We start from the raw sequence: 280,484 nt of genomic DNA, 5'->3' as shown, positions 1-280,484 counted from the left end.
TTCCCAGGGAAGGGGGCTGTGGTCTTGCAGGCAGCTCAGTCCTAGACGAAACACACACCAGCCTTGCAGAATTGTGCCATAATTACGAAAGAACTTAAGTATCTCAAAATAGGACCGTCTTATGCTTCATATAAGTGGTAACATTATATTTTTCTTTCCACCCAGCGCATAACTGAACTGGAACCAATTGCTGTTCAACAAAGACAGGGCCTCTGCCTCAGGACTCGTCAGCTGTGGACTGTCAAAGGCCTCGGCAGGCGGTGGAACTGGGTGCTGGTGGCGTTCATACTCTCCTGCCACAGGCATCTGCTACTGACCATTACCAAAAAAGAAGATACTTGGCTCTCTGGATCTTTGAGCTGACCTACTAAGGGAATTTTTATTTTCTTATGGCATCACTCTGTACTTAGATCTCTTCAGTTCAAGGCAAAGGATCGTGCGGGCAACTGCTGATATGGCTGCGTTGTCAGCTAACAGGCAGAGAGTAGTTCCAGAGCCGGCGTGTCTTTCCTTGGTCAACTGGTTGGTTTGTGGCAACGGAAAGACGCAAATACAAAGAGGTTGTCTTCTGTGTATGAACAGTGATTTATGTTTTACATTTGATATCACTGGAAAAGCCTTTCTGATTGGATCAGCCTTCCTAAGGATGTCACTGCAATTGCACTTCTCCAGCTGAGAAGCAGGATCGCTGACTCAGACTGGATCTGTTTTGCTCAGGCAGCTGAAATATATATTGTAGGTATATAGCATCTAACACTGACATACAGTTTAAAAATTCACTCTTTGTTCATGACTCATGCACAGAAATGAACATAGTTTAAATTACAGTCAAGGAACAACAAGGAAATAGACTTGCAAAACAGAACAATTTTCTCCCCAAAGTGCTGCATGATACGTCTTGGGCTTCCTGTTTAATGAGCAAGGTGACATTTTGGAATCGGTTGCCCTTCCCAGTGGTGAGGTACCGCACACAATGCATATGGCATTATGTATCCTAGGTCTTTCAGGGCAAAAAGTGTAGATTTTGTGGTAAGCACTTCACTATTTCAACTATTAAAACTAGCTACCTCCTAATGTTTAGTAGTTTTATGAAAAATTACAACTAAATGATTTTTACTGTTGTATAGCAAAGTGCAATCAATTTTTAAGGCCAAAGCATCCCTCTGGCCTTTACCTTGATTCGATGTTTTGCACTGTAATGCTTTTGACAGCAAAATGTTTACTAAATCTATTGCATTTTTTTTAAAGATGAAGAGGAATATAAAATCTTCTTGTCAGTGAAAATATCCAACAGCAGTTTAGCAAGCAGCTTGCTGTAATTTTGCAGCGCCATTAATAGCCTCTTAGTCTAGAGGAGTATAATAAACTTGCCAAAATGTTTGCTTTGTAGACATGATGAGCACGCTACTGTGGGTAACAAAGGCTTAATTACAGGATTCTGTGTTTGTAGTTAGAAGGTAACTTTGTACTGTTACAGAGTCCAAAAAAAAAAAAAAAAAAAAAAAAAAGCAGTTATGTGAACACTGGGCAATGCTGTATGTCTCATAAAACCCAAGGGTGAAATGTAACCCTGGGTGATCTAGCACAAAGTTTCTGCACAGTATTAACTCTCCTAAGAGAAGGCAATGTCAGTTTGAAGTGGGCATCGGTGTCAGGCTGTCCCTACGCCTCTGGGTGAGCTTCACCTTTGCTCGAATATTCCCAGCGTTCACCCAGCCATTCAGCGATTCACAGGAACTGTTGAGATTTTATTGTGTGACATCTTTAATTGTCTGACTTCAAAAAATAAACACCATTTGGCGATTTTCGTGGATTATTACTGCCAGATAATTCTCTGTGTCCGGTTACTCTTTGAAGCTGGATGGTGACGTGACATGCAGTCACCCCGTCCATTCAGATCTTCTTCCTTTGCAGTGTCTTTCTGCCTCGGCTTCACCTGCACGTGCTAATTCTCTATGTACTTTGGCTCTATACCCAGGAGAAAACCTTCCTCGCTCATCTAAGGCAGCTTAAATGGAGGTCATTCAGGAAAATGTTGAACTGCTTCCTTTCTCCAGGATCCCAAATGTCTCTCTTAAGAAGTGTTATGAATACAGACAAGACTATGTAAAATTTCAGTGAAGCAAAGTGATCACGATAACCATTTTCTTTCCTTCCATCTCACACACCTTTGCCTTCGGTACTTTCAGTGTTGATTTCTTTTTAAAGTTAAACCGGAATTTTATTTCTCATTTTGCAATATTCATTTAAGCTTTTAGTTTGTGAGGCTTTATCATTTATTCACTTGAACTAAAATGGTACATGTTGCTGGTTAATCCCACTGAATCATAGTCTGTCTTCAGGACTGCTGAGCCAGGTACCGCGGTATCTGAGTGCCTTCTAATTCACTCTAGTGAATGCCTTCGGAAGAGAACTGCCTGAGAAACATTCCAACAAAAGGAAAAGCACCACTACCTGCCCAAAGGAAAAAATCATAAATCTCTGATCACTGTCTACTAGAAACCGCCATTCTGCCCCAACAGGTCCTGCAACTACTACTAGTGTGTGACTCCCACGTGGTCATTTATTGCCCAAGCCAGAAGCGGGCAGCTCCTGGAAGAACAAGGATGCTGGTGCTCCCCTTGAGTCAGCCCGGGGAACAGCATGGACAGATGGGAGATGGAGACAAGGCGGAGGAATCCAGCAAGACCCTCCTAACACCAGTGCGCCGCCATCCTGAACAAGCAGCTGGTGTCAGACTGCTCTGAGACGAGGCCACAGTATTTACCTGCGTAACGGTTCTAGCTCAAGTCCTGGGACAGTTGGCATGAGTGACCGCTGCAAGGTGTTGTAAAGGTTTCAACGCTGCATCATAAACCGGAAGTCACTGAACTGGAGATTCACATTTCATCCAACTCATGCTCTGGTGTTTCTGCTTCCCAAAATATAACCATCCCCGCTTTCTTTTTGTTCCCCTTTTCCCCCCTCTGTTTAATGAGACTATTAGTAAATCCCTCAAAACCATTGCCTACCTCAAAGAACCAACTAGAACTACCTGGAAAAAGCAGAGGAAAATACCCCGAGTTCTGACAAGAGGCGAATGCAGTTAATAACAGCTCAGGAAAACAAAAGCCACCTTTCTCAGCAGAAATAACAGAGACTCCTTAATAAGTTGTTGGCTCTTCCTCTTTGTGCTCAGCCCAGGAGATAATTTTGATGGGCACGTTGCCTGCAGACAAAGTAGAAGAATAAGGCCCTGAGCATGTCCAGACATAACATACATCTCCCCAGTTTGGCCACTCCTTTAAAAAAGGGTTGACTTTTTTAACCCTTTTATACTACTTTGCGGCATCTTACAATATCTGCCCTCAGTTTGCAAAAGCAACCATTTTTTGCTTAATGAAGCCTTTTGTTTGGCTTATCTTTATTTTGAACGACAAGTACAGACTCCCAAATAAGAGGAGCCAAGGTGCAGCTCCCTAGCAGTGGGCGGGTGTCCCCGGTGATCTCGGAGGACAAAGTATAACCAGCCCAAGAGGACTGTAAGGGAACACAACGCCCGCTATTGCGCTAGTTTCTTACAAGTCATTCCCTACATCCAAGTCTGTCAGCAATTCAAAACGCACCACACGCTCTTTCAGGCTTTGCGTAGTTCAGCGACGCAGTAAATCCGGCTTTAGTGCTCCCAGCACCAGCTCAGAAACCCACGAGGCCAACTAATGCCACGTCCTGCTTGTGCACTACACAAGCCAGACGGCGCAACGCAGCCTGAGCTGTGGCTGGTGGTCTTGGCGCTGGGCCACTAGTTACCAGGCCTCCTGCGGCCACCAGAAAGCTGACATAAGAGCACAAGGCGCAAGCCGTCATTTAGCGATGGGCGTGCAACAGACACGTTCATCGTGTGCGGCACACGCTTTGTGCGGCAAAGTAACCCCTTACACGGGTACACACACTGTGGTGCTACAATCGCAGGAGAAAGAAAAGCAATGCTAGGAAAGAAGGTATAGCTAGAGACAACATACCCACCCGTCTGGCTCCGCGGGGGATGCTTAGTGCTCTGTTTCTTTGCTGCTTCCTCTTCCTCCTCGGTGATTTTCTATTTGTTTTCCTGGTGGGCTGACGCAACCCAGCAGCAGGCTGCCTGCTGCTGAAGGGTGGCTGCATTTCTTTAAAATCGGATTCAGCTACTGAATCTCCTTCATCAGAGGAGAACAGGGCACTAACCGCCCGGGGCAGCGGGTTGTAAGTCACTTTTGATGGTGGATCTTGCTGTCAGCTGCTCTCCAGAGAGACACCGAGCTTTTGAATTCCCTTTTCATGCCACATTTTCCTTTTAGATGCCTCAATTAATGTGTAGATATAATTTGTCTTACCTCGTGATCGTGGACTGGAGATTAGGGTGGGCAGATTTTATTCTGACCTACTTCACCAAGGTAGGAGTGAAGGGAGGGTGCTGTTTTGGCTCTCAGGAAAATGGCAGCGTTCCCCATTAGAGTTCATTTATGTGGACTTAAATTTTGATGTGGCGAAAAGCAGAGGGTAGTTATTCAAAAAGGGAAACTTGTGCTGGTTTTCCTGTCTGTTTCTCCCTGTTGTGCAAATAGTGTGTCCAGTTTGCTTGCCCTGACCAGCTCCTATTTGATACAACCGCCGGCACACTGCTGCAAAATTGTAATGCTCGGACTGGTTCTTAGAAGTTACGCCAAGGACAGGGGAAGAGAAGAGGTGGTTTCTTGGCTAGTTTTATGGACAAAAGGGTGTCTCTTAACTATATGCATTTCTCAGAAATTGGCTCGAGTAAGCTGGAATCCTTGTTTGAAAGCACCAGATGGCTTCTGAAGAGAGTAGAAGGACACAAGATTAATCTCCTGCATAACACTGCTGAAATACAACTGAAGTATAAAGTTGAATTTAAAAGGCCATCTTGCCCAAATAAAATAACCTTCAAATAACCTTTATGCTTCCCTTATATGTAGGTTAAAAAGTTCAACTTATTAAAATATTTGATTTTAGATAGGATGTTTGCTTCCAGCGCATAAGACATTCCTCCTCCTGAATTAGTGGGCGATTACTACTTTAAAAGCTAGCGATTTCTGGTCTTGAACACAGGTACCCAGGGTACTGCCTTTCAAGGAACTTAGGAAAATTTGGAGCTTTTACACTAGTGCACAGAAACGATTTTGATCAAATCAGCATATGTCATTTGGCAGCCAGTGTCCTCCTCTTCCTCTGCAGCTTGTGAGTTTTACTTGCTCAGCAAGAACTCCAAGTCCTGCCTAGCGCTGAGGACAGCCCTAACACATTTAGAAATTTCAGCCCAGATTCCGACCCTCCATTTCAGTGGAATTTTTCTATTTACACACCAGAAAAACTGAGGTTGGAGCTGGCCCTTCTTCTGCATCACCAACCAGTGATACAGAAGTGTGGTAGGTGGAACCCCTCCCCATGTAGTCAAAACAAATGTTTTTATTATGTGCCTTTGGCTACTTCTGTACGTCCTATTTTTCTCTTTTCCCTGCCTCGTTAGGCAACTGCATGGTGGAACCCCATGAAGACCCATCCCTACTCCCAGCTCCCACGCAAGTGCTGCAAATACGGCTCTGGCAACCCATGCTCGGGTCACACCAAGATTTGGGTCTCTGCAGCCTTCAAATGGGCAGCCTGGCAGAGCGTCAGCTTACAGACTCCCTCCCTGGGGTGCTGCATCACCCACAGGCCTTTGGCCTCGAATTTCACCTTCCTTAAACACAGGGCTCACTTCGGCAGACTCTTCAACTGAACCAGACTTTTCAAAATGATATATAACTGATTAATGAGTGAATTAAGCCATGGAATACTGTCTCCCTGATCTTGCCAAGATACAGCAGCTAAACTGTTGTATTTTTAATTCTAGCATGTAGGAGTTTATGCTGGTGTTTACCATGTTTGGGGACCTACATTAGAGCGGCCTATTTTAATTACTCTAGCTAGTTGTAGTTACTTGTTTGCTTCTGACTAATATATTTTATGAATCTTCCCTGCTGTTAATAAATGTAGTGGTGTTTAATTATTGAGACATTTTATAAAAATGTTTTTGAGCAGAAGACAAATTTTTATGTTCTGACTAAATAATTAAACATTATGCAAATGCTAACAACCCCAGCATCCTGGTTCTGTAAAACAATACTTGGATGATGGCCATGTTTGCACACTGAGTTAGTATTGTTGGGCTGTAATTAGCAGCAGATAGAAGTATTATCCTGATTTTGAAAACATAAGCAGGTTTTGATGAACTAGGGAGAGCACAGGAACAGGGTGAGGTTAAGGGACAGGCTGTACGTACGCACTGCGTAGGAGAGGATGAGACATTTCCTCCGAAGAACCACTTAGCGTGCCAGTCCCCATGGGCCCGGGGGAGCAAGGCCAGCACTGGGCTTCCCCTCCTGCAGCTGGTAACCTCTCCTAAACACGCTGGAAAGAGGCAGGGCCACGATGCAAGCTGCACCGTAGGAGAAGAGGAGATGAAGCAATTGCTTTCCAGGCGAGTTCGCTCGCCTGTGCCCCAAGTGATGCTCTTCACAGTGTCCTTGTGTCTTCTCCCATTTGGCACTGACACTCAGGGTCAAAATCTGGCCCTTGGTAGTTTTAAGGTTTAATTATCCATATGCATGCTTGTCTTGAGATGAGTCGTCCGGAGGCCTGGCTTTGAACATGTTAATGCACATATGCCGTAATTCTATAAGCTAGGGTTAAGGTGTAATTGCCCTAAAAACCGAAGGACTCTGTACATATCAGCTTTGTAATTTGTTATAGCTCTGTTTCTCTCAGGACAGGAATAACAGTGTGTATGATGTGAAATGTATTAGTTAACCAGCTATTGTGGTTATCAAACTTGCCATCTCTGGCATGTTACCAACTTCAGAAATAGTTAATTAATTGCTTAGTATGCTCTGGCTGCCAGTAACACTTACGGCTTTGACTGGTGTCTGTTCCTGACCCCTGTGCCGTTTGCTTTAATTACCTATGTGTTTGGTGGGTGGAATTAGCATTTGCCCACACGGTTGTACAGCATGCGGCACCACACCGGGAGCTGTCATTCTGAAAAGTACTTTTTCAGTATAAAATACAGTATCAACATATTGCTCTTTAACTGCTGTTTTCCCTTTGCATGCCAGCAGACTGATTTGCATTCAATCGAGAGAAAACTGAATACCTAGTTCGCACGTGGCGATGGGAATCTAAAGCGCCTGCCGAATCTGTGGAGAAAGAAATACACTTTATCCAAAAATACATGTCTCCAGTGTCCTTCCCAGGGGATGGGGATGGAGTTGTCTGATAGTTCCAAAGCTCTTATGTTATTATTGTCACTTTTGTTGCCTGTTGGTGCTGCAGTAGTGCCTTGCTTGTCGCTACTGACATGTTATTCCTTATCTATAGATACACAGGTAGGGTTCCTGTTTGATCAAAGTTCTTTTGTCTTTTGCCTAAAACCTTGGTCTAAAAAGTTCTAAAACGCAGGAAATTGCACTCATTCTTTTTAAAAAGCTATGAAGGCTGCTCCTGTCCCATGTTTTCCTAGCCATCTACCATCCTCCCACAGCCGTTAGGATAACTACAGGTTTGCTTTGTGGGGAGGAGATGGGATTGTAAATTGGAAGAAAGATATTCTTGAACGAAAGAGACATCACTAAAGCCTTTAAGGCCAATCAGAATGACTTAATATAGCCTGAATTCCTGCTGTGATTGATAGGGCAAAGAATGAGATCTTTTCATTACGGCAGAGCAAGCGCTCTGCTAGTTTAAATGGAGAGCAGCTTTGATAATTATTTTCAGTGCTGCAGAGTTCACATGTGTACGGGGATTGTTTTGACACTTGCTGTGTCTCAGGGGGATACAAGTTAAGGTTTATAGTACGTAGTATAAGTAGTTTGAGTAAGAGGGTCGGGAAATATCATCCTCTTATTCCTTCTTTCCTCCCCGCCCCAAATCAACTGCTTCCAAAATCAGTTTGGTGCGCTCCTTGCGTTCAAACGGTAGGTCTCATCCTCCCCAAGCTGATTTCAGCTACTCAGGATTTATGTCAGCTTGTCCCTGGCCCTGCATGTGGAGCTGAATGAAAGGCACAGGGACTAAGATATTCAGGGTTAAGTTCAGAACAAGCAGGTTGATGCGGAGCGGTGCAGGGCAGAGACCACAGTTGCGTGCACCCGGGGTGCCCAGGGCTTTGTGGAGGCCAGGGAGTCAGCAGGCACTGTGCTGGCAGGGGGAGGCCACGCAGCTCGGGGCTGCGGGCGGCAACTTAACTGAGGCTACGACGGATGGTTGTCAGTCTGGGCCTTCCTTTTGGTGGCTTCCCAGGACTGGGTGCTGTGCTCCTGGGGTTTGCCCTAAAGTGAAAGATAGGATTTCATGGTGCGCTCAGATCCGCTTAGGACTTTGTTTTAGAAATGTTGACAAGGATATTAGTCCTAGGCAGATGACAACCTCCCGTCTCCCCCCAAATCCTTACCAATGATTAGGGATTCATTTGGGATTTGAACTCTTTATATCCCTTTGACATGATGGGGTACGACGTTCTGCCCACTTTTGGTGCAGGATTTCGAAGGCAAAGCAGTCAAGGAAGACAGGAGAGAGGCACAGGATCAGAGCAGGAGGCTTTGGGGGCAAGGAAGATACAAAAGAGAGGGTTCTGCCTCTTTGCCCTTTGAGGCGATGCTCTGACCAAGTGTTGGTAGGCCAGCCAGAGGATGACTGCTGCTAGTGCAGATGCTCACCCAACCATCGCTTCAAGCATTGGGTTCTTCATCTGCAGTTTGGGTTAGGAAAGAAATTTCCAAGATAGCACAGAGCCCTGAGTGTAGAGGGTCATACCACTAGTGTATTGACGGAGAGGTGGCTCTGCCCATCCTTGTGGACAACCCCATCTCTCAATGTGTGGTTGGTCTGCCATCTCCCCATTCATCTTTTGTTAGGAGAAGGAATTTTAATCCCCCCACCCCGTCCCACCTCCAGCCACAGAAAGGTGGTCAGATCAGTGCCAGAAAGTATAGGGAGCTTTCCATCCTTTCCCCTGCTCCTCCATCTGCAGAGCCTGTGCTGCGGCACTTCGCAGGCTATTGACTGCTCTGAGCTTTGGTTAGCAAGGGAAGAAAGAGCAAGAAGAGCACGCACTGACCAGACACAAATGGCATAGCTCCTCGGTGAGGAGGTGAGTGCAGCAGGGGAGCTAGCTGTCTCAGAGGAAGGTTTTAGCCAACAGTTTGGTGTGTGGTTTTTGACTCTTAACGTTCGGTTCTAACAAAGCAGACTGAAGCATGCCCTGCACAACCCTGCCTTGCTGCAGGGAGGAGGACTGATGAAGCAGAGCTGGGCTGAACTCGACAAGAAGAGAGAGGTGAAACAAGGAAAATGGTGCAGGAACAAAGGTGCAGCCAGCCCACTCTTTAGCAGGGGAGCCTATGCCAGAAGCCTGGAGCATATAGTTTTAGTTTGTGCTTCTTGGCAGCCAGAAGTTTAGATATGCATCATCTCTGTGGCTTGTACAAATCTCCACATCTTTGAAGAACGTGACAGAGTCTTAACTGTGCACTATTCAAGTGCATATTTGGGCATTTGCAGTGGGTGGAGCTAGAAAATGTATTTCTGCACAAAGAAAGCTGAGTTATACCTGAGCTTCTCAAAGCTGAAGCCACCTTTGCAATAATGTCACAGATTTTGAGAAACCCTTTTAAAATACCTTATTTTCACCTTTTTTAAGTTGATTTAGACTCTTTCCCAGTGCTGTCTAGATTTACATTTATTTTCAGTAGAAAAGAGTATCAGTTTCTTTCCACCTTCAGAAATCTATACTCACTGAGGGCCTGATTCAGACCCACCTTTAACTGCTGGTTCTGTACTTTCAGTGGATCAACCACCCAGCTACACTAAGGTCAGTGAATGGAGACTTCTTCTCAGAGTGTTCTGCTTACGATGACATCCAACGCTCTAAGTTGAGTTCTCAAAATTTTCCTGAACTGCACTTTCTGTGTTTTCAAATTGGGACGGACAGTACAATGACACAGGCACATGGCAAAAGGGCTGGCAAGCAAAATCATTTATTTTTAACATGATTCCCTTTCACTTGTACTATCAGAAAATTCTGTTCAGCAGAAGATACATCTGACTGTTCTTAACCCAGGTATTGGACCTCAGCTACTGTCAGCGCTATTGGTACAATACGAGTGTCACAGTTTCCAGCTTTATGTTTATGTAATACTAGGAACACATTTAAAAGCTTCTTCTTTCAGAAGAAGATGAATACATGTAAATGTTCGTCACCTCTGAACATATGGCAGAGGCATTTATGGCTCAGATAGAACGTTACCTCCATCACGAGCAAAATGACAGTGATACGGGGGTTGGGGTAGAGCAAGAGCAGCTTGGAGATGTTGCATTCCTACCTCCCCAAGAGACTTCTCAGACAAATTATTTTATCTCCTCCACCTCAGTTCTCCTATTTTTAAAGTGGACTGATAATCTGCCTACGGGAAAGCAATCCTGAAGTTTCCTCATGGCACCACCCCACCTGGCTTTTGAATGAGACACAAGCCTGTGGGGAAAAGCAGTGTTACAGCATGTAACAGAAGATTGTTTCACAATGTGTTCACAGAAAGGGCAGAATAAATATTGTTTAAATGTGGCAATTTCCTGGTTACCAAGCATTTGTGGCTACACTCGAATTTTAATATAATTTTCTACACACCTTTATTATTAGCACTGTAATAGGTGGTACACAAGCCACACGTTAATACATAACTGTACATCTAGCAGCTTCATGTATAAAAAAAAAATTACAATGCTACAGAACAAAAACTGCCTTTGCAAACTAGCTCAGTTGTTGAAGCATTCGTTTTGGTTTGTATTTATAAAAACATGAGATCTGAATTTGAAAGAGCATCCAACCTGTCTGTGAGATGGGAAAACCTTCTCAATTGTTGTACAGACACCATTTTACCCAGTTATACTGAGGGGATTTTAAAGCTTCCCTTTCCTCTTGCATCAGCCCCATCTCCTACCCCCCTATTCCGGTGCTGGGTCAGGGCCTCAAGTCTTTTCAATGCAACACCCATGATTTTAAAGCCTGGTTCCTCAATGCCACAGATCAGTTTTAAGAAGTTAGTTGAAGGAGCGGTTGCTTTTTTCCTGTTGCTAGCCCTCTATGTGACTTTAGACAGAAGCTAGCCCAGGGCACATTATCCGTTGCAGGGAGAGTAGGCAATCACTGCCAATCCTTCCCCAGTACACGTCAGGTACAGTTGTGCCCCTCTGTTTTTACTGAGGATATTGAAATGCAGAAAAGCACCAGTTGAAATACAACTTAAGCAAGGTGCTCTGTTAGCATATATGGCAAAAAGACTAAGTCACAAAGGGCTTACAGTTGAAAACGGCAAAACTGGGGTGAAATGGAGGTAGAAGCACTGACAGTCACAATGTGTTTGCTCACTTAAACTAGGTTAGTGTCAGACTGGAAATAAATCCTTTCTCTGAGACAGGATGCAGTTGTCAGTCAGCAGACAACTTTCAGATTGCAATTTTTCGTTTGCGCAACTATTAGGTCTTCCACTGCCCACTGTAAAGGCTTACAACCTTTTTTGCATCTTTCTTACTGCTCAGGAAAAGCAGAGGATTAGCACTGTGAAGTGACACCAAAGGTTCTTTCATGCTTCCAAATGAGCCAAGAACAGTGTTTGGATAAAAAAAGCTCTAAGTTTGATGAATGGTGACAGTCTTACAGCTCTGCAAGGTAGACTGACCAGGTGTGCCAGAAGCAGTCACTGCAACATACATGAAATTTAGCATCGCTTACCATTCTTCATTTGTTCTGGCATTTAGAGAATACCTTAGCAAAAAGTTTACAGCATGAAATATTCCCTGTGCCAAAATGTGATTATACACTTTTCTTGTTGGGATGTCTACAGAAACTCAGTGAGTGTTTATGCACATGTATGTGCCTACATCAATTTTTATTCAAAAGTTATTGTACTGAATTTGTTTTTTCAAAAAATCCACTTAGTTCAACTTCAATCTTCCATGTGCCAAAATATGATCATACACTTCTCTTCTGCTGGTACAGAAAAGCAAGCTCCTTGGTCTTCTTTTCACCAGCCAAAGCTGTAACACTAAAGATTTAAGCTGCTTATATTTTTAAAACAGTTTCTTCCCCCAAATCTCTTCCACTATGCCTGCTATGTATTTGTACCCTAACGCTTGCATTTAAACAGGAAGTGTTTGGAAATGCTTAAATTTCTCCAACTAAATTTCAGATCAACACTCTAGTCCAACACCAGTGGATTCAGGATGAAAGAATAATTAGACAGAAAGAACGTCAAGTTCTGCTGGCATTAAGTATTGGACAGGCCAAAAGGTGAGCTGCCACCTTCATCAGAAGCAAGCAGTGTCTTAACATGTCAGCCAGACCATGTAACCTCCTCTTCTCTGGCAGCTGCACATTCTCCTTCTCCATGCAATTTTTCTATGCATCAAAGAATGAAATATGCCAAGAGACATTTGGTTATTGTTGAGGCAGGACAGGTGAGGGCAATATTGAAATTTTTTCTATCCTGAACTTTGCCTTCCTTCTCATGAAACTAGTTTCAGGGGAAGTCAGAGGAACTGAGAAATAACCACGTTACCACTTCATTGTTTGTGCAAGTTAATAGTTAATTGGATACTGTCAAGGTCCGCTTGGTAAACTTTCCTAATGCAAATTTTTAATCTCTGGAAGCAGCAGGAACAATAAGATAGTCATCTTTAAATAACTGTCATTAAATTCATCTTTTAGCATATTCATTTCATCAGACTAATCTCTCTTGATAAAAACTTTTACGCCAAAATATCTCCAGTAGGTATTTTTTCAGCACAGAAATGTTAAAAATATATATATCCCTAAACAACACTAATTCACTGAAGGCAAACAATGGCAGCTCCGAGGTTCTTATCTTGTTGGGATCTCTACAGAAATCCTGTAGAAGGTGAGTGTTTGCGTACATGTTTATGTGCCTACACCAATTTTGGTTCAAAAGTTATTGTAGTGAATTTTTCAAAAAATCCACTTCAATCAACTTCATTACAAAAAAAGAACTGAAGCACACACTTCACAATAAAGTTTCACTACTCAAATAAAATCATAGGACAGCCTGGGTGTCAAGACCTTGCAAATTTCTCCAGAGCCCCTTTTTTGTCTTCAGCCTGAGTTGCCACAAGCCCCTCTTCTCAAGCTTTGAGATAGCCTGCAAAACCACTGAGTGCTGCCTGGCCGTTGCCTGAACGTGCAAGAATATTATAACATGCTTAAGCTCTGCTAAAAAAAATCCCCACTATGAAAACTTGTTAAGTGTCACTATTAAAACAAAGTAACAAAGAAGGTTTTAGCACTGTATCAAGTTCTGGTGGGGAACTATCCCACTGCACCAAATAAGAGCCTTAACTGAGAGCAAAAACATTTGCTATAGAGTTTGCCTAAATCAGGTGGAAGAAAAGGGAAGAAGAGAGAAGGCAGAGGAGGACTGAACACTGCTAATTAATTAGTACTACACAGCAAGAGCATTGCTCTTGCAAGATAGATAGCATCTCACCCTAATCTGAAGGTGCTATTTAACTTCAATGGGAGCTTGCCGAACCTGAAGACACGCTGCTCTAGGTAACTTTTGGGACACTCAAACCAACGAGGATAAGGGAGCTGCTGAACTGCAACACCTCGATCCTAAATAATGAGTCCACAGTGTAAAGTTACCACTGACCTCCTTTCACTAGTCATACAGTCCAGCAGTAATGATCCCTTGGAGGAAAGCAAGCTCATTTTCACACCTCCAAAGCCGTACCTGTTTAACAGCTTCTTGGGCAGCACGCATGCCATTGCGACATGAACGCTCTCCCCACATCCACACTAGTGAATAGTACAAAGGACAGAGGGTCCATTTAACTGGTGTGAAGCAACAAGCTGCTAACTCAAACAGCTCCCTCTAGGAGATGATTAGCACAGTATGTACCCACTGGTAAAATTCATGAGCCTGGCCGCTCATCACTGGAGAACAAGCACATCACAGAGGGCACAGGCGCGTGCTACGTGCTTGGCACAGACAGGCAGCGCAAGAAATCGCCTGCTGCACTCAACTTCCCCTCGGGAGCATGAACGCACCCTCGCACCTCGGCCCAGGAACAACACAGGAGGGCCTTATGGCACCACCTTAGAGATGAGCCTTCACCAGCTGCTCGCTGAGCAACGCATAACCAAGCGCTCAGGCTGTTAAACCCTTCTGAGGCCTCCTCCAGAGAAATAAATGCCAAACCACAGGAGGGGGGCGGGGGGGGGGGAAAGGTGCGCGCAGCTCCCCCACCCTCCGGCCCAACGCCCGCGCCCCCGACGCAACGACTAAAACAAACCTCGCGAGACTGAGCCATTTATAGCCGCGGCCGAAGAGAGCGACAGGAGCCTGGGCCAATGAGCGGGCGCTTCCCAGAGCGACACCCCTCCCATTGGCTGCCGGCGGGGACGGCGTTAGACCGGAGGGCGGGGCTTCCTCGGCGGGGGGCGGGGCGCGGCATGGAGCGGGCGCGAGGGGCGGTAGCGCGAGCTCAGCGCGTCGCTGACGAGGGAGGGAGGGCGGGGAGGGAGAGGGGAGCGAGAGCCCCGGCGCGAGCCGAGACAGTCGCTCGCCGCCGCCGCCGCCGCCCGCGCGCCCCCGCGGCTCCCCCTGCCGGAGCGCAGCTCAGCGCAGCGCACAGGTGAGGATGGCAGCAGCGCTGCCCGCAACCCGGTTCCCCCAGCGGTCGCCGAGCCCCTGGTGCCAGCTTCGGACTCGGCGATCGGGTAGCAGTAGCTACGGCAGACCGCCCCCTCCACCTCTCTTTGCACCCCGCCCCTGGCTTTTTGGAAGCTGGGGCCGGACATCCCTCCTGCCTGCACCCTGTGGTGTGGGTGTGCAGTGGAGGCGCTTCTCCTTCGCACGCTGGGGATCCCTGCGGTGTTGCCCGAGGGAGGGAGGCAAGGGGCCCTCCTGCTCCCCCGGCTGTATGCGTGCACCCTTTTGGGCGCACATACACCTGCGTGGTGGGGTAAGGGGAGCTTGGGGGTCCTTCGCGGGACTCGCTGCCACCCCTTTCCTTCGCCCAGCGCTGGGGGTGTCTGCGGCCCTTAGCGGAGCGTGTGGAGGGCGCCGCGGATGTCCGGAGCAGAGGGGAGATGTTTCCCCTCCTTCTCCGGCTGGGGTGGCGGGGGTGCCCGGGAGAGCGCTGCTGCTGCTGCCCCTTCTCTCCCTTTCCACCCTTCTTCTTTCTCCCTCCCCTCCTGGCGTGCTGGGAGCCTGCAGGGTTTTTAGCAGAGTTTGCCGCTTCCTTTCCCTCTTCCCCCTCCACCCCCAAAATCTCCTTCCAAGACGCGCTAGGCGTCGCGCAGGTTCCCGGACCCGGCTCTCTCCCCTCCGCCGCCGTTAGCTCTCGCCCTCTGCCGCCCGGACGGCCACCGCGGCCGGCGGGGCTCGCCGCTGCTCCGCGGTCCCTGCCGCCCTCCGCTGCGCGACAGCGACACTTTCTCGCACACACACACACACACACACACACACGCTTCCCCCCGCTCCCCAAGCCGGAGGCGGCCGGTGCTTATCTGCCCGCCTGAACTGTCACTCCCCGGGTAAAACATTCGCTAGCAGAAGAGGGGGAAACGGCAGGGAAGACCCCGACTAAGTCGGGACGCGGCGCAGCGGGCGGCGGCAGCCGGCCGCCGTCCCCGGGACCTTCAGCGAGCTGAGGGGACTGGGCTGCGACATGGCAGCGCGCGGGCGGGCGGGTCGCGTAACGGCCGCTGGCCCGCCCGGCCGTTAACGGTCGCCGGTGGCGGCGCGCGGCGGGCTTGGCGTTGCCACCTCGGCGGCGGGGTTTCGCTGAAGTTGCGGTGTCCGTGCGGCCCCCGGTGCTGGGGGCTCCGCCGGCCGCTCACCTGCGGTGCGGGGTGCCGGTGACCTCGTTTGGACAGAGATGGAGGAAAATGGGTCTTTCTTTCGTTGGCAGCAACAGAGGGAGCCAGTGTCGGGAGGGAGGATGGAGCCAGCGGGCTGGGGGAGGGGGCTCAGCTTCCAGGCTGCGGCTCTCAGCTCTGGGTGTCAGGAAACGTTTCGATGAAAATAAGGTGAAAAAGACTCTACCTAGAAATTCTCCCGCCCGGCTTTCCTTCTTATTTTCTTTTAGTAACCTACCACTCTTGTATGCCTTACAGAACAACCTTCTAAATACAGTACTGCTGCCATTGTAGGTGCTTTTGCGGAATGGGATGTGGTCTGGTCCTCTCAGAAGCCAGGCACTCCTGAGGCCAAACCCTTCAGCAAGTGTGTAAGGAACCCAGCTGAGCATTTGCAGGAGTGTTGAAGTGTGTCAGGTTTTATCGTCTGCAGTTGAAACTATGCTTTGTATGTTTCACCGGAGTGCCTGGATACATACAGAAACTTTATAGTTTATTTAAGACGTGATTCAGTAGGGTACTGCTCTGCTCCTGTGAGAAGCCAAGTACCTTCAGTTCCCATGGCCTACAGCATCTAGCAGGGTCATTCCTGTTTGCAGTGGCAAGGTTTAAGTCAAATCAGTGCTGGAAAATTTCACAGGCTTCATATATCTGGTTCTGCCCTGTCATAATGTAGGCTTAAGCTGGATTACCCCTCAGTTAAATTAGCTTAGTTTGTGTCATAAATTATTGAACAAATCTGAAGTGACCACCTGGGGATTAAATAATTTATGTGCATCTACATGTGGGTTTTTACTGGCTTAACTAGATCAAATTTTAAAAGCTGAAATGCTTTTAGTACATGTATGGCCTTGATGTATGCAGTTTGATGTGGTGAAATACTTGAATAATTGTCTAAGTACTGTTAAACTGTAGCTGAGCTGTTGGTGCCTGTGCTAAGAGGAGCGGATGAAGGGGACAACACCAGAAGACCCCTGGCATTGTATGAAGTATACAGAGAATAAGGATAAAAGCAGAACCAGCCTACTCCAAACCACGATCATTTTTAATTTGACAAAGTTTTGTGTGTACTTACTGGTAGTTTAATCATTTTACTGCTATTTTTTTCCTCTTGCCTCCCCCCCTCCCCCATTTTAAAATTCTTTTGGTGGTGTTTTCCTGTAGCTTTAAATACCGCAGTGAGAAGCCCTGATCACAACCTCTAGATTTTGTGGCAGCAAACGTAAAAATGACGCCCAGACTTTCTCGCCAGCAGGCAGTTCACTTTCCTTGCATTATCAGATGGTATTTGTACTTTTCTGGCTGCCCTATCTGGTTGCATGTTGGACCAGCTGTATGTTTCCCCTGCTGGGATAATCCAGCTAGCTTGTATCCTGGTCTTTTGTGTACATTTGAGTTGCTCTGGAGGGATCTGACTGCAGCTAGAATAAATAATGGTTAAGGCAGGCTACAGATTAGGCATCCCTGCTTCGGAGCAACTTTAGCCCTGTTAAACTGTCAGTGTCACTGGCATTGTCACTGTCCTAGCCACTTATTCTAGTAGTCTGGGAATGACCTGAACTGTTCTTACTTGCAGCTAGGCCCTATGAAACTTTGGGTTTTGAGATTATTTTCTATCCTTGTTATTAAAGTTCATCCACACTTTTGTCTTCTGATCTAACTACTGTTGCCTATCCATCTGACTTTTATGATGTCCATCTATTCAAAGGGGTTGTGCTGATGATGTTTCCTGGCATGCCGTGCTCTCCACGTTAGTTTTCTTTACATCTCTCAGCTGCATTTATTTTTCATTGTTTTGAATTCAGGCTTCTTATTTCATAAAGCCTTTCACAGTTCTTTCTGCTCCTGCTCATTATTTTGTTTCTTACTGAATTTTACTATCCACTTCGCCCACTTCCCACATACGTGCATTTGTTCTGTACCTCATAGGTACTATGTGATTTCCAAGTTAATGTTTAAAGTCAAAGTCCTGCCTGTGCATAAAATTCCTCAAAGCCCGAAGCACACTACTAGCAAGGTATGTGAAGTATGTGAGGTAATCGTAGTCAGAAGGTAACCGCTTTCTGTAGCCTGGAAGTTGTGAGCAAGGTTTGAACACAAAAGCATGTGGTTCTGTAACTTTGTTGATCTCTGCCTTTGCTTTGTTAACCACACCTGCTTGTTCATCCTGTCTTGTTTCTAAGTCCTTTGGTAAAGGTAACGTGTGCTGCAGTAGCTCAGATTTGACTGGAATTTCTAGGTACCAGTATAATAGAAAAAAATGTTCCCCGTTGTTCTAAATGTACCCAAGGAAAAAATTGACTGAGATTGCTTGGGATGGGAAAATTCAAAGCAAATCTTTCTTTATTGCTGGGTAACATACCTGTATCATATGGAACTTATTGTGAGGAAAAACTGTCAGTACCTTAAAAGAATGTCAAATGTTTGTGCTACTCTAAATGCTGATTTGGCTCTTTAAAAACGACATTCCCCCCTCCTCCCAGCTTTTAAAGCAGGGCTTGGGTTAATTTACTTCCCTATTCTTTGTCCTGCTTGGTTAGGATAGTGTGTTCAGATGCTAGCTGTGTTTGACCATTTGAGGATTTTCTAGTCAGGATATGGAACCTCCATCTGGGACAAAACTAAACTGCTGGATAACCTCTGTGCTTTGTCCATGTGCATATGTGGCAGGGATAGAGGAGTGATACGGTCATGGCATGGTATTTTCATGTGTTTTGTGCATTGCTGCCAGCTGTTATAGATTGAAGACTCTATATGTGTGTGACTGTCATTTGTGCTTCAGCTGAAGCTAAACTAGGAAAAAATGGTTGTGGATGCATCGAATATTTTTGCACTGAGCAGAGAAAGATAAATGATGTAGATGTATAAAGGCTGTTGAAAGCCCTGGTCTCTCAATTCACTGGGGACAGTTCCAGTGCTGCAGTTACACTGGGCCCCACAGATTTCAGAGAGGTTGTGTCAAAATGAGTACTTAGAAGTGGGGCCTCGAGTTGCTCACTTCCTGAGAACCCTCTCATATCTGCTAGTGTGACATTTGATCTTGCCTTGAGTTTATGATAGAATTGTAATATAGGTCATATATATGTTTATCCTTTAACAACCAGACACACGTGAAATGCAGTTCTTCCAGATACAGGCAGTTCTAATGGAAAAGGGCAAACTAATATAACAAGTGCTATTCCCTGAGTTGAGACTGAGGCAGTGCGTGTAGGCCACAGTAATGAGTGTATAGTAGCTTTTTGCTGCTGTATTTTGGTAAATGAGGGTCTCTTGTAAATATTGTTTTGTCTTAAACTGTTAAACTTTTGTTTCTTTTAAACAGAACTAGAAGAATAAAGAGAAGTTAACTTACGAAAACTGATAAGAAAGCTGAACAACAGTTCGGAATGGATTGATTTGTGATATGTTTGATATGTGAGAGCTACATTTTGTGCTGCTGGTTGACTTCAGCTGACTTCATTACAGCAAGCCCAACAGATCCTAATCGCTAATAGAACGTAAACAAGTGTGATGCTGAAATGAGATGAGGCTCCGAAATGGAACTGTGGCCACCGTGTTAGTATTCATCACTACTTTCCTCAGTTTGTCCTGGTATACTGCATGGCAAAATGGGAAAGGTAAGTAAAAGGCTATGAAAACAAATTGACCTCCGCGTGAGTGTATGGTACAGGAGTGAATAGTACAGCATATGTGTTGCCACTGTATGTTAGCAATCTGTAAATTGTACGTTGACTAGCTCTGCTCCAGCAGGTATTGCCTTGGTGAGGAATAAACACCTGCTACTAGATTTAGAAAATTAATTTGGAGGGAATCCTTTTGTTTTAAAAAAAAAAAAAAACCTCTGAAGAGAAATAAATACTGCTGTTTGAGGAAGGGTTTGGTTCAGACTGAATAGTTTTTTCTCTAGTTTATGGTCTTTGGAGACACAGACTTTTTCTGGGTTTTTGGGTTTTTTTGGTTTTTTTTGTTTGTTTTGTTTTTCTTATAACATATGGCCAATGAGCTGGACTGGAGATAGTTGTTTTTGGTACTGCTTTCTGTCTTCCCTGATGATTTGGTGATGGCAATGGCAAACTGCCAGTCAACGTCGTCAAGTGATTTTTATTTCTTGCTGTCTTTGAAGAAAATATATAATATTTCTTGTCTGAGTATGATTTAAGAAATGCAGTAATATGAACAAGTTAACCAAGTAATGGGAAATGCATCTATTGTAACAATATGAGCAATCTCATGAAATAATAAAGAAGTTATCATGTATTATTGCATATAATAATTTTTACATTTTTATATATGTTTTTTAATCATATTGCAGTCATGTGAACCTTGGAAAATTCTGGTTTTCTGAGAGTCAGAACTGTTTACTGCAAATAAGATGTTTTGGGTTTGTCCTTCAGGAAAGCAAATAAACTTGCTCAGTAGTGGTTTCTAGAAGCAGAATATCTGTTTTATAAAGACCTGGTCTCTTGAAAAATAGTAGACTATATCCTTCAAAGATAAAGTCATTTTAAAACACATTTTATCTTAAATGTAATTGTTAAATGGTTTGTTCTGATTGTTCTGCTGAGAACCTTATCTTCAGTTTTGCTTTGAGTCCAATAAGAAGAGCAAGCTGAGAATTTCCAGGAATACCGTCTGTTGTAGCACAGCCAATGTGTGACCTTTCCTTAAGTATAAAAGAAGAATGAAAAAGATCCTTTGGGAAGAAGCAGATGAGTTTTGTAGCATATTGACTCTCTTTTTCATTGGGCATTTGTAGGAGAAGCAGATGCTCTGTGGTCTGATCTCTGCTGTAGCAGTTGGTCAGTGGGCTAGCCTTATGAATGTAAACATCAGTAAAAATGTCAGGTTCCTGAGGTTGTGGTAATGTACAGATCTTTTAACTGATACTTTTACCCTTCTGTTGCCCAAAGATCAACAGTAAAGGGTATTTAAATCATCCCATAGCGGGTTTTTTTTTTTTTCATTTTGGTTAATACAATACACATGCTCGAATTAAACTTCATGTTACTGATTCTTTTCCTGCTGAAAAAGGTCACTGTTGAAACAGTACTGGTCTATATGGTACTTGGTGAAATTCAGTGCATGTTTAAGTTTCTGTTGGTCAGATAGGTCTGTTTTGATACTTGTTTTTTTTTTTTTTTTCCACCTGAGTGCTCAGAATAAATACTTTCTTAATAGTAGTGTAAAAGTTATGCTTTTTATCTTCCTCCAGATCCTTTTGTTGAACACTGAGATGATAATTTGTTAAATAAAAGTCAGTAACAAGATGTCAGCAATATGTTAAGTAATCATGAATTGCAGTTACGTAACTGCGATGTAAGCAGTTTGCTCTTAAGGTGTTCCTTCAAGTAAAAGTTATACATACAATAAAATCTTAAATTGTATTTCACTTTTTAGCTTATACTTAGCATTTTGTTCATTTACATAGGCTGTCTAAGACTAAAACAGATTGGAGTTCTTTTCAGTACCACATCTTAAACCAGAAATATTTCCACACCAATGCAAAAAGCTTTGAAACTGATAATATATGTTTTCTTTTTCCAAGAATTCATTTTCTAAGCTTTATATCCTTTTATATTTATTTAGTAAGCCTTGTGGGATGATCTTTTAATTCTTTGATTGCTTTTTCATTGTAAATTTTTCATTGGTTCAATTATAAGCAAATATAGCACTTGTTCCCATTCATGAGAGACTCTGAGGTTTCACTACTGTGATCATCATCTTTTTTTATTTACCTACATTTATATGGCATGTGTTAGACTTCTGTAGGCATTTGTCAGTCTTGGATAGTAAAGTAAATCAACACTTAGAAAGCACTCGAAAAGAAAATACTATTACCATTTTTAAAGGAAAAAGCAAAACCCCAAATTGTTAGCTTCTAAATGGTAACCAAGCAAAGTTTGCTTTTTAAAAGCAGAAGCATAGTGCCTTGCTCCAACAGCCTTAAACTAGTCTTCAGATGATTCGTTTTAACTGAAGAACTAAGAGACCTCTGCATAAAGACGTTGGATGATTGTCATTTGAAAAGCAGAACCATTTGTGCAGAACCATTTGCACAATAGTGATAAGTCTGGGATGATGTGGTGTTTCTGCAGATGATATATTTCTCTAATAAATATATGTGGTCCCAGTCTGTGAAAACATACTTGTGCAAGACAGGGTTTAGACATTTTAAGGTGATACAGGCTTTGATACTAGTTTAAAGAACAAAAATTTATCTCCAGAGATCAGTGCTTTACAAACAGTAAGGATATGCTGAAAAGTTGTTGGGAGTTGAAGTAAATACTCTGAATCCTACCTCCACTGGGAAGAGTGTGATTCTAGCTTAGTCTGGTGAGCATGTTATATAAATAACCTTTCACAGGACAGATCGTTATTATTTGGATGAAATGGCCGATGACATATTTTTGTGTTTAAAGTTAAGTGTGTTCTAAGAAGATTGACTGAGTTAGTTCTTATCTTTGAAGAGTACCTTCAAAATTAGGGCAAGATCTTTGTCACTTCCTGGACCCCATGCAGTATCTAGAAGCACTGGGACTGTGAGAAAGCAGTACAAACCCTGAATTCACCTGGGAAAGACCTCTCCCTTCTGTTGGAAGCGTAAAAACAGTTGTAAGGCTGCTTTCTGGTGTTGAAAATATGCTTGTATGTGGTTAACTCATAAATGAAGTACAGATATTGGAAATCAAATTTTATCAAAGTGGAGGTTACTTCGGAGCATGTAAGAAAGCCCTTTTAAAGGATCTGCATTGAGGGGTGCCATTCTTTTGTCATTTCATATTCACAGTTGGTCACTACAGCTTAAGAGGTCCTTGAATCCCTCCTAGGGCTAGACTCCTGCAAGCAACAACTTTATGCCTAACATCATCTATTATGACTGGATCACACTTTCCGGTACTACAGACTTGTGCAGGGTTGCAGGACTTCACCACCTCATTTTTGAGCTATAGAAATATAGTCTTCTTTATCCTAAAGGTACTGCTCTTAAAAAGATCCAGCTAGTACAAGACATTACTCTGTACCTATTATACCAAACAGCACACGTCTTTGATGTAATTTTTGTATGTAGATCGTGATCTTAATGCTTTGTCTTTAATGTGACTAGTGGTCTGAGCTTGAGTACGTAACAATCCAGGAGGATTCTGCTAAAGAACTGCTTCTTGGGAGAAACAAACTTCCTGTCACCCACATGGAAGTTAGTAAGCAAGGTGAATAACTTATGGTAGAATGAACTTCCTCAGCAAATGTTCATCTACTTCAGCACTTGCTTCCCACACTGAAGTTCTACCCTAATCCTGTCTTCTTTGGTAAAAATGTATCACAGTTTTTTGTGTAAAGTATACACACTTATTCTTATTGAAAGATAGTAATTGACAGTGCCTTGTATCACTTGTGGAAGGCACTTGGCTACTGGAAGTGGTAAGAACCTGTGCAGAATATGTATCCTGAAAATCTGAGGCAGCTTAACCCTCCAGGATTGTCTAAACAAAGTGGTTCCCAAAGCAGTCTGAAACTAGTAGTATATACCATCTTTTTTCCATGCAAAACATCATTTTCTTTAATGCACCTCATGAAATATTTAACCACTTCCTGGGCTTGCTCGCTATTCACTCATACTTAGGCAATGAGTAGGAGCTACTTTAGTAGCAACCGTTGTAGCAAATTTTGGAGTTACTGTTGTCTTCTTGCTGTTAATTTCGACCTTTTCTTGCCTTTGGAGAGGTAAGAGAATGGCCTGACTGGTTTATAAAAAAATTGTTGTCTCCCTCCTCCTCTGTCTATTTTCATAAAATTAGAATTATCGTCCTGTGATGCTCAGCCACAGTAATGGTAAGTACTGAATGATATCCAAACTTAACAAGCTTAATTAACTTAGGAGTAGGAAATCATAACCTCGCCTAAAATAAAAGCTATCAGTGATGGAAAATTTTGCAGTGAGAGCCAGAAATATTACTTCTTGGAGGAGAAAAGTCCTACAGAACCATGGAGGAAATGGGGTAGAGAGGAGAGGAAATAATTATTTCTTTTGGGGAATGATTATTTTCTTTTATTTTTCTTTAAAAGTAAAATAGAAATCTGAGGGATGCATCTAAATGCTTTGCAGCCACAGCCCATCTTAATTTATGCTTTGATCGTAAAAGAAGTTATCTGAGTAAATGCTGGTTACAGTCTTCTGGCTGCCCATTCTAATTGTCAGTGTTATGTGCCAATTTCCCAATGATGTGAATTAAGACTAATCAACCTAAAAAGTTAAACGGTCAACAGATGGGTAAGAATGGAGTTGGAGTAAGGGAAAAGGAAAGAATGGGATGCTAAAATAGAAAACGTATATAACAATTTGTGTCAGTCAACTTATTTGAGAAAGGAGGTGAGCAAGGTCTATTTTACTTTTCTTTTGAATAAGAAGGGAAAGCTTTAGAAATGCTGTTGCAGATCTTCTAGGAGGTCAATTTAAAGGAAATAGTTTCCTTTTTCTTTTTAACACCAGCATATGAGTATTACTGAAGTTTTAATCTAAATACACTTCAAGTTTGTCATTTTTACATGACAAATTGTCATGTGGCTTATTGGTATTAGAAATATGAGATAAATTTCATGGTGAACAGTCAGGAATGTAGGTTTGGCATGGTTATTGTGAGTCTTCTGCAGTCAGTGAAAGTGCAAATGAAACAAGTGGAAGAGGTACATATCTCAGCTGCTCAGGTGGTCAGGCTGCAGTTAGCAGTACCATTGTGTCTGTCTCATGCCTCTTGCAACAGATCTTCTCACTGACACCAGTAATTTTGATGTGCTGCGCTCAAAAGCATCACAGCCAAAGGGGCTTTTGCAGCACTGCCCCATCCCCTCGTCCTGTGCTTCAAAAAAGTGCTAGCTAGATTAGCACAACATTCTGTGGGATTCTAAAACTTGGCTGCTCCTAGAGTATATAGTGTGATTAGTCTTGGCTAACAGCTTGAGATACTGCCAGCCCTCAGGGTTGCGGAAAGCTGCTACTTTTGCTCTATGTGGGTTCCTTTAATAGTTGTTCAGACCAAGTCTTCTATGCTTGCATGACTTCTACACAACAGTCTGTTATTCTCATGCAGGGGATATCACATGAGTAACTTAGCCTAGAAAGACAGTTGCCTCTGACACAGCTATTAATACCAGAACAGCTCTACTGCAACAATTAAAACATTTGCAATGGATTGTAAGCTAGCATGTTTCTTCTTGCTCATACTTTCTTTCTGGAGTAGTTATCAATAGATACACCCTTATGTTTTTAACAGTGAGCAAGAGCGGCTCCTCTGTGACCTATCCTGGGTTTACTGCTAGTTAGTATTTTCATTAGTAAATCTGGGTGATGGAAAGGAGAGAGTGCATATTAAATTTCAGACTGCACCTTGCTGGGAGGAGCATTAGAGTTTGGCTGAGAGATCACTGTTCAAAATGTCTTCTGCAAATTTGAGACAGTCAAGAATGGGGGTGAATGGAGAATTAGGGCAAATCCTAAGTGCTGTTGAAGGCAGGTGAACGTGCTCCAGATGAATGAAGGGTTTAGTAAGGCAGAAATAATCAAGAATACAGAATGGGAAAGAAACTGGGTATTAGGATTCTAGTTAGGAACAACAGTTTATTCTAAGTCATGTGCTAAACATGAGTCATCGTGTTATTGCAGAAACAAAAAGGGATCCAACAAAAAAGAGTGTAGAAGCATAAAGTGTACTACTATTCCTGCAGACACAGGAAGTGCTCCTTCTGCTGTGCTTGTTACTGTGTCCACTTCCAGTTAGTGTGCTGCAAAGAAGATATAAATTCATTAGATAGGGTTCAAAGGAGCAATGAGTGATCAAAGATCTAGAAAAGGTACACTGTAAGGAAAGAGTCAGTGTACTGGCATTACTTAGCATAAAGGAAAGGTGCAAGAAGAAAGAATGATAATTTTCAAGTGTGTTAAAAGTTCTTGCAAAAAGAAAGGATAATCTGTTGTTTGTGGCCATAGTGGATAAGACAGGATATAATGGACTGTAACTGAAGCAAGGGAGAATTAGATTAGACAAGTGGACAAGATATTTCTAATGATGAGTGCAGGTAAATACTGGTATGCTGTTGGGAGGGATGAGGAATTTCCATTATAGGAATTTTTAAGAGCAGATAAAACCAGTGAAAAGAAGTCAAAGTCACCAACACCATGTTTGGTAGAGATTTGGGCTAGCACAGAAAAAGTAAGCTGCACTGGGTTTTTAAAGCTAATTTGACACCAAAGAAGTCAAAGGTGGGGAACACCTGCAGCAGAGACAGGAATGATACAACTCTGAAGCTATGCTGTTGAAGCTAGTTTTGAGCAAGGGGGCTGGACTAGATAACCTCCAGAAGTGCTTTCTAACCTAAGTTATACTAGGTATTCTTGACTTGGCCGTTACAATTAGAATCCTGTAAGTTGTTTCTTGTTAGGGTGAAACATTGGTAAGCCTATAGTGTAGTTTTGTTTGTTTATAATGCACTATGTTTTGTTTTCCTGAAAATGGCAGAAAGTAAATAGAAAGTGGTTTCCCTGCTTACAGTGCAAGGCTTTCTTCCAGCTAGTCCCTGTCGAAAAAGCAATTACTCTAGAAAGTCTTTTAGAGCTGTGCTTCCAGCTGCTTTTCGGGTTGTCTCCTTGGCTTTCATGAAGCTTTCTGTCATTTTCTGCTGATGCTTCCCACAGACATGCTGTCCGTCCATCCATCAAACAGTAAACAACAGAAACCCTCTTTTTGCTTGTGAGAGTATATCATTTTAGTATTTTATTCCCCAAACAATTTAGAAACATTTTTTTTGCTGCTTATCTCACTTAATGGTTGTTATTGTGGCCCACAGATTCATCATTACCTTACATATCAAGATCTTGAATGTGTAAGTTTCTTCTGACACCTCAAAGAGGCTGAACTAAATCTTTTTTCCATTACAAATTGCTAGTAAAGTAATTTGTAAATAAACAGCCCTCATTTAGGTGTGCAGCCACTGGAGACTAACTGTCGAAGTATTATCGGAGAGAGATTGGAATGTAACAGATCTGATGGTGTCCGGTTATGAATTGTGGAGTTGTTAATTTGCAACCATTCAGGAGCATCGTGAAACTTTGATTCTAAGTTGTTTGCAAAGTGGACAAGTTAGAAAGAATCTGTACTTGGAAAATGAGCTTGTTCAACACAGTCATTGAGGCACAAATCGACAAGGAACATCAGCAACCACTACCCATCAGTACCTGTGGAATCAATAATCAAACTTCTATGGTGCTTCAATTTTGTTTCCGAAATTGTAAGAAGATCTAAAAGTTTCAGCTGTTAAATAGTGTTGTGATTGTGAGGTGGTAGCACATCTTCTAACCACTCTTTTGTTAGCTAGATTTTCTCCTAGTGTATCAGAATGCTGAACAAGGGAACATTTGGCCATCCTCTGCCATTACTAATCTCATTTTAGTTTAGGAAACGAGTTTTTCTTCTTGTAATTCTTGGTTTGTATGTGTATGTTTTGTTGGTTTCGGGGGGGGGGGGGGGAAGGAATTATTTAACTCCAGTAACAGACTTATTGACAATTCTATAGTAGAAGCAAATCGTATTAAACTTTTCAGAAGCTTTTAGGCTTTCAAAACTGAATGGTTGCTTTTTCATTCTGAGTCATGCTTTTTATTTCCCTGTGTGCTGTTTCCTGTGCCACATTGATCTGTTGCTGAGTTAATCCATCTGAGAACATGCAACATCTTAACTTGCAAAATCTGAACCCTGAATGTGTGAAAATGAAATATGAATGATGATTCTTGAAGGTGGGTTTTCCTGTACATAACTTCTTTCTCTTCATGGAAATCTGGCCTGGGCAAAAATCCCTCAGATGCAGAGTCTGTTAGCCCCAGATGGATGGTGCTGCACATGCATCCTATTATTGCCTAGATTACCTTATGACCAGAAATCCCAATTTTGATCACATCACATGTAGACAGTGACTGTTTAGGCATGCACAGTGACGTCTTTGGGATGCTTTGTGTAAGTGCGTATTTAGTAAGTAGTTACTGAGCAATTAATTGCACGATAGTCCTATGCTTTTGGGATGCCTCAGAGTGGTCAGCTGCTCAGCTATTGCGCAGTAGGTTGGCATATGTGCTGCGAGTCACCTGGCTCCATGGGGTTCCGGAGAATGTATAGATGTGCATGTGTTGTAGAGTTTGACAGTAGAATAACTATTCTCTTCTGATGTAAATAGGGCATATGCCTTCATAGGTAGAGATAACCTTTGTTAGGTCAGGGCTCATTTTCTCTTGTTCTCCTCCTCTTCATGGCTTTCCTGAGGAGGCAGCTATATATGATAAATGTACATTTTTATAGCATCCTGAGAAACTGGAAAAGAGACTAATGCTTTGCGCAGTACATTGCTTTAAATCTAGCTATATTTAACTCAGTTTGATGTCTTTTGACTAGGAACGAGGCAAAACTGGGTGTAAGACTTTACTCTTTCTCTTGTACTTTGAAGAGCCAGAGACGAGTTGCATCCAATTTTGTGGTGCTTTAGCTATGTGTGGATTGTGTTGTTCAAGAGTTTGAATTGGGTGAAGTAAGAGTTTATCCTCATGTAGGAAAATCAATTGAAACTAGAACATTCATGAAATGCCCTTACTTTCAGTGTTTTGTTATGAGTAGTAGCAATGGCTTTTCATTGTTCCCTAGGACAGTCATAATGATAGACTATTGACTTGGACAGATATTGAAAGTAAGATGGCTGTGGTTAAGGTTTTTCAGAAGTTAAAATGTTGCAGTTTTCCTGTCTTGAGGCCTGCCTCTTTGTTCATTTTTTTTCCCCCTTCCTTCTGTCACTCCTTCATAATGATTTTTTTAATCTGTCCTCCTCACTTACTTAGGTCAAATTTGATGTTCTCAATAATACCATGTTCCTGTAAGTTTTGAGGAAACAGCCATTAGGAAGAGGACAGCCCCTGCTTGGCCCACAGGGAGGGAAGGGCCGGAGCTGAGCAGCTGTGTTGGTGTTTGCTAGTTGACTAGCTAGTGCTTGTGTTCCTGCTGGCCATACAGCAGGTGCAGAGCTCTCCATCTGCTGCAACGCTGCTATCTTTTGCCTAGCTAGTGGTTAAAGGCAGCTGCTATTACTGTGTGATGTCTTAAGGGAAGTGGGTAGATAAGAAATGGAAGTGTTACGGGGAAGTCTGGAAGAAGTAAATGTACGGGGAGAGAAGCAGAGGATGACATGAGGGCTTGGTGGTGATGCAGAGTCAAGGGCAGAATGCTGGTTCTGCAGGGCCGGGGTTATAGCGGCAGAGGAAGTGAGGATCGTGGGGTGGGGAAGGGAGTATTGAGGGAGAGCTGGGGCCACTGGGATATAAGTCCCCCAAGTGAGAAGTTAGAGGCAGCTTATAGGAAAACAGATCTATGGAACTTATGTGGATGTAGTATCTCTGTTTGGTTTGAGGTGATTTCCTCCTCCGCCCCCCCCCTGCTCAGTCTTGGCTCTCACTAGTTGCACAAAATTACCAGAGTACAGGGTGAGAAAGAGAGAGGTATTTTATTTAAAATTCAGGTGGATGTTTTCATATAAATTATGCATGTTAGCTTTGAAACCTGGACCTGATTGTTCGTGATCCTGTTGATTTAATGCTACTTAGAAGTGTAGGACAAAGTGCTTATGATTGTGTTCATGAGTGTAATTTTGTACTTGGTTTTCTTTTAAATTAGTGGAGACTAGCCTTCTGATACTGGCAACTATCTTTACTTAAGCTGCTGGCTTTTATCTGCATCTAGTCTTGTGGTATATCTTGCTTGGTATTTGTGCATATATTTATTGTTGTTGTTAAATGCACCATACAAGAGAAAAGCATTCATGGATGCTTTGCTGTGTTATTTCCTTTTTTAAAAAATGAAACTATAAATGTAGCAAGCTGTTTGTTAAGCTTTTTCAGATAAAGTGGGTGTTGCTGTTTGTATCATAAGAGGTATATAAGTGAAACTGTAGAGTTGATGGCTGATGAAATCTACTCTTCATTCTCACTGATTAAAAAGGTTGTACGTATATTGCAATAACGGGTTAAAAGTAATGGGACACTTAAAAATGAAAACTTGTAGCCCATGGTGGTATTGTTCACATCTTTCAAACATTTCAGGCATGGACTTTTATAGCCATGTTTTTTTTATAATGCAAAACAGAATTTTTGAACAAAACTTTAGCACAAACCCAGTCTTTTCTGTAGAAGAAAATCAAAATATATTTTATTTCAATTCACCACATTAAAATGCAGTTTATAGGTACGTGATGCTTCTTACATCTCTCCTTCTGTAGGAGTAATTCCTGCTCTGGGCTAAATCTTCCACAAACTTTTCATTTCTTGGTTAAGAAAAGGACCAACACAAGTTACACTTCTGCTTGGAAGCCTTAGCCCATTTGAAATACGAACCTGTTTGAACCACATTTCCACGTGGCATTGTAGCATCACAAACTAACGTTGAATAATTTTGATGAAGAGTAGTGTTATGTAATGGAAAAATAATTCAAATTATGCAATTAAAACATTGATTTGGGAAAGCTGAAATGTCAGTTTTCCACACTGAATATTTTGGAGGCTTTTTTAGTGAAAAGTATGATATTTCAGCTTCTCGTTCCATGCGATGCATTCCAATGGCTTTAGTCAAGTCTAGCTGGAAACCAAGCAGTGGCTTCTCTAACCTTGTGAAAACACATTTGCTGCTGCTTCCAGAACATGCTTTTTCTGTTTGCAGCCTCATGTTTGCCGTGATTGAAATTTCTGATCTGTTGAAGTGCATAATTTGACATAAAAACAGACATCATTTTTAACCTTGTTCTTATGTTGTTGTTTGTCTATATGAAAGTTAAGGCTGTGAAATGCTGACAAAACAAATACAATGGATTGAGTCCGTGTCAAAGTTGAGATCAAACTAGTTTCAAGTGTCCAGCTATGGGTGAATTTTCAATTGTTCTAATGCCATAATTATAGGCCTGAGTGTGATCACGACTGCATGTTAGCATGATGATCGCCTCTGAACCCGAGTACCTGATTTTGTTTTCCAACTACAGCTCTACTTTTCTGTGTTTTAGTGGCCCCCAAGAATATATTGACAGACTTCAGCTCTAGTAGTTGCTTGACATGGATACTTTCAGAATGAAAGTACTAGAACTTGCACTTTAATCCCAATTTTTAAACGAGGCACTGTTTTTATGCTTTGAAACAGGGGGCCCTCAACACTGGGCATCTTGGGAGGCAGTGGCTGGCTTTGATTCCAGCTATATAATTAACATTGTGTAATGTTAGCAACACAACTGTTTAATTGTGCTTGGTTTCCCGAATTTTTTTAATGTGTATTGTGGTATGAATACAAGGAACAATCTGTGCAACCGTTGACTAAAACTTTATCCATTTCATTTTAAAATCTAATTATAATTGTAGCTGTTAAAGCAGGAAGTAGATGCGGGGGCATCAAATATGCAAAAGACTTTGAAAAACTGTAAAATGCAGATTCAGTTAATGACTGGCTGTCCTCAAGATGTGACTGACAGGATTAGAGGAAGCTTGAACGATTACCAAATTGATTTGGAAAAATGGTTTGCTGTTTTTCACCTTGCCTTCGGTTAATAAACATTTTCAAGAAAAAATGTTCTTAAAGGCTTCTTTTTCTCTTTTGGATCTCTGTTGCAATTTTAACTTACTTATCAAGTCTATAACAAGCAAAATCAAAGACCCAACCTTTACTTCCAAGAGTTTTGTTATAGCAGAAAACATGATTTCAGTAAATTGAATTAGAAGTTTAGTAGCTTAAAAAGAGGTGATATACAGAGAAATATTTTTTCATTTAGAAAAAGATAACAGGCATATGAGGTGACTGGACAGTATGTATATTTCGATTTGGTACCTTAAGAGGAGTACGCATACTTGTTTGTAGAAAGTAGCTGAAAATATTGACTGGTCAAGGTCTGAAGAGAAACACAAGATGTCACAGATGGTTTCTTCTACTCAGACTGGCTGTAAGGGTTGAATTAACTAAATGGTAATTACATTTGCTTACACTGTCAGCAAATCTTCTGTAGGTATTTCAAGTGAAAGGGTTTTGTCTCTTGTTCTCTTATAGCAGGTATAAAAGAACAAGTTTAGTTTTTGTTATTATATTTAATGTTAAAATTATGAGCTATTCATCACTATAAAGCCACACTGCTAGGATCTGCATAAGTAATTATGGCTTCTGTCATAGATCTTGCTGGGCCTGAGCATAATTAGTATTATGTATAGTTTTAAGAAGATATTTTTGGTTACTGGTAGCAATAACATCTATATGAACTAAATGAGACAAAAGTATAGAGATGGGAGCAAACATAATAAATGGATGCAACATATATGCTTAATACAGATATTTCTGTGGAAATGTGGAATGGATTGTTTGGTTTTTATATATAAAAAACACAATGGAAACGCTTTCCTTAAGTTATGTGCTTTAGTTCTTCAGTGTTACCAAAAATGCAGTCTAGATTTCAACCTATCCCGTATCTTGAAAGTTGAGCATATTCCAGTGCTGTGATTTTACCATTTATCCAGCTGGAACTTCATGCTTGCTGAAGCAGTAGTTCTTCCGCGTAAGATTTTTATTCAGAGTTGTAGCATGACTTCTTAACTGGTAGTTTATTTAAAAACAATCATGACCTAATGATCTTTGTAAACCCTGTCATTGGAAATTGTATTCCTGATTTTTTCTCTGCTTTTGTACGCTTGACCTGAGTCTTGTGCAAGACAGAAATGTTAAAGTGAAGGTTTTTTCCAAAAGTTATTTGAAGGTAATGATTTTCTGACAGTGTAAAGAGTTAATATCCAAATCATACAAATTCAATGGATTGCATGTTCTGCTAAGCTCTTCCTTTATTTCCTAGACGGAACTGTTTGTGCTATCTGTTCCTTTGGGGTGAACTACTTCTTTGTGGAAGATGCTGTAAATTTAAAGTAGCTGAAAAAATCTCAAATATGAAGAGAAGGATGGGTGTAAAGTTCTAAGTGTTTTGAACCATGTCACTGAACTATGATATAACATACTGAACTTACCTGGTTCAGAAATTTAGTTGGAGAAAAGCAAAACAAGGTCCTCACTGGTGTTATACTAGAACTGCTGTTTGTAGCAAAGTGTATTTTACAAGCATTGCTAGTCTTTTTGATCTTTTGATTGTGTTTTAATAAAATGAAGTGTGTCCCCTCAAAACTGAAATCTTTATTTGTTCCAATGACCTGGATATAACCTATTTTAAGATATTAAAAAAAGCCCCAAAGATACAGTAAATTGTGCATGATATTTTAGATCTAGAACAACGTCTGATTTTTATAGTATTGCAAGAGCTGATTTCCCTTATGCATAGCAATTGTTGTAGTATCTTTGTAAACTCTAAGTAGATGCATTGTGAAGGAGAAATCTGTGTCAGAAGTTACAACCGCTTTTCTTGAAGTACTTGGCTTTCTGGGAATAAAATGTATGAAGCTTGTATTTATTCCTTATTGTTTCTATTCAGGGCTAGAGATGTGTTAAATGCTGATTGCTTGTTGTGGGACTGATTTAGCGTATGATTTCAGTGACCTTTTTGTACCACTTTTCCTTTAAGGAAGAAATGCCGTAACAGTTGACAGTGCTTCTCAGCACTAGGAATAAAATAAAAACCAAATAGCTGGAACCTAAAAAGCCCTGAGGATTATATTAGGCTGTAGAGTCCTGGGCAGTTTTATTTACTAGGCAAAGAAGTAAAAATACTAGTTAGGTTAACAGTCAGATCAAGACAAATTGCAAATGTGAGATTTCTTTATTCCCCCCTGCCCCACTGTAGCTTCTTGGGTTTTGTTTTAAAAGAAGATCATCAGCTCAAATGCTGCCAATAACTCTTCCCAAACAAATCATGTGTTTAATTATCCTTATTGTCTGAAGCCAATGCACAGACAGAACACCATATGCTTCTGTTGACTTGACCTCCTTAGTGGTGGTTGTCTGGATTTTCTGATACATTATTCTTTCTATTCCTCTTGTCCAAAATAATGTTCAGACCCTCTATCAGCTCTCATCAGTTGAGATTTGAGAAAGGTGTCATAGTGGCATTTTTATAGCATTATAGAAAATTGTCTAAATTGTTATCTTTCAGTATTATGCCATTTGTGTAGAGACAAAGGTGATCAGTTGCAGGTGGAAACGTTTAAAACTGTTCTTGGCTGTTCTATCCAACTATCAAAATACCCCTTAGGAAAATCATTCATTAGTTGTTACAATTCTATTTTGGCTTCACTGGCTTTCTAATTATTTAGGAATAGCTTACTACCAGGGTTTGAATTCACCAGTCTGTAAATTAAAAAAAAAAAAAAATTCAAGGAAGTATTTTACATACATTTCAATTCAGTGATCCTTCTAAGACCGACATGTATACTGAGGAAGTAGAAACTAGGCAAAAAAACTTTTATCCTTACAGAAGGAAGTGAGGATGACATAACTTTATTTGCATTGGTGCTTGTTAGAGTTTTGACTACCTTTCTGGGCACAGCCAATAAAAATGTTTTCCTTTTTGGTTCAGGAAGATTTGTTGCTACCAGCTGCTTGGTGATGAGTCAGGTAACTAGTGAATGTAAGCTTTATTGTACGTATATTCAGGCCCATCAGCCAGGATTTATGATTTGAGAAGGTCCATTAAGTTTAACTCATCAAGTTAAGGAGAATAATAAAATTAGCCATGGTCTAGCTTAAAAAATATAGCAGAAATATTACGTAGCTGTTTATTGTGCCTATACAAACTCTTCAAGCTACAAACTCTTCTTGATTTAAAACTTTTTTGAGATCTGTTGTGGGCTAGTCTCCATTTGAATTGGAAGTGAATCTGCATATGTAGCCTCCTAACCCAGAAAGGTGAAACCGTTTATTGAGGAAAGAGGAAGGATTGGAGTGTCCTTTCTAGTAGAGCATTAAGGAATTGCTTAGAAATTGGGACAGAAGTGGAGAAAAGCCTCAATGGCTATATGCAACACTGTAGACTTCTGAATTTTCTGCCAGTGCTGTGAGCAAGTCACAGAGGACAAACTGCTTCTGGAATTAACTGGTTGTGATGCAAACTCCTGTAGTACTCTGTGTCCTGCAGTTCCTCTGTCATATTATTCTTTTGCAAGGGATGTGAATCTGCCTCTTTGGTGTAAGGTGTTCTACCGGTGGAAATTGAAGCTGATAACACACTGTTTTACTTGAATAACTTGGGATTCATAGAAGGAAAGTTTAATGTGACAATCTAATATTATTCTTATAAAGGGAGTGTATTTGCTTATTATTATTATTATTATTTTTAATTTAAAATGGCCCTGATTTATATCAGGAAAATCTTTGAAAATGTAATCTAGAGGTAGCTGCAAAAGAATAAGGAAAGCTTACATTTTTTCAAACTTGTATGAGTCCTGTTTTAAATTTATACATTTTATATGGTGATGACTCTTTTTGCAGCTATTACATTTTGAATTAATGATTTCATTTCTTGAAAAAGAATTTTGCAAAGTATGAGCCTCTTAAAACTTTGTACTGTTGAAAGACTAATCAGGAAATGAGGTTCCTTGTTACCCTGGCGTGCAGTAACTTTCAGTGAGACATCGTTCACTGCTTAAACAAAGCTTGTACCTTTAAATTTACTTTGTCCTCTAGGAAGATGTTTTATTCTGTAACTGTTATGATTGATAGGTTACTTTTAGTATATTTTTATTAAAGATGCTATGAAAAATGAAGGAAAGCAGGTTGTAGGAATCTCATCTGTTTTGTACTGCTTCTGTTTTTCTGCTTTTGTATAGTGGAATCTGTGTTAAAGCAGGGTTTTCTACTTTTCTAAAATCATGTGCATAAATACCTTGATTCTGAAATTTACATTTCAAAATAGAAAGGTTTTACCAGTAGATATTATAAAAGATCACATTCAGATTACTTTGAAAGTTTTAGTGAAAACAACTTCAGCTCCTGCTGCAAAGGAATGTTTAAACAAAAAATATCTGGACCTTGATTGGATCAGGCCCTGAAATTTTCAAAGCAAATGCTTCAGACTTGTGCTAGTGTGTTAGAATCAGTGAGAGAACAAAAAAGATTTTTTGTTTGTACTGATTTTGTAGTGCAAAATGTGAACAAGTTGAAATGAAAAATAATTAAAATTCTTTGGTTATTTTTTAAATTTCACTCACTTTCACTCAAAAGTGGAAACTTCACTCAAAAAGAATAGCTGTCTTTCACAGTGAATGCTACTAGAAATAAGCATTTTTTTTATAATGCTTCTAATCCTAATAAATAAATTTCTATATGGAAGACAAGGGCAATAAAGAATAATTCTACCAGATTGTTTTGGTAGATTGAAATACCAGATTGCTGAAAATTTCTGACAATTTGAATAACAAGATTAGGATAAAAGAATGATTTGTCCTCTTGTTTTCCTAAATATATATATATATATATATATATATATATATATATATATATATATATATATATATATATGTTTTTACTGTTTTGTGAAGCAAGAAAACTTTTTTGTGATTAGTAGGATGTATTATTTTTGGTATGTAAATTATTTACTTTACTTTCCTGCCTTTAATTCCATATAATAATAAATTTGCAAAACAACTGCGTATTGTCTGATTCTTTCAAAATAATAAAATAACTTTATGAATAACAAAGCGTGCAGCTACAGCAACTAAAAAAGCCCACAGAATAAAGTGTTCAGGTAGGACTGACAAAATTTGACCTTCAGCAGTTTCAACAGCTTTTAGCTTTTATTTATAGCGTGTCTGTTGTTAGCATTTACAGTATATTGCTTTATTCTATATTTGCATGGTTGATTACTTTTCTGCTTCAGATTTTATAACTCATCATAACTTGCTTATAAAAGGTTTTCATTTCACTAAGGAGCAAGGAAGCTAATTAGTAGTCATCCATGTTAATGTATTTTAACACTTCAAGGACACTATATATCTACTTTTAGGCAGTTTCAAGACATAAAATTGGAGTCTAATTTGTAAACACCATTGAAATTTAAACTTTTTTGGCCAAACTGAAGAACCTCTTTACACTTCACTTAGTTTGACATTGTTGGATGTAAGCATGACTTGTGCCTGTACACAACAGGTTTGATGTCTGAGAAGTACCTCAGTGAGCAATGTTATGCCATTCGTGTAAGTCTGTACGACACAGCTGGATTCTGGAACCTCTGTAATCTCTCCCTTGTACAGACAGAACTTTCTGGCCACCTCTGTGTAATTGGTTTGACGATTCTTCTCCCTTGTCTTCTTGCAGTCAGGCATTGCAGAGCGCATTGCTTCACTGTGCCTCTTGAATGTCTTCAGTGTGAGCCGTGGAGTCACTTCTACAGTGCAATGAAAGCAAAGTTGACATTTCCTTAGTAAATGCTGCTATATGTCTCGTACCTGTGCATCCATACTTGAATGTTCGATGGCTGTATTGTATCAATGAAAGCAAGAGTTTGTATCATAGTATTAGGTGATTGTATTTACAGTTACATCTTGTAGAAACCTGCCAAAATTGGAAGTCTAAAAAAAAGTTTATCAAAAAAAGTTTCAATTTTAAGATGATTTTGAAAATGTTTTAAATGCTAGTACAGTAAGAAAAGTTTTCTTCGATTTAATAGAGGGATTCAATCTCTTTTCCCCTTGATTGACACTGAAAATAATTTAGTCTGCTAGGTACTATCACAGGAAGATTTCAATTAAAAAGAATATCTGGATGTAAGGCAAAAGGAAGACTACTAGGTCAGGTGGTGCTAGACATGTCATAGCTTGGAAGGTGCCTGGATATTATAGATCAAGCACTGTATGAACAAATATGTGTTTTGTACATCCCTGAGGGAATGAAGTGCAGATCAGCGCAGGCATTGTCTTGACTTACTTGGATACTGCTTGACTTCATAACATGATTTGATGCATCACCTAAAGCATCTAAACTGATCGTAGGGGCAATGCAGAACTTATTTTTACATATTATGTAAGAAAAATAAAGAAACTTTCTTGTAATAGAAGTGCCAGATTGAATTGGCTGGCATGCTGACAACTTCCTAACTCACTGGGAAGTAACATGCTCTTCCTACACCTACGACTCTGTAAATCTCGATGTGGAAGCTCTCTGTCCATTAAGCACTCCATTTCGTATCAACTGGTAAATTGGTTAACATTCTTGATGCAAGTGTAACTGGAATTAGCACATGAAGCTTGTTACTATCTCTGACACACAATATGATGGCAATAACTATAGTTTTTTTTTTATAATGGGAGTAAAAGTTTTGGAGTAACTGATCACATAAGTGACTGAATTAGTACTTACTATAGTGTATTCTCACAAGTTTGAACATTTATTTAATTGCATTTTAATAACTCTTCAACAAGGTACAGACAAAAAAATGAGCCATTTGCTGTGGAGCCTTTACTCTGTAGCACAGATGCTTCAACTGAAACTTTTTTTTGTTAGAAGGTGCATGCTGTGTAGGTTTTTGGTGAGGATTAAGGAGGAAGACCCCTAGGGATGGAATAACAACATTGAAATGGTTATCACCGGTACGGACCATAAACTTACCTGTTACAAACACAGTAATGAATTTAGTACTGTTGCCAGTGAGACATTCCTCATTTGAATAAGGATTTGAATATCCTCCTCTTGGATAGAGGGCAGGTCCTGCTGCATCAGGCATCTGTTCCGGCTCTTACCGTTGTCCTAATTGAATATTTGTGTGCAAGGCATTGGTGCCAACCAAAACCTTATATGTCAGAAGGCAGTCATTCTTCCTGTTCTCGTCTGATGAACAAAGAGGGTGAGAGATTTCAAAAATGCACTTTGGTAAGGGCAGGAAGTATAAATCAGGGCTATAACGTGGCAAAACAGTATGCCTTCTCTACTTGCTTTGCTGTCTTTCATGGGTGCCAAGTCTGTGGCTGGTTATCTTTTCTTTCTCTGTGGGGCAGATCCATTACTGTGAGTGTTTAGCTGATTTGCAGTTTGAAGGAAGACTCAACTGTCTGCTGTTGATATGGAAAGGTCATAAAGCTTTTTCCTGATTTTGTTGTCTGATGCATCTGCCTTTGGAGACAACCAGCCGTATTGCCATAGAGCTCTTGAGTAAATTACGGCTTGCTTTTTTAAATACGGTCACCTTAGTTCAATATGTCCTATTTCCAGTTGTGGAAATGGCTTGTGATTTAATACATGTGTCAACCTGCTTGATTGATAAGACAAATAATGTCTTGCCAAGCTTTCATGCTGCTTTTTGTTTAAAAGTAGAGCTTCTTCTAGCTGTCAATATAGGGCTCTTCTTGAGGGAGAACAGCAATGTTAACTGGGAATTCCTTTGTCTTTCTGTATGCTGAAGCATTTTTGGGCAGCTATTCAGTATGTGAGGGTCTTCATGAAATTTCTGTTTCCCCCCCCCCCCCCCAAAAAAAAAAAAGAGAGAGGCTTATTACACAACAGTCATAATTGTTTTTTTAAAAAATTTGTTGTTTGTTAGTTTTTTCTTCTAGAGAGTGGCAATTTTTTTACTAGAGTCACACATTATCATAACATGCTTGATGGCATATAGCGGCAGGTTGCGTAGAGTCAGAAGCTGCAGAGATCAGAGATGCAAACGTACTTCTTTAGGTAGATTCTGGTTCTTTTCCTTTAACAGCTATTCAGTCCATTTCAGCAGAGACACCTCCGGGGGGCTCAAAATGTCATCTTTGATATTACAGTGCCTGTACCCCCTTTCCCCAGTACAGCATTAATTAAGGTGGATGTGCATGCATATCATCTAAATAAGTACTCTGTGTTCATCTTCTGCTGCTGCCCAAACATATGCAAATAAAATGTTTTGAATTCCCATATCAGTGTATGTACAGTTTTGGTCAAGACTGTATTGTATTTGGATGCTCTCAACAATATTCAATTGCACCTGCAGCCTGATTGGAAAAGCTTAAATAGTTATTCAAACTTCTAAACCATGAATTGGATATTTTCAGTAATTTGTTGCTATGATGATACCATTATCTTGACCCAGGAATCCAACTCAACTGTACTCTTTGTTTTAAAATGTACATGCGTGCGCCCACACACACACATACACGCGTGTATATGGGTTGCAAATGTACATTCTGATTAAAGGTTAGTTGGCTGAGGTACTTGTTTTGATATTGATCCATCTGTTTTCTTTCTGAATGGTTTATGGTGAAGATTATGCTGGTCAAAGATGGCAGAACATTGCTGATTCTATAGAAGTCTGCTTTTCTGCTCTGCCTCATCTACCTTTTTGGCAAAAGAGTTTTTTTTTTTTAAATAAGAAAACTAACGTGAACAAAAAACCTAAGAGCTGTTGGTGGCTTTAAGAACGCTGAAGCTGAATATCCATAGAATGACATAAGTTGTGTTTTCAGAATATTTTAGTAATTTTGTTGTTCAGAATATTTTTCATTTGGAATTATAATACACTGAGATTTCTGCCAGTACAGGCAATTAACCTGCAATTCAGACTTATTTTGCTAAGTCAGTCAAGCTGAGATAATCTGCAAAATACTTTCATAATGGAAACTATGGCATGTTTTCTTGTTCCTTTACTTTGATGTCCCATTTTTTATCCAAAGGGAAAGCTCTCTTTGCTGTTAAAATCATGAGTTGAAGTACATTAACAGATTAGACCAGACGTACGAAGCGCAAACCTTAGAAACCAGATGTATACTTACTAAGATGTTCAGAAACTCCTTGCTGAGTATAGAAAACTGGGATCTGATTTAGAACTTGGCTTATGAACTGTCTAAATTCAGAGCAAAATTCACATGATGTAATCAAGAATGTCTGTGGCTAAGAGGAGAGTAGACTGAGAGTAGGCCAATGTTTTTTTGCGATGGCTTTTTTTTTTACGGTAGTTTAATAGGAGAACCATAAGTCTTCCAGAGGAAGAAGAGTAGGCTGCAAAAATGAAATTCCGTCTCTGGTCAAAAACTTGCAAAACTTCACAGTTTGATTTGAATTTTTAATTTTCAAAATACAGTGTCAACTCTCAACTGAGCTCGTCTAAATTCTAGGCTTTGCGTATTTAGGAGAACAGCTTGCAACAAGAGAAAAAAAGTTGAGAAAACAAACTACTGAATGAGTTGACATAGTGTTAATTTTCCAAGAAGTGCAGGGCATCAAGCCAGCTAAAATATTTAGGTTTTAGCTTCTGGGATTTTGTTTAATCTACTAGAGTTTAAATGAAAATGGCAAAGAATTAATGCTTTCAGTTCTCAAATAGTTTCTTAACAAGAATATTTTTATGTGAAGTGTGAGGGCTAATTTTTATGTGATCTTCTTTGCTTCCAGAGCAAAGTATGGAAATGCATCACCTCATTTTAATATAAAATGGTGTATCATTCTTAAATAAAAACATGGTTATGTGCTGAAACTATCAGAGACCAAATATGTTTGACATTTGCTACCACTGCTGTTAAAGGGGGATGTTTTATTTGTCAGTGGACAGATTCTGGGGTTCTTCCATCAGCTTTATTAGGCCAATAACATGCAGTCTGAATTCCTTCCTCTGTTTTGTTCAATTACACTAGGTTTCAACATGAGGAAAAGGAAAGAGACACTCATAATACTTAGAGTATTTTTACTTATATTAGAAACAAATATTTTTTTCATGACAGAAATCGCTGATCTCTGTGACTGTTTCCTTCGTATTGTTAGGTTCAGTGTTTTTATCGTAACGATGGAGAAAGTGGTTGATGCTTTTTCACAAGAATCAATTCAATTTATTTTAGGTTCTAGAGACTTCTGAGCAATAAAACATTAGCTGGTTAAATATATTTAAAAATATTGGCTATACCATATATATAAAAATGAGGTATATTAGTCAATTTCTCATACATAAACATTACAAAAATTGCCCTGAATTTCTGGAAAATGCTTCTATAGTCATTTGCAATTTTTGATTCTCTCCTCCTTGTTAGGAAAGAAATGTATTTTAAAATGTGAATGGGACTTTTATATAATATAGGTTCCTTCTCCTTGCAAAATCCTATTTTTTGATGAAAAGATTTTGCTAATATTTGTGTAAACAGAACTGAGGGAAAAAGCCTTCAAATAGCGTCAGAGTTTGGGAGGGAGGGGGAGAGAAGGCAAATATCCAACTGGAGCTAAGTCAAAACTTAAATAAAAATAAAACTTAAATAAAAATAGCTCCTTAAAGTAAGTCTAGGAGGCTCATGCCTAAGTACTTAATAATGTAATTTTATTTTTTCAGAGTTCTTGAATGTTTATAAACTCCTGATGCCTTCAGGGACATGTGCTCTTCTAAAGTTGGGGGATGTGGGTGACCACCACTGGTGGTACCATAAGAACCTAAGAAGTATTTTCTTCTTCAGAAGTGCATTTCAGTATGAGATGAATTTTGCTGCTGCTTTTTTTTGGTTTTAAGCAATAAGTATCTGAGCAATTGATCAGTGCTTTGAAATACTGCCTATGTCGAAGACATAACCCCTTTTAAAAGAAGCTGTTAAATAATGTTAGGAATGTTTAATTTATTTTAAACTACAGGCAGTTATAAAACTGGTCCTAAAAGACCAAATTACAATTAATCTCCAAATACAGGAAAAGTGCTATTTCTTGTAGTATTAGAGATGTAAATGTTTTAGAAGACTTCAGTTCTCGCAAATAATATTTTTTTTTACTTCATTTTACTTAAGTAACTAGAAAAAATCTATTAGGGCAGTGGATTTAAAAATATGAATATATTTTTACTTGTCTGAATAATATTTTGACCTAACAAAAAGTCAGTAGTATGTTTTTAAAGGGCGGGTTTCAGGAATTCGGATATCTTACAACAGTCTCCTTAACCCAGGTATGTGGGGTTGAAGTAATTGTGAGAAGCAGACTACTTTGGATCAACCAACTAGTATTTCTTGAAGGAATTCATGCGTTTGAGGTTTCAGATAATATAAATTTAATATCAGGAACCATTCTCTGGGAGCTGGAGAACTGAACTGCTTTTTAATACTTATATCAGGAAATAATTTCACAGATCCACAGGTGGGATCCTATATTCTGAATGTTCTTTGTTCAAGAGCTGCTGTGATAAGTTATGAAAATAAAAGTTTATTTCCATACACATCATTTTAAGTTTCTTAAAAAATATATTAGTGAATTACCTTTTCTATTTTTGAGGTGTTAATCACAAATTAAAAGTGTTGCAACAGCTTTCTCCTCAGAAAGTATCATCTCCTCAGTAAGGGATTTTTTTTAGTAATTCTTAACACAAAATTATAGTTTTAATTCCCTCATATTATAAAACTGCCATTTCAGTTGGGCTCTAAATTTCTTGTGGTTTTATGACTGAGAGTTTTAATTTGATGTGGAATTACAAGAGTCCTGTAAATTTCTATTTTCTCACTACCTACCTTGATTAGGTAGACAGAAAAATTCTAATCTCTGCATATAAGCTGGGTTTAGTAAAATGATATTTGTGATTTTTTTGCATTATAAACCTTGCTGGGCGGAGATGGCACAGCAGTGTTATGGTTCTCCTATTTGACTTATTCTTAAGTCAATTGTTCCTTGCAGGACTATGCTGTTCATTACAGCACCAAAATCACGAGAACGCTATTTTGTAGTAAATATAGGAAGAGACACAATCTCTGCCAAGAACCAGAGTTTTTTAAGTAGGGAGAGGAAGACCTGAGCTCATCCTACATGAGTGGCTTGAGTCCAAGCTGTAGGTGCCATGGGTTCTCTCTGTATTTCCTGGAGAGAAATACAGGCTCTGCCACAGAGATGTTTAGCCTTTGTAACAAGTAGGAAAGACGAAGAGAAGTGCTAAAGTTTCTTCTCCCTGTCTTGCAGCACAAATGCAGACAGGTAATGCTACAGCCTGGCTCTGAGGCTATCCAGTGCTATAGAAGGTCTCAGTAAAACCTTACATATGTTTCTGTGGCTCTTCTGTTCTTTCCTGTTTAGACTGAAATTAACAGAGGTCTGTATAACCTGCCATCACTCATTCATTCGGTGAGGGATTGTGCCTTTGGGAATACCGTTTGCGTACTTGAGAGTGTGGCATCTACGCTAAGGTTACAAAACATTTTAACAGCTAAACGAACATGAAATTGTATTAGTGTAACTGATTTGATTTCTTTGGGTTGTCATTGCCAAGTAAGAATGTCCTTCATGCCAGAAACTCCAGAAATCTTTCCTGGCCATCTCAATACTGCTGACTAAAGCAACAAGCCTTGTTTCAAATAGCTCTCTGAATTCAGTTGTTAGTGTGTGTTATGCCTAGCATTTTGTTGTGGACCAGCTTCTGTGTTCTTGGTTTGTTGGCACAAAAGCAATAACCATTTGGTTTTAGTGAAAAAAGGAAAAGAAGATTGGCAAGGGAAATGTTTTCAAGAGGCAGTGAACTATGTTTTTATTTTTCTGTCTTCTAAACATAGGGCATTTTAACTAATTATGTTTTCAAAACATAATCAGAACAGTACATCCTCGCTACCAAAAAGGGAAAAAAAAAAAAAAAAAAAACAGTAAAATGAAAGAAGGTGGAGGAAATGCAGCATAATCAACATGGGAAAGCTGACTGTAATTCCTTCTTTCCTTCATGTGTTACTGTATTGTATTCGTAACAACAGGAAGAGATACAAATTGCTTGTAGGAAGTCTACTGATGTAACATTGTGGTGCTAAGAGCTAGGATTGGAGAGATAGGTTACAAAAAAGATACGTCTATGGATGTGACTGTGAGGTTGGAATATTGATGACAAAATATTAAATCACTCAAGATACTCTAGGCAATATCTGTAGATTGACTAAAAGAGAGCAGTGATGATGAGCAGGAGATCTGGGGGAATGATCAATTGAAAGAAGGACAGATGCACAAATTACAGATGCTTAGTTTGTTGGATAGTAAGGGTATATAGGAGGCCAGAAATCAGCAAATGGGTTTCAGTGTTTTATTCTGCGCTTTGGCCTCCCTTCGAAGAATGTGCATGCATGCACGAACAAGATTTTGATCAAAATTGTGGTCTGGCAGGCATTGATAATATCGTAAAATTGAAACTTAGGTTTGAAATTGATGTATTTGATATATTGTCAAATTTTTTCTTACAAAGTATTCAGAGAGGGCTTTAAAAAGACATACCTGCCCTTTTGCAAATTCCCACTCCTTTCCTGGTTTCTAGAAGAAAAGGTTGTGTGGGCATCTGTTTCAAGAAACGATTCAGAATGACTTGTGCTGAGCAATGGGCGTTCAAAGGTTGCTCCTGCCCATTGCTGCAGCAAGCTGCATACCCACTCAGTGCCTGTCTTGCATTTCTCTCTGGTGCCGCTCACTTTTCTGCCTGTGCCCTGTGTAGATCCTGAGGTGCCTACTCAGGTGACAGTGTGCTAGGCCAAGCCCTCATAGGCTGAGTTTCAGGTGCTGCATGGCTGAGCAGTTCCTGTCCCTTGTTGGATAGGGCCATAGGTGTTTGCTTCCAAAAATAACTCGGATCATCTTTTTTTCTCTCCAGAAAAGTTGATTGCATATCAACGGGAATTTCACGCTTTGAAGGAACGTCTTCGTATAGCTGAGCATCGAACTCTGCAACGCTCTTCTGAGCTGAATGCTATCTTGGAGCAGTTCAGGCGTGCAGTAGCAGAAACAAATGGGAGTAAGAATGCACTGAATAATTTTTCAGGTACAAACTGTGATTGAGAGTTTTTTTTTTTTTTTGCTTTTCATTTCTTTTTTTTTTTTTTAAACTCTGGACTACCAATATCTCTTTTTATTAGTATAAAAAAAGATATTGGTATCAAGAAAGCTGAATGAAACTGTTTAGTGGTGCAAATAGCTCAGCTATGTAATACTTATACCTCTTACTCTTTTTTCCTTTTTTTTTTTTTTCATTTTGTCTTCCTAATGATCCACCCACTCTTCATTCTTACCTCTTTAGGGATTGAATACTTATTCTGTGCCTAGCAGCAAAAGTTTGGATCTAACATATTGCAGATATTTTGACAGTAATTTACAGCACTTTTTGAATCGACTTTGAGGAGGAAAATGAACAAGTAGTGTTTAAAAGTGATGAACTTGAAGCAATTAAAATATGTTCAAAAGTCAGCTGGAAGATGCAAAAACATATAGGCTATCTAAAGCATTGGTTATGATTTGTAAAATGCTCTTTTTAATGACTAGTGGTTAAATATTAAACTGATTTTTTTAACTCATTTTTGAGGTTGAAACTCAAGTTTAGTAGAAGCTGTATTTGGCAATATTAGAGAATGCTTTAGCACTGATCATCAGATTGTTGCAATTACCATTTTAATTCAGACCCACTGCTTTAGTCACTTTGATTTATCTTTTTCTAAGTGGAAAATCAACAACAATATATATAAGCTTTCTGGCCAGAGGTCTGATTCGGTAGTTTGCAGAAACATCGGTGTATTGGCCTAATGAGAAAAATAAGATCAGATCAGATTTTTAAAATCAATTGTCTGCTTGCGTTCATCTATGAGTGTTTGTATATTTTGGATCTTCTGTAGAAAAAACCTTTTCTGAGGATTATAATTATAGTCCCTCCATGCTGATATTAATTATAAATTGCTCTATCTGACAGTAATGGTCTATCCATCTTGATCTCTGCTAGTCCTCTGGATTTCCAGGAATGGTGTGGATAAAAGTCGCATTTAAGATAATCTGTGACTCTCCTCTTTCTCTTCGGTGTGTATCTTTCAGCTGTTAAAGCAAACAGTAGTATTCCAAGCCATGGAAATTTGATACTAGACTGATGATTAAGCTATTACCACACTTATTTCTAAATATACGTTGGCTTGTTTATGCACAATATATAGTCATAGGGAATTATTCTCTTCTAATGCAATTGAAGTTTCTGATTCACATTTTTAACATTCTACCAAGTCTGGATTCCATCTGCCTATGGGACATTCTCTTTTTTTCATTTTGAGTCATGATGGGAAGTCATCTGAAGTCAGGTCATGGATATCTCTTCATGGGAATAAATGGCAGCAATTCTGTCATTTTCTTAGCGTTTTAACCTCATGGAATTCAAATTTGTACAGGTGTACCTTTTGAGCCTCAAGGATGTCTGATGCAGCATATTTTTAACTCGATGGTTTTGGGATCAGATCCTCCTAATTTTATCAGTGCTGTTTCAGTAATCTTGAATTAATTTAACTGAATTGCTTTCGTGCTTGGAATTTATTATTAGGTTATTTTTACTGTGTTCAATGTTTTTAAATATATATAATACTATGTAGTATTTGCGATCTTTAAATCTAGAAGAAACCTAGATTGTTTTACGTAAGTCATTATTCATTCATACAAAAAGCTGTCACATTTTGACAGGATTTTAGTCCAACTTTTGCATATAAATCTGAAGGACATGTTAGCAGAAAAAGCAAAACTGTCCATGATGGAATCTATCAAAATTGGCATCTGTGCTTATGGAATGTATTTACAAAGTGTTTTTCAAGTTCATAAGTGGTTGGAAACTTTGTTTCATCTGCAAATAGGGGAGAAAAAAAGCATGTATCTTGGCAGATTCTGAAGATAACTTCTTCAATGAGAGACATCTATTGCAGTTGCAATAGATGCTAAGGAATTACTTTCCTCACTTCTGCAGAACTCAGATTTTTCTTGGGAGCCTGGAGTCTACTTTCTGACCTAAACTTGATGCTAGTAGGCTCATAAGTTCTCAAAGATCCATGTGCTATAGTATTTTTCATGTCTGAAAAAAGAATTGTTTGGCACTTGGTGTAAGAAAATTGACATCTGTGGCAGGGGAATTTCAAAACTATTATTTGCAACTTTGAGAGGCCCCTGGACATCCTCAGAGACAGTATACTCTGTTTTAAATATTCTAAATGGACTAAATTAAATTTATGCTAGTGTCTGTTTTATTGGAAAAGTACTCAAAACCTTAGTATATTGTATACTTAATGCTATTTTTGTATTGTATCTGATGTTAAATATATTCTCTTATGTCGTTATTTATTTGCCATTTGAATCGCTACATGATGATGAACTCTGTTAAGTATAAGTACAAAATAATCTGGATAAATAAGCTTCCCATTTGTATCCATTGGAAAAAAATAAATAAATGGAGCATTCCGTACTTCTGCAATTACACAATGTAAGTTTTATGTGATCAGGTAAATATTAAGTGTATCCATGGCAAAGTTACTGGGCAGAAAGCAATCTCAGCCATAACTTATTTTTAAAATTAAAACCAGAAGAGACATCCATTGTACACAAAACTCCCTGTGTCATTAAAATGCATCATTTGTTCTGTTTTTCAGTTAGGATCAAGCTTGGATTGGTGCCTGAGTTACCGCTCCATAAAACTTATTCTTTGCATTTTCTACATTACTGATTTCATGTATGTTTGCAGATGAGACACTGAAATTGTTGAAAGAGTTAACAAGCAGAAAATCTCTTCAAGTGCCAAATATCTATTACCATTTGCCTCATTTGTTGAAAAATGAAGGAAGCCTTCAACCTTCTGTGCAGGTTGGCCTTGGAAGGACAGGAGGTATGCTGATATGATGTTTATTTTATGTTTTATATCTGGAGGACTTTGTAGTTTTTGTTATGTAGTTTACTGCATTACTTGTTAGATCAAGGACTTCTCATTTTATTTGTGTGATATTGATGTCTCTTAGAATTCTTACTGAATCCAAGATGAAAGGAATTTGGCTTCAGTTTTGCTCTTTTCTGCGTAATCTTGGTCACACCCCACCTTGTGTTAAGGTACAGATTAAGAAGCATTTAGTTTGGATGAATTTTTGTAATTAAGCAAACGGGAACAAAGCACAGAAATATTACAGGTTCTGAACTGCCTATTGGACATATCCCTTTGGCTTTTCAGATGTGTGGGACAACCAAGCATGGATATAATTATCTTAGAGTGGGTGTTTGTGGTGTTTTGAACAATATATTTCAGTGTATAACTTAGAGTGGGGAGCGCAAGGATAATCAGACGTAATTGCATCAACAAAGTGTGGATATTGGAGAAAAAAATCAAAAATTCAGTATTGTGCTGCAGTACAGTTGATCCCTTTTCTTTTTAATCCTCACAAATTCTGAATTTTTGTCATTAGGATAGCTCCACTGATCCCACTCTTGGAGCTGTGGCAAAAAGATAGGGTAAAGCCCAACCAAGCTCATGTACCTCAAAGCATGTGTATGTGTGTATCTCTAGGCATGAAGGCTCCACCTATGAATTTTTGTTTCTCTATGTGCCATCTGATTTGAACTGCTCGTATTCTTGTCATCTAGACCTTTCTTTTTTCTTTTCTCCCGTCTTTGCTTTTGAAAGAAGCGTTAGTTATTCCTAGCTTGTATGTCTTGTAAACCTCCCTTACTGCTTTGTGCAGTCTGGTTTATCCTTTTATTGCCCATCTGCCACGTTCCTCTTAAGTAGCCAGCCCTGGGTACAGGGTGGGGTGCAAGGGAGAGAAAACTTAGAGAAAGCTAAGGAACATGAGTTGAATGGTTGTGCGAAAGATAGGGTTAGTAGTTTTGTAGTTAGGGCCAGAGTGCTTTGCGCTGGAGATATTTTTACTGAGGGTAAGAGCTTTCAGTGAGGAGTTTTAGGGCTGTCCTGGTGACCTGGACTTTTGTTTATCCGGAAGACCTCAAATGACATACAAGGGAAGTAAAGGAGTTTTTCAGCCATGTCACTTTCAGATGCTTCTTCTGAGAAGTTAGAAATAAACACTTGCATGGAAAACTGAGTTATGAAGAATGGTTGTGGCTACCTGAAAATGAAAGTAAGTAAGGGAGGCTAATCAGTCTATAAGTCTTGGCGCAACCTTACCTGATTAATATCATGGTTGTTAATTATTACCTATGCAATAGTCTGGCATGTCTAGGATTGCCTTTTGGGGGAGGGGGGGAATTGTTTTTTTGTTGTTGTTGTTTGCTGTGTTTGCTCTGAGGATTGCTGATGATTGTTAATCATGTTCCTGATGATGCTAGTATATTTTAAACTAATTTTAATTACTATGTTATCTCAGTCTTTTAACTCTTTGTGTTTCTTAAGCAATGCTACATTATGAGACACGATTTTTTTTTATATCTTGTGTATTACATTACTGAAAGTACGTTTCCGGTTTTGTTTGATTTCAGTTTCCATTGTAATGGGAATTCCTACAGTGAAGAGAAAAGTCAAGTCTTACCTTACAGAAACTCTCCACTCACTTATTGATAAGTTGTCCCCCGAAGAAAAACTGGATTGTGTTATGGTTGTCTTTATAGGAGAGGTAATCACTTTAATGTTTTTATTCTGTCTCTTACCTGTCTTTAATCAGAAGTACCACCCCTTTTGGGAACTGATTGGATCCTCTTCAACATACAGAAAAATGACTCCGTGGAGAGGAGGCAGTGTCCTAGTCCTGTGTTCTTCAGATAAATAGTCCTGAAGAGCCCAGCCCTTTCATTTATCAGGGGAGTAGTGAGCACATGTTCAGTGGACTGGTTATTTTGCAGATCTTCTGATGCTTCTACCTAGTGAATGAGAGATGTGCTAGTGATCTTGTTCCTTCAACAGCGAAATAACGTCCAAGGAACTCTATGGTGTTTTAGGAATGAGACTTCCTGTTCACTTCATGCTAATGCTTAGTCTTGATGCATCAAATGGATGCTGCAGTTGAAGGTGTTAGGCACAGATTTCCCACCCCACCCCCCCCGGACAGTATGGACGTTTTGAAAGTCTGGGCAGTTTTGTTTTGTAAGTCCAGTCCTTTAGGTGGATTAATTCAAACAGTGTTCAGTTGGACAGTTTGGTCAGTTTGGTTCTGATTTAGCTGAAATCTTAAGGAAAATTTCTTCAGAGATAATTTTTTTGGCTGCTGGAAAGTGCATGTGTTTGTTTTGGTCTGTATGGTTTTCCTCAAGTGTCTGATTTGGAATGTGGGAACTCTTTATAAATGTCTGAATTTTTTGCCATGTAGTGCTATATTGAGACAATATTTTGAGTCCTGCAGATGAAAATGTAGATTCTCTGGTTATTTATAATTGTAAAAAGCCATTTTACATGTGAGCCAGTGTCTATTCAGGGATGGTGAAATGCAAAATCAGATAGGCATGCTGATACTTCTATTATTAGCACATTTTAAATCTTTCTTTTAAAAGTTCATATGATTTTTGGCTCTACCTGAGAACTGACTCTAGTGGTCTTTTAATATATATTGCATTATTTTCTTTTTCCTGCCTGTCAATCAAAACCGATGTGTCTGTATAGATACTATTTTCTACAGAAAACGTTCTTAAAATATCTGCTGGTTGAGAATATCAAGAGATAACATATTTTTACCATGCTATATATTTTAAGTTCAGTATCTTATAGTTTGTTTTGTAAATACCACAGGAAACTCTTTCAATGAATAAAGTTATACAGCAAGCACTTTATCCTGATCTATACTGTGATTTTTCTGAGTTACGCTGTGCTTTTCAGCTTCCTTTGGTATGTTGAAACACGTAGATTTATTGAGCATTTTCTCTGGCTATTTGAAGGCAAGCCTGCGGCCCTGATGTACCTCTGCTCAGAAAAGCAAAAGTCCTTTCCTTTGTGTAAAATAGCTTTGACTGCTGGGGCTTCTTAGCCTAAAGTGTGCTAGACTATTGCTATTATTAACGTGTATGTTAGAACTCTGATCACCTGTGCCTGTATTAATAGCAGCAAAATTTTCTGAAAAGTGGTAATGGCCTCAACTAAACAACTGTGCAGTTGAAGTACAGCAACGAATAGTCAAAGTGTGAGGTTATATAATTTTGCTAATAAGCTTTAAACTCCTCTCTGCACTTTGTCAATAGCCTGTACCAACAGAAAGAATAGCAAGACTTTACAAAAGTATTTTTTGCAAGGGAATTATATAGAAAGTGGTATTTTTGAAAGGATCATACTAGCATTTTCTTACTGAGTCTGTATTTTTTGCAAGGGAATTATATACAAAGTGGTATTTTTGAAAGGATCATACTAGCATTTTCTTACTGAGTCTTTTTGAGAAATCAAGTTGACAGTTTTAGAAGCATTGCTAGGAGCCACAGTCACAGACTATAATCTCTTTGTGCTAAGCACCCTACAAAACTCCTTTTAATCCTTTTTTTCCTCAGCAGTTCAATCCCACTCTTTCTGTGTAAATTCAACTTTTTTATGGAAAAGAGGTCAAAAATTAAGGCTAGTGGCCTATGTAAATAGTATGAATAGTGTAAACAGATGAGCTAGTAAATACAGATGCATTATAGTTGCTGAAGAGATTTGCATATTCATTTACTGTATGGATATTTCTCAGAAATGTAATTATACACAGTAAATTTCCATACTGGAAGTTCAAGGAATTCTAAAATGTCTGGATTGATGTGATGTCTAATCAACAATTTAAATGATTACTAGAATTATTTGACAGTAAACTGTGCAATTGTGCCAGTAACTGACATATGTCTGTTCTTCAATTTATTAAAATAATTTCATTGCAGAGTAATTTGCAGGTATTCGTTAGAATGACTAATAAACGGGCATGATTCATTATACTTCTATACTAAAATCTTTTTGCTCCCTACATAGCTAGTTCATATGCTCGTCAGATGATTTGAACCAATGACTCGGATCTCACAAACCTTACTTATACGAGAACTTACTTTCGGAATAAACTCTAAAATACGTGTTACAGTAACTGTGAACTCCAGATTAAAATGATTGCCTAATATTTTTATTTAATAGAGATTGTAATTAATATGGGAAACATGGTTTTGAAATACTTTACAACATCCTAGTTGAACAACAGACATAATATGAAAGAAATATACACTACTGAATATGAGAGAAATTAAAATACTTTCTGGTATCTAAACAAGATTTCTCCCTGTGGAGAGATCTCAGTTCTCATGAAGAAAATAGACTTATTCTAGAGATATTTCTGTCACGAATAATTGTCTGTCCGCTTCATTAATCAGCAGCTGCTCTTAGCATAGTCTTTTATATAAGTAGTAATCAATGTATATTGAAAAAATATGAGCCTTTGATTTGACCAAAAATATGAGAAAGGCAAATCATCTCAGAAAAAATCAGAAGATACTTCAGCTATGCAAAATCATTTTGTTAATACCATATGCTACTGATTACATCTGATTAGGCAATAATTTAACAACCATTGGTTCTTGAAGCACTAGTCCCTGTGATATACTTCCTTGCACATTGCTTATTCAAATCTTACTCTGTTTGTTCATGTACATACCGTTCAGCTAGGCTAGGAACTTGTGAGTCCTGATTATCTTTTACTACTATCTTATCAGCTCTTTCTGTAAACAGTGGCTGCTTAATTAAAAGATGTTAATCTTCAATAATGTTTTCTCTGTCCTCCTTATGTAGAGAATATTTTTTCTTTATTACTTTGGCAAAGTTTCTGTACTGGTTGGGTCACAGTGTGACACAAGCACCCAACAAGAGCCCATCCTGTGCACTGGTATGAACAAAGCATTAGCAAATTAAGCACTGAGCACACATACTGGATCAAACCCTGCTGAAACTGATTTGGAGGTATTAACATTGGCATACAATATGGAAAAACTGCTCTAGCAAAATAAAAAAAGCCTAGATTTTTCACCTCTCCTTACTCTGGGCCTGAATTGTAGATCTCTCTGATCAGATCTCTTTCTATCTTCTTGATAGAAAACAAAGGAGTATTTTGTCTTTCTTGCTCTCAACCCAGATATATTTATATCATCCTGGCTACAGAGGACATTTCCTTCTTTCTGCTATTCACCACAGATTGATAGCTGCCCCACTGAATGCCTGGAAAATGTGTCCCAAGTCACCAGATGACCTAACTGCACATCATGAGTTGGAGAAAGGCCAATAGATAAACACTTTTTTTTTTTTTTTTTTTTTAAATCAAAGCTAGAAAAGGCTGCTGTGCCAACCTATGCATCATCTTCACCAGGTACTTGTAAAGGCCTACACAGATGGTAGCCTTTGTTTTGGACATCTGATTCAAAGCTGATCAAGATGAAAAAACACAGCTTCCAGATATACTGCCGACTTTTATACCTGCAAGGGTAGCTTGGGCTGTCAGCAAGAACTTGAGAGATTGATTTAAGCTGCTGTTGCAATCCCAGCTACTATGGCACCCAAACTGAATAAAGAGTATAGGTTGCTGATACTGGGCATCATCATAGCATTCTGCACTCATCTTTTCATGGCTGTGGCTAGCAAAGTTTTGAATGAAATTAATACCAGTGATGCAATCTTTCTTAGATCTCACAGGAGGTTCTTGACAGGAGTTTGAAACTTGCCATGGGCCTGAGACAAATTTAATAGCTTCAGCAGAAAGATAACGCTCAGAATTGTGCCTTTGTCTCAAGCCCTACATTTGCATGACTGAAATGCTTCTCTTTATAAAATTCCTTTCAGATGCACCTGGGTAGTAATATCTGATGTTTATGGTAAGGGAGCATCACTGGTAATAGGCAGAGTTGTGTTTTTTCTCTCTGCTAACATCTAGAATATCTGTGAAATTGAAAGGAACCCTAATAACCTATTTGTAGCTTTGTAGAAGGTAATTTCATAACTGGATGCTTGACTGAGTTTGCACTGTTTTAATCAGCAAGTTTTGGACAACATTATGATATTTTGCTACTGTGGTCTCCCTTGGTCTGAAGATGCATGTATTCTTCTTTCCAGGTGCTGCAAACCAGGCTTCATCCATACACAAAAGGCTAGTTGAAGGCTGTATGTCACTAAAATAAATTCCATTTAGGTGTGCTGATTTGCATTGTTCCTTGGTTTTTGTTCTGGCTTGAAAGTTAAAGTAGTCCTCTGATGTGGTGCTGTGGTTCACAGCACAATCTCTGAAAACTTATATGCCTTGATGATTGAAGAGTTGACATGCAGGGCTCAGGGGTAGGGACAAACAAAAGTGGAGCAAGACAATCCAATATATTTATATTCCTGATACTGCTGCTGAAGGCTTTGCATTGTGAAACTCCGTCCTGAACTGAATTGGTTAATCACTGAAATGGCTGGAGAGAGAATGGTAACTGTTACCTGTGTAGCAGGTTCCAGCTTTCAGTAAGGCAGATGTAAAGCCATTAGCTGGTGTAGGATGCAGAGGCTACTTTTTGCTTATGTAACTTTGCTTATGGAGGGTTGCTTTATGATAGTATTCTGCATTTTAGTTTCTTGCTTTGAGTCTTGTTCTCCTGTATCTGGCTTGAAATTGCTGCTTCAGATCTAAGGGAAGTCCTTACATGCCTGAAAATCTTTTTTTTTTTTTCCTAGCTGTAGTTGTTGAACTCTTACAGAAATTTTTACCTTTTTCCACAAGCTTTGTTTACATCATTGCAACCGCTGGAAACCACTGCTGCAGCTTTATGGTTTAGAGCCTTTTTTTCTTTTCTTTCTTCTTTTCCTCAAAGCATAAGTATCCAAAAGTATATTATCTTCTCTAAATACCATTTTAGTAGCTTCTTTTTCCTATCTGAATTTCAAGGCTTTGCATAATTATATTCATTAATATTTTCACCGTTTCAAGTCAAAAATATGTTTGCTTTGCCTTTTCTGGAAGCTGTCAATTTTGCATTGTTAATTATTATTTAAAATACACTATACAATTATTCTACCCCTATTCTACATGGATGATGAGAGATCAGACAAAATTGCAAAAATTAGTAAGCAGTGAAATGAGCAAGTATGGCAGATTCAAATGGTTATATCCCTGAGGTGTGTGGGTTGTTGTTGTTTTTTGTTTGTTGGGGGGGAGATGCACTTGAATAAGTTGAAATGAGTTTGTTTATAGTAGGTTTCATTTAAGAATTAAGATTTGGGTAATCTGACAGTCCAGATAAACTCCATTGTTTACAATGTCCTGTACAGATAATGTCTGAATTCTTTCCGTATTTCTCTGTGGCTTCCCTTTCTGGTCTTGGAGTATTTTAATATCTGCAGCTTAATCTCCTTTTCTAGTGGGTTGTGAAAAGACTCCTTGGGATTTTAGTGCCATCATTGCTTCTATTTGCATTGCTCTTCCTAAAATCAACTCTTATTGACAACCGAAATAGAAATTTCATTCTGACAGATGTTTGGCCTCATCAAGCAAGATCTAAGACTCACAGAATCACTGAGGTTGGAAGGGACCTGTGGAGATCATCTAGTCCAACCTCCCTGCTCAAAGCAGGATCAACTGTTTTAACTGTGCATTTTGCACAAAGCTTCAATGTACATCTTGAAAATTGTAATGTTAAAAAACCATTAAGGTTTGTAAGTCAAACTCCCAGAACAAGAAAATGCTAGAATTGCATCACCTGTGCACTATAACCTGGCATTCCTTCTTATTTTACTTGCTTTTTTGCTACTGCTGCCTCCCACTCCTGTCCCCTCCATTTGGAGAATCTATTGCTAAAATGAAATGTCTAGTAGCCAGGTGGCTGTATTGATGCGTACAGTTTAATTTTTTCAGAGCGGCTACAATTTTGTAGCACTTCATATTGCCAAATCCAGTGTTCAGCACTTCTGATCACATCTGATGGGAGAGTTGCAGGGAATTAGGGTAAGAATAGTGCTTAGCGGCAAACTATGGAAAATTTACATGATCTATCCAATATCACTAGCGAATTTTTTGCAGGAGGGATGGGGCAGGGAATAAAAGGGGGGACCGGGAATATAAATGAGTAAATTAGTTCTGAAAGGAATTGAGCAAATTCACTGTGAACAGATCCAGTAGGAGCTATTGAATCTAATGACAGGGATACAGCTTGGGCCTAGGGAATTGTAAACTATTGGTTACTGAAAACTGGAAGGTACTGAGAACTGGAAGGTATGCTGAGGGAAAGGCTCATTCTATACATACTCTGTTAATTCTGTTTTTTTTCTGAGCGTCTCCTACTGGTGAAGATAGCAGATGAAGTTCTGGTCTAGGTAGAACTTTTGGTGTAAATTGCCATGTTTTTTCTTACATTTTGAGAAGCAGTCCACCTTCTGTCATTCTTGGAATTATGGATTAAATAAGATTTAACAGCATGAAAGAGTTGTTGGTTCTTAAAACTAGAAATCTTGGTTTTGACTTCTAGTTGTCCAGCCATTAATTGAAGCTTCCTAACCTCTCATTTTGCCTGCTAGCAAATACGTTCCCCGCTACTGTGCTATGCACATGTTCTCTCATAAACATCAATAAAAAAGAGGAGAGTTCATTAGTGTTCTAGTTCTTTGTGCATTTGTTATGAATAACAATGTTTCTTCAGCCAAACCTTAGAATAATTAGGTACCTGAAATATAGCCTCACATAAACTAGAGAAGGTTCTTTAGGGAATTGTAGGACAGCATTTTACAAAGACTGAGGGAAGTTAGAAACTTATTTCACTAACACTCTGAAACTTTAGTTTATTCCACAACAATTGGCTCCCAGTTTTCTTCTAGAGAGATTCATCAAAGCACTATGTGTGTCAGTCATCAAAATTGCTGAGGCAAGGAGTTAAATCTTAGGTGTTGCTTTATTCACAGGCAAACTCCATAGGTTTCATAAGCTAAAATCTCCTTTCCTGATGAAAGTTTACATGGACTTAAGGGATACTGGGGAGATACATGGAAGAGGAGTCTACTGAGGAGTATTAAATACAAAATCTTGCCTGGCTCAGGAAGTTTCCTGAGTCGAAGGTAGTTGGAGCATGGATAGCATCAGGAGGAAGTATTGTATTTCCTTGTTATGTTCTTACTCTTCTCTATGTATCCTGTCATGGCGTCACTGTTGGAAGCAAGATGCTGGACTAGATGGATCTTTAGTTGGATCTGGTATGAATGAAAAATGACGGATGTCTCACTCCCAAGTTTTGTGCTTGCTCTCAAAGACCAGTAATTTCATGTGATTAGGGAGAAAGAACAGTTGGGAAAGATTTGAACTGCTGATACTGAAATAACCACCCTTGTTTATGCTTTTCATTTGCTTCCCGAGATTCACCTAACAAGACAGACTTGTTTGTGAGGCTTTAAGCAATTTGTTGATAAGATGCGTCTCTTTGGCTGGCATCGTTAACTCTTTCGTTGTGGCCCATCACAACTTTTTATTTAATCACTTTAAAGGGATTAGTTCTCTAAGTGTTCATTTTTACTTCCCTTTCTCCCCAAATCGTAGGGATTATTTCATGTTCAACTCTAAGAGTTTTTAGTAAGCAAAACTTCCATCTTTGTCATTGCTTCCTGATTTGGTAGACAAAAGCATTCATTGCTGCCTTCTTAAAGACTGTGCTGCTTTGACTGGAATCACAATGGCATTTCCTTTCAAGAGATGCAAGCAGCACTGATACCATGAGCCAGAATTTAAGTTCTTCGTATCTGCTTCAAGGTCAATCTGCTGTCTACCAGATGATCTTTGCTGGAAGTCTGAAGAGCAGTTAAACTTCCTTTCATGGATGATTTCCTTTTGACTAATCTGAATTTGTCTTGTCCTGTTTAAGGATCTTGGAGAAGACAAGGGTTTTACTCCCTGGTATTAGTTTATGCTTGTGTTCAGTAGTCTAATCCTGCAGGTTGATTAAAAGGGGTCTTAGGTTTTATTTTGCTGAGACAGTGACCTTTTGAGCACCTTCTTCCTCAAAAATGCACAATAGATTTGGGTCAATAATAGATTTTTCATCGCTTTATAGTTGTTAGCTGAATTTATTGACACTCGTTGAAAGAGCTTTACGACAGCAATTATGTGGCTATTCTCAGTTTCCTTCAGTTGTTCCCCTGCAAAGTGTAGTTAACTCTTCCCTTGGGTGTGGTCATATCTGGACAGAATTCATTGCAATCTGTAAGTGTGAAGTCACTTACAGATGCCCCTGTCCTGGGACGCATCCACAGCTGAAGGGTGGACGAAGATCCCTCTAAGTGTTAGGTTGGGTAATGAGAGGAGTTCATTGCTTCTGGAAGTTCTGATGTGGAAAGACAGTGGTCAACCTGCTATCCTAAAGGGAAGGATTTGGTGCTGAAACCCTAGCTCTGAATCTCAAATGCTACTTGCTCGTAGATAAAAGTATAACTACTCATTTTGAAATAATGGCAGGCTATCCAGTTTTTAATGCACTTGCTCTTCTGAAAAATGACACTGACTTTTTTTTAATCTTGATCTTCTTTTTCATTCTAAAGGTGGCGTCTCCTTTTGCACTATGCTGATGCTGTGATTAAGTGTTGATTTGGAAGGAAGATTACCTATTGAACCAGCATTAGTATTTGCTTTATCTGGTGTTCGGTGCAGCTAGGCCAGGCGATCTTGAATTGGTTTGACAGCAGAACAGATTGCAATATGAGGTTGTAAGTCTGCAGGGTACAACTCTTTAACATGAAGCTATAACGATCACAGCTCCCCCTGGAAAACTGCCAACCTTTTGCATGAGGGACACAAACAGACGAGGGAAAATAGGTAGAGAATTACTATTGCAGATTTCCTGGTTTCTGATTGCAGTGTCTTCTGTATTCACATGTCACATTTTACAAGCATGAGCAAGGCCTCATGGTATATCTGTAAGATAGGTCAAAATTATGTTCATTTCAAGAAAGGCTAAACTAAGGCATAGGTTTGTGGACCAAATATATGCTCTCATTTAGGCTCAAGCTGGGCCTAAATTTAGTTTAATGTCTGGGATACTTTACAGGGAACTTGATGTGTTTCTGGTGCGTATATAAGCATTTTTTTATCTTGCATTTGTCCATATGTGGAAATTATAGTATGTATTGTTTAACAGGTATTTGAGTTATTAATATTAGACTGGATAATCACAGAGCTTGGAACGTCAACTGGAAATTCAACTTGTTCTTCTTTTCCTGTGCCTACTAGACAACAATTTCTACATTTTATAATGTTTAAAAGGAGAAGACATGAAATGTTTCAGTGAAAGAGGGATGTAGTGACTGTTGAGCTATTTGCAGGCAATGATTAGGTCATTCATATGAAAGTATTGAAAACAGAGAAAAATCTTGTGTCTTGAATTCCATTTCTGTAATAAACTGTGTATGCAGAATCCCTATCTGCATTTAAAAACTTAGTGATGTATCAGGTTCACATTGGCTTGTGAATCTGCTTGTGTGGAACTCATTGCAGGACGAGTTTTAAATTGCTAAGACCTTGAAAGAGAAATTCCTTATTAGAGCTTCTGTCCTGTAAAGCAGTAGGAGTAGTGCTTATAAAGAGAATATTTATGAAAAAGTTATGGCAAATGCTTTTTACTCACATGGTTTTATACAATTTCAAACCTGCTTTTGGAAGGCAATTACTCTTGTCCTTTTTAGAGAAGCATGTGTTACTGGCATTATGCTGGAGTTGATAAAAAGAAATCTTTAAAAATAGGAATGGTGATTTTAAAGATCAAAGGGTAAGAACCTTTATCAAACAAGATTAGTAGTTTTATAGAAAAGCTTGGAAGGGATTTATTCTCTGTGTGTATAATCCGTTAATGATAATCTGCATTACAAATTCATCAGAAAAAGTATGAACTGTGCCTTTGTTTCCATCATTTCAAAGGCAGCAGTTTCTGTAGAATCCTTGTGAGCCCCTGAAATCTGGGTTGATTTACAGACCTTAAATTATTTCCTGTGAAAACCAACAAACAGTATATAGTACAAAGATTAGTTTTTTTTAGTCTGATTTATGAATTCAGAAACTCTCCTTTCCTGTTATGCAGGTGTATGACGAAGTGAATAAGTTGCATAATTGACCAGTTCTGGCACGCTAGGTGATCTATACCTATCCAGAATGTTAGGATTTATGTTTTAATCAACAAGTAATTTTTAGAATCTGTACAGTTTTAAGAAGCAGATGACTGATAGGAATATGTCCTTCAAGTTTGGTCTCTGATGCAGAAAAGCAACCCTAGTCCGGAAGACATAAAAATAACACGTTCATTGTTGTCTAAGGTTGGGGCATCAACGCTGTAAGTGCAAAGTTTCTTAGATGTATTTTTGAAAGAAAAACATGTATCTAAAGCCCTGTTCTCCAGAAAACTTTCTTTGGTAATATTTTTGTGTAGTTATTATTGTATAACATTAATATGAACTTCTTTCCATACAAATACTCAGTGGTCATTTTATCCATAAGAGCATGAGAGGTTGCAAGACAATACCAACCGTTGGATGTGAGTTGTTTGTTAAAAGCAGATCTAAGGCAAATATTATTCCTGTGTGTTTATGCAAAAGAATTATTTCTTCTCCCATTAGACAAAGGATATAGCTACCTGAGTGATATGTTTGTATATTTTTCAAATATCTTACACTCTGTAATTGATGTTCAAAGACAGCTACTTCAAATGTTTGTGTTATTAGTTCTTTTAAAGTGTAGCTCCAAGACTGTTGTGTATTTCATTTGTTTTTGGTTTTTTTTTTCAGACGGATCTTGATTATGTAAACAGTGTTGTAGCAAGCCTGGAAAAAGAGTAAGTTATAGCTCTAATGGAGGACCTCTTAATTTATTGTTGCTTTTTGTTATGCTTTTTGTTTTTCCTAAATTAAGTTGTGATATATAATAAAAGTTATTATAGAAATATGAGGTTATGCTTTTTTGTCTCTTATGGGTTTGAGCTTTTGAAGAAATAAATAAAAGATGACAAATTAAGGGGAAGTAATTCAGTAAAACTGTAAAACAGGTATTAATGTAATATTATGCTATTAACATAATTCATGAATGTCACTCTGTTGGACAAATCCAGTTTGCCATTTAAGTTAGGAAAATGCTTTGTACAGGTAACCTAATCATTTGGAACACAAACATAACAAGTGCGTATTATATCAGACATAATAACGGCACCAACAGTAAGCAAGCAAGCGTGAAGTCTGTAGCGCTCAAAATATCTCATGTGCTTTTTGGAATGTTTCTATTGACAGATTTTCTACAGAGATCAATTCTGGCTTGGTAGAAATAATAGCGCCTCCTGCAACTTATTATCCTGACTTGACAAACTTGAAAGAGACATTTGGAGACTCCAAAGAGAGAGTCAGGTTAGTTTATTCCCCCAGATCTTCCCTTCTCTCCTCCCACATCCACACTTTTCTTGTTTATGATATGGCAAGTGGGATGTGAATTCTTGAAATGTTTTCTTACTGTAATTCTTGAAAGTGTGGGGATGCAAAAAGAGCTCTGCAGATCAGTTTTGCTCCTATTTGCATGCAGTTCTGTGCAGGATCAGAGCGTAATGTTAGTTTTGGTTGAATTCCTTTAATGTTAAATTCTGGGAAGAGAATTGGGAATTGATATGCTTTTTCTTTTTCTTTCTTTTCTTTTTTCTGATGTTGCATGAGTCAAATATAGACTTTTTGGTTTACTGTTTTTCTTCTGAAATACAGTGTACAACCCAATCGTTTCTGCTGAATTACCACTTAAAATGCACATGCATTTTTAGTGAAATGTCAGGTCATTTTCATAAGATCAGATTCAAATTAAAACAGTTTTCTGTCTGTATTAAAGCATAAGGGGAAAGCTTTGTTCCATTTTTTCAGACAGAGGATTTCCTGAGGGAGCAGTGCCAAAAGCAATTGTCCTAATGTTTCAGTAATATGCGTCATCCTTCATAGTGAGATTTACTTTGCATTGCCAGTGTGTGTTGAAATAACTTTTTTTTCATAATCCTTACGTTTTTAATTGAATTTCAGATGGAGAACAAAACAAAACTTGGATTACTGTTTTCTTATGATGTATGCCCAGAAAAAGGGGGTTTATTACATTCAGGTAAATTTCTATTCTTTATTTTGAGGCAAGTTTTCAAGTGAGTCTCCAGAAATTGTACTGTAAGTCTTTGTGATGTGCCTAATACAGAACAGAGAGAACATGATTCTGTAGTTGCAGGATGACTGTAACTGTGGTGGTTATGTTATATAAGTAAGTAATGTTTTTGAAGCACACGGTTTCTCATTCAGACCAACTTGTCCTATGTGATTTATTTTATATTAAGATGCTTAGCGCAAAAAAAAAAAAAAAAAAGTGAAGAAATACAGACTGTTTAGTTGCTGTTTTTCCCTTGTCCCCAAAAGAGTTAACTGTAGACTGTCCTAGGTGAAGAAAGAGCAGCATAGGTGGAAATCAAACTAAAATCCTTTTTTACTTTTTTTTGAAGGCGTTTGCAGTGTCACTTTAAAATGGCTCTGTATTGCGTATGCATATATTTTGAATGCATCACTGGACTTATTTTCTTGAAAAAAAGAAGTTTTGACGAGAGTCTTAGGCAATTAGATTTAAACTTAATTTAGCTCAGAATTATTCCTATCTTATTTTTCTGCTTTGAAGTAGAAGCCATACCTACAGGTATTTCATACCTAGTGTGTAACTATGCTTATGGCTTTTATATAGCTTTTGGGACTGTATCCTTTGGGTATAAAGCTTCGGCCATCTTATTTCATGCAGTTTTTACAAAGTGAGCTACGCTGACTGCTCCTTGAGAGCTGTTGAAGACTCGTCTCTCCTGGAAGCTATGCATCCAATGATATCTGACAGCCTTTTTGAAATAAGGCCGTCACACAAACATTAGTGCCAGTACAGGGGGAGAGCATGAATGCACAGGGAGATGAGGTAGGAGAAGCAGGATACTTAGAACAGCAGTCTGCATTTACCTTGAATTACAGGGATTGTAGGACCATATCTTGGGGAATTCTGCCATCTGGACTATAAATGATGATTAGCCTGGACTCTGCACCTGTATTTGTTGTCATTTCTGAAAGCTAATGTCCAGTGAAAAGAATCTCACTTTAGCTTCTTGTCTCAAAGGAGAAATCAATTCTTTTAGCACTAGTAGGTGAGTGAGTAAACAGTCACATTTTATCTTACAAAAAATACGGAAATTCTACCTGTTCTCCATAAAGTGCATTGATGATATCACAAAGTCTAACAAATTGTTTTGTGGATGATTCTTCTTTGAAAAGAGAAGCTGGAAAAGCAATGTGATATTGCTGCCTAGTTCACAGCTCCATATTCTGAAGTTGAGATATATTTGTAGATTTTTGTTATAAAAAGATTTTGGATTAGTTCTCTGCAAATAAACTGTGATCTGTCCTTCTGTAAGAATTATTCTTGTTTGCACTGTCTAGATTTTATAGCAGTGCTTACATTAGAAATATATGGAATACTTTAGCAATATATTATCAGTTTTTCCTAGCTGTACTTTTTCCTATTGCTTTACTGTTTTTGATTTATGTTGATATCACTGCTGTCTTCCTCTAGCTTGAAGATGACATTGTTGTCAAGCAGAACTATTTCAGCACAATAAAAAATTTTGCGCTTCAACTTGCTTCTGAAGATTGGATGATTCTAGAATTTTCTCAGCTGGGTTTCATTGGTAAGCACATATCCATTCTAGGATTTTGAAAAAAGTGCATTTATCCTCAGAATTTCTGATTAATAGTGATGTGATCTCAAAGCTATCTTCTTTGTACTGGAAATAGACCAAGAAAGAGAAATTCATTGGTTCTTTCAGGGGATCTGTGGTTTAATGCCTTTTTTCTTTTTAGAATTGTTTCATCTGCTTGTATATGACTGAGACAAACTCAAACTGTTGGAAATCAGAGCATTTTATAAGCAAAAGTTGGTTTATTTATAAAAAATGTTAACAATCTAACTGCAAGGAATGATTTTATTTTGAATTTAGCTATAGTTAAAATTAAAATGTCATTAAAACATGACACAGTGTGTGAAGTAAAAGGAGAAAGCATGAAAATTAACTCAGCCTAAAACGACCTTGTTGGCATTTGTACCAGAATATCCCTGAATCAGCAGACATGAATTTATCTTGTTAGCAAAACTGTTCTATCCTCACCTTTCTGCTCCATCAAGAAGTCATGACAGTCTGCTCCTTCTTGGAGACAATTTGAGTCTCTCTGTCACTTACAATGATGGGAGCAACACTGAGAGAAGCTAAGGCAGTGCCTTGGGTTGTCATGGGTTGACTATCAGAATGTCATTGAAATTACTACGTAGTTATTTGTTCTCTCTTAACTGATGTGTTTTTGCTGAGAGGTCCTAAATTAACAGAATAACAACAAAAAGGAAGTTTGAAAGGGGTCTGACAAATTGAAAGCGTATTCCATTACTTCAGTGACTTGTCATGATCTAATTAAAAGCACTAAACCAGAGATGTGCAAGGAAGAACTGAAAACTGAGTCAGACTGGAGCTTTCCAAACTTAGTCAACGCAAACAATTCCAAAGCAAAGGTTGTAAGTTCAGCTCAGAAGAGGAAGAGAGTCTGACATATAACAAAGGAAGCATAGTCCTCAGTTCTGTCATTCTCTTGGAAATTCTTGTTGTTCTCTTGTTTTTATTTTGGATCTATTTTTCCAGAGAAAGGCTTTGTTTTAGTTTTGTGATCCATAATCTTAGAAAACAATGGATATGCATCTAGATTGCTGAATTGAGAACTTGACACTTGCCAGGTGAATGGCAAGCACTCCCCTGTTTCCGGCTCGGTGTCAGGTATGCCGATGAGGAGACTGCAGAGATCTCAGAGATTCCCTAAGTTGAAGGAAAACCAGCAACCATCTCCTAACATACTGCATCACTATACAAAACGGTAATTTGCACATTTACCTGTCGATCTGACCTGCAGAGATGATGGAGAGATGGACAAGAGGAGGGGGACAGAGGGAAGTCTCCGAGCCCCTACCAGACTACCGTATAACCAGCTTGCTTGGTTGCCTTGGGCTACTAGCAGAATTACTGTTTCAGCTACAGGGTATTTGATTAGCTTTATGGCCTGAGGTGGAAGGAACAGGAAAAGAAGCCTTCTATAACAGAGAAATAAGCATTTAAATCATTAAATTACTGGAGCTTTTGCCCTACGTAGATTTGTCCCTTTTGTTAGGGGACCCACTGCCAACCCTTAGTTCTCTGTGATTACGTGCTGGAGAAACTCACTGAATACTAGAATCTGATTAAATATCATTTCTGCTTTTGAGCAGTTAAACTTTAATTGTGGACCTGGTTGGGGTTAGAGTCTTGGTTCCAGCGCTAATTGCTCTTTGAATATAGATTATATGTGAAGTTCCTGGGCTATAGAATTAATTTACATTCATTTTACATTTACTTAATTAGCACAGTACAGATGGAGTAGTAGAGTGCAGTCATTTGCAAATTGCAGTTTTGTGAGACTGAGATGTCAAAATGGGCATAAAATCAACTTACAGTTTAGGATGTGCACTGTCTGCTCCATGTAAATATGTTTCATATCACTTTTGTGTATTTCATCTTTCACATGCCTTTCTGTTCTCAGTGCTGCTATAGAGGAACAGTGTGTAAGCCAGAAGAGGGGTAACTAGATAACCTTTTCGTACTAAGATTTGATTTAATCATGGTTAGAACTATTTTAAAATATTTTTAAGGTTTTCTTTTCATTCTATGTCTGTACTACCTTTTCTCAGTATAGGTTATGAAAATAGTTGTAACTAAATTTAATTGTTACCTCCTGGTTGCTTCCCTGTTCCTTACTTCATATTTGTTTGCTTCCTTTTAATTGGATGCTATCATCAATAGACTTCCATATGGATTTAACTATGGCTACACATCTTAATGTTGCTTTTCCACCTGGAAAATCGGAAATTTGATTCTCCCAATTTAGCTACTTACTCTGCTTTTAAGTTTTGAGAGAAAAATTAGTATTCATGAAAGCAACTAATACTTCTGACTTGGAGGCACATTGGTGTGTTATAACCATATCAAAGAATCACAGAATGGTTGAGGTTGGAAGGGACCTCTGGAGATCATCTAGTCCAACCTCCCTGCTCAAGCAGGGTCCTCTACAGCATATTTCCCAGGATCGCATCCAGACGGGTTTTGAATATCTCCAGCAAAGGAGACTCCACTACCTCTCGGGGCAACCTGTGCCAGTGCTGAGTCACCCTCACAGGAAAGAAGTTTTTCCTCAGGTTCAGATGGAACTTCCTGTGTTTCAGTTTGTACCCGTTGCCTCTTGTCCTGTTGCTGGGCACCACGGAGAAGAGGCTGGCCTCATCCTCTTGACACCCTCCCTTCAGATACTTATACACACGGAGATTCCCCTCAGTCTTCTCTTCTCCAGGCTAAGCAGGCCCAGCTCTCGCAGCCTTTCTTCATAGGAGAGATGCTCCAGTCCCCTCATCCTCTTTGTAGCCCTCTGCTGGACTCCCTCCAGCAGTGCCATGTCTCTCTTGTACTGGGGAGCCCAAAACTGGACACACTCTCCAGCCCTCCCCAGGGCTGAGGAGAGGGGCAGGATCACCTCCCTCCACCTGCTGGCAACACTCTGCCTAATGCACCCCAGGATACCATTGGCCTCCCTGGCCACCAGGGCACACTGCTGGCTCATGTTTAACTTGTTGTCCACCAGGACTCCAGGTCCTTCTCTGCTTTCCAGCTACACTCTGTCCCTTCATCCAGGTCATCAGTGAATATATTGAACAAGACTGGACCCAGGACTGACCCCTGGGGGACACCTCTAGCTACAGGCCTCCAACTAGACTCTGCGCCACTGACCACAGCCCTCTGAGCTTGGCCATCCAGCCAGTTCTCAATCCACCTCACTGTCCACTCATCCAACCCACACTTCCTGAGTTTACCTACGAGGATGTGATGGGAGACAGTGTTAAAAGCCTTGCTGAAGTCCAGGCAGACAACATCCACTGCTCTCCCTTCATCTCCCCAGCCAGTCATTCCGTCATAGGAGGCTATCAGATTGGTCAAGCATGATTTCCCTTTGGTGAATCCATGCTGACTACTCCTGATCACCTTCTTGTCCTCCACATGCTTAGTGAGGACCTCCAGGAGGAGCTGTTCCATCACCTTTCCAGGGATGGAGGTGAGGCTGAGAGGCCTGTAGTTTCCTGGCTCCTCCTTCTGGCCCTTTTTCAAGACGGGGGTGACGCTGGCTTTCTTCCAGTCCTCAGGCACCTTTCCTGATCCCCAGGACCTTTCCAAGATGATGGAGAGTGGCCTAGCAATAACATCCGCCAGCTCCCTCAGCACTTTGTCTTGTCCCCAGGGTCTGGAATTCCTGAGGACTGGCCTTAGCAGTGAAGACTGAAGCAAAGAAAGCATTCAGCAGCTCTGCCTTCTCTCTATCCTTCGTTACCAGGGCGCCCGCCCCATTCAGCAGCGGGCCCACGTTTTCCCTAGTCTTCCTTTTGCTAGTGATGTATTTGAAGAAGCCCTTCTTGTTGTCCTTGACATCCCTTGCCAGATTTAATTCCAAATGGGCTTTGGCCTTCCTCATCACATCCCTGCACACTCTGACAACGTCCCTGTATTCCTCCCAAGTGGCCTGTCCCCTTTTCCACATTCTGTAGACTTCCTTCTTCTGTTGCAGTGTTGTCAGGAGTTCCTTGCTCATCCATGCAGGTCTCCTGCCCGCTTTGCTGGACTTCTTACTCAGAGGGATGCACCAATCTTGAGCCTGGAGGAGGTGATGCTTGAATATTAACCAGCTCTCTTGGACCCCTCTTCCTGCTAGGGCCCTACCCCATGAGATTCCCCTAAGTAGGTCCCTGAAGAGGCCACAGTTAGCTCTCCTGAAGTCCAGCGTTGCGATCCTACTCATTGCCCTGCTCCCTCCTCGTAGGATCCTGAACTCTACCATCTCATGGTCACTGCAGCCAAGGCTGCCCCCAACCTTCACATCTCCAACTAGACCTTCTTTGTTCATTAGTACAAGGTCTAGCAGTGCACCTCTCCTCGTTGGCGTCTCCACCACCTGGGTTAAGAAGTTATCCTCTGTGCTCTGCAGGAATCTCCTCGACTGTTTGTGCCTAGCTACGCTTTCTTTCCAGCAGATGTCAGGGTGGTTGAACCAGGGCCTGTGATCGTGAGGCTACTTCCAGCTGTCTGTAGAAGGCCTCCTTGACTTCCTCTTCCTGATCAGGTGGCCCGTGGTAAACCCCCACAACAGTGTCACCCATGTTACCCTGCCCTTTAATCCTTACCCATAAGCTCTCAACTTGCTCTTCATCCACCCTGAGGCAGAGCTCCACACGTTCTAGTTGTTCCCTCACATAAAGGGCAACTCCATCACCTCGCCTTCCTGGCCTGTCTTTCCTAAAAAGCACATAGCCCTCCATGACAGCATCCCAGTCATGTGAACTATCCCACCATGTCTCTGTAACCGCAATGAGATCATGGCCCTGCGACCGCACACAGATCTCTAACTCTTCCTGTTTATTCCCCATGCTGCGTGCATTGGTGTACAGGCATTTCAGAGAGCCAGTCTGAAATGCCTGTACGCAGGCTTCTCAGGAGAGCTGCATAGAAATTTCTACTCGATAGAAATTTTATGCAGGTTCTTCCTGATGTAGATTTGCCTCATCTCCACTCTCCCTTTATGGGTTTTGGTGCAGGCTCATACTATGAGAATTTGGTAACGTGGGCAGCTATGGAGAACAGCAAAAGTAGTTGTTTGTAACTTTGCATGAGATTTATCTGTCTAAAACAGAAAGTGGAGCACTGAATTGCCTAGTGATACTAGTGATTTAGAAATAATAACTGCAATAGAGAGGTGTGGTTGATTTGCTGTAAGCTTTTGGAAACCTTGATCTACCTAGCAAGTTCTGCTAGGAAAAAATGTTTTTTGTCTTAGCTGTTGATTTCTGAATGGAAAAATCTATGTGCTGTATAGGTGAAAAAGTATTAGACGAAGAAGTGGCAAACACAGCTGTTTAATGAAGTGTTTAGGCTGGCAGTGGGATTACAGGATTCTGTCACCTCTACCACAGAGCAGAAGTTGCTTTCTTTTGTTTTTTGATGCTGAAAATGCAGCCCTAAGTGCTGTCAAGTATCTAATAAATAATGGGTGAGATGTACACTGCTTCCCTAAGAAGCTCTGGGGAAGGAGAAGCATCTTTCTCCCTTCTGATTTCTGATCTGCACTACAGTCCCTGGCATAATAACGTGGGAAAGTCCTAGTGGTTTTTATGAGAAATATTGATTTGTCTTCCAACTGCCTGTGAAGTGTTTTCCAGAGCATCTGTAGTGCTCTGTGCTGTAGCCATAATGTCAGTTGTTGCAAACTTTTAACAGTGAGCTGAAATCAGCCACTTAACTGTCTTATGCTGTTCCCCTGAATCTTACTGTGCCTTGATTTCTTAAAGATTGTTGTTCTGATTTGTTGTAAGTTGTTCTGATTGCAGTATCGCTCAAGTTATCTACAAAGTTGAAATTTGGGGAAGAATAGATGAAGACATGTATTTGAGACTAAATAACTCCAAAGAGATTCTGGTTTTAATGTCAGTAAATTGCATTTCATAAACAGGGAAAATTCTGGAAGGCTTCAACTATAGTTAGAATAGTTTTTTGCAGGTATAAAGTTATTGTTGGTATAGAATGAATACATCTAACGTGATGCTTCTACAGAAGATTGTAAATGAATGATCTAGAGCTCTGCAGTGCAGACAACTGTAGAAACAGTTTTTCATTTTGTACGTATGTTGTACTTGCCAACGAAATACTGTGAAGTCAGAATAACTCACTAATGATAGCATTTATATGGACTGAAAATCAGATTAAAATCTTGGCAAGATACAATAAATAACAGAAAATGTTCCATTATATATCTTTTTCTCAATTCTGGCCTTCATTTTTATCTATGTAAATAAAATGATAATATGGAGAAGGTCTTCCACATTTTATAAATCTCTGTGGTTTTACGGAACATGGTATTATGTTTAAGTCTTACTCTTTTGTTGTATTTTGAAGTTGCTTTCCGAGGATAGGTTGTGAGTGTGTCCAGCACCTGAAACCTCTGAAGTTTTGCCAGTAGTGTCCTCTTCATGTGTGTCTGTTCTCATGCACTGTACCAAGTGTGTGAACATGGTACAGGACTAGCCATTGCTTCAATTCTTTCATGTTGTCTTTTGTTTGAGGCAGTGCATGTTGACTGCAGTTTTTGCTTGGGTTTCTTTGGCTTGATTTTTCACTGCATATTGGAGATGGCCAGTGGGCAATCCGTAGGGCAGATTTGGGTAGCATCTTACTGGCTCTGTGCCTCATGGCATTTCTGTCATCTACAGCTGCCTGGGAGACCACAGGACAGCGTGACCTAGGCTGCTCCTTGTTCTTTGGCTATGGCTGTGGCCCAGGGAAGCCGGGCTGCTGCTGGTACCCTTGCTAGGGAGAGGCTAGACAAGGGGCTGTGAGGGAGGGTTTCAGAGGGGCTGGGGCATCAGCTCCACAGAGCAGGAGATGTACTGGACTGCTTTCTAGCGCTAGGAGCGTCTGTGTGCAGTTGAGTCCAGAGCTTTGAAGACCTGTGTTTTGTCAGTGGCTTCACTCCAGAGAACTGTTTTTGAGCTGGTGCAGGAAGGGTGTTTTGTGCGAGACTCCGCAAGGGCAGTGCTGTGCTGTACAGGTGGTGTCCTGGGACAGGAGTGATGGAGTGACAGATGGGAGGTGGCTGTGTTATAGAACAAGGGGGAAAAGCCCTGCCAAGCTGGGTGTTGATGGTGGTGACAGCATTTCAGCAAGTAGTGTTTGCATGTCCGTCTTCAGTTAGAGGCAGTATTACTGGAGGGAGATGAGGGTTTGTCCTAGACTTGAGGAGCAGGATGTTTGTAAAGTCTCTTGTTAGTCTTCATTCCAGTACTCATGAATTAAAGTGAGGGGCTTCTCGTGCGCTGATGAACCTTTCCAGGATGCTGGGGTGTATTACGTAGAAAGGTCAGTTGAGTCTGAAGGAGCTAGTCAAGCACAGTCAGCTTGTGCTTACCTGATTTGTTGCAGCTGGATGTGTCTATGTTTTGGGGTTGGTTGGTTTTTTTTTTGATTTATCCTGTAACATCACCATATTGCCTAGATTCTTCCCTAAATAATGGAAGGTTGACTGCACAGCTTACAGTAGCATGCTGATCTAGGCCTAGAGGAGAGTGACTCTAAGCCTGTACAGGTTTGCTATGTGGAAGTAAATTTCTGTTTTTTTTATGTCCTGTTTCTGTTTTAGATAAAATTAGGATAACTTAAATTAGGAAAAAGAGCAAATTCCTGCTCTTATTCTCTGTCTTACTCTCTGCTTATTTCATTGCAGGTAAGGAACCATTATCTGAATGTTCAGGTTTCAAAAGTGACATGGTCTGTCAGTGTCTTTTCACTATAGATGACAGCCAAAGACAGCCTTGTCTTGTTTAAAAGATGAGCTACTCTCAGCAAAACATGTACAGTGCAATTCTATTGCTCTCAGTTTTTGAGTAGAAGAAAAGGATTCCAGAGCAGTGTGAGCACTGAAGAGTATAAACTCTCTTCAGTTAGTTGGCTTCCACTGAGATTAGATCACTGATGTGGGAATATTTTTGTCTTCTGGGTCACATGGTATTGTGAATCTCTGTGTTACTACACAGAAAAGTCCACCTCCAGTGTGCACAGCTGTGACTAACATAGTACCTCAGCAGGTGTCATCTAGAAATGATTATTTCAATCCCATAGACATCCAATAAATCTCTACATCTTTCAGCTGGTTAGGGTTTCTCATACTTCTATCTTCTCCTGACCCTTGCTGTTGAAAGCAGTAGGCATAGATGAATTACTATAAGAATTGGGAGTCAGTGGTTGGAAGTATGAAAAGCCGAAAGAGTTGTTATTCCACGTGAATATTTCACAGAACATTTTACAAAGCGTATGTTTGTTTTCTACCCATCATCAAATATTTACCTCTGTAAATAATGTTAAACAATATGACAATATAAAATAAGTAAAAATATGCTAATAAAAACTGTACCATCTTTCCTATGTATTTAAACAAGAAAGCTCTGCAGTCATTGCATAGTTGTTTAGTAGGAGGTCCAGGATTTAGTCATACAAAGTGTTTTCAAATGACGGTGTCTATTGGAGGACCTCATTGCAAGGAGCACTAACAAAAGCCAAGATTTTATACAGGGTTGTAATTTCAGGTCAGTCGATAGATCTTACCACATGTTATTCTTCACTCTGCTGTGCAAATGACGTGCTTTATGACTGTAACATCATTCTGATAGATGGAATAATTGGGACTTCTTATATCAGATATTTCTTCTATATAGCACTACGCTGTGGTGTAGTATCACTCAAACTCGCTCATTCCAAACTGATCGCAGAATTCCAAAATAATGCTCATTTCACTGGCTATGTTTTTATCCAATCTCTTAAGTCATAAAGGAATGAAATGAGGGTCCCTAAATGTCAGGCCTGTATTTTGAAGAGATCCGGCTCCTTCAGATGATCTCCTAAGTATATATCCTCTTGCTAAGAGTATGAATGGTCTTGCAGTTTCTACCCTAGCATTCTCAAAGCAGCTCTCCGGATGTAAGAGTCTGATTTCAGGTGGTGTTAGAGCACACACAACAGGCCCCTTGTAGCTTTCCCTTTGCTATGGATTCCATAGCTATGTAGGAAATCAGAGAAAGGTCTGGAGTCCTTGGTTGGTCCATGCCTGCTTTTTGTACCAGCAGAAGCTGAGCTTATGTGACTGAGTGGATAACACTTGCAACAGCTCCCTATCTCATGCTTGAAACTTATTCACAGCATGGAGTGGAATAGACGTTCTTCTTGCTGTTTTTGCAGACTGACAATATCTGCTTTTGGGGAAGTTGCATTGTGTTTTACATCGAATAATGGCAGTGGGGTATATTGCAGAGTTCTCATTTGAATAGGTGTCTATTTTAATTAGTTTTGCATAGCTGAACGGTATCAACCTTTCAATAAGTGTCTGAGATTTCAAGTTGTTCATCGCTAACAAATTTTGTCTTGGCGCAAACATACCATCTCTTGTCTCACTGATTTCAAAAGATAGTGTTATCTTTAATCTAAAATAATGGCAGTTATTCTTAATGTCATCACAGGTAAAATGTTCCAGTCTCCAGATATCACTCTTATTGTAGAGTTCATATTTATGTTTTATAAGGAGAAACCTATTGATTGGCTACTGGACCATATTCTCTGGGTGAAAGTCTGTAATCCTGAGAAGGATGCTGTAAGTTTGTTTTCATTATGAAGCTTCTAAAATGTTTTTGTGATAGTGAATTGGTTTTTGTGAGTTGGAGGCTAGTATACTATGTATCATGATTACTGCAGATGTCTGTCTTGCTTCTCACCGAAATTTTAATTTGCAGACATAGCTCTTAGAGGCATTATAATTGTTATTATTGTTCCATATTTGGGATATGGATGCAATAGTTAGGTACAGAAACTAACTGAATTTTTACTTTCCCCAATGATCCTAAAATAATCTCATTCTCATGCGCCTCCACTGAGGCAATGCAGAGTACTACCACTTGGAATTACAGTCGTAGAGAAGGTTCCCAATGCGGGAAATAAATTTTGGTCCTTCGCTTCTCAGGTAGCTGCCTTGCACAGAACTTGTTTATTCAGTCTTTTAGCAATAGAGAGAGATGTCTATTTCTCTTTTTTTCAATGGTTTTGTATGTGCACAGCAATCTAGCTAGATTTCTGGAAGAAGCCAATAATTGGGTAAATGGGTCCGGGTTCTTGTTGTTTCTTTTGCATATCATATACTTTTAGTAAATCTCAGCAACTATTTGTTGGATTTACTAACATGATTTTTTTCCACTTCATTTCAGAAACATTGTGATCGACAGAAATCTAACCTACGGATACGCTTCAGGCCTTCTCTTTTTCAGCATGTTGGCCTCCACTCCTCCCTAGCAGGGAAGATCCAGAAACTCACAGTTAGTAGCTAAAATTTTCCTTTTTTTCCACAGCAGGCTAATTTGATGAAAAGCTTGTTAGCACTTGAGAAAACAAACGTTTTCTTGTTGTCAAGCATTTTCAAGAATATTATGTATTACTCCAGTTGCAATGAAATCTCATTTTAAGCTGGTGACTATCAAGTATAGGAAGTGGCAATCTCAGCTTATTCTTATGGATCTATGTTAGTGGATGTTTTGGCTAACTTTTTGCCTTTAATGGCATAATCATCTTATTAATCAACATAAGAGCTGATCTATCCAAAAATGAGTAATGCAGTAATGCTTTCATTATCTCTTTGTTTCCAAGTATTTAAACATAGCCACTTGGGACAAGAGTGTAATGGGTTGTCTGACCAAGCTGATGTTTGTCTTTCTTTCATCTAGGATAAAGACTTCCTGAAGCCATTACTGCATAAAATCCACGTGAATCCACCTGCAGAGGTTTCCACATCTTTAAAAGTCTACCAAGGGCATACACTAGAAAAAACCTATGTAGGGGAAGACTTTTTCTGGGCTGTCACACCAGTTGCTGGGGATTATATTCTATTTAAATTTGACAAGCCAGTCAATGTAGAAAGGTTAGTAATTATTTGCCTTTGGGTGAGCAAGCAGCTTTAAAAACAAGACCAGAATTCTTCAAATTAGAATTGGGGGTGCCGTAATTAAACTAAAGTGGAACAAAAAGGTTGCCCATAGAAATGGGTTTTTGCTGCTCAGTTGAAACTGTGATCATCAATGTATTTCCCTTTAATTGTTTTACTTCTTTCAATTTTTATTTTACTTATTTTAGTATTTATTTTACTTATTTTAGTATTTATTTTAATTTTTTTATCGAAGGCATTATTGGTAAATGCAAGTCAAAGCCAGTGCTTCTCCGGCAGTTCTTAATAGAATTCAAAAGTAGCCAATTTGAATGTATTTGTGTTTGATTGGACTGCTTCTAATTACAGAGCAGTTGTGCAGCATGGTGTGTGGGTACAGTATGTTGCGCCCTGCAGCCTTGATCCCTGGGTTGTCCAGACCAGAGGTTTTTCTGGAGCATATTGCAGTGTACCTGGACCTGAGAGATGTAAGCCCGAACAGTAGTGTGGCTTAAGTATAGCTTTAGGGCTTGAAGAAAGTCACAGTGTTAAGACTCCCAGTAGACCTATTTAAAAATAACAACAACAAAAAAACCCTAGGGTTTAGAATACGAATATTCCTGGTTTGTTAGAGGACTGAAGGTGACCTTTTTTTAGCTGCTAGTCAGATTAAATAAGGATAATGGAGTTTTTGCTTTAGACTTTGAGTCTTCCTGTAGCTTTACTGAGACTTGTTTGCTTCTTTGCTTATCACTGTGTTGACAATGCACTGGTCCAAGACTTACAAAATAAATTCTTTATTTAGCGTCCGTTTGTAGTTTCAGTGTTAGTGAATTCCTTTCTCCTTCCTTCATGTACCTTCTGTGTTCTTTTGAGGCCAATACCTATAGTCTGGTAGAGTTAAATGTCTTTGGATTAATTGGATTGGATGCTTTTTGTGAAGCAGCTCTTTTTGTTCTCTTGAACTGGATCCAGTTAATCAACTTCTTCCATGGCTTGGTACCTAATCAAAGACCAAGTCTTCACCTTGACTTAGCGCAGCAGTGAGGATCAGTAGTTTCCTTGTTACTTTGTTGTTCCAAACTAGTCTGATTTATGAAACTCAATTTGTTGGGTGAGATTTCAAATTACTCTTTTGGTTGATTACTGGGCTTTAAAAAAGATGTTCCTGATTAGCTTTCCAAGAAGTATGTATAAGGAGTATGTTTGCCACACCTCCTTGGATTAAAAGCAGACTCTTTTTCTTCCTGTGCCAGTAGTACAAGAAGTGTTTATTTTACAGCTCAAATATATGAATTTAATCAAAAAAGAAATCAATGATCTTTTTCAAAGTTATGAAGTGAACATTGTCCAATTTGTATTTTCTATTTTTTTTTTCAAATAGTATATGCCTCTTTAGGTTATGAATAGAGTAACTGTAACCAGCAAATGTTGATTTTGGGTGAAATGTTGTTTCATTAGGATGAGTCAAATGCACACTGCACTGGTAGTTTCGGAAAGCATTGCTAGCAAGTGTTATAGGTGAGCACTGTGGTTCAAAAATCAGCATGCATAAGTCTGAAAATAGTTGTTGATGTCTGTCACCTTGATGGTGAGGGAACTGGGAGAAAGAATAGGTAGTAATTTATCTGTGCAAAAAATGGGAAGATTGTGTTCATTATTATGCTCCATAAAGTTATCGTTACTCCTAAAGTAGTTAAGCCTACCTGTTGTGTTAAGATCAGTTCCAGTAGTTGAGGATTATAGGATTTTAGTTGCTTCTGCTCATTGATGGAAGTCGCTTTAGTTTTAGAAGAAACTTAACATTTTGTATTCCCTTGCCTTCCTTGAAGGAAGTCCACCAATTAGAATGATATTACCTGTTCACACTTAAAAAGTTAAAAAGTTTAACCTGGTTTGAAATATCATTACGGGCTGTTTCAATATTTATTACGACTTGAGCGTCTATTGCCACAAGATCCTCAAAAGTGCATTACTTTACTTTTCTGAAGTCTTTGCATGATTAGGGCTACAGTTGCTGTCATTTGAAATTGTTCAGGACTTTTTTTTTGTTGGTAGTGCGCTTAACTTCATCAGCAGTCGATTTTTGTAGGTGAAGGTATATGGAGAAAAGGTATGTGGAGAAATAATATTTCCTTTTATCTCAAGGGTGCTTGCTGAGGCAGTCAGAGTAGTGGGATGAAAGACAGAAAAGGGGAAATGGACTGAGTGTAAGGAAAACTTACCTGATGAGGAGAGAGATATCACTGTGGGAAAAAACATCTGTGAGATTAAGAGCGAAAAAGTGCTTTTGAAAGCCGTGTTGTGTTTTTGAAGGGACACAGAACAAGTTTTGTCTTTTTTCCTTTTTAAACCAATAGAAAAGCTCTTTAAAATTGCACAAAACGTTGTATGCCAAGTCATTTTGAGGTGTAGCTGCTTAATAGCTCCAGTAATAAATTCTTGATAAACAAGTTTTTTAATGGAAATATTGACCACGGGTCTGACAGAATGAATAGTGGGTCTGTTACAGTGTGGCAGAGCACTAATTTGTTCCTATAGCTTATTTTTCCATGCCAAACTTTTTGCTGAACTGGATTTACATTTTCTGTTGTACTATAGCAATTCCAACAATTTTCAGTAAGTCTTTAAATATTTCATTTTTGAGACCTGAGACAATTGTCAGGAGTAACAGTAGCAAGGATCTCTTAATAATCTAAAGTGAGCAAATCTCATTTTAAATGAGCAGACGGTAGCATTTGTGGCTATTTTGTGAAAGACTAAGTTAACAAATCCCCATTTAACCTTTCACAGTCAAATATGTTGCTTGTTCTAAACCATGCTTGAAAAATAGGCTTGTGTAAACTGAAACCTTTGGAAGTTCTGTTTTAGTGAAGAACTTGTACAGCATTTTTTTAGGGTTCCCCCCCACAAACTGAAGTTCTTCATTCAAAACACTGATGTCCCTTACTATTAAGCTGGAATCATGTTTTCATTTTTTGCAATGATATGAAGATGCACACCTGTTGTCTCTCAGTAGCGTATCCTTGAGAATGAAAGTGATTTCACTGGCTGTCTTGAAAACAAATTGTGCACCAGTGCATTGTGTAAGATGCTGGATTTTTTTTGTTTATTTTTAATAAATGGATGGGCTATTTTCTGAATGCTCAAAACAGTCCACATTTTAAAGATAAAAATATCCTGAGTAAATATCCTGAGTAAATATCCTGTTACTTTAAATTGTTATGATTATTGAAATCCACTTTGCTATTTTGATATATGCCCTGTTGTCCTAAGCACACATTTAATTGTTAAAACTGACTGTCATATTTAAGAGTTATTTTATAAATTTTGCGTTACTACAGTAATGTTAGTATAGAATGTAAATTTATTTTCAAAGATGTAGACAACACATTCAAGATACCTCCTTTCTTTACGAGTTAACCTTTTCCTTCAGAGGTGTCAGTGAAAAGTGTTGCACCCAAAGCAGCTCATTGTAAAGGCTGACTTTGGACATTGCTTTGTTTGAGGTAGTTTTTTTGTTTATAGGACTCTCTAAGATATTTGTGGATAAGTAGTGAATCTTGAAGAGAAAAGAGGTAATAAATGTTGAGTGTGATCCCACTTTAAAAAAAATATATCCCACAAAGACATTCCGTTGCAGCACTTCCTAAGTGATGCTGGTGTTCAGCGTCATCATAAACATAACTGCTTAAGTTTCAGAGCCCACCCTATAGACGTGACTGACGCGAAGTGGATAATGCACATGTTCTTTGAAAACAGTAATTAACACCAAGGGAGCCCTTGGAACAGCATAAACTTTTGCCATTTTGGTTTGATTATTTTTATGCTTGTCGACTTTTTTGCAATGGGAATTTAGAATGAATGTTCATGTAAGTAAAGAGTTTTTTGTTTTTTTTTTTTTTAAGTAAAAGCACCTCTCAAATGTGGATCCTTATTTAAAGAAAAAAAGGAAAAAAAGCAAGCTGTGGAAAATACCAGGGATGTATTTTTATACTGTGTGAAGGAAAAAAACCCACCTCACCAGTTTACATATAAACTTGCCTAATTGTTAAAGAAAATAAGACTCATCCCTTCTTGTATGTGACTGCTTGGCAGAGTTACTTTGAGTATCTTCAAAAGAATTGCTAGGCTTTACTGCTGTTGTTTGTTCATTTTTTCCCAAGACACTATTTTTAAATGAGTTGCCCCAGAAGTTGTGTTCTCGTTTTTAACAATCAACTAGTAGCTTATATTTACCTCTTTGTGTTCTGATACTGGCATACGTACCTGATGTGCAATATTCCGCACTAATTACCTTATTTTCCATGTTGTTGACACTGGAATCCCAGGGGACATGTAATGTTAACCGTGCATGTTTCCTGTGGCATCTTCACACAACACAGAATTTCCACTCATGCAAGAAATAAATATATATTTGACTATTTAAACTAGAAATACAGTGTATTGAGTGTGAAAAGTATCTTGGTAACTAAACATATACGTTACCTTGTCTGCTCTTAAATTATTTTGACAGTGATGAAAATTACCTGCATAAAAAGCGAGGGTTGGTTGTCTGCTATTACTGCCACTTCAGTGTACAGGAAAATAAACCTAGCTTTTAAAACATTTTCTCTAGCTTTGAAAATTTAAAAGGAATGTCACTTTTTTTTTAAAGTAGAACAAAATTATTAAAAATGTGCATCATCTATATACGTATCTAAAACATAGCTAAATATTCTTCTTATTGGATGCAAGTCCTTCTGTGGAAAGAAAGGTACACAGAATCAAATGCATTACCGAGAAAAAGCAGTATTTTAACAGCTTTCTAGAACCTGTAATGAGTGAACTTTCTCATTGTTCACTCTTGTAGTAAGAACCACTTAAAACCTACGGAGCTGCAGACTCTTTACTTTTTGGATTAACAAAGCAGTAACTTGACTACTGTATAAGCTATTCTTTGTTCATACTCACTGTTTGATGTAGAAACTCTCCATGAACGTGATGCAATACATCCTACCTTTCTTGGGCAATTTTAACTGAAGTTACTTACATGCCATTCCACATACACAAACTATGCCAATTAGGCATAATTTTTGCTCTGATCCTAAGTACGTAATTACAGTATAAGCTATTAAAGTTTAAATAGCTGTATTTTATTAGGCTTAAATGGTGGTATCAGTTGGCAGAAAATACTTGTAAGTCTCTAACAATTTCTTATTTTGAACATTTTTGGTGTTAGTGTACTTCAGGTGGGTTAATGTTTGCAGCGTGTATACAAAAAGAGAGAATTTGAGGACTTGCATTCTGTGTTTGCAAAAGCTTCTGCACTAAAGATCAGGCAGGATCTTCATGTGAAGAGCAAAAAACGCGAGGCTCAGAAACAGAAGAAAAGAGCTGTCTGAGCCAAAGACATGCTGCTTCCTCTTTAATGGCACTAATATTCCAGATTTGTGTATTTGGCACTGCTCCTGGATTTATAGTTGTTAATGAGAAATGTTAGAAGCTTAATGCAGTCACCTTAATGTCAGGTTATGTTAATACCACTAGAGATACCGTAAGATACTTTACCTGATTTCCAGAAGGGCATGAGTCTCTGATAAGTCAGAATTACATCTGCCAGCCTTGTGAGGATGTCTCTGATGCCCAAGTGCATCTCAAATGGCTGTAGATGCCTAGGTTTAAGGCAGCTGAATTGAGCCCTTGGTGTCCGTGCTTCTAGGGAAATTAAACTGAAATATAAAAATCTTTCTACATTTCAGTGAATTAGAAATTCAACAGCATTAGTCTTGCAGAAGAGCATCAGGACCTTTTAATTAATATCAGTCTGGCTGAAAAATAATAAAATTCCTAAAAGACATGAGCAGAGATTTCATGAGAGCAGAAAAACAAATCTTCCCTCAAAAATGCCCTATGCCCTCCAAAAAACAAAGCGAAACTGAAAAACAGTTCAAATGAATTTAATTCCACATCCTTTTTGGAATTACACAGTTGACCTGTGTATACTGCAGAGAGCACACTACAGGTTTAGAAAGCTGTTCTCATTGCCTTCATTGGGAAACAGAGAAGCCAAGATGGACTTGGGGTCGGAAGGTCTTACCCAGCTAAATGGCCTCTACTCGTATCGTTCAGCTGAGGAAAGTTAGGAAGTCGGAAAAAAGACACTCAGACCACCCTATCCCACCAAACTCCCCCCGTCACCTGTTTGTTCAGGCTATTTTGAGGTTCTTAGATAAATGTGAGCAAGTTCTTTCCTCTCAGCTTCCCCCTTCTGTAAAAATGGGGAATTCACTCCTTACAGCTATCAAATGTGGTGCTCGGTTTATAGCTGGACAGTTAGACTGGATGGTTTTAGCAGAGGAAATAAAATCTTGCCAGGCATTTTTCATAACATTAATGGTGTAAATGTTCTTTTTTCAAGCGTTTTCAAGCTAGTGGCTTTATAATAGCAAGGTAGAAAAGCTCTCATTAGATTGCTTACCTATTATGAGTACTTGATATACGTAATATTTAGGAATTAAGCTTTTTTTTGGTAAGCATGAGCAATTTTCACAAAGAAAGGAATGGATCAGAGGCATAAAGGTTAGGAGAAGAAATTAAGCTTGAGAAATGGAAAATAAGTTATTCATCTTTCATTTGTATTTTACAGCAGGAAAACTTAGAAAATAATGCCTGGCTAATACCTGTTTCCAGTTACAGTATGATACTATTTTCTCATGAGGATTTTGGGAAAATGACAGAGAGCGGGTAGATTAGATTTCTTTTACCACATTGTTTCCAGTGATCAAAAATACTGGATGGAACTGATGAATAATAACTATAATAACTCTTGCAGTTGGTTACAGCATCTGTAGAGACATAAATTTGCTGACTGAGTGCTGCCTTTATAGAAAATCCATTTGTGCAAAATTAAAAAACTGTTATGCTGCATGTTGCTAGTTGATGGTTTGCTCAAATGTGGAAGGAAACGTTTCCTTTCTGTCTTCCTATCTCTTTTCCTTTCCTGATAATGGGATATACTAAAATATATTAGATGGCTAAAAAGGGACACGAGGAGGAGATGTAAGGAAAAAGATATGATCCCTGATATTTACAGGGGACAAAGGCCTGTGTTCATAAATAGATTCTTAGAATATTTGTGCTTAGCATTAAATGGGATAAGTCTTCTGTTTCCTTCAAGATAAAAACAAATATATTGATAGTGAAGTGTGCTTTTTCAGAATTTTTGTGTATTATTTCCTTTTATAAAGCTGCCATAATTTACTGATGAAGTTCCTGTGTGTTCTATTTTAATTTCTTCATTTTAGTTGCTCAGTAAAATAAAAGATGCATAGAATCACACTTTCCAGGAAAAAATAAAAATCATTGCCATTTCTATATTTATTTAAAGAAAATATAAAATAAGTAAGATGGACTTCTTAATACCTAAAAGACAACAAATCAGTTGATGGAAAGAGTAACAGAATTTTCTGAGCTTAAATATGCTTTGAGGGGGAAAGAAGTTTTATAAGATTAGTTCCCTTTATATGCAAAATTGGAGGATAAAGAGTGTGTGTGCATATTTATGATTTGTTGAATTTTTGCCAAAAGTACATGTGGTAAATTAGTACTGAAAGATGGAAAAGTTTAGCTATTCAAAAAAAGAATATTAAAACTATCAGAAAGATGAAGAAAACTGGGAATTTGTTACAAAGAAAACTGGGAATGCTACAAAGATGAGAATGTTTCTAAGTGCTCAGTGCTGGGGAAGCTCTGAATCTGAGTGTAGTCTTTTAAAATATCAGTAATAGGTAACTGGACTGGCAGGTAAATGGTGTTTTAGACAGTGTGTTAATGAGAATGATGCTTCCCCCTTCCCCTCCCTTTGTGTGTTAGGATGCGTACGAATGCTCGTTTCAGCAGGCTGATTTTTCTCTTCCAGTGGACTTGATTTTAGAGCTGTGTCTAGTTTCTTGGGACGACATCAAACCCTCAACTTGAATATTCAAGTCACTAAACATGAAAACTGAAGTTTGTGACTTTAACTTGGTTTTATTTATTTATTTTTGTTAAGCCTTCAATGCTCTTTACATCTTATTGTGTAACTTCTTACGCCATGTGAGGTATTACTATCTAGCATCCTCCTTTACTCTCTTACTGCGCTGAGGTCACCAACAGAACGTGTGCAAATTAGTTTATGCAGGATACATTTAGTAACTTCTGGCAGGGGTGGGGGGGAGCAGGCAGGAGGAGGTTATTTTCATTTTTGAATGTCTCTGGTAGCCAGTTACTATCTTTGACCTAAGCGTCTTTAAAAAGACACCGTCAGAGAAAGAGCTCTCTCCAAGGTTCAGATACGTAAGTATTTCATTAAGTCGCTTTTCTCTGATGGCTTTCATCAAGAATGTCAGAACATGTCTCTATTTTGTAATGTCTCTATTTTGTAATAAAGAAAGCTATGAAGTAATATGCTAAAAGGTGATAGTAGTGATTAGCTTTGGCTGTGTTAGTTTGTTTGATTATTTTTAGCATTGTTACCCTTAGAGGTCTGTGGCTTTCAGAATTTTGATTTGAAAGAATGGTTCAGAAAGTATTATGTTTAAACAGCTAGAAGACAATATCTAGTGATTCAGTCCTAAGAAAAATGTCAGTCACCTAAGGGGCAGGGGGGAGCATACTTTTACTATTTATATGGTCTGTCACCTATAAATCCCAGGACAGATGCCAGTGTAACTTATAAGCCAAAGGCATAGCTACTTCTGTGTCATTCAATTTCTGTATCCAGGAAAATCTTTCATAGCCTGACAACCTTGAAAGTTTGTGATTTATCAGCATGTCAGGGAGTTGAGCTTTATAAAAGAACAGCTAACTGACACTTCTCTGAGGAACTGTGTAACATCAATTTATTTGTAAATAATTTTATTTGTAAGCAAAAGGTTGATTATAGATATGAACTGACTATGTATGTATGCTCATATTTCTATTTTTAAACCCTGCGTAACTTTTACTGTCTTAGTAGGTGTTATCTGTCGAGTGTTCAAGCAAGGCTCATATATAAAAATATCCCTTCCACTATAAACCTAATTTTAAATAGGATGAGTGACATACATATGTTATATATGTATGTGTATATTTGTAGAGAGATAGATGTATAAAACAAATTAAAGAGTGGTTTTGATTACATGGAAATCCAGAAATCAATATTTATTAATTGCCTCCATTAATTGTTTTAACATTATGGCAACTTTTGCGTGTGTTGCCCTAATGGAGTGACAACTGGTGAGAGACGAGAAAATCATACCTTTGTTTCAAAAATTGATAGCACAGTAGGAGAAATGGTTGCCCATGGTTGCAAAGCTGTTCAGTTAAAGGCATGCGCACGCACGCGCGCACACACACACGCGCACACACACACACACACACTCCCCACCACAAAACGATTGTCTTTTATTGAGAGCACAGTGATCACAGAGGATCTTCTTTGTGGCTTTTTAGGTGTCTGTTCTCAGAAATAAGATTTGTGAACTAGAAAGCACTGAAGAAAAGCTTTGTGTCTGTGGTCTAGGTAGGAGTGTCTGATTTCCATCTTAGGCAGGAGTGTTCAATGACTTCCATTTTTAACAAGTCTCCTTAGCACTTCCAGTGTTTTCATAAAGAAAATTCTCAGTGATGATTAGGATATTTGACAGACCAAAGAATAGCAAGCTAGGTCTGCTAAGTGAGGAGACAGCAGAATATACTTTTATTTCTCTTCTGGTCAGCTTTGCCAAGAGTTTTATTTTGCTTGTTATTAAAATGTACAGTTAAGGCATCCTCTTATAAAGGAAAAAATCCTTTTTTTTTTTTTAATACATGTCACAAATGTTTAAAAAAAGAGATCACAAGATTTTTCTTTGAAGAACAGTGCATATAATAAATTGTTTATATATATCAGAATTGACTAACCGTTGTACTAAACTGCTGTGGAAAAACATTTTTTCTGTAACCATATACAACACTGAAGCTACTGAATCCAGTTTTGTTTTACCTTTCAATCTATGCAGTTCTACTGAAATCAGAGCAATTGAAATCACTGTAGCTTTCATATATCTGAATAGGTGATTTTACTCCTGTGATTTTAGGATCACAGACACTTTAAAGTCAGGGTGAGACAGCTCTGTTTTTTTGTGCTTCTTGTCTTGTTAAATATAGAGTATGGATTAATGGCAAATACCCAGCTTCAGACATACTGGATAAAGACAAACTGGAATTTACATCTTCAATTATGTCTTAATAAATTGCAAATTGAGCTAATTTTTGTAATTTTAATCAAGTGATAATTCCTGAACTAATTTTGCCCCGTCTGGTGGTGTATTTAGTGTGGAAGATAGTGCCTGCTGCTTATTGCTCCAAGTTCCAATTGAAGAAAGGTATGAAATGTGTTGATAGATTTTTTTACATATTCATTTAAACATATTAAAAGTAAAATAGGCTTGTTAAGAGTGACATCTGAGTAGCTGTAATTTACAAGTAGTTTCCAGACAGTAATCTAAATAAACTCCTCTGTATTCTACTAGAATAAATAAGAAATGAATAATTTTTCAAGCATTGATACCACCTAGTGGTAAAAAAAAAAAAACCAAAAACTGTTGCCTGTACATTCACTGTCCCAGGAGTAGGAAGTTGGTGTTTCATATAAAGAGAGGGAAATTTATATCATATCTTTTGTAACTGATTATCTGCACATGTATAGTACTACAAAAACTGAGTAGGTCGTTATTTTAAGACTTGCACTTCACTGCTTGATACGCGTAGAGATGGTTTTGGTACTGTTTTAAGCCGTACTTGTTCTGCCACATTAAAAAAGAGAAGGTTCATTAAATGCAAAACTGAGAGTAACAAGGACTTTATACAGATTTAAAAACATGGTCCTTTCAATTACCATCGTATGTGAAACCCTCTTTCATTTCTTATCATCAGCTGATGTGGGTCCAGTATAAAAGTTATACTTAACCATTGCAACATCTGTAATGTGATTATTAACACATAAGATAGTAACTTAGCTAATTCTGGCTGATGTGTGCAAATAATTTATTTTTCACTTTTCATTTGTAGATACTTGTTTCACAGTGGCAATCCAGAGCATCCAGGAGACGTACTTCTCAATACAACTGTGGAAGTTTTGCCTTTTCAGGTATGAACATACTGATTTTTTTTCTGTCCTCTATTAGAGGATAAAAGCAAAACCTCCCAATTTTAATGATTTTTGCTGTTGTTGTTTTTAAACTGGGTGAGGGAGACATGATCATCTCTTTTTAAATTGATGCCCTTTTTTGGGGGGGGGGGGGGGGAATTATTCAGAGAAAACCTATTCATTGAGAGTGCAGCCTGCTATAAGAGCTGTTGGTAATTTGGAGGTGAACAAGCATTCAGCTCATTTTCTTCCAGTTCAGTGTTACTATTTAAAACAAAAAATAACCAGTCCTCCCTACCTGTGTATTTTGGAACATGGGAAAACTAAGTAAATCTCCTATTCAACTTGGTAAAAGTCTTGGTTCAGGAACTGACATATATCCAAACCCTACCGGCTACGTATGTACCTAAATTCTCAAACTGCTTCTGTTCCTTTCTCTTGATGTTTTTTTCCTTCCATAATCCAGTCTGAATTTTATCTCAGGAGGGCATTATATTGTCCCAAGTGTATTCTTGCCTGAAGCCAGTTGATATAGATTCTTTTTCTTCAACTAAGTATTATACGTAACTGTTTATATCACAAAACTTTGTGTGAGAATTAAGATGTTACTTCAGACAAGTTTATTTTATTCAGTATTAAAATAGTAACTTATTTCTGTCTTCCCCCATACACCTGATGCCGGTGTCTTGAAATCTATGACTAAATCACCATATTGAGTCTCTTATATAATGTACAGTTAGTGGTCGTGGGGGTGTTTGCTTTTCCGTTCTTGCAGTCTACCATCAGGGTAGCAAATACAGGAATTTCTGAACCTTTCCCTCCTCTACCTCCCCCAAAGTTCTTCAGTTTGATTCTACTTATGCAAAGTAACCTCTGGGATGTCATAGCTTATAAGGCTTGTGGGTTTTGTTTCTCAAGACCTTTGGGAAACATATTCAACCACAAAAGCAGCAGCGGCCCTTACTTTATCTGGGCCCAGGATATCATAAGAATGTGCAATAAGATGATTAGACAAAACGTAATCAAACATATCTCCCTTTTGGCTGCACCTGGCTGTGAGAAGTTATCCAAACTGGAGCATTCCCTAAGGAAATAATGTTGCCGAGCTTCCCTTGCTATTGCCACCACATGTAGAAAGGTAAACAGGGAATTCTGCATCTAGTCCATCCCCAAGCCACTGGCATCAGCAGGAAACCTCACCAGTATGGAGACCGCAGCTGCAGAATGGTAGGTGCTGTTTTGAGAGGAGGATTTCTGTACCATGGATTTGAGTAGAGCTGAGACGCCGTTTGGGTACTTCTAGCCTGATCGCCCCCTAGCACAAATCAGAAGAAAATAGTCACTGGAAACCAGAGTGCCCCCAGACTGGATTTATCTGGGACTTAAGCAACGCACTCCAAAAAGCTTTCTTCAGTATTCTCCCTTGAAAGTCGTAATTAAAAAAAAAAAAAAAAGATGGATTTAATCTCCTGTATGTGTCAAGCATTTTCAACTGATTCCTAGGAAATTCTTACAGTAGGTCTTTTAGTATTGAGTCATGTGATTCTGATTCTGATTGTAATTTTCAGGCTGCTTTTTGACGCTCTGGTCTCCAATTGCATTTTTCTGTGGATATTAAAGAAGCTTATTTATATCCCCCTTTTTTAAATCCACCCCTTTTTAGTAAAGCAGTGGATAACTGAAATGCTTCCATCATTGGTCTAACAGGTTTTTATCCAGCCCAAGCTCTTACATCAAAAAGTAAGTTAAATTTTATTTGCCCTGGGAGAATCTCTGGTTCAACCACAGGAAAAGAAGGCCAGATTTTGCCTTTGATTTTCTACTGCTATTTATGCCTGTATCTGCTATATATTCTATTCATGTGGCAGTTAACATGCAAATTATTTGGGACACTTCAAAAAGTACTTCTTTTTTCTACCCTGAAGCCAAATACAGCTCAGCTGGAACATTACTTCTTTTCTCTTTTGTGTTTGTTTATCTAAAGCTATAAATATCTATTCCAGGCTGATTCATAATCAATCAGGAAAGATGGATTCTGGATATATAACAAGAGTGTACATACAGTTGGTTTTCCCTGGCAAAGTTGTATGTGACATTAAATGATCTCATTTATGCTTTTTTGTTTTATTCTAGAATGAAGAATTGGTATTAAGCAAAGAAACCAAAGACAAACGCTTAGAGGATGGTTACTTCAGGATAGGTATGCTATGGGCAGCAATGTTTTTTCTGTTATACGTATAGAAAGAAATGTATTTACTTACTACTGCAACATTTAAGGCATTTTTATCAAAAGCAAAACAGTCCTAAAAGTGAAGTTCTGTTCGTTCATTTTGGGTGAGTGACCTTTTAGGTTTTATTTAATACTACTTTCAGTATTTCTTCTTTGAGACTGATGTACTAAACACGGATGCATTGTGACTCTTGATTATGGTGCAGTTGCACCTGACTTCTGTGTCGGGATGGATCACCTAGCTTATTGTAGAGGCTCTCCCAAGTTGTATAACACGATGTCTTCTGTCACGAGTGCCTCTGTGTGAGCTGCTGTGCTTGCATGTGTGCTGGTCCTGAACCCACCCTGCAAATAGACATTCACCTGTCTTGCCATGGAATGAGATCGGCATTTCCATAACCAAGGGGTTGTTGGGGAAGATGGCAGGATACCTGTTGTCAAGGAAGCAAACTTTTATTGGTGGACTGTATTTAGTTTGACCATAGGCTGGCCATCACTATTATAATGAAAGCAAGCTTTTTCATCTTTATGAATTGTGGCTGAAATGTATGTGTTTTAAGTGCAATCTCTAACTAGCCTTTTAAATTGGATTCTTGTTCATCTCAATATAACTGTAAATTCTTCAAACTGGAATACACTAAACATGAATGATTTCCCTTGTGTGTAATGCCCTCTGGAAACACGTAGACCTCATGCGTTTAGTTCCCATGATACTGCATGAAAATCTATACCAAAATCTTCCCAGATTTTCAAAGGTGGTCATACCCATAGGTACAGGCAATTCAGCAGTTTTTATTCTGTAATGTACTACTGTTGCCAGATATGTGTGCTCTGATGATGTGCCCCATCTGGTTTGCTGCTGCAAAGCTGAATCCAGTGTCAAGAATCACCAGCTATTTTAAAAGTGTTTTGCTTTAGGAATTGATATCGGTCAACCTTACATCCAGCAGTAGGTTTAAACTGTGAATTGTGGTACTGCAGATACGTTTTTCTGGACTCAGCTTTTGTATTTCAATTGGTTGAACTGGAGTTAATTGAGGATATGTTTTTACTTCTTTTGCAGGGAAATTTGAAAATGGTGTAGCTGAAGGAACAGTTGACCCAAGCCTAAACCCCATTTCATCATTCCGGCTTTCAGTAATACAAAATTCAGCAGTTTGGGCAATTCTGAATGAGGTGAGGTGCTGTAACCTTTTAAAAATAAAAACAGCGAATGTGAGATTTCTTTGTTTTGTTGATGTTTTTGAAGCTTAACATTCTGGCTAACATTGAAAGTTAACTGTTGTTAGTGAGAACTGTAATGTCCTAAAATGACTTCTCTCTTTTTTTTTTTTTCTCCTTCTGATTCTGTATTTCAGATTCATATTAAAAAGATTACAAACTGATCGTCAAAATTTGCTTTAGAGGAAAAAGAATCCTTGAAAACTTTTCCTGTAAAATCCAACATCCTTAACAAGTCACAAATTGAAAATACTGAGCATGCACCTTATTCCAAATTTCTTTCATTTTTCACTTGAACACTACCTCTTGTGAAATCTACTGTAGATGAGAAGATTGTACTTACCCCTTCTTATCCGATCCATCCAGAAACTGATGCTTCATCCTGATAACATTCGTCTGAGGTCTAAGTTGTCCTTCACTTTAAGGTGACTTTACCATCTTAGGGTTGCAGAGCCCTGCTACTCTTAACCTGTACTATTTTGATAGTATAGTAATACAGAGAAGTTGTACATATTGTTACATTCCTTGAAGAAGAAGAAAATATAATTATTGTTAAATACGTTTTATGAAGGGGGTACTTTCGGAGTTCCATTTATTTTCTATAACAAGAACCCTCTTTTATAGATTGTCAGGGATATATATTAAAAATGTTAGGGATATTTAATTTATTAAAATAATTTGAAAGTACATATTTTTATGCAGTAAAATTTTAAATTGATATGTTTTTTTATGGATTATCTAGTTTAAGTTATCTTTCTACATTTTTCTTTGGAGATGCAAACATAAATTAATACCATATTTCAAATATACTGCCGTGTTTAAAAGAACTAGGTTGAGTTTCTAAATTATGTAGTTTTGTACACAGAATCTGAATGATGTTCAGAGGCATTAACAGAGTTCTGAAGAACATTATTCTTTGGGGCTATGAAATTCCAGTATGTACAGTTTCTAGCCACATAAAAACATGTTGAAATGTCTTGGTATTTCATATTATGTACTAGATCTGTGGTGATTTTAGATTTTATCCATTGCATTTTAGGAGAATTTTCAATTCCAAACTGTTCTTTCTAAAAATCTTTGTAGACATTTCCTAGTCTGGACAAATTCATTTTCTGTATTGAAAAAATCATTCTCCAGCTTTGCTTTGGAGTGACAAGAGTTACCTTTTATCACAAAAAGTAGACATGAGATACATGTGATCTGTAGAGTTCTCCTTTTAAAAATGTATGTTATTGCAGTGTTTATTTTGGATACATTACAGTGATTAGTTATGGTTTATTTTTATTGTATTCTGTTGTTCAAGGACAAGGAGGTTTTAGTCCAGCACCTTTATTGATCAATGTAATTATTGCCACTGAGTGGAACTGAACTGGGCCTCAAGTTAGTATCCTGCCTTTTGTGCTTCAAGGGAAACAACAGTGATGTTTAATGAGTCAGAAGCCCAGTCAGGAAGAGAAAGCGCTTTGGGTTAAATCCACAGGAGATTGTTGCAGTGCTAATGTTGCCACTGTCCTTAAGAGTCCTTCTGCTTACGTGCTGATGCGTAAGGATGCAGGCATGGGAAGATTTAAATTACCCAGTCAGAAGTAGTCAGGAAGACGAGAGGCAGAAACTCCTCCCTTTTAATAGGAATGAGGTGCCTGAACAACCTTGGAGGGGAGGCCTCTGCCCTGGTTTTGGGATTCTCGGCTGTGCTGTGAATCTGCTGCCTGGAACTGCCATCTGGAAAGCTGGCCCCGTTTGCCTTGAGGGGACAGAGTGCACCTCAACAGCTCTGCGGTCAGGGCTCTGCGTATGGGCAAAACCCATTGTGGAGCCCCTAATGTAGAGTGGAGATCCTGAATCCGTGTCTCCAGCATGAAAATTCTTCCAAAAGATTTGGTCTATTTTTCGTGAGGTATTCATGAGGCATTGCGAGCTGAAAGCCATCACCACTGGGATGTGGAGTCGAGCTTTCGTCTGCCTCGTTGGCAAATTGTGTTGTAGCTAAGACAGTTCAGCAACATTCAAATTCATGACTATGGTCTTTAAAAGTAAAGCTATTTATGTTTTAGCTGTGTTATCTGAGGACAAAGGGAAGACCAGATTTGTACACAGAGGTAAGATGTTTTACTTAGACTGACTGGTATAAGTTGAAAAAAGTAGATGAGCTATGTATGAGGCAGGGCTTGTTTACTTTTTTTGATTATGCCAGCAGGTGTAAATAAGATGTTACGTATAAAGTTTGTCTTACCCATGGAGACTATAGGTGTAAGTAAGTGAAGCACTGGCCTCACAAATGGAGTTCAGTCTTGGACTTAGGAATGTGGATTTATATGCTCAGAAATCCTAAGTGAATCTAGCCTATTGCGGTGCCACACCATAATCTGTAATGTATAATCCCGTTCGGTCAAGGTATTACCAAGTAATGGTTTTTCATTGCTTATTAGCTAGCAAAGGTCTAAGAAATTATTTGGACCTCATGTTAGTTATTCTCTTCTCAGTTGTGCCTGTGAATGAATGATGCAGGTAATTTAAACTATAGCTATTTACTGCAATGTAGATTGCAGGAATAAATGTTAAATGTTTCTAACAGTTTCTTAATGTAAGTACTTTTGCTGACAGTAACTCTCATCTTTTTCATCTTTTTTCATGAAGCAAAACAGTTTATAAGTTTATTGGTACCATTTATTAAGAATGCTGTGTGCTTATTTTCAGCGCATCACTGTTCCTAATGTTTGATAGTAGTTAAGAAGTATCACTGATGATAAATCTAAATGTATAGAAACCTTACCAAATTGATTGCAGTACTCTGGTGTTGCTCAAAAATGTTGAGATGAAATTTATCAAAAAACACAAATTAACTTATGCTTGATAAAGTACATTGTTTTTTTCTAAAGACTATTGCATTTTTATTACATTGTACTAGCAAGAGTTGGAAATACTCTTGGCTGCTTTAACATTTAAAATGTCCTTGAGATTGTATACTTTCTAAATAAATGTGCCAGCTTAGTACAAATTAATTTATAATGAATCATTTGGGAGGAAAAATATGTTTTATAGATTCAGATAAATTCAGACCTGATGTTCTTTCCTTGGAAATATTTTCCAAGGGAAAATATTTTCTGTCTGCTTATCCTTACAGACAGCTATTTTCGACTTTCAAACTTTGAAATTCCAATCCCCAAGTCAGTCCACAGTAGTCCAAGCCTCCTTTCTGGAATTACGGTAAAATAAGAATGCTTCAACTGTTTGGCCCAACAGCCAATAGCTTGGGTATTGTTTATGACTAGGTGTACTCCAGATAGACTGGTGTGTCTTGTCTCAGTTGTAAGTATTTAATACAAGTTCATCTGAGCATCTGAAACCAATTACCTGATTTTTGGGGGGAGTTTTTTCCTACATTTATTTAACATCAAATTATTTTAAACTTGGCCTTTAAAAATCTCCTGTAAGTGAATAAAACTTACAGTAATCAAATGATGGAAAGTGTTTCAAAATAAACTATATCATCAGCTCCTTCTGATGTTGTTATAGCTTCAGAAAAGAAGAAACTTTTCTGAAACCAAATGCATTTCCATAAACCTTCATTTTCTGGGCACATTATTCTTATCTTGGATGCCAAACAGACCAGCTTGATTATAGCACTGTCTTTTCTGAGCTGATCGTTTTTGCCCTAGACCAAGGAAAGATTAAGACTGTCAGCACAGAATTAATCTTGCTTTGCTCATTCAGTGGGTGGTTTTACTGAAAACGTTGTAAATAATGTGAACAGGACGTGATCCCAAACTAGCACTTTTTTATTAGTAGTATTTCAGAAACAGTTTCAGGCTTTGTGCTCTTGCAGGCATCTCAAACATTTATTTACACTAGTAGAAAATACTCAAATAGATGCATTTACTTCTTCTTAACTGAAAGATGGCTTAGAAGAATTAAACTATATATTTAATTAATGGACCAATAAAAGACTGGACTCTTCCAACATATTACTGCTTTTCTAGCTCTTTCAAAAGTAATTTTAAACTGTAGCTAGATTCAGTTTAGAATAAAGCTATTTATAGCTTGCCAATGTGAACTATGATTCCTTGAATATGCTGGAGTGTGATTAGCCTTTGGCAAGATCAGATGATTTTGCAACATTATTTTTCCTCATTTTTTGCTATAAATATTATTTCAGTAATCTTTGCGTTTTGTCAGAAACGTTTGCTCCAAATGAAGTACTGTAGTAATTTGTAGTTTGCTTCTAATGTGGAAAATATTACTTTAACCTTGAAAAAAAAGAGATCTTTTCAACTCTGTCTCCCCTGCAATAAATTAAATCTGAGTTGAAGTTTTATATTTGCTCTTACTAGGAAGGATATATTCTGAAAAACCTAAAGCAAGTGGTAGTAGTAGAAAGGGGAAAAATGCATACATTTTAAATCCTCTTTACAATCACCAGCTTAATGCTGAAAGGCTGTTACATAATTACTGTTTTCAGAACGGCACTGATTGCTGATTTCAAAACAAAAACTACACACTGATACAATGAGCTAGTCCAAAAGCGTAGCTTTTTGACCTCAGTGTTTCCTTAACTGGTTTTCTGATTTCTACTGTAAGCAGTGAGCTAGAATTCCACATAGCTGAATTTTGAGAACTACGTAGCCTTGTTTTAAGGGGACAAACTTTGATATCTCTAAATGAAAGGTACACAGGCCCTGAGTCCACCATTGATTTCAATGGTATAGCTACAGGGTGCTACATATGAAGTATTTTTACTGTTGAACTTAAGCAGATGATCACCGGTGCTAGGATTCCTATTCAGGAAAGTTGTACAGTTTTGCTTGTAGCTGCCTGCAGGACAGGAGCTCGTGCTGTTACGCCAGGGTTGAAGCAGGGAATTCTTAGCCTTCCTTGGATCAAAGGTTCAGTGCTTTACTTGTTAAAGGGGAACTTTGCTCAGTGTTTGCTGAGAGGGAAACAATTTTCTTCAAGCCTTAACAGTGGCTGATAGTACTGTAAGATGCACTGCCAGCATATTTGGTATTTTAAGCTAAATGTAGTTTTTCCTTAGTGATCAAATTCTAGTATTGAAATATTAGGTCTTACTGTAACTGGTTTACTGTTGCATTGTTTTTGAAATTGAATCCTAGTACTCCAATTTTAGACTGAACATGACGCTTTGGAAAGCTGTCATCCTTGTTTTTCCAGAAGGTATTGTTTGTGACGGTCAGTTTGTACTCCTGCCTCGTGGACTTTACAGCTCTAGGCATTGCAAGGGGCCTTTGTAGCCAAACCTGATTTGTACTTTCCCTCCATTTTCATTAACAAGCCACTCACATTAGCGGATGTAATAATACCCACTGGACTTCTATAGATTGGGTTTAAAAACTTGCTGCTATATTTGGAAACCTGTTATGGGGTCATGTTAATTGTGCCTTTCATCAATGTTTCTTCTGTGTGCCAGTTGTCCATGTATATTTGAAATAAAGACATGAAAATAAATCTGTTCTAAAGTTCTTATATAAAAGGAGAGGATAGTTCTGTATGTAGAGGCAATTGTTGCTTTACCATTGCAACACTGTTAAAAAGTCCTATTTTCACACACTCCAGAGGCAACCTATTCCAGTATTAGTCTTAAATGAAACTGCTTTTTCAGTGTCACTTAAACTTGTAAAGTTGAGCTTATGCCAGTATGTGCAAAATATCTGCAGTAAGAATTATGCTAAATAGACTTGTTGCAGCTAAATTTAAGCTACAACGATGTACAAGTAATTTGTTTTTAGCAATGTACTGCAAAAGTATTCAAACAAAATTGCTAACATGTTTACTGTTGTAAATATTTTAATAAAAATTACACTTCAAGCTTTTTTTTTACACAATTATCTACAATAAAGAGAAATTTACAACCATTTACAAAAAGCTCTTAACTGTTTTTCTTTATGTCAAGACAGCTAAGATTAAACCAAACTAAACATGATACATGAAGTCCTGTTTTTATTTCACTCTGTATTTATAAAAAGAACAAAGCATCTTGGTGAAGTTCCAGCCAAATGCTAATGAGATCAAATAGAGCATGATGAGAAGTGCGAAGGGATACAAAAGAATAGCTGTGTTCTTCAAAAATGGCAATGCTGAAAGAGAGGCAGTAATCGGTGAAGCAAGTATAAAATAGTGCTTTTTCAAAAAAGGTCTGGTAACTGCTATATCTAGAATGGCCTTGGGGAAAAATAGCAACAAAGGTACTTCTGTGCCATCTTCATTACAATGCCAAGTTTGTCACCTCTGCCATACTAGTCCTACCATTATCACAGATTATCACAGATTTCAGAGTACTTGAGTTAATTACTATAGCTAAGCTTCCGGGAAACAGTTTTACCTAAAACTATATTCTTAATCATTACAGAATTTCTATTTAAGGCAAATATTTTGTTGAAGTAGGTTTAGAGAGGAACAAAATAAAAAAACTTGAGTTGCCATAGCTCAAAGGGAACAAAAGTTGCTAATATAGTAAAGAATGTGATAACCATATATATGTATATCTCCATATAGCTATATAAGCTTTAGCTATATAAGATATCCACCTAGCTGAAAATAGGGGTTGGAAAATTTATACCAAACTTCCTTTACTGTGAAAGAAGAATGCCTTTACCCCCCCCACCCCATATGATCCTATGCTTTACAAGTCAGCAGACTAAAATAATGTTCTTGTTTTTCAGTCAGTTATATTCTGAATAATAATAATAAGATACTACCATTACTTACCACTGTATCCTAGGAATGTCACATAGATGTAATAGCCGATTGCAATCAGCCATAGCGTGTTCCCAACAAAATACCCAATGACTGAATCGGATATGATGACATCTGAAAAAGACAATTGCTCTCAGCTGTTTTGATAGGGCATAATTTTAAAGCAGCGAGCACATAAAATATTCTACTTACAATTGATGAAGAACAGTTGGATAAAATGCAAAATGACTAGAAGTGGATAGAAAGCATTCAGATGAACATCAAAGGCATATCCCCACTCCACATCATAGTCTCGGTTCTGCTGCTTTACCAAATACTTATTAGAAATGAACCTACATGAAAAGATATTTGAGAAGATTGTTAATGTGAATATGTAAAGCTGAATTGCATAACAGTGGTTTGAGGTAGTGAGCCATACAATATCCTAACTCAGAGCTGTGAGAAAGCAGTTTCTGCTATTTGGGAGAAAAATATGCAAGAATTACACAGACCAGACTATTGTTGAATCATTTCATGTTAGAAGTATAATTACTTTTTTTGCATTCAACATGCAGCTGAAATATCTTGCAGCTAACAAACAGCACCAGGGTTTGGTTTTGTTTGTTCATTTGTTTTGGTTTTTTTTTTTTTTTAAGTGGAGGAGTGCTACAGTTTATCAATGCAGTTACAAGTTGCCAGCAGTGCTGCCACTCCTGTTCCAGATGATTTCAGGAAAGTGCTTGCACATTACCTCACATCAGAGATGATGTATTTCATTTCTACAGAAATGGCAGCCTTTAGAGACAGAAAGAGGTCAGATTAACGCTCTTCAGATGAAACCATTCTCTTTGTTACAAGCAGGTGCTAATCAAATGAGCATTGCCTTGTTTTTGTTCTGGTGACATCAGGAAGTTCTTCTCATTTAGAACTGGACCAAGAAGTCAATATATGTGCAAAAGTAAATAGTTAGAAAGACCAGAACTTTCACTGTAGTATTCTCTGAAACACTCTTAGTGCCATGGGCAGGGTCAGAAAGAGGCAGAGCCTGGATGCAAGGGGAAGCTACTGAAAAAGGCGGAGCCTGTACCAGAGGAAAGGTCTTTATCTCGCCAACAGGGAGCCGGGTGACAGGTATTTAGGCCTGTAGGAGGCAGGCTAAAAAACAGAGGAAAAATCAACCAATGCTGAAGTCTTTTTGGATCAGGATAACACAGCCCTAGGCTTAAGAATGCTTGATCCACAAATTGCTGGAGGATGAAAGCGGCTATTACTTAGGGAAATATTACAATATGCTCTTCCCCAAGCATGTTATGGGCTGCTCTCCCAGACTGGACGCTAAACTAGATGGGTTTTTCATATATCAGCTACAGTTCTTGTATGTAGTTGATCCTGAATTTTGCAATTATAAAGGAGTATTTCCAATGTCACTGTTTGAAAGGAATCCATCCTTTTTACTGATCAGCATCACTATAAGATGTCTCTGAAGTGCTCCTGATTCATCACAAATTCTTTTTTTCCACTACTACCACGACGAGTTCTTGGTAGAGAAAATTCTTTTGTGCTCTCACCTTGCCCCACTGCAAGTGACTTCCTGTTGTTCCATGGCTCCCTCGCTGACCTGGCATACATCTATAATATGCTGAGGCCTGGGTTACGAACTCGCTCGCTACCGTCTCTCCCCTTCTATAAGCCAAATGGAGGGCAAAAAGTGACAAAAGCAGAGGAGCCACATGCAGGCAGACCTCTGCCACATTTCCATAAGTCTATTGCTTTTCCTTTTTCAATAAGCCACAAAAGAGAGACAAAAAATGGCAGGGCTATTTTCGCTTCTGCCCTTACTTCCTGGTTTCAGTGCGTATAATTACAAGTGACAACTGTTACCTGTGTGCAAGGAAGGAAGAAAATTAGCCTTCTTTTCCACAGCAGCCTGGAGAACAGGAAAACCAACACCTAAGACAAGAAGCTGTTTCACTGTTCCTACACAGCTGGTAACTTTCCTCTTTCTGGGCCTGAGAGCAAGCCTGCTCAGGAAGCTTAGCATGTGCCTCTGGGCGTTACAGGATAAAACTGACAGTGACCACCACCATTGGAACAAAGCTGACATGCATGAAATAGAACCAACATTGATTGTAGCAGAAATAGCTAAAATGCTTCAACAAGAAGCATGGGCCAGTTTTATATTGCCCCACTTAAATATTATCGTCATTAGGCCTGCATTATTTAAGCTATTTACTCAACCAAAACAGGGAATGAAGGATTTTTCTGATCACCATGTTTGGGATTACTACCGAAGACCAACCAGCACAAGAAGAAAGAAAACAAACTGAAACATTCATCATAATACAAACTTTCTAAACATGAATCTTCTTCTGCAAGAAATAGTAAAGAAAAATGTCATTTTTTTTAAACTAAGGTTTGAAGTAATAGGCACAGCAGCACAAAAACCTATACTCATATCTACTTTGTAATTTTGCCCAAAACAGAAAAATAACTATCTTGCAAACAGAAGAGGACCACTGATGACCCAACAGCAATACTGAATTCAGTTTCAGACATTACTACTTACCACATTAAAGTTGCTATCAGAAGGCCAACCCCTACACAGTCTATGAATACCACCCAAAGTAGCAGCTTTATTGTTTCAAAAAATCCCATGTCCAGCACAAATCCAAATCCCACGGTAGACACTGAAAAGAGAAAAAGAGATTATTAAAATTAGCTGTAGAGAAAAGAAAGAGACCTTAAATCGGCATGTTTTTAAGTGTGCTGTTATGAAATCTCCAGTATTTCATTTTTATTTTCCTCCTTGAGATTTTCAGTCCAACAGCCCATTTTCCCCCACCAAATACTAGGTATGGTGCAATTTGTCATAATATAATTCCTTTCACAGGTCGGAGAACATTCATCTGTACTTTGGCTTAACAATGTCATAGCAAATTGCCTTGCCCCAACTATTTTTAAAAATTGACAGAATGCTACATAGAACGTTTGTTTTATAAAAGCTAATTGTTAACACAAAACATGCATTTGGAGATATACACTTTTATTTCAGAGTTAAAAGCTTTGCTGTTACTATCAGCAATGCGCTGTATTACAGAAGACTAGGACAATACTCTCCTTATGGCATTTTAAGTTCAGTCTTAAAAGCTACATGTGAGAGACTTTGATTGCTGACAACTAAATTTTGCAATATAAAGAAACTTCCTGGGGGCTCTATTGTAAAAACAGTGTTTTATTTGTAATGACTTACATCCTCACATCTGCCAAACCATGGGTTCAGCATTTTTTTTTAAACTAAATCCCTGCTATGTGCCATGGGTTTTTTATTATTGGCTTCGAAGCTGAAGGGAACCACATAGTTTGGGATGCAATAAAACAATGAGTTACAATAAAGAGCTTTTCCAAGACAACTACATAACATCTGCAGTTACACATCCTCCGTTTTCTAATTTCTACCTTAACCTCCAGCAGGTTATGGCATCATTTTTTATTGTATTTCGACTGAAAAATAACCCGTACATACTGGTTGTCTTTGTTCTGTGGCTAGAAGAAGGACTACAAAAGTTCATCCCTGAACTTGTAAAGAATCACCTTTTCCTCCCTCTTATTTAGGCACTCTGTTCCTGGGCACTTACCACACAGCCAGATACTGAGAAGTACTAAGAAAGCAGGATCATCTCTTGCCCACTGGTCCTTCGTTTGTTTTCTGTAGTGAAAGTTCCTATAAACCCTCTGTGGTGAAGTAAATAGGTAGAGCATCTGCCACAGAGCAAACTCAAAATCCATCTGTCGGAAGTGGAAGAGCCTTCGCAAGTACTTGTAGCGCTTTGCTCCAGCCGTATGCCTGGCAGCATCTCTGGAGTTCAACGCACCATTGCCCTGGTTCCGAGAATTAACTGAAGTAGTTGGCAGCATTTTGCTGGAGAAGAAATTTCAGAAAATGCATTTATCTTTGCATGTAACAAGATTAAAAATTCATGTCCACATGCCCCATTTGTAATACTGTAGCCAGGAAAACAAAACTGCACGGGTACAAACTATGACGTTTACGTGCGAGACAGACAGATAGGGTGGTCAGGCAGTCACCTAAACGACTGCTACTACCTGCCAGGGATGGAAAGTTAAGAGCAGGCTGTTTTGCTTCCAGTATTGTTTGCCAAATAAGCCAAGCGTTTATTGCTGGAAAACACTCCACCGAGGTGTTCCATCTCAGAGAGCCGTTTGCCTGCTAAGAACATTTCCATCCCTGCCCTTTCGGTGCAGAAGGGGTGCCCGCTGGCACTCACCTGCCTGCTGCCCGAGGGGCCGGGACGATGCTGTAAGGCCTAGAGCCGCCAAGGCAAGACGTCTCTGCGTACTAGGTATTCTTACAGTCGCAGCGGTAGCTTCAGGCAGTCACAACTGACTTGCTCCCCCGGAACCGGATAGCTAGGATATACAGAGCGACAAACCGGGTGAAGGGCCGAGGTCCCCCAATCCCCAGGTGCGGCGCTGAGCCCAGTCCGGCCCGGCACTGCCTGAAGCGGCCTTGGCCGACGGAAGCAGCCCTTGAACCCCAAACCGCAACGGGGGGACCCCCGCGCCCGCTCTGCCAGGCCCCGGGGGGACCCCTCCTTGAAGAGGGGCCTGCCCTTCGCCACCGCAGGCACCCGGGCAGCTCGGCCGAAACACCGGCCTTCCCCGGCCGCCGCCGCGCCGGGGGCTGGCCGGCAGCGGTCCCCTCCCCCCCCGCACCCGCCCCGCGCCAACGGCCGCCGCCCCGCCAACGGCCGAGCTCGCCCCGCCCCGCCCCGCCCGCGGGGAGCCGCGGCGTCGGTCGGGGCTGCGCTCGCGCCCCCGGCGCCGGAGCGGGGGGGAGGGGGTGGGGGGTGGGGGTGGTCTCACCTGCGCCTCCGGGCCGCGCCGCCGGCCCCCGCCTCACCACACGCGCGCGCACGCGCACGACGCCACGGCTGCTTCCGGCAACGTCGCGCGCGAGCCGGCAGGCGCGTGACGAGAGAGCGTGCGGCCCCTCCCCCTTCCTCCTCCCGCCGGAAGCGGCGAAGGGCGGGATGGCCTGGGGGGGGAGGTGGGGGGAGGGGAGTGCGCGCTAAGATGGCGGCGGCCTGGGCTGCTGCAGGAAGGGTAGTGGTGGCGCTGCGTTGGAGCGAAGCGCTGTGCTGAGCCTGCCGCGATGCCCAAGTACTACGAGGAGAAGGAGGAGGACGGGCGGGCTTGCGGGGGAGTGAGGGAGGATCTCCGGCAGTGCCTGCTGGAGAGCCCCTGCGTCCTGGAGGTGAGTGTCCCCCCCTTTCCCTCCCTCCCCCGGGAGAGGCTCGTTCCTGAGCAGTCGTTACGGGACGTTGTGGCGGGGCGGCTCGGCGGCGGGCGCCGGGCTCCTCCGTTACGTCCTGCCCTGCCCCCGGCGGGGCGGGGCGGGGCGGGGGGCGCGAGTTACGCTTCAAGTTGTGACAGGCCTCAGAGGCGCGACGTCTCCGAGGCACGAAGCGCCCCTTTGTGTGGGGAGAAGCGGTCTTGTGCCGCCGGAGTAAAGCCCCTGGCGGAGAGGAGCTGTTATTTGCTCCCTTTCAAGTCTGCTAGCTTCCCTTTTCAAGCAGGTTACCAAAACGTAACTTAAGAAGAAAGTATAAGTTAGTGTGCCTCAGTAAAGTTCTGGCTAAACCTTCTCTGAAGTATGTTAATGGCTCTTTGTGCTGCACAAATTCATTAATTTCTTTTTTAATCCCCTATTTTTCATCTAACAGGAAAACAAAAGCCCAAGACAATGCCTGAAGGAAGGACACTGTAGAAGTTTGCAAATTACATTTTTTGCATGCAAAAGATCGATGGTAAGTGTTTGTGTTGTGCTGTTTTGTGCTGCACAAGCCTGGTAGCTTTCTTTCCCTTTCCCTGCTTTCTGCAGGAAAGCACACCTAGATTCAGCAAAGCTGCTTTCATTAAGCAGAATAGTTCTTTTCTTCCAATTCCCTTTAAAATTTGAACTTTATATAGCATTTTCATTAATCCAAATAAAGTTTATAGATCGTGACTATGATTTTAAAAATGCGTATTTAAATCAAAGTAGACTTAGAATGTGACAGGTAGGATAAATGAAGTAGATAATTTTTGCTGTTCTGAATAAAGCTTTGTAATATCAATAGACAAGGCAATTGTAAAGAGTAGGCTTAAGAGGCTAACTTTTATCTATGAAGTCATTGGAAGAAACACGCTGAAAAACAGTCTGTTTTTCTAGGGAGTTAGCTATCAAGTATGGTAGTGAGAGGCTTATAAAAGTGTAATTGTAGAAAGATTTTCCCATTTTTGATAGGCGTTCCTTGTGTAAAAGTATCTTACTTGTACTGCAGTAATATTAAAAATAGTTAAGATGTGGCAAAAATGATGTCAAAGCTTACTAAGACTGAATAGTGCAAAGCTCACTTCTGTACTTGAACAATTGTGATACATAATGCGGAATACAGGAAGGAAGCTGTGCCTGAACTTTTTTCCCCATTATGTGTTTTTCACCTGAGCTTCAGCAGCTTTTTATTCCTCTCCTGTACGAGCTATATTAGCTCATATAGAGAGTAACAAATTAGTGTTTCTGTAAACAAGAAAAAACAAGTTTCGCTGTATGTTTAATACTTCAAATACTTAGGTATTTGAAACTGCAGCTGTAGTACATGTATCTCCAGGTGCCAGATCTGTATTTTTTGTTTGTAAGTCACTGAGGGAATCTGATGAAAATCAGCTTTCTAGCTAAGCGCCTGCAGTCAGGTAGAAAGAGACCTGGTTCTTATATGATTCTATTTAAGTGTTCTGAATTATAAAGAGTGACGTTCTTCTTGTCCTATTGAACTATGTAAATTGCAGTGATGGTACTCGCCAAACTGGTTACTTGGAATATTAGTGAGGCAAAAAGACTATGAGCATTAGACACTAAATATAGATAGAGTTTGTGCTAGCTTCAAATCATTAGGGTTTTTGCTTCTTGTTGTTGTTCAGGGAATATACTCTCTTGTTGGATGAGTAAACCTTAGTACAGTTTAGGTACTTAAATAGGAACAGGGTTTAAAGTGGAAGCTGCTGGGTGATTTGACAAGTTGTACTATCCAATGCTGTGTTTTAGCTCTTCAGTTTTATCACAGTTCTGAATTCTGAGAGAGAGTTAGTTAATGGAGGTAAAAGATACTACTTCTTCACTGAAGCGCGTTCAGTAACTGCAATATAAGCTCAGAAGAACTGTTCCGATATCAAATTATATTTTTCTACTGTACTGGGAAAGAACTTGCAATTTACTTTCAGTAAATGCTGCACAGTAGCTTTATTTTAGCTTATGTTCCATTCAGTGCCCTTTTTTTTTTTTTTTTTTTTTTACAAACAACTTCCCAGAGCAAACTTAGTTTTTACGAGTTGAATATTATGTCAGTTTTTTACTGATGTTTTTAGACACTTTCCACACAGAGATTTGCAGTGACTCCCACTTAACCCAATCTGAATTTTCCTCTTTCAGTTTACTGTTAAGTTTGGAAAAGCAGATCTAAGCAGATTTACACTGCTTTGTTTCAGTGTTTTCCCTGCCAGCCCACTATGCTGTTCTGTCATCTACGTTATTACACTGTTTATTTCAGAATGCACAAGATGCTTATCGCTTAATGTTACCTTTGTGTGAAACTTAAAATGACAGAATATATGTTTCATCTGGAAAAGTTCTCTGACCTGTTGGCTACATCATCGATTTTCTTTATGGTGACTTCTGCTCTATTCTGTGCTTTTCTCTGGTTTTGTAAAGTGTCAAAATAGCACAAACTCTCTGAAGTATTTTGCAAAATTTTATTATGCTGTTTATATATTGACTTCAATCTTCAGTTGGACGCCAGAGCAAGATTCAGAGGAAGAAAGGGATACTGAAGCCCTCATGAAGAGAGCCAGCCATGGGAAATTGGGGTTTGTCAGCACTTTATACAAAACAGAGACTAAAGAAAGAAGATTGTGTTTGCAGCATCCCTGTATGCAGTGTTTTCATGGAAGATATCTACTTCTGAAGATTCTGATAGATTGAGCTGGATGTGCATTTTAAATGTTAGAAAGAAAGCAGACACAAAACTGCAAGTTCTGGCCAAAATAGGTACTTTTCATGCACTTGTAATAAAATACTTAAAATCCAAAATAAGCTGCAGCAGTTATTTTTGTGTTTTGAAGTGAAGTTGAAGTGAAGTTGTCATTAGTGATTTCTGATAACCTTTTACTACTACAAATAATGCAAAATTTTGGAAGTTGGGAGTTCACTGAACTAGTATCTCATAGGATACCTTAGGACAGAGCTGTTGTTTCCTGACAGGATGGGCTGACCAAGGCTATGAAATATATGTGCTAGCTGCTTCCTTCCCAATGTGTTTATTAGTCAATAAACCTGCACTGGTAGATGCAGGAGTGATGTTTCTGCAGTCCCACATGTGCAGGATGGCATCTCTTTCATCTTGCTACAAATTTCTTTTAATATGATGATTGATGCATGTGTTTATTTTTACAGTCCAGTCTCGCTGGACAGCTAGATTAAAATTTGGGTTCTCGAAAGTAAAAGATATCTGATTTATCTTATAGTAATTTGTCTCTTCATTGTATCAACACAGGTGCAGGAGAACTATAGCATTATTCTCTGCAATAGCTTGAGAGCTGTATGCCAGGATTACCTGTATGCTAATTATATTTCTTTGGATGGGGAGGGGAGGAAAGGAGGAGTCCCTCACATGTGAACAGTTAAGGAGGCTATGGTTGCTGTTGCTGAATTTTAGAAGTATCTACAACAGTATTTAAGTTCCTCTGAGATGAATCTGCACCAAATTTTTTGCTTTATTTTCCAAGGAAGTATATAAATATTAATCCAAACACATGCACAGACTAGGGATGATGATTTAGACTCTATTGTGTTTATTGGAAATTGCATTCCACAAATTTACTTTGTAATTTCTGAGTATTTTTCTTATTTTTACTTCGTCGATTCTCTCTAAATTCTTTGGTTTGTCTGTATGGATGTAAAATGTTCAAATTGCCATTCATATTCACTAAATTATTAAATACTTTTAAAAATGTGCTCTTATGTTAGTTTTTTTTTTACTTATGTTTACAGAATTTCCTAAGTTATAAAAGAGCTGCAGTGAAAAAGCGAACAAATGAACGGAGGAAAACACTGTTTTGCTTTCCTTCGATCAAGGATGACTCTGGCAGATCTGTCTGCGATATGGCAATGTTCTTTGAGACGTAGATAGATATCTCTATCAGTGTCTCTTGGGCCACCTTGGTAAGAAACCAAGATGTGCACTAGTAACTAAATACAACATAAGTAATCTGTAGCCAAAGCTTAGTGGTTTTATTTAAAAACTTGCTTCTGAAGAACACTCCTTTTTCCTTCCTGAGCATCCCTGCCCTGTTCTGCCTTTTGAACCCTTTACAAATAAATGGTAATGTAACTCCTATATGTGAAAACTCAAATAATTTCAGACAAGCTAATCAGAAACAAGATCAGGAAATAATGAGAGGGGAGAAATTCATATTAACTTCCTTTCTTTGCTAAAATCTATAGCAAAGTAACTCATTTACACTTAGTCTAGGCAGATGCATGCAACACTTAGAGCATTTGTGAAACTGACTTCAGTGAATGAGCACGTTGATTGTTTGATTCTGTCTCTCTTAAGCAACTGTTCTGTGATAAGCCCAAGTGTGATTATATTCCTTCTTGTATGTATAATTAATATATTCATTTTAAACTCAAAGATACGGGCATTAGGATTTGCCTAACTTTTGGCAGTGGTAAATCAACACTGATTTCACATTTCTAATGTTCTATTGATCAGGTGGAAGCTAGTTGTTTTCTCCGTGTGCTGTCAACATACTAAGTTCTCCATGATCTGTTTACCTTATTATCTCTTTATATATACTTAACTGATAAATCGATGTGATATCTGCAAGTCGTCTTAACCTAGCGCTATGTTTCAAAGTATTACTCTCGCGCTTTCTCACTGGTTGGAGTGAGGGGGGCAGATGGGAGAAAATAAAATTGGTAGCTACTTTGAAGATAATTCGATGCCACTTACAGAGAATAGTGGGACCGGTATGTGGTTTGGAAGTCAAGGAGTCTTCCGCTGTGGTGCCTTACAGCAGGGGCCTATACGTTTGACCCGCAGATGATCGCTTCCTTTCTCTCAGTCATAATGACGGAGCTTCACCAGTGGTGCCACAGAAGCTCCTTTTGGAAAGGAAGAGACAGATAACTGAAGTTATTTCTATTCATTGGCTTAATCCAATGGAGATCAAGTATTAAAATCAAATGAAGTATTTGTTATTAGATGCTTCAGAATTTCATTATCTACCAAATGACTTTTATTGTTTGATCTCATAGAACCTCTTAATGGCAATAGTTCCTAATCTGGGACCGAAATGCTTCACTAGATTATCTAGGAGAGTATAAAAATACACATAAATCTAAATACTGACTTACTCAAGAGACCACAGTTGTTCCATTCCAGCACTGTATAACAAAATAGTCTCTCTAAAAATGACTAATTATATAATTGCCTTGGGACTTTGAGCCCTGTCCTGCCTGAGAGGTCTTAATGTTTCTTGTGTGACTTTTAAAAACACTTAACCTGCTTTATTAATTGAAAGCGCTAAGTACTATAGATTTTCCTCTTTGCTCTCCTCTCCTCTTCATTCTCCTCTTCTTCTCTCTCCTCTTCTCTTTCCTCTCTTCTTTTTTCTCTTCTATTGATCTCTTCTTTGGTCTTTCCTCTTCTTTCCTCCTCTTCTCCTCCTCCTTTTTTCTTTTTTCCTTTTTTTTCCTTTTCCCCTTTCTTCTTTCCTATTTTCTTTTCTTCTCTTCCCTCTGCTCTGCCCTCTTCTCTCCTTTCCTCTATTGGCTCTCCTCTCCACTCTCTCTTCTCCTCTTCTCCTCTTTGCTCTCTATTTTCTTTTCTCTTGTTCACTTTTTCTCTTCTTCTCTTGTTCTTTTTTGCTTCTCGTCTTATTCTTTCTTGTCTCTGCTTATTCTCTTCTTTCATCTCTTCCTCTTCTCCTCCTCCTCTGCTCTCTGCTTGCCCTCCTTTTTTCTTTTTTCTTTTTTCTTCTTTCCTTTCTTCACTCTCCTCTCTCCCCTCCGTTCTGTCCTCTCTTCTCTCTCCTCCCTTCTCTTCTCCTCTCCTCTCCTCTCGTCTTCCTCCCACTTTTGTTCCTAATGCACGAAGTATTTTCTTTTGAATATTTTGATATCAAGTCCTCTGAATTGTGCTATACTACAGGTTTTTATTAAAATATATAGATTTTTAATCTATGGTGGATTTTTCAAGATTGAAAATATGTGGGAACCTGTGAAATTTGAGCATTGAGGATAGAAGGTTGAAGTGGTTGCAAAAGGCTCCTTCTTAGTTTTAGAATCACTTCTATGTGCAGTGCTAATCATTGCTATCAAATAAGAACAGGATGCGATTTGCAAAAAGCTTTCATTGTTGCATTAATTTCTCCCTTGTTTTAGGCAGAGTCAAAAGATGCTGAATGCTTTTGACTATCGCATCACAATCTGTGGCTCTTGGTGTTGAGTACTTGTCTACATTATCACTGCATCTAATTTTACTCATTAGCATGTACTCTTTGTGGTCCGGTCCTGCAAACACATTTGTATTTACATAGCTGTAAACACATGAGTAGTTTTGCAATATGTTTGTGTTTATTATAGTAAAAAATACGCCAGAGTCACAGTTTCTGGTGTGAAAATTCTTCAGCCTGTCAGCTATATGCTCTAAACCTTGTATGGAGTGATAAGCCCCTTGTTTAAGCAGGATTTGTTTAATGAAGGCCCATGTGTATGTATTGAAAAGCAAGAGAAAGGGGTTGGGGTTTAACAAGTATGCATTAGCGAATGTATTTTTTTAAGCCACTACTATTAAAAGGAAAGACAAAGCATTTTTTATTGCTTTGGAAAGCTTCTCTGCATGCAGAATGCATGTATTCCTGTTACAAACAGCTTCGTTATTTGCCTGGTGAGTGTTAAAAAATTGGTTATGTTCTTTCTTTAAGTTTCTGGGGAATAGCAGGTTGGATGATGGTAGTCTAAAGATCTAAAAGATACTTTTTAAAAAAGGTATACTTTTATTTTAAGTAAGATTTTTATTTTGGTGCAAATCCAGAACAAACCAGACCGCTATCTCCTTTTCATAAGACAAGCCAATCATAAGAAGGTTGGTGAAATCATCCACTTCTAAAAATGCAGCTGCAGAACGTAAGTGATAAGCACTGTCTATTGTTTAAACTTTTTCTTGAAAAAGTGAAATAGAGAGTTGCATAAATTCATCACGTCAGCAAAAATGCTGCAAGTACTAGTGCTGCCTTAGCAATTGATATGTGGCCATTTAGAATAAATATACTTGCTCTAAATATATATATGAATGAATGACTAAAATATTATGTACAGCTTAATGGCATGAAAGAGTTTAATTTCCATTATAATCTGTAATTGACAGATTAGTAACTAGAAGCCTTATGTTCCTTCCTCCTTTTCCTTTTTTTTTTGTTTTTTTTTTGTTTTTCCCAAATGTATATACCAATTTCTGCTTTAGCTGTCTTTGGCACATAGGCTTGCTGCAGGCATCCTCAGAAAAGCATCAAGCAATTTCATCTGTAAGTAACCCACTCCACGATGACATGGTTACCAACTATCTATAGGGAGAAAATGCTGTAAACGTGGAGAACATCATCTTGGGATGCACTATGCTTTATTTTCACGATCGCAATTAATAACATGCTTAAACAAGGGAGAAGAAAGATGAGCATTTCATTAACTGCTTAATGATGTCAGGAACACGTGATATATTTCGAACAATGTATTTTAGTAAGTGAGCACTGAAATTATTTCTTATATCAAGCTGTGGTTTTTCTAATAAAAGTGTACATGTACTATGTTCTTTCTTTGCATATAGATAATCATGGGCTGCAATTACATGCAAGGGTATAATTTCTTAAAGATTTTAGGTAACAGAAGAAATTATATGAGTGAATCTCCATGACTTAGTGCAACAGGGCATTCAAATTGATTTTTAGGATACAGCTACTTTCTTTTACTTTAAAAGGAGTTAAGGAGAAAACGGCAAATAAATAACAAAATTGGGGACAGGGAGTTAAATATATACCTGCTCTTTAATGATGGCTTTGGAAATTAGAAATCAGTTTATAATTCATAAATTCTAATGATAAGTTGTACCACTGTCAAATTATATTATGTTGTCCTTCACTGTTATAAAGGATGAGGAATAGATAATTCTTCTGTGAATTTATGGCAGGGCTTGCGAGGAGTCTGCGAGTTTGTGGTGGTGTGTGTTTTTGTTTTGTTTTACTTATTTATTTATTTATTTTTGCAGGGAGGGGTTTGAAGCCTTTCTGGTATGTAGATCAAAGAGGTCTAATATTTGTTAGATACCGCTTGTCTCTGAGGTTTTTGATTCTGTATCAGCCATACCTCTTTTATGGCTACAGCAGGATGGCTTTTGGAAATCCGAGTTGAGAAAGTCAGTTACAGGTCATCTGGTCACTGGCATGCTGAGGAGGATGAGAGTAAATAAAAAGTGTCCAGAGGGGATTGGTCATCAGTTGTCTAAAATATTGTGTTGCTCAATATAAGTACAGAGATTACATAAAGCCCTTTATCAGTTGAGACTGGACTGGACATCCTGGGGAGTGCCCTTTTCTTCTTGCTTTATGTTAGGAGTTAAGTTTAAACTTGGGTTTAACCGCCTTCCTGAAGTCCAACCTCTGGTGTAGGTCCTTATGTTTTTCTGCTAGAGAAAAGCATTCTCTTGAAAATGACATAAGATGTAACCCATGATTAATTTTGATAACATATTTCAAAAGTTAGTAATCCCACTGTGACAAACATATGCCTTACTTGTGATTAGAATTTTAATTGGCTTCAGCTTCCACTTAGAAGTGGAGATGGCTTATGCAAAAGAGGTCAACAGAATGCTGGGGGTTTTCTGCTGCGAATGCATTTAAAACTAAAAAATAATTCCTCAGTACTCTTTTTGATTAACTTCCTAAAGATCTTGTGCTGCTGCTTTTTTTCATTAGTCTACTCCCAACTCCTCAACGTCCTTCTAAGGAGGAGTGCTCTGCTATGGGGTTTACCCCTAATATGTATATGGGTGCAATCCCTTCCCTCTTCTTTCCATTTACATTATTGATTGTGCATCTAAGATGCACATCTTATTTTATCACAGCATGAAGCTGAGCTCCTTGTCCATTATGACCCTGGTGCCCTGCTCAGAGTCACAGTGTTTCAGTCTGTTTTCCCAGTGTTCACGGTTTGGTTTTGCGTTCTTTTCTTGGCTGTATAACCTGAGATTTAGTTATTAAAAAAAAAAAAAAGTGACTGGTACACTTTATCAGGTGTTCCTAGCTCTCTTATGTGCTGGCCTTGTCCTCTTACTTCACCATACCGCCAGCTTTTGTGTTGTCTAGAAATACAATCAGCAGTGAGTTCCACATCTTTGAGGAAAATGTTGAATAATCTCAAGCCAAGTAACAATCCCAAGGCAGCTGTCTGGAAGCACCTCTGCTCAAATATTACTCCCCTCTGACAATTATTTTTTGAGGTTTGTTAGTTACGTATTCTTAAACAAATCCATAATCTTACCAAAAACAAAAGTAACTCAAAAACCTATGTTCCTACTGTATCAACTTTTCTATTTTGTCCTGGATAACTTGGACTGTTGAGCCTATAAACAAACAGGTCGTCCTGTGTGTCCTCCTCCTACAGTAGCATGAGTACCCTTCCAGTCTGTTGGGATTTAGCGATGTTGCACCTTACCAATTCAAAGTGAACATGGGTCATAAACGCCGTTCTGCTACACCTCTTGGTTGGGAGTTACTCAAGCCTGCTGTTTTTAAAACGTCCTCTTTTGATTGATGGTTAACATTCTCTTTGGCTGCTCATAAACTGTCATGTTGTGTGTTTTCTGTCACTGTCAAACTCTCTAAAATATTTAAGGGTGCTGGTGACGCTACGTACTTGCTTTCTAGCCTGCTCTGGCAAAGTTCTTGTTGCTGATGGTGTGGAGACTGAGGTAAGCCTTCAATGTTTTAATTTAAGAGATGATGGCTTTCAGGCTTTATAGTAAGCAGAGAGCTCTATTTTCTGTATCCTTTTTGTTTAAAAGTGTATTTAAAAACGTGGTGATGTTCATTAGCCTGGTTCTAAACTATGACTAAAGATGTGCATTAAAAAGCACACCTATTTGACGAGGCATTGAAAATAAGCTCTCCTCTGTAAGTTCCTTCTCTAAGTTGGAAACAAAAACGTTTGTGGATTAATGTTGTCGTCCAGCTAAAAATGGAGTTCCACCATTGACAGATGTGGAAAGAAAGAAGGAATTAAAAACCCCAGCTACGTCTCCTCGCTTCTCCGTCCAAATTCAGATGACATTGAGGGCCTGAGCTAACGCCTTCCAGCGCCAACGAAAGGCAACAGGCAAACTAAATCTTAGGCTGGAGTTGTGTTGGGACTGACTCGGCTTGTCGTCGGCCGCGGTCCTCTGCGGATGGCGCCCGGTTGGCTGGAGGCGTCCAGTCCACCGCACCTCGCTAATTCCCCACGCCAGCGGGGTCCCCGCCAGGGAGGGGGGACGCCGGAGGACGCCCTGTCAGCCGCACGTCGTCCCCTTCGCGCGCGGGGCGAAAGCAACGGCAAGGGGCAGAGGCGACTCGTCATGCCGCACGTTCTTTCCAGTTACACTTAACGCCGGGCGAGCAAGTTAAATCCCGCCTTGGCCTCGGGTGGCTTTGGTAGCTGTGCCGTTAACAAGCGGGGCCGAGGCCCCTGGCGCGCGCGGCCGTTTCGGCACCTGCAGCTGGATGGTGTTGCTCGGTAACGGGTTCAAGCAGGGACATGAGGTAAGAAGGAAGGGAGGAAACGTGCTGGTGTTTAAAAACAACAAAGCAGCCCCCTCTGGATGACCTCAACAACAAAAAAAAAAGGCAAGGAAAAAAAAAAAAGCAAAAAAAAAAAAATCACACATAGAAAGCCCGGCCCGCGTTGCGGGAGCTCGGCCGTCCCGGGAAGGCAAGCCTCAAAACCATAGGGAGCACGGTGAAAGCAGGCTCGCTGCCTGCCGCCTCCCGGCCGAGGGCAGCAGCAACGGCCGCGCAGGCTCCGCGCTGAGGGGCGGAGGGCGGGGGGGGAGGAGCGGGGCCGCCTGGCCGGTGCCGTCAGCAGCGGGGCGGCCGCTGAGGGGGCGGCGCCGGGGCCGGCGGCTGCCGCGGGGCGCGGCGAGCCGGGGCTGCGGAGGTGAGGGGCGCCTGCCCGGCGCGCTGCTGCTTCCTCCTCCTCCTCCTCCTCCTGCGGATGCGGCTCTGAGGAGGTGGCCGGGGCACAAGGTACGTACGCCGCCGTGGGGGGCGGTTGGCGGGGAGCGAGGCCGGTGGGGGTGGGGGCGGTGCGGGGGGCAGTTGGCGGTTGGGGCGACCGTTGGGCCGAGAAGGGGGGGGGGGAGCGGCGGCGGAGGAGGGGAGCGCCGCATCCGCGCCTCGTTGGTGTGCGCAGGGCGCGCCGCCGCCCTCTCGGGTTTGGTAGCCGCGGAGGGGTTGGGGTACAGCCCCGTTTTGGGGTTGCGGCGGCACCCGGTGTTTTGCTTCCTGTGCCGCCGCCGCCGCGGGGGGGGGCGTCGTGGTTCTTGTCATCGCCGGCCCGCCGCTGCGTTGGAAAGCGTCGCCGGCTTGGGCATCGCGGGCGTGTGTGGCTCCCGCTGAGGTTCATCCCGAGCATCTGCGTGACCTCGCGCCAGAGCCGCCAAGCTGTTGTGTGTAAGTAAGTGCATACGAGCGCAGCGTGTGGGAAAAAAGACAACGACGGCCAAAAAAAAAAAAAAAAAAAAGATAATGGCTGCTTGCGCGTTTCTTTGCATTCCTGTTTCCAGATGTTTGTGTTACGAGACCTCTGCTTTTCAGCGTTAGCCTGGACACCTATATTCAGTGATCTGTGTGATGCTGTTGGTCTGTTGAAAAGCAGACCCGACAGGCTCCGTGTCCCTGAGAGATTTGCAGTACGACTTGCTTGTAGTTGCAGTAGTGCTGTGACCTCAGGACAAAGCGATGCAGTCAGGATGGTAGGTAGCGCTGAGGCCTCTACACCTGCCGGTGTTTGCGCACCAGAACAGCCATATACGGAAACGCTTCCGTTTGCAGGATATGCTTTCCTGAGGTAGGATTGTCTGGTGCTACCAGGAGGAGTGTGAAAAAGCGGAAAGTTAGAGTCTTTGCCTCATTTGCCTTTGTTGTCTGATTGCATGTGGTGCACCCGTGGTCTTCTGTGGGTTTTGTTTTTTTCTGCAGCAATGCTGTCACTCAGGGAAGAGGAATTGAAGAGCAAAACTTAGTGTGCAGAGTTCACATGGAACCTGATAAGATATTTAAGAACGTTTAACCTCTCTTAATTTATTCCGGGAAGCTTTTATGATTCCTTTCCCATGTAGAGAAGCCTTAGAAGGAAGAAGATTCTGTGTTTAGTTTGGTGCATATTTTAGATTTTTGCCCATTCATTATGTTAGAATATGGTTCTGGAATATAGTAGCAGTGTTTTTCTGCATATGCAGTACTGATGCACCCTCATCCATTTCACATGACTTTGATAGAACAGTATAGGAATGAAGTTGTAGCTTTATCCCAATAGCGTACGTTTTTCCTCCGTAGAGCGAGCAAAATCAATTTATGCTGGTCAAAGCTCAGCATAAACTGCATATACAGCATAACTGCATATATGATAGAGGGTCTTCTGCCTGTGCAGTCAAGTACTTATGTGTTGACTGTAGCTCTCCCTCTCTGCAGGCCAATATAGTTCTGTCTGCAGAAGTCTGTAGTGTTGAGCTTGTCTATCTTAGTAGTAGAGGTAGCCAGTAAGATTTCGCTGGTTTATTTTTTAAGTGACAGAACCAGAGGCTCTTGTGTGTTTGCATGCCCTCAAAATCTAATGCAAGTGAGATGAGCTTGTAAAACCCTGTTGTCCTGGAAACAAGATTATCTGTTTCCCCTTGAGAAACCACTCTATGCTAATGCTTGTTTCAAAACCTCTTGTTTTAAAAACTCATTATCAAGGTTTTCTGTGCTTGTGAGGTTTTAGTTCAATGGTCTGCCTTGTTTCTAGGAACTCGAAGGGTCCTCGGAGGGAATGCCATATCTTGCTGATTCTTTTTGGAGTCTCTCTGACGCTCAGTCCTGATGTGAGCAGGAAGCAGGTAGTGGTGGGGAAACATAAAAAGCCTTTTGCAAGAATTTGAAATCCAATGTTCTTAAATTTAAATGTCTAGCACTTTCCAAGCTTTGAGATGGACGTGACCTCTTTGATTCACCATTCCCTGTTGACAGTACCAGGTTGTTAGCAAATTACTGTTTCAGCGCTCTGCTTTCAAGTGTCCATATTTAGGCTGTTTGCATTTTTCTCAGCGCATTAGAGCTTTGCCTGTGACTTAAGTTATTTGTAATGAGCTAACTTTAACTTGGACCATAGTGGATGCTAAGATGTAGGGACACATGAAGGAAAAAAGAAACCCACCGAAATGTGGCAAGTAGTCACAAGATCTTCAGAGGGAGTTTGGTTCTGTTACTGAAGACAGTGAGGAAGCCTCTTGAAAAACTTCTCTACTTTTGTCCCACTTGCTCTCAGCTGAGATGGAAGGCATTAGTTCTCTCTCTATGCTTGTTTTAAATACTCCTTGAGATTTGGATAGAGTAAGTATCAAGTTGGGTAGCAGAACTTTTGGTCCGACGGCTTCAGATGTATTGAAGGTTTGACAACCTCACCCATGACTTAAACGAGCTCAGGTGAGGTCTGGTTGTACAGATACTGCATTAAATTGAAAGAGTTTACCCTATGGAGTGAAATGAATGCTAGGAGAAATGGCTGGTCCAGTTGCTGTGCATTCTGTGCTCCTTAATCTTCATGTTATTGTGCTGGAACTAGGAAGGAATTAGAAAGGTCAAGGGTCTCTCTTCAGTTTGTTTCCTTGTTAGGGTGAATTCAGACTTTTAGTGATGTGCTTTGTTAACAGCAAATTTAAATGATCTAAGTAGTATTACACAAGATGCACTTTTAAAATTTAAGGATACTTTTTGGACCCCTTTGTAGATTCCTTCAGTGGAGAAAGGCTTCCTCACTTCTTGCCTGGATGTTGCTTGCAGAGGTAACTTGAAACCTCTACCTGTAGTCCTTGAAGAGAGAGAGGAGTAACGCTGTAGAAAGCACAGTTCAGAGCTCTATCTCGTGTGCTCTTTGCTTCTGCCTCTCGCTTCCCTTCCTGTTTCTTTTCTGACAAGCTGAACTTCTTCCCTATTGTAGGATTATCTACCTACCTCTTAAATGAACATCCTCTGCAGACATGTTGTTAGAAAACGTGTTTGCCTTAGAAGAAGGAACATTTGGGTTATATCTGCCTCATCCACATCAGTCAAGCAGATAGGCGTAACCTGAAATGTGTTTAAATCGGATGTATTGCTGTTCTACACAGTAGGATTAGCTCTTTACTGTAGACTGCTCTTTGCTGTAGATTGCTTTTGGTCTTCAGCTACATGGCAAAAGTTTTCATGAGAATTTTGTTGTCTTCACCTTTTCTGCTTCACAGCCGTTTCCTGCTGCCACTGCTCGCTCTCCTTTACTTCCAGTGTTCTTTTCTTTGTAGTGGTCTACTTACTGTAAGGGAACTGCGGTCACAGATTGGCAGCAACCTGTTCTGTTAGGCAAAAACAAAGAACAACTGGGAGCAAAGCAGGTTGGGAATGAAGCATGGTCCATGTGAAGTAAGGAAAATAAAAGGCATTTGTAAATAAAAGAAATCACTGAGGGGAGGGTGTGTGCCTGGGCTGCACAGGGGAGTGGCAGAACCACAGCTGGCTTTTGTGGTTTGTCTGGCACAGGGTGAGGGAAGTGTGCATGAGATAAAAGAAGGCAAACTCTCCAAGTACTTACCTGGGGTAGTTGGAGCGCTTTCCTTATTTCAGAAATGGGAATTACCTACATTGCATCAGCCAGCACAGATGCACACTGTGCCTCTGCTTCTGTTCATTTCCATTGAACCAGCCACTTTACTGTCTCTCCTAGAGCAAAGGGTGGTGCCAGCTCTGCATGAATACGTTAGCACTTCTTGAAAAGAACTAAAGCTAAAGCAGAGTAAAAGTATGTTCTGTTTGGGAAGATGTTGTCCACGGTCCTTTATACTTACACCAAGTGTGAATTTCTTGAATTTAAGATGTTTTTACCAAATATGCAATGAAAAGCAGGTAGGAACGATCAAGTACAAAGCACATCCTCACTTAGTTAAAAGCATGCCGATAGAGTAACGTAGTTTTCCTCCTAATCCTCTGGCAAGTTGAGATCTTGGTTTTAGGTGAAGGAGATTTCCTTTTAAAATTTTTGGTGTGACTTGTGAATTCATTGCAAAGGATTTCTCTGCGGTTGAGGCTTGTGAATACATGTTTGTGTTCACTAGAAGTACTCCTTTCATACAGCAGTGAGGTATTGTTAAGACCTTGCCTGAATTCAGCAGTGTATATTAAAAAGGACATTGTTACTTTTGACCTGTTGACGTGTAGACATGGTCCACTCATAAGAATATGTCCCCTTTGACTTTCCTGTATTTCTCATGAAGGCCTACGTCTTGTTCATGCCTTACTGCTCTGTCATGCTAATAGAGAGGTGTGCGGTGTGAGAGGTGACGTTGTCTAAATACAGTCCTGTTCTTCCAGTTTATTGCAGGCAGAACAGATTTTGTGGAGACAACTGAGAAGGGTGAAAGGAAGTAGCATGGGAGAACGAGGATGTAAGTATAGAGGGGGAAAGTGAAGGCAGAAGAGAGAAAAGGATGTAAGAGTAGATGATCCATACAGGAAGGAGAGAAGGTGACAGAAAAGTATGTCGAGTGTTTTCCTGGCCTGTGTTTCATAGAGTTTCTCAGTGGAGTGCTTTGAAGTTGTAGTTTCTGCCAGCGGAGAAGGAGTTCTGTAGCTGCAGCTGGGCTCTCCAGCTCCAGCCGGCAGGGCTGGTCTTGCAGAGAGTGCAAAAGCAGGGACCAGACTTTAGCCCTGGTCTTCCCTGGCAGATGGATCTTGAACCTGAGCACATGGGACGCAAGCGAGGCTGTGCCACTCTGAATGCGAATGTGGGGACAGAGGCCTGGTACAGGGTTTGTATGTTGCGAACTCACAGTGCTAGATGAGATGCCTTAGAACAGCTGGAGAGCGTCATCTGCTCTCACGAACACAGCTTTTTTTCTTCTTTGTTGAAGAAAATAATACATTTTGTATTCTTTTGTAACTTATGTAAACATTTATAAGAATAATTATTCTTTCCGCCAATTCAAGCTGAATATGACTAATTATGGGAAGCTCACGTGCACCGACGTTGCAAATCTTTGGAAACGGCACACCTCAGTTACGTGACGCAGTTCACAGCTGAGCTACCCTACCTGCAGTGCAGTAAACTCTTACAGAGTTCTGCAAATAAGAGCAGTGCTTCCTATGCGCTCACGAACGGCTCTCCGTGTATTCAGCTCCTTCCTTTTCTACAGGCCGAAGAAGTCCATATTAACTTTATGCTTGAATAGCTGTTTTGCCTGTTTGCACCCTACCCTGTCAGTGAGTTTTCTGTAACTTTTTTCTAGCTACAGGAGCATGCATAAGCAAAATAAAATGTGCTTAGAAAGAACGTGAAGCCTGGGATTTCTCCTTGTGGTGAGTAGGGCAAGTCTCGAAGGTAGAATGTAGAAATTATGGCCAGCAGAGGAGGCACAGAAGATGATAGTTTTGCTGAGAATTTGTTCTACTCTTTTTTTTTGTTGTTTAATCTTTTGTGATGGGGAAAGTACAATGCTTGCTTACTGCTGGAGTTAGGTATTATGTCTCTCTGTAATTCAGATTTGTATTTATTTCAAGGGTTAACCCTTGACAGTCTAGAATTTTGATTCAGGCTTTAGAAGAGCTTTTCAAGAACCGTCCGGTCTTTGATGAGAGTTATAACAAGACTTCAGCATCAAAAAATGGCTGTGTATTAGGTATCTCAAAAATACTAGCCCGCCTTGGAGCCCTCTCTGTTCTTTCCCCAGCAATTTCTCTACGTTTTCTCAGTGATGACCTGTATTAAGGGAATAATTTTAGTTTGCTAAGCCTCCAAATTTTCATAGTATTCTTTCAAAACACAAACAAAAAACAGTGATTTTTTTTTTCAGTGATGCTCAAAACAAAGTAGTTAATGGCAGGACTCTGAAGTTTTTTTTTTTTTTTCCTTTGCCTTCCTGGATTTCTCTGTGCATCTTGCTGCCCATGCATCTTGTCTTGACACTGACAGTTCTTTTGATCCTATAGCTACTTTCTATATTCACTAAGCTGGAAATCACTGCCTCCCACAGCAGAGCAGGTGGAACAAAACGTGTGCCTGCGCTTCAGCAACTTTAGTGCAAAGTTCAGCAGCTCAATTTAAACTGGTGGTTTGACGTTTCTGAAGAGCGTTCACGTGATCTGGTCCATTGACTTTGCTTGGGAGGCAGTAAACTTTAGCAACAGGGTGGTAATATGTTAAATCACCAGAGCTGCTTGCCAGCTTCTATGTGCCGTTTTTCTGTTATATTTTTGCCACTGAGTGATAAGTATTAGTGCAGTTACTTCTGCACTGCTAGCAGTTCTCAGAATATCAGGATTTATTTAACAGTACAGCATTTGTTTAAAAAAAAAAAAAAAAAGGCTTGTATATGTTCCTGTGGAAGATGCTATGTATAAAATCTGACATGGATCTTCCTATCAAGTCCAGAAGTCTCTAGAGCATCTCTCAGGTGCTTTCTGAGTAAGGATGTCATCTGCACAAGAGAATTATATCATGGATATTTTATCCCTTCCAGTTTGTGTGGGGCGCTTTAAGTTCACAGTTGTACAGTATCGTATGGGCAGATATAGCAACAATTAATATTAAGAAATATAGTCGTATCAATGGAAAAGTCATGTTTGTCTAGCCATGTTTAAGAGTCAACGTCGCGGCTGGAAACCAGGAGTTAGTGTCGTGTGACATAACTCCCTGTGGACTTGCAAATTTGTTCTGCTCTCCAATCATGTATTTCTAGAAACACTGAAGGTAGTCCTTGAGATTTTCTAGTGATCGTAAGGAGAGAGTTTTGCTTTTGCTCCCAAAGTGTGGGCAGACTGTTTATCATCATTGCTGGGATCAGATGGGAGTGTTCAACAGCGTTGGGTGCATTCTGAAGGGAAGGTGGTGCTGCACCATACAAACAAGGCAGTAGAGACATGGAGACAACAGTATAAACCCTGGATGACCTATGCTGCTTGCAAAATAGCTGTATTAAAAGAACAATCCATCTAATTGCGGTTTGGCCTCTTGGGCTTAAATTATACTAACTCTTTGGTTAAATGATCTGCTTTTCTTTATTGTGTTTAATGCACAAGAATGGTCTAATCTGGAAATGAACTGAAGTTCTACTATAAAGGACATTGTTGAGTTTAACATGTTTATTTGTTGCAGAAATTGAAAGATGTGCAGTAAGCAAGGCAGAATGAAGGAAGAGCAGATTGTCTTGTGCTAGAGAGCTGAATCCTTTCAGAGGGCTGGGATGTACCCCTACCACCTCCTACACTTTCCGTGTGGTGCAGGGCAAGTCTTTTAAAACTGTCCTTTTGCCGTTGATCAGTACAGTGTTTCTCAAGTCTGGGGTGCCTAATTTAAGATCGTTTTTTTTACTTTCCATTTTACAAAGTGCTAAGCCTAGTGCCTAGCCCAAAGTGCACAGCTAGTTGTGCATGTATTATGTAAAGTCCTGTGTACTTCAAAAGTTGGACACCCCAAGTTGGTTGATACTTTATTCTCTCTGCCCAGCAAGTCTGGTTCTCCCTTTAACTCCGTGACCAGTATCTCTCCCATTCCCTCAGCTGGCTCCCAGGCTCCTTACTCAACCTTAGGTTGCCCCTCTCAGCTCCCCTTATGCTCATTGCCAGTCCCTTCACCTGGCCAATACCTGTCTGTTCCCCGCTCTTTATGGCGGTGCTTTCTCCCAGCCAAGTAATTCCTGACCTTATTTCCAGCCCTAGACCTCAGTCACAGTCTTCAGCTGCCTTCGTGATTTTAATCCAACTTTGCCAATATCACTTTTCAAATCTATTGCTCCTTCCCCTACTCCTTTAGTCTGACCGTTTTCTCCTTGCTCTGAATTTGATGCCTCTCTCTTCTTTCTGTAGGCTTGTCCTAGAAATGCAGGTTCCCTTGGTCCTGTCCAGTGTGGACAGCTTTGGAAGCCAAGAGTGCTCAAAATAATTGTTTGGCATCTTTGGAGTTTGTAGTTGTTAGCAAATCTCTGCTGAATGTGTGTTAACTGTGACTTTTAAAGGATTAGGATAGAAAGGAAGGACTGCCAGATTTCTTTTAATTTCTGCAGAACATATTTTTCTTTTAGCCTTTATTCTTGGCAGTAGCTGCTGTTTTAGCTGAAATTAATGATTTTTTTTTTTTAATCAGCCTGATGCAAACGCTCATGTTTATGTTCCCAAACAACTGTGAAGAAGCATTTGTTAAGCACTAGCTCGAAAGGTATGGGTGCTGCCGTATAAGCTGTCTGCAGTCCTTAGCCTTTGGCTCATCAAGTAATGAACAGACTTCATCTTACCAAGTTTAAGAGACTTGAGAGGAGTACATATGTTCTGTTTTCATGGTGAGTTCAGATTAAATCTCTTCTACAGTTTTTACATCTCTGTACGTTTCTTTTGACAATAAGAGATCAGCCAAGAATGGTTATTTTTTATGGTTAGTTTGATCCAATATAGCCATCTATAGTTTAGTAAAATTATCACTTTCCAAGAAATATCAGTAAGAACTGTATTTCTGCTAACAAATGGTTACTGTAGAGTGCTCCAGACACAAGCTTCCAGCAGGAGGTTTAAGCTTACTGCCTTACTTGAGTTAGGGGTGGATAATGGAACAAGTCGTGTTAATTCTCCATCAGGTTCTCACGCAGCTTTCTATCTTTGTTGGTGACTTCTGCGTCATGGTATCTGAAATGTTCTCTACTTAATATATTATGGTAGGTTACAACTCTGTGTTCCCAAGAGGCTTTCCGGCCCGGAGCAAGCAATCTGTTATGACCAGAAAGATGTGTTTTGTTTATATACTCTGTACAGCACAGCAAAATACAGTCAGTGAAGAAAGAGACATGAAAGCTTCTGTAGTGAATGAGTCTTTCAATGAGAATTTTGATGTTTGTGCTGTATTGAACTTGGAGAATATTTCAGATTGAATATGTACTTAATAATTGCATGAGTGTGCCTACATAAATGTTCAGCGGTTCTATTGCATAGCATAAGTAGTCCAGTAGCCCAGTTGTAATAGAGATATATGTGTCCAGGTGCTGTCAGAATTGGGAACTTTAGCATCCTGCAGGCTTGGATGTGAAATGAGCAGTTATATTAAAATCTGCTAGATAAAATGAGCATGCTACTAAAAATAAGCTGGAAGGATGCAAATAAAGCCATTAGAAGTTATCACGGGCTCCGTGTTGGCTTTCTGTACAAGTAGGGAATGGTGCTGATTTTCAGTGGGTGCCCAACGCCTGTTACCTCCCAGCAGGATGATATTGTCCTGGGAGAAGAGCTGCTGGTGGAGTGGAGGTTTCTGCTCCGCTGCGTAGGAGCTGTTCAGCATTTAAACGAGCTGCGAGGTACAGGGAGCCTTTGAGAGCTGCTCTAAAAGCATGGCTCTCCAGTCCTAGCAGAAAGCCAGCGCCTAGGGAGACTAGCAGTGGGGAGCTAATTGGGAGGTTTTGGTCATGGATCAGCATTCTTCTAGTGAGGTTTTACTTCCCAGGAACAGCAATGAAAAATTCTAGTGTTTCGTTACGTAAATGTCATGTCTCAGGGCTAAAAACTTGGCATACGAATACAGATTCTTGACTTCTGTGCTTTCCTTTTTTTGTCTCTCTGTTCTGTTTCTCTCCTGTTGATATAAAGTGGCATAAGCACAGTTTTCCCCACCTCTGGTTACCTCACAGTTAACCTATATACTGCAGCTCAGAAAGTAACATGTTAGTTCTTACTCTTGGAACAGCAGAGCACTGTTATATTGCCATCTTTTTGTAACAGTCCCGAGTTACTTTGAACATTTTGTATCTAACTTTGAACTGTTTAAAATCCCCAAAACATGTTTGCTGCTGAGGTATCTGCTGTTGTGTGAAAAAGGCGAGAAACAAGAGAGTCCCCTCTGCGAAGGAATGTATTTGATGAGCATAGTTCACCCTCGAAGGAGTTAGCATTAAAAGCTATCTTCCTTTCTGTGCCATATGTGGCAGGTAGGGGCTGGAGAGAGAAATAATGAACCTCTCTTCTCATACAGTAATGCTTCTGCAAGGATGCTCCTGAGGGCGTTCGGTCTGAGTGTGGAAACGTATTTTGCTGTACATGAACCCTTTTCCCCTCCCGTTTCTTGCTTGTTGCTCTGGAAATTTGCATTTGGGATAGACATCGAGAATGAGTTTTAAGTGCGAGGGTAATAGAAGAGGAAAGGGGAAGCAGCTCTTTGAAACTGCCTGGGGAGTCCTGGGAAAGGTTCTTCTAGGAGGAAGCACGGTCTTCTTGTCCCAAGTAAAGTAAAGAACATGAGTAAATTCTCCCTTGAAAAAAGGAGGTTGTGAGGCCTCACTGTTACATGCGGCAGTTGAAAAAGTTTCAGGGAATGTTTGTGGCAGTAATACTATCAACGTTAGGCATTTGAAAATCACAGGAAGTCTTCAAAATCATGAGGGTTTTAGAAATAATCCTTGTTGTATATTTTCGTATTCGTCTTCCAGCTTTTAGGTGGGCCCCAATTTTGATGGCCTGTGCACAACAATATTGAGTAAAATAGCATTCTGCATGACCATCTCATACTTTGCTCTTCCTAAATATTCTCATGGGTTTTCTGTGGCTGTAAGTGGTGTGGAAGAACTAAAATATGTCTTGCAGGCTTTACAAGTTTTCTTGAAGTCATGTTTCCAAGCTCTACACTGTGCCTTCATGATGGTTATGAGGATGGGCAAAAACTGCCTTTATTTGGGCTCCTAAATACGTGTGGATTTGTGCAATTTTATATAGTTCATTGTCTTAGGGATTCACAGTGCAAAATTATGCACAAGATGCTAATCTGAACTCTGACAGCAGTGTCTATCTGTATTGCATCTACCTGGGACTTTTAGAAAGAGAAGAATTAGTGAAATGCAAACAAATCCGCTTTATGGTATTTCTGCAGCAGAACAATATAAGGAACCAGAGAGTCTCTGCACTGGATGTTTTGAGCCTGTTGCTTCATGGGAAGCATTAAAATTTGGGCTGTTCCTGTAGGCAGCCCTGTGCTCTTTGCTGTCATGACGAGGGCATTCTGAGAGGAATGTGGCCAGAGCATGATGTGCCCTCCAGGTGGGACCTGCTACTGAGGCTGATAAATTAGAGCTCTTGAATGGCTGGTCTAACTTAAACTGTGAGGTTTGAGGTTTGCAGGAATCATGAAGTGATAAAAATTGATCTTTGCCCTTTTCTGGGTGTATTCTTTACCTGCTGGGTTGAGGAAGGAGGAACCCATGAAGGCATATGTCTCTAGAGAGAGTAGTGTTGAGTGTCTCTTGGCAGGGGGCGAGCTTTCAGTTCTTCTCAGAAGTGTTAAGTGATTTGGGGACACAAGAGAAAATATAAATACTAACCTCCAGAAGTAGAAGGAAATGGGAATATATATATATTCCCACACATATGTGTATGTATATACATATATATGTGTGTGTACATACATATGCACACACACATATATATATATATTTGGTGACCTCTTTCTCCTGAATGCTGCAGTTATGCTTACAGATTAGGAATGGTCTAGAATTGGGTCCATTTGAAACAATGAAGCCATGCAGGTGAAAAGAAAGACATCTGAAGAGAAGGGTGTTCTCAGAGCACAAGTTGAAAGGTCTGAGCTCTCTGTGACAGTCTGACTGGGTTAGAAAAAGGAAAGCCATGCATATGAGTTCTATGCAAACAGACTTAAAACTATCTTGAAATTAAACTGTGGAGTAGATAGGGAAAATATCATTTATCTGTCGTTATTTTGGGGATGTTGTAGCTAAAGAAAGATCCTCTAGAATTACGATGCTAAGATCATGAGGGCATAATTCGCAGAACCGTAAGAAGGAAGACATTAAAACAGGAAAAAAAGAAAAAAAAAAAAACCAAGGAAGTGAAACTGTGAACTCAGAGGGAACTTTGGTAGTACCAGATTAACAGAATTAGCAGTCAGAAAGTGAAAGCATCCAGATGTCTAAAAATTGGGAGATTTACATTTATCAGAATGAAAATGAAAGAAGAAGCAGCCCTCAGCACAATACATTTTCAAAATGTTAAACTAGTGCTAGAAGAGAGTACCTTCAAGGCACTGCGTGAATTAGAAGGTTCGGTACAGAGGCAGTGTAAAATTTATAAGTGGTAACAATTTACTTTACTTTCAGAATCAGCCTCCTGAAGCATAACAGGAAAAAAGAAAACCCCAAAGCAAAACATGAGGTTAGCACACTGACTTCTGCAGGCACCTAAATCAAAGGAAACTATTAATTGCAGTTAATACACTTAGAAATCTTATTTCAGTCTGCAAAGCTGCCCTAAAATATCTGCTCAAATGCATTATTTTTAGGAGGATGATTTCTAATAGAAAAACTTCTTTAATGGTTACCCTGCAGGCAAAGAGAAATATGCAAATGTAATTAAGTTCCAGAGAAGAAGAAATATAACTTAAAACCATGGTGGCTGAAGTGACTATTTCTTCAAGAAGCCATTAACACCAAGGGAGTTGGTAGGTAACCTGTCATTGGTAACCTGCAGTCATGATTTCATCTTTCCCACTTCCACAAGCCCTCAGACACATACCTATTTCTTCTGTCTCCATCCAAATCAACAACTTTTTATTTCTGAGCAGATACTTGGTTAGGATATTTTCTAAGGTGAGACTCTTGTGGCTCTTGTGTGTTGAAGTAGGAAATTCAATGCATTATTAAAATGCTGGCTTGTACTTCTGTCAAGTAGCTCTGAGTGCTATGGCACATTGGTTGTAAAGAGGTTTTTTTTTTGTTTCCTACTGAATCAAAAGAATGGGCTAACATCCCACTGGTAAGAAACAACTCTGTCTTCCTCCAAACTAGACAGTATGAGGCTTGGTTCCGGTTGTAGGAACAGCCTCTTGACAGCTGCTCCCTGTTCTTCCTAAACGTGAGCCTTTTGAGTCTGTGAATTGTAAGTCAGCCCCTTTCCATCCAGTTACCTGCATCCCTGTTAACTTTTGAGCAGCTGTTACAAGGTGAGCGAGTGTGTGTATTACAGAATCACAGAATGGTTTAGGTTGGAAGGCACCTCTGGAGATCATCTAGTCCAACCTCCCTGCTCAAGCAGGGTCACCTAGAGCATATTGCCCAGGATCGCATCCAGACGGGTTTTGACTATCTCCAGCGAAGGAGACTCCACTACCTCTCTGGGCAACCTGGTCCAGTGCTGAGTCACCCTCACAGGAAAGAAGTTTTTCCTCAGGTTCAGATGGAACTTCCTGTGGTTCAGTTTCTGCCCGTTGCCTCTTGTCCTGTTGCTGGGCACCACGGAGAAGAGTCTGGCCTCATCCTCTCAACACTCTCCCTTCAGATACTTATACACATTGATAAGGTCCCCCCTCAGCCTTCTCTCTTCCAGGCTGAACAGGCTCAGTTCCCTCAGCCTTTCCTCAGAGGAGAGATGCTCCAGTCCCTTCTTCACCTTCGTAGCCCTCCGCTGGACTCATGCCAGTGGCTCCAGGTCTGTCTTGTCCTGGGGAGCCCAGACCTGGACACAGTACTCCAGGTGAGGCCTCCCCAGGGCTGAGGAGAGGGGCAGCATCACCTCCCTCCACCTGCTGGCAACACCCTGCCTAATGCACCCCAGGAGACCATTGACCTTCTTAGCCACAAGGGCACATTGCTGCTTCATGTTTAACTTGTTGTCCACCAGGACTCCCAGGTCCTTCTCTGCAGAGCTGCTTTCCAGCAGGTCAGCCCCCAGCCTGCACTGGTGCATGAGGTTATTCCTCCCCAGGTGCAGGACCTTGCACTTGCCTTGGTTGAACTTCATGAGGTTCCTCTCGGCCCAGCTCTCCAGCCTGTCCAGGTCCCTCTGAATGGCAGCACAGTCTTCTGGGGTGAATCAGCCACTCCCCCCAGTGTAGTATCATCAGCAAACTTGCTGAGGGTGCACTCTGCCCCTTCCTCCAGGTCATTGATGAATACATTGAACAAGACTGGACCCAGGACTGACCCCTGGGGGACACCGCTAGCTACAGGCCTCCAACTAGACTCTGCACCACTGGCCACAGCCCTGTTAAGGAAGGATTCTGTTACAGTGTTAAAGTGCATAATGCAGATGAGTAAGTATAGGTAAAAAAAGTTTTGTTTTTTTTTTTGTAAGTAGGATTACTTTGTAATGGAGTTTTTGTGTGAGGTTATTGTTTGCAGTGCAGGAATGAGTCGATATAATGATGCAGGATTCCTGCTGCAATATGTGTGGTGGTTTCCTTTTGCAATACATGTGGTTGGAGGTAATTTGGAAATAAGACTTGTTTTTTCTCCTAGTTAAATAATGTTTTGCACAGGGCTGAAAGCAGGAGCTGTGAGCAAGGCAGTGAAGAGATGCATGAGGACTTTGTAGCTGAAAGTTGAAAAGGAAGAAGATAAAGCTGCATTTTTCCTTTTTATGGTTGGGTAGTTCTGTTGTTTTTACATGTTTTGGGGTATCCATTTGAATAATATCAAGTAACATTAGTGAAGATTTCTGGGAGAAAGGGTGCAAGAGAAAGACCGTGCCTGTATGTGTATATGGCGTGTGCCTATATTTACCAGAAGAGCAGCATGGATGATAATCTGTCTCTTCTCTCAGCAGCCCAGCCAGCATCATTTTCCATGTTGCCTTTCAGTCCCTTGCCCTGCTCTTGTCTCTCAGGTTCTACACAAAGCTCCTCTGCTTTCCTAGTCCTGTTCAGACCTCACGTTCCTGCTCGGTGTGCTTTGAATGCTTGAAAGTCCTTTCCCAGTGACCTCCATTTCTGTCACATTCAAATTTGAAAGTGATGTTTCAGTACTGGCTGCGTGTGTATGGCGATGCACATATTGATACTTAATTCTGCAACATTCGATGTTTTATGCCAGAAGGGGTGGAAGTGAGGGAAGGTTTTAAGCCTAGAAAGTCACGGAGAAATGTCACGGGCAGTGAGGGGCAGTGTAGAAATCCTTGGCATGATGCAGATGATGAGTAAAGTTTGTAAGATGAGTTGTAAGGGCGTGTGCTCCTCTCTAGCCAACAGGAGGAGCTTGAAGCTGGAGTGGGAGGTGCGCCATGTCTGCACGAAGACGATTTTTACTGGAAAACATGGGGGGTGGGGGATGAAGAGAGAAACATGCAACACTTTGGAAGGCTTTGGAAAAGCGCCTCTGTCATTTGTGCTCACTGTCAGCCTGACTGGCCTACTTCCCTCTGAAAAGCATTTGCTAACAAAGCTGGGTTGCATATCCTCCCAGTGAAGGCGTAGCTTCATCTAGCAGCAGTCGACCCTACCTGTCAGAGTTGGATTTCTCTTCCGTCAGCCTGAAATCTGAATCTGAAATCTGCTGTTGGCAGTGGTTCAACTTTCCAGGCTTTAACTGAATTTCCATATTTAGAGCACTGGATGTTTACTTTTGGATATAAGTGGAGACAAGTTCTCAAGCGAAGAGTCAAAGAAAATCTGCTGCTGTCTGCTTCTTCACTTTGCTGATACAACAGCTTTTGATATGGCGCTCTTAATTAACTTTATAGTCTGCTTCCATTACTTGTAGCCAGAAAAATGGTGTGAAGCAACGTGGGTTTGCTCCTGTTGTAAGGGTGCTGTTTTTGGGCAAAGTTGAAATGAAAGAGGAAGTTGGGGGGGGGGGGGGGGGCGTTGTTGCAGTTTGATGACACATTTAGATAGTTATTATGTTAAAGTGTGCAATGTATCAAAATCAGTTGCCTGTATTTTTAATACCTTGTATTTTAATTTGATATTAGCATAATATATTAAGGTATTTATAAAATGTGTATGCAGCACTTGTGACAGCACTGCACAGAGTTTACATTTTTAGTGCTGGAGCTTTAGCCTTTCTAGAAAACAATACTTGCTTAATGATACTCTGTTGGATCTAACCATCTCCTTTACCCACCCCCTTTTTCATCCACAATTCAAACGGTTGGCTGAAGATAAGTTCTTTGGATGCATCAGCATAAAGTTTTGCAGATGGTCACTGGTCTTAATACATGTGAAGCTGTGATCACAGTTTTCTAAACAGTGCCAGAGACACTGAGTTATGTTTTTGGTATTGCCTAATCTCCTTAATTAGTCTTGACTGAAAAATGATGGCGTGAGGCCAGACTAGTAGTGGTGCATCAGTGAGTCATTTGCAGTGATGGTCTAGATCTGATTATAACAGGTACTTTTTACAGACGCAAAAGGCCAGTGCAGGACAGAACGAGAACTGTCGTGGCATAATTTAGGTACAGCTGTCTTTAGGTTCTTGTGCATGTACACATGTGCAAGAAGAAACTTCTCACCTCTTTTTCTCACTGCAGCACGTTTGTGGCAGGGATCTAGAATGGCATGCTCTCTGCTGAAACAGGAATTTACAGCTTGATACTAGATACAAGTGCCATTTTTCTCTTGCTGCGACAGCAGTTTAAGAGCTGTGAGACTAGAGCTTGGTGGAGAAATGCGGCCTTCCCTGACATCTGAGCGGGGCGTTAATCGCGCTACTTAAGCTAACACGAGCTGAGCGAGGCAGCTTGTGTCCCAGGAGAGCGCGCGGTGGGCCTGAGTGGTGGGTGCATGTACGTCTTAATTGTACGGTCAGTATTGGGACCCTCGGGCTCCCTTCTTTCTCCTTTACTGGGAGTAAGAGGGGAAGGGGAAGAGCGGGAGCTGCTAGTGCCTTGAGACAATCCAGGATACTGTGCGCTCTCTTTGAGAGGGGAGCCCCGAACAAAATGATCACTCAGAATACGTTGTTGTTGTTGTTTTTAACTAATTGTATATAGGAATTGCTCATTCATTGTAGAAGGCTTTCATGCCACCTCTCCTCCACCTCCCCTGGACAGCCCTAAGGTATTTGTGAATGTCCTTTTTTTTTGCTGAAGCTTTGAACTGCTGAGAGGTTGTGCTTTGACAGCTCTGAAGAATTAAGTCTTAAACAAATAGTGTGCAAAGTTTGAGCAACAGCAGCATATTTCCCTTCACCCTGCAGATCTTGAACTGGAAGGCCTGTTTTTAATGAAAAAGGATGCCTGCAGAGAAAAAGACTTCTTTGTTTAGATCACCTTGGTTTCATACAAACACTGAAAAGATCATTTTCATAGCTCCTGTTCAGAAGTGTTTTTTAAACTTACAAGCTCAGCTGAGCAAAGTGGTTTTACTTTTTCCTTAATTCAGACCAACAGCTTGCTTTGAAGAACCTGAAGCACTTGTCATCTTCTTAGATTGAATATTTCTACTTTTAAAGCAGTCTATTTCTGCTCAGCACTTAAACAAGAAACAAGAAACTGAAATGTAGTGCAGTGTTTAATCCCATTTGAAAACATTTGCATGAAAGAATTCTATGTATATTTCTGGGCACGTGTTCCAGTTGTAAGAAAAAGGATGTAATAAGCTTTACTTTTAGTAGGAATGGCACATCACTAGTTATTCTCCTTGCATTTTGTCAGGAAACATAAAATAGTGATCACTTTTATATATGCAGACAGATATATTTTCTAGGAGTTTTCTTTAACATTTCACTCTCCAAATAGCTAACGTTCTTGTTGTTAGAAACAGTGTTTTACATTTATATGCCAAAGTTTCAATATCTATAACTGTGGCATTGTACACTTCCTAAATTCTTTAGAAATTGAACATTCCGGATTTTGGAGAAGACTTTCCTCAACTAAAATTACAGTAAAGCTTGAACTCTGATTGGTCACATAGGTGTTAACAATTCTATTTTCTAAATGAGCACATACCTCCAATAAATGAACATTCAGCATTATCTTGCCTGCGTTACAGTAGCAAAAGTCATCTATTGAGTAAAACTCTGTAAAATCACTTCTTGTTACAGTATAATGTTGTGGTCAATAGAAATACTTAAAAGATCTCAGGATGGAAAGAATCTTTCTGTCTCTCCAAAGCCTTCTTCCCAAAGCAGATGTAGTAAGCTCTATATGCTGGTTTTCACTTCTCTCAATTTGTAACTTTAAAATAAACCAGCCGACAACATCCAGCAGCTTTTAACAATGCAGTGTGATTGAAATAGATTTTCTCACTAGTGATGACCAATGAAGTAAATACAGGAGGACGCTTGTTTCCATTTTGTGAAGAAAATATTTGTCTGGAGAGATTTCTTTTCATGATGTAAGCTATCATTTTCATCAATATTTTTAGAACTTTCTTTTACATTTGTTTTTCATTGTCTGTGGTTGCAGATTTTCTTTGGCTTTAAAGTTAGTGCAAAGAGAAACAGTAGGTTTGAGGTACTCTATTTCTCGAGTTCATATAAAAATATGTTTCAGTGACATATATTTGAGTTTGGGATGTTTTCTTGATGAAAAGCACACTGTTAGAGGTCAAGCATGGGACAACAGCATCTGTAGGCTGGTCAAATTCCTTGTTTTCTTCCGATTGACTGTGAATTAAATAGGAGAAGACAAAGAGAATGCCCGTATTCTTATGTCTAGTTAATAGATATAAGTGTCTGTCGCATCTAATGATGATGTTTACAGAAAGTAAACACAGGTTCTGTCGTTCTCTGGGTTTGACACAGTTCTGTTTTTTTGGTGTGCGTTTATTTTGGTATACTGTAAAACTCCTGACCTTGTTTCAGATGGTGAATTGATGCCGATCATTCTCTTTTTTCCAGATAGTTCTACATTAAATGTATTGCACTATGTATCTTTTTTTCTTTCCTCCTTCCCTCCCTTTTTAAGTAAAGAAAACAGATCCCACAAAACTCATTTGATATTTTTGGTTTTCCACATCTATTTTTGGCTACTTGCATCATGGGGGGAAAAATGCAACGTGGCTCATAGCACAGTGACATACTAGGCTGTATACATCTATTGACTGGTGAGAGTTGTACTCATTCTCAAATGTCTCAAGTGGAAGTATACGCACAAACGTCATAGTAGTTGTTCAGGCTTCACAGTGTTTCTGTTGAATTTGCAGGCTTTCCTCTCCTTTTCTGCCTCGGGTTTTGCCCGGCAATAGGATGCAACAGGCACACACTGAAACACAGGAAGGTCCGTCTGAACATAAGGAAAAAACTACTTTCCTGTGAGGGTGACTCAGCACTGGCACAGGTTGCCCAGAGAAGTTGTGGAGTCTCCTTCCCTAGAGATATTCAAAAGCTGCCTGGATACAATCCTGAGCAACGTGCTCTAGAGGACCCTGCTTGAGCAGGGAGGTTGGACTAGATGATCTCCAGAGGTGCCTTCCAACCTCAGCCGTTTGATTCGGAGGTGGCCACCGGCAGCTGGGGCGAGTGGCTGAGGATAAGCAGAGCCTGCTCTGCTGCCATCACACTTCTGTGCTGAGCTTTTGGCCATCTTGTTAGTTCTGGTTCGTAACTGAGCTCCTGCTACGATGGCTTTCCTAAGTTGTCGTGCCGGATGTTTCAGTGAGCAATCAGGAATGCCTCTGTTCTGGACAGTTGAATGAGATGATAGTTGGGGTCCTAAATATGGTATGTATGTTAGTAATGAAAGCTCAGTTTTACACATGGATGTGAGGTCTGTGGTAGTTACAGGTAGGTATAGTTTGATCAAAAATGATTTTGCGTTGGGAAAAGGATGCGTTTTTTGCCATATGATTTTCCCTTGCAACGTGAATGCAAGCTTTAACACAGGAAATTGTTTTAAGGCATGAGAAATTGAAATGAGGCAAGGAAAACGCTTAAGGGTTATGGAGCAAGAAAAGGAGACAACTGATGAGAATAAGTTATTGTGATCATTTATTTGTTGGACAGAATTGTTGCTACCCTTGAGATTTGCTTTTCCAGTGAAACTGGAAATGGTAGCTGTTATTAGTGTGTTGTTCAGGTGCTCTCTACGAACAATGAGAAGGCCTATCAAAATACTGTATTTTCTTTCTTTTGACCCGTTTGCTGCTTTCCTTTTTGAACTTGACCTGATAATGACAGATTTTCTTAAGACAAATTCTGAAAACCCACATTGATTAATTTGTGGCTTAAACCACAGAGAGAATAAATAAATAAGGACATCTGTAGATGGGATTCTGCTCAGAAATAGGGGTATACACAACTCGGGGGGAGATACATTTACAAATATGTGAACTTACCTATGCATATACGTTGCATATACACATGCAAACTCCTAAATTCAGCTGCAGAGTGTTAAGGAGTGCATATTCAGGTAGTAGGGAGAACAGACTGGAAACATTTGTAGGTAAGAGAAGACAGGATGAAGTGATGTAATTTTTTCCAGTCTTTTTCCAAGCAATCTTTTTTTAAAGAAGAAATTCAAGTTCTGTTTTGTTGCAGGAGCCTAAATAGGTCACAGTATGTGAATAGAGTGAATGATGCTAAGTACACGGGGAACCAAGACTGCGCTAAATATCAGCCTCATCTTTGCTAATGATATCTGCCAAGTCTCAAGCTCAAGAGTCTTTGTTCCCTGCTCCTGTTCATGTCATTACAGATTGCTAAAGCCAGACACTAAACTGGTCAGAACAGACCTTGTACAACCAGGATATTTTCCTCTTTTATTGTCTTATTTGTCTCTCCCTCTGACATCAGTGAGTTTTGGATCAAACTCTTATTTCTCTGCAAATCTTAGATACTGGAGATGGGAAAAGTGCCTTTAAATGTTTGTTGCAGGAAAAATGTAAGTCATTTAGGAGAGGAGTTTCTATTTTTTTAAAACATTCTCATAATTTTGTATCTATAACAATTGCTGCATTTGTTGTAAGTTTATTAACTGACTTCCTACTGTGCTTTGTACTGGCTAGGATTGTTACAGGCAATTAAACCTGAAAGTCACACGATAAACTCTTGCTGTTAGTTTTAGGCAGAGACGGATGCCATCTGTTTTACACCAAGAGCTCACCTTCTTGCCTTATCAAATCTCAGTCCTATGGATTTAGATTTCTGCCTCTAAAACCATGCAGTCTAAAGAAAATACGTAGCAAACACCTGACCCCTGTAGTGTGTGTTTAGACATCCACAGCTGTAAATGGTGCAAAATCATATTACTTTCTAATATTCTTTTGTTGTTGAAGTACAGTGAGATAGTTTATGCAGGATTAATATTTTAACTGAACGTCTCATCTTAATGATTTTGACATGTAATGAGAGCTCTTGCAAAGGTAGAACTTCAGAGCAAAGCAGATTGAGAAGGAGGGAAATAATTTGTAATTCACTATATGAACAGACAGAGGAGGTATCATTCACAATTATAAAGATGTATATATTTGTCTTCTATGGTGTTCATAAAAGGAAAAAACTTCCAGTGGACCACTGAAAGCAACTTTTAACTGAGTTGTTGTTGTTCCCTGTTGGAATGTAAATGCTCAGGAAGTTTGAAATAGGGCAAGCAAACATGAGGAAAGATACCAAGCAATGTACAGAAAACAAAAATACTACTAGGACTTTCAGCTGTTCGGTTTTAGAAGAAAAAAAGTAGTTTCTTTTAAACCAAAATGGCATCATATTCTGATTCACCAGCAAAATCTGCAGGGTTTAGCACTTGCAGGTGAGTGTTGAGCTGGCTGCCTGTGGCTTCTTTGGGCAACAGAAAACGCTGCTTTAGCTTCCGTGTCTCCTGTCTTCTTGCAGACCTTTGGGACTGAGAAGTGGTTAGTTGGAAGGCAGAATACAAGGTTGGTATTTGACCATGGTTTATGCAAAGTTAAGAGGTTACTGTAGCTGTTGGAAACCAGCTGAAACAGGATGTGCTTGCTTGTATCAGCATTACCGTTCTTATCGAGGATGTGTGTGCGCTCATGTTTGTGTGAACTCTAAGCCAGTTGTTTGCACTCTCCCGTGAGTGGCATGAGCCTGGTCAGGGGAGTGGGATGGGAGCGACGGATGGGCTCAGGTTGTTCCTTCTTCAGATTTTGCTGATGTGACCAGCACCAGTCTGGCTTGAACCAGCCTGCTTAGGCTTCCACAGTTGGCACGTTAGAAAGTCTTGTAATAAAGAGGTGAAAAATCACATGAGATAACTAGTAGCTGTGAAATCTGTCTGCTGAAGGCTTCTGGGGATACGTGGTGTAAGCCAGATGCAAGCTGAGGTCTAAAGCACCAACAGATTTCAGCCTGAACTTGGGTGTAGCTTTCTGAAAGCAACAGATGTAGTCAGAGGAACCTAAGGTCTCAGCAGAGATAAATATTTTTTGTTCTCTTAATGCTTTTAATTCCTGCCACTGGAATATTTAAAGTAGTTTTGCTGCATTAAACATGAAGCAAGGAAGTCGTTAAGAATGTGTTAGCTGTGTTAGGCTTTGCTAGGCCCTCCTTTTGATGTACCTTGGGTCCCACAGATTCTCTGCCACGCTTTTTTTTTTTTTTTTTAATTCGTTTCAAAATAGATTACTTCATCCATGCAAAGTGAACTGGTTCAGAGCTATGTGTATTTATTCAGGAGTATTTCCGCTCTGACTTCTAAAGCGGGTGAATTTGCACAAGACTGTTGAGAGCTCCCGTGCTTATTGAGGATGCATATTGGATCCCTCTTTGGACTTTGGCAGTTGTCCTCAGAGACCCCCAGGCACAGTTGGGAATTGGGAATTTGGATTCTTCCTATGCTCCACCCAATCCTAAGTATTGGAAACCACTTACGTCAAATGTTGGTGCTTTTCTTGTGTTGTTGTCATGCCCTGCTTACATCAGTGAAGTTACCTACAGAATAAGAAGCTGTCTGCCTGAAATCAGTGCTTACATTTACTTCCCATGAAGAAATTACCTACAATCACAGGGAAGGCCACTTTATCCCTGAGCTTTTTTCAAGGGCAAATGGGAAAGAGTTACTGGAAAGAGACCTGAAGTCTGCTTTGTTTCTGGGTGTATGGCTGTGAAATCTGAAATGAGGAGTCAGAGAGCAGAAGTATTTAGATAGGAATTGCCCTGTGATGCAGCAGTGCAGGGGTGATGCTCGATATCACTGTGTTTTAGGGGAAAGTCTCACAGTGATGTTGTCATACTTCTGAGAAAAAGGGACTGTTATTTTCTGAAGGGAACTAGTTCACTTTTTCTGTGGGTATGGTTTAAAAAAAAAAAAAAAGCAAAAGTTTATCACCCGGAACCAAAAAAGCATTACTAGAACTGCTGACATACAGAAAATTTAGGGTGCTGCCAGGTATAGACTGTCTAAAATAATGTTAAAAGATTAAGCACAGTACTCACTTTTATTTTTATTATGATATTTACCAATTTTTAGCATTTTTGTCCCAAGAAGTTTGTTTACTCTAACCACTTGAGATACCCAATGTACCACTGATTTGTCTGCAGAACTATTAATTGGAAAATCTCTGCCTTATTTTATAGCTGTCATCTTGAAATCTCTCTGATCCTGGTGATAGTAGTGGATTAATGGAGGTGAAGAATATTCTCAGTTTTTAAAGGAAAGACCTCTGAGTGGTAAGTCCCAATTTTATCCTTGATTCACCTGTCTCCTAATGCACTTCTTTGCATGTGCTACTGTTACGTTCACCAAGCAACAGTATCTCCCGGGGATAGTCTAATAGGTCAAAATGTGCTATTCCTTCATGGCTTCAGCAGCACTTGATCTGTGAACAATCTGTCTTATAAAAGATGCATTTGGGCTGTTTTGTCTATTCAGGTTGGTGACTTGAGGACTGGACTCCTTATCCTATTACTGCTGTTTAACAGGCCAGCGTAGAGTCTCTGAGCTGTAGTAATCTTATACAGGCATACTCTTACCTTGCTGGAAGTGTAAGGTAAATTATTTTTGTTTAGTTCACAGTGGTATGAGGTTAAGCTAAGTGACTTTGCTTTATGTTTGCTGTGGTTCAGTTGATGCATTGTAACTTGTTAAACTTCAGTACCTTGATCCTGAGCTTTTATCTTTGTAGTTGTAAATGCAGCATGTCTGATCATCTTGACAGGCAGGTCTTCTGAGCCCAAGAATGACGTTCCTGTCTGTCACATCAGTGCTTTTCCTGTGTCTAAGATCTGGTTACGCTATTCTGAGTCTAAAAAAAGGTGTTGCTTTTATGGAATTATATTTGGGTTGGGTAGTAGGTATTAGTTGTATCTGTTCTGTGACATTTGTCACTCTTGACCAGTCCCCTAATTGTATCAATCTTTTTAAGGACATCGTGTGTTATAGCAAAAGTGAGCTTCAATTCATTCTGCCCCATATATGTTAATACTGCAGTGTTGCTACACTGAATTAAGCCTTACTTTTGTATGGTTGATGGATAAAAAAAGAACATATGCCTGTGAGTAGGACCTACTCTCACATACTGTAGGTGTGTGTCTTTATATGCTTGTTTTAATTATCATATGCATTTTCACACCAAGAGGAGGTGGCTGCAAAGACTTGCTCATGTCTCAAGATACAAACTTGTTTCAAATATGGCTGGCCACACTGAAGGGGTTCTCTACAGATGAGTGGAGGTGGTGGTCTTTTGCTGGGCTAGCTGATTCTTCTGGTCCTGTGGCTGATTTGCTACGGCTACAGGTTTCTGAGGCCTCCTACCCATCTGTAAGAGAAGCCCTGGCAGCTTCTCTGTGGCTGCTCTTCCCCATTTCCCCTCCCTCTACTTTCAAAATGAACGGACTGTTGGTTTATAACAACCCAGACTCCTCCTCTTTTCTGCTGCTGAACTTGGGCCAAATACTTCTGCAATACTCCAGTCCAGGGAACTGGCAGCTGCAACGGGGCCAATGGTCAAAACTCACTATTCCAGCTCATTAAGTGATCGTGTGGGTTTATACATTGATGAGGCTAGATCGTTGATTCTTTTAATTGAGATCCAGCACTTGAACTTTTGTGATCCATGTCTTCAGACTTCACTTTGCAAATCTCTGTTCTTTCATAATTTATCAATGTTGGTTACTTAACTTTAGAAGTAAGATCTGAGACTTTCTCTTAGTCTCACAGTGTTAGAAACTGAGCCTCTAAGGAAAATATTGAATATCCCAAGGTTTAGAATTCCTGGTATGGTATATAGGTTTGCAGCTGCTTTAAAACTTTTGACTCTGCTGCAGCCTCACAACAACACAGTGACGGAGAAGTATACACTGTCAACCTGATGCTTCTCCTTGTGGTTCCATTCTAAGATGTTTTTCTCCCTTAATTTTCTTTGCATACTTACCTATCTTTGGTCTGATCTTCCATCTCCCAGTGCAGCATTAAGCCAGATGTGGATAAGTATGGACCTACGCAGGAAGATGGATAGGTCTGTACCTCTGTGCTTGCTCTCAACTTAATCGTATATTCACTGTATTTTCTAAACAATTTAAAATGATGCTAGCTTTGCAGCTGTGTAGCTTCCTGTTCTAAATGACATTTTTCAAGAAATCCATTAAAGGATTTCTTGTAAATACAAGAATTACTTCATTGGCATAAAGTTTACATTATTTAAAAGTTGCTAGGAGAAGATTCAGTTCCTGCCTTTGCTTTTAAAAATGACACTGGCTTATAAGCATATTTTTCAGGTAGGTAATCAGCTCTGCATGATTTTGTGAGAGCTCTATTTTGATCATTTGAAAGGCGACAAAGCAAACAGCCTTGGCAAACTAGAGCATATTGGCTGAAAAACTAGCTGATTGATTTTTATTTTGTGTTTTCACTTGCAAATAAAGGTAAGGGCTTGACTATGGGACATAAGTGAGACACAACTCTTAATCAACCCAAACCTACAAGTCTCTCAAACCCTTCTTTAGCACCCATGTCTCAATCTGTGTGCTGTAAAAAAGTGTATTATATTTTGTTTGTTTAAACTGACCACATGATACATATTTTCCAGAAGACTGAATACTCTTTGGATGTTTCACTGCATAATCTCTGTTTAAAAGAAGACATATCTATTTAACTACTTACATAATTTTTTTTTTTCTTTTTAGGGATGTTAATTCTCAGGCTTGAGAGATTGAGGGGATAGAAGAGGGAATAACACTCTTTTCCTTAATTGGCTCTTACTTGTGCATGTAGATGATAGTAGGAGCCCACTGGGACTTGATATCAATTTAGTGATTAGCTTAGAGACATCCTGCTCTGCACCAGCTGCTCTCAGTGCTGTCCCAAATTGAACAGAACGGATGCTATCCTATGGCTTGTCTCTTGCTAGGATTAATTTTAGGCCGTTTGGAAAAACTAGGGCTGGTCGGCTTTGGTGCACGAATTGGAGCATGTTGAGAGTCAAGTGAGCTAAGGACAAATTTTCCTTCTGACTGATGCTTTATTCTCCACAATGCTGTGCCTAAACCGTATTTGTTTTGTACTTCAGTTGTTACTGCCGTTAGTTTTTTAGAAACTAGACAGCCAGTGTTTGAGACTGGAATACCCTATTCCTGCCTATTTGTCTACCTGTCTACCTTTTCCCCACCTTCCTCCGCTGTTCGTTGAACTGTGAGCAAACTGAAGATTGAGAGATTTCTGAGGAAAAGGGGGAGCAGGAGAGGCTCGAAAGCCTTCCAAGAGGGAAAGAAGCAGCCCTGTTACTTATCCCTTCTTCCCATTTTTGTCATCCATCTCCTGAAGAAGGCTCTGTACCTGGAAGTTGGTCCTGGCAGTGCTCAGCTGAAAGAGTGCATAACAAAAATAAATCAGGAAGAGAACCCTGGCAGGAGAGCAATGACTGTATATGTTGTGCTTCTTGAAATAAGCTGAATTCCACCCAAATTTCCGGGCAGAATTTAAGTCTGGCTTTTGCCCTGTGGAATTTAGTCCTTAAGGTATAAAAAGCAGTGTGTGGACTTGAAGAGGACAACAAACAGCTACTGTTTCAGGCAGCTGCGTTATAAATTTCGGTTGATAGTAGAGCATCATAAGAGGCCTAAACTTTGTGGTACTGTTTTTTCCTTTTTCTTTGTATACATGTTCTGCAGTATTAGAGGCCAAGCCGTTCTGCTACAGCACCTTTCCAGGCCCACAACCTGTGCACTAAAATACCCTGTGGAAGCTCTGTATAGCAGCTCTTCCAGAGCTACTGAAGTCTTTTTTCTCTTCTCGTTGGCTTTTCTCTCAGTGCCCTGCAATTCTGAAAAATTCCACTAGAGCCAAACACCAGTGTTTCTGAGAAAACTGTAATGACTGTAAAGCAGTATTTCTGTCATGAGCCAAAGGCCCAGTAGTTTCAGGAACGGGTGACCCAAAAGCTCGATATGTCATGTGTTTTCTGTAACTGAACTAGAGCATGTTCAGGGATCATTGCAGATTTGCTTATCTCTTGTGTTGCAGCTTTAGTAGGCAAACATTTGGGCATAGCTTAATGGCAGGCCTGATATTTTTGATCCATGGTCCATGAAGCGGTGGAAAGTGGCATGGCATTGCTTTGCCTTCTATTCAGTTGTGTTAAAGAGGCCAAGCAGACCTTAAAATACTTAATGTTATGTAAAGCTTGCTTTGGAAGAATTTTTTGCATGATGATCATTAGGTGAGGAGGCTGAACCTGCCGCAGCTCCATTACCCCAGGTCCAACCAGTGGTTAGGCTGAGAATGTGTATTCCCAGTAGGTACCCACACAAGCACAAATACACAGCATGCATACATACGTGTGTGTGTGTGTGTGTGTGTGTATAAATATATACATTTATGTACAGTCATATGCTTATATAGATGGCCAGCTACACAGATCAACATGGACAGACACACGCAGCACTCACACAAACACAAACAGCGCCAATGGCTTCATCCTGTTCCCCTCTCTGGCTGATCAGAAGGAAGCTCCATTAGTGGGATGTATGTATTACATATGGACAATGTGGATCCCTCCAGTCGCTGGTCTTAGGCACTCAGTTCATCCAGCAACTGCCCCTGGATTCCTGTTCTCCTCAGTTGCTGGCACCTGGGCATGCATGCTCCCAAGGCCCACAGCCCCACTCCAGTTGTTGGTTACACACACGCACAGCAGACGCCTATGCACAAATGGGTCTCAATTGTGGTCCAGGCTCCATAGTCTCCCTGGCACTTGGCTGGGACTCCTCAGGTCCCCCTGGTAGCCAACTCCCCTGTGGCCTTGCCCTTAAAGAGATAAAGACCCACATGTGCTGGCATTCATGCACAGACAGACAGATTCGCACTCTCTCAGGTCTCCCAGTTGAACCTCAGACCTTATGGTTCCCCTAGCAGTCACGTGAGACTCCCTTAACCCCTCCCCTCCTCCTCCCCTCGGGCAGCCAGCTGCCTCTGCGGTCTTGCTCTTCAAAACACACAGACAGAGACGTACACACTAACAAGTCTCCCGAGTGACCCCAGACTACACAGTCTCCAGCAGCCAGCCGGGACTCCCCTGGTTCCCCCCCTCCCCCCCCCCCCCAGTAGCCAACTGCCCTGTGATCTCGCCCTTACACCTCCCCCACACACACCTGGTTCCCTGGTCACCTCACCTACTCACTGGCTAGCCCAGCTTGAGGTTTGCTGGCCGTCACACCCTCACTCACATGTCCTCACTCACATGTCCTCGCTCACATGTCCTGGCTCACTCCTGTTGCTGGCACCCAGGTGTGCAGGCCTTCTCACCCGCTGTCTCCTCCGGTTGCTGACATTTGACCTCTCTCATTCCAGTCACCCCAGTTGCTGGCACCCATCACACAGGCCCTCTCACCCATGGTCTGAACCTGCTTGGTGGCACTCAGACCTCCACACATATATGCACACAGAATAGTGTCCCACACCCAGGAAAACAGTTGGAAAGGAGTTTAATAGAACAGACTGCTCTGATTAGGTGCAGGGTGAGGCCAGACAAGGGGCTGAATGGCAGAGCTCAGAGGGTTGTGGTCAGTGGTGCAGAGTCTAGTTGGAGGCCTGTAGCTAGCGGTGTCCCCCAGGGGTCAGTCCTGGGTCCAGTCTTGTTCAATGTATTCATCAATGACCTGGAGGAAGGGGCAGAGTGCACCCTCAGCAAGTTTGCTGATGATACTACACTGGGGGGAGTGGCTGATTCACCCCAGAAGACTGTGCTGCCATTCAGAGGGACCTGGACAGGCTGGAGAGCTGGGCCGAGAGGAACCTCATGAAGTTCAACCAAAGCAAGTGCAAGGTCCTGCACCTGGGGAGGAATAACCTCATGCACCAGTGCAGGCTGGGGGCTGACCTGCTGGAAAGCAGCTCTGCAGAGAAGGACCTGGGAGTCCTGGTGGACAACAAGTTAAACATGAAGCAGCAATGTGCCCTTGTGGCCAAGAAGGCCAATGGGATCCTGGGGTGCATTAGGCAGGGTGTTGCCAGCAGGTGGAGGGAGGTGATGCTGCCCCTCTCCTCAGCCCTGGGGAGGCCTCACCTGGAGTACTGTGTCCAGGTCTGGGCTCCCCAGGACAAGACAGACCTGGAGCCACTGGCATGAGTCCAGCGGAGGGCTACGAAGGTGAAGAAGGGACTGGAGCATCTCTCCTCTGAGGAAAGGCTGAGGGAACTGAGCCTGTTCAGCCTGGAAGAGAGAAGGCTGAGGGGGGACCTTATCAATGTGTATAAGTATCTGAAGGGAGAGTGTTGAGAGGATGAGGCCAGACTCTTCTCCGTGGTGCCCAGCAACAGGACAAGAGGCAACAGGCACAAACTGAAACACAGGAAGTTCCGTCTGAACATAAGGAAAAAATTTTTTACTGTAGGAGTGACCGAGCACTAGAACAGGTTGCCTGGAGGTGTTGCAGAGTGTGCCGTCCTTGGAGACATTCAGAAACTCTCTGGACAGGGTCCTGGGCAACCTCCTCCAGGTGACTCTGCTTGAGCAGGGGGGTTGGTCTAGATGATCTCCAGAGGTCCCTTCCAACCTCAACCATTCTGTGATTTATCCCCATATCTCACTATTTTCTCACGTTTGTTCCTCCCCAGATCACCTAGATCCCTCCTTTTTCTGCCTTTGGTTCCTCCCGCAAACATCCCATAGCAAGTCTTGTGCAATCCCCAAATACTCTTCCCCTGCACACCGCAATGTGTCCCGCACCACCAGGCAGTGACCCGCTCAGTCCGAGAGGTGATTGGGATTGCTGCTCCCCGTTGGCTCACCGTGAGAGTTTTCCCACCTGGACTGTGAGGCTGACGCTCTCCTGGACAGCCCTGGCTCAAACAGGGTGGTCATTCCTCCAAGCAGGTAATTTGGGTTCCACACCTGCCCTTGTGCTTCTGAGCTTTGCTATATTTGCCCTTGATGGGCTGATGGCTCTGCTTGGTGGGCCTGGGAGTAATCGGGGCAGGATATTTTTCGGGTCTGCCCACCTGCCATTGAGCTTCTGTGCTCCTTTGTGCTTGTGGAGATGAGCTTTGTACTACATAACTTATCATTGATAAGTGGTCCGTGCATTGGGAACGAGGGAGGCTTCATCGACTTCAAGGAATGAATTTTGAAACCTCTGATTAGTTGTGTGATTTAGTTTCTCATTTGCTTTCCTGCCAGTCAGACTCCAACTTTTAAGGAGAGGTAGGTTCACAACTGAAAATGCTGTTGGCAAGATGGGATTGGAACCTTTTTCCAAACTGAAACCTGCAGCTCTTTGGTCATCTCTGTCAGTGAAGGGATCCCTATCATTGTGAATGAGCACAGTTAAGTCTTAGCAGCCTTAAAATCAAAGTCAGGATGGGGAAACAGAGCTGAAAAAGTAATGTTTCCAGAGACTGGGCAAACATTGTTCTTCTTGCCAAATCAAGACTTTTTATAAAGCTTTTCTGATTATCTCCTCCCAGGTCCTCTTGGCTCTTTTCTCTCTCCCTTTACCATTACAAGCATTTCCCAAGCATCTTGTTTTCTTGTATTTGCTTTTTACCAGCCTGTTGGCCTGCCGGCCAGTCAGCTCACTCTTGCAGTAGTACAGATGTGGGTCAGATGTTTCTTCCAATGACTAATCTCCTGAATCTGCCTCCTTGGATCTTTCTCCATCATACTGTTAACCCTGCTGTTCGACTTGCCCGGCCACACTTTCACGTAAGAGACTTGCAGTGCAGTTTTGCCATCTCTTCCCTGTTTCCTGCCCTCTAAAGTACTTTGCCTTCTACCTCTCCAGCTCCCTCATGCAGCCATTAGAAAGCCTGCACAATGCCATTAACTTCTCTCCTTTCAAGACCAGACACTAGGAAGTGCTCTCAGGCTAGTATAACTGGAAGTCACATTGCTTGCTCTTTCCCCTTGGCAGTAGCATCGATCTTCTTTGCCTTGCTGAGAGTCTTGATTCCCCAGCTCTGATGTTTCCTGTTTCTGTCTGTCACCTTCTAAAAACATCTCATACCTCACAGCCAAACCCTTCTTCCCATCTATATTCTATTTTGAGCTCTTTTACCGGATAGTCTCCCTGTTTAACTTTAGCACTTAAGCTGCCGCAACATTTATGTATAGCTTCTGTGAATTTTTTATTTTTTGCTAAGCCTAATTGGGACGTATTAGTACCACCTAACTTCAGCCCCTCTGCTGGAGGGAGTGGAGGAAGGCAAGCGCTTCCAGAGTGGTAATTCCTGGCACCTAACTTAGCTCCTGCTTAGCTTAAGTGCTCCGAATTACACTCTTCTTATCTTGTGTCTAAGTGGGGAATTCAGTGCATTTTCTGACTCTCAGACATTCTTCAGTGCCCAAATTGCATATAATGGGTATGCATGGATTGTAGTCATTTTTACCCTATTAAAAAGATCAGCGGCACTACAGAACTTGGGAATGTGACTTTTTATTTATTCTTTATCTATTCTTTTATTCCCCATTGTAGGTTGCATCCGTAGGAGGAATCAGTATATTTGTTTTTTTAACTTGATTTTTGCAGTTCTCACTTTTTATAGGAGATTTTGAATGAAAAATTTAAGCCTACAGACTATATATTTCCTCTTTTTAGTAGCTAGATTACAGGCTGTTAGTCCTTAACGATATGGAACGTCAGAGCAATAGAGCTGAAAAGGCTTATCTCCAAAATAAAACAATTCAGAGATCACACATAAAATATCCCAAATCTGTTACTGTCTTGCGTGGAGAGCTTTTTATGTGGATTAAAAAATGATTATTTCCTTCTCACTCTCCTAAAAGCTATAATTGCCAACAATTTCATTCCGATAGGCAAAGTTTATTATTATTTTTAAAAGGATCAGTCAGGTCTCCACAATATTTTTTGGAACCTGCAATCAGTTTTTTTTGGGAGGAGGGAGCAGGAGGTAAAGCGTATATGATCACAACAAAAAAGTGGGCTTGTAGTGATAGCTGCTATCTAAATTATAGTCCATAAAAATAAACACTAAGCTCATTTATGTGATAGCTGACAAAATGTCAGGTTCTTTTAAAGTAGTTTGAACAGTATTTGTATGATTTCAGCCTGTTATGTTGGTTCCTAAAAAGGCAGACTATTTAAGAACACAGCATAATAGGCACTGCTTGTATCTTATCCCTTTTTAGACCTACTGTAAAAAGAAAAATACTCACACTTTTGGAAACGATTTAATGTGAAGAAAGCTTTCAGTAGTCTTCCTTTAATTTTAATGTGTCAGTTTCCTTTTCCATCGTAACTACAGCTTTTAAACTGAATTACAGCCTGTGTATTTTAAGATTCCTTCCATAGTTATGGGTGTGGATCACACAGTTTCCGTACTCTGCTCTGCATGGGTAGGAGTAAAGGAGGCTGTGGTTTGATGCCAGTATTTGCCCTTACTTGTAACATCCTCACTGAGATAGTGCTGTGAGTTAGTTAACTGAGCTGGAGGTAGTTTGGTGGTTCTCAAGCAGAATGGATGGTTCTGGATATATAAATGACTATTCTTGGTATTAGAGACACAATTTCTTACTGACAACATGTTGAAGATCTGATCCTCTTCCTACAGGTTGGTGTCTCCATTCAATCTTGATATAATTGGCAATGAAGAGTTTACTGTATTCTATTTCAGAAGCCCTTTCATGAAGGGTGGTTAAAATTATTTTTTCCTGAGAGAAATTAATGGAGAACTAATGCTATTGTGGACTATAGTAATCAATAAAATATTTTTACATTGCTTGGCTTTCTGGATCTCGCTGGCTTAGGTTTGTAACTATCATCCCGCGCTTGTAGCAGGCTTTTTTCAGTAGGCCTTCTGTATTTTATCTGATTTCATGAGTGTTTACGAAATCCTCACCTTGCAAAAGTGATTGTACTTTGGAGCGCACCTTTATAAGAATGTGACTGTCATTTATTCTTCAGGTTTAGAGCCTGAGCTTGAAAGTTGTCATCTAATGATTCATAAGGAAATTGAGCAATCACAAAGGCATTCTGTAAAGGAAAGATCATGGTAACATTCTGACTTCTGGTTGGGTAAGATTTTTTTTTTTTTGTCCCTTATATAGTTCTACATTGATTAAACCAGCCTTACAAGCTTTGGGTGATGATTAAACAGTTTTCTTCCTTCCAAAACTAAGAATTGTCCAAAAATTATTAAATAATACCTCACAAGAAAGTTTGTCCGATATTTAGTGCGCTAATCAAAGCTTAAATTTTAGTTACCAAGACTTCTTTGGTAGTATTAGGCAAGTAATCAGTAAAGCCATTAAGAGTTTAGTGTCTGAATGTGAGGTAGGCCCTAGAAACTTCTGTGCAGCTGAGCCTCAGACTCTATTTGCTTCAGTTTTCTATTTGTAAAAAAGGAACGTGAAACTTTGCCTTCTTCTGTTTTGCGTTAAAAATCGTGAGGTGATCTGAAGAGAAGGTAAGGGGATAATGTGACCTGGGTGTTTCCCAGATCTCTGGGTGCGTGCCTGGGTTATATCCTGACTGTCTCAGTGCAAGATCCATGCCAACGCACTCGTCAGGTAAACCGTGGGTTTATGGCCCAAGTGAGTTTGCAAACGGCAGCTGCTGCTCCACAGCGGCACAGGTTGGAAGGATCAGTGGTCTGTGATGAGTAGCCCTCAGTTCCAGATAGCTATAGTACCTCATAGATGGAATTAAAAGAAGGTAGAATTAGGGGAGCAGAGTAATAGGAAATGTATATATTACTGCATTTAATGTAACAGGATGATGTAAATAATCTTATTAGTTTAGGCTGGTAGAACTGTGCTGTGCACATCTTTTTTTCTGTATAGCTGGAATTGTTTGGTGACTTAGACGGAGCTAGTCAGTAACTGATGGAATGCATGACATACATTTGATGGGAACCTGAGTGGATGAAGACGTTGTAGAATCACAGGATAGAGATGTCAAAAAACTACGCTTAAGTAGCAGTTACTAATGTTTTCCAGTTAGCCCTACTTCCTTACCCAGGCACAGAGGCGTTGATGGAAAAGGTCAGCAAGACTCTAATAAAGCATTAAACCTGATAATCAAGTGATACAGCATGTCCAACTATTGTCTGGCCAGTCTAATTCCCCTAAATTCAAAGACTCTGAGTTCTGTCCTTTTCCTAAAAAACTACACAGAACAAGTCTGGAAGCATCTGTAATCTCAGGTTTCCCCTTACTCCCTTACTACCTTTTCATATCTCACTGATAATATCCCATGCAGTGAGACCTTTTACCATACAACAAAGTAAATATAATGTAAATAAATACATATACATATATATATATATAAAACCCATACTTCTAGATTACTCATAAACAAATGGAACTGATTTAAAAAACCAACACAGCTCAGATATGTCACCTAATCTTTCGGTATGTGCATGGAAAAAAGGTGTCATTATCTCTTGGAAAGTGAATGGTGCACTGTGGCCTGTTTGGGGCAATCTGTCTGTGTGTTTATGTACCTGAAGAAAAAGAACATGATTTATTTAATAAGGAGACTGTGAATTTATTTTTAAGCATGCTTATTTTTTGTAATTTTTGCCTTTTTCTCTTATTACGTATATAAATTGGCTTACATAGATCTGTGATTGACTGTTCTGAGAATAAAACGTATAGCCTTTGATATTAAAATGTTTTGAAACCACATTAAAAATGCTGAGATGCTACTTTTTGTAAGCTTTTCCATGGCCTAATTTTGGGAAAAATCCCAAATGATCTGAAGTCAATTAAGTTCTGAATGTCAAAATTTAGATTAATCATGAAAGAAAGACTTTTCCATTATCAACATTTTTAATGAGCGTTCCTTCCTCAGGCTCCTGCTGGTCTGATTCTGACACGCTATCCAACATGTACCATAATCTTTGAATGGTCCTGTGGATATTTGGTGGCACTAATCTGGGGAATAATTTACTGTTCATCACAAATAAAAGTTAGATTCACACTTAATGACTTAACATTTGTGAGCTTGCAGATAACTCCTCCTAACTGAATTGTTACATAATCCGTTTTGAAAGGAGAAACAACTTTGAGAGAAAGAAGAATGGTTCTTCTTTTAACTTTGGCTTTTGTGTTTATTAGCTCTGCTACTGGCCAGCGTATATTTGGGGTTCTTCTTTGTGCTTTCTCTATGTAGTGCTGTATGATACTAACAGCAGGACTAATGTGCCTTGTAAGGGCACAGGTTCCCAAGAGCAGGAATAACAGAACTCAGCCCTTAAATCTGTCTAGGGAGGCAGTTCCTTTTCATGGCCTTACTAATGAGGAATATATCAGGAGAAGATTCCTCTGTTTAAAGCAGGGGCTGGATACCTGGAAAAAGATGAGTTGAGAAAACAAAGACAAAGCGTCAGAAGTCTGTTGTGTAAACACAGCAGTCTTGCATTATAGCTCTTCTTTCCTGATGCAAATGAAGAGGAGTAAATTTTATAAGAAACGATGAGGAATAGTCAACAAAATTATTCAGCTTCACATTCAGTTTTATTGTTTTTTGGTTTAGTTTACTGAGTGCAGCAGATGGCCTTGAGAAAACAATGAGTCTTTGCTTCTTTCTCCAGCATTGACAATTCTTCTTTCTGAGGCATTTGAAGAACCTACCAGTGACAGGTCACGAAGACTGGCCTGAGATTTACAACGTCTTGCATTGTGAGGACAACAGGAAAAACTTCACTCAGAAAATGTATGGAGTGTACTGAACGAGCAAAATAAGTAGATGCAGACAATTCCCGCAAGAGTGTAATGTTTTGTTTGACAGTGCAAGGAGCTGTAATGTGTAAGCCATACAGTAACATATGATTGCCTCAAAATGAATTAACGCCTGGGTTTGGGTGTCTCTTTTGTTAGGATTCACAGATTAATATTCAACTGAAATTATTGCATGAGTACAGAAAACGGGACATGCTGGTCTGAAATGGAGAGGTGGTTAAACATTGTATAGAAAAATAAAGATTGCTTGGAATCAGAATATTGTATATATGTTGATAGAACAGATTACAATATATTTAATTTTTGGAAGCCTGGGGAGGCCAAGTGTTTTCTGAAGAGCTTTCTCTGTTATCCAGAATGATCTATAAGGAACGTACGAAAGACTTGAGATCTCAACAGATGCTTCCAGACTTGCTCTGTATAGTTTTTTAGGAAAAAGATAGAACTTTGAATTTAAGGGGCATTAGGTTGGGCAGACAATAACTGGAAACAGTGCATCATTTAATTACCAGGTTTAATGTAGTATTACGGTCTTCTTGACCTTCTCTATCAATGCAAAACATGGACAGATGTTGGCATTAAAGAGAAAAAGAGAGCAGAAGTGGATAGATATGAACAGGCCAGCTGCCAAAAGAACAGCTGACACTATGATGACATCAAGGGCAATCTGGGGAGTCCTCCTTTCCCAGGCAAGCCTGGCATGAAGCAAATGTATCAATGCCTGCATATGCAGAAACCATGGCAGTGTCTGTCAGTTGTTTTTTTGGTCTGGTCAGTATGTCTTTTTTGCTGTGAGATATATTTTGCTTGTCTTTTTTAGCTGATTTCTCTGATCTTAGTCTGTCAGAGTCTTGGAGTTAAATTCTTGTTTCATCTCTGGGAACAGAGCTTCAAGAGGAAATGGGCATTTAGGTCATCTTGGGCATTTTCACCAGATGCGCAGAAGTACTTCCCTCTGAGATGTGTGTGCAGTATGTTACAAGCTTCTTGTAAATTTGTGATTTCTTTCCAGTGTAGGCTATCTAGCTTTGACTATTATGAGAACAATAGCAAATGCATTGGAAATGTGTCATAGCTACAGCAGTTACTTGAGAAAGCGACCTCTCTCAAGGGAGGTACTTATGTGGTATGGTGGAAATGGTTTCCCACAGCCTCTTTCAAGTTGCTTTGCTAACTACTTTCGTAGCGATGGGTGCAAGAGGCTGCTGAGACATTGGTAGATGATGCGGTGACAGCAAAAAGTTCAACCACTACAGCGCCTGTAGTCGTTCATTTTCAGCAGCACTGAGATAAATGTGACAACTAAGTGCATCCCCTTCCCTCCCGCGCCCAATCTCAAATGCTCTGCAATGGTCTGTGTGTGGCTTCCACTGTTCATTGTCAGCGTAGTGGTGTTGATACTGTTCCCAGCAGGAGTTTTAATTTTCCAGAGAAGCAAACAGTGCTTTTGTCATACATAGCATATCCCAATACCTGCAAAAGATAATTACCTGGAAGAAATGAACCTGTCACTAAGAGGCACAGAAAAAGAAGTCTGGTAGTCTAGTGGGGAAGATACTGAAGATACTAATCGAGTTTCTGTTGTTGGCTTTGCTGTGCATGTGCGGAGTGACCTTAGTTAAGCCTTGTGCTCTGTGAAATGATGCAACAATATTTCCCTTCTCAACTGTTTGCCTAGACGTCTTTTCAAAATAGGTACTCCTTCTGGGGTGGGTCTCTTTCACTGTGTGTGCGCCTAGTACCTAGCTCCATATATGGCTGCCCTCTGGGGACAGCCTTTGGAAAGTATTGTAATGCCCATAACAACAATAAAGGCAGTCTAAGCCTGTTCAGAAGAGGTACTCTGCGTTCTTCTTGAAAACATCTGTCAGTGCTCCTCAGGAATTTGCATCTGTGGACTTCCACCTTTCCGTAGGGTTCAGAAAACCAAGGCTGCTAAACATGAGGATGCAGCTCAGTGTGCTGCTGACAGAAAGGTGGCTGGAAGGCTGCAAGGTGGGCAAGGGGCAAGGAGGAGGTGAGGCATCACTGCAGATTCTGCCAGTGGTCCTCAGTCTGCTTCTATTCCTGTATTGCATTGAGACCCAGCTGCAGCCTCAAAGAAGAAGAAAGCGTTTTTATTCTGGGACTGTATATCTAAGAAGAAAAAAGGCTGAAGAACAGAAGTGGAGGTAAGTGTTCTCAGTAAGGGGAATATGACTGTAGACTGAGCTTTCATGAGAAAGCAAGTTAATATGGAGTCTGACAACCTGAAAGATGGTGTGGGAAACCATTTCAACCATCATTGCCGTAATGATGACTTGAGGAAGAAAAAAATAAATCCCAGAGACAAGGAGGTGAGGAGAACAGGATTCTTTTGTTTAGCATGTTCTGGGGTACACCGTTGACAGATTCTATAGAAAAGCCTTTGTCTGTTTGTTTGTATCCTAAAAGAGAAAAAGAAAAAATATTATCTGTAGCCCTTAAAGAACGAGTCTACAGTGTCTTTAATGCAAAATCTCTTGCAGCAGTGTCCAGCTTAGCAGGCTGGCTGTGCTGATATTCCTGCTCAAGGTTTCATCCACGTCAGTGTCAGTTTTCAGGCTTTTACGTCTTCCAGGGTGAAATTGTTCAAGTTTTTCCACTTTTAGAGCTGGGCTCCAAGCCCTTCCTACTGCAGAAGGACCAGCCAAGGAAGCTGATGAATTAGGCAATACAGAACCGCTGCCTGCAGCAGCTCGGTCTCTTCCGTTTCTTACAGGAGGTCATTTGCAGCCAAGTCAAGTATGTGCACATTACAGTGACTGGCATGCCAACACTTGCTGTATTTTATCTCTGTAATGTCTTTAACAGCTCTTTTCTTTGAGTCATCTTTGACCCAAATCTGTGCTCTTAGGTGGGCAGCAGTATAAAATTGTACAGAGAGAGAGAAAATTCATGCTATATATTAAAAAAAACAAAAAACAAACAAAAAACCCTTCAAGTACCTTCCTGTTTTGTCCTCCTGTGTTACAGGACGTTACCTGTATTACAGATGTCATTTGCAATGCGGTCTTGTTAATCTTCAGTTTAAGCACACTGGTTTTTATTGTTTTTGGTTTTTCTTTCCCCTAGGCATACTGTGGATTTTGGTATTCTTTTGCCAATATGACCATTTAAAACATGAAACTAAAGCCTTGAAAGTTTGACTGGAGCAAAGATTCATTGACTGGAGCTTCTGAAGATGCTCCAAATGATAGATAGAATACTAGTGTTTTAGCAGTAAGAGTGGAATTTAAGTGATTTTTCATAGGCACCAGCTATTCTTTATCTCCCTTGTTTGTTAGCTCCATAGCCCTGCTTCAAGGATTGTTTTGCTCAGTTTGATCCCTCATCATCTCTTGATCCCTGCCAAGCCAGTGTTCTTGGCTGCTTTGAGATACATGGAGAGAGTAAACATTCACCATCCATAGTACGAAGTTTGTTCAGCTGCTCTAATAACAACCAGATGCAATAGTGAACAGTGCAGTGCATGTATTTGGGTTGCCTTTAATTTGATTGGGCTTTGCAGAAGAAGGGTTTAGTTAAAAATAAGAAACCCGCAAAACCCTAAAAGTCATTCTTTGATATTAGCTTTTGCATGAGAAATCTCAATACAAATCTGTTTATCTGGGTGATGGCCAGCTGGACTGCTGAGTCTGAGGAAAGATATTCAGCTATAAATGCTTTGATATAAACCAAGGACCTTTTCCTAAATTATCTGGGATGTTTAGGTGGGACTACACATTTCCATGGCACTGTTTCTGGGGCCAGTGGCTTCTTTTGACAAAACTCTTTTGAATCGTCCCATTGTGATTTGTTTCCTTGTTGTTGACCTGCTGGGTCAGTAGGAGAGAGGTTCATCTGCCTTTTTCGATTGCTAGATTTCTCAACACTCTAACTGCTCGATATAATACACCATTCAGAAGTAAAGTAAAACCAGTTCAGCATCGCAGGGCCGTATTCACAGTATCTAGTACTAAGTGCCTGACTGACTCCAGTGCAGTCTCATGCAGCTCTGCCCTTTCCCTTTAGGCACTTCTCCCTGCAGAACATAGGATTTTGCACGTGTGCGTTCCTCATCCTTCCTTCAAAGCTAAATTTGCCTTCCCCAACGTACTTAATGAGGTCCAAAGCACTTTGTTAGGAACTTGTGATGCATAAATGGATATCGTGCTAACTCAGGTTTTCTGTTTCAGAATCTTTCTTGAGGTGTTTGAGTCCTGCCCCTAGTCTTGGTGACAGGCCTGGGCTCACAGATATGCTTGGACAAGACACCTGATACTCACAGTAGCGTAGCACCTGGCAGACCACAGTATTGACCTGGCTTGCAGAGCAAGCTTTGGCATTCAGGGTAAATATATTTACAGTCAAGAGAGAACCAGAATTACCATCCCCCCAAAAACAAGCAAGATTCCACAAAAAATGGGCTCAAACTTGTCACTGAAAGAAAGAGCCGCGGCAGTCTACGGACATCCACAAACGCGCAGACACACGGGCGGCACGCGTGCGTGCGCCTGCCTGCGTGACACAGTGCCGAGGAGCGAGAGAAAGAGAAAGCAAGCCCTGAAACTTAGACTCCTCCTGCAGCTCTGCATCTGCTCTGAGTCACGGCTATGACTCACACTGGCAGCGCTCACGTTAGCTAGCGTTCAGATGGAGCAGCTCTGGCAACAGAAGAAGCAGGTTATATTATTGATTACCTGCTGCAGTCGACACTTGCGCCAAGATTTTTTTTTTTGCGAGCACAGCTGAAACACAGGAGGCTCTGCTGAGCACCGTTGTTAGTACCGTTCCCTTAAGGTAAGGATGCCTGTTATTTGCTAGAGAAAGACGTGAAAGGGAATTTGGAGCTTGTGAAGGTTGAGCTTCTTTCTGCTGCTGCTTAGTCTCAGAGGATGCTGGTCTTTGCAGCCCCGTTACTGCAAAGCTTTGTCTCGGCTGCTTGCAATGCCATATGGAGAATCATATGGCTTAATGGGCAACACACGTCCTAGGAAACAAAATAACTATATTCTCATTCATTGATGTTATGTAAGACGTGGCAGCCATGTTAAGGACAGAAAACCGCTTTCGAAGAAACAGTGCTGCTAGACGTTAGGACAGGGAAAACAACTAGTTTTTCAGCAGCCTTCTGCTTGTTCTATGGAGAGTACTGCAGTTCCAGCGTTCTTGCTTAAAACTGAATTTACTGGCTTCTGAGTTTCTGTGTTAATAAAACAAAAAAGTGGCATTAGAAATGGCTGAATAATAGTTGTTCACCCTTAAAATCACAGTGTTTTGCCTTTAGTATTCAGGCTGGTAGTATGCGTGCACTGTGATCTGTGCATTGCCTGGATGTAAATCTTGTTTGAATAAAGTGAGCTTCTTTGAACAATGCTTTCAGATGCCCTTTTTTTCCATTTTCTGCTACTAAAAGCCCATATAGGATATCCTGCTCTGACAATTGATTAGATGCAGAAAATGGGACATATTCTAGTTATGGTTTACGTATGCAGAGTGACTAAAACAATTTTTTGTAGTCACTGTAGTGTTATTTTATTCAATCTGGTGCTATAATTTTGATGTAGTCTGGACTGGTACTGCTAATTATCCTCACGTGGAATCCCCTGAGTCTTGAGTTTTTGCTGTACTCTCCAGAACAGATTTTTTAAGTTAGGATAATCTCTGTTTTTGAGTTGCAGCAATGGATTTATCTTAATTTCATTCCTTTAGCAGCATTAGTTTTTTGATTTTGCAAGGCAGTGTCCTTTAAGATGCATCTTACAGTGAGGTTGGCAGCTCTCTTAATAACAAGGGAACTTAGTCACTTCTGTGTTTGATTTTCAGGATGAGAGAAAGAGGACATTTTAGAAAACTGATCATTTATTCACTAGCTTACGTTCAATCACCTGAAAGTACCACGGATTTCCTTGTAAAATTTACCTGGAAATGACCAGTATCTCCTTTCAAAGATACATTACAGCATTCTTTAGGTTCCTTTTTAAGTTAATCTCCTGTTTGCTAATTTGAAGCATTCACTGATGCACAGTGTTTTGTTCTCATTAGTATGAATTAGCTAGATTTGTCATTATTTCCTTTTTAAAAATTATTAGGTTTCTTAATAAAACAAACAGAAAAGTTTATTAGTGCATTTGTAGTATCTTTAGACTTTTTGTGTCACTGTTTGTTGTGACAAACAAACAAAAACCCCAGACAGACACGTGGGCCCTTCAGTAGCTAAGAAAAATGTATCTTACAGTGACAGTGATAAAGTAAATACAGGAAGGGTGTAGGATTTTTAGCTACTGGACACCATTCACTTTATTGTCAACAAAATAACAAAAATGTTCAAATTTATTCACTGCTTTCCTGGGTGTTCTTCATACACCTCGTCTCTTTGGCACGAGCACGTAGTAAATTGTCATGCTTGTGATAGCAAACCAGAGCCTCTCCTTTCCATTTAAAATAGAATATGGTGTGCAGAATCCACTCATGTAAACTCTTGAGACAGTGTTTTGTACTCCTTGTGATGTCCAACCTAGCCTATAGTATGAGAGAAGCTTTTAAAACAATGTCATTCTTGGGCCCCCATGCCCCAAAGGAAAATTTTAATCACTGGCTAGTAATTTCATAATTTATTACTAATCAGTGGTAAAAATATTGGTAAAACTATTTCTCATCTTACAGCATAATAAATGCAAGCTAGTTTATCCAATATTAGGGCTGACTTTAAGACTTGTCAGTGCTGGAGTCTTGGCACATGATGGCCCTTCCCCCCCAAGTCTAACAGATCCAAATAAAGCACACTTTTACGGTCTTAATTTTTCCATTGCTTTGAATCTGAATTAATGTTTTCTGAGATTGTGTATCAGGATTCTGTTTATCATCAGGTTTGTTTTTTAGCTTGTATGCTTTTTTAGAGCATGTATTCTGTATTATGTCAAATCAGAACAAATAATTTATGAAAATAAAAGTTAATTATCTTCAATTGAGTTTGCATCATTTCTTTATTGATGTGGATGCATTAATAAAGATTGTGGGTGCAGTTAAATAATTAACAGTTAACAGTTGGAAAAGAAGTAGCATGAGTGTGTTTGAAAGATAGGATGGTAGTTACCCCCTGAGTCAACGTAGCGCTGAACACAGCCTCTCCATCCTAGTTGTCCACAAACTATTTTTGCTGGTTGTGACCACCAGAGAGAGCTCCCTCTGGTTACTCTGGTTCTTGTGTTATGCCTGTGTCCATGTCCCTCTCGCTCCTGGTGGAATACCTACCGCTCAATGAAAAAGAGCGCCTGCTGGAAAGAAAAGCGGAAAGCCCAGCTTTGCAGGATGGCTGGACAGTCTGCATAATGTGAATTGGCAAGCTTCTAGGAAGACAAATTAAAGCATTTTTTTAGTGTCTGTTTGTTACAATATTGTCCTGGTGGTTACCTGCCTTCTTTTAGAGATATGGACAACTCGTAACTAAAAGGTAAATAGCCAAGGTAGAAAAGATTTGTGCAACAAAATGATCGTAACTCTTGGTTAAGTGCAAAGGAAGCAGTTGCACTTGATCTTTGTATTGCAAGGATTTTGTTATAAATATAATGTCAATAATGTAATAATCTAAATACAATGTCAAGAATCTGCCCATTGGTCACCTTACAAACTAGTGTTTGTTGCTTTAAGTCAGCTTTGCATCTAGCTGTAAGGGCAACAAACAGCAGAAGCTATTAGGACCATTTCACCTGTTCTTTTGATAAGACTTAAAGTGTGAGAGTTCACGGTCTCCCTGGCCTTTCTTGTCTGTAGTAAGTGTTGAGCCACCTCCAGGGAGCCCAAGCAGAAGATCCCAGCTCACCGTTCTCCCCTCCTGTTTATCTACTGTGTGTCAGCTGAGCTTGCAGCTGGTTTTCTCATCTCTGCATTACTCCGGAGCTAGTGTTTTGTTATCCCTGCCCTTGTTAAAGCTTTTGCAGACTTCCTGGTGACATTTCTGCCCCTTTTTCCCACTCTCGCTTCAGCTACTCTGCAGAAGCAGAGCTGCTTAATGACTCTCTCCCCTTGCTTGGTTTCCCACCTAGGCAGGTCACAAATGTTCATTTTCTGAAAACAATGCACTCTTGCAAGCTGTGGAGCTCATGTAATTCAGTTCTTCCCTCTGGTACCACTTCTGTGGCTAACTACAGGTGTCCTGTTTGACTATCCTTTTTTTTTGTTTGTTTGTTTTTGTTTCTTCCTTTATCCAACCCACTTCTTCCTTCCATGCCTGCCTTTGTTTGTGGCTCTCCTCTAGGTGTGTTATTTTGAGCCCTCCGCCTGCCTTCCTGGTACATGTAGAAGAGCCCTGCTGGGTTGTCTCTGATCTGTCACGCGTCCTGCTTGCCCAGCCCGGGAGCAGAAGTTTTGACGTGGGCAGTAGCATCCCCCTTGTGGCGGTGGTTCTGCCTTCCTTCCCGTGACAAGGGGAAATGACTGCACACTAACTGCTGCTCTTGCCTTGGGGAGTAAGTGGAGAGGAGAGGGGCACTCGCTGGGAGGAAAATAAAGCCTCTCTCCAAAATTCTTGCAGCTTTGAGACCTTCAGCTGGAGGAAGCACCTGCTCTCTTATTGTATACAAAACCTATGTCAGCAATGATTTATAGCCAGCTTTGGTAAATAGCTGATTAAGATCTTAGGGGAACTGCAGTTTCATTATTGAAATGGATTAATGCGAATCATTTTATTAGGGGTGGTTTGGGGATGCTCTTATGGTTTTACCTAATGATCAACCAGGAATGGAGCACTGCTGTACCTGATACTGAGTTTAGAGAGAGTAGAAGATGGTCCCTGCACTGAATAAAGCTTTTGTCACATTGTTTTTAATGCAAAAAATGATTGACATATTTTATAAGGTGATTTGCTATTCATATTAGACTTTACGAAGCAGGACTCTTTTCAGTATACTAAATAGAAGCAGAATATTGGTGTCTATTTAATCTTTCATTCTTGTGCATCAAAACAGCCAAGCATTTTTATTTTCAACTCAAAATTTGAGCAGGAGGGAGGGGAAAAGTTTGTTTGAGTTGGTCTGGTCTACAAGCTTTTTGTTTCTTTTTTTTTTTCTTGTTACAAATAACCTCCTAGAAACTGAGGTTTATACTGGAACAAAATCCTTGCATGTGAGCAGCATGAATAGCCTTGTTTGCAGTACTGAACCCTCCTGTTTGTTGGGGAACTCTTCTTTTTGTTTGAGCAATTTTTAGAAATTGCAACTTTTACAGTCAGTCGTTTTCTTGGAGATGGGAGGGCATCTACTTTCTTCCTGTGGTTTTTCCTGTTTCCTGAATAAATCTGGTTGTTTGGATTAGATTTCTTCCCTGGGTTTAAAGAAGAGGAGGAAAGAACTGTTAAATCTTTGTTTCTATTGTGTCCTGAAAAGCTCTTCACTTAATCCTGAGGTAGTGGAAGCAGGGGGACACAAAGGGAGGTGGTGAACGCGTCGGCTTGCTCCAACGGTCCAAACTGTTAGGGGGGTGCCGTCCCACCTCCTTACATCGCGCAGTGTTTTGTTTCATGCAGAAAAAGTCACAGTTTGAGGTTTTTGCCCATTGCTACCTTTGTGTACTCTCGAGCATACACAAGTTTAAATGAAGAGTGAAGGGCGCAGCGGACTACAGTGAGTATAGCAATGATGGACCTTTCATTTGCCCTCAGGCTCTGAGTCTCCCTTTGCCTAGTCCTTCATGCCAACAGCCCCTCTGCCCTGTTCTGCGGTCAGAGGCAGCGTGAGGATGAGTCTAGTTCATTATGCTCTGGTTAAATGAGATTATGGACTGGATTATGATGCCATGGTATTTCTGTGCTGATTTCCCCTTATAGTTTATATGGATGCAGAAATCTGGGATTAGCTCAGTTTTTTGGGTTTTTTCCCTCAGTTTAGTGCTTCATCTTTTAAAGCAGCAGAGTACGTCTGAGTTTGCAGTGTGGGCTTAAACAGGTGATAGTGAATTGGTAGATACAATATCTCACATGGCTGTGAAGTGAAATTATGTGTTTGGGTAAAACACTGTTTTAAAAAAATGGTTTCATGATCAGTAATTCAGATTTATTTTTTTGGTAAGTCCTTGCTAGTGCCAGATGGCAGAGCTGCTACAGGCAAAGGTGAACTAAGCAGCATGCCCACTTCTGCAGGTTATTTGGGCAGGGTAAGAAAAGACACTTCAGTATTTTAGGCAGCACTGAAAAGCCAGTAACTTCAGCAAGTTTCCAGCATGTGATAAGTGTATTTTAACCCTCAGATTCCAGAAATACATCCTGCTCTAAAAGATTTCTTCTGTCTCATTTCAGAGATAGACACTAGCGGTCTGACTTTAAAACAAAAGATTTATTTTTCCCTGGCATCAGTGTTATTTATCTGTTGGGCAATGGGACAGCTTCTCCTGAGGACATGAACCAGCATGGTAAAGTGTTGATTCTTTTGGTGTGCATTGACACATGAAATAATACCACGGTGCCAGTTTCTTCTGTTGCTTCAGGAAAGTTTGGACAGAAGAGCTCTTTTGAGCTCTATGTGTCAGTAAAAAGGGTTCATATGAAGAGGGTCACATTCTGAGCATTACTATCAGTAAATATCAGTATTGTGGGTGGGCATATGAGACGTAAAAATGCATACAGCTGAGTTGGCTTGAATGAGGTCTTTCTTTTTTAAACTTTCTCTCAAATGTGGGCATTTGGGAAAAGTTCATTATATTATTCGCTGATCCTGAGATAAGTGGATGACTTTCAGACATATTTCGGTAAACAGGAGTTGGTGAATAAAAGGAAGAATGTGGCCTTTGTGATTTTTGCCTACATAGGAAAGATTTCTAAATGTCGTCCTATGCCTGTGTAGATTCATTAGTGAGAACATGATATTGAAAGCGCTGATACTTCTACAGGATGGTCATTTTATGCAGAAAAATTCTGTGGAACAAATGACTACAGTTTTCCTAGTACACGTGCAGTGGGGTAGACTTGCACACTAGTCCATCAGAAATGGCTTTGGAAAGACAAGCTCATTTTCTTGGCTCCCCTCCTGCAAAGTCTGCTGTTCAGCCAGGGGAGTAGAAAGGAACCCAGGACAAAACTGGTCTCAAATTTATGAGCTTGAGGGAAGTTGTTCTCCTTTTATCTCAGAAAGTAAGTGAAGAGTGCTTCTGTTTGCAAATTGTCCATTTTTAAAATTTACAGCATAACATGAGTAAGCATGCATGCTGTCATGTAATTTGCTCCTTTCCTAAGCTAGGTATTGCTTGTTACTGTGCAGAAGCAAATTAAATGAAGTTTTAGTCCCAAGTTTGTATTGAAGTGACTTGGTGGCTTACAGAAGATCTTGTGAGAGAATCTACAGGGCTGGCAACCTTTACTCAATGCTTACGGAGGGTTTGTACAATCCGTTTATCTATAGCACTTTCACTAAATGCGTGGGGAAGGGAAGTAGCCACTTAAGGCTGTGATAATGCTATCACTTAAAACAAGAAATGGAGAGTTGAATTAAAGGGAACTCTGTTCGACGGAGTTTCGTCCATGCTCCGAGGACCCAGATCTCTGCTTCGGCAAGGAAGTTACCCAGCTCCAGAGGTGTTCAAAAGGACTATTTTGGTGGGCTCTGTGAAGCCCCTGGCTGAATGGACCAGATGATTGAAAAATAATGAGAATCATCTTCCATTCCACCACCTTAATTTGACACATTTATTGCTGTATAGGGAAATTGCGTCCTTTATTGTTGTCTTCCTTTTACTAGCATCTTTTGCACACGAGTGTTTTTGTCCCTTCAACTAATATGGTCTGAGAGAGACCGAGTCCGTTGTCTGAGGGCTTCTCCTTCGTTGAAACAGCAAATGGTGCCCAGCAGCGAGCTCCCGTGGGCTGGCGTGGGCAAAGCAAGACCTAGCTTTGCAGCCCGCGGGGCAGGCTGGCTTGCAGAGAACAGAGACGCCTGTGAACAGAAGAGACCAACAACAGCTTGGGTTGCCAGCCAGGTGCTTTGTGCTCTGTGCCCTGGAGAGGGAGATGATGGCCGTTTGTATGGGGCAGTCTTTTCCTTGACAAAGAGCTCTCTTACATGATCCTTTTGAAGACACCAGGTCACTTCAATGCATGGGCATAGTAGAAATGGCTGAGCATGTTCAGGTTACAGAGAGAGGTGAGAGAGGGGCCCTGGCTGGGCAGGGGGAAGGATAATTTTCTCTTTGCGTGGCTAGCTCTTGAAGGAAGCAGCTACTTCTGTGCGTGGAAGCAATGGGAAGCTATCTGTGTGTGTGTGAGGAAGAGAGGGTGTTAGCTCCCACACCCGTCATGTCTGAGGTTTGGCCACCCTCTACAGCTTTGCCTTTTTTGTAGGATGGATATATTTCCTTATAGCTCAAGAAGAACTGAACATTCATTTCCGTGCTCCTTAATGGGATTTGTATTTCAAATATGAAAACATCCCTGCAATCTTTACTTTCACAGGAAATCCAAAGATGCCACAAGAGGCCAATGGTAAGATTTTACTGAGGGCTAGAAAAACTTTGGCAAAAATAACAATTGGCTCTTTAAACATGGGAGGTATCTTTTAAATACAGATTTTATGTAAAACTTGGCAAAAAGATAAAGAGAGGGCAGAACAGAATCACTTACCAGTCTGAAGATCTGTTTAGCTGATATTAGATCTGTGATAAGCAGCAGACAAGAGCTCGCTAGTAATTTGACTCTCAATTTGTTTGAAGATTTGGTACCTCTTTTTAACATGAGCAAGGCACCCAAGATAAATGAGAAGAATAATTCCTTCCTAGCACACTCCTACATGTCACCAGCAACTTCTAAAAAGCTTCCAAGAGAAAGAAGGGAGGTCGTGCTGCAGGCATTTGGGAGGACTGCAGTAGCTGATGGAGAAGGGAATACTTGGCAGCATGTGTTTTTTGAAAACATAATTACTTCCCCGACTTTCCTTCAACTTGCTGTTTTTTTTTCCATTCTTCTGTGGCCCATATTTCAGGGATCTCAAAAAACAATGTCTTTACAATAAACATGTGACTATTTAAGCACAGAAGCTGAAAATGCAGCCAAGAGCTCCCCATACCATCCTGCCCATTTCCTGGCAGGAGTGCCTGATGTTTCAGTTGCCTCGGATTGCACTTGGGGACCCGTCAGGTAGGACCGCACAACAGGTCAGCATGATGGGTTACCCGGCAAGGAAAACTGATCGTAATGTTATCATCTGTGATTTTTCACAAAACTTAACACCCTCAGGAAATTATCGTTTGGTTACGCTGCACAAAGATAACGTCCACCAATTACTGCTTGGATGTTTAGTTTTAAAATAGAATATTACTTAGCCTAAAAGCATGGCCTCCTGCAGTTAAAAACAAACAAACAAAAAAACCCCAGACAGACACGTGGGCCTTCAGTAGCTAAGAAAAATGTACCTTACAATGGCAGTGATAAAGTAAATACAGGAAGGGTGTAGGATTTTTAGCTACTGGACACCATTCACTTTATTGTCAACAAAATAACAAAAATGTTCAAATTTATTCACTGCTTTCCTGGGTGTTCTTCGTACACCTCGTCTCTTTGGCACGAGCACGTAGTAAATTGTCATGCTTGTGATAGCAAACCAGAGCCTCTCCTTTCCATTTAAAATAGAATATGGTGTGCAGAATCCACTCATGTAAACTCGTTTGATCTTGAGACAGTATTTTGTAATCTTTTTCCTCACTTCCTATTTTGTAGGACAGCACTGTACACTTGTTAGCTGGATTGACTTGTGGAGGTGTGTGTATCTCTTCTCTGAGGGACAGATTTAATGCCTGGGATGTGCCGTGGCTTATGGCCCCGTATTTGTTTCGACTGGGGAGGTATTGGTACATCCCATGATTTTCTTTCCATGAAAATCAGGTGTGGAGTGAGGTGAAGTGTGACTGTATCTCTGCACAACACGGAGCTGCAACTCATTCAGGACACGCAGCCAAGCTTAGGAATGCTGAAGCACTGCTGCATCCAGTAATATAGATATAGTCATAGAGGCGTGTTTTACTTCCTCCCAAAAGAGAGCTGAAAATAGCTGAAGCTTTAGCACGGTGAAAGTTCAGGTTGGATGTATAATGCAAAGCAAACCTGAAATAATTCTGAGGAAGTCAGATAAAGACAAAGTTTCCTCTTTTTCTGTAAGGCAGATTTTGATGTACTGGTGAGAGCTTCTAGCATAAATTAGTACTTCAGAGAGAGCTGCCACATTGATCAGAAAAATAATATTCTAAGAAGGAAGAGTTTTTGTTTTCTTTAAAATCCCAAAGACCAATATTTTACAGTGGAATATGAAGGAAGAACTCGGGGAAAGCATAGATTGTTGGTTTGTAAAAGACTTTAAAGAACCTTATCTTTTACTGCTTATCTTAAAAATGGGCTCAGATTGCTCCATAAAGCAGAGGACAAGGTCAGGCAGAGCACAGTGGAGTGCACAGTATACTCTGCCTCTGCCCAGTGGAGGGTTGCGGCACTGGTCATAACTATCTCGACCTAGAAAAAGAATGCATTGCTCAGGTTTGTAGACCGATTATTGGAAACTTGAGTCTTTAAAATACGTTTACAGGAAATGTCTTCTAGGCTACACTGAATCTAACAACCTGCTTTGAATGAGCATTTGTTTGCAGCTCTGCTGTCATGTGGTTCATCCTCAGCTGCTTGTCCTCTGCAGAGGTTCCTGTTCCTCAGATTTGCCAGCATAAACAGCAAATATAGTTATTCCCCAGCTTGATTTTGTTAATGTGATCTTTAAATTGTACTTTTTGCAGACTGTTCCGTTTACTTTTTTTTCTATCTACCTGAGTAGTCTCGTTTAAAAAAAATAGTTTAGGTGGTACCAACGTGCAGTTATGCTGACAGATATGACATGGGGGAAAAATGAGGACAAACAGCAAGAGGTAGAAGCTTAGACTGGCTCAACTGCCGTGGTGAATAGCATGTCTGTTGGACTGTACCAGGGTAAAGGCTAGGCTATAAAAGGTAGTGTCTTGTCAAAGTGGCTTTATTTTTCCCTGCTTAACTCATGGACAAAATCACACCTGGGTTACTGTGACACTTCAGAGATGGTGACAGCACATTTAATTGTGAAGAAAAATGGTTAGTCATTTATTCCTCCCTGGAATGACTTAGCTGCTCTCTACTGGGTGAGAAAGAGGGAAGAAGCATAGGGAGGAGGAGAAAGTGGGGAATTTCCAATAGAAGCACGTATGCTCCCAGCCAGTTTCATGTTTGTTTTATATCTATCTTTCAGGAAGTTTCTCAATGGTGCCATATGCTTCACTTGCTGCAGTATTTAGGAATAACAGTGCAGCAGATTTCACTGAGAACGGGTGTTCTCATCCATTTGCAAGTCTGCAGGGACTGGGGAAAAAATATCTTGACATATATAGTTTACTTAAAGCAAAGGATCAGAATGGCTTTTAAAATCTGACATCAAGCACTAAAGTTTGAACTGCTATTATCAGTCATTTGCAAAAGAGTTTCCATACAGTTTTGATTAAGCAAAACAGGCTGCAGGGCAAAAAGGTTTGAAGACACTTTTCTCTATCACTATCTTTTCTTAATGCAGAGAGCCACAGGCAGAAAGTGCCAAGAAGCTGGTGCTCCAGCATGGTCTGCTGTTGTGAATTACCACGCTCTGCCATGGTCTCATTGCTACTGCATGGCAACGTAATTTAAAAACTATACAACATAGTGTAGAAGAGAGGGGTTTAACTTCGTGCCATGTTGGGAGTCTCTCATAGGCAAGTGACATTGGGCTGTCCAGCCTTCCTAGCGGGGCACGTACTACTGATGCTCGATTTAGCTGTTGTGGCTAAAGCAAGCACTTCAGTGGTTCTCAGTTAGGTGCTAAATCACAGCGGAACTGGGATGCAATTAAAAATATCAGTAAAATTGTGGCAAAGAAGAGAGCTCATGGGCAGACTCTTAAAAAATGTGGTTTAAGAACCCAAGTTCCTTTTAGTGTGCAGTCCAGAGCAGGAGGGCACCTGTGGGAGATCAGAACTAACGAGGACATCGGTCAGCATGACTTGCCTTCTCGATGCAGTTGCCATATTTTTCTGCAAATCTTGTCAACAGACTAATTTTAAAACATGTCACTCTGAATGTGTGACTTCCAGCATTGCTCCGCAAAACAGGTGCCACTTCCTGATGTTAGTGAACAAGGTACGAATATAACTTGCCTGTAGAAAATCTCTGTGTAGTTACTAAGCGGCATTATCTCTGTTTTGTGGATGTGTAAACTAAGCCGCAGAGATGAAGGGACTTGTCTGTGGCCACAGAGCCCGTCATTTTTTATCGTGGTTAGGAATGTAAATAGGATTTTTAGATTCCTTCATCTTCTCAGCCATTTTCATTTTTTCTTTTTAAATGAAATGAGAAGCAGTTTGTCTGGTTTAAATGTTTGTCTGAAATGCCTTGAATGTAAATGGTGGTACAATATGTTACCAGGTTATATGGTAGCAGAGGTCCATTATATCAGCGCTCAGTCTTGTGACTGTGGCTGACTGTGACTTGCAGTGTCTTCTTTGTGAATGGCTTTTATGGTGTTTAGGAGCTTTCGTAGTACATGCCCTGCTCTTAGGATGAAAAAAGAAAAATAAATATACTAAACACATGCAGCTAAAGTTATAAAAGATACCAAATGGGAACTCCGTGTGCCTGCACTGAATTTACCAAAATAACAATGATTTAAAATAATGAGCAACTAGGCGAAAAATTACTGCATGTTACACTTAAGCCTGAACAAAGCTCCCCATCACATTGTATGCCTCTGTCCTCATGGAGGAACTCTCCAAAAGCTGAGGCGAGTAAAATGCTTTGTAACCTCCATGACTGCTGTCAGCTTGTATGAGGAGTGAACCTCAGGTTTGTTCTGCCTTTGCCCTGGATGGGGAAGAAAGAAGAAAACTTGTGTCTTCCTATAGGCCACTTCTATGGAAACGTATAATTTTATGAGCAATTTTAGATGTGTTGCTGATGAGCGCATAGATTCATAGGGCTGGGCAGAGTTTCTTGAGCTGTTAAGCATTTTCTTTTGTACAGAAACCAAACTTTGCCTTGAGTGAGTTAGCTTTTTTGTTTGCTGTTGCGCCAGTTAGGTTAGTTACTTTACTAACATCATGTTTATCTCAACATATTTATTTATTTATTTGTTTATTTAATATGTACCTCTTCCTGGCTGGGGTTTATCCCTTGTCATGTATTTCTAGAGAGCAAACTGCAACTCCCCTTGGCCTCCTTTTGGCCAGGCTTAACAAAGTGAGCTCTTTCAGCCTGCCCTTGTAAGGCTGCCTCTCCCTTCTCCTAGTGACAGTCTCTTCTCCGCACGTGTTACGGACCGAGGTGGTCCTAGCTGCACTTGTTGTAGCCGATATTCCTGGTGGAGCCTCCTAGCTGCGCTCTGTAGGGGTAAGAACGCGTTGGCTGGTACACCCTCACAGCGCCCACCCGTTCTGTGGCTGGATTAGCTGACCTTGAGGTCTTCCTTCTTGGTCGTTCTCAACTGATAAAATCCCAATTTACAGCAGAAGTTCTTCCTGTTAGTCCCTGAATGTATGGTTTGGTGTTACTGCTTTTTAACTTCCTCTTGTTTCTGTTACTTCGATCAGGGCTCTTTTTGATAGTTTGATTCTCCTAATCAGCACTGTAAACTGATGAATATGTCTTAATTACTGTGTCGCAAATGTGAACGCTACTTAATGTATGACTCTTCCCTGAATCTAACATTTTTTAGGAATATATTGCGTATGGCTGGTTGATGTATTTTCCTGTGAACCAAAGTTTTAGCTTTTTTAATCCTCCTGTATACGTGTATATATTTCCCCCACCTATATATTTTACTAGAGAAGTGCCTTCTTCATGTAGGAACCTATTGCCTTGACACAGTTTTGTAGAAAACACAGTCAAAGATCTCTGACCTGTATTGTTGTGGCAGGAGGGCAGATATTTCAGGTTAAAAATCATACTTGTTACTATCCTAGAGACCATACTACTTGAAGAGTTTTGTTCTGTGCTGAAGGTAAAATGTTTGATCCCTAAAGTTATCTGCTAACTCCTAGGTGCGAGGTTAACGCCCTTGTGATATAATTCTGGGGTGTAAATAGTCTGGGGAAGATGTGAAACCGGAACAGCAATTTGTGCAATGCATCAGTTGTGCAGTAAGGAATTGCTTCCAAAGTTTTGTTTTCCTTCTCTGAAGCTTTTGGAAATGTGAGCTAATTGTGCTGCTGGTTCTAACAGTCCAGCAATGAAGCAGGTTGCCAAGGGAGGCTGAGCAGTCTCCAGCCTTGGAGAGCTTCGAGACCCGACTGGATAAAGCCCGAGCAGTCTGGTCCGGCCCTGCTTTGGGCAGATGTTTGGATTAGACAGCTCCTAAGGTCCCTTCCAGCCTGGATTTCCAATACAGTCGGATTCCACTACATCTTGTAGTAGATGATTGATTTACCGGATAAACTAAAGATATGTTAGGAAATATTTTGATTATTCTGAAGTGGGGGCAAAAAAGCCTTAAGATGCCTATTGCTAAGGTTTGGTGAGTGACCTTGGTATGGCCAAGGACGATGTGTTCTCTGTCACAGTGGAAGAGCTATGGGTTTTGGCAACGAGAAATTAAACTTTTTAACCTGTCAGGGACGTCTGAATTCAGTCTGGGCCTGTAGGGAGCGAAACGTGCTTGGGGGGCCTCTGCAGCACCAGGCAAGGGGCTTGGTTCAGTTGCTGTCGATGCTATTTCATGAGCCTTCCTCAGGGTGGGCAGTCCTCTCGGGGAAGGGCTCGCGGTGCCGTGTGCTGACCCTGCGCCGCAGCTGCGGAGAGCAGCCGGGACAGGATGCTGCCTTGGGAAGCTGCCTTGTGAGGGCTGGGTTGTCGCTGGTGGCATGAGGTAGCTACTGTGTAAAGCTCCATATGCTGTAACTTTTAGGAACTTAATAGCAAATTTGCTTTAGTTACCAAAAAAAATAATGCATTTAATGTGGTAGAAGGGCGATATAAATTGCAGTCCCTAAGCATAAATTGTTACAGTAACAATACCCAATTCTGAAGTTTCTCCTTCAGCTTTATTCTCAAGTCCTCAGACAGTCCAGATGCCATTTCAAACGATGGAGGTGCTACATTTTACAGTGTTAAAACTCTGCATTTTTTATGAGGTTTTCAGCGGTTTTTTTATACTTGTCCCTGTATTTATTACTTTTTTCCCCCCCATAATACTAACCTGTTAATTTGTATTCATCCAGTCAGAAACACTTTCTCCTTATTATCTTTCAGGCTTTAGTTAAAAAGGACTGTATGCACGGCTCGAATTTTAGCTGTGAAAGAAGAAGTAAGGCGATATAACTTGAGGGTTTACTGCTATAATGGGTGATGATCTGTGGACGCTGAATGCAAGGGTTCAAAGATGAAATAAATTAGAGGCAGATAAAGCACAAGGAACTTGAACCTTGGAAATGAGGTGCTGACAAGATCTTGCCCTCTAGTTTCAGTGAAAGGCTTATGCTGTTTTTAGTAGCGTGGGTAACTCATGCTGGCCACAGGTTTTCTGTTCTCCTTGCGTGCAATGTCCACTTTCGAGTCACAGGAACTCAGGTAGGCCATTAACTAGCGATAGTTTACTTTGTTTATCTATGAACAATGATGTGCTTGGGGGAATTTGTGAGGTTTAAAGTACAGCCTGCTCTAAAAGGCCAGCTTTTGTAATCAATTTCCACCATAGGAATGGCCTTAGCTGCGAGGCAGTATGAAGCAGGTGCCCAGTCAAAAGAAATCTCCTAGCAGAGGCAGGAGGCTTTGCTGCTCTGGGAGTCGGGGCAGAAAGAGGTGACATGTCGTGCTCAGGGTCACGCAATTCGTTGCGTGCAGAAGTCGGAGGGGAACCCTCCGTTTCCTCATTTCCGATGCAGAGACGGTCCTTTTTATAGAGTTCAGCAGAGAGTGAACGTTGGATTTGACAGTAATGACTTCTCTAACCCTTTTTTCCCCGACTCCTGCTAAGGGAGAACAAGCTCATTGGTAAGATAAAGCAGACAGAGTCAGCGAATGCACTTCCTTATGTGGTAGTTACTTTGCTTGTATGAGACATATGTCTTAATGCAGACTGAGGATCTGTTACTGGAAAGTCTCGAGAGGTGTGTCACCATGGTTGTGCTTAAATCCGGAATTTAAAAAATCAGTAGATGCTGTGGGCTAGGTTATGTACCTGGGGCAGAATGGAGTGCAGTGCACCACAGGGTGCTTGAAGGGTAGACCATAAGCTTGAAGGGCTTATGTGGAATTTTGTCCTTCCACCATCTTGAATGGTTTAGTGAGGAATAACCTGGGCATCAGTCAAGCTTGCATTTGCAGATCTTTCAGGGATCTTTCAGATCCAGGGAAGGCAGGGATGAAATTGCTAGCAGCAAATTAGCACTGCCAGACCCCGGAGGTAGCCTTACAGTGAGTGACTTAAAAGGAATTGCAGTAATACTGGTCATTCGTTTCATCCGTCTTTCTTCTATTAATCATTGTGTACACTGGAAAGATATGCCTGGAGCAATCCTGCATCTCCATGCAGTTCAGTGCTGCTTCTTACTGAAGAAATGGAAAGGGAATTTTCTTTCTCCCCCAAGACAGCCGTGTCTTCTCCCCTGTGGGGTCTGTCTCCACACTCTCAAAGAAATCCCTAACAATAGAGGAAAAACAACATTGTTTCTTTCAAGTATGGCCCTGGCTGTGCAGTCAACTACGTGTAGATGGAGCCCACTACTCATCTGAAGCTTTTTGATGGAATGAGGTCTGAAGACAAATATGGAAGAAATAAAAGAGAATGCTGCCCGCTTTTTCTGTTTGCCTGCATGTGGGTTATTTTGGAGCATATTTGCCTTTAACTGATTTGGATTTAGTGGCTTCCTCATTCAGAGTGAAGCTCAAAATATTGCCTATATATGACGCTGCTTGGTTTTGGCTGCTTAATCTGAAACAGCATGTATCTTGGTGGCACCCTTGCGAAGGAGCAGTCCTTGCTTTCTCTTCGATCAGTTATCTGAGTGACATCCCCTAAACATCTGCTCTGCTAAAGCACACACTGGGGCAGGTGACTGACAGAGAAGCTGTGTGAGTGACCCACAAAGGAGAGAGCGTGTAAGCAGCACGGCAAGTTTCTTTAGGGCTGTTATTGTTACTTTTTGCTGCCTGTTTAGCATCTGCTGTTAAGTGTGATTTTTCTTTTTGTTTTTTCACAAACAGCAGCGCTCATCAGTTTGTTCCTTGCCCTCTTGCTTTTCCTTCTGTCACATCTCCTTGCCAGTTTATCAAGTGTATTAACACGCAGAGCAGGCCGTGTGTGAATACGTTGCTGTGTTATATATGCCATGACCGTGTTTCTTAGGCCCTCATGTTCATCATGCCCTCGTTAGTGCTAGACCAATAGCGTACCCCATGCCTGATCGCTGTGTATAATTGCAATAACCGCATGTGCGATTATGGCATAATGTGAGGCACTTGGCCTTTGAATGAGATTCTATATTACATTAAGCATTTTTTTTTCTTTCTGTTTGACTGCTGATTCTGGTCTGCAGAGTTAACCAGGGCTTTAGCAGCGAAGGGAGAGATGAAGGGCTGAGCTTGAATAATATCTTGAATGAAGGCATAATCAGATTGAGTAGAGCCTGAATGCGGGGGAAGGGACAGAAAAGAGGGTCAGGGGAGATGATGGTACATAGCTAATGAGAACGGCTGTAGAGGGCAGGGAGTTAGGGAGAAAAAAGAAGCAGAATTTCAGATGTTTTAAGTGCCTGGAGAATAAAATAATCTGTGGTTATTACTTTATTTCTTTACCATGCTGACTTTTGTCTCTTTTTACAAGTATTTGACCTACATTATGTTCTGTGCAAGCACAAAAATAAATTAGGGATTTTCTGGAATTAAATGCTACTCTCATATCAAGGCATTAAAAGAGTTTGGAACATTATCCTGTCCTAGTTTAAATTCAGTTCAATGAAGTATTCATATTCTGTGTTTGTATTTTAATTATAAAGCTGTTAAAGTATTTAAAGTAAAACATTTCCAGTATCTAATTGTTAAGAATCTCTACATAACGCATGGGAGATGTATAAACAAATTACCACAGAATCACTATAAGCATTTCAGGAATAATTGTTTCACTAAAACATATTGAGAGGATTAACGCTTAATCCAAACCATGTCAAACTACCTTCAAAATCAGCTGCCTACAAACTGCTTTCATTCTTGGAAACTTTATATATGGAGCAATTCCAGTTTTGATGTGGAGCGTATCTGCAGCGATATTTTCCATATTACCAGGAAGGTAAGAGTGGATGTGACCATGTGGGTCCTCAAGTCTTGATCTTCATACATTGCCATGCCTGGACTGAGCAATAAGGACACTTCCCAGCACTCTGCATGATCTCCAAGGCAAGGCACAGTTTGATAGCTTGAAGCACCATAATGAAAGGCAAAAGCCCACAGCAGCAGTATGCCTCAGATCAAGGGCATAGCCAGCACGCTAGCCTCTGCAGAATTAATAGCAGAAAAGGTTTCTAGTAATTTTTAGTTTTAGTGCATGATTTCTCATAACTTTTGGAGGCAAGGCAGGTAAGCTTTAAATACCTGAGCTCAAATTTTCAAATATGAATTTAATCTGAACTCGGACATCTCAGTAAAAGCCTTTTGTAGACACTGACCACCTGCAGGCCTCGGTGAAGTCAGGAGCACTTGTCAGTGACCAGGGTCTCCTAGGGAGTCAGAGCAGTCTTAAAGTTCAGATCAGGAGAAATCTTAATTTTTCTGTTTGTTTCAGTAGGACTGAAAAGCATGTGCTCACGTGCCGTCCTTAGGCTGAGATGCCTTGCTGAGCCTGCATTTTTTAGGTGCCCCATAAACGTAGATTTTCACAGAATCACAGAATGGCCAGGGTTGGAAGGGACCTCTGGAGATCATCTAGTCCAACCCGCCCTGCTCAAGCAGCATCATCTAGAGCACATTGCACAGAATCGCGTCCAGGTGGGTTTTGAATATCTCCAGGGAAGGAGACTCCACAGCCTCTCTGGGCAACCTCTCTTTGGCAAAACCCAAGCTGAAAATTTTAACTCTGCTTTTCAGAAGGGGTCTTAACCAGCGGTCTGTTCTGAATATTGTACAGACAGCTGCACACCTACTTTTCAAGCACCAGGATGCACGACTCAGTTTTACTCTTTGAAGAATGAATCTGTAAGTATTTCTGTGTGCAAAGTTGTCTGCACAGCTAAGTCACCTTTAAAAATCAGGCCCAAGCTGTCTGAAGGAGACAGCAGACTCAGATGTAAGCAAGATGATTGCTCTCAGCTCAAGGCTTAGAAATGCCAGTTTGGATCAAAGAGAGCACTTAAAATTGCAGACTAAGGGGATGTTTCATGTCCATTTAAGGTATTTTTGCAAATCTTTTGCAGCAATGTATTTGGTGAGTTGGTAGACATTCGAAAGTGCTGAAAGCATAACAAGTCTTGTAGTAGAAAAAAATTCTTACTTCCTACTGAACAGATTTCTTGAACTGGGTAAGTTATCTTTTAAAGCAACTTTTGCATTTTATCAGGAAAATCATGCATCAATACAAAAACTTACTCAGATGCAGTATGCTTGAATGACCCAACAGATCAGAAAGTCTGCATGAATATGTTTAGCAGTTTGTGGCTGTGAGAAAGTGTTCTGAACGGTGGGAGTTTAAGGTCCTGCATAGCTCTTAAAAGAGGCTTGTGTAACATAAATCAGAGAAGCATCTCACAGATTTGCCCTGGAAATTCCCTTAGCAAGTTAAACAAAGCCTTAGCTGTTTCTTACTATATATCTTCTCGTTTGGGGTCTCAAGAGCTTTCAAGAAGTCTTGGATATTTTACTCATAATTGCACATAGCTTTCTTAATCTCAGAAGAGGCGTCCAGTTTTTGAATCTTATGTATTTTAAAAGCAATCACACTTTGTGGCTGTCAAGGTGACTTTTTAAGTTGCTGTATGATTGGGATTTCTTAAAGGTACCTGATTTTTATGTGTAATTAAAACATAGGTCTGTTCCTAAAGCTTTTTAAGGATTTTCATAGCTAGAGACAATAGGATGTAATATGTATCTCTAAGGAAGTGAAAAATATGATCTAGGCAAACTTCAGGTTTGTTAATTTGACCTTGACAACTTTAGGAAAATTTTTGAAGGAAAGAATAATTAAAGACGTGGGAGGTGAGTGGAAGGAGGATGAGGCACATCTATTTTACTAAGGTAGGTCATATCAGACTGACCTAGTATCTTCTTTTAATAAGAAAATAGATTTTCTAGAAAAAGAAAAATGTGTGAGCTCTGGTCTCTCTGGATTCCTCTGAAGCGTTTAATATGGTGCTGCATGGAAATTACCGTTTAAGGTGGACAAAGATTAGATTAGTATAAGAACTGTAAAGTCAAACAAAGAACTGGCACAAGGAGAGATAACAGGAGGTGGACACATAAGGGGAATTACTCTCTGGAAGCTAGTTAACTTGTTTAGTTTTCTAAAGGCTTTTTTTTTTTTTTTGAGTTGATAGTGTTACAATGTTGTATTGAAAGTAGACTGTTCAAACTTGCTGATGGAAGGAAGGCATCTCCGGAACGCTGGTTTAGATAAAATGACTGTGCAGAAACAATTAGTGTGACGTTAGGTAACACGAAGGGGATGGAATTCAGCACAGCGAAACGTCAGGCCATGCACTGGGAGGAGTTTGCTTACGAGTTACCCTTAGCGTTGAAATTAGCAGTGTAAGCTCTTACATGATCAGTGCAAAGAGACAGACTTAATCGGGCGCCTGATTCCTGCCTTTCTCTGTTGACCATTTACAGAGCCTTGGCACCTGGCTCAGGCATATGCGCTAAGCGCCTGAAATTGGGCGGTGCTGCTATCTGTGCTTAGGAACTAAAGTGCAAGAATTTTTCCTATGAAGAGCAAGTTCAGCATTGGAAAACTTTGAAGAAGAAAAGCCTAAGTGAGGGTAAGTAGGTCAAAGTTTGTCTCTGGTTGGCCGATGTGACACCATGAAAATGATAGGTGTGATCTAAGGAAGGGTCAGGAGAGGTATTTCAGGCTGGGGGAGGGCACCTCAACTGGACTCCTCTGGGCTGGGACCTCATCTGGAGTAACAGTGTACAAAATTCGCTGCAGTCTACAAGAAACTTCAGCTCAGTATGTAACATGCAGAGAAAGGCTATGGGAGTGATCAAAGACATAGAGAGATGTTACAAGAGGAGCTATGTTGGATGTGTCAAGAAGGCCCGCAAAATGGGAGATCTAGTAGTTGCAGCTATGCAGCTGGAGAAATGGGGAGCTTGGAAATGTGACTGATGGCAACTGGGTAATAATTAACCAGCAGGATGTCTGTATTCCATCAGAGGACTAATGCAATTCTACGTGTAACAGTGTGGTATTGTAGGGAGGCAGTGATACGGAAACAGGACTGTCCAGAGACATAATTCAGGGATGCTTTGAACTGAATACATAGGGCTACTAATAATTGGATGTCAGCATTGCTAAATAACTAAATGCTGGGCATAACTAAATGGTTGATGTGTGCTTAAGGAACAGCTTAAACATTTATGAAGGAGGATGATTGCTTGGACTTCTTAGGCTGTTGGGCAGCTTGTGCTTTTTGATCGCCAGTGCACAGCATGATACTTGCTGTCTGCTGTAAAGTCCCGCAAAGAAAAATGCGTATGATAAATCAAGCATCAAACCAATTTGTAGGGCTGGGCAAAGGGTGTGTAAGTTTAGCCTGTGACAAAGGTAGATTTAGGAGGAGGATGGTGGGAGCACACTCACAGTCAGTGAGTGAAAAGGTGTGCTTGGGAATGCAAATTGTGGCTGAAGGGCTCTGATGTGCCTGTAGTGGCAATGGTGGGTGCAGTACTTAAAATTGGTGACAGTCCCTGCCTTAGATACCTTCTTAGTTTGAAAAAAATGCTTAAACTCTTTAATGCTTAAGCTGTCTGTCGGTGAGGAGCTGCCCTTTGCCTAGGCGCTACTTTGTCCCAGCACCAGGTGTGAAAGGGAGCTGAATTGCTTGAGCAAAGGTGAGTAACACGTTTTTTGCTCCGTTGCAAGTACTGACTTACTCTAGGTGGCTTTGCCAGCTATTAGGACATTGATCAGATCATTCTTTAGCAGAAGTATTTGTAATATAACAGGCAGGAAAACGCCACAGCAAGAATCCTTTAATATGTGCTTCTGGCAACACTATGTTTAGTTCTCCAGTTATTGTTTGTTAGTAAGAGCTTAGCCTGTGTTTTTGAGATTTTTAAGTGCCTGGGGAAAAAAAAAAACCTCAGGAGAGAATAGTACAGCTTCTCTTTTGTCTGCTTGCTAAATTATTTTTTACACAGAGGTACTAAATAGTTATTGTTCTGTGGTAAAAGCAATTGTGTGATGACCTCACAGTCCTAACTTGGAAAACTGCCGCAGTAAAGAAAAAACCCTGTTTATGGACTGAATTGACAGTAGGAGCGTTCCTACTGGAAGGGGAGCGTTCTTTTGAAAGCACAGCGCTCTGAATGACAGTCAGAGAGGACTGATGGCAAGGGGGAGGACGGAGAAGGCAAACATAAAAAGGAGTAAGTAGTTTTTCAGGTTTACTATTTATTAAAGAATCATGGTCAATTCCCTGTTTCTGTTATAAGTCAAATAAACTTAGAATCCTTGTCCCGGTTTGCGTTTTGCATTGTTTTCCTATGCTCTGGCATTATTTAGCTCCAAAATACGTTTTTCTGGATGGGAAACATCTCGAGGTTTTAATTTGAAAACCTGCCTAAGCCTTATCTTGCTAGCCCACACTCAGAGCATCTCAGGTCTGCGTGGCTGCCACCTATAGCATGCCTCCAAAAACAGGAGAGCGTCACTTGAGCAGGTTTCTGGAGGAAAAAAAAAGATGATCAGGTATGAGGAAATTCCCCGCTGAGTTTCAGGAAAAAAGCACCTCACGGTTCTATTTGAGAAGGAGGGAAAAATAAAGAAAATTACAGCAAACTTTTCCTTCCCATCACAATTTCCTTTGGTGGGATAGAGGAAACAAATGCAAAGCAAAGAGACGAGCAGAAGCATCGTCAGGTTTGGTCTGCCCAAAAAACTAATGTAGATCACTATCTAAGAGGAGATATTGCAATACTGTTTTAAGCCTATTTCATACTCTCCTAAGATAGCTATTTATAAAAGTTGGAAAGAATTACCTTCTGAAGGTTCCTGACCCTCTCTGCTCAGGTCTACTAGCTGCCTGTTTTGCCTGACTTCACTACAGTGCGGTGATGTGAATCCCATCCAAAGAGCAGAGGTTGCTTTACCTTTTTATAAGGTGTTGTTTAGTCATGGTAAGCACTGTCCACATGATTTCAACAGTAATGAGGAGATGAAATATCTTCATACTACTAAATCCTGCATGAACTGCATCTCTGTTTAAAGAAAAAATTGTGTTCAGTACAAATGAGGAGGTTTTTTCCAACCTATTTGCATCTTTCTGGCATGATATTTTGTATAGTATGTTTTCTGTTTGGATAGATTGTATGCTATAAAAACTAAAAATAAGATGTGGCAAAGTATTTTGGGGATTTGTAGGCAAGCATGACAGATGGAGAGAATGTTAATTTCTTCTTCAAATGCATTTATGCTAATTTTGCTTTGAAACGAAAATATATCCATTTGGGAATAATTATATTCAAGATTGCTCTCTAATTTCCATATTAAAAAATCTTAACGCAGCTCTTGCTAAACTTTAACCTGACGTGCCTAAAACACAAAGATGAGAGGGTCTAAAAGGTGTGTTGTGGCTCGAGTCTTTGTGAGAGCTTAGTTCTCGAAAGCATTTTAAAAATATTCTCTCTGAAATTGTGTTTTATTGTTGACTTTGCTCACATGGGCAAACAAAGAGAAGGAGTAAAGAGGTGCTGCTCAGCTGTTAATACTGAGCTATTTTTAGTGGACCGTTTGCACATGGATCTAGTGTTTCTGAAAGGGGCCTTTTTGGTGCGCTTGCACGCTGCCGCCTTGACAGGTGCAGGGTGACTGCCCTTTAGTCAGGTCTGCTGTCTCTTCGGTAAGGTGATTTTTTGGAGCTTTCCCAGGCTGTTGCCAAATACTCCAAAACATTCAAAGCAGAGGGGGAGAATTTTTTATTTTTTATTTTTTTAAACATCTGTCTAAGCCTACCGATTTGGCATGCTGTCCTGTAAACATGTGGGCTAGCAGGGCTTCCCCCACTGCAACTGGGAGCTTCGTTCCAGAAAGGCAGAGAGAGACCTCTGCCTTGAGGTGCTTTTCTTGCCATTCAGCCCACCCTCACGTTTCTTCATCTCGTCCTATGAGGTTGCGCAGGCTCCGTTTAACAAACGCGCCTCTCAATGCGGCCAGAGAGGTTAGTCTTCAGTGAAGACTGTCAGCGCTAAATGAGCAAGGCCTGGCTTTAGAAGCTAGACGGGTTTGAGCTGAGGCAGCGCTTATCCTTTTGTGGCGGTGGGAGGGGCAGCAGCCACCATGAGCCACCTTTTGCTGGTTTTCTTCTTTTTATGGTCTTCGCTGTGCTTTAGTGCGTGGAGTAAAGGTTTTGTCCTCAGTCTGGAAAGGGGGAGCTTAAGTCTCTGTGGCAGTTTGGCTGGAGAAAAAGAAAAACACCCCTGAAATATTTTTCGGCACTTTTATTCCTTAAATAAGTAGGAACCAGGATTCAGTGTATTCTTTCCTTTTAATACACAAGCCCAAGTTAGTATGAGAACTCTTCAGCTTTGCTGTAAAGATGATGAATAAACTTTAGAAAAGGAAAAAAACCCACTTGCCTTACATAAATAGCATAACAGCTTAGAGAAAGAAGACTGGTAAAACCAAGTGAAAAATCGTGTCTAATTAGTGATTTAAATACAGCAATAAAAACCTGTTTGTAGTAGGAACACAGGAAAGATGGTAAAGGACGAAATTCCATTCTGTTTGCCTCAATACTATATTCTGCAGCAACAGCCAATTTTTAATGTAATCCTCCTTGAATCCACTGTTACTCACTGGGAGAGGAATTTCTTGCTTTCTAAATATATATGTATATAAATAGTTTAGTTTAGTTCTCACTGTAATTTTTTCTTGCTGCTTTTTGAACATTTTAGCAGAAGGGCTATGAGTGTTTTCATATCCCAGTGCCTGAAGGATGGTTTAAGCTTGGCACAGATTCGCAGTCATCACCAGTATGACTGACTTCTGATGTTTTCGTTGTTAGCATTAAAAAAAATATTGCTGCTGCTTTTGCTTATTCTCCTTCCATATTTTTAATCTCTTGACCAATAAGGAAGGAAGTAATGCAAAATATTCTGGATCCACTGATATGCGCTCACATCGCTGAGTTTTTTGCTAGTTCAAGGGTGAGATCCTCAACAGTATGCTTAAGTGGCTGTTGAAGAGAAATTCTGAAAAGCGTCTTTTGTCACCTCTTCTGACACGTATAGCACTTAGCAATAGCTTGAAAAGTAGCGTTTCATTTCTGAATTGCAAACGTTAATATTTTATGGTTTATTTACATCCCCGAGAATTTTCTATGAATCGCCTTTGAAATCCGTATAGTGTAACAGGAAGACAAGCCTTTTCTGTTTTGGATTCATAAATACGATAACGCACATTAATTTGTGTTGTGCTCACTGGTACTGTTTACCCTCAAACAGTGGGTTATATGTGTTAACTCATTTGCTTTGATGGGTTAAGTAATAGTTATAAAGTCAAATAAAATTACCACTTATTCTTTTCACTGGGGAAGGAAAGGTAGAGAAGAGCTACTTTCAGATAGTAGTTGATGTAGAAGGAGGAAAAGTGGAAGGGAAAAGTTCCTGAGGTGTGATTTTCAGGAAGGCACTGCTGGGCACCAGAGGTGAAACCCCCATGGGCTGAGCAGCGACCTAGAGCACTGCGAGTGAGTGGTCTCAAGCAACGGGTTGTGTTTTACCCTATGTGTTTGTTGGTACTTTTCCATCTTGGAGAAAACTGAACGCGAGAGCTGGAAAGGCTGTGGTTTTAGAGGTGCCGAAAAAACAGACACAGAAGTAGCCACACAGTCCCGGCTTTCCCAGAGTTGAGAAGGAAATCAGAGTAGGTTTTAGACTACTGGCTCCTGCAGTCTGCTTTATAATCTTGGCAGATTAAAGACTGCTTTTGTAATATGCCAGATTAGGTGGGGAAAATCCATTTAGATAAATCCATGCAAACTATTCTCACTTACTATGGAAGTGACTTTTGGGTATCTCTGGGAAGGAAAACAGAATGTGTTTTAACACTAGCTATCTGCACACCACCATTGTCCACTCCTAGACAGTATAATTGTATGTATTTATATAATTTTTCTACAGTCATGAAGGGCAGATATAGCTACAGTTTTCCAACTTCTGCCATTATGCCAGCTGAAGTGAAAGCAGATCTGTTTAGTGAGCATAGTATTTGAAAGGTTAAAATGTTAATCTTCTAAAACATTAATGTTGCATCTTCTCTTGACTGTACAGTCAAACTTTTGTACCTTCTCACCCGCTTCAAACCTCTGAAAACACTGATTCATTTGTAGGATTTGGGTTGTTTATTGTGCCAATCATTTAAGTTAGCTAAACTACCTGTGGGGCTTAGTTCATATAAAACTTTGCAGTGCAGCAGATACTTTGGCACAGAGCTTTTCAGAATGGCAGAGTTAACAAAGGGCTTCTTGCACGCACCCTACTGCCAGTGTTTCTGCATCACCTTTTAGCACCCTGAGTTTTCATCGGGATTTGACATTGGTACTGCTTCATTATTAAAAGATCTACTGGTTTTGGGTCAAGTGGTAGTCTCATGCATTTCAACTAGATGTCCCTGGCTTCTTTTGCCATAGATAATGCTGGACTCAGATTTTTGTTTAGTTCACTCTTACTGCTGTTAGTAAATTCCTTGTTTGTTTGTTTTTATAAGTGTGTACCTTATAAAGAACTACTTGCACTGCTGGGTTTCAGTTACAGCTTGTTTTTATTCTTTGTTGAAGAAGCATGACTTTTTTTTTTTTTTAATTGGATAAAGAGTTATTATTAGACTTTCCCTTTTCAGAACTGGAGAATGCCCAGAAAGGCTTTTGCTCACACTTTCCGAATAGAAATTTACTTCTAGATTGAGACCAAACATGGAAAAATTGAGAATGGTAGGTGAATATTTTGTGAAGTTCTGAGCAGACGGAAACAGTGCACAATCAAAAAAAAAAACTACAAACTTAGTAACAACGGTTGGTTCTTACAGTGTTTAAGACAGTGGTTTTAAATTGTCCAGGAACTATGCAAAAAAGTTCATGAAAGGTGACTCAGGAAAGCAAGCCTATTATCAGTAGCTTTAAATTAGCTTATACTGCAGATTTCCCTTCCACTGGAAAGTTTTTAGGGGGTTTTCAAGTCAAAGAAATTGAATACCATTGATAAGGGAATTTAATAACGCTCCATTTCATTTTGTCATAGTTCCGGGTTGTTTTACTTCTCAGAAGTGTTCTCACAGAAATTAACCTTTTCTTTAAAGAGAAAATTTTTGGCTGTTTAAAAGAATGAATCTTTCCACAATTATTTTTTTTTTTTAATCAGGCAATAACATGCAGTTAAAAAGTTATACTTTTATGACACATACTGAACAAAAATTTTATTTGCAGTGATGCATTATAATTCACAATGAGATCACTGTAAGCAGACAATCATTTTGTGTTTTCAGTGGAAGCGATATATTGTGCTTGGAACACAGATGTTATCCCAGTGATGACACTGTCCTCACAGTGTTATATCTAGCTCTCATTCTCCTATCTTCCGTTCATAAAGATGTGCTAAGGGATCTGTAGCTGTAGGGATGAGATCTGCAAGTCCTTAAAAAGCTGGAAACAGCAACATTAGTGCTCCTAACTGTTCAAAATTTACTCTTCCAAAATATAGGATGACAGCAGCCAACAGCATCTGTTGGTACAAGTGAAGAGTGAAAAACGGGACTAAATTCCACATTTGTGCTGTTATGCTCAAAATCTTGTTTATGGGCAAAGAGGAAACACACCATATATATATAAAGCCAAGAATTTATGGTTATTATAATTAAAATCTTTACAGTCTAATCCAAGAATCATTATCTATCCAGATTATTATTATTATTGCAGAAAAAGAAAGAATACTTCTATACAGGCAAAAGTCTCAATAGTAGTAATAATGCAGTTAAAACTGTTGTGCACACACTGAGTATTCTCCCTTTTTGCTGCTGTTATGCTCACCCTTCATCTGCTCCTCTGCATCCAAAGGTTGGTGATTTCTCTCTGGTGTTGGAGGTGAGGGTGTTTTGGTGAGTTGTTGGCATCTGGAGTTCTCCATCAGGAAGAATATGATGGTTCATGTTGATAGTTGCTTCTTTTTCGCTCTAGGATCCACTTAGGATCACTTTTATATGTTTGCTTACACGCTTTTACACCTTTGCTCTTTCTTCTTTGGTCTGCAGCTCTGCCTTGCATCCATATTTACTATACATGGTGCCTTTTACATGTTAGATACTGTTTCTTTATTCTATTCGTTACCCTTAAAATCAGTTTTGTCCAGCTCCAGGTCTGCATTTCTTTAACTGACCGTTGGCGAGTTGTTTATAGCTGTAGGGTCGCCAGTGCCAGCCTGCGCCCCAGCTCTTATCGTGGCATGCCTGTACTCCTCTGCTGCATCCTGTGTCTCCACTTCTCAAGGCCTCTGCTGTCATACCAGGGCTGTGTGTCTCTATGCTACATCATTATGCTGGACTTTTAAACTCCTGGTGGTACCATACAAAGATAAATAAAAATAAAAACAAATTAGCCACAGACATCTGGACAATTAGAACAATTGCTGTTACAGTTAAACTCAATTAAATTTTCAGGCAGGTCAAGGAGAGTTCAGACAAAGCAAGCCTGAAAAGCCTCAGTTCTCAGGCCTTGCAAACTCAGGGCAAAGCTTATAGCTGGTGACTAGGACTGGCAGTACCGTACTACAGGGCTAGAGGGTAGCAGTACTGGCAGTGCAGATGATGAACACTAGAAATGCATTAGCCATCGTGTTACCACTGACTGCCAAACATGGGGGTCTGGGTGTGAACGACTCGTGGCTTAGAAAGTCTCTAGGCTGCTTGGCAGCTGAGTCTGGGAGCGCAAACCAGGAGATGCCTCACAAAATAGCAGGGCTGTTCACTATACTGTTTTTCTCAGTGTCTGTCACTGCCCACACTCAGAGAGGACTCCAGGCTTGATTAAGCTTTTGCTCTGACACGGTCCTTCTATTCTGCTTTCCATCCTGCCTTTTTGCCAGAAGGTACTGCCTTTCTAGCAGAGCCGGCAGGCGTGGGAACGTGTGCCCACACTGAGTTTGCAGCTCAGTCTCTTAGGTTAACCTGTTGCTGAAAGTGGCTTTGATTAGCTGGTGGACTATGAGCTAGAGTACCTGAAACGCAGGTGCCTGTTCCCATCTGGGCTAGAAGAGCAAGGTGGGCAGCTGTGGGCAGAAACATCATAAGCTCGAGGGAACTTTTTTGCATCAGTTTTTACGGCAGAAGGTCTTAGCCATAATTTATTCCTCTGTATGTGAATGTAGCTAGACTTCACACCAACAGGTTCTCCTTTCATCCTTGCTGCCTTGCTTTGGTGGAGATTTGACTACTGAGGTTGGCAGGTTGCTTATGAATTTCTGAGAAGGTGTGGTGGGAGGAAGGCTAATTCTGAGGCTTTGGGAGTGAGTAGGAGAAGCCGACCCCACTGTTGCCAGCCTTCAGCATCAACAAATGGAGTCGAATGCATCAGTCATGAGATTGAGTTACTCATGAACTTTATAAAAAGGATAATAATTTGGGGTGCTTGTTCATGTTATCAGTCTTTTTCTGCATCCATGAGAAATTTGAAATCTCACTTTAATGAAAGTGAGATTCGGATGAACTTGGCCTGTAAAAACATACCAGTTTTATAAGGCATGTTAATGCTTGGAGAATTGACAATACTATGACATTTAAGCTTATATTTTGGAGCACTGAGTGCTGCAATGAACTCAGCACTAATATTTGCCATTTGTCCTTGCATAGCATTTGCATCTTTTTGTGGTTGTTGCTACCATCCCGGCTGCAGCTATTTTTTTTTTTCATTTATTTATTTTTAAATAAACTTTTGAAACTCGCTGAATTGCATCAGTTCTAAAGACTGATCAGAAGCTGTTGCTGAAAACAAACCAGTAGATTTAGGCTTCAATTATTTGAAAAATTTGTTTAAAAAGCCCTGCACTCAGAAATATGAAGTCCATGGCCATTGCCTATAGGAGTCTTAATTTTTCTCTGAACTTTAGACTGAAATATTTGTTACGTTTAGTCTGCTCGTGGATGAGAGCGAAGGAAAAGAGCGTTATAGCAGAATAAAAAGAAAGTTTTGCACAACATACACTGCAGCTAAACAAGCAGATGCTACCTTCTCTTCTTGAACAACCCTCTTTAGTCTGTAAAATGTCAAAATGAGGAGAGATGAAATTCTAAAGAAATACCTACAACAGTTTTATTTGTCTACAAGGCTCATATGTTTGATGATTTTACAGGTTAAACGGATCAGAGCAGTAGAAATACCTTCAGCTGCTCTTTTCAAACTATATCTTTTTATATATATATATATTTTAGAGCTAGCATCATAATATCCATTACAGGACATTTATTTTCTATAATAAGTCCTTTGTTTAATCACACCTCAGCACAGAGTATAGTATTTCGGTATGGCTGATACTCAAAGCTTAAAACCTCATGGACGTTTTTGTAAGGGGGAACAACTGTTGGAATATAATATTCTAATAGAAATTTGTTGATTATGTTGTGCTGGAGACTTATTTGTAAACAAACATGTAGAAATATTTCAGTGACGTTTGGTCTGATTTCATCTTAAGAGGTGAAAGATGACTGCAAAGAGAGGCAAGCCGCTTATCTTTTATTTCTCGCTATATTTTTGTGGATCATGTGCTTTATGCTTATATATTCAAATTTTGTGTTACTGCTTTAGGCTTTTTTAATTCAAAAGCCAAACAAGATGAGTGTCAATATATTTCAGATGTTCTTCCAGTATGTTTTGAATTGCCTGTGTCCGTAAATACATGTGCTTTTTTTCCAAACGGTTGTGTTTTGATAGTTCAGCAATAACTTAACAAATCATTTAGAAAAAGGTACTGCCAGGTCCTGGCAGCAGCAGTACAGTTATACTTGCCACAGACTTTGCATTTTGCAAATCTGGTGAAATGTCCTTTCTCTTAAAATCCAGTTGTAGTTTATTCTGTATTAAAAAATATACCCGCAAATATGTTGGTCAGCAAATTTGTTACGTAAAATTACAGCTAGTAAAATACTAGCTTTCTGTGAACTATCCCACTAGGCCTTGCTTACATCTTGCAGTCTTTTTTCTTACCTGAATTCATATAAAATCTAGTCTTATTGTCTACTGCTGGTAATTCTCATTAACACATTCACTGAAACGGAACTGCTGTTGTCCTTGTTGGAAGTGCAGAGATGTCTGTTACTCTGAAGTTATGGTCCTAACCTGACTTTCTGAAGAGCATCAGTAACGTCCTTGTTTGTGACCTGGCGTGTGCAGATGGCGACATTCAGAGAGCTCTGAAAAATGACTTCTTAATATCTTGCGACTTGGTTGGGAAATGAAATTGTGGCTTCCTTTTCTGAAAGGGAGATAGATGCCTGCAGCAGTTCCTTGCCTATAGCAGAAAAACTCAAGGCAATTAGTGTGTCTCAGACCCGTCAGCTCCTTTCCCACTTCCCCTTGTTGTTGGCTTTGAGAATATGGCTGGCTCTAACCATGTTGTGAAGAGCAGGGCAGATGCACGGGTTTGCGCGGGCCGGAGGTCCTGAACACAGCAAGCACTGGCATGGCACATCTGCATCGTCTGACCTGGGGTGCGCCTCCTCCGTCAGGCAATGCCAACAGGATAACATGGTCCTTTTAGTCATCTCTTGTCCTCCTCTTGCTCCTTCCTAGTGCACATAGTCCTGAATCAGAACACTTCTGAATATATAAAGGCTGTGTCTAGTTCAAGATCCAGTCAGAAATAAGCTTATTTCTTCCAGAGGCTTTCTTGAGGCATAGCTATCAACTGACAGGTGACAAGCTCAGATCTTTTGCTCCATTTCGCCCCAAGTCCTGCCACTTCTTGAGAAGCAGCTCAGCTCTCTGTCCTTCCTCAGACCTACCAGCTGTCCTCCTTTTGGCTGCCATGACCTCAGCTCACATCTGTGCCTTTATCTGGCCGGTGGGAAACCTTGTGGTTTTGCTAGCTCAGAAAGTACTTCTACTTGTTCCAGGCATCTGGGCACTAGCGCGCTTCCCAGGCCGACGCAGGATACCAGTACTTTCCGATTGCTTTCTGGAGGCCCCAAAGACTCCCCATAGCTCAGGCTGGAGCAGGGTCAGAGGAGTACAGTGGGGGCCTCCCCATTTCCACTGATGGTTTCATAAGGCAGGTAGTGCACCGCTTTGTCTCTAAAGTGGTAGGTCCTCTGCTTTTTTCCTTCAGTTGTTTCTTCTCTTTTCTGAAGTCTTTCTCCTCTTCCTCTCCAGTCTCCTGGAAAGGCAAATGACTGGGAGAGCTACTCCGTCCCTTCCATGTCCTTTAATCTCACAGTGGTCAAATCACTGTTTGAATTTCCTCTCGGAGTGTAGCTCCCCTCGGCACTGCAGAGCAGAAATGTCTGACTGCCTTCTCCCTAGTCTCTCCTCATCACTTGGGCTAGAAAGCAAACCAAACCTTGGGGGTCTTTGGCCCAGATCCTAGAAATCTGGCAAGGCTTTTTTGTTTGAAGTTTGAAGTGTTTGACAGTGCCAGCAAAGTGGGGGTCTCCGCATGTTGTCTAAAGAGGTTTTGAAGGAAAATATTTTCAGAAACTGGCAAGACACTGAGACAGCAATTGTACCCCCAGCCTTTATATCTTATAGGATGATCTCACTGTTGATCCACAGGGTAGCTTTCACCCCAAAAAGGCTTACTGTCACTCTAACAGCTGTCTTACCAAAGCATGGAAATGGGAGCAGCGGTGGGAAGCGCAGACTGTTGTTGGAGTGTGTGAGTGACTAAATGTCTTTTAGCGTGTCCAGATACTCATTCATCCAAACTGCCAACGTCCCACCACTTGGGAAGAAGGAGCTGTTTACATGACTCCAGAGAGGAATTTGGGAAGGAGCCTTATAGTCAGTGTCTTGGCTCACAACTAGTATCTGTCCCACTGATGCAGGAAGATCAGGGCGAACAAACAAATCATTTCATTTTCCAGGAAGTATAAATCAAAGCAGCACAGAAAAAAGAGATATATGGAAAGAAAAGAAAAATTCCATTAGAAAAGTCATCCCGCTTTGTCACTCTTAGGTATAATCTATGCATGTACTATACAAGAAAAAAAGATGATTTATGTATCACAAACACATGCAAAACACAATTAGAAGTGCAAAGCAAATGTTTATGGGGAAATATGCATCGGCAGATTTGTATTAGTAGCATAAATCTCCAGTTTTGTTATGCTGCATAAATCTGCGTAATAACCTTTGCGGAATATTACTCCCACAGTAACATTTATTCTAAAGTTTCTAAATGTGTGACACTAGTTGTTTCATTTCCTGAGTCTATCAGTTATGTCATATTGAAAACATACATGTTAGAGAAAGAATTCACACATTTCTCGTTTGTCCTCTGACACTGTTATGTGTTTTTAATTTATACAGACATTTTAAACAGTAAGCCTAGGAATCACGGCAAGTCAGAGGAATGCCATGTAAAAATGAAGAGTGCTTGGGAGATTTTCCAGAATACCTGTGACCTCATGGAGCAGTCTTTCCATTTGGGAAAATGTAGTGTCAGGAAAATAAACCCTAACACGGAGTCTGTGACCCCAGAGTAGAGTCGGAGCAGAAAGCGAGAGCCACACCAGCATGGAGAGGGCAGCATGGAGAGGGTGGTGCGATTCCCAGGGTGTCTGGGCCGCAAGAGCCTGGCTTCAGTTTGTGCTACGTTAGTCTGTGAAGTGGATAAATATCATAGACAGGTAGATCCCTAGACCTTTTGCTGTAATCAAAGATTGACCAAAACTTCTGATTAGAGATCTAGTTTCAGTGCTTTTATTCCTCTGTGTTTTCTTCTCTTCCCTTCTTTCATTGACTCTATATTGGAGGAAATTTTTCTGCTCTCCATCACTTCAGAGAAGATAACCCTTCCATCTGCAATCCACAGCAAGAGTGAAATCTTTAGCAGATTTTAAGGTGTGTCTAGTTCATCTCCCATTTCATGTTTAAAACAGTTCACATTGGGAGTTTTTTTGTTTTTCCTGCTGTTCCCCACCCCCCCATTCCCGCCCTTCCCTGCAGCAAGAAGAGCATAGGGAGAGGGTGAAGCTCTTTGTTGTTTGTGGTTAGAGCAATGTTGTTTGTCCTGTTTTGGTTTTAGGGAGCAGCGGTGAAAGCAAGGGTTGTGAGCGTCGTGGTTTTGATGAAAGACGGTTTTAGGAGAGGCAGGCTTTAGGAGCATATCCAAAGGACAATCGAGTTCAGAAATGTGCTCCCAGTGTGAACTCTTCAACGGAGAATACGTCATTCTCCGCCCTTGCGGACTTTTCCCCTGACTGAGTGAGCAGTCTGAGACCTGCAGGTCGCGAGTTGGAGAGAAGTCATCCTCTGAACTGGAAACTTCACCAGAATGTTACCTGCAGGTTTCCTGCAAAGAAGGTAAAGGTTAGTCTAGAGAAAAGATCATTTGTAGGCTGTTTCAATTTCTGTCAGTAGGACAGTGGTGGAGGCTGGGAAGGTTGAACTTCAAACCGTTCTGTAGCATGACGGTGGCTCACTGCTGCTGTCCTTTGCTTTACTGACAGAGGCTCTTCTGCAAAATGAAACAGCCATACGTTTTCCTTTTTAGTTCCTGTATGCAAAGCTATGTGTTACGAATGCTCAGTTTCACGTGTGGGCGTGCATATTTTTGTGTTCATAGAGGGAGTACAAAAGAAATAGAGATGTTGTGATCACAAGTGAAATTAAAACATTTTCTCCTTAAGTTAAAGAGTAACGGTAGTTGTATTTCAGTTGTGCAAATTCAGACTATTTGTCTATAGTCACAAAGAATTAAGAGCCCTAAATTCAAGTTTTCTATTAAAAGTATCCAAACATATTAAGGAGATAGAATTAGATTTTTTGACTGATTGTGTTTTCTGAAGTCTTTAATAACTTCGTGGAGGGGGGAAGAGATCAAGAAGAAAATGAGAATGATTTACAGGTTTGTGTGTAAGTGGGAGAGGGTGGAAGGGGAGAGAAAGAAAAAGAAAGCCACTTCCTGCTGCTAAAATGGCATTTTATCTAAATGCCACTGACAGGCTGTATTTGGGGATTTCCATGCTGCATTAATTCATTCATTGGGTCTTGCAGTAGTTTATTTCTTGCTCTCCTAGAAGACATTTTTTTTACCTGTTCTTGCTGAGGCCACCCACCTGATCAGAATCCTTAGGAAGGCTTTAGCAAGTAGCAAGAAAGACTGCTCAGGGCAAGCTTTTTCTCTTGTTCATGGTCAGTTCTGGCCAGTGGAAGATGGGAGCATTGAATCAACTTGTGAGGGGAGCCTAGATTTAAGGGGCAGATTGAGAGGAGGGATTACAGCCTCTTAGTGGAGCTGAAAAATAAGAACCTGCTCAGGAGGTTCTTGGTGGGGAAGTAATTTCAGTGGGAAGCAAAGGTCTGTATTGTATGCTAACACCACTTAGTTTCCTTCACCCTCCGGGACATGGTAAGGGGGATATGGTAGGTCATGGAGGGAGTGGAGGGTGGTGAATCTCCATCGCCAACCCACAGATCTGCAGCTGGCATTGAAACAACTTATATGTGGTCACTCGCCAAGACTGGACTGTTTGTAACTCGGGGGAGAACAAATGAGCCATAACAAATCTTACGGCTGTGTCTATATTAGCATTTTAGTTCACATTAGGAACTCATTTCTGAAGTGAATCTTGCAGTCATCCCCAGTTACTGTGTTTTAGTTCATGTCTTGGAACACATGAACAGGATGCCTTTCGGCTGAAACTGAGTGGAACGGTGCACTCCGGTAACACACTCAGCACGCTCTACCCATGAATGCATGTTCAGTCCACAAGGCCAAGCTAGTGCTAGGCTGAAGTAAAACCCCTGAGAGCATGTTGTGTGGGTATCAGTTTTTTGGTGCTAGCTGTTCATCTACAGATCCAGTCCTGTTGGGATAGCCTACTTGCTAATGTAGACATAGCCTGTGTTGCTGTCCCCACAAGTTTGTCTGGAAAAAAGAATGTGACCCAAGGTGCCACGCTCATGGCCATGACTTTTCCTATTTTTGAGAACTGATTCAGATTGAGGACATTCAGCACATCATTAAATGGGACAGAAGAGCTAAGTGCTCATGAGACTGTAGAAAATAGCTCTTAATCAGTGTCATGTTAGAAGGATGTTGCTGGGAGCTACTGTCCTTGAGCTAATACGTAGTTCTTGGGCTGCCTCTGCAGCCGTGAGTGATGGGGGCGAGGGGGGGGAGGAGGGCGTGATCCAGACCTTCACCTGAGACCCTGAAGCAGGACAAGTGGAGTTCCTTGCGCCTTCCTTTGCAACAGCTGTGGGAGAGGGGATGCTGGACTTGCTGGAAGATTGATCTTGTGCCAGCATGGCAAATTGTGTGTTTCACTGCCATAGTTCTCAATGATTTGAGGTAAAAAAGAAAAAGAACTCTAGTAGGTGTATTAAAGGTGATACGCTTGCATGGGAGGCAACACAGTCATAACTGAGGATAGTCTGGTATTTCATTCTTTCCATGATTTTGTCTGCAGTGAAACAGTTAATGAGATGTTGGAGACTTAGTGTCAAACTGTGGATACAAAATGCATCCTCTTTCAAGCTGTATTCATTTTCACTTTTTTGGTCACTCGGTATATTGCTGCAGTGTTGTCAGCCTGAGGACAAGAAACCTTTTCCTAAGAAGTTATCTGAAGAATCTAGTTGCCTGAAGGTGCCCTTTTGACGTTTCAAAACACTGTACAGCAGCCAGAGTCTAATCTGGCTTGGTAATGTGAAAGCAAAGGTGCTTAAGAAGTCCAGAGTTGTAAAACTAACTGCAGTTCAGCCAGTGCCCCACAACTGCTTCTTTACTCCCTCTTGGAGCAGATAGTAAACATTTAGCAGGATTGCATCATCATATATTTTTTCGGAGCATTAAATAAGCTATGAGACTCTCTCTGTTATTTTCTTCCTAGAGGTGTACCAGTAACGTTTAGCCTTCCACTGCTGTTCCGTTTCCTACTTTGGCATGCCTCTGTACCAGACCAAATGCCTTAAGCTCAGAATGATATGGCCATAGAAGAGTGGAGTCTCAGAGTGGATTTTAGTTTTGGTGATAGTTGGAGCGGCCTCTTTCTCCCTCCTCTTGATGCGTGAATTGGGAAAACTCTTTTTTCCCACAGTTTTGTAATGATTGTCAGGAAATAAGTGTGAGGGTGGAAGAAGATTTGATCTCAGCTGACATATGCTTGTTTCCAAGGCTAAGTTGGTAGGAGGTTTTTTTATCAAGAAGGGAACAGACCAAACACTTTTGTCAAAACAGTAGTGAAGAAAAGGGAAATACTAGACTCTACTTGTAAAGGGATCGTTTGAGGGCCCAGAGATAATAACCATTTTTGCTTGAGGTCTTTCAGGCAACCGGAGTGAGACCAAATGTCTGAAAGTTGCAAGCACACAGGATGTGGGGCCATGCAGCTGAGCGAGTGGTGTTTACATCCCACAGCCAGTAGCCAGTACTGAAGGTAGCTGGCTGGAAATGGAATCTGATGAAGATAACTTCTGTGGAGCCCTATGCATTTCCACTAATAGAACGGCAAATAAATGTTCACATAACAGAATAGAGGCTTGATAACAAGCTTTTCTCCATGATGGAGATGACAAATTATTGGTATTGGGGTCAACGGCAGCTTTTAACACTTCTGCCGAAGCCACAGTTAAAAACTGTGCTTGCACCAAAACTGCATGAGGTGCAAAGCTGCACGTCAGCATCCACTGTCTGCACTATTAGTAAGGCCAAAGCCGAAGGCTATGTGTAAGTGCAGCGCAGTATATTCAAGACTGGGTTTGCCAGGACAGGATGGCTGAATTACATCAGCCTTTGAGACTACTGACTCCAGGAATTATACTTGTTTAGGTGCTGTCTAAGGAAACTGTCTGGTGTGTTTGTAGTACCTTCAGTTTGGAAGGAGTCGTACCTCCCTTGATTTCTGTCAAAAACATGATTATAAAGTTATAACAGACATGCCTTATTTCTTCATTTGAATTGTAGGCCATATTCTGCTTGCCTACTTGAGGCGTAACTTAAGTATTGTGAAAAAAGCATTTCAGTTCAAGAGAATGATCAGAGCACGTATCATTTGGGTCTATCAAACAGACTGTGGTGAAGGGAGGGAAGTCATCGCTACCTGAGTGTGACAGCTGTGGGAAGGATTCGTTTTGCCCAGCTCTGGCATCTGGCCTCAGCTAGTCATCTAAATTCTTTCTCTAGTGCAGGGAGAGGGAGGATATCTTCGTGGGCTGATGCATCCTACCGACCCTAGAAAAGGGTGATTCATTCTCTGGAGGTGCTTGTGTCTCGCCATTGACTGTATAGAGAAGCTGGGCAACTAGCTGAGACCAGATACTCCTACACAGTTTAAGTTAGGTGGGAGGAACCTCCTTTCTCTAATTAATAAGAACTCCTTACCCAAGACTCAAACAGTTTTGGATAATTGATAGGGCAGACGATGAAATAAAAAAGTTTAGATTGGACTTCCCCATCTCTTTTGTTGTAGCATGCCATACAGAGGATGTCTTAAAAGCGCTTGAATCAGATGGTGCCGCTAGCAAATGCAAACTTGCAGTTATCCTGTAGTATATTGATAAATAATTTACTTTTCTTCCATTGTGCTTGCTGGTAGCTGCTAGCAGAAGCCTACCTGGCCTAGTAATTTCATGCAGTGGAGAAACAGCTCTAGATCCTGATCTTCTGGACTTAGGTGTTTTGATTACTCTGCATGCTCTTTTCTCCTGACAGCAGCAGCTATAACTCTTTCAAACAACCAAACTGTGAAATTGTAGCTTTAATTGCAAGCTTAGCTCTAGGAAGGCACGTGTAGTAACGAATGCTATCTAACTCTCAACATATCGTATACGTTCCCTTAGTAGCATGCGGCCTTTCTCTAAACGTTTTAGCATATGTTTCTTACTGCCATTCCACCCACTCACCAAAGGCTGACCTGAAACCAGTCCTCTTCAGCATAAGCTTATTTCTTTGTGTTCCTCCTCTGAGTGGCTATTGCGAGGACTGGTGCTGGGCTGGGTCCACCTGGGTATCTTACTCTCCTCTGCTTGCCAGTGTTGTTGCTCTTAGTTTTCTGTGCACTTTTAATATGAGAGCTAGTAATCGCAAGTGAAATTTGCAGCTGATCTGAGAATATGGTATCTTTAGAAGAGACTTCCTGAATATGCCACTTAAGCTGTATAAAAGATCAATTATTCATACTGATTATTTTGTTCATTTTTAGATGTGGACTTAACTGATACTATGAAATGCAAAATCTCTTCACACAAGAGGAGAGGAGCTGTCTGTAAGTACGATCAGCGTAGGATACTGCAAGGAAATTGAAAATATCTCATTAAGTGAGACTAATAATATTGCAATTTAAATGAATAGTTGAGGATACAAGAAGTCTTTGAAAATTATTATACCCAGTAACATTTAAATAGGAATAGTTTCAAAACCGAATGTCTATCTCCATTTTAGTTTCTCTAGGATTGACCCTTTTTAAGGGTGTCAGCAACTCCAGAAATTTTGGCTGGAAAACAAGCAGACTCTTTCACCTAACTGCTTTCTGGCCTGTAGCTATGAGAACATGTTAGTCGTTCTCTATTAGGTTGTTTGTACAGTCAGAGAGGGGGGCATTCTGCCTAAATCTCTACAAGCACATTTTGTTACAGTTCTGTTGCATGAGAGCACTCCAGCATAATGGACTTAGAAGTCATTAAGCATCACGTTACATAACGAAGCAACCAAGTAAAACCTATTGCTCAAAGAAAGAAAAAAATTCAGGAGAATGGAAGGACTTGGAAACTGGCAAAGAGTTTCGATGGAAGTTTTATTTAACCAAATCTTAAGAGATTCAGTACTGTTCCAGAAAGACTGTGGCTCACTGACCACTTAACTACTTAAACAGAAAAAGCTCTTTTACTGTGAGAGCTGGCAAACACGGGAACAACCAGTTCCAGGAGAGGTTGTGGAGTCTCCATCCTTAGAGTTATTCAAAGCCCGACTAGACATGGCGCTGAGCAACCTGCTTTGGCTGACTCTGCTTGGAGCAAGGGGGTTGGACTAGAAGATCTGCAGAGGTGCCTTCCAGTCTCAACTAGAAGTCTGTGCTTCTATATGAATTGGAAAACTGCCTGCTTTAGTTTTTGGCTGGTCGTGATATATTACATCTGTAAGGAGAGTATCATGGTGCATACTGTCACTGGATCTCAGAACTTTTGGGAACGGGGATGTTCGGGGCTCTCAATTTCTGCTTCTTCCATTCAAGAAGCAGAAACTGCTTAGAATTAGCTAATGGCATTCCACTAGTGATTTATTATTGTGAAAACTTGAGTTACAGAGGGAAGTTATTTTTTCTCAATGGCCCACACCTTCTTCCCTAGCATGAGCTCCATGTTTAAAATTGCACTCCTAAGCTCATGTAGATGGCCAGGGTTGTGTTCAATTCATTCATTTATCTTTGAAGTTTAACTTGCCTCTAAATTTTAGATTTCCAGTGAAGCAGTCCTGTTTTAAAAGGTGCTTGAGTTCCCTGTAGAGTCATGGGAAAGAGGTAGTTTCTTTTGAAATCCTCCAGAGGTGGATACTAACCAGTTAAATTTAGATACTTGAGCGAGGTAGATCAGGTGCTCCTCTGGAGGCCCTCAGATGTAGCTAAAATTTCTGCCTAAAATGTAAGTAAAAGGTGCTTAATTTAAGCAGAATGCATCTCTCTCGTTGTTAGATGTCTAAGAAAAAAGAGAGATGTTCTCATTATGTGAAGTGGTTGAGATGTTTTGTAATTTAAATGAGGGGCTGCTGTGGAGGCGTTGGCCACTGCAGTGCTACTTCTCAATTTTTGTATTTTGCTCCTGTCACTTCCTAAATGAATGGTATTTGTCATAACTCTATGAAATGAGTACCGAAGTTTTATAACAGCAATGTTAATATGGCAGATGGGTTCAAATTTATCAGCCAAATCAAGTGCACCACATTTAACCAAATTTAACAGCAGAATCACGTGTTCTATAGGCTGCAGGTTTCTTTCCTTTCACAACATGTGACGTTATAGGTACCTCGAGGGGAAGAAAATCCTTCATGCGCGTGCATACAGCAGTAACGCGTAGGGCGAAGGAGAAGCGCAAATGCTGCTCTGTGCACCACATCAGCAGTCATCCCCTATCTTTTTTTCTTTACGTAGCTATCCCAGAATTTCAGCCTCACTCTGGCCCAGCAGATTTTATTTATAGTTTTCATATCCCTTTCTCATGGCAGCAGCGTCTAGAAAGACAGTTTGCTGACGCTAACCACATTTCCTGCCCTTTTGTTCTACGTTCTGCCTCCCCATTGTCCCTTTGTCCTTATCTCTTGTCCTACCTCTGCAAACAGAGGCTCCATCTGACAAATTTACTTGTGCTCCCCAGGGATTTTGAAAACCAGAAAACTTCATTAAGGATGATTTAATAACTTGGACAAAGGGGGAAGAAAGCAGCTGCTCTGTTAACGAATCGCTCTCAGGCCCCATTTGCTGACAGAAAAGCCTTTCTTGCGTGTAGTACAGTCTTCAACAATTTGCAGTAAAACGCTACAGATGCACTGTTCATGCCAATTGAGTTACCATGCGTCAGATCTGCCTTGAGCGTTTTGTTTGAATGGCCTGTGGCAATCTTATGGCTGTAGGTTTGCTGCAGGTAAAAACAGCAGTGGCAGATAGTGGCCTAAAACTCTGTTGTGTATTTTTGCTCTCCTTATTGCCTACTGTGATAATGGTAGAGGAATAGCAACTGGAGACAACCTGCTGCACTCTGATCCTCTGCAAGAGAAACATCACTAAAGCCAAGCAGCGAGAAAGGAGGGGTTCTTCATGACAAAATGACAGCAAGAGAACACAGTCCTCGCCATGGTGCAAAGTCCCGTACTGTGCAACGGGCCTCCACCATTGACATCACCTCTGACATGCTAGGTCTTTCTTTAACAGGTATGTACCTTCATGTCAGCTATTGCTCAGCTGCTCCCTTCAGCATCTCCTTTATACTTCCCGTATTTTTTTCTTTCCATCGCCACAAGGTTTAGATGTATCTGGTCATCTGGAGGGAATGGGATAAAGGAATTACCCTGAAATTATAAACGAAATTCTTCATATTGCCAATTTTTTAAGTAGACAAAACACTAAAATTGGGGAGGGAGGAAAAAAAAGAAATTAAACTAGATTTAGAGCATTTATGTTAATCAGTCAAAAATACACAGCAGGAGGAAAAGCAACAAAAGAATGTCAAGGTTATTAAGGAAGAATCTTGGCAACCTCCTCATATGATATTGGGTAAAATTTTCAAGAGAGTTTGGGAAGCTGAGATTACTTTCTCTCATCTTCGGTGGTAAGTAAATTAGGATTATAACTACTGGAGGCTTTCTCTAATTAGTGAGCAAGACGGGTGCTTTCAAACTTCTCCCTATTCACTGAGCCCAGAGGAAACATATTTGATTTAATAATCTGGAGCTAATAGTGGCTCAGATGCTAGACGGCTTTAATCCTGTTGTCTTCTGCTGAAATTTGGTATTCCATATTCCTATAGTCCATATAATTTTGTGTAGTTTTGGGTATTTTAGTGATTGTCTTAAGATATTTTATAAAATGAGATCACATCAGATTTTTCATGTCTTTTTTTAGATTCTGAAGATTAGCTAATAAATATTTTAAATATTATTCATGGTTCATTGAATTAAAATATTAATATTTTCTGTAAAATTTAATTTCTTCCCTTGTATGACTGTAACAGCAGGGGAAGATTTGGATGATAGCAGTGGTTGGCTAATCTTGTGTTAATTTTCTGATTTACAGGAAACATTCAGGATCCAGACGAGCCGATTTTAGAGTTCAGTTTAGGTAGGTTTCGGGGGGGTTGTAATTATTTAGAATTATGCTAATTTTGATGATATGTGCCATGAAGTATATGTGTCTAGTTTTTATGGTTGATACTGAAATGCCTTGCATATAGTAAGGATTGAAACTTTGCTTTCAATTTATGGAGATATGGTACAGCAGCTTTCTTACTGCATATAAAAGTATATTTTAATGCAGTATCTTTTAATGAGTAGCAGTTTGATTTTGTGATACTTATAAAAGTCTGCATATAAAATATTTGTCCTATAAAATTTAAAATGTTTATTACATGCGTGTTACGTTTAAATGCTTCTTATGTTTACATGAAGGCACAAGGAAACTGTGTCTTCAAGCTCAGTGTTCAGATCTTCAAGCAAAGTGAAGATTTACTGGAAACACCATTCTAGGACAGAATACTTTCTAAGAGTTACCTTCTTTTATTTGGTCTTTGCTGTCAAGTGATTAATGTGAGATGTAGAAACGTCCAAATTTCTGAAATAGTTAAATATGGACAAGACATTTGTGCGTTGAATCACCTCACTTGAAGAATAAGTGAAAAACATTTTCCGATGAAAATTCAGTCCACATTTTCAACTGCAGCACAGTTTTCTTGGCTAAATAGTGGGCTAATATTTGGAAATTTATGCTCTGATAGTATGTTTGAAATGAAAATTAGAAATTTGTCTCAGATGTGCATAATTGTGTTATGAGTGATAATATTAACTAGAATTCCTCAGAGCTGAATAGATTATTTTAAATACCTTCCGATAAACTAAAAGCACAAAGAATTGCAGAGCTGTTTAGTGTACATTTACACATTTTATTTACCCCGTTTAGTTTCAGAATTCACCTTGCACATCTAGCTAAAGCAAACTTGGAGAACAGTAGCTGTAGTTACCTGTCTCTAACTGGATACAATTTAGCCCTGAAATGCAATGTAATTATGTAAAATCACTCACTGGAATTTTTGATAGTTATTTCCTACTCACTGAATTCCCTTCCCAGCACTTAAAGTCATAGTAACATTTTAGAGGAAATAAATTAGTGCCCTTTCGCTATTACAAGCTAGTTCTCCTCGGAGCAGCGCTGCTGGATCAACATTCAAGCGATTCTGTTGGTTCTCCATGGCAAAATACCATTTGGTAATGGGCTTAATGGAGTGTGACTTCAGATCAAATGCAGCCGTGCTCATGGGATTCCCAGTGGAAAAGCTGTGCACGAACACTGTTATAATGAGCTGTGCCTGAGGGATGGATAGGCAGGTGGTGGAAGAGAACAACTTTAAATTACAGCCATACAGCTTGGAGCAAGACTATCTAATTAGATACATTTACTGGTCGCATGCAGAAAGGTGAAGGATTTACACCTTTGTATTGTGGTGGTAGAGTGATTATTAGGCCCTTCGTGGCGTTGTTGCTCAGGGTATGTAATATGCTTTTATAAAAATTGTTGAGTTTTACAGCAGTATCTAAATCTAAATTTGTTTATCTGTTACATACCCAAAGCTTGCAGCGAGCTGCTAACTCCATCACTAGATCGAAAACCAAATAGTTTTGTAGCAGTGAGCGTAACTACACCTCCTCAGGCATTCTGGACGAAGCATGCACAGACGGAAATTATTGAGGTAAGTGGTCAGATACTGACGGATTAGATTTTAAACTGAAGCGAACACCAGAAGCATTTCTTCCTAACAAGTACTACATTACATTAATTTTTGCCTTTTTTGTTTATGATTATAGGGAACAAGTAATCCTATCTTTCTAAGCAGCATTGCCTTTTTCCAAGACTCTCTTATCAATCAAATGACACAAATCAAACTCTCCGTGTATGACGTGAAAGACAGATCTCAGGGAACAGTAAGTATTTTTCATTGTGTTGCCTCCCCAGGCACTGTGGACTTTTTGCCACAATACTGACTGAGGCCCCAAGTGCTTGCTTTCTCATGACTTCCTCAGAAACAGCAGGGTTGACCCTGCCTGTAGACTGCTTCACGGGGAGGCTCGGGGGAAAAGGAGTGCGACCTGAGGAGGTGCGTTCTCACAAGGAGCCAAGTATGGGTCAGGGAGTGCAAATGAAGCATTCACCTAGGCAGTCTGAGTGCCGTTCTGTTATTGCTCTGCGTGTTGCTGGGCTATAGCGTGTGTGTTTTGAGAGGTGTCTTCCCTTCAATGCTAAAGAAAGAAGAGGGCTTATTGTGCTCAAGTGGAAAGAGATTTCTAATAAATTATTGGATATATTAAATGTAAAAGGATTTTAATTAGTTATGTATGGGCATATGCAATTACATTTTGTTCTCATATTTTTGTGCATGATAATTGTATTTTAGACTTTTGTGCTCTGGACAAAGGCTTTGTGCATTGCAAAGGTAAAAATTACCGGTACTCATCTTCTTTCTAGATGTATTTATTGGGTTCTGGGATGTTCACTGTAAAAGAACTTCTTCAGGAGAAGAATCACAGGTTGCACTTAACACTAAGGTTTGTAATGTTCTCCTGTTCCATTTAGGAATTAAAAAATCTTAGTTCCTGAAAGCGTGCTTAAAATGTGATGAAAGTTGACCACGAGATGTGATAAAACCCTTTTTCTTTTTCTTTTTTTTATTTTTAAGTTCCAGGCCACTATTAAAGGAAAACAGAAAAATGTTCTATTGTGTGGTAATTAAAACATGTAGAACAAGACCTTTTCCAACATGGTGACTGACTTTCATACCCAAAGCATGAAAGTCTTTTAGCATTTGTTAGATATCGGTTCTAGTTCTACATGTCAATAAAGTATTGGCAAGATACTCATTTTTGTTCACTTTGTCCTATCAGTGTAATGTGTCTGTGGAGAGTGGCAAAATACTGTATTTTCAACTATGCAGAGGCATACATAGCTTGTGAGAGGGAGACTGAAACCCCTCAAAGCAGAGGCTTAGCTATGTGGGATATCTTGACTAGACAGAGAGATCTAGGCTCTATTACTCTTTTAACACGTGCATGTTGCTAAATGTATTTATTAATATAATGCACTAGCAATAGGAAGAGTTACCTTGTAGCAACATTGACCAATGTAATTTTCTAATTCAATTCATATTGGAAGCTTTAGTGGAAAGAGTATGACTCAGGAAGAAATGAGAAAGGGAGGATGTGGGTCTAGTATCCCTCCTGAAAGTAATAGTTCCAGTCATAGGGATCACACATGGAATCCAGTGTTGGACGAAGTTAGGTTAAGAGTTGGAGAAGAGTGAAGAAAGCAAAGTGAGATTAAGCGAGGGGAGCTCTGATGCATAAATGCACATTGTAGTAATGTGTCTTGAAAGTGGGACAGGAATCCTCATCACAGAAGGTAAGGGCGAATCAGCTGAAGGGAAGAAGCATAATCAGAGGCACTGGAGAAGACAGTGTTTGTAGTATCAGTGGAATGAGCACTCAAAACAGTGACTGTGAAAGACATGCAGGAATGTGTTAACCCAGGCACAACTAACAGAAACACAGACAAAGCTTTTGATGCTAAGAGGAGAGATGCATGAAGCTTTAGCCTTTTCCTAACATGTGGCAAAGAAAGAATTAACAGGTTTTAACAGTGGGGAGCCGATGAGGGAAATGCATTAGAAAAGGCACCGGAAGTATGACACTGATGATGGGTAATAGTCTTAATTACTCATAGCTGTGAAAAAGAGGAGGATTTTTTTGAGGGAGATGAAAAAAAAGGAGTGTGATGGCAGGACTTCCCTGGTCCTGTTAGACATGTTTATTCTGTTAATATTGTTCTTTCATGACTAAGCTGAAAATGGACTTTAATAAAGTCATTGTTTTGATATCAGGTATATCTGATTATTAGAGCAAAGTGCATGAATACATGCACATCTTTTCTTTGTTAAATTAACCCATCAAATACATAAACTGGATGTGAAGCAATGTCTTATATATAAAGTCTTAATGTCTTATACCTGCTTCAAACCTTTGATATTTAGACCTTATCTTGTAGTCCTCTTGTGTGCTTATTTCTTTTGTCTCTCCAGGATTGTCTGTTCCAGCGATTTACTTATGTTTTTCTGAGTTCTCCCTACATATTTCTAAATGTAGACAACAATCTTAAAATGCTGTTTAAAACCTCTCTTAAAATAGTAACATAATGTCTTTGCCAAAGTTAGGCTGTGTCACAGGTGAGACAGAATAAGCAATAACATGTGAAGGATCTGGATACAGGGGTTTATTTAAGAACCCACAGGATTAGAGCTTTTAGGCTACTTGGTTCTCTCATACCCACACTCCCTCCGTCGCTCCCCCTGCAGCACTATGTTCACTACGTTGTGGCTTCCCTTCCCAGCAGGGAGAATGTTGCTATTCCAGGAAGGTTGGGCAGAAAGTCGTGTCAGCTCTTGCTGTGATGCGGCTCGTAGTTACCAGGCTTGGGCACGAGTGGCAAAGGTCCTGGAGCATCCCCCGGCATTTGTCTCCACAAATCGCCCTGATCTCCAGGACCTCCCCCCGCCTCCAGGATCTTACCTCCGGCCAGGATCTTCACCCTCTTCTTTCTAAGACTGCATATTTTTGAGAACTCTTCTTTTTGGTACCAGCTATCCTTTCTGAAACATCACGTCCCTGATTTTCCCAATCTAAATAGTTTACAGGAGCACAAGGTGTGACCAGCCTCCTATTTGGTGCTTCTGTGTCATGTCTCAATTATTAACTGGAGGATTCGGAATGTGCCACTTTTGGTTAGTCCAGGCGTTACCAGAATTTGTAACCAGCGTGTACCAGTTGCAGCCAGCAAGTAGCAGCTTCTGCTAGAGAGTTAAAAAAATTAATTTTGACCATTCTCCCCACCACGCATACATCCAGTTGTATGCCACCTGCTAATGTTCATAGCTTAAGCTGTTTTTGCCTATGACAGGCCGACTGTAAAATCTGAACTTTCTGCAGTTTTACAGAAATGTTGAAACGCACACATGGTTTTAGGTTGCCTGCAAATAGGAGGTCTGTGCAGTGTCTTTGAAAAACGAGAGGAATGTTTTCCTACTGTTAGAATATAAGAATATGCAAAAGTAGGTTGCAAAACTTCCTATTTAAAATGTTCATTAAGCTCATAGATTAAAAAGACTTTTATAAGTGTTCCCTTGTTGATAAACAGGTCCACCTCCAAAAAAATTTCAACGCAGAGTGTTTGTTGCAGGTCTGCTGAAAGTGACCGTGTAGGTAACATTACAGTTATTGGATGGCAAATGGAGGAAAAAACTGACCAAAGGCCTCCAGTGACAAGGTCGCCGGATACAATTAATGGAAGGGTGAGCATGACCGTTGTATCAGCTTCAGAAAGACACAGATTTATTGACAACAGCGAAATAAACTAAGTTACGATCTGCTGTCAGCTTTCCTGTCCATCTTAGTATGTATTAATCGTACTTAGCGTCCGTCATGCTTTACAGTGGTGGTGAAGCAGTTCTGTATTTTGCAGAGCTCTTGGTGCTCATGTTTGGGGTTAAAAGGCCTAGAGAAAACTCTAGTTTACAGTGCTTAGGCTTTAGATTCAGGTGCTTGTGTCTTTCATCAGAATAGGCTTGCAGTACTGTACATTGGTGCACCTGGTGCATTTATAAAGCAATAAGCAGTTTCACAAAGATGTGGTACTGCACGCCTATGGAATTGGAAGGCGGCACCAAGCAAAGCAGTGATGGGGATGAGCAGGAAATGCAGAGTGGAATTTCCAGAATTTTGGTAGGCAACTTTTAAAAAGGACGTACCTTAAAAGATTTTAATAAAACTGAACATGTTGTTTGAATACTAGATTTTTTTGTGTGATGGCAAAATATTTTTCTGAGAGCAGATATTTATAGACCTTTGTCAACCTAGACATATGTTTAATTCTGTAAACCTTGTATTCTAAATATATTTGTGATAATTGCAACCATATCCTTGTATCACAGTTGCAGTGTGGATCAGTATCACTTTGTATCAGGCCAGAACTATCGCTGACATGCATTGGTGCAGTGGCTTTGTGATCTTTGGAGCTGTGATAACTTAAACTAGCTGAAGAACTGGATGATAATTTTTACAGCATGTAGAATTGTGCAGTAGTAATAAATAAGAATATTTGGATAGGAGAGTTTGAGTGGATTTATTGTTTCAGCCTGCGATAGTTTTTGTCTACAGTAAACATATTTGGAATATTTATTTTAAACATGCCTTGTGTTGAATCCCCTTGATGCCTGTATAATAGGGTCATCACTGCATGTTCTTTTTTTTTTTTTTTTTAGATGGTATTGCCAGTTGATGAAAGTTTAACAGAATCTTTAGGAATCAGGTCCAAATATGCTTCATTGCGGAAAGATGCACTACTGAAATCTGGTAAGATGCTCTGGACGGTACCTAGTATGCTTTCAGGATCAGTAAAACCTAATGTCTTGCTGTCTGTGTGTGGCCCCAGGATATTTGAACAGATGTTTCATTTGAATAGGAACAGGCTACTGATTGGGCAGCCCTTTGTAGGAGGGTCATACAAGAATAAATTATTTTATCATCTGCACTATAGTTTTGTATGGTAAAAACAGCAGAAGCAAACTTTTTTCATTAATTAGACTGTGGTAGAAAAAAACTCCGTGCAATCTGCAAGTCTATTCCAAAGCAATCATTAGCGGGGAAAAATCAGAGGAAAGTAGTTGCATTACCTTTTTTTTTTTTTTTTTTTTTTTAGGACAGGTCAGTTTTCTAGCAAATTAGTGCATGAAGAAAATGCACAGTATGTAAATAAATTAGCAAGTTGAATCTGTATTTTATTTCCTTACTAGTGCTTTAAAATTTTTGGAGGTTTATTCTATGTACCTTGGAAGAATGGTCACTGCAGAACGACCATGCTTGGAAAAGCTAGACAGGTACCTTGCTAAACCTGATGCAGCATGTTAATGAATCTAAGCCACTTACTTTAAAAAGGAGAGACTGTAAGCTTTCAATTCAAACCCTGTGCTTAAATAACATGATTTTAATACTTTAGTGTTTGGTGGTGCCATTTGCCGGATGTATCGCTTCCCCACCACGGACGGAAACCACCTGAGAATCCTGGAGCAAATGGCCGAGAGCATACTGTCGCTGCACATTCCCAGGCAGTTTGTGAAGCTTCTTCTAGAAGAAGATGCAGCAAGGTGAGCATGAACAGGTTTGCACCTGCTGTAATACAGCAGTGATACGACTGTTGCTGAGTTACCAAGGAATAAATTTGCCTTAAAACACAGACAGACTGAAGCAAAAATAGCAACAGGAGCAATTTAATGATTGCTATTGCAGTAAACAAGGTTTCATGTCAGCACTTTAACTTCTGTTCTTTCGATATTAGCCTAATTCTGGGCCAGATCCTTCTCAGTAGGTAAAAATCAGACTAGCTGTACTGAACTTACACCAGTCAGGACTCTGATCTTTTCCTCTATAGTGGATTTACCTAGAACTTACATGACAAGAAGGAAAGGCCGTGAGTCATTTATTGATCTAGTCATTCTTAGTGGAGGGTAGCAAGAGTAGTACCATTGCAGCTGCTACATTATTCAGCTGGAAAAGTGCAGTTCTATAAAAAGGAAATTTTCAGGTACCCAAAGTAAACTTTTAATGATTCTTAGTTACTTTAAATATATTGGAGCACCAGGTGTTATTTTGCCCAGCTGAACTCTTAAAGGGCTGCAGGGTGGAGGTGTGTGCATTCTTAATTCATGGATATCTGATGGGACAATTGTTCCTAAAGCCTTTGTACTGCAGTAACGAGCAAGGATACAAATCCTTACTTTTTGGGTAGGATGGGGCGGGGAGGTGAGGCTCAGTGTTACTGCATGGTTTGCAGCAAGAGAAACTTCTAGATAAAACTGCCGTGGGATACTGCCACTGGGAGTTGCCGAACATGGAATATCATCTCCTCCAGATGCCAGTCCTCTTCAGCTGCTTGAAGAATATAAAATGGTCCCTGAAGCAGTTACTGCATGATTGGCATACGGCATTTCTCCTGTCTTTGGTAGAGACAGTACCTGTTCTTTTTATAGTGTTAAAGATTGCACAAAAGCAATGTGAAAGAGGAGGATATGCTCATCCTTGGGCTGATGTCAGGCATGGCTAATCGATGCAAATGATTGCATCTGTATTGTCTCTTACCTTGCCTGAACATATGTTTAAAAATCAACTGTACCATGCGGCTTGAGCTGTTTGCCACCACGGTCATAGTGGTAGGATTTGTGTTGGGGGCTGCTCAGTACCTTAGTTTCCCTGCATGGCCCAGAAGGCTTTTTCTAGGTTAGAGCCACTGTGTGAGTCAGCTTGTGAGCTGCATAAAGTCTGGGCTTGAGTGTATGCTAGTGTGAGAGTACAGAGGTGCTGGTGGTGAGAAAACTGGTGATGGAGTGAAGAATTAGGATGATACTGCAGGTACGGGTTATCTGCTCCTCTCACAAAAGTATTGATAAGGCCACAGATTATTTTACTCCAAAATAGTGTGACTGTTAGGACCAGAGCATTAGAATATGTGTGTTTTATATATAGTATCATTTATATACTTCGGCATATAGTTTGTTTTTTTTTTAAACAAAGTTTATTTTTAACATAAAGAAAAACAAAGTTGAATTCAAAATTAAATGTATCTCAACGTTTCATGGAAGGAGGGACTCTGAATAGATGATGCAGCATAACTGAAAGAGTGATAACTCCAGCTGCTGAAAATGTTGAGAAAGGGACAGAGACAACACTGAAACCAGCTGAGTGGAGTGAATAATTGGAGCAGCAGGCAGAGAAGAAAAATCAGAACTGCTTTGAAGGTGAACTCTGAAAAAGCTGAGTGACTTCCACGCTGTGAAAAGCAAGCAGAGGTAGATCACAGGAGCGCTGACTCCTCTCAGTGAGCTGAGAGATGGCTGTGAGAGTCGGAAGAGCAGTTTTGAGTGGAAATCAAGCATACAGAATAAAACCAAGTAAAAATCAGATACCATAGGACAGTAATAACTTGTTCTCATAATAGGAGGTAGGAGGGAGAAGGGAATCTCTTAAGCATTTTGTAGGTGTACTTTGAATTTGCTTCTTTTGAAGCAATTAACTCTCTTGTAGGTAACATACCCATTTATAAGTCTTACTTCCCTGCATTTGTAGATCATGGTTTGCAAATGTAACAGTTTTTGTGTTCTATATAAAAGACGGGTTTTCCGTGGAGACGGTAAAACAATTTTAGCTATATTACTAAATGTTGACTTTTTGTTTTGGGTATGTTTGAATCTACTCTTAGAGGTCGAATTATGTGTGACCTTAATTAAAGGCAAAACTATCTAATGCTCTAAGTATCCTATATTAATACATTTCAATTTCTTTGAGATAATTTGAAAGAAAAAGATGTGCTAATCCATATGAGCAGGAGAAATCTACAGTGTTTGCATGTATTTTGATATTTTGTAAAAATGATAACTTCTCACAAGAAGATTGCAGTTAATTTTTTTTTTTTGAATATATGGAAAAAGCTTCCTCATGACATGACTGACTGAGTTTTTTAAATTCATACTGTGAATTTTTGGTGCTGTTCTGTTTTGGTTTTGGGGGAGGTGCACTGAGTAAAAGTATCAGTTGTGTTAAGGTCATCAAGCTCTTAAACTCTAGAGAATGAGTGCTGTATTCTCCACAGACGTCCTGCTGCAGCCTTGATGGCAAGGGCTTGGGACAGGCTTGCTATTACATACTGGACGTGAATTGTCCGTTATTCAGTGTATGTCTGGTTCTCTGCAACTTTCCTCAGTGCACATATGAAAGCACCTATTAATTATGAGGTGCAGCCATGATAATATAGAGAGTTGGTAAACTTCTCCGTAAGATGTCCTCTGTGAGGCACATGGTTTAACGACCTGAAGATAACAAGAGGAGAATTTAGGGTGAATGAGAAAAAAGATACGGCCTCCTGTTAGACTGCGGATAATGAAATTTCTTAAAGCCTTAGCCATGAAATGTGGCTGCTCAGGGGCTCTTGCTAAGAACAGATGGAGACCTGCAGATGTGTATTGCATACAGTTCTGGGTTAATAAGTAGCCAGGTGACTGCTAACACAGCTTAGGCTCACGTGCAATTCACACAATTACTCTTTGTGTGTAATTAGTGAGAATTAGTGGCCCATCTCCCTTTATTCGGTTGGGGGGAGACTCGGTGAGGTGCAGAATTCTTCTTTTTTGCCAGTGCTGTTATGCTTCTAATGAATTTATTTTAAGATGGGTTTCTGTTACATGCATTTGAATTAGTGTCCTATTTTGTGTTCTTGTTACAGCATGGGAATTAGCACAATCACAGTTTATATTCGTAGGATACCTCAGATTTGGCCAAGTGCTCTTTTCTCCATCCTCTGTACTGTACCCCAGAGGAATGCTAGGCAGCTATACCAGCACAGCTGCTCCTGTCTTAATATCATGGTGACAGTTAAAGTGTCCTTGGATAATCACAACTGCTGTCTCTTACATAAAGCCCGTCTGGCCCAGAGCTCTGAAAGGAGACAACTAGCCAGGGGGGGTATGTCATGCACATCCCCTGGCATCTCAGAGCCTTGTGGAGCCAACAAGTAAAGGACATGACAGCTTCTGTATCACTTGAAGTTTTAAGCCATCAACTTGCTGCAGGAAGGCCGGGACTCAACTGCATGACTTGTTTTGGGCAGGGAGCTTGACAAGATGATCATAATAGCATCTTACGGATAAGAAGTTTACAAGATGGAAGTGAAAGCCTCTTTTTCCAAGTCACTGGTGAATACAGTTTACACTATATTTACCTATTGGCAAATCAATTTGATGGTTTCTTGGAAACTTGCCTCCTTTTGATAATGTCCTAAATACTGTAGAGTAGGAATTACTCTGTCAAATGCTGTCTCAAACTGTATGCAGATAATTGATTAAAGCTACAGGTAAGGGATATTGAGAGAAGTGCAAAAAGAACTGCTAAATCCTTTTTACAAATGATAGTTTTGCTTCCTCTACAGTAATGTGCTGTTGCATTCTGTTTAGTGTTGGCTTGTTTCCTTTTTCCCTTCTTCCTTTATTCCAGGTAATGTATTTAGTCCAGCAAGACAGTAATCAAAAGCATTACGTGAAACACACCACATATTTTTCAGCAGCAGTGTTGAGGAGCAATAAGTAACACAGGATTGCCATGTGTGATTGAAAATCTAGTAGTTGGGGTATGACAGGAAAGCCAGGGTTTTCTTCCGTTCAAATCTGGGGCTTTCCAGTTGTCCTATATTCCGCCTAAAGTGAAACTTGAGTGCCTAAAAACCTGAATCACAGAAGAAAGTTTTGTTGGCTCATCTACTGTCTCTCCAAATGCTTATAAATGCTCATGCTTTCTGGATCTTCCCTGTCTGGCCTTGGAAACTGTTGTGTGACATGAGTCACAAGGAGTGTCTGTGCTGGCCAGAGAGATGCTAATCTCCCGCCTAACCCCATCACATTTCAGATTTAACCTGAGAGCGACCTGAATTCTGTTGAACATCCTAGAAAGGTCATCACTGTCCCAGGTTACCTGATATGATGACAGGGCCCGTCGCCTGCAAATCAGTCAAGTAGTTTGAGGGCTTCTGCTGAAAGGTGGGAAGCTTTGATTCAAGGTCCTTTTGATCCCAGCCCTGGGGAACATGGTGTATTCGGCCTGCAAAGACCCTTTATACCTTGGGCTGGAGCTTGACAACTGTGCTTTCAGGCATAGGTTTGGGGGCATTTCTGAGCGACTAAGGTAGTCTGGAGTGAATTCAGAATGTGTCAGCTGAAGATGGTCCTATGCTGGTATAGTGAAACGCCTGTTCTTGGTGAAGTGGCCAACTTAGCTAAACACCTCTCTTTTTTTCCTTCTTTTTCTAGGGTTTGTGAACTAGAAGAACTGGGAGAGCTGTCTCCCTGTTGGGAAGGCCTTCGTCGACAAATAGTTACTCAGTACCAAACAATTATATTAACTTATCAGGAAAATCTAACAGACCTGCATCAGTATAAAGGTTAGAAAGATCTGTTTTCAGTAATAAAGCGATTCACCTCAATCATGCTTGTTAGCGTTCCTCTTAAGTTGGGAACCCAGAACGTTTTAGTTTCAGTTTGATGAGTAAAAATACTATCTTTAGGTAATTTTTCTTTATTAATATTTATTGTGAATTTGCTGATGATCAGGGAATATTTGTCTGCTTCTTTCTCTTATTTCACTCTGGAAGTACAGAACAGTTATGAACACCAACAGAAAGGCTGATCTTCATGTATGTTTTTCTCTCTCCTTTACTTTCAGCATGTAGCAAATGCTGAACAAAGCCCCATGATTATTTAAGCTTAGGTAGATGCAGAGCATTTTTAAAATTTAGATGCAGAATAATTATTTTTCCTCTGCATTTCCCAGGTCCGTCATTTAAAGCCAGTAGCTTGAAAGCTGATAAAAAATTGGAATTCGTTCCCACGAATTTACATATACAGAGAATGAGAGTCCAGGATGATGCAGGATCAGGTACATCTTTTCTTTCTCCATTTTATTCTTTTTTTTTTTTTTCTCCATTTTGGATTTCCATCCTCAAACCCATAGCCAAGTTTCCCTAAACTGTTGCTCTGTAGTAGTAATACTATTTGACATTTTGGTAGCACCTTCTGTCCTTGGATTCCAAATTTCTTTGCAAAAGAAGAGGTGTAAGTGGAATTGTCCCTATTTTACCAGTGGCAAAACTGAGTTCTGGAATTAACTGTGCCCAGAGCGACACAAGTCAGCCTTGGTGCTAGGGAATCCATTGGATTAAGCGGCTGTGTTCCTTCCAGTCTGTTTGGATTGTATCAGGGTAGCCACGGTTCTGACTATTGTTTATTTTTAAGATTGCATGCCTTTTTTTTTCCTCTAGAGCGTCATGTAGGGTTATGTAAAATCATACCAGCTCATTTACAAGCTTGTTTCTTCATAAATAACCTATTTTTTCTCCTCTTTTAATGCTAATGACCACTAACCATGGACACACACTTGTACTGTGTATCCATGTAAGGGATCCCTGTAATGCCAGGTTTAGTGTAAAGGCCAATGCTCAAGGCATCTTTTTCACTGTCAGTCTTCTAGATCAAGAAACAGAGGTCCTGCATTCAAGTGTGGTTCTTCCACTTCAAAAGTACTTGATGGATTTCCAGGGCCTCAAAAACAAGTCAAGTTTTCTGTGTCCTTCAAAACACTGGAACGAGGCTTTACAAAATTACTTTCAGAGTAGTTTTCAGATTTCCCACAGCTGTTTGTCCACAGTAAAGATGACAAGCTTTCACTTGTAAGTCCTTTTTGTCCATCCCAGATCAGAACTACGACATAGTCACCATAGGAGCACCAGCAGCTCATTGTCAAGGCTTTAAATCAGGTGGCTTGCGGAAAAAACTGCATAAATTTGAAGAGGCAAAGAAACAGTAAGTACAAATATTTTTGTGTCAGCTGAACTCGTGCCTTTTCCTAGTCGTTCGTGCTCAGTGGTTTGGAAAATCATTTCATTCCGTGTTTTTATTGGGCCTCATTCAATAGTTCTACTATATACTGTGAAGATTAGTTCATGTTTTTCCAAAGAAGAAGGAAAACAGTTTCCCCTGTATTTTACCCTATTTGTTTGTTTACTGATAGGCCCTTTCTAGTGGTCTTTTCAGCAAAATCTTTAATTTTCCAGAGCACTTGTTGGATTATTTCATTTAACTATTTTAAGTGTTGGGTTTCAGTTCTGCCTAATTTTAGGTTAGAAAATTTGTCTGTAGAACCTCCTTAGCTGCACCACATCACACTTTCAACCCATTACTTTTGGAAGACTTCCACCCCTCTCATAGCTTCAAGGAGTTCAGGTTGCTGAACTCTCTGTAGTACAAAACAGCAGTGCTTGATAGACCAATTTCTTGTTGACAACTTGGGCTGAGTTCTGGGAATGTTGCGGGAGGTTTTTCTGTACTGCCTCAAGGTTTATGCAGACCATGTGCAGATTAGGCTTCTGAACCTAGCCTCACTCTGCCCTACAGGCAGGGTACTTCACAGTCCTGTCTTCAGGGGCTGTCTAGTGACCTTTATGGAAGTGCAACCATATGTATTAGAGGAAAAAGCAGAAATTGGGAAGGTCACTTATGCTAAAGGGACAGACCTGTATGGTGTCCACTCTGACTCCCAAGGAAAAGATAAAGCCACCTGGGTCTATGTTAGCTTTGTTGCGGTACAGAGAACTTGAGGAACAATAAGAGCAGCACTACAGGGAGAGTCACTGTAGCCAGGGAAAGGAGACCTTGGTAATACTCTCCCAAAGAAGCGATTGATGGTTTGGAGCTGATATGAGGAGTGAGTGACCTGAGAGTCAGGCTCTGCCAACTGCAGAATCAGTTTTGGCAGTGGATAAGTGAAGAGCAGCATCCCGTGAACGTTAGTCAGATGTATAAAAAGATCAGTACAAAAATCTGCTAGGTGTAATTATTCCTTACTTACAAAGTGGGCTAGGATGGGACTACAGGAAACTGTAAACCTGGAAACACTGGTATGCTAGGCTCACCTTCCTGTTCTTTTGACACCGCTGTCGCTTTCTGAAATACCCTCCTTCTGTCACCTTAGATGGGTTTCACTCCTGCAATATCCAAGCTCCTGTGTGTTTTTTATTCTCTCACATTAAGCTGATTGGAGAGCTTAATTTCTGTCCGGTGCTTTTCCTCTACGCTTTACAGAACTGTTCTTTCTGGGTCCAGGAGAACTGCAGATTCCACTATGATAGTACTTTCAGCAGGAGTTGGCATAGGTAATACTTTCAGCGTAGGTTGTGGGCTGTTTGTTACTCTGTAGAATTATTTGGGGGGGGGGGGAATTTTCCTGTTCCAGCATTCACTTAGAAGACTGTTAGCGGTTTTGTAGTAATTTATTCCAAGTCAGGAAAAAGCAAGCAGGGACAAATAGCATATCCATACAGAGAATCATAATAGGTTTTTGTTACAGAAGATTAGAAAATCAGGTATTATATCAGGTATTTCTTCCAGTCTGTTTAAGTAAGTGTTTCTGTTCTGGAGCATTTATTACACTCATTTTTGGGGAATTTAGAAAGCTAAAAAAGTTGAAATATTTTCAGGTTTGAGATTAACAAAATGCATTTTGAAAGACCTTGTGCTGTGTAACTGAGACTTCCTCTCACATGCTTAAAGTGTAAAACCAGCACTGTGGGCCACAGCTATGAGAAATTCAACAGTTTCAAAGGATGAACTTGAAATACTGTGGAATAAATTGAGTCAATAAGAAAGAGTCCCTTCCAGTTCGATATATGTTAAAAAAACACAACAGCAACAATCTGCGGGTAGAGGCAGCGCCTGCCAGTCAGTCTGCAGCTGGCATCGGTGGGGTTCATCTCTTCCATCTTTCAGCGTCTTCAGTGCAGATGTAGATATCTGAGCTAGGTATCCGGGGCAGCTTTCAGTGTCTGTGGAGGTTGTGCCAGATACGCTAGTGTAGGTATCTACGGTAGGTGAGGTTTCCCTTTTCTCTCCATGGACTGTACAAGCAGCGTAGGATGATTAGTTCAGACATAGACATGTATTTATAGGTGTCTGAAGCTGGAGGAGTTGTATCCAATCCTTAATTTCTGTTGTCAGTGGTAATTTTAGGACCTATGTTATCAAAAAGTTAGGGCTCAGGATTGCAGTGGCCCCGCTAGCCTAAAACACATCAAGAGTAGGATCCTGATTAGGATTATTGATAAACATACCATGTTACATGATGTATCCCATGTCCTGGTAGCTAACAAAAATATATTGTAAATTTAATCTGGGATATGTACCGATCTGGTAGTATGAATTTCAACTTGGTGATCTATGTAAAATACAATTTTAGGATCTTCCTAGTAGGATGGCCCTTTTAAGTCCGTCTTTGTTAACATACAAACTCCTATAGTAGAACTGAGTTCCATCTCTTTGATTTCACTGTTACGTAGCTATTGTTTAGTTCTTTTATCTTTCACCGGCAAAATCATTCTTTGCGAACCCACGTTTCCCCCAAACAAACACATGGTCATCTGGCAATCTGTGTTTTTTGCTTACAAGTTTAATCGTGTGTACCTGCCTTCTTGAAAACATGACACAAATATGTTATTTCCCCAAACATCCTTTGCTTTGTTTTCTGCTTTTGGTATTTGCTAACAATCTGCTAATTTTATTTTGATTTTTTGTTTTTTTAGCAGTTATGAGGAGTGTTGGTGAGTTTTCTGTTTCTGAGAGTTCTGCAGAGAGGGTTTCTGTTCCTTGGGCTTTTTTTTCTTTTTCCTTTTTCTTTACTTTGGCAAAGATCTAGCGTGTTTTAAAACGTGCAGGGCTTTTTAATGTCATGCGTCATGGCACCCCTCATTGTGCTTTAAATGACTGCAGTTACTTCGTAGAACACGATGTGTGAATGAATTGCATTTCATCTGCAATGTTTGTTTGTAATGAACAGCTACCTTCCTGGCTCTCTCTGATCCTAAGTTAGAAAGCTGCAGATCAGAAAAAAAGAATTTGTCTCTTTTCCTCTGTTATTTCTGGTGAAAACGTGTAACCATTTAGACAGAGAGAGAGAAAAACCTTCTGCCAAAAGTAGAAGATAATGAAGGTAATACTACATATTTTTTAACCTTTATGGTGACATATTGGGCATGGTTTATATTTTTGTAATCCATGTCTTCATTTAAACATTTTCACCTAACCTTTGTGTATTTTTCTTCACGTTGTGGTGTTCAGTGCTATAAAAAGGAAACAGTACTTGATGGTTGAACAGTGCAGAAGTTCTGCTCTAAATTATTTACGTTTAGGATTGAATCCCTAATCCACTGAGAGCTCTAAGCCTGTGTTATAGCTTGCTTATGTAGTCCAGTGAGAGCTGTTCATTTGAAAAAGCAATTGCAGGTTGGAAAGTTGATATATGTGAACCTTACACCATAGAATTTCCCCCAATCATCCCAGCAAATGTTTGTGATTGAAAAAGTAGTAATTCTAAGTTAGATCTCAATATGTTGCATGGCCTTTCCTGCCAAATACTTCATCTTTATGCATGTTAACCACACTGTAGTGGAAAGAAATTGCTCAGAGGAATTGTTACTAAGACCATCAGTCAGTATAGACCATGACTCATGTACAGTGAAAGTCCTAAAAACTAAGATTTATTTTCCCTATGGCTTAGCAATACTGGGAAGTGGTCTCCACTCAGGTGGTTGACCAGAGGGACACAACCAAGGCAACTCTTTCAAGAATCGTTTCTGCATTATGTCCTTTGAAAATGAATCCCCCACCTTGTCTTTTAACGGAAGTCCGACGTTAAAAATCAAGCTTCCCTCTTGCCTTAGTATCTAGTAAGGGGCAAGAAGGCTTCCAGTTGGCACCTGTGGCAATTGCTTTAAAGCGTGCCCTGGGCGACTCTCCTGTGTTACCTCACAGACACCCTGCAGAGATGGCTAGCACTGCTCTAGGACTAGCAGCAGGATTCACTTCTTGGCCGTAGGGACGGGAGGCTGCCGTGCCGTGATGTTGTTGAAACCATTTATCACTGGAAGAAGCGAATATAACAAAATTAAGATAATAGACAGTAGATGGCACCTCTTGATGCCACACCGTGAACGGGATGTGACACCTGTCACGACTGGAGCTGAAATAAAGGCTTGATATTCTTACAGCTTTCATACTAGGGGAGAAAAAACAATGTATTACCTGGCAAAAAGAGAGATGGTGGGTTGGTTCCAAATAATTATGCTCTTACGTAACTTCAGCTATCTAAAAGTTAATTTTTTCCCTTCCACCCCCAAATAGACAGCCTCAGCGGAGCTGCAGTATACCAATATAAAAATATGTTTTATTAGTATCGCTTGTTTCCCTTCCTATTTGGAAAAGGCTAGTTTGGTATAGCTTGTGCTGTTACAGTGGGTCTACAATAGGGATAGTTGCACCACGTCCCTAGCTCAGTGTAGCTGTTAGCATTTGCTACAGAAGCTGTACTGAAGCTAGAGTTCCTGGATTAGCCTGGAGATATCAGAAAAGATTGCTTTCACTGGTGTAACTTGAATCAGGCCTGCAACAGAGAAAAGTACATACTAGCAGGAGGAGTTTTTGGCGATACAACAGGGTCTGCATTAGGGATCTAGGTGGCATTTCTCTGTTGAAAAGCGCAGAGATTGTCTTTTCACAGTGCTAGTAGCTAGTTTGTAACCCAGGCCTCAGTGAAGTGTCTGTGTTGTAAGGAGCAGGAAAGTGGGACAAACTGTCCATGAAAGCAATGTTTCTCTCTCTGCTGGAAAATCTATCACAGACACATTCTCCTCAGGAAAATTGACCCTCTAGTATACAAGCCCGGCCCTCCGTCACTTGGCATAAGGGATTAGTAAATTTGCATCTGAATGCTTCCAAGTAAAGGCAGAGAGGTTCTAGGATCATGTTCCTGCTGTGCAATTGCCCACTGGCCTTTCACTGTGGATCGCTAGCTTAGGTGTTGTCTGCCATTAGTTCCCCAGCATGCCACTGTAGTGTGTGTACTTCCAGATCAATTTTCCCCTAACATCATTCTTTCTTTTTCAGCACTTCAACAAGTTCCCAGTCTATAATCTACATCCCCCAGGACATCGTTAGAGCAAAGGAAATCATTGCACAAATCAACACCCTGAAAACTCAAGTCAGTTACTATGCAGAAAGGCTCTCGAGAGCTGCCAAGGATAGATCAGCTAATGGCCTTGAAAGAACGCTTGCCATCCTGGCAGACAAGGTAGGAGAATAATATATCCCCAAAGCATGGCATATTCTGAAGCACGCTGTATTTTTTTTCTCTCTATTTCTCTAGTAAGTTTTCTTGAAATATTTATTTTGCCAGGTACAGTAATTTATTGTACCATGTACAGTCCTTAAAAAAAAAAAAAAAAAAAAAAAGGAAAAACTGACCAGCCTTTTGAATTCACTGCATTTTATTGGGATTTTCTCCTGCCATACACACTCACCTGCCTCTACCTTCTCTTGAAAGCGCAGTGGAGAACTAAGAGTGTAAAGCAATGTCCGCTGGTACTCTCCATTCAGTCATCATATTCCAGAAATGAGCATTCTTCATTTTCTTTTATACTCTTTTCTTCATAATCACCTTTCTTTTTTAATGTCCCTCTTAGTCATATGTCAAGCATCAAAAAGTGGACAAAGCTTAAGTAACTTAAGCTCTTTTGTAGTGTTCCACTGCCAAAATAAGTACTAATGGTGACACAGCCTTTACCTGAATTATAATGATATGAATCCATTATTTTTTGATGCCTGTTAACAGAAATTAGCCTGGACCCACAGCTGAACACAATCTTATTTACAGGGACAAAACACAAATACAGTGTTACTGACCTGTTATGTCCCTGAAGGAGATATTTTCTAAATAGCAGTAATGGCAGCAATGTGTGCTCAATCAGCTTGCTAAAAATTGTCCAAGTTGGTGTGGCAACTTCTGTGTATTGTAAAAAGTGTCTCCATATTGTTTTAACCTTTCGTCAAATGGAGAGTGAAGTGCTAATAAACCTGTTGAGAATCACAAATTTATTAGTGAAGTTTTCAACAAGTGCACGGCCAAAAGAGTAGTATGGACTTTGGAAATACACCCTTTGTATTTGGTATCCTATATATCTTTTTAAAGCTATGCTGTAAAATGGTTTTAAAGGCACCTCAGAGACTGCTTAATGGTGGTTATTTTCTTTTACAAGATATTAGTTATATTATATTCTTTCACAGAAAGAAAAAAGAAGAAATTGAGTGCAAATAAAGGAAAGGTTTTAAATTGTGGGGGTTTTATTGCTTTTTAGACCCGGCAACTTGTCACAGTCTGTGACTGCAAGCTGTTGGCAAATTCAATACATGCACTGAATGCTGCAAGGCCAGATTATATAGCTTCAAAGGCATCTCCAACCTCTGGAGAAGGCGAACAAGTGATGCTGAGGAACGACCAAGATACACTTGTGGCCAGGTGGACGGGAAGAAATAGCCGATCTTCTCTGCAGGTGGATTGGCACGAAGAGGAATGGGTACGTTTGCTCAAGGGAGTGATGAATATTTTCTTCTTTTCGGTTTTTATCTGCTGTGTTCTTTAATTGGAAGGTCTGTAACTGCTCGTCAGAGATCCAAAGGATAAGTATTTCGGAGCACGTTATTAGGTATCTTAGTCATCTACTAGAGATACTGGTAAACTAGCAAAGACGAGCCTTAATAAATCATTCTGTGTCTCCTCAATAGCAGAGATCGTTACTTTTGGTGCAAGGCTTTTATGAAGTCAGTTCCAAGGGAAAGTAAACAGTTTTTAAAATAAACAACTGAGGATCATACTACAAGGGGCTCTTACACTTAAACCAAAAATAAAACACATTTTGTGTGTGTTAGCTATACAATGCAACCTTGCAACTTTTCTCCTGTTTTTATCCCCTCATCTAAATATTTAGAAGTTGCTATCCATCTCTATTTTGGTTATGAACAGCTTTTTAAAACTGTTTGCACTAAGGATTTAAGTGGTTTTCCATTCAACTCTGCCAATTTACATGAAAGTTGGCCTGAGTTAAGTACTGTCATTTGTAATAAAAACAGAAGTGAATTAAATTTCAAAAATAGTCCAGATTAATTAAAACAGTGATTAATATTATGAAATACCAACGTAGAAATGAGATCCAATTTATTTGGAGAATAGATCTTTACACATTCTAATTGTTTTGGTGTTCTCTGACTTACAGTCAGACTCACAGTAATGAGATACTAATACAGCCAATTCAGTTACTTAGATACTGATATTACCATATAGTAATTTTATCTGTTACTCACAGAGTTATATAGGGAAGAAAAGATATGTAGTTGTAAACAATTATTACGTAATCATTTTTAATCTATAAAAACTACTACTTCTGTTATCTAAATTAGTAGCACAGTGGATTTAATTTTTCTGCAATACAGACTTGATACATAGATCATTCCAAATCTTTATAATTATTCCAGAAATCTTTCAGATAGTTTTAATTAATATTTGTACAAATTTGTATTTTTTTATTCCTTCATCTTAGTTCCTGCTTCTACAAAAGCAGTATTTACATTTACAGAAATAGCCACTTTTAAATGTTGACCGAAGGGACTAGCTCTGTATAAGTTAAAGCGCACACTGCCTTCTCCTCTCATACTTCTAAAATTGTCTAAAACTTCTCTGCATTTAGCTTGCTTTTGGGCCCATCCATGCTTAGAAGGGAATGCTAAATCATCTTCTCCATTCCTAGCCTTGAGAGGAATGAGATACATCTGCTTCTACGAGCATTCTGAGCAGAGAAAAGGCTGTTACTGAATTCTAATCACTCTGGACCTTAAGGAAATACATCTTTAAAGGAGAAAAGTAAACGTTTGTCAGCAAAAGTGAGGAAATGTTTTTCAGTCAAACATGGGTTTCAAAAATAAAAGATGATGCCTGTTGGAAATTGGAATAGTGAATCGTGGGTATAAGAGGCATGTCAAATTGTTCAGCAAATTTAATTTTAACATAGCTCTGCAATTTACCATATGTGACACCTCCACATGTTTTTGATATGCTGATTTATTTATATATGCAGAGTTTGTGTGTGCACAAATGTAGTCATAATAGCCCAGAAGAAACTTTACCTAAAATCACACCAGGAAATGTATGTGTCAGGGGATTTGTTACCCTTTGTCTCTTTGTTTTTGAAATTGAGAAGGGAATGTTTTTCTTTCAAGGAGAAAGTTTGGCTGAATGTTGACAAAAGTCTGGAGTGTATTATACAGAGAGTGGACAAACTTCTCCAGAAAGAGCGCTTGCAAAGCGACAGCTGTGAAGACGTTTTCCAATGTGACACCAGCTGTACTAGTAAGAAAGGTAATCGGGACACTCGTGCCTACTGGATAAATCCAGAAGATTTAAATGAGACCTCACCATCACCTTCATCATCCTCACCACCATCATCATCCACATCATCCTGTGCATGCCATTCTCTCAGAAACGCAAGTGCGTATGCCAGACCCTGCTTATCACTGCTGTGCGTTGGCCTCCTTCCTAAGCCTCTCCTGCATCCTTCCCTGAGTCTCTAGCTCAGTGGTGGTGTTGAGCACTGGTGTCAGGCAGAGAGGGCTGATGGCGTGCTGAGAGCCACGAAACCCACAGCTTAGGTAGAAATCTCCATCCCACTGAAATCACTGGCAAATCTCCTATTGATTATGCTGGCATTGGGATTTCACAGTGGGTGTTTTGAAGCTTGTAAAACAGGCATGGGGGTTAGCTGTGTCAGACACCACCTCTGGTGGCTTTTCTGGTGGCTTCAAAGCTTCTGTCAAACAACACCTCTGGTGGCTCCTGTTGCAATCAAAGCTTATGACAGTGAACCTCTATAAAAGGTTAACTAAAATATGAGAGACACACATGCACTACTACTTCAACAGTAATGGCCCTAGCTGGGCTGCCAGAGTGTGGGAGGAGAGCCAAGGAGACCCATTAGACTGAGCTAAACTTGGATGGACTTATTGGAGTTTAAAGCAGATATTTATCCAAATTGTCAAAACCGTGGTGCTAAAGCCCTTGATTAGTTAGATTTCATATAGCTAGAAGGTAGGAATTGGCAGCGCAAGCTCTCAGTGGAGTAATCCTGTCAAAATTTGATGTCACAAGGGTACTGGGTGGAATCCAGTTGCATAATGCCATGAGAATGTGAATGAGAGAAATTCTTACCAGTTTAGGTTGACAGTTTTCCAGCCTTGCATTAAATTTCAAAATTATTTCATTTACATCTGTAGACATTTGGCTTCTTCTCCCATTATTTACTTCAAAAACTTTGACGGTCACTATCATTTTTCCTTTTAATAGAACAGGTATGCCAAGTTTAGCTCTAGAGAGATAGATTTGTGTTTTCATTTCCTTTTGTTCTATCTTAATCTTTTGATGGTTCTTCCTCCCTCATCTATGTCTGTGACTTCATGTCCATTCCACCGTTAACATTACAGTAAAGTTGGAAAGCAATACCTTAAGCAAAAAAAAAAAAAAAAAAAAGGCAAGAGGGAAATTAAAATACTGTTTAGATATTATTTTGTATAGGTCTGTACCTCTGTTACATCTGATTTGCTTAGTATCCTAAATGACTGTGATTTTCAAGATTAGACTGACATTTTAGTGTATTATAAAGGAATAGGGGAGATGACTCTTGTTTCAGAATGTATTCTCTATTAATCTTTATGACTAGATTGTGTTCTACCGATTTGACAGCTTTAAGTGTTTTTATTTGCTAGCTAGTTTTATGAAGTTTTATGTAGATTTACACGGAAGTTTTATCAGTAAACCGCAATGCACCTTCCTATCAACAATAACAAGTTTTGAAGTTTTAATATTAAAAAGAGTAGGAAAAATCGGTGGAGAGTGGTATCAGAAGCTTTTCCCAAGACAATTCCATGCTAAAAGCATCTTAGAACAATCATTTTCTTTCAAAATGTACCCAGAATTTTCAGTCAAGCTTTTACCTCTGCTCTGGATCTCACTTACATCATACCAAAGAGGAATTTGCTACATTTACCTACCACAGGTTTTGTCTGTGCCAAAAGTTTCTGTAACCTTTCCCTCCTGTGCCTCTGAAACAGGAAAAAATTTTCCCTTTTAATCCACAGAACTGGACAAATTAAATCAAGAAGTGTAGCAAGCTTTAGAGTTGAGGGGCTGCCATTTCCCAGTACTGCCTAAGTGTAAGGACTAGATTTGAAGTCTCAAGGACTGTCAACCAAAGTCTTGGCTGAACCTATCCTAAAAAATCCTGGAGAGGAAATCCTGTTTCTTAGATATCTGATGCAAGACATTTTTCATAGGTCTTAACGGGCAATTTGAATTACACTTGGGAGATTTACTGGAACCGAGGGCAAACTTGAGTGCTTCATCATTCTCATCAAATTTAGTTGCTAATTAAAGGTCAGGGTTTTCTGACAGAGGAACAGATTCAGTGGTATAAGAAAAGCTGATCTCATTGAAATCAATTGGAATTTTTCCGTTAAATTCATTTCCTTGTCTGAATACCTGAGAGACAAAGAAGGTCCATTCTCTAGGTTTGGACCCCAACATTTTAAAGTTTTTCCTGTCATATATTCAAAGAAGAAGCACTTTTGATTGTAATATGCCTGAGGTTTGAATAATCGACATTTTGTCAGATGAACAAATGAAAAGATGAGCAGCCAGAACTTAGTCTGAATACAATGCTAATAAATAGATAAATAAATAACCCCATATACTTCCAGAACTGGTAAGAGAGATGCAGTAAAATGCTGTTGAAGGACTTTAAAGGATCTCTTTAGAGGTGAATGTTTCGAAAGAAGATACTACTTAAAATCGTAGAGGGGAGACAAAATAATTTTTTTTAAATTTATTTTCATTATAGATTTAGATATTCATTTCGAAAATTACATTGGGGCCTATAGTTTCCGTAATGGATACTATGCGATTTGGCTTACTGAGAGGTTTTTATCTCAGATTATTCAGGTCACATGATTGTCCTTATGCTTATAATTGAATTTTATATTTTCTGCTGTTATTTTCAAATTCGTAGTTAATTGACGAGTGAATCTAGATATGAATACAACAGGAGTATAAGTCTGTTAGTTTAATAAACTGCTGGTCATTCATGTGAGACTTGTTATGGAAAGGTCTATTATCCTTCTACTGTTGGCATTGCACTGTAGCTATTTTTGTCTGACAAACTGTTCCTGCCACTGAAGTGGGTGTAAAACAGTCACAAGCTTCACTGGGGAGGTTTGAGCCTTTAACACACAATCCAATGCTGGTGTTAACTGTCTCAGAAATTTTGTATCATAAATTTGTCTAAAATAGCGAAATACTGTTGTTCTTGCAGCGTGGGTGCATTAATGTCATTTTCTGTTAAGTGCGCGAGCACGTCGAACTTACTGCTAGTCTTTTGCTATTCTGTTTAGCTGCCTAACTGCCAGCTTATTTTATAATCGCACTAAACCAGTGGTTCTCAAATGGTGCCTTGTGGATTGCTGGGGATCAGCAGTGCCCCTGGGGCAATCCCCTGAGAGCGGCTGAGCTCAAGGGTGCCGCCTTCCCTCCGCAGCCCCATCCTGGTGTCCCCCTGCTCAGGAATGGTGGTGTGGAGGAGACGGCCTGTGCCCTCTGTGCCTCAGGGCCAGGGACTAGCTCTGCTAAGCTGCGGTCCGCTCTGTGGAAGTGTTTGAGATCCTCGGCACTGAGCATTTGAGTTGCTTATGTTTAGACTGTGTTGCTGCTCCTTAATCATGCATGTTGCCCCTCCATTTCTGTGCAGATTGCAGCCCCGCTCTGGAAGAATCCGGCCCAGGTATGTGCGTTCATGGCTTCCGCTTCTTCTGAAAACTGCAGGTTTTTGTTTGTTTTTAACAACTGAACAAGTGCCTTGCTGATAAGACTGACCATTTTTGAACGGTAATGCTCAGCAATATCATGTGGTTTACCTAGATGCGTTGAGAAGTTGTTATTTCCTAAATAATAGTGCAAGAGGTTGTCCGGTAAGCACTGGTAGCTAAATGTTCATGTCCAGATATGGGAGAGTACTTGTTGATGTTCTCTGTGGTTTCTCCGTTTGACACATTTTAGTAAACTAATGTGGGAGGCAGTGGGTTGGGGACATGTTCCCAGTATCACTGAAGCCTGTGGGAGCCTGATTTTAATGAGTTTTCAGACACGCCCTTTCATACTTGCTGGTAAACTTGCCTTTCTGAATGAGCACTAGAACATAGAGCACTCAACTAGGCTGATGGAGACCCACCGTGGTGTGGGTGTGCACCAGGCAGCGTAGGGCACTGCAAGCCTAATGTTTCAGAATACAAAATTTAAAAGATTTTTATCATACTATTAGCCTTCTCCCCTCTCTCCTTGTAGTTCCTCACACTCTTATTATATTTACAAGGCCTGAATAATGTGCCTCAGTAACACCACTCATTCCCAGCCAGATGGCTGTAATTTTTCCAGTTTGAGATTGGTTTAATCTGAGCTCAGTGGAGGTTTAATTTGTGAACTGTTACAGCATGGGCTCCTGGTTTTAGCGAAGCCAATGGGAAATAAAACCCCCATACAGGTACGATTTTCAGTTTTCATCTCCACAAAATGTAGAGTATATTAACATTTTTCTCAGCTGTCCACTCTGGCTGCAGTTACCCCATTTGCTTCTATCACAGAGGAAGTGCTTTTGGTCTGTGAAAAGCTGCACCAATTTTTAATGTATGTATCACATTCAGATGTTGCAAAAACTAAAGGGATGTGCCAAGAATTAATGCTATTTATTTATTTTTAAGATGGGAGTAATTAAAAGCAAACAGGTTACCTCGGCTGGGCACCCAAATGTACCCCAAACTGGATCTTAAATTTAATTAATTGAGGCTGCAATGTAGCAAAGCTCTTAATGCTTGAGTCCCTCTGAAGTCAAACGTGTCTTGACTATATACTTAGATGGGTTGCTAAATATACTTTACTGCATCAGGCCTAAGCATCTATTTCAGCAGTTACTTAAATCTGTCTTTTTCAGAGATTATGAGTATTTGCAACCCTGACCTAAACACAACGGCAACTGCAGGTGCCCAGTACTTTGATTTATGGGCGTTAGGGTCTCTTCTTCTTCTTCTTCTTATTTTTTTCACCCACAACATATCTCCTGAAAGACTCAAGATACCTTGTCAAGGTTCTGGAGGCCAGTTATTGTGATATCTTTGTTGCTCTGGAGAAGGAAGACTTACCAAAAATAACCTCCTTTTTCCCACCTATGTGTTAGAATCTTTGATTTATACAGACTTATGTATAAGGATCTTTTAGTGTATGCACATTACATTTTTTCTCATGTTCAGAGAGCAACATGTATTCAGAGAAGCTCCACAATGTGACTTTATAGGCCTTCTCAGCACTTTTTCTTCTTTTTTTTCTTTTTCTTCTTTTTTTTTTTTTTTTTTTTTTTACATACCACATCTCAAAGTGTGCCTTAAGGTATGGCTTTGATCAGCCCTGCTCATCAGAAAAGCAGAAAAGACTTGCAGAGCTAAGTCTGGCCCTTATTTAACAGACAGAATTCAGTTGGAGCTGTCTGACTGGAGCCTGCAGGATTTATCTCTTGGTACGCAACGTGTTTCTATAAAACACACAAAACAGATGACAGACTTCCAGTTTTTAGATGTGGAAAAACTTTTAACATGAGCTAGAGACCTCTGATAAAAAGTGAGATTTATGTCCAAAATGTATCTAAAGCTGGCTTGGACTAGATCTCCAGCTTCTGGAAATCTGTAACAACTCCTTCCATGCCCATTGATCTGAAGCCCTATACCAAATTAGTCTACCTATGGATTTGCCCAGTGGAATCTATAATAGTTTTAAAATATTCTGGTCATCTCATAAAACATAAGAACAGAGCTCAGAATAGATTTCTCAATAGAATTCGAGTGCCTCATGGTGTTTGAAAGTGCCATTGATTAATTTTATAGAGTATCTCCTTTCAAAAATAAAGGTCTCTTAGGAAAATTAATGAGGCAAAAAAGAAGGAAGGGAGAATCCAAGTGAAAGTGAACACTTGAGAGTCCTTTCAAATACAGTTATTTAAAAGCCATTAGTGGAATGTTTCACCCTGATTTGAGCCGGGCAGTGATTCCTTTTATTCCTGTTTACTGTTAATGGCAGCTACCATTGACTAAAATATTAAAAGGACGTGTATGACACTTAGGAAACAGGAAGTGAAAAGTGATTAGAATTCTGTAGACTGACAAAGGTTTCACTTTTTCCACGGTCAGTATTTTAAATCAAGAGAATACACAGCACAGAGGAGTTTTACTCATTATCCCAAATGAGCCATCTTACTGCATGTGAATTGTGAGAGGAAAAAAAAAAAAAAGAGGTTTGCATTATCCTCAGGCGTTCTGGTGTACCACCAGGATACTCTATACCAGTATATGTATATATATTTTTATATAGTAAATATAATTCCTTTTGAACATAAGGGAAAACTTTATTGTGAGAGTAACAAAGCACTGGAACAGATTGCCCAGAGACTATGTGGAGTCTCCTTCCCTGGAGATATTCAAAAGCTGTCTGGACACAATCCTGGGCAATGTGCTCTAGGTGACCCTGCTTGAGCAGGGGGGTTGGACTAGATAATCTCCAGAGGTGCCTTCCATCCTCAACCATTCTGTGATACTTTATGATTACCATACCTTATATATGTGTATGTATATTCCAGCAATGGAATGAGGATGTGCCAGATGTCTTCAATTTTTTGTCATTCTCATTCCTGCATAGCAAAGCTCTTAAGTGCAGTTAGAGAAACACTTCATTAGTATCATCTATGTTTTGCCTCCTGAGTGTTCACGGGTCCATATTATGACATCTGTTTTATTTTGAGAGGACAATATTTAGTAGAATATAAAAGGCAAGCTGTAATTCTTTGTTCTCTTAATGTTTCCTGCTCTCCTAAAGTAAGGTGATGGAACAGAGCCAAATAACTTCCCCTTGTCTAGTTTATTAGATTGTCTATCTACCGCATAGAACAAAAGCAGAAAGGATAGTACTGTTAATCTTGTCAGTTATGTTTCTGTTAGCAGACTTCCAACGTTCCCCTCTTTGGATGGTTATCAAAGAAACATATATTAATACTGACTCTTAGCCCTATCTTCCAGTTGCAATCATGAACAACTTCCTCTCGCAGGCTTGAAATGACCCCATTCTTATAGGTTCTGCTCTGTACATTGCCTTGTTGGTACAGCCATCCAGACTAGGGTTGGTGTACCTTCTGTTTGTGGGCTCTGGTGCTTTTTAAAAATAAAACACTTTGTCCTCCCCTTTAAAAAGAAGTGGTGTCCTGTTTCAATGTTACGTTAAAGAGGGCAAAAGCAAACCACTGTTCTATCCTCTCCTTATATTGTAGAGAAAATGGATTTTAGTATAGTATCTGAATAACTTTTTGTAAGTTCATTTATTTTCAAGATGGTGAGGCAGTTGAATAATACGATTATGAGTCCACAAAAGATTCAAAGGCAGAGGCATCTGGGAGAAATCTCACTGACAGGAGAGGCCAAGGTGATGTTCACTATATCTGTTATACGATGGACTCCATGCTCTGTCCATGTATATGCACTGTGAAAGGGTGTGTTTGAACATGCACACACATTTATATACACATATGTATATAGATACTCATCTTCCTGTTGTGCTTTCCAAATCACCTATTGTAAAGTCTTTTCTGTGGGGGCAAATATGAGAGCTATTGCATGGTTGGGAAAGTCATAACAGCCTTGTAGAGTAGAATTCTCCATATTTTCCTCATTCAAAAACCACTGTGTAAGGTAACATTAGCTTAGTAACAAGCAGGAAGTCACTGGACAGCCAGAATAAAACAAACACTAAATGTGGATCATTTTGCTTTAACCTGCAACAGAAATTTTCTTCTTAATGTAGGTATGCTTCAGATTAAGTACTTACAGTGCCATTAATTTTATTTTTTAACCAGGTGAATGGAGCGAGGCTCTCTACCCCTTGCTGACAACACTCACAGACTGCGTAGCCATGATGAGTGACAAGGCAAAGAAAGCCATGGTCTTTTTATTAATGCAGGACAGTGCACCAACAATAGGGTTGTGCCTGAGCCTTCAGTATCGCAGAGATGTTGTCTTCTGCCAAACTGTAAGCAATGAAGTTTGCATGGTCTGATTGCACTTAGCCTTGTGGCGGGATTTTATGAAGTCTGGAAGACAACTGCAGAATTTTTCTGATCTATGTTAACCCTCAGGTTTAACACTATGATCTCCTCTCGCAGATTGTGCTGTCCTGTTATTACTGTTCACTTGCCTGTGTTTGGAAATATAAAACTTATATCTTCCCTGGGACATATATTCCCAATTTTAAAAAACTGTGCCAGAACTAGTGAGATTAATGCTGCATACAGAAACAACCTTTGCATCCCAATGCCACTGATCAAAAACCAGAAGTAAAATGTGGAAGAGAGAGGAGGGGGAAGAAAAGGTTCATGAGCAGAAAGTGTACTCCCACACTTACATTTTGTTGTTTTTTTGCATCAAGAAAACCAATAGGACCTTTAGTACCTAAGGGGAGAAATCCAGCCACAAGGAGAGGAATGGGTGCTGGGATTTTATAAAAGTTCTGTTTCTGGACCTGTTGGGGTCTCTTCTGTGTCAGCCACGGACTAAGAGATGTCTGGAGGCACCTTCCATGCTTTTTCTGCCCACTACACTTACTCAGCTTGTCTGCTGTCCTGTGGAAACATTTTACATAGCGAGAATCAATGTCTTGTTTATTTATTTCAACAGCTCACCTCTTGTACGTTGTTTGGTAGAGCAGTTGTCCCAAAATGCAATTTCTCCTAGAGATAAACACAGATAATTTTTCCTTACAAAACCCACTTTATATTGCAGATAACTTTGTTTAACTCTGTGCTTTGAATATGTTTACCCATCATAAATATCCAAAAGACTGAATTAAGATTTAATCTCAGTATCACAGCCTTGTCCTGACCGTCTCATAACACTACAGAGTTTGAATCTTTATGTAGCGCAGACAGGCATTGCCTTTTTACAGCTTTCTTAAAATGTCATTTTAAAAAGATTAATTTAATCGTACTATCAAAGTTCTTGGCTTGGAACTAGTTGTGTTGCTCTGTAACTAAAACAATTCTCCAAGTAGACTCCTTTGTAATTCACAAGTTGTGGATTCCAGTACAAGTGATCATGTCAAGAAAACAAGTATATGTGAGATCAGCAGCAGTCCCACCTTGGGATAGCTTGCAAGTTCAAGCCAGTATGCCCTAAATCAGATTTTAAGAGCATTTTGATTTTTGTTGGTTGATTGTTCTCATGTCAACTGTAAGGAAAAAAACCGTGCCATTTAAAGGAAAAGAGCATCAGTGTGACCGATTTTTATGGCATCTCGTATATACAGTGTTGTTTCCATTTGGGGCTGAAGAGCTTTTTTGTCTGGAATTATTTCACTCTTGTCTGTTTTCTCTCTCACAGCTGACAGCTCTTATTTGTGGTTTCATTATCAAGCTGAGGAACTGCCTACACGATGATGGATTTCTGAGACAACTCTACACCATTGGCTTGCTAGCGCAGTTTGAGAGCCTGCTGAGCACTTATGGTAAAGACATAGAGCAAGTGGGTGATAGCAGCTGTGAGTCACCCAATTCTGCTTTAAATTGGTTACAGCAGAAGATGAATATATGGGACAATCTGCAGCTCAGCTACAAAATGATTTTGAAAACCGAAATGTAAAACCAAGTAATATCTGGAGTCATTAATTAGCTAGCAAATAGCAATTCCGAATTTCTTTTGATTTAGTTGACTTTAAAAAATAAAGTGCGCTTGCCTTGTAATGTAATAAGACTAAGGGTTTAAAAAAAGAAATATTCAACATTTTTTCGGAAAAGAAAGCGAATAAAATTCCAGTAAGCTGGGAGGAGCTCCATCCAAAAAATGCTTTTTGCGTTTCCTTGACCTTCATTAATCCTACTATAGAAAGAGAGACTGAAGAGATAATGCAAAAAGAAAACATATTTCACTCCTATATCAGAATAGGTATTTGGATACCCGTTAGGGAATGCTTTCCTGAATAAATCCAGAGTCCACTGTAAGACCCTGCAATACAGTGTGACAAAGCACTTTTTGACACAAAGGATGTCATGGATATGACTGTGCTGAGAAATATTTACTAGTGTTGTCTAAACTGGAAAATCAGCACACAATCTACTTGAAAGACAGTAGGCTGGTCTGGGCTGGGCTGTTTTCTATCCTTGCTAAACTCACAAAATGAATCAGGACCTTGTCAGGCAGATGTCGATCAAGGTGGAGGACCAGGCGCCCTACCCTCCTCACCCACAGAACGGCTTTATGAGAGCAGTGGCCTGAAGTCATAGCAAGTGGATAAGGGGAAGTTGTTTGTAATAATGATGATTGACTATTTCCTCCTTGATTTAGGTGAGGAGCTGGCAATGCTGGAGGACATGAGTTTGGGAATAATGGACTTGAGGAATGTAACCTTTAAAGTAACTCAGGCCACATCAAATACATCTACTGACATGCTGCCGGTCATCACTGGAAATCGGTAAAAAAAGAAAGGGGAGGCAGAATGTGAGAGAAAAGAGTGGGGCTGAAGAAGGGAGAAGCGGTGATACTGTACTTGAAACTCAAGCGAATAATGTACTTTTATATTGTGCTATTTTTTTCTCAGAACTTTAGAGAGATCTTTTGGAGATGACTTTTTAATTTTTACCAGTGTTTCATTTTACAGAGAGCTGAACTGCAAAGGAATATATGGCAAAGCTCAAACTATGAGTTTTGTTTTATGAGTAGATATAATTTTGACCTAGCCTTCTGTAATCATAAGCCAGAAGTATTCAGTCTGTTCTTAGGTACGTGTGCTGTTTTTAAATTTCAGACTGACTTCTGAGCCTGATCTCGTATATGAGAGATTCACTGATAATCAGTTGATCAGTGCTTTACTGTATGTCATTGGCTAATGGGTTAGCACTACAGGACATGGAGCATATTAGTTGATGGGCTGCTGTTGAGGTGAGGCCTGTTTATCATCAGTTTCTGAACTCTTGGGGCCAAACTGTGGATTCAGCTTGTGGATGCTTGTGAAACACTGAGCTGCTTCTCAGTTTGGTCACCTCTTTATATGGAGGTATTTTCAAGTTTGCGTTTAAAGGCAAGCTTTTTTTTTTTTTTATGTCTGTTTGAAGTGTCGAACATTCACGAAGCCTCATGTGAAGTAGAGTAGGAGCAACCTGTTACAGCTTTATTGTGGTGGGAAGCTTTTGCAACAGATGGAGCAACGCTTCCATGCAAACATCTCACCTGCTGATCAGCTGGTTTGTGACATAGTGCTGATAGACACCTGCAAGAGACTTCTGCCCCGAGGGAGTCAGTTCACAGGCCAGGAGGAAGCCGTGGGAGGACAGAGGCCTCAGAGAAGTGAATGTTTTAAATATTTCTGTGTTTCACAGAATCTTCAGAACCTTTTAGTTTTGACTCTGAATTCTTGAGGAAACGAGGCCTATTCAATTGCAATGTGCTGCAATAAGCTCCGCTGAAGCTCTGCCCAGTTTCATCCACATCTTGAAAAAGGGCTAGAATTCTCAAAGATAAATACATTTGAAGAAACTGAATTAAGTTCAGGTTCAGCTGCAATGAAAAGTGCCCTGACTGAAGAAGGACAGTGATGTGATAGTATACACTGCAGAAATTGCTGAGGCCTTTGTGAATGGCTGAGAGCTGACAGAAAACCCCTTTCAAAGAAAAGCTTTAGTTAAAACTTGCAGTCAACTACAGGACGCAAATAAGTAGAAAACCAGGCTTCATTAGCTTCAGGCCTCATAGTGCTGCTTATTATTTTCTGCCCAGATTTTACTCTGTTAAGAGAAGAAAAATCGTACTTATTTATGTTGGTGCAAACTAGTGGAGGCTTTACATTTAGAGGTGAAAACAAGTGTTTGCATTCAGATATAACACTGGATATGTACTGCAATATTTTTCCCTCTAGCCAATGTAAAAGGGTCACAGACCAATTTTGATTATGTTGTTATGTGGCTCTCAGAACTCATGTTATACTTGAGGGTTTTTTTTAAGTGCCTTGTGAGCAGAAAAATGATCGTAGGAAGGTTGCACTGTGAGGACTGCAACATAGCATGAAGGTACTGCTGTTGTTAGATTAATGCAAATCGCACAAACCACAATAACTTATATCTGGGCAATCCTCAGCCTGTAGTAAAGGTAAGGTAATATGATTTACCTTAGTCTGCAGTGATGTTATGGGTTAAGGTAAGTTGTATTACCTCACATTGGCCATGAGATAAAACATGTACATCTTTGCAGTAGCTCAGCTGACCCAAGGTAACCTGTTGTACTGCAGGAACAGGTTTGTAGGGCTGAGCCATAAGGTTCCACCTCAGCACTTTTGTTGGCTCGTTCTTCAATTTATACTTAGGTCACACCTATCGTTGCCTCCACCCTTCAGTACAGAAATGTCAGCACTACTCATTGTATCCAAAAGTGCTTCCTTTCTTGCATATGCATCATCACCCGTGATAAAAGCTGTAAATCTACTTTTCTCTTTCAAATCTTTTTAAATCTTTTTTATTTTAATCTTTTTTAATCTTAATCTTTTAAATCTTTTTTTTCTCTTTTAAATCTACTCTTCTACTTTTGATGAGATGGGGACATGCCAAAATTCAACTTTTTCTCATTGCATTGTAGAAGAGCTAGAGTAATTAATGGGGAAAAGCAAGTTCAGCTTTTCTCAGGAAATTGTCAGATCTGATTGAAATGAGCATTACAGGCTGTTGCTTCTTTGTTTTTTAATTAGCATAGCTTTTCTGACTGGGATCAAGCTCTGGCAGTACTTTAAAGTCTGGAATTTTGACTGATACTTTTTTTTTTAATAATTGGTTTATATTTTAGGTGTTATCCCTCTTGACATAAATAGCGCATTCTCATAATGTTACTTTTTGTGCTGTATGTCTAATAGTTGTTTGTTTATTTGCAGTGATGGATTTAATGTGAGGATCCCTTTGCCAAGCGCCTTGTTTGACTTGCTGCCACGAGAGATTCAGAGTGGCATGTTACTGAGGGTTCAGCCTGTTCTTTTCAATGTGGGAATCAATGAGCAGCAAACCCTAGCAGAGAAGTATGTATTCAGTCATGCACGCTCAACCTTAATGGCAGTTCAACAATCTCCTGTTCTGATGGAAGTATGTCTCTCTGAAATTGCACTGTTGCATTACTAAAAGTGATTCATTTTCTCTTCTAATACAAGAACAAGGGACCATCAAATGAAGCTGTCAAGTTCAAAACAAAAAAAAAAAAGAGGTACTTTTTCACACAGCGTATAGCTATGGAGCTCTTTACTACTTTGTGTGTAGTAAAGGTTTATGTGGTTCAAAAGTGGCTTTATGGAAGAGGAAATCTATCATGGTCTACTTAACACAGAGGTGCTGCTTTTGACTGAGGAACTCAGAGTGACAGATCACCAGAGGCTGCTGAGGGAGCGTTCTAAGGATCACTGTGTATTTGCTGTCTTGGTTTTGTACTCTTCCTTAGATTCCCTCTTTGGCCACTGTCAAAATCCAGGATACTGGGCTAGATGGACCTTTGTTCAGGACCTTTGTTTTACCTGTTGTTGCAGTACTGATGTAATGCAACTGGGCTCTTTGGAGCTGAAAAATGTAATTATATGATCGTATTTGTTAGGGAAGTTGTTCAGTTCTGGGAGAGCTACCAGAGCTTTCCTCTGTTATGGCCTTATCTTATAGGAATACATTGGCACACTGCAGCTCTCATGGAGAACTCCAGTGAGGTCAGGCACACAGATGTTGTGGCACCAGCCTTGCTACCCAGCTGGAGCATGCGATCTGATGGTAGACATCTAAAATAAGTCAAACAAAGGCATTCCAGGAGTTCCTGTTTTCCTCTATTGCCTATAAGAGACAAACGTTGTTAGATGAGATGAATCCCAGCATTGCTGATGATATTTGTTCCATTCACACTTCATCCCTCCTCAGATCGATATTTGTCATTCACAAGTCTGAAATTGAAGTTCTTGATCCTGCCTACTGGTGTCATGGTTATTATTAGCTCTCAAATTGAGCCAGCAATTCCATTATGAAAAGTTTAAATTTTTGCAAAAAGATCTACCAAATAGATGGGTATTTAATATTGATAGAAATATATAGAAACAAAAGTAATTTAAATACTAATTTCTGTAAGATTTTCCTTTCTGCCTTTCTTTCCCCTGCTCCTGCACTCATGTATTTTCTTTTTCTGGAACGAGTCACTACAACTCTTGTCTGTTACACTTTCTTCTGCATTTGAGTGTTTAGGAATTTCATGGGATGAATCTTTAAACTGTGTTCTGGTAGTCATATTGCCAAGTGGAGTTGTTTCTAAGAAAACAGGAAAGATTACCTTGCAGTTAACTGTTCCCTTCTTCACCTTTTAAAGGTTTGGAGACACCTCATTGCAAGAAGTAATTAACATGGAAAGCTTAGTCCGGTTAAATTCATATTTTGAGCAGTTCAAGGAAGTTTTGCCTGATGATTGTAAGTATTCAGTAACTAATGGCAAATTTGATTGAAGAGCAATGCAGGCTGAATTTTTTATTTGTTTGCTTCAAATGAATTGCTTAAATGTTAATGATATGCCAGTGTAGTAACCTCTAAGAAATGATGCAGCTCTATTTTAACACGTTAGCACTAAGTAGAGCAGATTCAAGTGTTTTGAGGCTCATTCTGGTTAACTTTCTTTTTTTATTTTACTTTTATGTCTTTTTCTAAAAGGCACTATGTGCTGTATAAACAGGCAGCTAGACTATCAGATTACTGTGAGGGAAGGTATAAAAGTGACTGGTCATAACAACAGCACTTTCACCTCCGGTTTTTGGTGATGTTCTCTGTGCTAGTGGTGGCCTGTACAGAGAGCAAATGCCATTTTGTAGGAACTTCTTATTCCCCCTGCTTTTCTTTTGAAGCTTCTTTCAAATTGTAGCATGTGAAGCCTGCAACAGAGAAGACTAGTATCTGGAAGAGATATAAAAGCTACAAGTTTGAATTTTACTGGTTTTATGGGAAATTTTTTGCTCATTGTTATTTTCTCTGGAAGCAGCGTTATAAATGCATTATTTACATGTGACCACACAAAATGCCTAGAATTCATTAATTCGTTATTATTAGTATCAGCCTCCTCTTGTAAGCTAAATTCACAGGTCCCAAAACTGCAGTTTTATTGCAGAAATACAAATGCAGCAACACGCAATGGGTCTATGCTATCAAGCAGAATGCTCTCTGTGGCTCTTTTTGAAAGGTGTGCTGTTACACTTCCAGTTACCCTGGACTCTTTTGATGCAACTGAGAGCAGAACCTGCCTCCCTCCTATGAGGCCTTTACATTCCACTATTGCTTGTCTGAAATTTTAGCTGCAAAAATTCAACTGGTTTTTATTACATCAGACTTTCTTGTAAACCTTAAAAGTTAATCAGTTTACAGTGATTTTTTCTGTTCTACTGTTCTCACCATTTCTTCATTGTCTCTCTGTCCATGTAGTCTTATATAATATTTCCCATTTAGTTCTTTTTTATTTTCCCATCTTTGGCTTTGCTTCTTTTGTTTACTTCAATCTCTTCCCTCAACTCTGGACCTCTCATTTTCGTCCATTCTTCTGTTAGCTTTTGCCTTTTTCCTTAAACTTTTTTTTTTATCTTGCAGTCTGTTTTCTCTCCTATCATTTATTTTTATTGTCTTCATAGCTTTTTTGACCTCTCTTTTAACTTCATAGTTGTCCTCCTCTGTTTTTAAAGAGCATTGCTGCCACTGCTTTGAGCTTCTCCTTTACCAGAATCACTTACTCCTTATACTGGAGGCTTTTCTTCAAGTAACTTGAAGTTCTGAGTAAGGTGAACGTGCAGAGTTGGACAGGTGATGTTAGCATGCCCTCAGATGGTAAAATAAAACAAAACAGTCTTGTATCCACCTTTCCCTTTCTCCCTTGTTTCCACTCACCTTTCATTACCTTGAACGCCCTGCCACCTGAGTTGAACACCACAAACAGGTCTCTTTTTACCACAAATCTGTCCTCTGCCAAGACTTCCTTCTGCTTCACTGTTTGTCCTGGGTAAACGCAGACATCTTCTAGCTGGTTTTCCAATACAGCTTGGACACATGGTTCATGGTTATAAACATTAACCAAAAATTTTTGATTAGCGGTATGGAAAAAATAATATTGCAGGTGTCCCAGGAGACATGTTTGAGGTGTTCTGTGAAAAGCTACGTCTGTCTGGGCAAATCTGGGAGTGTGCTTGCCATAAGGAAGGTCTGAGGGTACGTTTTGTACCTCTTCTGTGGTGGTTTTTAAGGAGTACAAAGTGAAACATGTTTCTCCATGAACCCTTGTCAAGACAGAATAACTTTTTCTTTAACTGTAAAGCAGGTGGTTAGTATGACCGTCCAGAGGTGTAGCCCATGGTAAGTACTGACAAAAGGAGGTTATGTACTTTTATTTTGGGAAATACTTCACCTGAAAAAACAAGTGGGTCACTCTAAGCGACAAGAGGCCAGTGAGGAATGGGCTGGCAGTTTGTAGAAAATGTTCCCTCCGTGCAAAAGACACAAGGAAAGTTGATCTCTGACCTACTGTCCTTTCTCTGAAAAAGTTGTGCTCTTAATTCTCAGCACTGCAGAAATTTCAAAGTGAGTTACTACCTTAACTGAGGAGAAAATATAATGTTCCATTATATCTGCTTGTCTTTAGAGATATTTGAGGTAATGGTCTGTTGCCTTCTTTCTGTTGCAGGTATTAGTTTTTTTCTAGGTATAGAGTTCAAGTAGAGACAACTAGGATAGGCACAATTTTGCCTGCATATTATTTTCTTGAGAAGAGATGTGGTCCAAAATAAAACCCTGTAAATTATGCATTTTTTGGTCACACAGTCATTTTTTAACAGTGCATATTACCTTACTTATCCACTCACAGCTTTAGGTGATGTTCTTGGTAGTTACCCCCTTAAAAAAAAAACAGAAAAACAAGAAGACCTATTCAATACTCATTATGAGTACCTTGGTGCATGTGTAAGAGATGCCATATTACACTTTGAACACATGAGTACAAGATGACTACTGAGGGCTTTAAAAAAAAGCTTTTAAAATGCCTTCAAATCATTTATTTCCACTGGGTGAAATATTAATAAAAAGATACAGGCAGTGCAGAGTCCTATCGGAGAGAGTGCTTCCTGTAACCGAAAACTGGCTAGCTTTCAAATTCAAAGTTGAAAATGTGAGCAGATTATAAAATGATATCTTCAGAGTTTCTGTAGAGACGTATATGATGTCCTATCACCTGTGAAGGAGAATAATATAGGCAGTTACATGTTTGTTTACAGTTCCAAAGTGTGTGAGCACAAGTGTGTCGGTGACACACAAACTAAGATGTTGAACCAATCTTGCTCCCTTTACCTCTGTTAGTATAGTGCTATCAGATTCTGAGCCCCTGAAGGTTTAAATACCCTAAATGTTAATTTTCCGTTGAGTTTGATTAAACTTGGTTTGTTGGTGTACTAAGTAATTCAGAATTGAATTAGCCTCAATTTGCTAATGCTTTGATAGTAAGCTTTGATAGTTTCAAGAAAACATGATTGTTTCCAACTAGCAGATAGGAGCACTTTTCTTGTAGCTTATTTTTACGAAAATATTGAATACAAATAAATAATTGGACTTGGTTTTGTTTGTTTTTATAGGTCTACCTCGATCTCGTAGTCAGACATGTCTGCCTGAACTGTTAAGATTTCTGGGACAAAATGTACATGCAAGGAAAAATAAGAATGTTGATATCCTTTGGCAAGCTGCTGAGGTATTTATTAATCTGAGCACCTCTGCACAGCTCAGTTAGTCTACTATATGTATAAAAACACTGCATTTTCCCCTTTCTTATTACTCATATTTTCAGATTTCTTCATCTCTTGCATACAGCTTGGAAATACTGCTAGGTTAAACCTCCTCCAGACTAAGACATGCAAAAAGAGTATTACCTCCTAAATACTGTAAATGCTTTTAGTTTGATCTTATTGGCTGGAAAGACAAAATTAAAGAAAATTCATTTTTCAAATCAGTGTTTTCCTCACAACCCCTGCAATGAAGTACTGCTATCCCAAAGATGACAACTTTTGACATCAGAGTCCTACACAACATTTGTATCTCTCCAGGGAAGAGAAATACAGGTGTGTTCTCTGCCAGGAGGTTATGCGTGAGAAAGGGATGATGAATTGTATATCCCATTTCCAGATATGCCGCAGACTAAACGGTGTTCGCTTTACAAGCTGTAAAAGTGCCAAGGATAGAACAGCCATGTCGGTCACCCTAGAGCAATGTTTGATCCTACAGCATGAACATGGAATGGCTCCCCAGGTCTTCACCCAGGCTCTGGAGTGTATGAGGAGGTAAGAGTTTGACTGCAGTCACTTATTCCTAAATCAAGAACCATGCAAACTGCAGATGAGTGGTGGTCTCTGTTTCTATTTAAAAAAGAAAAAAAAAAAAGTAACATAAAGCCAGAAAACTGCAAAACTGACTGCTAGACTTCATCCCTCATAATATAAAACTTAACTACTGCATGCAAGTAAAGCTGATTGTTGCCAAATTTGCATGAGATGGGCTTTGATTTTCAAGAGTGAAGCGGAAGTTTTCAGAGAAGCATGTAAAAAAAACATTTTCAATTGGACTGTTAGTGCTGAGCTTACAGAACAGGAAACTGGTGGTCCTTTGAAGCTTGTCTAATGATGAAGTTACCTTGACTGTCAGAGCACTGGCTTTTTTAGTTTTAGGTCAGGCAGATTTCTGCACCTGCAGTTTGCACTGGTTTGCCACGTGTATTCTTTAGCAGTGAAACACTTTGCTCACTGGGCAAATTGTCAGTATGAGCGTTTCACGATATAGCCACCAAATCCCATCACAATGTGTCAGTGTGCTGTTGTTGTATAATGCAATGATGTTCTGTATTCTGAAGCAGCAGACCTGTTTGCAGAATTAAATACTGCACTAAAAAATCTGTTTACTGTTGTTCAATGCCTTGTTTCAAGCACTGCTGGAAAACTCCGTAACTCACATACCAAAAGAAAGGATAAGAAATCTAGCTTTAGTCTTTATCAATGTAGTTCAACAATGCTGTTCAGTCCTGTTTTTCAATATTCACTCTTACTGAATGTACTGTACTGTGTGTCTTCTCACTAAATTCTCTAGAGTGTTCAATTCTCTTATCCTTTCTGTATGTTTTTGCTGTTTTGGCCCTTTCTTACTCTTCAGTTACCTAGAAGGAAAACGTCTCATACGATAGCACTTGCAGTTTTTTACGCTAATAATTTGTTTTCCACTTCTACATCTAATTGGATGTCATTAGACTTCTTTATTTTCACCTTTTGGCTGCACTTTCTGCTGCATTGTTACACAGTAAGTAAGGTATATGAAAACTCTGCATTCAGAGAGCAGTTAAAGGTTGATAATAGAAATGAAAATAGCTTGAAAAAGCGTTAAGGGAGAAGATATTAAAAATGAAGCTAAGGGGCTCTCAGATATCTCATTATTTAAATTGTGTCAGTTACTTGTCCACTTAGACGTCTGAAAGAAAAAAGCTCCCTTGCACAATTTTAATAAGTGGTTTCTTTAATAAGAATAGAAACTGAACAACTATAATAACAAATCTCACTATTTATTTAAATTGGTTACTGATTTTTTTAATTCCACCGTGGTCACAATAAAGACAGAGGTTAATAATGACAGTGTTTTGGACCTTCTGACCATCAATTTAATACAACATAATGTCAGATCACATGTTTACACAAGAAACACATAACTTTATGTTGACCTACATCAGGATATTGAAAGAGGACTATTTTTAATAAACATCTATCTCTAGCTAGTGTGTTCCAGCAACATCAGGGACTTGGTGTAACAGGTAAAGACATGACTTCCTCTTCTTCTGTCGTATCTTTGACAGAGAGATCATGCAGAACAGATACTGGCTAGTCCTGAGGGAATACTACGCAGGTTTTATTCAAGCTCACCAGTTTATTTCTTCCTCAGATCTCATTGCTCTTTGGAATAGGTTAGTTTTTCTTAAATATTCTCCAGTTCTGTTCATGAAAATGGCATAGGATTACCAAAACTTAAAAAGAGAGGTAGGATTACTGGAAAATATGTAGGAGCCCAACCCCAACCAAAGTCGTTTCGACACTGACAGAATGACCTGACCTAAATGGCAGACATAGGAAAGGAGGGAGTTGCAAATTACTTTTTGGTCATTAGAAAAACTGGGATTGTTCATTTGTTTATTTTTGCTTCGATCTTTGATTTGTGATTGAGCCGAGGAAGGCTTGGCTCAATCTTGAAGCCTTGTGAAGCCTCTTGGGCAGTTGGAAGGGCAAGGAAGTATTCAAAGTGTTTCATCACTCCTCTACTTTCCAGTGAAGGAAAACATTTTTGTTTACAGTGTTCCTGAAGAATTAAGGAAGCACCCTCTTCTTCCATGTAATCTTCATCTTCAGAGGGATTAGTTCCCGCTTCCTCCGCCTCGGGGACATCCTTTCCCTCCTAGTCTTGTGATAATTGTACCTCTCCTGAGCAAGCATGGACATTAGGGAGAGAACACGGAGTGCCACTTGTAGGTTCTTGTAGAAATTCACAGATACAAGTTTACAGCTTTTATCTTAGAAACAAGTGTTCTGTTAGAATGAACTCACTTTTCTGTAATCCAGTCACAGCTTCTCCAGTCCCCAGTCAAATATATGGTAACTCACAGCCTACAAATAGTAAAAACATGACAGTATGTCTGGAAGTTCAAGCTATACGAGAAATGACTACCTGGCTAATAAAACCAGGCATTGCAATAGTCAAAGTCCCACTGGCTCGCACATCCTTTTCCATCTGCAGCAGTGCCAACACTCCCCACTAGAACCAGCACTCCCTGCCATCCCTTCTCCTGCCATGTTACTGTCTGGGGAGATTTGCTAGTGAAACTGTTTGTGTGAATGTATCCTAATTGACTTCCAGTCAAAATCAGCATGAGCAGCAAAATCGTTTTCTTTACTTGTTTGAAGTAGCCCAGCTCATTTTCATGAAACCAGTTAGGAAGTGGTCGCACAAGCAATTTAGCCAACCAGGGAGGGAAGCTGTCTCTGACTGGGCTCTTGAAAAGCACCTGTGAATGGCCTGAAGGCAGTAATTTCTTTCAGGTGCTATGGTGCTGATGAAAAAAGTTAAATTATAAAGCCCTGGTAGTCATGTTTTGATACGGCCGCTCACTGAAATAAAGCAGCCGTGATGGAAAGCTTGCGTGGATTTCTTCACTAGTTCTGACGTGCCTCAAGAATAACTTTTAGGGAAGTGGATCAGGATTTGTTTTCTGGTTTTAATCAAATACACTTTTTAGTTGGGCCAAGATGGAGTACACTTATTGAACCTTTGGGAATAAAACAAAGCACTGCTGCCTTTTTGTTCTTTGAAGTAAATTGATAGTTCATCTGATACATAAAGTTTTCCTGCTGTTCCGTGAACTTGGAGGACCTGATTGTCCCTTCTTGTACTCCCATGTGCATTGCCAATGAGAAAATATGAATGGTGACTACCTCTGTACTTTACTGCTGTGTGCAAGATAGAGGAGCAAGCAGTGTTAGAGTCAGTGACTGCATATTCAGTTGTTAGATTGTTAATTTGCCCTTGGATTTTACTATCATCTTCTTTAATATGCCTTTCTGTGTTTAAGTAGCAAAATGCACAGCGCTGGCACTACAGCGTTAATTTTGTGAGCAAGTCAGGTTTTACTACTAGGTCCTTTTGACTTTTTGCTGTACAACACCTAAAAATTCTCTCAAATTACATGCATGGTTAAATGTGCAATGCAGCATATAGGATATTTTTACATGCTCAGAGATTCCTCACTTGTTTTCCTGTGTCTGTATCTGTTCCTAGTCTGTATTTTGTAGTTGTTTGAACTTCAGGCAAAAGCCATGCGCCTTTTTACATAATTTTTTCATTAGTAGGGCGGGAAGAATAGTATTTAAAATGTTCAGCAAACAAGAGCTGCTTGGCAATCTGATATATTTATTTTAAAAGTGTAAAATGTTTTTTCTGCTGATAGGTTGAAAATTCTTTTCAGTTAAACAGTTACTTGCAGGACTGGGAGCTTGATGACAGCATTATTGCTGCACTGTTCAACTGCACAGTTCTTCCAGCTATGTTCTTTCTAAATATAAGGCAGTGCAGTGTATAACTTAAGACCTTTGGAAGACATGGGGTTTCTTTAACTTTTGTCCAGGGATCAAATTCCAGCATTATATCACATGAAAAAAAGCTGGATTAGCAAGGAGTTTGATTTGTCTCTTTGCCGTGGTTCTTCTCTAGAGATAGTCTGCCTGAGAAAGTGCATATGCTTTGGTATATTTGGTATTTCCAAATTTCCTTTTTTTTTCTTCCTGTATGGAAGCATCTGCGTGGGCCAGCAGTGACAGGGGAAACTCTTTTCAGCTCTTGTGAATGTCTCCATCCACACTGTGTGTATGTCTTCGTGTACAACTGAATATTTTGATACTAATTTTTAGTGGCAGAGATGTGACATGTGTTGTCTCCTCTGTTTTTCTTAGCCTGCATTTTTCTATTCTCTCCGTAATGTCTTCCTGTCATCTTCAGCCTTTCTTCCTTGTTTTCCTCCCATGTTTTACTGCCTTATCTAGATCCTAAAACACTTTTCTTCCTCTAAACTATTCCACTGTGCCTTTCTCCACCGCTTCCTAGTCAACACTAGCTTTCCGCTTATTGCTTCTCCTGTTCACACTCCAGTTCATTTAATATTCCTTTACCATCTCCTTCAGTGCTCTCTCTATACTGTGAATACCTTTCGGAGCATGTTTATGCCCAGCCACAAATATACTTGCTTTTTCTTATGCATACTGCCAGATATGTTCCTGTATATGCTGACATTATTCACCAACAGGCCAAGCAGGAAGGAGAGTACTTCCTTTCCAAATACATGGGAGACTGTATCTGTGCTGACTTAAAAGCCCAGTCCTCAGTTCAGCCTTGAGTTCAGACGCTCCTTATATCCAGATTAGGTGGACATTAGGTGGTGGGTGAGGGAGAACAGTCAAGCCCATACTTCCATTCAGTACAGTCTCTGGTACACCCCCAGGTGAGAAAGGGGTGAGCCAAATCCAGATATTGCTGTGTATCCTTCCCGCTATGCTACATGATAGTGATCAAAAATGCGGCGGTTTAGTCCCTTGCACACCTTATTCCATTTGATTTGAAGTGTTGCCAGCATCCAGAGTCTATTTTTCTGTTTCACCACCTTCAGGACATCTCTGAGGACTTCCAGGACATCATCTGCTCCTTACCTAACGTTTGCTAGGCAGCCAGTGATGTTACCAGGTACCTTTTATGAATGGAGTGAGTGCAGTTGTTCTCACAGGATCAGGCTCACAGGTTATGTGTGGTCATTGCTTTGAAAACTAAAAATAGGACTGGACAGGGCAGAGAAGTGAAAAAGCCTCAGGTTATCAGAAGCGGTGTTCTCTGCTATGGGTTGCCTGTGCTCAAAACAGTGTAGGAAGTGGGGCTACAATGAGATGTGCTATGTGGCATGTCTTACCTTCTCATGCACAAATTAAAGTACTCAGAAACGTGTCTTTTGGAAAGCATATTGATACACGCTTGAATGCATTTCGAAGCAGAAAAACAAGTGGTCTTTTTTCGGGATTTTTGTTTACATTTTAAGGAGGTAGCTAAGAGGTTAAATTGTTTCATTGCAGCTCACATTGAAAGATGTTTGAAAGGGTCAAATACTACAATGGTTATTCATGTTCAGCTTGCTTTTCAGAGCTCAATTTCTTTGCAGCATGCGGAAGCATGGCAGAGCAGCATGGGATATTGCTTGGTAATCTGAAAGAATGAACATGGAAAACCATTTATGTTCAACCTACATGTGTTTATTTTCAGTAGACTACAGTACTTCTTTCTTATTTTTCTCTTTTATTCTCTTTCCCTCTCCTATATCTGTAATTGTGCTGATATATATTTTTGAGACCTTTTTCCACTCTTTCTTTACTTCATATTCTGGTTTTGTTGTGGCTTCTTCCATGTTTTCTCATTTTCTGGACCACCTTGTGTTGCTCTCTCTTTTTATACATTCATTTGCATGTCCATCTTCCCTTCTGCTTTATTTTCCCTCTTCCCAAACTTCTTCCTTTTCACAGCATTGGAACACGGGAGATAGTCACCCAGAAGAACTTGAGTGGCTTGGTGCCCATCCGAGATTTCAGACTAGATCCCAGCCTCCTCTACTCTATTCCTTTACTAGCTCTCAGCCCCAATTTACTGATTGTGTGGCTGTTTCTCAGCATAGCGTACCTGGTGGCCAGATTACGTTGCAAATGAAGATAACGTTTAAAAAAAAAAAAAAAGCGCTTGAATGTGTATTGCCACTTGGTACCTGCTGGACAAAGGAATGTGTCATAGCATTGTCTGCCAAGAATTATTATTATGCCTTACAATTTTACGTTTCTATTGTACTAAACTGTAAATATACATCAAATTATTTTATCAAAAAGAATTGTATTGAAACTTTAAATTTATTGTTCTGCTTTCAGTGCTTGTAACATAGTCTGACATTGGCCTGTTACCTCGTTACTTTAGCCGGCCTGAAGATCTCTTACCAAATATAGTTTTATGTTACTTGTTTCATGTATTCCAGAGAAAGGAACTCTGTCTGAAAAGAATTTGTATCTTTTTGTATATTTAAGTGTATGCTAATCTTGCCTTTCATTTTTACAAGGTACGAAGAGAAAAATAAAAACATGGGTGGGGTTTATAAGAAATTATAAGAAATTTATTTAAACAAATTAACAAATTTCTACTTTCATTTCAAAGCGTAATCTCTAAATTACAGTCATAAACAATTTGTAGAACCATAGTCTTGTTCCTTTCTCATGATTGAGTATGTTTCAATAGAAGAGTGTACCGCTCAAAAAACAACTGGTGGTGCGCTGCATGCAGAATTATTTCATTATATTTGTAGATCTGCATTTTGTAATGTATTAAAGACATGAAGAGAATGACTCGTGGTTAGGAAGAGTATGCAATTGGTGTAGCCTGCTAATGATCCATTATCCATTTCAGGTGCTCTGTTGTATAACTTACTCTGAAACAGGATAATTATTATCTTGGAAGTTAAAGATATTAATTTTTAATATTTCAAGGAAGAAAAGGGATGTATCAGGTCCATTAGTAGCTGGGTTTGAGGTTTTCCACTGGGCTTTGTGTTAATGACACTCAACTAAATATTATTGTTATTTCCATTTTTAAATGTTGGATAGCTTTAATAACTTTTTATGTTGAACAACAGTGACTTAGAGATAAATGAATGAATGATGGTAAGCTAATATTTAAATGGTGAGACTAAAGAAGCTTACCTTGTTTAGTCATGCAAAGTAACTGTGGAAGAAGTTTGATTGCTATCTATATATAACATCAAACAGGGAAAGGACCATTTAACCTGAAGGATGTTGATGATACAGTGGCTCTGGAAAAGCTTGTGAATAGCAATAGCTGATGAATAAACCTAACCTCATTTAAAAAATTTTGCTAAATTCATGAAGGGATTTACTTGGCTTGGTGCTGAGATGACAGAAGATTGGGCTTGGCAACTGAGGAGGACTCTTCTAGTCCTGTGATTTGTAATTTGTACCATTGTTAAGGTAACTGGCTCAAAAAACATAGGTATCTATAGTTTTTATTATCAGTTTTAATGGATTTTGAAAGCTTCTGAGAAGTAAGCTTAAAAAAAGAAAGAAGCGCACTTAGAATAAAAATTAGAATAAAATACTAAATTTGGATATTTCATTTCCTCTTCAAACTAAATAAAAAAGTACATGATTAAATGTGTTTCTTCACCAAATCAGATTGTACAGTACACTATCTCCTGGTATTTTTCTCAACATTCTTCCAATTTTTTTTTCTTTTTTTTAAAGCCCACTCAAACCAGTATATGTATTTAAACATATATCCTATTTATTTTTAGCTGGAATGAATTTAGGTAAGGCCTGACTGCTGATGAGATTTAAAATCATGGCATGACGGTATTGGGCATATCCATGTCCTGTGCTGGTATCTGATACCACTGTGTCTCTATCCAAATCATATCTTCTTTCTGATGTGAACACTGATTCATTTGCTATGGGTACCAAAATCTATCTTTTCGCTATGTCAAGGAATGTCAGGTTGGCCGTTAGCCTTGTTTTTAACATGTGTTGAGTGTGATGGGTTCATATTAACAAGATGTAAAAGTAGCTTTAATAGGAGTTTTTCCACAGAACTCCCTGAATTTAAAATAAAGTGTGAGGGCTTTGCTGAACTGAGGCAACATGATTATCATTGGGCAAGATTAGGCCTGCAATAAGAAGCCTCTTAATTCCATGTAGCATGAAAGCCTCGGCATTTTGAAAACAATGGCTTTTTTTTTCTTTTTAACTTTAGTGGGGACAAGGATTCTTCCTTTTCTTTTTCTTTTTTAGCTTGCTCTATACATTCATGATGCGTTCACGTTTCAAATGCTGTAGTGTATACTGCTCATGTGCCTCTACCAGAAGAAATTTATTCTTTGAAAAAACTGTTCTATTAGGCTCAGGATGAACTCTTAAAGTGACTCATCAGACTTCCAGAAAGAGTCAGTAATGAAATTAGTTATGGTTGAGAAGGTAAAGTCCTTCCTAGGAGTGGTCAATACCTTACAAGGACCCAAACCTTTGCTCAGGAAATTGTGATGAGGAGATTGCTAGTATGTCATAGCAATGGCAGTATAATAAACACAGAAGCTGTGAGCTGGCACAGCTGTGTTCAGCAGCACAAGATACCAGTTCTTAACCCTTTGAAAAATCTCTGCTAACTTTGTGAGAATGTATAATGATTTACGTGTGTAATTCAGCTGAATAACTTTTGGGCAGGAATTTCAGCATTCATTTAATTGAACATTGATAAGTACTAAAAATAATCTTTGCTCTATATACTTAGCATTCAATTATATTTTAGTTAAGGTAAAGATCAGATTTTGTATTAAAAAATTATGGTTGTGTGTTGATGACTGGTTATGTATCGATGTATCTGTAAGATTATATTAAAGATTGGATTAAAATCTTTAGAATGAAGGAAGCTTCAGTCCATTTGACACCATATGGTATTACCAGGCCATCCTTATTGTGTCCAGGCTATCCTAGTGGTCAAGTAAGGATTTCTGAGGTTAATGAGAAGCATCATCATTCCCAGTCTAAAAACCAGACTTCCAAACAGTGGGTCACGTGCACACTGGCTGTAAATTGACATAGGGCCAGTGGAGCCGATGGTCTCCGTCTGATTCACAGTGGTGAAAGAGATGGCACATGAAATGGTGCGTGAAATACATCTTTGTTACCATCTCGGTGGCCCACTTGGGCATGTGCAATAACCAGATACAGTGGAATGAACTATGAGCAGAATGATTCACTTTGGATTGAATATGCACACTCGGCATCGCATATTTGTTATTTAAACTTAATGTTTCTATTACTATTCTTAAATATAATTTGTGTGATTTTGTGATGAATCTATTTGACTGCAACAGCATTTGGGAGGGTGTTTCTGTAGAACACAGAACAATGTCATAAAAATAGTGTAACAGTGTAGGATCCATTCTATAGAAGACAGTCACAGAACATGTTACAGAGACAAATTTCAAACTTAACCTGTTTTTAGAACAAAAAGTTACAATGTTTTATGAAGTTAAGCTAGGTGGTACATACATAACGCGGTTACAGTCAGTTTAATTAACGCCAATTTAAAAAATAGTGAGGATCAATAAGAGCAGAAAGCTTTCAAACTGAGCTGGAATCCAAGCCCTTCTTTTGAATCGGATTACCACAGTTTACCTATGCTACATGCTGCAGACATCGCCAAGACAGAACTAACATGACATTTCCACCATAAGATGGTGTACTGTACATTTTGCCGTCGAGTAATAGTGTTAAATCATTGTCTAGATTTCAGTTCTCTATCAGAGAGAAAAAAAAGAAGGCATTCTCATGCAAGCCTAAATTGATTTGTAGTGTATATATATATATAAAATATAGTGCTTCCTCTTTGTATATCTGGTTTTGGATATAATCAAAGGAACTTTGACATAGATTTGCAAGTATAAGGAAGCCTTGTGACTGGAGTAGTTTTGTATTGTAGCCTAGAACCTCTATGTCATGTGGGGCAGTTGCACCACAATAGTTGGGAAAAAATTAGATTCTAAATTCTGCACAGCTTTGTTTTCTTGGGGTGATGACTATCAAAGCAGCCAATCTGTTTTTTCACCCACACAAAGCGGTTATTTCATGATTTAAGATTTTTTTCAGAGTATGTTTGCTTTCAAGCCAATCTGCGCATGCAAAGATACCTGGAAAGTCATTATTTTAGCATCAGCTCTAATCTTCAAGTTTGATCTTAAATCTGATTATTACTCACATACAGGGAATAATAAAATTATGTTAAGGCTCTTATTAAGAGATCAGCAGTTTTTCTTTTTCAATTTAATATACTAACAAATTAGCAGAACTGCTTTTAAGCAATCTCTTGGGATCCTTCGTGCAGTGAAGCGGCCTGTGAAGTCGACAGCAATGTGCCCTGAAATACATGAAACCCTCGTAAGAACTTTTTCACTAGATGCGCTGCTGCTTTTTAGAAATGCAAAACTAGCAATCAAACATAGCATGTGTCCATTCTGTGTGCTTCTTACTAGCATTGTATGATGAGTCATCATTTTTAATATTTGCAGTGGCAAATTAATTAAATGCTCATTAAATATAACCAATTTTTTTTTAATGCTATGAAATAACCAGTTCATTTCATCTTAGTTTAAGTCTTCTTTTTTTTTTCCTTTTTACTGCTGTCATTTTTTGTGCTTGTTTTTTTTCCCCAGTGAGGGTTGTCGACGAGAAAATACAATGAAGAATGTTGGATGTCGCAAGTATGCATTTAATTCCCTGCAACTGAAGGCTTTCCCAAAGTATTACAGGCCTCCAGAAGGAACTTATGGAAAAGTTGAAACATAAGCATACTATGTCCTTTAATTGCTGTTCCATTAAAACATGTGGATACACTCTAGATTAATATATGATTTTGTCATCCAGAACAGATAAATAACTTTTTTGTACGTTTCACTAGATTATTCAGAGCATGTTACTTAAAGAATTGGAATCTATAGTAACAATTATTCTGACACCTTAGCTTGAGAATAGTGATGACTCTCTCTGCCCTTTTAAATAGCCTTCAGTGTATGTAAGATGGACAGATATTTTACCATTTAATTACCTATATGCAAATAGCTAGGTACCTCCTGGATGGACAAGGACTTTATGACTGGCATTTAGGCAGCTGTTTCACATAACATCTTTTATACTGAGTTGACTTGAGATTGAGCTTTTCATAAACTTTTTAAAACAGAGTAAAACTCAAAAGTTGTAAATAAAAAAGGATTGGATCCTAAACAGTCTAAGAACTGTAGAATGCATTGTTACAATCACGAAACAGATTTTAACTTAAAAAAGGGGGGGGGGGGGCACCCTAAAAGCCAGGAATATGAAATGTTTTGCTGTATATAGGATACCATCTTCATATATGAACTTAGTACATATAAGGCCAGACATATGAGGTCTAGTTCTGTCTAAATAAAAGACAAAATCCCATTGTTTTCAGCAGCAAAAGACTTGGGCACACAACTGATTTTTAAAAATGTTTCAAACATATAATGACACTTTCTAAAATATTAATGCCAGGAAGAGTTCCCAACCATAGTTAAAGTGCAACAAGCAAGTTGCTGATGTTGCACGTGAAATGTTCAATATGTGTCATGGTATTGTATAATGTTTACCCATGGCTTTTTATATCACTTCTTTATTGTAAGCATTAATATCTTGGGGATTTATGTTTTTTTGACTGGCATTATTTTTTCAATATCTGGCAGTACAAAAATTTTGAAGTGCCCAACACATCCCAGTTACTCCATAACAAAAAAATTTCCTGTTCAGCTTTGCCTTTTACCTTGCTAGACTCTGTTCAGAATCATGTGTAGGAAATATGCCTGTTTTCAGAATATTCCTGAGAAAGGTAGCAATGGCCCAATTTGGTAGAAAGCAACTGCTAATATGTTACTGCTGATGTGTGAGAAACTCAGCTGTGTTCAAGCTCACGACTAAGGTGACTAGTTGAGCATTTGATAAAAAATGTTCAACAGATCTCCTTGAAAATAATCTCCCAAAGAATGACTTTGAAGATAAGATACCTTTTCAAGACACAGGTAAACATTAATTTCTGAATTTTACAGGCTTAAATCATCTCTAGCTAGTTTAATTCAGCCCACTGTACTCTTTCCTTCTTCATTCCTAAGGATAAAAGCCTTAGAATAGAAAAATCTGGTCAATTATTGTTGTGAGAGTAGCAACAGCCAGGTAAGTATATGGCTGTTTTCTGATTTCTTTCTCCCTCTCACTGATGTTTGTCTGTGCTGTCACTGCTCTATCAGTCATGTTCATTCTGCTCCCATATAGGTTTGGGGGTTTTAAGTACAGCGGTTTTTGCATTTTACTTTCTGCAGTTTAACACTGAGCAGCATGTCACTAAGCCAGTTAAGAGAGTTCTGCTGAACTAGGTTGTTACCGTTATTTCTTTCAGTCTTTATAGGAGAACAAAACAATTTCTGGGCAAAATCAATATATGTCTAGTACCTATATCAGTTCAGAACACATAATCCATAGTAGAACAGTCCCGCGGAAACTTAGCAACTCTGCTTTGCAGTTAACAAACTACTGTATTGATTTTTTTGCCAATATGTAAAAACAATGTATGGTGAAAAACTTTTTAAAAAGATCTCTTCGGACGTGTTACTCCATAAGTTATGCTCAACCTTCGGTTTCTGGTCCTTTATTAAATGCTACATTTATTTTTGTATAGACTATACTCTTTATATCCTTTAGTTTTTATGAGTTGGTAATTTTATTTTGTATATTTCCAACAGATAGTTAATTATATATTTTAAATCTTATACTGGTACACTAAAAATCTTCTTCCGATATTCGCCTTCAGAAGAAAATAACATGAGGTCTGTTGTAACAATTAGCAGAGCCACTCTCTAATATTGTGGCCCAGTAATGATTAGATCCACTCGAGAGCTTAGTGACCCTTTATTTTTTCTATATACCCATCCGATCAGAAACAGTTCCCAAGCTTTGTAGGTGCGTGGTGTTTGCTCACCTTTTTGAAGTGGTGGAATATCAGTCTCAAGTACTGCACTTTTTTGTTTAAACTGTTCTGATTTCAGTACACTTACGTGTAAAGCATCATTGTCCTCCTAACATTATGTATTCAGCATGGTCAGTACATGCACGTCAGTGGGCTTGTTTAAAGGGCATAACGAACAGCAAGATCTTGAGCAGTTCATCAAAAAAGAAAAACTGTGAAACTTTGAATCCGTATAGGAAACTTCACAAAGGTGAAGTAAGCTTTACTGTTGCACAGGAGAGGCAAATTTAAGGATTACTGTAAAATGAAGTTCTGTCTAATGTTCTTTTTGAGTACATTTTTTTAATTATAAAAACATACAAAGGTAAAAAAAAGAAAACTGTTGCCAAGTATGTTCTGTGTATGTTCTGTGAAAGTACCTACAGCACAGTTGCCTTTTGTTTCATTTATACATGTAAAATTATTGTATAATACAACACTGTTTTGTCCCAACACAATTGTATTTGCCAAGCTTTGTGCATTGAAATATTTTTATTTATTTGGTTTTGGGCAGTATTAATATATCATAAACATATGGCTACTGTTTTATATATTCCTAGTTCATCCACTCCATGTATACTGTAAATGTGCTAGTCTTTAGGATGAAAACCAATAAAGAACTGACAAGAATACCAAAATGGTGGCTTACTTTTAATGCATTTGTGATAAATAAAATCTACTCTTTTAGGTTCCTTGATTTATATAATACATCTTATACATCTTATCTGTTGGAGAATATGTTACATCTTGTATGGAAACATATTACCCAGCTATGCAAGTCGGGAAGTAGTTATTCACTTCTTAAACCCTGCTAATGTATAGCTGTTAACAATTTTCTGTAGTTAAGGCAGGCACCAGTTTGTCCCATATGCTATACATCTGCAGCAACAGTTAAACAAAGAAGCAATGATGTGAGGACCATAATCTGAAGCAGTCCATGACTTCTATAAGATAGAAAGAACAGAATAAAAAATGTAATTCTTCTGTCACTGGATGTTTGGAAATGGGCAAATGCAATTTTATTTGTGTGAAAGAGGCCTGAGGGCCACAGGTTGGGAGGGGGCTCTAATTAGTTTTTAATTAGAATTAGTTTTTCTCGTTACATGGAAAGAAAAACAGTACAGGGAAAAAGACCCCATTGATTTTATTCAAAAAGGTAGAAAGAAAATATACTTGACAGGTAAGAACTCCTAAATGGTGAGTGCAATATATACATACATACGCGTATATTTGTCTTTCTAAGCCTTCTAAACTGACAGGAAAACAGTGTCTGCCTGTGTCCTTTTTAATAAAAAATTTGCAATTTTTCAGAAATAACATTTTGGATTTCGATGTAGCACTCACAGAAATGGGCATTTGTGGGTCTTCAGAACTGAACTGTAATTTTATTAAGTGGTGCTTTTAACTTCGCTGGTATTGATTAATGCTTGACTTGCCATGATTTGTCAGGTCTGTATACAGTTACTCCATGTTGCTAATGCAGCCACTCTGATTACAAAATGAGCTCTTCAGATGTTTAGCTTTAAAGTAACTCCTAAGAATAATAAGGGTTAGTTATACATGAAAAAGCAACTTTGTTTCTCTTTTGTGGGATAAAGATATCTTTAATATTTGTACTGGAATTTTGCATCTAATCTCACAAGTATATCCAATGCGCACATAAATACTAACAAGCCACAGGAGCTGCGTATTTTGTACAAATCTAGTTCAGTCTCAACTAGCTGGTCAAAAAGAGATTAAGGCGCTAAGGGCTTTAATGTTCAATGACCAAAGAGATGTAATATTTTAAGATTTCCCTTCCTTTCCAGATGATTTTTAATGCGCCCCTGGTGATCTGGCAAAGAATGTATTGCTGTGCCTCTCTCTTTTTTTAATGTAAAAATTTTGCTGTGAGGTGTTTAAAAGATGGTGCAGAGCTTAACATCAGAGCTTTTAGAAAAACTGTTTGAGCCTGGTGTTGCTTGTGTCAAGCTGATACACACATCTCTCTGTGACGATTATTCCGATTGTAAAACAATGCTGTTATGAACCAAGGTAGCTTGTGGATCTGTGGCTACATGAGGAGCATAGTATAAATAATGCTGTGAAGAGCTGCTGAGAGCAGCAGTTAACTGCACGCTTTGGTGGGGAACCAGAACTGGTTCTATCTCTTTGCCACGAGTTTTGCACAGACTAATTTCACTCAGAAAGGCTTCCCTGATGCTGCAAACATAACTTCTGAAAGTTTAAAACATGTATTTTGACACAAGAGGAAATTTTAGTAGGTGCAACACAAAATTGATGTGATAAAAACAAAAGTTTAAGAGAAGCAGCAAGACACTTTTTTAAATAAGAAAAAAAAAGAAGAAGAAGAGGAGGAGTCCTCATCAGAAGACTTCGTAGCTAATTTGGTGACCAGGAGTAGTTTGTTCATTCCTAAACATTTCTAAGACCCACCTTGGAAATTTCTTGTTTGTGGACCATTGTGGAATGTACGTGAACTTATTTAAAACTACTCTCCTAATGAATGTGTGGCGCACAGCTTTCAAGCTCTCAACGGCAGAGCTTAGTTGCACTGTACTCTTCTTCTGAAATTACTTTAAATGTCAGGCAAACTTCCTGCTCCCAAATACGTACATCTCCCATGCAAGCAACTCTGGCAGCATGACAGTGATTTGCAGAGCTGCCTACTTCGTTTAGTAGTGTTCAATATGACCAGTGGATGACATGAAAATACAGTTTTTAAGAGACTAGTGTCTGTGGTGATCGTTCTTTTTTTTTTCTTTTCTTAAGTCGTGCCAATATTAATTGTTTGCCATTCATTCTGGCCTTACGGTTTCTGAAGTGTGCTGTATTCTGCGCAGCTTCCACTATCAAGAAGTTTTAAGTTTTGTGGTGACTATTGTATTTGTCTGTAGGAGATCACTATCCTGCCCGTAAAGTTCTGCAGATCTATATTTTCTTCTAGTGCATGGATCACTTGGAGTGGAGTCAGTCACTGCCATTAGGCTCGTTAAGTGTTTAGTTTTTTGTAAACTTGAAAAGTTCAAAGACGAGAGATTGAGAAGAGCCATCTTAAGGCCATGGTAAACAAATTATCTGGGGTGTGAATGAATTACACTGCAGCTGAAGTAAGTGTGGCTATGTTTTTGTTTGCTCAGTGCTTCCAACAGGGACATTAGAAACCTTTTCTGCTGGAACTGTACATATATTCCTGCCAAAAATCTTTGTTTAGATGGAATTGAGTACCTGCCAATTGGATGGTGGAGGAAGACGGGAAGAAGTTTTAGGAAATCCTCAATTTTCTCTAAAGGAGAATTTAAATGTTAATGATAAGGAATATGGAACTGGAAGTTACTTATTCACATGCTAAACCACTCAAGAGAAAACAACAGATGAAGCTGTGCATATCTTTCCACATTTCTCTCTCTAGTAGTCTGTGACCTCCGGCTGAAAACCCGGTCTGGCAGGTAGGATGTGTGCTTATTTGCTCCAATTTGCTACTTCACGCAAGCTTGTAAAGCTTCTTCAGCGAGCACATCAAGACGTCAATAAAAATCTTACTGCTACCAAGGCTCTGCGTGAGTTTCCTTCTGTTTTCAGCACTGTGCTTACTTAAAGCTATGGCATAGAAAAAAACTGCCCAACTCACACAATTTAAATCCAGTAAAGATGGAAGCGGTTTGCTGATGCGTATCAGCAATACAACAGATGAACCAAATCTCTAAAAAACCTTCTATAGTTACTTCCAAGAAGTTCTACTCACACAAAAACACGGAGTTGTATGCACACATGCACCTTCATAGCCATGTGGGTTGCAAGAGCAACACCCTTTCTGGGTGTTGGGGCTCCCCTATTTATACCCTTCCCATAGTAGATGTGGCTGCTGTGGCTTTACGTGACCTCACGCCACCCTAACAGCCCACAGACTCCGTCAGCGGGGGAAAGCCCTTGCTGACCACAGGCACCCCTGAGGTGTGGGTGCCTCCGTGCTATACCTGTGCCGCCCCCCCCAGCTGGTGCCAGCTGCGTGCAGCACCCGCCATGGCCCACGGGGAGGCAGCCACAATGCCGTGGGGCGACCGCTGGCGCTGCCAAACTTGGGGTTCACTGCCGCTCTGCTCACTTCTCTCTTCCCCTATCAGAAGTTTTCATTTTTCTTTTTCATGTTGACTCTTCCTTTTCTCTGAAATCTCTTTATAATGTCCTGGTTGGTCTTTAATCCAGTGATAAGTCTTTTAAAGCAAATTTTCCTCCTTAGTATCACCAGTTTGGGGGCAAATGCCCTCTCAGACAACCGTGGGCACTTTATTTACACGTGCTATTACACTTGCACACACTGTTCACGCTTACATTCCTGTCTTACCAGCTGTTTTTCGCAAAGCCACGTTACCAAGAGCCAGTCACGTAGACTCCTGCACGGCAGCGAAATGAAAGGCTTCTTAAAAAAAGAAAGCCTGGAAAACACTTAAGTAGAAATTACCCTCAAAAAGAGCATGTGGTTATCTGGTCCTAATGCTATTCTTTAAAAAATTATAACACAATTCTACTAACTGTTAAGAGGGTACTGGCTTTCAAAAATGCCTTCCTTCAGTATATGAGTGCTGGAAACCTTCGTTAGATCATGAAGAATTGCAATCTAGTGCTGATTACTCATAGGAAGATGTGACCTGTTACTTTCTGCAACTTAACTGAAGTACTAATTGCAAAATCATAACCCATTTTTCTACCTCTGACTTCATTTTTATTCTCTTCTGCTTTCTTGTCTCATTTAGCTTTTATTAGAGAATATTGATTGACCAATTATCTTTTAAAGGGGCACCTCAATATACTGCTATTTTCTGCCCCTAATTCTATCAAAAATACTGCTTTAAATTTTCATGAATTGGGAAGAGAATGTGGGGATTTCTCCTTTTAAAGTGTACATAAACAGTTTAAAGTTTCTATCTAAGACCCTCAGCTACAAGCGAAACCAAGAGTGCCTGAAAAATACAGTCTCCGACATCTCTGAATAGAGTTCACAGTTACAGTGAGTTACAGCGTAATGCCAAAGTCCAGATGAAAAGGTGGTAATAAATAAAAGAGTTCAGTTTTGACTGAAATGCTCTTCTCTTCCACGGCTTTCTTCTCTTCTGTGCCTCTTGTCCCCCTCTTCCCTTCTGTACCTGCCTTCTCTGCCTTACCTTCTGTGCCTGCCTTGTCTTCTGTGCCTGCCTTCTCTACCTTCTCTTCCGTGCCAGCCTTCTCTTCCTTCTCTGCCTTGACTTCCTTATTTTTCGTGCCTTCCTTCTCTTCTGGGCCTTCTGTGCCTTCCATTTCTTCCTTTTCTTCCATGCCTTCCTTCTCTTATGTACCTTCTGTGCCTTCCTTTCCTTCTCTTCTGTGCCTGCCTTCCTTCTTCCTTCTCTTCCATGCCCTCCTTCCCCTCCATGCCTTCCACCTCTTCCTTTTCTTCCGTTCCTTCCTTCCATGCCTGCTCTTCTATGCTACCTTCCTTCTCTTCCGTGCCAGCCTTCTCTTCTGCACTAGCCTTCTCTTCCATGCCTTCCTTAATTTCTATGCCTGCCTTCCTTTCCCTCTTCCTTCTCTTGTGTGCCTTCCTTTCCTTCCTTTTCGTCCCTTCCTTCTCTTGCATGCCTTCTGTGATGTGCTTCTCTTTCACATCTTCTGCGCATGCTTTCCTTCTCTTCTGTGCCTTCCTTCTCCTCCTTCCCTTCCTTCCTTCCCTTCCTTCTCTTCCATCTTCCTTCTCTTCTGTGCCTTTCTTCCCTTCCGTCCTTCTGTCCCTTTCTTCTCCTCCATCCCTTCTCATCCATGCCTTCCTTCCCTTCTGCGCCTTCGGTTCCTTCTCTGCCTTCTCTTCTGTCCCTTCCTGCTCTTCCATGCTTTCCCTCTACCGTCCCCTTCCTTCCCTTCCTGATCTTCCTGCTCTGCCTTCCCTTCCTTACTGTCTTTCTCTCCCATCCCTCTCTCATATCTTTCTGCCTTCCTCATCATTGTCTTCTCTGTCTTTCCTCCTCTCCTCCCTTCTCCTCTCCTCCCTCCTCCTCTCCTCTCCTCTCCTTTCCTCTCCTCTCCTCTTCTCCTCTCTTCTCCTCTTCTCCTCTCTTCTCATTTCCTCCTCTTTGCTCTCTTCTTTTTTCTCTTCTCCTTTTCTTTTTTCTCTTCTTCTCTTGTTCATTTTCTCTTCTTCTTTTGCTCTCTTCTTTATTCTTTCCTCTTCTCCTCCTCTCCTCTCCTCTTCCTTTTTTCTTTTTTTTCTTTTTTCTTTTCTTCTTTCTTTTCTTCTTTCTTCTCTTTTCTTCTTCTCTTTCTTCTCTATTGTCTCTCCTTCTCTTTGCTCTCCTCTCCTCTTATTCCAAACCCTTTTCTCTCCTCCTATTTCTCTTCTCTCCTCTCAATTCTCTCCTTTCTTCTCTCCTCTTCTCCTCTTCTCTTTTTCTCTTCTTCTCTTTACTCTCTTCTTTTTTCTTCTTCTCTTCTTTTTCTCTTCTCCTTTTGTTCTTTTTTCTCTTCTTCTTGTTCTTTTTTCTGTTCTTCTCGTTTTCTTTGTTCTTTTTTCTTTTCCTCCTCCTCTCCTCTTCTCTGCTCCTCTTCATTTTTCCTTATTTCTTATTTTTCTCTTTTCCTTTTTCCTTTTCCTTTTTCCTATTTCTTTTTCCTTTGTTCTTTTATCTCTTCTTCTTTTTTCTCTTCTTTTTTCTCTTCTTTGTTCTTTCCTCTACATTTCTCTTCCTCCTCTCCGCTCTTCCTCCTGTTTTCGTTTTTCTTTTCCTCCTTTTTTCTTTTTTCTTTCTTCTTTTTTTTTTCTTTTCCTTTCTTCTTTCCTTTCTTTGTTTCTTCTCTCATTTCTTCTCTGTTCCTTCTCTTCTCTTCTCTGTTCTCCTCCTCCTCTCCTCTCCTCTCCTCTCCTCTCCTCTCCTCTCCTCCTTTCTTTTTTCTTTTTTCTTTTCTTCATTCTTCTTTCCTCTTTCTTTTCATGTCTCTTTACTTCTCCATTCTCTCCCCTCTCCTCCCGTACCCTACACCTCTCCTCTCCCCTCTCCTTCCCTCCTCCCCTCCCCTCCTCTCTTCTCTCCTTCCCTCCTCTCTTCTCTCCCCTCCTCTTCTCTTCTCCTCTTCCCTTCTTCTCCTTTTCCCCTGTTCTCTATTTTCTTTTTTCTCTTCTCTTCTTCTCTTCTTTTTCCTCTTCTTCTCTTATTCTCTTCTTTTTCATCTTCTTCTCTTGTCTTCTTTGTCCTTTCCTCTTCTCTTCCTACTCTTCCTATTTTCTTTTTCTTTTTCTTTTTCCTTTTTCCTTTTTTCCTTTTTCTATTTTCTTTTTTATTTTTTCTTTCTTCCTTCTTCTTTCCTCTTTCTTCTTTCTTCGCTCTCCTCTCTCCTCTCCTCTCAGTTCTCCTCTCTCCTCTCTTCTGTTCTCCTCTCTGCTCTTCTTTGCTTTCTTTTTTCTCTTCCCTTATTCTTTTTTCTCTTCTCTTCTTTATTCTCTCCTTCTCTCATTCTTCACTTCTTCTCTTGATCTCTTCTTTTTCTCTTCTTTCTTTTCTTCTCTCTTTCCTTCTCTCCTGTCCTCCTCTCCTCCTCTCTCTCGTCTTATTCACTTCTTTTTTCTCCTCTTCTTCTCCTTTCTCATTTCTTTTCTTCTCTTGTTCTCATTTTTCTTCTCTTCTTCTCTTACCTTCTTTGTTCTTTCCTCTTCTTCACCTCCTCTGCTCCTCCTTTCTTTTCTCTTTCTTCTTTCTTTTCTTCTTTCTTCTTTTCTTCTCTTTTCTTCTCTATTCTCTCTCCTCTTTGCTGTCCTCTCCTCCCATCTCTCCTCATTCTCTTTTTCTTTTCTTCTTTTTTCTCTTCTCTTGTACTTCTTCTTTCCTCTTCTTTCTTTCTTCTTTCCTCTTTCTTCTTTCTAGTCTTCTTTCCCCTCCCCTCTCCTCTTCGCTCTCCTCTCTTCTCTCTTCTTCTCTTCTTCTCTTCTTCTCTCCTCTTCTCCTCTTAGTTTTCTCTTCTTTTGTTCTTTTATCTCTTCTTTTTTCTTTTGTTCTTTCCTCTTCTCTTCTCCTCCTCCTCTCTGCTCCTCCTCTCCTTTTCTTTTTTCTTTTTCCCTTTCTTTTTTCTTTTCTGTTTCTTTTTTCTTTTTTTATTTTACTTCTTTCTTCTTTCCTTTTTCTTGTCTTCTTTCTTCTTTCTTTTCTTTGTTCTTCTCTCCTCTCCTATCTCTACTCGTCTTCTTTTCCCTCTTTTCCCCCTTTGCTCTCTTCTTTTTTCTTCTCTTGTTCTTTTTTCTTTTCTCATTCTCATTTTTCTTTTTTCTTGTTTTTTTCTCTTCTCTTTGTATTCTATTTTCTCTTCTCTATTCTATTTTCTCTTTTCTTCACTTGTTCTCTTCTTTCCTCTTCTCCTCCTCCTCTCCTGTCATCCTGTCTTTTTCTTGTTTCTTGTTTCGTTTCTTGTTTCTTGTTTCTTGTTTCTTGTTTCTTTTTTCCTTTTTCTTTCTTCTTTCTTCTTTTTGTTTTTCTCTTTTTTCTATTTCCTTTTCTTTTTTCTCTTTTTTCTTCTTTTTTCTTCTTTCTTCTTTCCTCTTTTTCTTCTCTTTTCTTCTCTATTCTCTCTCCTCTCCTCCTCCTCCTCCTCTCCTCTCCTCTCAGTTCTCTCCTATCTTCTTTTTCTTCTCCTCTTCTCCTCTTTGCTATCTTCTTTCTTCTCTTGCTCTTTTTTTCTTCTTCTCTTCTTTTTTCTCTTCTTTTTTCTTCTTATCATGATCTCTTCTTTGTTCTTTCCTCTTCTCCTCTTCTACTCCTCTTCTCCTCTCCTCCTCCTTTTTTCTTTTTTCTTTTCTTTTTCCATTTTTCTATTTTTCTATATTTCTTTTTTCTTTTCCATTTTTCTTTTTTCTTTCTTCTCTTTTTTTGCCTTTTCTTCTTTCCTCATTCTTCTTTCTTTTCTTCTCTCTCCTCTCCTCTCCTCTCCTCTCCTCTCCTCTCCTCTCCTCTCCTCTCCTCTCCTCTCCTCTTATTCTCTTCTTTTTTCTCTGTTTTCTTTTTTCTCTTCTCTTATTCTCTTCTTTATTTCTCCTCTTTTCTTGTTCTCTTTTCTCTTCTTCTCTTGTTCTCTTGTTCTCTTCTCTTGCTCTCTTTTTTATTCTTTCCTCTTCTCCTCCTCCTCTCCTCTTTCTTTTTTCTTTTTTCTTTTCTTCTTTCTTCTTCCTTCTTTCTTTTTCTTCACTCTCTTCTCCCCTCCCTTCTCTTCTCCTCTCCTCTCAATTCACTCCTCTAAATTCTCTGCCCTCTTCTCTCTTCTTCGCTTCTTCTCTTCTCCTCTCCTCTTCTCCTCTTTACTTTCTTCTTTTCTCTTTTCTTTCTTCTTTCTCTTTTTTCTATTATTCTCTTACACTCTTCTTTTTCTCTTCTTCTTTTTTCTCATCCTCTCTTGGTCTCTTCTTTCTTCTTTCTTCTTCTTCTGTTCTCCTCCTCCTCTACTCTCCTCTCCTCCAACTTTTCTTTTTTTCTTCTATCTTCATTCCTCTTTCTTCTTTCTTCTTTCCTTTCTTTTTCTTTTTTCTTTTTTCTTATTTCTTTTTCCTTATTTCTTTTTTCTTATTTCTTATTTCTTATTTCTTATTTCCTTTTCCTTTCCTTTCCTTTCCTTTCCTTTCCTTTCCTTTCCTTTCCTTTCCTTTCCTTTCCTTTCCTTTCCTTTCCTTTCCTTTCCTTTCCTTTCCTTTCCTTTCCTTTCCTGCTCTCATCTGCTTTCCTCTCCTCCCAGTTCTCTCCTCTCCTCTCTCCTCTTCTTTTCTTTTCTTCTCCTCTCTTCTCCTCTTCTCCTCTTTGCTCTCTTTTTTCTCTTCTCTTCTTTTTTCCCCTTCTCTTGTTCTTTTTTCTCTTTTTCTCTTACTCTTACTCTTTCCTCCTTTCCTCTTTCTTCTTTCTTTCTCTGTTCTCTCTTTTCTTCTCTATTCTCTCTCCTCCTCCTTTTCACTCTCCTCTCCTCTTCTCCTCTCCTCCTCTTTCTTTCTTCTTTCTTCTTTCTTCTTTCTTCTTTCTTCTTTCCTCTTTCCTCTTTCCTCTTTCTTCTTTCTTTTCTTCTATTTTCTTCTTTTTTCTTCTTTCTTTCTTCTTTCTTCTTTCCTCTTTCTCTTTTTCTCTCCCTTTTTCTCTATTCCCTCTCCTGTTCCCTCTCCTCTCCTCTCCTGTCTTCTCTGTCCTCTTCTTCTCTTCTCCTCTTCTCCTGTTCTCCTCTTCTCCTCTTTGCTCTTTTTTCCCCTTCTCTTTTTCTCCTCGTTTTTTCTTTTTCTTTTTTCTTTTCAATTTTCTCTTTTTTATTTTCTTTTTTTCTGTTCTGTTTCTTTCTGTTTCTATTCAATTTCTTTCTGTTTCTGTTCTGTTTCTTTTTCTTTTTCTTTACTGTTTCTTTCTGTTGCTTTTTCTTTGCTTTTTCTTTTTTCTCCTTGCTTTTTCCTTCTTCTTACTTTTCCTTTTTTCTTCTTCTGTTCTCTCTTTTCCTCTTCTCTTCTTTGCTCTCCTCCTCTTTCTTCCAGTATACTCCTCTGCTCCTTTTCTTTTTTCTCTTCTTTTCTTTTTTCTTCTCCTTACTTTCTCCCTTCTTTCTGTTTTCTTTTTTCTCATCTTTCTCTTCTTTTTCTCCTCACTTTCTCTTCCTGTTTTCTCTTCTCTTCTTCTCTTCTTCTTTTTTTCTTTTTTTTTCTTTCTTTTTTCTTTTTTCATTTTTCTTTTTTCTATTGTTTTTTTCTGTTCAATTTCTTTCATTTTCTTTGCTGTTTCTTTTTTCTGTTTCTTTTTCTTTGCTATTTCTTTTTTCTGTTTCTTTTTTTCCTTTGCTGTTTCTTTTTTCTGTTTTTTTCTTTGCTTTTTCTTTCTGCTGACTTTTTCTTCTCTCTTCTTCTCTTCTCCTCTTTCTCTTCTTTATTCCTTTCTCTCTCATCTCTTTCTCCTTCTTTCTCCTTCTCTTTCTCTCATCTTTTTCTCTTCTTTTTCTCCTTTCTCTTTTCTCCTCTTTCTCTTCTTTCTCCTCTTTCTTTGCATGTTTTCTTTTCTTTCTCTTCATTTTTTCTTGTCACATTTTCTTTTCTCCTCTTCTTCTCTTTCCTCCCTTTTCTTTTTCTTTTTACTTCCTTTTTCTTTTTACTTTTTCTTTTCTGTTCTTTCCATTTTCTTTTCTTTTTTACTTTTTCTTTTTTACTTTTTCTTTTTTATTTCTTCTTTTTTTCTGTTTCATTTCTTTTCTGTTTCTTTTCTTGTTTTCTTTCTTTTTATTTTTTCTGTTCTATTTCTTTTCTTCTTTACTGTTTTCCTTTTCCTTTTCTTTTTTTTCTTCTTCCTTCTCTTTTCTTTTTTCTCTTCTCTCTCGTCTCTGCTCTCTTCTCCATTTCTATTTTTCTTCTTTTTTCTTTTTCTTTTCTTCTTTTTTTTTCTTTTTCATCTTTTTTTCTTCTCTTCCCTCCCTTCTCTCCTTTCCCTCCCTTCCTTCTCTTCCTCTCTTGTTTTTGTCTTCATCTTCTTTATTCTCTTTTTCTTTTTTCTTGTCATCTTTTTCTTCCTTTTCCTTCTTTTTTCTTTTCTTTTTTCTTTTTCCTTTTTTGTTTTTTGTTTTCTTCTTTTGTTTTTTTCTTCCTCTTCTTCTTTGTGTTTTGTTTTCTTCTTTTTTGTTGTTTTTTTCTTTTCCTTCTTTTTTCTTTTCTTTTTCCTTTTTCCTTTTCCTTTTTTTATTTTTTTCTTTATTTTTCTTTTTTCTTTTCTCTCATTCTGCATTTTTCCCATTCTCTTTTTCATCCTATCTATCTTGCTTTTCTTTCCTGTCTTTCTTTCTCTTTCCCTTCCTTCTCCTTTTCTTCTTTCCTCCTTTTTTCCCTTCCTCCTTGTCTCCCTTTCACCTTTTCTTGCCTTTTTTCTCTTTCTTTCCTTTTTTCCTTCTCTTTCACCAGACAGATTGCCTGGGAACTAATAAACAAAACAGTTGACCAGGAATGGATCCAAGTACCCAAAGCCATACGTACTCAGCAACCTATTCGACTGTGCTATTCCTCCCCTGAGATTCGCTAAGATTGTAATTACTGGATTTTGTAGTGTGTGTGTGATCCAAGTGATCGCATGCTCATTTAAAAGACGGTAATGTGAAGGCCCAGCAGAAAATAATTCCTTTGGCAAGTAGAAGGGCCCAGGATTTCTTTCGAGCTCTATAAAGATTCAGGTTTGAGTCAATAATAGTAGCACACATCCCTTTTTGCCTCTTGAGAAAAAGGTTTCTGCAGGGATCCTGATACTAGCAGTAGCAGACAGCACACCTATGTACACAGACAGGCGCGCAAGGTTTGGCTTCTTTGCAACAGAAAATGGCACATGTTCCTAACTGTCTTGCTAGTTTTAAAATACTCAAGAAAAAAGCTTACATTAAAGAATCTTTTTTTCTTCACATTTTGATTTTAAAAGTTGCCTGGATATTCTGTGCTTTCTTCCAAAGTGTGCGTTTGGAAAGATGGGGGAAGGGGAGTGGTATAGTGGCAGGGGAGTCAGTAAAACACCGCTCAAGTCGGGATGCCTCCAGCGGGTGCATACAGCCAGGGGAGGCAGCATGGGACATGGCTATGGAGGATCCTCTTGCACCTCTCCTGGGAAGCCTGTGTGCTTGACTGGCTCTCTGAAATGCCTGTACACCAATGCAGGGAGCATGGGAAATAAACAGGAAGAGTTAGAGATCTGTGTGCGGTCGCAGGGCCATGATCTCATTGCGGTTACAGAGACATGGTGGGATAGCTCACTTGACTGGAATGCTGTCATGGAGGGCTATGTGCTTTTTAGGAAAGACAGGCCAGGAAGGCGAGGTGGTGGAGTTGCCCTTTATGTGAGGGAGCAACTAGAATGTGTGGAGCTCTGCCTCGGGGTGGATGAAGAGCAAGTGGAGAGCCTACGGGTAAGGATTAAAGAGCAGGGTAACATGGGTGACACTGTTGTGGGGGTTTACCACGGGCCACCTGATCAGGAAGAGGAAGTCAAGGAGGCCTTCTACGGACAGCTGGAAGTAGCCTCACGATCACAGGCCCTGGTTCTCATGGGGGACTTCAACCACCCTGACATCTGCTGGGAAGACAGCACAGCTAGGCACAAACAGTCAAAGAGGTTCCTGCAGAGGATTGATGATAATTTCTTGACCCAGGTGGTGGAGACGCCAACGAGGAGAGGTGCTGCCTTGCTAGACCTTGTACTAACGAACAAAGAAGGTCTAGTTGGAGATGTGAAGGTTGGGGGCAGCCTTGGCTGCAGTGACCATGAGATGGTAGAGTTTAGGATCCTACGAGGAGGGAGCAGGGCAATGAGTAGGATCGCAACGCTGGACTTCAGGAGAGCTGACTTTGGCCTCTTCAGGGACCTACTTAGGGGAACCTCATGGAGTAGGGCCCTAGCAGGAAGAGGGGTCCAAGAGAGCTGGTTAATATTCAAGCATCACCTCCTCCAGGCTCAAGACGGGTGCATCCCTCTGAGTAAGAAGTCGAGCAAAGTGGGCAGGAGACCTGCCTGGATGAGCAAGGAACTCCTGACAACACTGCAACAGAAGAAGGAAGTCTACAGAATGTGGAAAAGGGGACAGGCCACTTGGGAGGAATACAGGGATGTTGTCAGAGTGTGCAGAGATGAGACATGCAAGGCTAAGGCCCATTTGGAATTAAATCTGGCAAGGGATGTCAAGGACAACAAGAAGGGCTTCTTCAAATACATCAAGAGCAAAAGGAAGACTAGGGAAAACGTGGGCCCGCTGCTGAATGGGGCGGGCGCCCTGGTAACGAAGGATAGAGAGAAGGCAGAGCTGCTGAATGCTTTCTTTGCTTCAGTCTTAATGCTTTCTTTGCTTCAGTTTTCACTGCTAAGTCCAGCCCTCAGGAATTCCAGACCCTGGGGACAAGAGAGAAAGTCTGGAGAAAGAAAGACTCTCCCTTGGTTGAGGAGGATCAGGTTAGAGATCTTTTGTCCAAACTTGACATCCATAAATCCGTGGGCCCTGATGGGATGCACCCACGAGTGCTGAGAGAGCTGGCGGATGTTATTGCTAGGCCACTCTCCATCATCTTGGAAAAGTCCTGGGGATCAGGAGAGGTGCCTGAGGACTGGAAGAAAGCCAATGTCACCCCTGTCTTGAAAAAGGGCCAGAAGGAGGAGCCAGGAAACTACAGGCCTGTCAGCCTCACCTCCATCCCTGGAAAGGTGATGGAACAGCTCCTCCTGGAGGTCATCACTAAGCATGTGGAGGACAAGAAGGTGCTCAGGAGTAGTCAGCATGGATTCACCAAAGGGAAATCATGCTTGACCAATCTGATAGCCTCCTATGACGGAATGACTGGCTGGGGAGATGAGGGGAGAGCAGTGGATGTTGTCTCCCTGGACTTGAGCAAGGCTTTGGACACTGTCTCCCATCACATCCTCCTAGGTAAGCTCAGGAAGTGTGGGCTAGACGAGTGGACAGTGAGGTGGATTGAGAACTGGCTGGATGGCCGAGCTCAGAGGGTGGTGGTGAATGGCGCAGAGTCAAGTGGGAGGCCTGTGGCTAGTGGTGTCCCCCAGGGATCAATACTGGGCCCAGTCTTGTTCAATATATTCATCAATGACCTGGAGGAAGGGACAGAGTGCACCCTCAGCAAATTTGCTGATGATACTAAACTGGGGAGAGTGGCTGACACACCAGAAGACTGTGCTGCCATTCAGAGGGACCTGGAGAGGCTGGAGAGCTGGGCGGAGAGGAACCTCATGAAGTTCAACAAAGGCAAGTGCAAGGTCCTGCACCTGGGGAGGAATAATCCCATGCACCAGGACAGGCAGGGGGCTGACCTGCTGGAAAGCAGCTCTGCAGAGAAGGACCTGGGAGTCCTGGGGGACAACAAGTTGAGCATGAGGCAGCAGTGTGCCCTGGTGGCCAAGAAGGCCAATGGTCTCCTGGGGTGCATTAGGCAGGGTGTTGCCAGCAGGTGGAGGGAGGTGATCCTGCCCCTCTCCTCAGCCCTGGGGAGGCCTCACCTGGAGTACTGTGTCCAGTTCTGGGCTCCCCAGTACAAGAGAGTCACAGCACTACTGGAGAGAGTCCACTAAGAGAGGGCTACAAAGATGATGAGGGGACTGGAGCATCTCCCCTATGAAGAAAGACTGCAAGAGCTGGGCCTGTTCAGCCTGGAGAAGAGAAGATTGAGAGGCGATCTCATAAATGTGTACAAGTATCTGAAGGGGGAGTGAGGCCAGCCTCTTCTCCGTGGTGCCCAGCAACAGGACAAGAGGCAACGGGCAGAAACTGAACCACAGGAAGTTCCATCTGAACCTGAGGAAAAACTTCTTCACTGTGAGGGTGACAGAGCACTGGAGCAGGTTGCCCCGAGAGGTAGTGGAGTCTCCTTACCTGGAGACATTCAAAACCCGTCTGGATGCAATCCTGGGCAATATGCTCTAGGTGACCCTGCTTGAGCAGGGAGGTTGGACTAGATGATCTCCAGAGGTCCCTTCCAACCTAAACAATTCTGTGATTCTGTGAATTTTGTGTGTGTGTGTGTTTGTCAAGTTGCTCAGGATTTGTTGCATCTGGTTTGTTGACGGTGCTGGTTGCTAAGAAATGTAGAATCTTTCGAGAAGAAACGTTTATTGGGTTTGAACACGGAGGCATGTGCAGAGTAGCTGAGCACTTAAACATAGCACTGAAATGATCATGTACAGAAGGACGCTTTCAGCAAAAATTTGTGCACAGAATTACTTGCTGAACACTGGAAAAATGTATAAATCAGCACTGCAGCAGCACAGATTTAGAAGGCTGCTCTTCCCCCTGCCCCCATTAACATTAATTACTCCATGGTTTACTGAACACAGGTCTGAGAATGCTTTGCTGACTAAAGGAGGAAATTTAAATTTAAACTTTTTTCCTCCCTGTGAGAAGAACAGGAGGAGAGCGTACAAAAAATTGAAATTGCATTTAGCTTATTCGTGTTTGTTAGATTTTAATAAGTTAGCTTGCAGTCAGCGTTGTTTAGGTTGAATCACAAGTAAAGCCTCGACTATTCTTCAGATGGTTTTGTTAGGAGTGCAGTGTTTGACGTCCTCTTTTACAGTTGCTGATATGTGCTGTAAATCTTTCCTTGTGCAGCAAGGAACATTGCTTTTTTCAGAGGATTTAAAAATTTTGTTTAAAAATAACAATAGTAATAAAGTACATAAAGAATTAAGTGAAAAGCATGAAAATACTAGAAGATCCACTGCCTGTTAGAGCTTTCTAGTGACTTTATTTTCTAAGCAAAGCGAAATGCTAAAGACTGGCAGCCTCTACAGAGTAGACTCTCCTCAGCAGAGCTTTTTCAGGGGCAGGTAGAGAACTTGCTGGATTTTTTGCTTCATGGGTAAATGTCCAGAGCCCTAGGCTCTAGACCACTTCATAAAAGTGAGTACCAACCTCACGGCCTCGTCATCCTCCTCGTTCCAGTATTAAAAAAGATTTTCCTAAGAGATCTCATCCTTTTGATACATGCAAAGTGTGCTTTAAGAGGACTGAATCCTTCAAAATATTTAGACAAAGGTTGCCAGCAATGGGTTGTGAATCTGGAACCGAGGTTGCGAACCAGACAATGCAGGCCTGAGCAGAAAAGCTTGGGAACTGCTGACTTGACCGCAACTCTGCATTATTGTCCGGATTCGGATGCATACCTAAAAATTCAGGTCACGTAGTAACTAAACCAGTACTGCCTTTTGCAACAGATGTAATTTATTTTTTGTAAGTGTCTTAATTCAGGGGATAGCATTGCTCAGGATTTTTATCTGCTCTTGGGAATGTGTTGTTTAGATTCAGTGGCATTTGTCTTTTCATCCTATTGTGAATTTATAAGCCTTTCAGGAAGGTATGTCACTGACCTACTCTTCATTTTTTCCTCTGTCAGGAAGAAGGAACTATCAAAGCAATTGCAGTAACTCATCATGTAAAGGAAGGCTGTGGGACAGCAGACCTTTCACAGTCTGGACTTCAGGAAGTACCAGGACAAGGATCCTTTGGAAAGGTTGGTGACTGAACTCCCTGCAGAGAAAGCATTCAGACATCTAGGACTGAGCAGTATTAAGAGTGACTTATGTAAAATGACCACAGTCTTTCATTCAAGCAAAGTTGCCGGTCAAACCTCTTCACTAAATTAGCGCTAACTAGCCACTGTCATTGTGGCACATCTTTTTTAAAGCAGTAAAACTCTTCCAATTTGTTCTACATGTAGATTTCAAAGATCTGTAAAAAAATTGAGGGGAAGGAAAAGGTATTCACTTTTAAAAAAGGATAGGTGTTGTTTTTTTTTTCTCTACCTGTTAACCTTCTGTGGTTTTGGTTCCTATGTTGTTTGATTTCATGCCAAACCATACCAAAGTTTTTATTTGAAATCCTGCAAATCAGGAGAAGTAAATTATTCAGGGGTAAGGAACTGTGAGCTAATAAACTTGTGATCAGTTCAGCGTTTCTTCTGATTTTTCTTGACGTTGCTGAACCCAATGCTATGATATTCCTTTTTAGACAAGTTTTGAAAAAGCAGAAATAACTATCCTTATACTATCAAAAAAATGTACTTCTTATCCTTAGTTGCTTTAGCCTTTACGCAAAAACAGGAATCCACTTTTTCTAATATCATTTGGGAAGATCTCACTACTTCTCTTGACGTTTAAAGAGACTGCCATGCATGCTTTTCAAGGTCTGCTCTGGTTATGCAAAGGAATGTTAACCTAACCGTGAATTGTATTTTTTTTTAAAAAAAAAGGAGATAAAAGTCATATAATAGAACGCTTATTCAGACTTCTTTACCACAATAGCTCCTACAGCTTTTCCTAAATAACCAGAAAACCTAGAGCAGATATATTTCACTTTCCTCATCGCTAAATCATATTAAATTCAAATTATCTCCTCCTAATGCTTCGTTTCCATGTGTGTTCACTTTTACATGTCTTTGCTGTTCTTTCTTATTCTTAAACTTTATCAGTACATTTTCCAAAATAACAATGAAGAGAATCGAATTATCTTATTTTATTCCTTTGTTTTTTTAGCATGCTGCCTGATAAAGAGGACATAGCAAACTGACAGGTGAATAAAGGGAAATTGCAACAACTGGATCCTTTCCATTCACAGTAAAACCTCTGAATTTTCTTTTCCAGAGAAATATGGTAAAATCAGTAATTATTAAGTAGTAAGTAATTTTACTGTGGAGTAGATAGTGTTAGTTAATGTGGAATAAATGAAATAAGTAATAGATAAACATTTAAATAAGAAATCTGTTTTAAATGTAGGGCTGATGCTATTGGTCCGTACTACTTGGTGGGGGGGGGAATCTAATTTACATAGGTACACATGGCTCTACCCATGAATGGCAAAAGCATTGCATTTCACATGCATGAATGATTTTGTGTGTGTGTATATATATGTATGTATGCATGTATATGAATATGCACATGCACAAACACACATACGTATATACATGCATGCACATATAGATAGAGAGTATTTCAAACCTTTTCCTTTTCTTCCAGATTTTGGAAGACCAAAACTTGATCTTCCAAATTTCACTTGATCATGAAAAAAAAAGCCTACTCTTTCTGTGGGACGGTGGAATATGTGGCACGGACGAGGCCATACACAGAGTGCAGACTTGGGGGTCTTTTGGTCTTTTAAATGTGATTGATACCAGAACTGTGCTGAGCAAGGCTTGCTGAAGAAATTGCACATTAACTTGTAAGGTGATCTTAAAATGAATTCTAACTACGAGAAAAAATCTAAATCATGTGAAATTAGTTCACAGCACTGCACAGTTTGGATGAAGAAAATGAACTAGGTCTCATTTCAGCACCAGCATTATGCTACCCTTCTGTTTTAGTTTGACTGAAAGATTAGCTATCTATTGTAGCTCAACATTACAGAGACAAACAAGAATACTAAAGTCTACGAGGGAAGAATACTGCTTGCAGGGTCAGGGGAATAATTTGTCTAGCAAACACCGATTTGAAGAAGAAAAACAGATCATGTTTGGTATTTTAGGAATGCTGAATGCTTTCTAACATTTCTCTTTGTATGTGTTTTTGACAGCAAGATTAAATAATTGGGGTTTTTTTTGGAAGGAAATGTTTGTTTTGTTCCTTACCACTTCCCTAGTCCCTATAGAGCTGTAAGAGTACAACTAATGAGTGGGCGTTGTAGTATGAGGACTCTTGTGTCTGAAAAATAAGGCATCCTATCACCCTTTCATCATGTAAACTGCTGCTCTGATCTGAAAATTGACTATGTAAAAGTAGCAGCCGGTAACTAAACTTTCTCCAGCCAAAGACACACACACGTGCGCACCCTTGCAACTGCACGTTTTAGCCTGAGAACGTGTTTTAGCATTACTGTAAGCTCTGAGCCGCCCAGATGTCAAAATGAAGCTTGGGCATCAATTACATAATTACAGGGTAGTTGCAGGCTCTTTGATGCTGGTAACACAAACATAGATTAAAGTTTTCAGCTTTAGTTTACAGAATTGGAAAACATAATTTCGTGCTTATAAAGTACATGTGTTGAAATGAAAATCTGCTGAGAGCTATTGGATGTGACTGGTGTGACTTCCACGGTCTAAGTGCACTGCATTTAAAATACTTTTGCTTCTGTTTTCAAAAAACAGAAAAAAACCACTCTCTAAATTAGTATATGGAATACAGTGTAATTTTCTCTAAGACATGTTTTCTTTGCCTACCTCTCTTTCATGTGCTAATTTTCATAGGCAATCTGTGCAGCTCCGCTCTTGTGTCATTCAGAAATCCAATATCTGATTGAGAAGAATTCGAGTAGCTGTACACATTATCTGAGATTGAACAGACGTTATAGCGTAGAAGCGGAGACCAGAAAGAGCTCTGAGTAAATCATTTGGCCCCTTTACTCCTAGTGTTACATGTTAAGTATGTTTAAACCATCCTTGAGAGGTGTATTCCAATTTTCCCTTTAAAATGGCGAATGCTTTAAGGGATGCCAGACCTTTAGAAACATCATTTTAAAGTTTTTCGTAAGCATCACGTATTTCTTGACGTGCTTTCCTTCTGCAATTAAAAATGGTAGTTAAGGCCAATGGTGCGGGTTAGCCTTCAAGTACTATTGGCCTTATGTATTGGACTACGGTGTTTCGGGGAGGAGGACAAAGAACATATATGCTGAGGAGTTGTTTATACAAAAAGTACTTAGCTATGTCTGGATTTTAGTGGGTGTGCTTGTGACAAACAGGCGCTTGCTCAAGAAACTTTATTGCTAATCTACAGAATTTTGAGTAAGCAAACCTAACAGAAACAAACAGCACTAAATTCACCTTTTTAAGAAAAAAAAATTGTTGGTAAGTGTACTTTATGAAACATTTCATTCTAAACTCTAAGCAAAAATTTTGAAATACTTCTTGATAGTTTTAGTGTAGGCCTTGATTCAGTATATCTTTTTGACAACTGGGGTAAGAACTATTAAAGGTAAAAATAACATTTTTTCATAATGGTATTATATTGAATCTTTAAAAATTAATAATTAGAGTACAAACCCAAAGTATGTAGTGGCAGTGCAGAGTTGGCAGCTCTTATTCTCTGCGTAAAGGGTGGTAAGAAGTTTAACTATTATCTTGCATAGAAAGACTTTTTAAAGAACGCCATTAGTGCAACTTCATGCTCTTATTTCAGACCTGAAAATACTACAGTTGCCCATTATTTGCTCAAGTTATCCATGTACATTTCTAAAGCTTGGACTGAACGCTTGGGTCAGATGGGAAAAATGAAGAGCACAAGCTATAGGGAAGGAAGACCAGGAATACCGGATAGAAGGTGCAGGTTGACCTAAGTTCATCCGACTGTACCTTTATAATTATTTTAATTTTGATAGCTTTAGATGTATGCCATGCTATTTCTTGAAACTATAGCCTAAACTCTTCAGATGAAAGCATGTAAAGTAAGATTTTAACACAGGAAAACATTTTAGAGCTTTGAAAATGGCAGAGGCTATTAAATATTCATCGTAACTTAAGTCTGTACAAGGAGACGTTGTTTTGCGTACACTTAGTTGTTAGCATGTGTGAATTTTGGAAGGTTACGATGCTAAGTAGTTTTGTCAAAAAGTAGATTTTTGTTCAGGTAATGTAAGTGATGAACATTTTACTCTGCACAGTTTGAAATGCTCACTGGTACTCCTCCACCTTTCCAAGGGAAAGACAGAGAAGAAACCATGACTGTGGTTCTCAGGTGAGCACGCTCTTGTGTACATATCTCATCAGGTGTTCTACAGGGATGCCCTCCAGACTGCAACATCTAATTTCTACTCTTCCCTTATTTCCAGAGGTACTGGCAAATCCTCCCTCGCTGTTCCACACCACTAATTCCCTTTAGCACATATCTAATTTGCCTTTCTACTCCTTTCCCATACCAGGTACAAAGAATGTCATAGCATCCAACCATGTGATCTTTCCCATCTTATTTCCATAATATTTTAAACTTTCTTATCCCTTTTGTTACCCAGGCCATTTTTATGTGTTTTTTTGTTTGTTTGTTTGTTTTAATGTTTTTTGGGGAAGTATTTCCTCTCTTTATCCTTCTCTTTCTTACCAAGTCCATGCTCTACTTCTTTACGTTGCTGGTGCGGCCAACAACTTGCTTCCTTGATACTTCCCCTGTTTGCTAAAGGGCATCCTCTCTTCAAGTACTCTCCTGTGACTTGCCATAGCTCCAGTTTTTCCCTTTACTATTTCCAGTAGAGCTTTTGCATTAGCTATACTGTGGAAATTGCTTTCCTTCGTGCAGTTAACGTTCTTGTTCTTGCTAATGAAGGCCTGCTTTTTTCTCCTTGTTGTCCCTTTATTTTCTTTGAACTAATACGGACGGTGACGTTGTAATAATCCCGCTTTCGGGACTGTAGCCTAACTCTGGGCAAACATTTCTCTTTCCTTGTGTCATAGTTTCACTTGTGTGTTCAAACTGTTATTTACTTAACGGTTATTATGCTTTTCCATGGATGCTCGTAAGACTATTTTTGATTTCTCATTTGTTTTCCACTTCCCTGTTTATCTGTCCTTTCTTATCTGCCATTTATCTACCTAGATATGAAGGCTGACACTACTTCTGCACCAACAGCCTCTTCTGAAAAGGAAATACATGAAATTCTTTCTGATTCTTTTCAAGTAATTTAATGTGAAAACAGTTAGAAAACATAAACGCATTTCTTTCCCTCACGTTTGTTTTCATTATGCATACATGTTCTGTTATCCTTGGCCCTCATTTTTCTTTTTCATCTTATATTTGCAAATGTATTTAGTGGTGCTAGTTTCAACTACTGCCTTAACACCACAGCAGTGCAGAGCGCCGGTTGCGTTGTGATTACTGAACGCCTTAGTATCTAAAGGCTTCTGTCTATTCACAGCACGTGTGAACTACTTCTGCCCACCTCCTACTTACAAGAAGCGAGTCTGAGATAGTCCCTTACTTCAGGAGCCACATGTTTTTTCTAGTCATGTCTCACAAGTCGCCCCTTTCTCTTTGCTCTGCCTGCCCGCACACGACTCCACTCGGTTCCTCAAAGAGTCTTTCCGCTGTGGGTACAAGAATCAGCTGTGTTCAGCTGCCGTACAGAATATCCCCCTGCTCTCTCCCCAGTTAACTGACATTCATAACTGCTTTCAGATTTCATCTGAGCACGCCTCTCTGCTTCCCTTATGAATACTTTCTTTCCTCACCTCCTCGTCTCTGTAGTTACATTCTTTAATTTGGAGGGTTGTACAAAAACGTGGTGCAAGCTAAAAGAAGTGGAAGAAATTTTACTTCCGTTCTAACGTTGTGTACATTTCTGATTATTTTGTAGCTATAAATCTATTTTACTGTTAGTAATATGAACAGCTGGGAACCAACAAATATTTTAAACTCTTTCTGATAAGTTCATATTTTTTTTCTGACCCCGTAAGAATGGCTGAATGGCCGTATATTTTCTTTTTGTTTTCCTTATACTAACAAATCTACTATAATTCTCCTTAAATTATTATTCAAACCATTTGCAGAAAGTATTTGGAGATGCGTGCATACTGAATTCATATTTTTCTTAGTGCACCGTTTAAGATATACTCTTCCTACAACGTTTTCTTGGACTCTTTATTTCTCACAACATCTCCAAAACAAGTTTTTGTTTGTTTTTGTGTGTTTTATCTATAATTGAGAAACTCTGCCTTTTGAAGAAATCACAATTTGTGACAAAAAAGTTAATTTTTTGAAGTATCATCTTTTCTCCTGTACTGAAGAGGTATGCCTTTATATCACATTTCTGTTTTCAGCCATCAGGAACGTTAGAATAAAATTGCTGTCACTCCTGCAGTTGTATAACCTAAGGACTCACAGGACATGGTGATTGCTTTGTCTTCTGTGTAAAGTGGCCAGTACAGTGTTTTCAGAAAGATGCTCCTTCACAGGAAGGTAAGCGGTGACAGTCTTAGTCTCTGTGGTTTACAGAAGGGCCTTTGCCTTGCTCCAGCGTGGACGTACTCGTCCTCTAGAATTTCTTCTACATATTCTACTTCTGTTCATTGAGTCTCTTCTCCATAAGATTGATTGCAATTATGTTTTTGGACTGTTTTTCAATTTTTTGAAAAGGTTGACCTCTTATGCTGAACTTTCAGAGCTGCATCCTGCTTTTGGAGCTGTTTTCGATTATAATAATTGGGAAGAGATTTCATCCCACTCCAGTACAGTCCCATCGTATTTAGTTATCTGTTCTCTGTCCTTAACATTGTTCTACTGTAGGTGATACCATTGTGCTGCTGCAGATGTTGTGATCCCTGCTTTCTTTTTACATTATAGATCTTGGTTACTTTGCTGTGAGCAGAAGTGACAGCAAGTGAAACTGCAGTGAAATCGCCGAGTATTAAATGCATGTGTGAGAATTCACCTGCTACAGGTGCATGCCAATTGGGGGGAGTAGTGGTTGGCCTTTTACCTATTTCACCAGCCTCCTGATCTTTTGATCTGCCTGTAGTAGGTTACTGAAGAGCCCCCAAAAAAGTAAAGTCTTTTTTCCAGCTTCTTTCCTGCAAAGGGACAGGAAGATTTAGTAAATTCTGTGTTCTAAAAGTAATGCGTAAGGGATTGATAGCAGCGTGCATGGGCTTGCTGAAGTGACAGGGAGGAAGACAACTGTAGAAGGTGGAATGCAAGGAAAACTGTGTCTTCTGCCCAAAACAGAGTAAACTTGTGTCATAGATTGTACAGACAAATACAAGAGACTTTAGAGTGGAACTAGGACACAGGTTGAGTAAGAGATGGAAAGCAAATTACATTCATCCTGAACTACTTTTGTATGTAACTGTCACAAGAAAAAGTGAGAACTAGTAACAGTGAGAGAGTTAGTTAGATCAGAGACAAAACATTAAATGGGGAGGAGAAAAATGGGGCAAGGATTTCAAAACAAAGTGAAATGACGGAAGTACAAAAGCTAAGATTTCAAAAGAGTGGCAAGTTTCAAGGTAAGATTTGAAATGAAATGGCAGGGGGTGGGAGGGCGACAAAGAGGGGAATGATCTTTCTCCCTATTTTTGCGACATAATCTTCAAAATCTGTCCTACCTGAATTCAATGTACATCTTCTAGTTTAGGTTTCCTGTTGTATTGCCCGGGTGTTCAAGGTACGTGTCATACTGTGGTAGTTTTCTTACCCCTTCTGAAACGCCTTTTATCTTAATATCAAAATGAGTTTGCTTGCTTGATGTTGTTTGGTAACAAGTACATTTGAAAACGGATCAAAATAGATTACAAAGATTTACAACACAATACAGCTTTGCTGTATTAGGGATTCCTCATGAGTAAGGCCTTATTAGTGAGGCTCACCTCAGCATAGGCTCCATCCTCCCACCCCAGAGACAAGACAGTGCTTTGTACTTCTAGCCCTGCAAATGCAGCTGCAGCCTTAGCTATACGTAGCGGGCCCTGTTAAATAACTGAGCTCGTGGACAAGATCCTCATTTGCTAGCTGTATCCTCTGCTCTTTCATTACTTTCTAGCCCTGGGAAGCCTAGTCACCAGGGTGCACCGCTCTTCCCTTCTGGATTCTTGTTGCAAAAGTCGATGGCTTGACATCCATAACTGTAGCTTTTTTGGTGTGTTTTGCCGGTACCTTCCTGTCTCCTGAGAGACTATGGATCTGGACAGATAGTAATCTGATTATTATTCTTGTTTTCAGGCTGCATAACAGGAGTGATAACTATTTAACGAATATAGGGCTGTTGAGCAGTGCTATTAAAATGTAGAAAGCTTTTACAAAAGAGAAATTTTTTGAACTCATAGTATTCTCATAAGATTGAGAGGAGTCAACTGCTGTTCTGGTCCCACCACTTATTATACCAACCTAACACATGCAGATGCCTACAGAGGCTGTTCAGGGTCATCCACAGTGTTAGTACTTGAGTGCTTCTTATACATCTCACGGGGCCAGAGTACTACATTAATGCTGTTAAGTTGGTTGCTGAAGTAGGGAGTCAGGGCTAAGATGATAGAGCTAAGAAGTGTCTGTGCTTACTTTGAAGGGTGGAAGCTTTGAAGGTCAAGGGTGGTTTTTGCTTTAAAACATTGGTCCTTTTTTTCTTTTTAATCAGTGTGCACTCCATCGTCAATCTCAATATATCAGTGACCTGGAAGAGAGCAGAGCTGGGTAGTGGCTTTGATATTGAAACCAGTTAATATGATAAAATAAATAATAAAGATATTGAAATATTCAGAGGGAAGGGAATGAAGAACCTTGTAAAAAGCTCAGTAAGAGCCTTTTACAAGGATAAAAGTGGACCGAAAGACTGGGGGAAGGCGGAAAGAATGTGTTAGGGATTTGAACAAAATACAAAACAACTGCATAAAAATACTTCGATTGGTGGGGTGTAGAAAGAGTTTTAAGTTCTGTGGAAATTAGTGGAGCTGTGTCTCTTGAACTTGTGAAGGATGTCTCAGTTTAAAAGGATGCAATATTAGGGGAAATAATTTTGTTAGGTGAATAGACAGAAGAAAAGATACTGAAAGCATGCTGAATGGGAAAGAAAGAAAAGTGCTTCTATTTTTGATAGGTTGATGAAATAGTAAAATAATTATAGGCTATACGTAGTTTAATTGCATTAGGTTTAGTCTAGCAGGTTGTGATTCTACTTTTGAAGACAAATACAAGTCTGCTGTAACTGACAGAGTGCCTTGATTTGTGGACTTTCACCATCAAAACGTAAGCACTTCCCAACTCCTTTTAGCTTAGGATTTTCCTTTAGAGCTATTTTTAACTATTTTTTGCTGTATAGATTGAGGATGGGTGGGAATAGTAATGGTAAATTGCCCCATGTATCGACTTGTTAAAGAAAAACGCTGTTTACTGTAGAGGAGATTTTTTTCAAGGTTTGAGGAAAAATGGGAGGAACCGCTACAAATCTCCTGAATGCTACATTTAGCCACAGAGGGGTGCTGTTTACCTAAGCGTTAGGGCTCTAAGTCTTCACCGTGCAGAGAAAAGGGAATCGCGCCATTGAGTTAGGGAAAGCGTTTCCCAGATTGCTGATTTAGTCAGAATTCCTGAAAGCCTACAGGGGTTTTGCCTATGGGTTTGTATTGCTGTAGAGACCAAATCAATGAATTTTTCTCAAGGAGGCTCCAGTCTAAAAAAACCAAGCAAATGCAGCTCAGTCCATTTTCTGAAGCTCTCTGGCTCCCAGTCTGCTGACTTCAGCTTTATTCAGTTTTAATTGTTCTGATAACTGCTTTATATTGATTTGTTGCATGCATTTGATCAATACAACGGTACTACGTCAGCATACAGGGGGCCTCATTTTCATTCCAAGAAGCCACAGGTTTAACGCTCATGGCCAGTGCTCAGGTCCCAGATCTGCACGTCTGAATTTAAGTTCTATATAACAGCATGGCTCTTCCTGTGTACTGCTTGCTGTAGCACAGACTTTTGCTTCACGTTTGAGCTGCGGTGAGTGACCCTTCTGGAGCCTTCCTCTAGACCACTGGGTTCATCTGTTCTGAAGAAAAATAGCCCTAATTCATCCTTCCTTTCGTGCCTTCCTCACACATGCATGAAGTCTGAATTTGTCATTAACTTTCTAAATAACTATGCTATTTTAAATGTAGCTGCAACGTTTTATTTTCTTGCATCTTTCTTCTGCTCACATTATTACAAAGAACTAAGATGTTCCATGCTGCCATGGCCTTTCGGTTAGTCTAGCTGAAGCATTAAAGCGTTATTCTACTGACAATGTTTTCTTAACATCTGGGTTTTTTTTCTTCCCTGGAATTGGAGGCTGAGATTTCTCCACAAAATAGGATTTGACAGGCAGTTAAACGTGAGTAAGCTCTGGCAGTTAGACTGACTTTAGACGCTCACACGAAGGAATTTCCATGTTGCTGGTTTAGAATGAGACGTAAGTGAATATTCCTTGAAATTACTATTGTCTTAGTAGATTCTTAGTTTATACAGCAGAACAGGAGTTTCCCTGCAATGCCATAAGTTGAGTCACACCCATTTTATGCAGAATGTTGCATAGCTTTTAGGGATCGTTTTTCGTTTGCTGAAATCTTTAATGCTAGCAGAATTTTGCTGGTACCGTGACTGCTAAAGGACAGAATATACCAGGTGGATGGGCTATGTAGAGCTGAAGGTACTGTAAGTCCTTTCCCCTTCAAGAAAGCCAGCAACAGCCAACAAAGCAGAACACGAAAGAGTATTTTAGTCTCTCGTCTGATTCCAGCTTCTACGCATGCCCTTCTTAAAAGGCAGTGAGCCATCCTCCCTAGTTTCTGTTTTCCTGCATTGCCATCAAACAGATCAGTGTCCTCTGTCCAATAAATAATGTCTTCCCTGAAAAGTAACTCCAGAAGGGGCCAGTGAATGATACCAGCTTAGGCAGAAACTGCTGCAAGGTACTTGCATCCCTAGTGTGCTTGTTTCCCAATCCTTTCCTTTCCATTCTGCCACAGACCCATACCAAAAAAGCCCAAGAAACTGTCCAGAATATCTAATACTTTTTTTTTTCCCCTCTGGGAGTATTTTATTAGACCTAGAATTATAAAATGGACAGCCTGTACCTCTTTCCTAAAGGTATTTCTAGGGTAGGGGAAGAGGTTACCCCCCCCCCCCCCCCGCCCCTTGCTGGGCCAATGTATTTGGGCTTGTTTCTTAGGATGTTAGAAATATCCCCTTTCTGCCTTATTTAAGACAAGTAAATGAACAATTTCCCATAGCCTGCAAGAGTCCTACTCAGACTCCAGGACAGACAGTTTCTCCTCCTATAAATACTCTCTGGCAAGCAGCCCACATGACTCCCTTTACCACAGTGCTATAAAGAAATCCCACTCACTTCCCTTTGTCACACAAAGAATACTTGACCACTATGCAATACAACTTCAGAAGGAGAGACTGCGGGTGCCCCTTTGACCGTACCTATTATCCAGTGTTACTGGTGCTCTGCTGATAGCTGGGGACCCTGACTCAAACATTTGTGTCACCATAGGCAGAGACTGGAATCAGGTCTCAGATGAGTGTCCTTCCTTGAAGGACCACTCTTTGATGTTCCTAAGCTGAAAAAAAATCTTAAGGTTTTTTTTTTTTTCCCCCCTTAGGAAGTGTCCATTAAAGCCTTCTTGACCCTTCCACTTTGCTCATTTCTCTCAGTGACATGTTCAGCTCAACTGAGCCAAAGGATGTTTTTGGATCTGTGCAGCTATCATTGCACAGTTCTGCTCAGGATGCGTTCAGGACAGTCCTCACGTCCTGCTGCGTACAGTGATACTACGGATTTCATTGCTCCTTAACATGCTTCACTTTAATTAGTTCCCCAGAGTGTGGGATAGCTTTTAATTATATTTTCTGTGGATCCTGTATCCTTTTGCAGCTTTGCCTTCTGGATGTTTGAGTGATCCTTTGCTATATAGGAAGAAAAAGTTATGCTCCACTCACTGCTGGACTGCAGTGTCTAAGAAACAAACTAGCAGCGGTAAGTATGGCTAGCGCTTGTGTTCAGTGGGCTGCAGAACAGCATGCTGAGACACTCATCCTGCACAGCAGTGTTGTATTGCCATGAGTAAAGCAACAGTTGAACATAAAGTCCATTCCGGATGGACTTGGATGGGCGTTGGATGAGAAGAGGCACAGGGCAGAGACTGGCGGTTTTGAGGCAGAACCTGTTTTAACCGAGGTGACTGAATCCTCTTCCAGTAGCAGTGGCCATACAGCAGATGCTGGGTTATTTCTAATCTTGGTGCATGTCTCTGTTCTAACTGTGACTCCTAATGGTGTCAAGTAATTGCTGGGCCAAGAGGTCAACACACTGAAACACAAAAAATTTGCTCATAATTACACATTGGTAAAACAAAGTGAATTCAAAGCTATAGTTAGCGTAAAACATCTCTCCAAGTGAATTAGTTTCCGTGAAAGGTAGCTTCTTACAGGGAAGCTGATGGTAAATGCTTTTGTGTGCTCTAATGTTAACTTTCTTTGGGTTAGACAGCCTGTTCATGGTCAACTAGATACCAGGGGAAAATTTCAGTTTGATCTTATTGTGACATTTCAGCGTTAAGAATCTACCATTTAATCAAATTCTGCATCCTATGTCATCTTAACAGTTTTCCCTAGTTTTGTTATTTCTCTTGCATGGCAGTGGCCAAGCTCTGGTTAGCATTCCTAATGTGCACAGTGAGGGCTTGGTCTAGACCTGTTTATTGTTATATTGGCTCATTGCAGGTTTCCATAGTCATAAAATAAAACACTAACAGCGCTTTCACCGGGTGGAGCTTTGTGTCCTATTCTAACACGCTTTCATGCTTAGTTTAACCAAAATCTCTTGCGTTTCAAGTTTTATTGAAGTAGAGCTAGTGCTAAGTAAACTAATTTTGCATGATACGTTTCTCCACTTCAGGCTTCTACTTTTTAAAACAGGCCAGAAACTTTTCAGGCTTTTAAAGTCCATTTACTAGAGCAGGCAGAATGGAAAGGCCCATTTGGAGCACCAAAATAATCAGTGAAATTAATGGCAGTTATTTCTCTTCCTTGCTTTTACTTTGTATTCCCAGTACCTTCCGGGTCTGGAAGAGTTGAGTTGATGCATGGTAGTAGTCTTGCCCTGATGCTACTCTAAAGAAAAAAAAAAAGTTTTAAATTACCACACTGGGTACGAGCTCCTCGCTTCCCAGGGTAGCCCATCCTCAAAGGACTTTAAGCTACGTTTTTGTTTTCTCTGGGCTTTTTATTCAAGATGGACCTTCCCTCATGGTCTGGGCTTCAGCCTTCTTTTCATGCTGCTGTCGAAATGTTCTAGAGCTGCTGACCTTACTTCTCCTTATATTCTTCCTTTATCCTACGAAGCTGTCCGTCCAGCAGGCTGCAATATTTTCAACCTGATCTAGAACTTTCATGTAAGATTTCACATACCTTTCACCAAAACTTCATTTTATTTTTTATTTTAACCTTATAAGAGGTCTGTCATCTCTATTATTTTGTGATGTTTGCAGAGAATATCTTTCTGACTCATCACATCCCCTCATGCCCCCCTAACTTTTCAATAGTTCTACAGGCTTGTGATATTGCTTACTCTTGAATGATTTTACTCCAAGTAAAATTCAAAATTGTATTTTAAGACTTAAAAGGTAGCCATGGCAGAGTCCTCAGCCACTGTTTTCAATACCTGTGAAAAGTGTGACTGTAAAGTTGGCAAGTACTCATCTCAAGGAGAAAGCAGCAAAACCTGTGCTCTACATTTACTTAACATACATACAGCAGAAGCTTCTTTAGAAGTAGCTAACTTCTGTCAAGATTTTTGTTTGAACCAAACAGTTAGAACTGTTTTTTAAAGAAGCCATTTTACTCTCTTTAATTAGGCAAAAGAGAGTGAAGGCACTCTCCAACATAAAGCCTGAGTCAAGGGAAGGGGGAAGTAGAGATCCTCAGAAATAGGAAGTCTTTGGGCCTAGGACTTTTTTCCCCCCTTCTCCTTGGTGCGAACTACTTTCTTCCTCCTCTCTTAGGAAATTGAAAATTTTATGTCATACAGATCACAAGAGTTTGCATTGTTCTGCCCCTGGATCTTAAATTATGGTATTAATTTGTAAATTATGGTACTAATTTGGTGTTTGAGAGGAAACTCTTCACAAGCAAAAACTGAGACTATTCTAAAGGCAGCCCAGGTTATCTGAAATAACACAAGGGAATGTGTTGAACATTTTGAAGGCAAAAGTCTAAGCTACATGGGTATTGCCTTGTCTTGTTCAAAGGGAAATGTTTTTAAAGCAGAAAACTTTCCTGTCCTCACAGACACTCAAACCACCGATGATTATTTGTATCTCAGATTAAATTTCTGCTTACATTCTCCAAGGAATCAATTTTAATATAAAGACCTACTGGGGAAAAAAAAGGTGGTACGAAAACTTAATGGTTTCTGCTAGTTATCCTTCTAAGTTTTTATCTCATGGAGAAACAGGTCCTGGCATGTCAGTAGCTTAACTACTATTTTGCATGCAAAGAGACGCGTTTGCCCAGTTACTCAGAAGGAAATTGCTTGTGAACACAAGAGGAACATTTCATTGTCTTGCATGGCTGTAAAAGTACCTGAATTTTAAGAACAAAGGAGTTTGAGAAAGCTCCCCTCTCAGAGGGCCGTATCTTTAGTTTCTGCTGGTGGCAGCAAGAAAACAGCAATCTGACAGTAGTAGAGACATTGTTTACAGAATGCTAGCTGGAAAAGTGGTTACTTAAATAAGCAATTTAGACTAACTCATATCTTTTGTTGCATGCAATATTCCTTGTAGCATAAAGGTTTTAATTACAATATACAGCTCTTACTCTCTTAAACCTGCTGCTGTAAATTGGGAGCAGCACTACTGAATCAAGTAGGTGGATTTGTTTTGTTAGGTAGTGTCTATT

General features: G+C 40.0%; 5 protein-coding genes across 55 annotated transcripts; 3 read left to right on the top strand and 2 right to left on the bottom strand.

Annotated features, from left to right (window-relative positions):
• Positions 1–14,590: 14,590 nt before the first annotated feature.
• On the top strand, positions 14,591–92,746 carry MGAT4A (alpha-1,3-mannosyl-glycoprotein 4-beta-N-acetylglucosaminyltransferase A). The gene is made up of 16 exons (XM_068923946.1): positions 14,591–14,721; positions 19,272–19,566; positions 45,464–45,631; positions 48,344–48,484; positions 50,083–50,216; positions 61,304–61,350; positions 61,799–61,912; positions 62,564–62,639; positions 64,125–64,239; positions 73,722–73,852; positions 74,460–74,567; positions 74,973–75,166; positions 86,222–86,300; positions 88,434–88,500; positions 89,594–89,706; positions 89,889–92,746. The coding sequence occupies exons 2-16, from the start codon at positions 19,473–19,475 to the stop codon at positions 89,913–89,915; spliced, it is 1,608 nt and encodes a 535-aa protein (XP_068780047.1). The 5' UTR covers positions 14,591–14,721; positions 19,272–19,472; the 3' UTR covers positions 89,916–92,746.
• Positions 92,747–95,689: 2,943 nt separating this feature from the next.
• UNC50 (unc-50 inner nuclear membrane RNA binding protein) lies at positions 95,690–101,599 on the bottom strand. Of its 2 annotated transcripts, XM_068923967.1 has the most exons (7): positions 101,326–101,599; positions 100,728–100,869; positions 100,077–100,360; positions 99,008–99,128; positions 96,655–96,794; positions 96,475–96,576; positions 95,690–95,843 (listed from the first exon to the last, which is right to left on the bottom strand). In XM_068923967.1, exons 3-7 carry the CDS (start codon positions 100,354–100,356, stop codon positions 95,707–95,709), a joined length of 780 nt encoding a protein of 259 aa, XP_068780068.1. In that variant the 5' UTR covers positions 100,357–100,360; positions 100,728–100,869; positions 101,326–101,599; the 3' UTR covers positions 95,690–95,706. The 2 variants fall into 2 exon arrangements, with proteins under 2 accessions (XP_068780068.1, XP_068780060.1); XM_068923959.1 differs by lacking the exon at positions 100,728–100,869 and having other exon boundaries at positions 101,326–101,460.
• Positions 101,512–105,509, top strand: COA5 (cytochrome c oxidase assembly factor 5). The gene is made up of 3 exons (XM_068923980.1): positions 101,512–101,716; positions 102,186–102,269; positions 104,287–105,509. Exons 1-3 carry the CDS (start codon positions 101,615–101,617, stop codon positions 104,326–104,328), a joined length of 228 nt encoding a protein of 75 aa, XP_068780081.1. The 5' UTR covers positions 101,512–101,614; the 3' UTR covers positions 104,329–105,509.
• Positions 105,510–112,690: 7,181 nt separating this feature from the next.
• On the top strand, positions 112,691–249,236 carry INPP4A (inositol polyphosphate-4-phosphatase type I A). 50 transcript variants are annotated; one of them, XM_068923573.1, is made up of 28 exons: positions 112,691–112,833; positions 136,050–136,142; positions 145,830–145,940; positions 192,169–192,231; positions 194,682–194,886; positions 195,748–195,792; positions 197,295–197,413; positions 197,529–197,645; positions 198,187–198,266; positions 200,905–201,058; positions 202,028–202,118; positions 202,762–202,909; positions 207,614–207,744; positions 208,134–208,238; positions 209,053–209,161; positions 211,933–211,950; positions 214,292–214,475; positions 215,539–215,757; positions 217,454–217,721; positions 221,026–221,058; positions 225,220–225,392; positions 226,739–226,862; positions 227,699–227,825; positions 230,268–230,408; positions 231,722–231,819; positions 235,005–235,117; positions 235,549–235,703; positions 241,506–249,236. In XM_068923573.1, the coding sequence occupies exons 5-28, from the start codon at positions 194,781–194,783 to the stop codon at positions 241,684–241,686; spliced, it is 3,039 nt and encodes a 1,012-aa protein (XP_068779674.1). In that variant the 5' UTR covers positions 112,691–112,833; positions 136,050–136,142; positions 145,830–145,940; positions 192,169–192,231; positions 194,682–194,780; the 3' UTR covers positions 241,687–249,236. The 50 variants fall into 50 exon arrangements, with proteins under 50 accessions (XP_068779674.1, XP_068780000.1, XP_068779679.1 ...); XM_068923899.1 differs by lacking the exon at positions 211,933–211,950 and adding an exon at positions 173,430–173,578 and having other exon boundaries at positions 200,947–201,058; positions 217,454–217,592; positions 246,242–249,236; XM_068923578.1 differs by lacking the exon at positions 145,830–145,940 and adding an exon at positions 142,525–142,783.
• Positions 249,237–253,846: 4,610 nt separating this feature from the next.
• Positions 253,847–254,461, bottom strand: LOC138061257 (octapeptide-repeat protein T2-like). Its single transcript, XM_068910653.1, has one exon. The coding sequence runs from the start codon at positions 254,459–254,461 to the stop codon at positions 253,847–253,849; it is 615 nt and encodes a 204-aa protein (XP_068766754.1).
• Between the last annotated feature and the right edge of the window lie 26,023 nt (positions 254,462–280,484).

The sequence above is a fragment of the Struthio camelus genome, chromosome 1, assembly GCF_040807025.1.
Source record: "Struthio camelus isolate bStrCam1 chromosome 1, bStrCam1.hap1, whole genome shotgun sequence".
Taxonomy (NCBI): Eukaryota; Metazoa; Chordata; class Aves; order Struthioniformes; family Struthionidae; genus Struthio; species Struthio camelus.
The sequence above is the reverse complement of the archived record's forward strand: the minus strand, read 5'-3'. Positions and strand labels throughout refer to the sequence as shown.

Bases quoted from the DNA above. Each gene is read 5' to 3' on its own strand.
- INPP4A (XM_068923558.1), top strand. From the start codon at position 194,781: ATGACAGCAAGAGAACACAGTCCTCGCCATGGTGCAAAGTCCCGTACT. The intron at 197,414-197,528 runs GTAAGTGGTCAG...TTATGATTATAG, and splicing joins CACAGACGGAAATTATTGAG to GGAACAAGTAATCCTATCTT. The intron at 201,059-202,027 runs GTGAGCATGACC...TTTTTTTTTTAG, and splicing joins CGGATACAATTAATGGAAGG to ATGGTATTGCCAGTTGATGA.
- LOC138061257 (XM_068910653.1), bottom strand. From the start codon at position 254,461: ATGGAAGAGCAGGAAGGGACAGAAGAGAAGGCAGAGAAGGAACCGAAG.
- UNC50 (XM_068923967.1), bottom strand. From the start codon at position 100,356: ATGCTGCCAACTACTTCAGTTAATTCTCGGAACCAGGGCAATGGTGCG. The intron at 99,129-100,076 runs GTAAGTGCCCAG...TTCTCTTTTCAG, and splicing joins TCTCAGTATCTGGCTGTGTG to TGTCTACCGTGGGATTTGGA. The intron at 95,844-96,474 runs GTAAGTAATGGT...CCTCTCTTTCAG, and splicing joins GACATTCCTAGGATACAGTG to CATTGCCATTTTTGAAGAAC.
- MGAT4A (XM_068923946.1), top strand. From the start codon at position 19,473: ATGAGGCTCCGAAATGGAACTGTGGCCACCGTGTTAGTATTCATCACT. The intron at 48,485-50,082 runs GTATGCTGATAT...GTTTGATTTCAG, and splicing joins TGGCCTTGGAAGGACAGGAG to TTTCCATTGTAATGGGAATT. The intron at 61,351-61,798 runs GTAAGTTATAGC...TTCTATTGACAG, and splicing joins GTAGCAAGCCTGGAAAAAGA to ATTTTCTACAGAGATCAATT.
- COA5 (XM_068923980.1), top strand. From the start codon at position 101,615: ATGCCCAAGTACTACGAGGAGAAGGAGGAGGACGGGCGGGCTTGCGGG. The intron at 101,717-102,185 runs GTGAGTGTCCCC...TTCATCTAACAG, and splicing joins AGAGCCCCTGCGTCCTGGAG to GAAAACAAAAGCCCAAGACA. The intron at 102,270-104,286 runs GTAAGTGTTTGT...TTCAATCTTCAG, and splicing joins TTGCATGCAAAAGATCGATG to TTGGACGCCAGAGCAAGATT.